Source organism: Manis javanica, chromosome 12 (genome assembly GCF_040802235.1).
Source record: "Manis javanica isolate MJ-LG chromosome 12, MJ_LKY, whole genome shotgun sequence".
NCBI lineage: Eukaryota > Metazoa > Chordata > Mammalia > Pholidota > Manidae > Manis > Manis javanica.
This window is the reverse complement of record NC_133167.1, coordinates 27,520,782-27,809,139: the sequence shown is the minus strand read 5'-3', so window position 1 is coordinate 27,809,139 and position 288,358 is coordinate 27,520,782. Positions and strand designations below refer to the sequence as shown.

The following is a 288,358-nucleotide window of genomic DNA, read 5'->3' as shown; positions in this document are numbered from 1 at the left end:
ATTAAAATGAGGTGAAATTGAATGAAAATAAAGGACAACCATAACATGGAAAGGCAGGGTGTGTGATGGTGTGGAGGCATTCTGAGATCTTAATGGAGTTTGAGAGAAGAAAGGAGATTAAACATTTTTGGAGGCATACAAGCACGAACTAAGGATAACTAATAAGAGCAGAAAAATAGAAAGTATATTGGAATCAGTAGGGAAAAAAGGAATTAAACCTTGATAACCATAACATAAAGGAAAAAAGAAGAAACAAAGAAGCAAATACAGGAGGAAAGAATGTTTCGAGCAAAGAGAATGTGTGGAGGATGGAACAGAAGTGGAGAAGAGATTGCATTGTCAGGTCTGAAATTTGATCTTACTCTGCTTACATGCCAGTAACTTAGTTTCTTATAGTTTCCTGGATGTTGGCAGAAGACACAAGTTTCCTGGGTGAGATATGAAGGACTATATTACTCACAGCCTGGCAAGTAGCACAAGCATTAATGAGCATATTTGTGTCACTTCCTTTGTTTCCTGAGCTCTGTGACAGTGACACAGAGGGTCCAGATGAATGTTTGTACACCAGTAGGTGGCATTACAAGCGAGGAACACGGAGCTTGGGACCCGGGTGTTTTATAGCAAGCAGTAAGTAAGCCTGCTGTTTGTCCCAGAGGGAGACATTGCTTCATCTCTGAAGGCCGCTTGCTGCAGACAAAATTCTCTGCAATGATCCTGGTAAAGATCAGTCAGGGCCTTGCATTCTTGGCACACCCAGCAAGAGATGTAGGAGCCTGAGACACCCATGGAGGAGCATCTTCCAATGTACATCAAGGGGGAATCTGTAACTGAACCGGTTTGCTGGGCCATATGGTGCATCGGGCTGGGAAGAAGGAAAGAGAGTGGGGAAGGTAAGGAGAAATAAAGTAACTTAAAGTTCCAATTACTATGGGCTTTTTATGGCCAGATAACAAAAATATCACAGACTAGGTGGCGAAACAACAAACATTCATTTCTCATAGTTTTAGAGGCTGGAAAGTCCAAGATCAAGGTTCCAGCAGGGCTATACAGCATCTTTATAAAGAACAGTAAATTAGTAAAGATATGACAAAAGAAAAGAAAAGGACTTTGAACTTCTAGGGAGTGGGAAAGTAAAAACATGGAGTTGGGGGACTAATGGAAGATAAGGACTGTTTCAGCAAGGTTTGTTATGTAGGTTTCCCTGGTGCCATCTCTGGGATGATGTGTCTAGAGTTGTCTCAAATGATTAAGAATTTTCTGCCCTTCCTGGTAGAGAGGGTTTTTACTGTGTCTGTTTTTTCTCAATTGCTTCAGCTCAAAATAATGCTTATGCAATGGAGTGGAATATTTTAGGGTGGCATACTCTGAACCCCTTCAACCACTACATTCATTTATTATGTACATTTAAAAACATACATAAAAGTAGATTTAAGAAGATGAGATAAAATATCTAAATATATATTCATTATCAGTTCTAATATTTTCTTCCCATATTGCACAGAAGTGTTTTACATGCCCTTGGTAAATGTAACTTAGTTTGGAGACCATTGCAGTTTAGCACTGGTATCTGTGGAAATGTATTCATTAAATCATAATTTATTTTCTGCGATCTCCTTACCAGTAATAGGGCTTTCTTACAAAAAAATAAAATGCTTCAGTGAACATCCTTGGACAGATATCCTTGTTTGTTTAACTATGTCTGCAGAGAGAGAAAATTATTTTTTGTAGTAGTAATGCTTAATCAAGTGGCCTGTGCATTTTAAATTTTGGTATATACTTTCAAATTGCCCCACAGAAAAGCTATATTAATTCACATTCCAAATGATAACCTATAAAGAAAGGTCACTTTTCCCACACTTTCAATAAAACTAGGTATTAAACATTTTGTCCAATCTAATAGGTGAGAAAAAATATATTGTGGTATCAAATAGTATGTGGAATTATAGTTAAGTGAAAATGTTTACAAATTGGATTTAAGCCTCTGAATTGCCTATATATATCCCATGTCAAATATTCCTTTTTTGGGGGGCAACATATCTCTAAGAGCTCTGTGTAAATTAAGAAAATTAACTTTTTCACATATGCTATAAATATTTTCCCAGCTTTCCCTTTGTTGAATTGCTTGTGTCTGTGCAGAAATATTTAACTTTTAAAGAATATAGTCAAATCAGTAGCTTTTCTGGGGGTACTTATGCCTGAAGCAGCATGAGGAAGGTGGTAGCCTCGATATCTGCTTCTCTGAATGACAGGTCAGGAGCCCTGGTGAGGAGGGGAGATGTTAGGGCTTGTGATGTGGGGGGTCTGGTTGGGAAAAGCCCAGTCAACGGGAGGCAAGTTTGGAAGCTCTTGAGACAGCCAACAGTTGGGTCACACGGGAAATATGAGTAAAGGCTCTGGAATCAGCCTTTGTGGGTTCACATTCCAGGACTCCTGTTTCCAAAATAACTTTGGGGGGAGCAGGGGATGGACCTTTCTGTGCCTCAGTTTCTTCAGGGAGCAATTATTAGTGTTCTATCTGAGGCTTAAATGAGATAAGGTACTAGTACAGTGCCTGGCAGAGAGTGAGTGGTGCTTAGAAAAGAAAGAGAGCTTGGGCTGGGCTGTAGGATAAACGTAATGGAGGAGACATATTGCAAGACTTGTACGACGTAGGCACGAGAGGCTGGGAGGACTAAGTGGCCACTTTTCTGTGCTTAGACCCAAGGCCGTAGTGACGAGAACCATGATCGAGCACAGTGATGCTTCACAGTGGCGTGCATCAACACAGAGTCCCTGCGGCTGGACAGCTTGTTTCAGGCTTCAGGTCGACCTCTTCTGAGCTTTGTGACATTGCCAGTTAAAGTCTCTCTGCCTTGGTTTCTTCGACTGAACGTGTGGAATAATAATTATACTTATCTTCCAGAGGAAGAAATGAAAAGTGAGCTAATATGTAAAGCACCTAGAATACTGTCTGACAGAGTATGTACTTAAGCATTTTGGCTATCATTATTAATCCTTTTTGCACAACAGTAGATGCTTTTTCCCTATCATTTTTTTTTAGTTTTCTGAGACTCTTGTTCCTTCCAATTGCAGCCACCAGTTCCCAAGATACTGTTCTTGATTTCACCAAGTACTAAATTTTGGGGTTTATTTAGTCTGCCCTTCCATATTCTGGATCCTTCTCATTCCTTGCTAAGCTAATAATATTCCATGTTATTAACAGGCATTGATAACTTCATGTCATCCCTCTCAGATGACATTTGCATTTTAACAAGAATTTTCAAGGCCTTGACTCAAAGGAGTGAGTAATGTGGTTATTTTAGGGATGCTGGCAGAGAGAAACAGTCCTTGAGCTAGGAGAGCTTGCCGAAACTCTAAATTTATATCAGGCGAGCAGCTGCCTACTCGGCTCACTCATAATATGGCGTGGGGGTTGTCTTAGTGATGGGGAAGTGATTTATATCAATTAACCAATATTTTTATTATTTGTTGTATGCCAGGAACTGTATTAGGTAATGTAGGGAAGAATATAAAGATGAATAATCCTTGTTTTAAGGAATTTATAATCTAGTTGAAGAAATCAAGATGTAGAAAAACAAAAAAGGTCGTCATTGCCATTGCCAAGATCAAAACAGACCTGAGAATGTTGTCTACTGGTCAATATGCCAATGCGAGGTCTTCAGGGCCCAGTCAGACGGGGAGGAAGATTACCTAGAAAGCTAGCTGCTCCTAAGATCATTTTACCACAGAGCCAAAGCAAGAGCCTCTGCTTGGAAGTGGAGCTGCCTGTGCAGTCAGAGCCACTGAAGGGGGAGACACTGCACTGAATTATGAATCAGATGGAGAGTCTGGATGAAGCACTAACAAAGTCTGAGAGCCCCGGGCAAGGACTGGAGCGCAGTGAGGGTAGGGGCTCCGTGTAAGCTAGTGGAGGACTTTCCCACGAATTCTGGCATGTCTTCTTGAGGTGGGAATGGTCTTAAAGGAACCAAACTGGGTGGAACAAATAATAAATCTGTTTCCTTGTTTGTAAAATAAGGGAAGCTGAAACCCAAGGACTAAAGTATTTCCCACCTCTGGGGGTATATAAGTCAAGCACTCCAGGACCAGACAAAAGGCAGCAATAAGTAGTATTCAAATGGGTCATATAGACCCATATTTCCAAACCATAGCCCCTCAGAATTCTTTTATTCATTTACTATGAAATATTTCAATTTTCTTACACTATCACTTGAACATTGAACATGTTAGGAAAACTATAGATGCCTTAGTTCTCCAAAACTGAAGTGGTTTCCTTTACAAATTCCTGCAAGGCAGGAGAAAGAAGAAAAAACAAACTTAGCCCAAGGGCTTAAATAGTCTTTTTGATTTTTGGTCTTGTAGTTTTGAGCCCTCTTCTTCCCCCTAGCTTCACTCCAACATGGTGTGTTGGTGTATTGCTCATATAAGCTTCTGGTATTGAGTGGAGAGTGCCCTGTATTCATGCAGCTGTGTCTTCTGACTCCTTTGTGATATCAGTCGTCCACCTGATCTGTATGCCTGAAAGCATTCAAGGCTGAAGCCGTTGTCTAGTGGAGTTTGTGTTGTGGCCTCTCTGAGCAGAGCCCAGTGGTTTCCCTGGCTGAATGGGTCGCACCAGGTGTGGTGAGTACTGTGGAAACCCCTTGAGGTCTGTTTATAACTCCCGTTTGGCCCTGGCCCCAAACTCTTTCCCCTCCCATTGTACATTCTGCTCTGACTAAAGTCACACGCACTTTCTCTTGCAACCCTCTAGCAGGCTTTCAGCTGTAACTGAATCCTATCTGGGACACATCTGAAGTGTGCTAACCTCTTGATTCACTTGTAGGAGCCTGTGTCTTTGGTGGATAAGGCAATTGCATGCCAGATGGACAACATGAAGCAGAACAAAAGTCTTCTGCCCATGAAGGTCCCCAACTTACCTGGGTATTTCTAAGACCCTCCTTAGTTTCTTCACCCATCAAATCAATATGTATTGAGAACCTTCTATGTGTTAGGTCATCTGCCATGTGGTGGTGATATAATGGTGAACAAGACTGGGTCCCTGTCCTCATATAGAGTAATGGGGGGTACCTGTGATAAATAACACAACAAACAAATAAATAAGTGCATGTTTTTATGCACTATGAAAAAAACCAAATAGGATTCTATTGTTCAAAATAACAAAGGAAACCTATTTAGAGACCTGTTGTAGGAGTGGTTGGGTGAAGATTTCTGTGACAAAACACTTTGTCTGAGGAGTGAGAGGCAGGCAACTATGCAAAGATGGGAAGAATAATCCGGGCTTAAGGAACAGCAAGTGAGAGGCCTAGGTGGTAGGGCCTCTAGCTGGAAAATAACCCATACAGGTAAGATTTTCCTTCCATTTTTATAGTCAAGTGACATAATTTTCAGGTATGATTAAGATTAGTTACTAGAAACTTGCTGCTGTCTCCCTATTTTCTGGATTGCTGAACTATCTCCTCTGGGTAATCAGAAATCCTGAGATGTTCCTATAGAGGAATAATTTAGGAAGAAGTTAGCCAACTTCCGGGAGAAGCAAGACTCAATAAAGACCATTCCCTTGATCCTGGGTGTCCGTGTGTAACCACAGTTAGTCTAGAAAGCCTGGGAGTTTGCTGGTTTTCTCCTGGAAACACAGCTGCAGTCCCTGTACTCTTGATTCTGAGTGTTGCACTAAGAGTGAAGCCACCTGTCCCAGTATCTGAATTTTTTTCTAAAGGAGCTGAGTGATTGCCTAGAACAGCTGTGGGTATTTGTGTTTTATTTTTATAAGCCCTAAGCAACTGAGTGAAAAGCAAAGCCAATTATGTCATTGAGTCCTTTAATATGTATGAACAGGGGAGCAGAAAACTGAGTTGGCCACAGAGAATACAAGGTTTACATAGAAGAAGAAACGCTGACTTTTACTGGGGAATCAGTGAACAGAGGCAAAATGTTTGCTTTTTGGGGGAAAGACTGTTTTGGTTTTGCTTATGTTCATTTAGATAAACTATCTTACCCAGAGTCTCTTTATATCCTACAAACACTGAATTTGTCAATAGAAGATGGCAGAGGAAGCACGGTGGAAGGATATGCCACATGCAAGTATAGCAGGGGGAATCAGGTTTTTATGTGCAGTAGCCCCTGCAGATTTGTTTGCTCTTTGGACTGTTTAAAATAACTTTCCCATTTTATTTGAATTCTACAGAGTTTGAATGTTACTGTAAAGTTCAACATCCACTCTGAAAACTTACTTGTGGCATCATAGCATTAAGTCAAGAATTCATATAGCTGGAGCCAGATTTCTAGCATTCATATCAAATGCCAGAGGGCTTTGGCCACTAGCTATCTTCAGAGAGCCTTCGGGTCAGTATAAGTGAGAAGGCGGTTTTATTTAGTATTGTGTAGCATCTTACTTAGAATTACCAGTCTCTTGGATTGTTGGACCCACCACTACATTTTTAGTGGGGGAGGTGGTAGAGGTGAGTGGTGACATGTGGGAAGTTAAGTAAGTGGAACCTGTAATCTTTATGTAAAAACTCATAGAATCCTTCTGCCTAAAAAATTGTCGCAAAATTTGATGCATTTTGTTCTCTTTTTTCCATTTTCTCTCTTATTTTAAGGTGAATCCAGTTTGTCTCAGTTGTACTTTTTCTTCATTATGAAAATACTACATGATTATTGTTTTTAAAACTTGGGCACTTACAGAAAAACTAAAAATAAGAACAATTTTATTCCAAAGGGCAAGTGTTATTGGTATCTCTCTCAGTCCAGACCCAGATGTGTGTGTGTGTCTGTGTGTGTGTGTGTGTGTGTGTGTGTGTGTGTGTTTGCATAGTCAAGACCACGTTGAGTGACAATTTTGTATTCTTAAAAGTATTAACACTGTCATAAGCTTTCTCCAACGTTATCAAAAATTCTGTAAGCAATTCTACCTCATCCTTCTTTTCCCTTCCATTCTCTTCTTTAAAAAGTATTTGTTGTTTTACTTTTTCTTCTTTTCCCTTCCTTCTTCATCAAAATGCAATTAAGGAAATGTTTGCTTTTGGACAAGACAAAGTAATAGGGAATGACTTCTTTCAGTAGTTTTTGAGGAGATTGTAGTGAGTTCAAGGAGGCCACAGATGTTCGAGTTCATGGGGCACAGTACCACAGAAGAAGTGGCCGCATAGAAATGAAGCTCTAATGATCAGAAGGGCACTCCCTTTGAATTTTCACCTGAGTACTGAACAGCATATTGGGGAAGGAACTGATTAAACATACTGGAAGGAAAAATCACTGGGGTTTTTCAAAGAGAGCTTGAAAAAGTCTGTATTCCATCAGCCCGAGTATATCGACCTCTGAGTCCAGCCATTGTACTGAAAAGGATAACTCTTGGTGGCAGTGGGAGAAAATTTGCACTAGATTAAAAGATTTAAAAGGTCCCATATTAAAAAAAAATATATGAAAGCAAGCCTCAGAAAGGTCAAACTGTTTCTAATAACTTTATTTCAAAAATCATGTTCAAGAATATTTGTAGGAATATGGGAAAAATCCAGCACTCAACAGGAAAAATTAACAATATCTGAGGTCCAGTAAAAATTTACCAGGTATGCAAAGAAGTAGAAATATTTGAATCATGGAATGATGGAAAAAATCAATCAAATAGACAGAAATAACACAGATTATAGCTTTAGTAGACAACGACATTACAACAGACATTGTAATTATATTTTATATGTTCAAAAAGATAGATTAAGACATGAATACATTAAGGATAGACATGAAAGATATTTTAAAAAACTCAAACTTCTAAGATTAAAAATACATCTGAAGTAAAAAAATTTGGTGAATAGAATTAACAGCAAATTACTGCAGAAGGAAAGATCAGTGAACTTAGAGTCTATATAGCAATAAAAACTATTTAAAATGAAATACAAAAAGAAAAAAGACTGAAAAAATGAACATAGCTTCAGTGAATTTGGGACAAATTCAAACAGCTTAATACACATATAACAGGAGATCCCAAAGAGGTAAATGGGGACAGAAAAAAGATATTCAAAGAAATAATGGCTAAAAAATTTTCAACTTTTTTTTTTTTTTTTTGCCTTCTCTTTAGATTTATTAAAGTTCTAATGTTTTTTTTAGTCATGTCTCAAACTTGGAACTGTTAGAGAATAAATAAAGCACATTGTTTTTACCCTTAGTGGTTCATAAATTTTGTTTGGGCAAATAAAATCACATAAATATAGTACAATCAGAGAAGCAGTCCACTTAGGTACTCTTCAGATGTGTGTGCTCTTGATTGTAAAGTTAAAATTTTCCAAATTAACTCAGTCAGTATCTTTTCTTTGAGATCCTTTGGGCTTTTGTATTCTCAGAATCACATTTTATTTATTTTTTCTTAACATTTAATCTATTCTCCAGATTCTCAAGTCACCATTCAATCTGGTTAGGGTAAGAAATGATACAACACATTTTCATTAATGTCCAAAATACTGTTAGTATTTGAAACCAATCAGTTTTCGTATCGGCCATACTGTTCTTACTTACTTTTTTTTTTTTTTTTTTTATCTTTTTTTTTTTTGAGAGGGCATCTCTCATATTTATTGATCAAATGGTTGTTAACAACAATAAAATTCTGTATAGGGGACTCAATGCACAATCATTAATCAACCCCAAGCCTAATTCTCAACAGTCTCCAATCTCCTGAAGCATAACAAACAAGTCTTACATGGTGAACAAGTTTACATGGTGAACAGTGCAAGGGCAGTCATATCACAGAAACTTTTGGTTTTGATCACGCATCATGAACTATAAACTATCAAGTCAGATATGTTTATTCATTTGATTTTTTTTTTTTTTGAGAGGGCATCTCTCATATTTATTGATCAAATGGTTGTTAACAACAATAAAATTCAGTATAGGGGGGGTCAACGCTCAATGTACAATCATTAATCCATCTCAAGCCTAATTCTCGTCAGTCTCCAATCTTCTGAAGCATAACGAACAAGTTCTTACATGGTGAACGAATTCTTACATAGTGAATAAATTCTTACATGGTGAACAGTACAAGGGCAGTCATCACAGAAACTTTCGGTTTTGATCATGCAATATGACCTATAAACAATCAGGTCAAATATGAATATTCGTTTGATTTTTGTACTTGATTTATATGTTGATCCCACATTTCTCCTATTATTATTATTATTTTTATTTTTAATAAAATGCTGAAGTGGTAGGTAGATGCAAGATAAAGGTAGAAAACATAGTTTAGTGCTGTAAGAAGGCAAATGTAGATGATCAGATGATCAGGTGTGTGCCTATGGACTAAGTATTAATCCAGGCTAGACAAGGGCAGCAAGACATCCACAGATGCAGAAGATTTCTCTCAAAGCAGGGGGGGTGAGGTTCTGAGCCTCACCTCTGTTGATCCCCAAATTCTCACCTGATGGCCCCCCTGCGACTGTGCCTGTCTTAGGTTGTTCCTCCCTTGAGGAATCTTACCCGTCTCTGGCTAACCAGTCATCTTCCGGGGCCATACAGGGAGATGTAAAGCTGGTAAGTGAGAGAGAAGCCATATTGCTTGCAAAGGTTAGCTTTTTACTTCTTTGCAGATTTATGCCCTGTGGCTTCTATGCCCCGCACTTGTCTCGAGGTATCTTTACCACCTGGAGGAATTATGATACTCGGTAAATTCGATATGAGGCACGAATTCTATTTAAGGGTTGTAATTAGGAAGGAAGAAGAAAAGCTATAGATGTAGCATAAGAAGGAAACTTGGGAGGATTGATTATTTCTTTGACATATCTTCTTGTAGAGTACCTTAAGTATGTATAGGTTTTAAACTACTAACTAATTTGCACACACATATTAACATAATAGGAATACGGTGACATAAACAAAGCAAATCTATAATTACCATCCATCTCCAGTGAAGCCAAGAAAACCATTTAGGCACCCTAGGCATTTGTGAAAATTTATCTATGATATGATGGATATTGTCCAACTGTACTTGAACCATCAGACAAATTAAAGCAGCCCATTTCTGGGATCTGTTCACATCCCATATGTTCTTTTAACCATAGATAGTCTATAGTCATGAGATTTTGGAGTGCTACAACTTGCACCCCTCCCAACTCCTGGTTGAGTTCCAACAGTACAGATCCGGTCAAATTCGTTGTCTCACTGTATGCACATGCCAGCCTAGACATCTCCCTCCTCATTCTTATGGCAAGTCCAGGAGACGGTGGGCTGGATGCAGCCACAACCACAGCATCGTCCGGATCCCTGTGGAGGCTTTTTGATGATCATCCCCCGGCACAAGTCCTCCAGAGAGTGCTGATGCCGGAAGCTCCTCCTCATATCGTATCTTAGTTCATTTTCTGGGTATCCAAGCTAGGCCTTGATCTTCTGCGTAGAAACAAACAGACCCTTTGCCCACACTTTGACATGCCCTCTATACCACTGTGCAGAACTCATTGGAGGTCAGCACACAGTAACTGCTTTTTTTTTTTTTTTTTAATTAAGAGAAAGGAATATTATCAGAAAAGAGTACCTCCATAGCTGATCATCTGACACCCTTTAAGTGATCAACATTAAGGATATTTAAAGCATGCATTGATCTTTGATTTACCAATAGTTTTATCCTGTTAAGGAGTAATCCCCCTTTTCTTTCTTTTTTTTTTTTTTTTAATTTTTAATCTACACTTACATGAAGAATACTATGTTTACTATGCTCTCCCCTATATCAGGTCCCCCCTAACAACCACATTACGGTTACTGTCCATCAGCTTAGCAAAATGTTGTAGAGTCACTACTTGTCCTCTCTGTGTTGTGCAGCCCACCCTCCCCTTGCTCCCTCCCCCCCATGCATGCTAATCTTAATACCCCCCTTCTTCTTTCCCCCCCCTTATCCCTCCCTGCCCACCCATCCTCCCCAGTTCCTTTCCCTTTGGTACCTGTTAGTCCATTTTTGGGTTCTGTAATTCTGCTGCTGTTTTGTTCCTTCAGTTTTTCCTTTGTTCCTATACTCCTCAGATGAGTGAAATCATTTGGTATTTCTCTTTCTCCGCTTGGCTTATTTCACTGAGCATAATACTCTCCAGCTCCATCCATGTTGCTGCAAATGGTTGGATTTTTCCACTTCTTATGGCTGAGTAGTATTCCATTGTGTATATGTACCACATCTTCTTTATCCATTCATCTACAGATGGACATTTAGGTTGCTTCCAATTCTTGGCTATTGTAAATAGTGCTGCGATAAACATAGGAGTGCATCTGTCTTTCTCAAACTTGATTGCTGCGTTCTTAGGGTAAATTCCTAGGAGTGGAATTCCTGGGTCAAATGGTAGGTCTGTTTTGAGCATTTTGATGCACCTCCATACTGCTTTCCACAATGGTTGAACTAATTTACATTCCCACCAGCAGTGTAGGAGGGTTCCCCTTTCTCCACAGCCTCGCCAACATTTGTTGTTGTTTGTCTTTTGGAAGGCAGCTATCCTTACTGGTGTGAGGTGATACCTCATTGTAGTTTTAATTTGCATTTCTCTGATAATTAGCGATGTGGAGCATCTTTTCATGTGTCTCTTGGCCATCTGTATTTCTTTTCTGGAGAACTGTCTGTTCAGTTCCTCTGCCCATTTTTTAATTGGGTTATTTGTTTTTTGTTTGTTGAGGCGTGTGAGCTCTTTATATATTCTGGATGTCAAGCCTTTATCAGATCTGTCATTTTCAAATATATTCTCCCATACTGTAGGGTTCCTTTTTGTTCTATTGATGGTGTCTTTCGCTGTACAGAAGCTTTTCAGCTTAATGTAGTCCCACTTGCTCATTTTTGCTGTTGTTTTCCTTGCACGGGGAGATATGTTCAAGAAGAGATCACTCATGTTTATGTCTAAGAGGTTTTTGCCTATGTTTTTTTCCAAGAGTTTAATGGTTTCATGACTTACATTCAGGTCTTTGATCCATTTTGAGTTTACCTTTGTATATGGGGTTAGACAATGGTCCAGTTTCATTCTCCTACATGTAGCTGTCCAGTTTTGCCAGCACCATCTGTTGAAGAGACTGTCATTTTGCCATTGTATGTCCATGGCTCCTTTATCAAATATTAATTGACCATATATGTTTGGGTTAATTTCTGGGGTCTCTAATCTGTTCCACTGGTCTATGGCTCTGTTCTTGTGCCAGTACCAAATTGTCTTGATTACTATGGCTTTGTAGTAGAGCTTGAAGTTGGGGAGTGAGATCCCCCCTACTTTATTCTTCTTTTTCAGGATTGCTTTGGCTATTCGGGGTCTTTGGTGTTTCCATATGAATTTTTGAATTATTTGTTCCAATTCATTGAAGAATGTTGCTGGTAATTTGAGAGGGATTGCATCAAATCTGTATATTGCTTTGGGCAGGATGGCCATTTTGATGATATTAATTCTTCCTAGCCATGAGCATGGGATGAGTTTCCATTTATTAGTGTCCCCTTTAATTTCTCTTAAGAGTGACTTGTAGTTTTCAGAGTATAAGTCTTTCACTTCTTTGGTTAAGTTTATTCCTAGGTATTTTATTCTTTTTGATGCAATGGTGAATGGAATTGTTTTCCTGATTTCTCTTTCTATTGATTTGTTGTTAGTGTATAGGAAAGCTACAGATTTCTGTGTGTTAATTTTGTATCCTGCAACTTTGCTGTATTCTGATATCAGTTCTAGTAGTTTTGGAGTGGAGTCTTTAGGGTTTTTTATGTACAGTATCATATCATCTGCAAATAGTGACAGTTTAACTTCTTCTTTACCAATCTGGATTCCTTGTATTTCTTTGTTTTGTCTGATTGCTGTGGCTAGGACCTCCAATACTATGTTAAATAACAGTGGGGAGAGTGGGCATCCCTGTCTGGTTCCCGATCTCAGTGGAAATGCTTTCAGCTTCTCGCTGTTCAGTATAATGCTGGCTGTGGGTTTATCATATATGGCCTTTATTATGTTGAGGTACTTGCCCTCTATTCCCATTTTGCTGAGAGTTTTTATCATGAATGGATGTTGAATTTTATCAAATGCTTTTTCAGCATCTATGGAGATGATCATGTGGTTTTTGTCTTTCTTTTTGTTGATGTGGTGGATGATGTTGATGGATTTTCGAATGTTGTACCATCCTTGCATCCCTGGGATGAACCCCACTTGGTCATGGTGTATGATCCTTTTGATATACTGTTGAATTCTGTTTGCTAATATTTTATTGAGTATTTTTGCATCTACATTCATCAGGGATATTGGTCTGTAATTTTCTTTTTTGGTGGGGTCTTTTCCTGGTTTTGGTATTAGGGTGATGTTGGCCTCATAGAATGAGTTTGGGAGTATTCCCTCTTCTTCTATTTTGTGGAACACTTTAAGGAGAATGGGTACTATGTCTTCTCTGTGTGTCTGATAAAATTCCGAGGTAAATCCGTCCAGCCGTGGGGTTTTGTTCTTGGGTAGTTTTTTGATTACTGTTTCAATTTCTTTGCTTGTAATTGGTTTGTTTAACTTTTGTGTTTCTTCCTTGGTCAGTCTTGGGAGGTTGTATTTTTCTAGGAAGTTGTCCATTTCTTCTAGGTTTTCCAGCTTGTTGGCATATAGGTTTTCATAGTAGTCTTTAATAATTCTTTGTATTTCTGTGGAGTCTGTCGTGATTTTTCCATTCTCATTTCTGATTATGTTGATTTGTGTTGACTCTCTTTTTCTCTTAATAAGTTGGGCTAGAGGCTTATCTATTTTGTTTATTTTCTCAAAGAACCAGCTCTTGGTTTCGTTGATTTTTGCTATTGTTTTATTCTTCTCAATTCTGTTTATTTCTTCTCTGATCTTTATTATGTCCCTCCTTCTGCTGACTTTAGGCCTCATTTGTTCTTCTTTTTCCAGTTTTAATAATTGTGATGTTAGACTATTCACTTGGGATTGTTCTTCCTTCTTCAAGTGTGCCTGGATTGCTATATACTTTCCTCTTAAGACTGCTTTCGCTGCATCCCACAAAAGTTGGGGCTTAGTGTTGTTGTTGTCATTTGTTTCTATATATTCCTTGATCTCTATTTTGATTTGTTCATTGATCCATTGATTATTTAGTAGCATGTTGTTAAGCCTCCATGTGTTTGTGAGCCTTTTTGTTTTCTATGTAGAATTTATTTCTACTTTTATACCTTTGTGGTCTGAAAAATTGGTTGGTAGAATTTCAATATTTTGGAATTTACTGAGGCTCTTTTTGTGAGCTAGTATGTGGTCTATTCTGGAGAATGTTCCATGTGCACTTGAGAAGAATGTATATCCTGTTGCTTTTGGATGTAGAGTTCTATAGATGTCTATTAGGTCCATCTGTTCTAGTGTGTTGTTCAGTGCCTGTGTGTCTTTACTTATTTTCTGCCCGGTGGATCTATCCTTTGGGGTGAGTGGTGTGTTGAAGTCTCCTACAATGAATGCATTGCAGTCTATTTCCGTCTTAGTTCTGTTAGTATTTGCTTCACATATGCTGGTGCTCCTGCATTGGGTGCATATATATTTAGAATGGTTATATCCTCTTGTTGGACTAAGCCCTTTATCATTATGTAGTGGCCTTCTTTATCTCTTGTTACTTTCTTTGTTTTGAAGTCTATTTTGTCTGATATTAGTACTGCAACCCCTGCTTTCTTCTCACTGTTGTTTGCCTGAAATATGTTTTTCCATCCCTTGACTTTTAGTCTATGCTTATCTTTGGGTTTAAGGTGAGTTTCTTGTAAGCAGCATATAGATGGGTCTTGCTTTTTTATCCATTCTATTACTCTATGTCTTTTGATTGGTGCATTAAGTCCATTTACATTTAGGGTGACTAGTGAGAGATATGTACTTATTGCCATTTCAGGCTTTAGATTCGTGGTTACCAAAGGTTCAAGGTTAGCTTCTTTAGTATCTTACTGCCTAACTTAGCTCACTTATTGAGCTGTTATATACACTGTCTGGAGATTCTTTTCTTCTCTCCCTTCTTATTCCTCCTCCTCCATTCTTCATATGTTGTGTGTTTTGTTCTGTGCTCTTTTTAGGGGTGCTCCCATCTAGAGCAGTCCCTGTAGGATGCCCTGTAGAGGTGGTTTGTGGGAAGCAAATTCCCTCAGCTTTTGCTTGTCTGGGAATTGTTTGATCCCACCATCATATTTAAATGATAGTCGTGCTGGATACAGTATCCTTGGTTCAAGGCCCTTCTGTTTCATTGCATTAAGTATATCATGCCATTCTTTTCTGGCCTGTAGGGTTTCTGTTGAGAAGTCTGATGTTAGCCTGATTGGTTTTCCTTTATAGGTGACCTTTTTCTCTCTAGCTGCCTTTAAAACTCTTTCCTTGTCCTTGATCCTTGCCATTTTAATTACTATGTGTCTTGGTGTTGTCCTCCTTGGATTCTTTCTGTTGGGGGTTCTGTGTAATTCCATGGTCTGTTCGATTATTTCCTCCCCCAGTTTGGGGAAGTTTTCAGCAATTATTTCTTCAAAGACACTTTCTATCCCTTTTCCTATTTCTTCCTCTTCTGGTACCCCTATAATACGAATGTTATTCCTTTTGTATTGGTCACATATTTCTCTTAGTGTTGTTTCATTCCTGGAGATCCTTTTATCTCTCTCTATGTCAGCTTCTATACGTTCCTGTTCTCTGGCTTCTATTCCTTCAATGGCCTCTTGCATCTTATCCATTCTGCTTATAAATCCTTCCAGGGATTGTTTCACTTCTGTGATCTCTTTCCTGACATCTGTGATCTCCTTCCGGACTTCATCCCACTGCTCTTGCATTTTTCTCTGCATCTCATCCCATTGCTCTTGCATTTTTCTCTGCATCTCTGTCAGCATGTTCATGATTTTTATTTTGAATTCTTTTTCAGGAGGACTAGTTAGGTCTGTCTCCTTCTCAGGTGTTGTCTCTGTGATCTTTGTCTGCCTGTAGTTTTGCCTTTTCATGGTGATAGAGAGAGTTTGCAGAGCTGGTACAAGTGACTGCTGGAAGAGCTTCCCTTCTTGTTGGTTTGTAGCCTTTTCCTGGGAGAATAGCGACCTCTAGTTGCTTGTGCTGGGCAGCTGTGCGCAGACAGGGCTTCTGCTTCCTGCCCAGTTGCTTTGGGGTTTATCTCCGCTGTTCCTGTGGGCTTGGCCTGGCTGTGGCTGTTCCTCCAAAATGGTGGAGCCCCGTTGGAGGGGGAGCGGCCAGGAGGCTATTTATCTCCGTAAGGGGCCTCTGTGCTCCCTGCTGCCCAGGGGGTTAGAGTGCCCAGAGATCCCCAGATTCCCTGCCTCTGGTCTAAGTGACCTGTCCTGCCCCTTTAAGACTTCCAAAAAGCACTCTCCAAACCAAAACAACAACAGCAACAATGAGAGTGGGAACAGAAAGAAAGAAAAAAAACAAAAAAAAAAGGAAAAAACAAGGGATTTTTTTTTTTTTTTTTGGTCCTCAGGTGCCGGTCCCAGGCACCTGCTCACTGGTCCTACTGCCCTGTCTCCCTAGCACCAGGGTCCCTGTCCTTTCAAGGCTTCCAAAAAGCACCCACCCACCGGTCCCGCAGGGAAGGAATGCTCGATATTCTTTGTCCTCAGGCACTGGTCCCAGGCACCCGCTCACCAGTCCCGCCGCCCTGCCTCCCTAGCACCAGGGTCCCTGTCCCTTCAAGGCTTCCAAAAAGCACTCGCCAAAAAGAGAGGGAAAAAAGGGGAAAAACACGCGATTTCTTCCGTCCTCAGGTGCTGGTCTCAGGCACCCACCCACTGGTCCCACAGGGAAAAACGCGGGATATTCTTTGTCCTCAGGTGCCGGTCCCAGGCACCCACTCACTAGTCCCGCCGCCCTGCCTCCCTAGCACCGGGGTCCCTGTCCCTTTTAGGCTTCCAAAAAGCACTCGCAGAAAAGAGAAAAAAAAAGGGGAAAAACGCGCGATTTCCTCTGTCTTCAAGTGCCGGTCTCAGGCACCCGCCCACCGGTCCCCCTTCGCAAGGCGCTGGGTTCTTGCAGGTGTGGATGTGGTCTGGATGTTGTCCTGTGTCCTGTGGTCTCTATTTTAGGAAGATTTTTCTTTGTTTTATTTTCATAGCTCTATGTGTTTTTGGGAGGAGATTTCCACTGCTCTACTCACGCCGCCATCCTGGCTCCGCCCTCAAATTTTCAACTTTTATGCTAACTCTAAACCCACAGATCTGTGAAATTCAAAGAACTTCAAGCTTAAGAAACATAAAAAAACTATACTAAGTCACCTGATAATCAAATGGATTAAAACTAATGATAAAAAGAAAAATCATGAAAGCAGCCAGAGAAAGAAGACATTTTGAGAGAAAACAAAGACATGAATAATCACACACTTCTCACTGGAAACAATGCAATTAGAGGAGACTTGTCTTAATGGAGAGATTAACCGTGTTCATGAATTAAAAGATTAGGTATTGTTAAGATGCCAATTCTCCCCATTGCAATCCAGGAATTCCCAAATATTTTTTTTTTTGGAAGCAATTGACAGTCTGATTTTCAAATTTATATGGAAATACAAAAATTCTGGACTAACCAAATAACTTTGAAAAAGAAGAAGAAAGTTTGGGGACTTATAATGCTGGATTTTAAGGCTTTTTATAAAGATACCGTAATCAAAGCAGTGTAGTGTCAATATAACATTTGGAAAAACAGTAAAAATTCATGGACAAAGTACCTTTGTGGAAGCTTTGGGTACCAGGTAGGAGAGAGTAAAGTCCTGGTGTGGTCCAAGGCCGAGGAAAGCTCTTCTGAGAAGACAGGCTCACAACCAAGCAGCTGACTCACTGTGGTCCTAGCTACAGAAACAGAAAGTTGTAGTAATTAAAACAGTATGGTACTAGCATAAAAATAGACATATAGAGCCATGTAGCACAATAGAGAGACCAGGAATAAACCCACACATTGATAGGTAGTATTTGACAAGGGAGCCAAGAATGCTCAATGGGGAAAGGACAGTCTCTTCAATAAGTAGGGCCAGGAAAACCAGATGGTCACAAGCAAAAGAGGGAAATTTGACTCTTGTCTTATACCACTCACAAATATCAACTTGAGATGGGTTAAAGACCTGAAACCATAAGACTCCTACAAGAAAAGAGGGGAAAATCTCCTTGACATTAGTGCTGGCAACTATTTTTTTGGCTATGGCACTAACGCGTGAACAACAAAAGCAAAAATACACAAATATAGCTGCATCAAACTACAAATCTTCTGCACAGTGAAAGAAATAATGAAATGAAAAGGCTACATACAGGAAGGGAGAAAATATTTGCAAACCATCTACCTGATAAAGTGTTAATATCCAAAATGTATAAGGAATTCATCAACTTAATAGCAAAAACAAAAAAATCCAATTAAAAAATGAGTAAAGTAGCTGAATAGACATTTTCCCTAAGAAGACTTATGAAAGACCAATGATACATGAAAAGATGCTCAACGTCACTAATTGTCAGGAAAATGCAAATCAATACCATACATAATGAGATTTTACCTCACACCAGTTTGCGTGGCTATTTCAGAAACAAAAGGTAACAAGCATTGGTGAAAATATGGAAAAATTGTGACCTTGTATACTGTTAGTGGGAGTGTAAATTGATATAGTCATGATGGAGAACAGAATGGAGTTCTGGAAAGATTAGAATTATCATGATTCAGCAATCCCACTTGTGTGCATATAGCCGAAGGAAATGAAATCATTGTCTTGAGGGGATATCTTCACCCTTATGTTCATTGCAGCATAATTCACAATAGCCAAGACATAGAAACAACCTAAGTACCACTGACATATGAATGGATAAAGAAAATGTCATGTATATACATGATAAAATATTATTCAGCTATAACAAAGAAGGAAATCCTGCCATTCATAACAACATGGATGGACCTTGAGAACAATATGCTAAGTGAAATAAGTCAGACAGAGAAAGACAAACACTAAGATCTTATTTATACATGGAATCTAAATAAACTGATTCAGAGAGAGCAGAATGGTGTTTGCCAGGCACTGGGAGGTGGGAGAAAGATATTGGTTATGGTGCACAACCTTGCAGTTATAAAATGAGTAAGATCTGGGATCCAACATTCAGCATGGTGACTGTATTTAACAATACTGTATTATATAGTTGCAAGTTGCTAAGAGCAGATCTTAAAATATTCTCACTATACACATGCACACAAATTGTAATTAAATGAGGTGATGGAGTTGTTAACCTTATCGTGATAACCATTTCACAGTATTTATGTGTATCAAATCATCACTTTTTATACCCTAAACTTTTACAATGTTGTATGTCAATTTTATCTCAATAAAGCTGGAAAGATAAATACATAAATATGTAGGAAGACTAGAGAGGTCTTCCTTAGAGTAGAAAACCAATTACTAAACAGAAGAACTGACGGCAAAAATCAAAGCAATAATTAACATTGATGGATGTCAAACTAGTGGATGAGACTGAAGTAAGGAATGAGATTTTACAGTTATACTGCCTCTTCACAAATGATTTATTATTTATGAAAGGGGAAAAACATAGCTTTACACTTTAGGGATCTGGTAAATACTGTCTTAACCATGTGAATTAAGTAATAGGGCTTTTGGAGAGGTGAAATGGATCACCTACCCAAACTTGGCTCAGATATCAAGACTGATGATCACACACACACACACACACACACACACACACACACACACACACACACGAGGGTATAAGGAGGTTTATTACATTTTGAGGCTTTTCTAGGGGAGAGTAGGGCAGGCTCCCAAGCAGGTCTGATGGCTTGAGAAAGCAATGAAGGTGACTGGTTCTGGCTTTTATTTTAAGGGATGGGGCTACTGGTGAGGGTTCCCAGGCATGGGTCTGGGCTTGTGTGGTTTGAACTCACCTGCATCAAAGGAGGGAGCATCTGGGCTTTCTTATCAGATTGCATGGATATGGGGGAGGAGAAGAGAGAGAGAGAGAGAGAAGGACAGGGCTTGAAAGCCATCAGCAGTCAAACATCAAAAATAGAATCACATTCTTCATTAAGGGGCCAGTTGATGCCATGTTCCACCCAATAAGTGAAATGAGAGGAGTACAACATATTTGATATTTGAGCCAAAATGTATCACCTGGGTCTAATCATGAGAAACATGAGACAAATCTATGTAGAAAAGAGTTAATATAACAGGCTTTATAAAAGGCTTTTCCTTAAAAAGCCCTGCTTGTAAGATTGGGCTTCGGTTCGATCTTGGAAGTTGGATTGGGGGTGGCTCACTGTGCCTAAACTGTTTGCACAAACAATGTAGTTTATGCTGAATACCTGCTTTCCTTCTAGGAGTCTAGAATTTTGGTATCTTCTAGGCAGAAGGTACCTAATATGACCAGCCTCCAATAAAATCCTCGACACTGAGTCTCTAATAAGCTTCCCTGGTAGACAGTATTTTACATGTGTTGTCACAAATCAGTGCTGGGAGGGTGAAGTGTGTCCTCTGTGCCTGCAGTGGAAGAGTACTCTTGGGAGCTTGCACATGGTTTCCTCTGGACGTTGCCCGTTGTGCCTTTTTCCTTTGTTGTTTTGCTTTGTATCCTTTGGCTGTAATAAGCCACAGCTATGAGGAAAACAGTATACTGAGTCCTATGATTTCTTCTTGCAAGTCATCACAACTGGGGGCCCCTGACACACCCAAATGGAAGGACATTTTTCATAATGACTATCCTATAATTTTAGCAAAATTTCAGAGTAATGAGAGTCAAGAGAGTCTCACCAACTCAGCATGAGATCCTGGATTGGACCCTTCGCTGAAAAGGGTATTTCTGGGAGAATTGGCCAAACTTGAATGGAGTCTCTGGGTGATGGGTATAGGAGAGTTCTTTGTGCTAACCTTGCAACTTTTTGCTAAATTTAGAACTGTTTCAAAAAAATATTTTTTCAAAATTCTGAAAGCATACTTTTATTAGCAAAATATTCCACTTAAAAGACTCTACCATAGTTTCACTTGGAGAGTTTAAAAAGCACACATGCCCAGGTCTCACCCCAGAGATTTTGATTCAGTTGTTCTGATAGAAGGCCCAAGTAAATAAAGTTCCCCAAATGATTCTCTTGTGCAGCCAGAGTTGAGAAGCAGTAGGCTGAGGAGACCACAGTAATGACCAATCCCCTAATGTTGACTATTAGGTAGTTTCTATGCATAATATCCAGTAAGAATCTTTGTATATAAAGTTTTTCCATTGTTTTGTATTAAGTTCTTAGCAGCAGTCTCAGAAGTCAACAGGTATTAAAATATTCATTTTAAAGATTCCTATTGATATTTCTCCAAATTGTTTTAAAAAAACAAATAGCCCAGTGTCTATTTTACTGTATCACTTAGCATTTTAAACAGCTTTGCTAATATATTAGACAAAAATATCATCTTGTTTTAATTTTTATTTCTTTGATTTCTTTAGAGGGTGAAGTATTTGCGGTTTTTGTTGCCCAGTAGTTTCTTCTTTTTTTAAATAATTTTTGTATCTTTCTACCTACTGGGGTCATAGTCTTTCTCTGATAGTTTTATATGAGTGCTTTATCATAGTCATTACAGTATTTCCCCAGTTTGCCTTTTAATTTTGGTCATTTTAGTCTTGAAGTGAAGGAACATGTTCTTTATCATAGTCATTACAGTATTTCCCCCAGTTTGCCTTTTAATTTTGGTCATTTTAGTCTTGAAATGAAGGAACATGTTCTTGGGAATGAGAAAATATGCTGCTTCAGCAAGAAGAACTGCCAGATTCCAGGCTTGTTCTCTATCTGGAAGGAGTTTCTGAGACAGAGGAGAAAGGAAATGCTGCAAGCTTTGGCTAAGGGGCTCTGTGTTTTGTGTTCTTGAAGTATTTTGGGTCTGATGATTGTATATCAAGCGTCATATGTTTTATTTTGTTCTTACTCATAGGATAATATGCCCTGAATTGAGGATGACATTAGAGTAAATGACATACATTATTTTTCTCCTTGGTCATAGAATACTTGGAAGATCAGATACTAAATTAATTGTAACACAGCCCTGAAAATAACTTGTCCAAAAAGTGAGTTCACAAAGGAAGTGCTGTGTGGGTTGGGAAAAAGAGATGGGAATAAGCAAATTGTACTATTTTTTTTTTCTTCAGAAACGAGTGTCTTTATTGCTTGTATGTACTGTCTATTATCGAGAAAAATATTCAGGGCTAACCCCAGACATAAGCACTGCAGTATTCTCTGTTTCAGAACTCAGCACAAAATGACATTTCAGGGAACGCAAAAAACAAAACAAACAAACCCACATTAAAAGCAGGTGAGTGGATGGCGCACAGACCTGAGAAACACAGGATAGTCTGATGAAAGAACCTCTTCACGCCATCCAGGCTAAGTGGAAGTCTTCTGCCACGTGGGGGAGCTCAAATCTTGCTTCTCTCAGCTATTACTCCACCCCAAAGAGGTTGACAGCAGGTACCGGATTGGTCAAGTCCAAGCACATGGGTAGGCACTGTGCTAGGGCCCCAGACTTTCTCCGTACTGAAGGAAAGATTAAACACAGTTCCTGGTGCAAACATTTCTTTTCTGGCTTGTCATTTTGTGGGCATTCTTCTCTTTGATTCGCTTTCTAGGAAAACTGGTTTCCTCATTCGGTTGGGGGGTTAAAGAGATATCTGCCTATTGGAAGTGCCTCCTGCCCTCTGGAAGGTTTTGGGGGAGGTAACAGATGGCTTCCAGGAACTAAGAAAAACTTTTCTTTCCTTCCTTGCTTTAATCGTGATTTGATTCGAATGATCTTTCCTCGCCATCCGGGCCAAACAATGAGGATGACGGCAGGCCAGGCAACATCCTCTGGATAATGAGACAGAACTGATTATAATTGGTAAAGAAATCATTTCAAGGGCAAAAGAAGGGCTCATCTCAACACAGAGCTTCTCTGTGGAGAATCTTGGACTGGTGGAGTCGGGATTTGTGCAACAGAAGAGCATATTCACCATCCAAGGGTTTTGTTGTCCTTTTATCTCCTTTTTCTCAACCTGGGCTGAGATAAATCCGATAATGGCCTGGAGTTCGTAGCACTAGATGTGTCAGATAAACCAGAGCTGCGAAATTCATCACTAAACGGATGAAGAGAGGCGAGAGTCCTTCTCTCCCCTCGTTACCTCCTCCTTTCCTCCTCTCTTTCTTCCTTCCTTTCCTCCTTCCCCTTCTTTCATTCATTTATTCTTCTTTTCCTTTTGGAGGTTGTTCCATCTAAGATATATCAATAATTGCTTTTCCTATTTAAAATTAATTTTTCAATGACATAAGTGATTCTTGAATACTCTATTTTTATGTTCAATGTACAAAAACCTACAGCTGAAGTTGCTGTGAAGTCCTCTGGGGGCACCAGCTCACTGGCCCAAGGCTATGTCCCAGGCAGGGTTGCAGAGTAATTATTAGAGGGGTTGGAGCCAGATTGCCTAATCTCAAATTTACCTCTACCAATCAACTGGCTCTGCAACTTTACTACACCTGTCAGTGCCTAAGTTTCTGTATCTGGAGAATGGAAGTGTTCTTAATACCTACCTCACAGGGTGGTTTTAGGGATTAAATGTAATCACATATGTAAAACACCGTATCACACTTAGTAAGCACTTAATAAAGGTTAACTACTATTATCCCACTTCTCACCTGTGATGTATACTTCTCTCCCACTTCCAGAGGTCACCACTCTTAAGAAGCACTCAGAATATCATTTTAATATTGTGTGGGATAAAATGATGTCATACATATTATTCTGTAGCTTGTCTTTTTCAGTTAGCAACGATTTTTTGTGATTTATCCATGTTGACACAAATTGATTTAGTATATTCCTTTTTATTGTTTCATAATATACTACGGTGTATCTATAATTTCTTTAGTTATTATATTATTGATGGAGTGTTAAAATGTTACTCATTTTTGTCTATTATAAGTAGTGCTGCATGGAGCCTTCACATGTCTGTGCCATATTTTGCATATGTGCCAGAGTTTCTTTCAGATAGAAATTTATATGTGGAACTACTGGATGGCACCAGTTTATATTCCCACTAGCAGTATTGAGAGTACTCACTCAAAACCATGCAAAAGTCAATTAATGAAACAAAATTTTTGCCAGTCTAATAGAAATATTATGTTATTGTTTTAATTTGTATTTTTAGTATTTCTAATGAGATTGAGCATCTTTTCATATATTTCTTGACCACTTGTGTTTTCTCTTTTGTAAATCATCTGTTCATTATTTCTGTTTGCTCTTCTATTACATTGTTAGTCTTTTCTTATTGTTTTGTAAAATAATCTTTTGTTAAGCATGTGGCAAATACTTTTTCCTAACTGGCTTTGCTTTATCTCTTGGCTTTGTTCCTGGTGTCTTGGGGTCTTGGCCTAAGTTTGGATGTAATCAAGTTGATCAATCTTTTTTCATGGCTTTTTGTTTGTTTATCATTTTGTTTTTAGTATCTTGTAAGGAAACCTCTTTACCACAAGTATGTAAGGATATCCCATAACTACCTATCACTTACTTTTTATTTTTCATTTTTTCCCCTAAGTGGACCCTTTCTATACAGGGATCTGTCATCTTTTTAGAAAATATAAAGGCCTCTGTTGCCAGAACACTCTGTTTCTTGATATCATGTTTGCTCAAAGGCAGAGGAAAAACTACAGAAAAAGATGAAGGATTCAAATCCAGTATGGGATCAGAAAAGTATTATTTGGGCTTTGGAAGCTGCGAGTTTATAACCTGGGGAGGAACAGGACTAGCTTTAAAATTAAGTTTTTATCTTGAGACAAAGTGGGAAGAGGGCATATTGGGAGGATGACGTCAATCAGACAAACAATATAAGCCTGCATGTTACAGAGGAGGAATCGGACCAACTGGGGAGAACAGGTGGATGTTTGGGAAGAAACATCTGATTCGACCTGAAAGAAATAGAGAGTTCTTAGGGGGAAATGGAAATGGAGCACAAGAGTAGGGAATTAGGTTATGTCGCTGCAGAAAAAGAGGTAGAGAAAGCAGTATTTCTGGCCTAAAAGAAATCTAGAAAACAAAAATTTTCTATTTTTTTAAGCATCTCAAGCACTAAAAGCTTGAGAAACATCACCAGTGGTAACTCCAGGTCAGAAATATACTGAATGGAAGGATTCTCCAGCTGGTACAAATGTGGAGGCAGATGGGGAATCTCATATAGGAACTAGGATTGTTAGGACTAAAAAAACTCTGCAGTCTGAAACAGTCATGTCTTCAGAATAAATGACATCACAGGACTTAAAACAAACAAACACATGGCATCTGGTGGGCGGTAGAGATAGAGAAAAATAAACAGGAAATTGGGACTATGAGAAGTATGAGGCCAGAAACATTGGGTGCTTGGAGATATCACTTGTAAATGGTCAAGTACTGTTGTAAGAGCAGAACCTGCACTCTTAGCTGGGGTGCAAACTCAATTCAGCATTTAAGCACCAAGAATAAGGCAAATGAAGAAATTTTAATATGAAGAATGAACATCAATAATAAGAAAAGGATCTTAGGAAGCCCTGGGGATTGGAAACCCTCCATGCATATTTCTGAATCATGAAAGAAGAGGGACAGTCTACTGAAGTGGTGGATTTTTAAATAAAATTTAGAATTCGGTACCACAATTAATCTTTTGATTGCATTTCTTGAGTTTAAGGTTGCAGAGGCTAATGGAAATGGATTCAGGAAAATCACATGGGTTATCCTGGCAGTGTTTTTTTTCTCTTTTCCCTCTTCTTTAGAATGGCTCTGTATTGGTCTTACAATACATATGCATTTAAACATTATTCATTTCTCAGCTGACATGCTTGCTGCCTTTAGTTAGACTATTTCTGTGTATTTGGAACCAAGGCCATCCTTAAACAAAACTGTGATGTTTTTTAACTTCAGACTACTGATCTACAGATTTATCTATAGCTACACTCTTTATTTTCTCTCCAGACTTCCCCACAAGTGCTGCTCAGAGTGTATCCTTAAAAATTTCCCCTCTTCTCTGAACTTGAAAGACATAGCTATGGAAAAAAAAATACAATAACTAAACATTTTCATGGGCCAGAAATGGAAATACTCGGCAGTAAGCCGGGACTGCAGCATAGGCCTGCTGGGTGACAGGTCCAGAAATAGGCAGAGTTAGGAGTGTGACCCCTGCAGGGGAATGAAAACCAAAGTGGCCCACATGTGGTAGGGCACCAAGGCCAGCATCACCACGGAAACGCTAAGGCTCGGTGGGTCTGCCCTGCCATGAAAGGCGGCTGAAACAGCTCTCATCTCGGCTTGAAGCTGTGGCTTTATAAAGCAGACTCCCTGCAGGGGACAGGAGGAAGTAGAGCACGCCCAGCAGCAGCAGGACCTGCTTGGCTCAGTAACGAGATCTAAAATAGCCCCATCATTCTGCGCTGGGAACTGTTCCTCCAGGGTAAGACCTGGTTCTGGGCTAGGGTGGTAGGTCTCTTTGCGGGCCGAGTGGAGGCAACTGCAGAACTTAGAGAGGCATGGTCATGAGAGAGAAAACAAGGTGAGACAAAGAACAGCAACAAAGACCAAGCCCGACCACCATCAGCCTCCCAGCCCCCAAGTATAAATTCACCACTAGGAAGACCACCCCTGACAAGGATAGTCAACAAAACGGTCACAGTCAGATGGATTCACTCCTAATGAAATGAAAAATAATAGAAACAGAGCAATGATTTCTAAGATGATGTTTGTTTCAGATCTTCAAAGAGATAAAGAACAAGGAGTTACAAAATGAAAGTAGGCAGATGTGAGTAAAGAACTATTAAAGTACAAATAAAAAGCAATTAGAAATTGTGCAAATGAAAGTAAAAACTGACTAGGGTAAACACTGTGTTGGACATAGTAAAAGAACACTATAGTGAACTGTAACTAAATAATATTACCCATAATATCCATTTTTCCTCTTCCTCTGACAGTCTTGTACATGAAGGTGCTCTTTAGATCCATCCCTGCTTCTCACCTTTCTCACTCTCAGTGGTCTTTCTTCATGACTTGTTATCTCCTATGGCTTCACTATCCTTGTGTAGCCTAAAGACATGGATATATTAGTCACAAAAATAATTGTGCAATAACGTATAACTGCAAACACAGCAGATGACACATGGACCACTATAGCTTTTATTATTGGATGGTTTGCTAGAAAAAAGGCTGTTTTAAGCAAATACAAAATATTACACTTGCCACAAATTGGCTTGCAAAGTCTCTCCTGACTTTCTGCAACAGGCACTAGAATGAATAAGCTGCAGAGGCTCCAAATATTCATGTGGCATGTAAGTGGTACTTACAGATTATTCTGACAAAGTTACCTTCTCTTTAGCAGTATGCTCCCTTTGTAAAGTTGATTTTGAATTTTGAAAATTGCCTGTAAGACTCTGGCCTTAACTAATAGGAAGGTCTTAACATGCACATACTTTGAGGGCACATTTTTTTCAGAGTTCAGTTCAGGAGGAGACCTGATTTCAAAGAATTAAAGTTGCTGCACATGGAGAAAGCAACTTCAAGTGCCAGTTGAAAGGGTCGACCATGTGTATGCTTGGAGCTGACTAAGAAAAAGGAACTTGGTTAGTAGGTACAGTTTTAAATAAAATGGAATGAGTAGCAGTTTTGGGGACTTCAAGGCTGTAACAGATAATTTGATGGATAGGACTGGGATTGTGGGAGATGCTTCTGGTTGCCTTCCGAATCTTCCTACTCTCTCCTTTTCTAACAGAATCTTGATTTTTTAGGGTGGCAATGTGCTCAGTCTTAAGAAGGATTCTGAATTAAGGCCCATGATCTAAGAAGTCACCTCCTTGGTTAGGTTATTCCTATGTATTTTATTCTTTTTGGTGCACTTGTAAAAGGAGTTGTTTTCCTGATTTCTCTTTTTGACAGTTCATCTTTAGTATATCGGAATGCAACAGATTTTGGTGCATTAATTTTGTATCCTGCAACTTTGCTGAATTTGGTTATTAGTTCTAGTAGTTTTTGGTGGATTCTTTAGGGTTTTCTATGTACCAAAAATATGTCATCTGCAAACAGTGACAGTTTAACTTCTTCCTTACCAATTTGGATGCCTTTTATTTCTTTGTGTTGTCTGATTGCCAGAGCTGGGACCTCCAAGTACCATGTTGAATGAAAGTGGTGAGAGTGGGCATCCTTGTCTTGTTCCTGATCTTAGAGGAAAAGCTTCTGTTAAGTACGATGTTGGCTGTGCATTTGTCATATATGGCCTTTATTATGTTGAGGTATTTGCCCTCTGTACCCATTTCATTGAGAGTTTTTATCATGAATGGATGTTGAATTTTGTCACATGCTTTTTCAGCATCTGTTGAGATGATCGTGTGACTGTTGTCCTTCTTCTTGTTGATGTGGTGGATGATGTTGATGGATTTTCAAATATTGTACCATCCTTGCATCCCTGGGATAAATCCACTTGGTCATGATGGATGATATTTTTGATGTATTTTTGAATTTGGTTTGCTGATATTTTGTTGTGGATTTTTGCATCTATGTTCATTGGGGATGTTAGTGTGTAATTTTCTTTTTTTGTCGTGTCTTTATCTGGTTTTGGTATTAGAGTGATTAGAATGAGTTTGGAGGTATTCCCTCCTCTTTACTTTTTGGAAAACTTTAAGGAGGATGGGTATTAGGTCTTCTTTAAGTATTTGATAAAATTCAGCCATGAAGTAAGGGCTATATTCTTTCTTGGTGAACTCTTCACATCTGTCATAAAGGTAAATGGATCTTTGTAAAACATGCTGAAGATGAAAACAATTAAGAGATACTGTAGTTTTATTGTCTTTATGTCTGTTAAACAGTATCTTGCTTCTAGAAATGCTTTAAATTAAAAATCGACTTAGCTAAAGTTGTTTGAAATGGAGAAGTCACTATCTGTAGCAGTACAGAAAATGTCAAAGTTTAACTGCTGTTCTCCAGTCTAACGACTGCAGACAAGATTATGAAAATAGAGTTGAATGGGGTCTTTTCAAGCTTACAATGAGCCTGTTTTAGTATCACTGATGTTTTTGCCAAAGACTTTTTCCTAGTGTGCTAATTGGATCCTCGTGCAAGTCAAGTAACTTGGCGTTACTTAATCTTGTACTTCAAAAATTGTACCGAGTATTGCCTAATGGCTAAGTTTAGAATAAAAAAATAGGGAATTTTATTTCTATTATAAATATAAAATTAATATATTTTCATTGGGTGAAATTGAAAAATGAAGAGAGGTAGTAGAAGGTAGAATGATAATAATTGCCCCAATCTTAATACTCAGAAACAACTACATGTATCATTTTAGAGTTCTCCTTTTTTTACAAAAGTTGAATGGTCATAATCATACTATGCATCTTGTTTTTTTACTTACTATTATACACACTTTCCATCTCATTACAGATTCTGCAAACCTGATTTTACTGAAATATTTTATAATCATGAAAATATATCAGGTATTACTGTAAAAAATTCACAAAATACAGAAGATAAAGAGATGAAAACAAAAACTTCCTATAATTCCAACATCTAGTGATAATTGTTCATTTTTTGAATGTTGATATGTGTATATATATTTTAAATGATTGAAATTATAAGTCTTATGCCATTTTGCATTCTATCATCTAACAGTGCGATATAAGCATTTTCCTATGCCATCAACACTCTTGGTAAGTGAAATTTTAAAAGCTTTACAAAATTCCATCATATGATAATTTAATCAATATTCTATTGTGCAAAATGATGCCATGGTGAATATCTTTGGATATAAATTTTTGTTTGCACTTTTGAAATTTTCCTTAGGAAAGATTCCTAAAAGTCCAAAGGTATGAAAATATCCTTAGTATATCATTCACATTTCCAAAATGGTGACACCTGTTTGCATTTCTACCAGCAATGAATCAGTGCTTGTCTCACACCGCTGCCTTCATTTTAATATTAAAAAATGTATATATAAACGATACATGAAGATCATTATCAGGTCCCTCTGATCAAGCTGATTCCAGTATCCTGGGGACTTAGGCTAACTGAATCCTGCATCCTCCATTCCCTGGGGTCTGAAGGAGTCTGCATGCTTTTATCTACTATGTGATAGCATTTGAGTGCTTCAGCCCTCTGCTAGAATCTGGGGATTCTAAAGAGAAATAAGCTATATTCTCTGAACTTAAGGTGAGCTTTCCAACTTCTATAGGCATATGTGCTAAGATATTGAGTCTTTGGCCTTTGGGGCACTAGGCAGGGTTTGAAGTGACCAGAATCATAGGGATGATCACCTCAGGCAGATAGCAGACTTCTCTATTTACCTGCTGTGCCACGCAAGTATGATTTTTAAATATCAGTATTTTTTATATAGGCCCTAATGTGACTAATATTGGGAAACACTGCCTCCTAGTTATCTTGATGTTATTCTAGGTTTTTGTCTTCCTCAAAGCTGCAGTCATGGGCAAGAACAAATATTGTGTGAATCAACTGGTCTTTCTTCATTGCCCCACACCCCTTCATATACACATATCACACTACTGATGGTAGTGGGTCATATTCATGTTGTCTATGATGCACAATATAGCTTGGTATAACTCAATATTGTCTATTGTAGGTGGAAGCAAGCTCTTTGCGAAGTGTCAGACTACATTGGGCAAGAAAAATATCTTTCCTGAAAGGTTAGAGAGTGGCTAGGGGAGACTATATTGTGATAAAAAAGATCACATTTTCAGGGAACTTTAAGAACTTTAATTGCATGTGCTTCTGATGTAACAATGTAACAGCAGTAAATATTTTCTCATAAATCACTGTAACTTGTAGGCCAAGCATCTGGGTAGAGGCAGCTTCATAGTCCCCAGGTGCTCCCAGATTTAACAGGCACAAAGCAAACCCAAGGGAGCAGATAGTTGTGCTCCAGCTGTGTGTAGGTTAGACTTGGGGACTCCAATGGAACATTCTCAGGCTTCATCTTCTTTTCCTAACAAGCACTAGCACAAATGATCTCTTTCTCCTTGAAACACAACCTTTACTTGGCCTCCTGGCAAGCACACTCCTCTGGTTCTCTGGTTTGCCTTGTGTTCACAGGCTCTCCAGTGTCCTTGCGCATCTCTGTCCTCTTACAGCTGGTTGCCCGTTCAACTCTCCTGTTCAGTCCTCAGTTTCTCTATCTCCACTCAGTTCCTGGGTGATTTCATGCACTGAGGTGACCTCATGGCTTTAAACACCACCTACACCATGACTCCCAATTTTATCTTTTTCCCTTGAATTCCATTCTCTCATACTCAGCTGTGGCCTATTGTGGTGAGAAAGGCCAAGCAGAAGCCACTGGAAAGGCCTCTAGCTAGAAAAATGGTAAAACAAAAGTGATATTACATTCCTGAGGGAGTGCAGAGATTAGTGTCATCATCAAGGACTTGAAAGATGCAGGGATGGTGAATCTTACTACACCCTATTCAACTCTCCTGTTCGGCCTGTGCAGAGGACAGGTGGATTTTACAGAGTAACAGTGGATTATTGTAAGATTAACACAGTGGTGATTCCAACTGCAACTGCTGTACTAGTTATTTCATTATTTGAGCAAATTGACACATCCCTTGGTACCTGGTTGGAGAGACTACTTTTCTCCATCTCTATCCACAAGGTCCACCTAAAGCAGTTTGCTTTCAGCTGGCAAGACAAGCAATATACCTGCACTATTCTACCTGAAGGGTATCTCAACTCTCCTGCCGTATGTCACAGTTTAGTTTGTTGGGATCTTGATCACCTTTCGCTTCTACAACAGATCACACTGGTCCATTACATTGATTATGTTATGCAGATTGGAGCAGGAAGTAGCAACTACTCAGGATTTATTGGACATTTGTATGTCAGATCACAGGAAATAAATCCAGCTGAAATTCAGGGGTCTTCTACCTCATTGAAATTTCTAGGGGTTCAGTGCTGTGGGACATGTCTAGATATTCCTTTAAGGTGAAGGATACATTGTTGGTTTTTCCTACAAACGAGGTAGAACACCTAGTGGGCCTCTTTGGTTTTTATTCCTCATTTGGGTGTGTTACTCCAGCCCATTAACTGAGTGGTCTGAAAGGCTGCTAGTTTTGAAGGGGCCGGAGAAAGACAAAGTTCTGCAGCAAGTCCAGGCTGCTGTGCAAGCTGCTGTGCCACTTGGGCCACATGACCCAGATGATACAATGTTGCATGAAGTGTCCCTGTCAGATAGGGATGCTGTTTGGGGACTTTGGCAGGCCCCTGCAGTGAACTGCAGCACGGGTCTTTAGAAGTTTGGAACAAGCCTTGCCATCCTCTGCAGATAACTGTTCCTCTTTTAAGACAGCTCTTGGCCTGCTACTGAGCCTTAGTAGAGACTCGGTGCTTAACTATGAGACACCAAGTTACCATGCAAATTGAGCTTTCATGAACTAGGTGTTACCTGACCCACCAAGCCATAAGTTGGATATGCACTGGATATGCACAGCAATACTGTCATCAAATGGAACTGGTACATACATGGTTGGGCTGGAGCATACCCCATAGTAAGTTACATGAAGAAGTGGCCCAAATGCCCATGGTCTTTCTGGACTAAACACTCTGGATATGGATTTGCCTTTCCTACTTACAATGCTTCTTCCAAAGTTACCATCTGTGGAGTTACAGAATGCCTGTTCATTGGCATGGTATCCCACACAGCATTGTTTTGGTTCAAGGAACTCCCTTCACAGCAAAAGAAGTATGGCTCATGGAATTCAAAAAACATGCTTATGGAATTCACTTACAATGTTCCCCACTTTTCTGAAGCAGCTGGTTTAACAGAATGCTGGAGAGACTACTTGTTACAGCACCAGATAGGTGGCAATACCTTGCAAGCTGGGGCAAAGTGCTGCAGAAGGAAGGCTGTACATGCTCTGAATCAACCGGTATGGCGCTCTCTCTCCCATAGCCACAATTCATGGGTCCAGGAATCAAGGGGTGGAAATTAAAATGACATCACTCACTATTACCAGTAGTGATCCCCTAGCAAAATTTTTGCTTCCTATTTCAGTGATTTTATTCTCTGCTTGCCTACATGTCTTTGTTTTAAAGGGGGGAATATCCCCCAAAGGGGACATGCCAGTGATTCCATTGAATTGGAAGTTAAGACTGCTGCCCAGCCACTTTAAAATACTCATGCCTTTGAATCAACAGGCAAAGGGAGTTACTGTGCAGCCTGGACTAACTGATCCTGACTACCAAGGGGAAACCGGTAGTTTCTCCACATGGAGGTGAAGAAGAGTAGGTCTGGAATACAGGAGATCCTTAGGACATCTCTTTTTTTCCCACCTTTATTGAGATATATGACATATAACATTGTGTAAGTTTAAGGTGTACAATGTAATGATTTGATATATGTATATATTGTGAAATGATTTCAAGAAGGTTATTTAACACCTCTATCATCTCACATAATCACAATTTGTGTGCATGTGTGGTAAGAACATTTAGGATTGACTTTATTAGCAACTTTCAAGTATATAACACAGTATTGTTAACTATAGCCACCATGCTGTACATTGGTCCCCAGAACTTATTCATCCTACAACTATAGTTTGTGCCCTTTGACCAATATTTCCCTGTTCCCCCCACCTGCATCCCCTAGCAACCACCATTCTACTCTGTTTCTTTGAGCTTGGCTTTTTTAGGTCTTACATGTGTGAGAGATCATACAGTATATTTCTTTCTCTGACTTGTTTCACTTAGCCTAATGTCATCAAGTTCCATCCACCCTGAATGACAGTATTTCCTTCTTTGTTATGGTTGAATAATATTCGATTGTGTATATACACCACCTTTCCTTTATTCGTATATTGATGATAGTTAGGTTGTTTCTATGTCTTGACTATTATGAATAATGTTTCAGTGAGTGTGGGGTGCAGATAGCTCTTCAAGATATTGGATTTCATTTCCTTTAGGTACATACACAGAAGTGGGATTGCTGAATCATGTGGTAATTCTAATTTTATTTTTTCAGGAAACTCCATACTGTTTTCCACTGTGGCTATATCAATTTATATTCCCACCCACAGTATACAAAGGTTCCAATTTCTCCACATCCTCACCAATACTTGTTATCTCTTGGGTTGTTTTCTTTTTGGATAATAGTTATTCTGCCAGTTGTGAGGTGATATCTTGTTATGGTATTGATTTATAGTTCCTTGATGATTAGTGATGCTAAGCAACTTTTCATGTCTCTACTGGTCATTTATGTATCTTTCATGTTGAGTATGATGTTACCTGTAGGCTTGTCATATGTGGACTTTAATATGTTGAGGCACATTACTTCTATACCCACTTTGTCGATTTTTTTAATTGTGCAAAGATGTTTTTATTATGCAAGGATGCTCCATTTTGTCAAATACTTTTTCTGCAGCTATTGAGATGGTCATGTGATTTTAATCCCTTATTCTATTAGTACGGTTTTCATGTGTTGAACCATCCTTACATCTCAAGGATGAATCTTACTTTGTCATAGTGTGTGATCCTTTTAATATACTGTTGAATTCTGTTTGCTAGTGTTTTGTCAAGAATTTTTGCATCTATACTCATCAGGGATATTGGCCTGTAGTTTCTTTTCTTGTAGTATCTCTGTCTGGCTTTGGTATCAGAGTAGTGCTGGCCTTGCAATATGAGTTTATAAGTGCTCCCACCTCTTCAATTTTTTAGAAAAGTTTGAAAAGGATTAATGTAATTCTACTTAAAATGTTTGGGACAGTTCACCAGTGAAACCATCTGGTGCTGGGGTGGGCCTGGGGTCCAGGCCTATGGAAGTCACCCGGGACTGCAGGGGCCAGCCAGGAGTTGGTGCCAGCCAGGGCTGGGGTCTGCCATCCATCAAACTGGCCGCTCAGTCCTCTCTCCCCCACAGGAATAGTGTTTCTCTCCATGCTGACCTGTCCGGGCTCGGGACAGAAGTGACGTGAGTAATGTGAAGCTTTTTGCTGTCCTTTCCCATGCATCTTCTCTTATTTCTGTGCTCCACTCAACTGCTGTAATCCCTCACCTGGAGTCTGCTTTTTTCAGGGATAGTTGTTCAAATTGATGTTGCTGGGATGGGACAAGCACTAGTAATTCCTATACCAGCATCCTGCTTGAGTATCACTCAGTATCACCATGCCTTATGATAAAGGTCAATAGAAAATGACAACAACCCAAAGTAGGCAGGACTGCTAATGGTTCAGACCCTTCAGGAATGAAGATTTAGGCCGCCCTCCTAGGTAAGGAACCACAACCAATGAGGTGCTTGCTAAAGGCAAAGGGAATACAGAATGGTAGTGGAAGAAGATTGTTATAGGTACCAGCTATGACCGTATGACCAGTTACTATAATTGCCATGGGTATTTATTCCTTATAAATTTTTTGTTATGAGTATATTTATATATGTATATACTTAAATATGTGTTTACATTTATGTTTAAATGTTTATATGTATTTCTTCCCTCTCTTATTCCTTACCATGTAATGTAAGATGCTAAATTTACATCAAAAAGAAGAGTACAAATTGCTCAAGGACTTTACGCTTTCTTCTAGGAAAGGACTAGTGTGCTCTGTATGCATGATGGTTGTATTATATTAGGTGGCATTATGACCTTGTTATTGTCTTCATTTGGAGATGAAGCATGGTTTAAGGAGATTCATACGGGTGCCAGGTTGATAAAGGGCGGACTTGTGATGGCTAACTTTATGTGTCCACTCGACAGGGCCACGTGGTGCCAAGATACTTGGTCACACATTATTCTGGCTGTGCTGTGAGAGTGTTTGGGGTGAGGTTAACATTTGAATTGGTAGACCGAGTAAAGCAGTTTTCCCTCCCTAATGGGGGCCACATCTAACCAGTTGAAGATTGAAATAGAAAAAAAAGGGCCAACTGTACTGTGAATAAGAAGGAAGTCCTCCTGCCCAACTGTTTGGGCAGCAATTGGCTGTTTCCTGGCCTTCAGACTGGGACTGAAACATGGCTCTTCCTTGATCTTGAGCCTGTGAGCTTTTCAGTTGGAACTTTCACCATTGGCTCTCCTGGTTCTTAGGCTTTCGGACTCAGACGGGAAGTTTGCGCTGACTTTGTGGGTCTCCACCTTGCTGACTAAAATCTTAGGGCCCCTCGGCCGCCATAAATGGGTGTGCCAATTTCTTATAATAAATCTCTTTACACATGTAGTTATATATATCTTATTGGTTCTGTTTTTCTCTAATATAGCTCTTCTTTGGGTAATGTGAATTGCCTGAGTTCCAAGCCTTGAGACCACCTTTAATAAAATAATCTGGCTAGAGTTTAGATTCCTTAATGTAATCTTAAAAGCATACTAGAGTATATCAATTTCATACCAAAGTTATTTAATTAGAGTTTAAAGTTCCTAATCCATGATGATAGTTTTGAATTTTGCCACACATCAATACATTTCTTTTTATGGTTAGTCTGAATTTTTTCAGATTTTCAAATCCTGTTTTAAAAATCTTGTTTGGTGTCTACTACTAAATAACTAGTTTGGGGCAATTCTCTGGGACTCACTTTTCTTATCATCCTAATACATGATGATACTGAAATAAATTTTCCCTGAGGTTCCTTTTCGTTTCAGTCATTTGTGGCATTCTGGAATCTTCCAGATGAGACAGAACATGGTGGATTGTGTTTTCCAGAGGGCCTAATAAATAGCTTCTCACTTCTCCAGCCATGTTCTGTAGAAATTGAAAGGAGGGTGGAGGCTGAAACATTGCTCCATTGCTATGGAGGACGTCTGTTCTCCGTGGGTGGCTCAATTGCACCAGGGGAAATGGAGGCTGGTCTGAGCATGCTCAGTTTGTTTTTCTCAAAATTGCTCACCAAATAACTTCTGTACTCCAGAGGTGGAGACAGTAAAGGGACAGAGAGGAGCCAGGAGTAAAAGCAATAAACTTCCACTCCCTTGGAAAGAATGGAAGAATCATTTCGGCTAACATTATGTCAGAGCAGAAGGCACCAACTGGGAGATATAAATTGGTAAACATGGGTAGACCATGGAGGCACTTGAAATGAAAGGCAGGAAACAGGGAGTCTCTGTAGGCACTTGAGAAAGAGCAAGATGAAAACAATTTAAAGAAAATCACAGCCTAGTGACAAATTTAAAAAAAAAAGTTTGCAGAGCACAGAGGGACTGGATGGGATAGAAAGGCTTAGACATTCTGTTTTTGCAGACTGTGTTTCAAGAACAAAAAGGGAAGACAGGAACAGGGTTAATCTGTGTTGATCCAAAGCCAAAGAGTTATATAATCCAAGGTAAAAATTATGCCTGTACTGGCTTTGGTTTAATGTAAGGAAGTGCTCAGGATTACAGCTGTTGAAAGGTGTATTGGGGCATTTCACAGGTTTTTCACAGAGCAAAAGTCACTATTGTGAGCCAGCTCTGGTCAATTTTCACTTTTTTGTTTTTACTTCAGTGTTTTTAAACATTTGAATAAGTAGTTAATTTTGAAGTTGAAGTTGGATAATTTAAAAAAGTTACCAAAAATTCCTCTTGAAAAGGTGGAAGATTTAGCAACACTGGGCCTATTTACCTGAAGAAACAATTGGACAAAGCTGTGTAGGGCCGCCCCATGTAGACAAGTCATGTGTTTCCCTTTTTGCCATAGTCCTCACCATTCCTAATTGTATGGTGCCCTCACTTTTTTCATTACTTGCCTGTCCTCATAGGCATTTGACTTTTCAATCCTTGTTGCACAGGGAATCTCTGCACTGAGAGGGAGGAAGAATTCAATGACTTTTATTCACAGTTTCTGATTTCATGGTCTTTTGCCATTTTTACGTAACTTCATTGCATTTTAAATATGACCAGCTTCCCTCTGTGATGTGCTATTTTCATTATCTACATTTTCATTATTCTAGTAATATTTTTTCCTGCTTTGGAACAACCATGTGAGGTTCCCATCTGCCCTAAGCACAAAAATGGCCAACAGACTCTTCAGATAGGCCTGATTCCAGGCACATGGGGATGTGGCCAAATTTCCTGGAGGCATTGCTTTTCCATGTCAGTACTTCCTTGCTGAGAACGAGGCTCCTTGTGTACTTGCTCTAGGTGCGTTGTCCCAGCTGGTGCTCCCTGATCATTACTTAACAAGGCCTCTCAGCACTCTGCATGGTTCCAGGTTGGACTACCGGACTGCGTAGCATGGCTTAGTTTCTGGGAAGTGATTCCAAAGCCATGACAGAGAGATTATACACTCAGCCCAAGGAAAACTGATCCACAAGGGAGCATGTAATTCAGGAAATGACTCTAGAGAAGCTAGGGAAAGATGCAAAGGATGGAGAGGGGACAGAAGCAATGGGAGGTCACATAGGTAAGGGAGTGGGGCTGGCAGGGGAGGGACAGAGTAAAGTGTGGGTGCATTAGTGGGTGCAGGATGAACTTTGTCAGGTAGGGATTCTGATTATTATTGTTACCTTTATGTATAGTTTGGAATTGGACTGGAGGTGGGTTACTTTTGTGTCTGCCTCATTTTGTTGAACAAGCATGGCTTGTATCTCTTCCTTTATAATGATTGACAGAGAGCCAGTAAGATAGATGAACACTTGATACTATGATAAAGGGGAGAAAACCCCTAGATACAAAGGAATATGTGTGTTGATAATTATAAAACCACTACAATATAACATGTGTATGCAGCACTTTATCTCATAGGGTGGCTGTTCACTCACAAATGTTGCCCCACCTCTGTGAAATGTCCCAGAAAATGACATAGGAAATGTGTCCTTGGGTATCACCATCCTATAACCCATGATTTGTCCCAAGCTCATGCTACAATAAAGCATCATTTTCTTCCATGACATAAATATTAAATATCAGAGGCATATGCCAGACCTGTTACTTTCCTTTAATAATTCCTATCAACCAGCAAGCATTTAACTAAATGTAAATTCCAAAATGTGGTAATTGACAAGTTTGTAGTATGTTAGAGTTTGTCAAGTGTTTCCACATGTACCACTTTTTCGGTTCCTCCTAAGGTGGTGCTGAGACATGACCTCTGATCTTTCCTTCAGGAATTGCATGCTCCTGCCGCTGTGCCATACTGCCTTCTGCTTCCCTCAGCAGTTCTTGATTTTTGCCAAAATGCATTTCCTGTAAACTCTTCAGTAAAGCAAATCACCACGAAATAGATTGTGTTTCCCACAAGAACAATACTATATTTGAGGATTGTCTTCTTGACTTAGAACATGAAATATCATGGTCAGTAAATCAATAATTGACTACTAATATTTCTCTTTAAAAGAAAATAAAATTAAGTCCTATAAAATGGCAATGAATGTCTATACATTTTGATCATACAAGGGCTCAAATATACCATAAAGTTTATATACAGATCAGAAAAATTCTAGCTTTACTGTGTTATAAATATAACCTATCTAAACTGATCCTGTTGGCTAAAATAACTGTCAAATGTGCAAGATAGACTATGTATTTTAATGTAAGGGAGTACAAAATATTCAGTGATGAGACTCTTAGGTTCTACATTGCAACCAACCTTTAAGAAACTATACTTGTGTAGTTTTAGTTTAAGTATCAAAGATGAATTTCTACAGTTACGTGAGAAGGTTATTAAAGATGCTCATATTCGTGTGAGGCTGACTTTTTCATACATTTTAACCATAATAATAAAATAAATGCAGAAGCAGATATGAAAACCCTGTTGTTTTCTAATGAGACAGAGAAGAATGCAACTTGCAAAAATATAAAATGCAAAGAGATACACATTTCTTGTTACATTATTTTACTTTGGAAAATAGTTTTCACAAAAATGTATTATTTCTCATGACATGCAATGGTTATTAATATTCCAAATGAATAAATATATATATTTTAAAACTTAAAAAAATTATTCATTAGTTAAACACTTATTTAGTTATCACTATCTTGTCATTTTAGACTTAGAAGAACTTTTTTTAAGTATAGAACATAGTAGTTCACCAGTTACACACATTATTAAATCCTCACCTGAACTAGTGCAGTTCCTGTCAACATAGAAAGATGTTACAGAATCATTGACTATATTCTCCATGCTGTACTGTTATCCCTGTGACCAACTTACATTATGATTGAGAATTTTTGTACTCCTATATCTGCCTCACCCTCTCCATGGTAACCACCAGTCACTTCTCAGTGTCTATGAGTCTTCTGTTATTTTATTAGTTTTGTTTTCTTTTGTTCTTAGATTCTACAAATAAGTGAAATCATATGGTATTTGTCTTTCTCTGCCTGGCTTATTTCATTTAGCATAATAACCTGTAAGTACATCCATGTTGTTACAAATGGCAGGATTTCTTTTTTTATGGCCAAATAGCATTCCACTGTACATATGTACCATCTCTTCTTTATCCATTCATCTATTGACAGGCACTTTGATTGCTTCCATATCTTGACTATTGTAAATAATGTGGCAATAAACATAGGGGTGCATGTATCTTTTTGAATCAGCAATTTTGTTTTCTTTGGGTAATTTCTTAGAAATGGAATTACTGGATTGTATGGTTTCTCTTTTTAGTATTTTGAGGAATCTCCACACCGATTTACATTCCCCCCAACAGTGTAGGAAGGTTCCCTTTTCTCCACATCCTCACCAACACTTGTTATTTCTTGACTTTTGGATAGTGGCCATTCTAACTGGTTTGAGATGATGCCTCATTGTGGTTTTCATTTGCATTTGCCTGATGATTAGTGATGTGGAGCATCTTTTCATGTGCCTGTTGGCCATCTACATATACGTATATTTTTTAAAATAATTTTTTTATTAAGGTATTATTGATATACACTCTTATGAAGGTTTCACATGAATAACCTTGTGGTTACAACATTCATCCATATTATCAAGTCCCCCCCGGCATTGCAGTCACTGTCCATCAGCATAAGATACTATAGTCATTACTTGTCTTCTCTGTACTACACTGCCTTCCCTGTGACCTACCTATATTGTGAGGGCTAATTATAATGCCCCTTTATTCCTTTCTTCCTCCCTCCACACCCACCCTCTCCAACCTCTTCCCTTTGGTAATTGCTAGTCCCTTCTTGGAGTCTGTGAGTCTGCTGCTGTTTTGTTGTTCAGTTTTGTTTTGTTGTCATACTCCACAAATAAGTGAAATCATTTGGTACTTGTCTTTTTCCACCTGGCTTATTTCACTGAGCATAATACCCTCTGGCTCCATCCATGTTGTTGCAAATGGTAGGATTTGTTTCTTTCTTATGGCTGAATAGTATTCCATTGTGTATATGTACCACATCTTCTTTATTCATTCATTTACTGATGGACACTTAGGTTGCTTCCATATCTTGTCTATTGTAAATAGTGCTGTGATAAACATAGGTAGGAGTGCATATGTTTATTTGAATCTGAGAACTTGTATTCTTTAGGCAAATTCCTAGGAGTGGAATTTCTGGGTCAAATGGTATTTAAATTTTTAGTTCTTTGAGGAACCTCCACATCTATATTTGTTCTTTAGAAGAATCTCTATTCAGGTTCTCTGCCCATTTTTTAATCAGGATATTTGTTTCTGGGTTTTGAGGCATATGAATTCTACATATTTTGGATGTTAACCCCTTATTGGATAAATTGTTTAAGAATATATTCTCCCATACTGTAGGTTGCCTTTTTATTCTGTGGATGGTGTTGTTTGCTGTACAAAAGCTTTTTAGTTTGATGTAGTCCCATTTGTTCATTTTTTATTTTGTTTCCCTTGCCCAGGGAGATATGTCTAGAGAAAAATTGCTCATGCTTATATTCAAGAGATTTTTGCCTATGTTTTCTTCTAAAAGTTTTATTGCTTCATGTTTTATATTTAGGTATTTTATGCATTTTGGTTTTACTTTTGTCTATGGAGTTAGGCAGTAATCCAGTTTCATTTTCTTGCATGTAGCTGTCCAGTTTTCCCAACACCAGTTATTGAAGAGACTGTCTTTTCCTCCATTGTATATTCATGGCTCCTTTATCATGTATTTATGACCATATATGCATGGGTGTTTATCTGGGTTCTCTAGTCTGTTTCATTGATCTATGGGTCTGTTCTTTGGCCAGTACCATACAATCTGAATACTGTAGCTTTGTAGTGTAGCTTGAACTCAGCAAGTGTAACACCTCCAGCTTTGTTCTTGTCTCAAGATAGCTTTAGCTATTCAGGGTCTTTGTTGGTCCATATGAATTTTAGGATTATTTGCTTTAGTTCATTGAAAAATGCTGTTGGTGTTTTGATAGGGATTGCATTGAATCTATAAATTGCTTTTGGCAGGATGGCCATTTTGACAATGAGCAGGGGATAGATTTCCATTTATTTGTGTCCTTTTTAATGTCTCTCAACAGTTTCTTATGGTTTTCAGAGTACAGGTTGGGGTATTATTTTATGATCTGCATTTTTCAAAACTTGGGCAAACCAGAAGGTTGATATATTTTTGTTGCATGTTGGGGTCTCTAGGAAGCAGACTCTGAGATGATATTTTACATATAGGATGTGTTTTAGGGAATGGCTTTGGAATCTCTAACTCCAGGGGGGAAATGTATTCATAGCCTGGGGCAAATAAACCTTTGAAGCGGAAATCAGTGAAAGGGAGAACTAAAGTGGAAGAAACCCATTTATTGCTTACAAACAGTCATCTACTCCTGCTCACCTGCATCTCTCAGGACCTGGCTGCAAAACCTTTCTAGTCCAGCTGCACACTCGCTTTCAACCCCCCTTGTTTTTACCTATTGATATGGAGATGGACTACTTCAGTCAACCCCTTAGAAACACCTATTGATATATGGAGATGCACTAAGGCCAGGTGAGAGATTCTGGAAATATTGCAATTTTACCCACAAAATCAATACCCCATGGGAGGGTGGGGCAGGAGGAAGGCAAAGAAAGAAGGCAAACTAACCTAAGAGTTGCCTTGGCACACCCGCAGGGAGTTCTGGAGTGAAAACAGTTCCTCAGAGTTATACTGCATTACGACAGATTATGCTGCCAGGTAAAACGCACCCAGTTCGATTTTAATTTCAGATTCCAATTTTGAATGGGACTCACTTATACTAAAAAATTATTCACTGTTTATCTGAACTTCATGTTTAACTGGGTGTCCTATATTTTCATTTTCTTCATCTGGCAACATGAGCCAAAATGGTTAGGTATTTATATCTGTGCCTCAACCAGTTACTGGATGTGGATCACCCATGGAATGGTGTGACTCTGGGCACTCCTGGGAATGACATTACTCTCTGTCACTGAAGCAGGCCTTAAAAGGTCTGATTGAGGGTTGTCTGCTGATACCAATTCCAGCAGTTGGGGCAAAAATTCCTTTCTTAAGGGACATTCTGGGTAGCCCAGTTCCATGTCAATACACTATCTTATTGCTATTGTTGTTACTATTTTTAAATGTTTCCCTGTAGCAACCAGAAATATCTAAAATAATTAACCTTAGCATTATAACTAAAATAAAGATTATTCTTTTTCAATACCAGACTCTACAATATTGAGAAACTAAATACATATGTAAATACATAAGAATATCTATGGTCCATTCCCTCTCATTGTTGTCTGTTTATTAGTAAAAACTAAGGGGACCATATATCTGAGTTTTTCTAAGACATTCCTAGGTTATGCCTCTTCTCTTGGCTTAAATATTAACAGCACCCCTTCACTCTCAAAAGTTTCTTGGTTTGGAAAATAAATTCTCTCTTAGTGTTCCTTAATGAAGAAACACTAAGAATGACATGTGATGGGACCATTTTTTCCAAATCCTTATTTGCCATCTTGTATATCTTTCTTGGTGAGGTGTTTTATAGGTCTTTGTTCCATTTTAAAATCCAATTGTTGTTTTTCTTACTGTTGAGTTTTAAGAGCTCTTTGTATATTTTTGATAACAGCTCTTTATCAGATACACGTTTTGTAAATATTTTCTCCCAGTCTGTGGCTTATCTTTTTATTCCCTTAGTACTGTCTTTTGCAGAGCAGAAGTTTTAAATTTTCTCTTTTCCTAGTTCCAATATAAGAAAATTACCTACAAGGCAAGGATATTCCCTCTTCCCACTTTGTAGCATTATACTGGAAGTTCTAGTTAATGCAATAGGACAAGAAAATGAAAAAGAATACAGATTGGGAAAGAAGAAATAAAACTTCACTTGTTCATAGATAATGTGATGATCCATGTATAAAATCCAAAAGGATTGACAAAAATTCCTGGAATGAATAAGGAATTATAGCAAGTTTTCAGGATACAAGGGTAATATACAAAAATCAATTGGTTTCCTTTATACCAGCAATGAGTAAGTGGAATTTGAAAAAAAAAACCAACAGTGCCATTTATATTAGTGCCCCTCAAAATAAAATACTTAGGTATAAGTCTAACAAAATATGTACAAGATTTATGAGGAAGACGTCAAGGTCTCATGAACAAAATCAAAGAAGCGATATTCCATGTTCATGAATAGGAAAACTAAATTTTGTCAAGATGTCAGCTTTCCCAACTTGATTATTCAGTGCAATTTCAATAAAAATCCAAGCAGGTTATTTTTATGGATATTGACCAACTGATTCAAAAGTTTAAATGGAGAGCAAAAGATGCAGAATAGCCAATACTAAGTATTGAAGGAGATGAGCATAGTTAGAGGACTGATGCTACCAGACTTCAGATTTTCTATAAAGATACAGTAATCAAGAAGTATGGTATTGATGAAAGAATAGACAATATAGATCAATGGAACAGAATAGACAGCCCAGAAATAGACCACATAAATATATCAATATTTATATTTATATATAAGTAGTTATACTTACTGCATGCATGTGGTAAAGTGATCTTTGACAAAGGAGCAAAGGCAGTACAATGGAGCAAAGATGGACCTTTCAAAACATGGTGCTGGAACAACTGAAAATACATATGCAGAAAAGTGAATCTAGACATAGACCTCCACAAAAATTAAGTCAAAATGGATCACAGACTCAAATGTAAAGTGCAAAATTATGAAACGCCTAGATGATAACATAGAAGACCTAGATGTCGTTGGTATGGTGATGACTTTTTAGACACAATAACAAATGTATAATCCATGCAAGAAATAATTGATAAGCTGGCCTTCATTAAAATTAAAAACTTTTGCTCTGCCAAAGACAATATCAAGGGAATGAAAAGATAAGCCACAGACTGGGAGAAAATATTTGCAAAAAGTGTATCTGGTAAAGGACTGTTAGTCAAAATATACAAAGAACTCTTAAAACTCAACAATAAGAAAACAAACAACTGGATTTTAAGGTATAGGTCTAACAAAATATGAAAGACCTGAAAAAAAACAAAGACCTGAAAAAAACACCTCACCAGAGAAGATATACAAGATGGCAAATAAAGGTTTGAAAAAATACCTTCATCACATGTCAAGAGGAAAACACAAATGAAAACAACAGTGAGATATCACTCTGCACAGTGAGGCTGTGTAGCAACAGGAACTCTTATACGTTGCTTGTGGGAATGCAGAATGAAACAATCATTTTGGAAGACAGTTTGGTGGTTTCTTATAAAATTAAACATATTCTTATCATATGATCCAGTAGTCATGCTCCTTGGTATTTACCCAAAAGAACTGAAAACTTATGTTCACACAAAAACCTGCACATGAATCTTTATAGCAGCTTTATTCATAATTGCTCAAATGTGAAGGCAACCAAGATGTTATTCAGTAGGTGAATGGTTAAATAAACTGGTACTTCTGACAGTGGAATGTTATATAACACTAAAAAGAAATTAGTTATTGAGCCAGGAATAAATATGAAGAAATTACAAAATTCATACTACTAAGTGAAAGAGGCCCATCTGAGAAGGTTAGATACTACATGATTCCAACTATATGACATTTGGCAAAAGGCAAAACTATGAAGACAGAAAAAATTTAATGGTTGCCTAGGGGGAAAGAAGACGTGAATAGGTGAAGCACAGAGGATTTTTAGGCCAATGAAAATACTCTGTATGATACCATAATAATGGATATATGTCATATCCATGGAATGTACACCAACAGTGATTGTTCCGTGAAGTATGGACTTTGGATGGTTATGTGTCAACATAGTTTCATCAGTTGTAACAAGTGGACCACTCTGGTGGGGGAGGTGATAATGGGGAGGCTGTACATACATGGAGGAAGGGGACATAGGAGAAATTTCTGTACTTTACCCTTAATTTTTCTGTGAACCTTAAACTTCTCTAAAGGAACAGTCTTAATTTAGAAAGACTCAAGTAAGGAAGATGAAACACTGTGAATGGTCCAACTTGGATCAGGTTCCTGATAACAAACTGTGGCTGGGTTTGGGGAGGAACTGGGGGAGAAAGACCATGAAGTACAGAAATAATCGTGGGGCTGTGTCCTTCTTAGCGTGTTTTCAGAAAAGGGGAGACCCCTGAAGCAGGGAGGTTTCCCCAAGATGGGTCCACTAATTAATTAATCTAACACTATATGTGGTACCATTTGTTATTTGCCTAAACTTATCTCTCAAATTTCAAATGTTACCCCTTCAGTAAAATATTTTAGGATTTGGATGTTTATGTTCACCTTATCTACCCATGATTTTAAAGTCTTTGAAAATATCCTCTTTCATTCATTATCTTGCCAGATGGTATGGCTCTTATCTTTTTAGGTTGTTGTCATCTGGCAGCAGCTTGGTCATGTAAAATGCTTTTTCCTGGGTCATCACATCCAATTCCTTTACAAGGCTTGTACATCATAATTTGTTGTAATTTTGATCATATTTTCTATTTAGTTATCAATATTGTTTTTTTACATTTTTAGATGAAATTATTTTCTTCATGGAGAAGTTTTATTCAGTTTCACAGTCTGTGAAACTGGAGTTGAAGGAGTGTGCGTGTGTTTATTACTGTCAACTGTTCCTTGGACAGCAATCCATGCACAGAGTGATATTTGAAGGTGGCCTGTATATCTATTTAGATATGATATATAAATAGTTTAGATTAATTTACCAAAACTTGATGATAATGAAATTCTTTTATTATTTTTTTTGTCATGTCACACAGCCTCAGAAAATTTGTTTATAGTTGCTCTTAGTTTACTCAAATATTTTATTATATGGAAGAATGTTAATGTTTTCTGCCAGACAGGGATTTCAGCATGCAATCTATCCCTCAGATAACTTATCAGAATAGCTAATAAAAAGTCTTAGAACTTGTCTCTAAAGAATCCTACAGTTTATCTTTTCCTTCTGGAGAAGTGATTATTTGTCTCTATCATTTGTTTCTGTCCCTAAGTCATATCTATATCCATGACATGAATTATAACATGAATGAATAGTCTAATCCCATGAAATCTAACAGAAATAATACAGCTCTCATTGTATAGAATGGCTGTATTCAGTAACCTTTAATATGAAGTTAGGAACATAATTCAGAACAGCTTTGTGTATGAAACAAGGTGTCACTGGTTTTAAATAGACAAAAATAAAATTTAAAGTTGTATTTATAGCCAGGTGCCATGATTTAAAAAGTATCATAGGTGTTTTGAAGAGATGGTTTCAGGTGTTTTGTTTTGGGATGGTGGTTAAATAGATTATACAGCATCAGTGTTTTTCAGCTCCTGTTTTAATTAATTAATTATTTTTAAGGTACTTTAAGGTATCATTGATATGCAATCTTATGAAGGTTTCACATGAGCAATCTTGTGGTTACAACATTCATCCATATTATCAAGTCCCCCCCATTGCAGTCACTGTCCATCAGTGTAGTAAGATGCAATAGTTATTACTTGTCTTCTCTGTACTATACTGCCTTCCCTGTGACCTACCTATATTGTGAGTGCTAATTATAATGCCCCTTAATCCCCTTCTCCCTCCCTCCATACCCACCCTCCCCAACCTCTTCCCTTTGGTAACTGCTAGTCCTTTCTTCGAGTATGTGAGTTGACTGCTGTTTTGTTGTTCAGTTTTGTTTTGTTATACTCCACAAATAACTGAAGTGATTTGGTACTTGTCTTTCTCTGCCTGGCTTATCTCACTGAGCATAATACCCTCCAGCTCCATCCATGTTGCAAATGGTAGGATTTGTTTATTTCTTATGGCTGAATAGTATTCCACTGTGTATATGTACCATATCTTCTTTATCCATTCATCTACTGATGGACACTTAGGTTGCTTCCATATCTTGTCTATTGTAAATAGTGCTGCAATAAACTTAGGTAGGAGTGCATATGTCTTTCTGAATCTGAGAACTCGTATTCTTTGGGTAGATTCCTAGGAGTGGAATTTCCAGATCAAATGGTATTTCTGTTTTTAGTTTTTTGAGGAACTAAACAACCACAATGTTTAAACTAATTTACATTCCAACTAACAGTGTGGGAGGGTTTCCCTTTCACCACACCCTTGCCAGCATTTGTTGTTTCTTCTCTTTTTGGTGTTGGTCATCCTAACTGGTTTCAGGTGCTATCTCATTGTGGTTTTAATTTGCATTTCCCTAGTAATTAGCGATGTGGAGCATTTTTTCAGGTGCCTATTGGCTATCTGACTTTCTTTGGAGAAGTGTCTCTTTATATCCTCTACCCAATTTGTATTGAGTTATTTGTTTTTGGGTGTTGAGGCATGTGAATTCTTTTCATATTTTGGATGTTAACCCCTTGTTGGATATCTCATTTACAAATATATTCTCCCATACTGTAGGATGCCTTTTTGTTCTGCTGATGGTGTCCTTTGCTGTACAGAAGATTTTTCGCATGATGTAGTCCCATCTGTTCATTTTTTATTTTGTTTCCCTTGCCCGAGGAGATGTGTTAAGGAAAAAGTTGCTCATGTTTATATTCAAGAGATTTTTGCCTATGTTTTTCTTTCTTTCTTTTTTTTGTGTTGTTTTTTTCTTTTTTTAAATTTGTTATTAAGGTATGATTGATATACACTCTTATGAAGGTTTCACATGAAAAAACAATGTGGTTACTACATTTACCCATATTATCAAGTCCCCACCCATACCCCAATGCAGTCATTGTCCATCAATGTGGTAAGATGCAACAGATCCACTATGTGCCTTCTGTGTGCTACGCTGTTCCCCATGATCTTCCACACCATGTGTACTAAACATAATACCCGTCAATCCGCTTCTCACTCCCTCCCCACCTGCCCTCCCACTCCCCTCCCCTTTGGTGACCACTAGTTCATTCTTGGAGTCTCTGAGACTGCTGCCATTTTGTTCCTTCAGTTTTGCTTCATTGTTATACTCCATAAATGAGGGAAATCATTTGGCACTTGTTTTTCTCCATTTGGCTTATTTCACTGAGCATAATGTCCTCCAGTTCCATCCATGTTGTTGCAAATGGTAGGATTTGTTTCTTTCTTATGACTGAATAGTATTCCATTGTGTATATGTACCACATCTTCTTTATCCATTCATCTACTGATGGACACTTAGGTTGCTTCCACATCTTGGCTGTTGTAAAAAGTGCTGCAATAAACATAGGGGTGCATATGTCTTTTTGAATCTGAGAACTTGTATTCTTTTGGTAAATTCCAAGGAGTGGGATTCTGGGGTCAAATGGTATTTCTATTTTTAGTGTATTGAGAAACCTCCATATTGCTTTTCACAATGGTTGAATTAGCTTACATTCCCACCAGCAGTGTAGGAGGGTTCCCCTTTCTCCGCATCCTAGCCCACATTTGTTGTTCTTAGTCTTTTCGATGCTGACCATCCTTACCGGTGTGAGGTGATAGCTCATTGTGGTTTTAATTTGCATTTCCCTGATGATTAGTGATGTGGAGCATCTTTTCACGTGTCTGTTGACCATCTGAATTTCTTCTTTGGAGAACTATCTGTTCAGCTCCTCTGCCCATTTGTTAATTGGGTTATATGCTTTTTGGGTGTTGAGGCCTCTAAGTTCTTTATATATTTTGGATGTTAACCCCTTGTCAGACATGTCCTTTACAAATATATTCTCCCATACTGTAGGATGCCTTTTTGTTTTGTTGATGATGTCCTTTGCCGTACAAAACCTTTTTAGTTTGATGTAGTCCCATGAGTTCATTTTTGCTTTTGTTTCCCTTTCTCGAGGAGATGGGTTCAGGAAGAAGTTGCTCATGCTTATATTCAGGAGATGTTTGCCTATGTTGTCTTCTGAGTTTTATGATTTCATAACTTACATTCAAGTCTTTAATCCATTTTGAGTTTACTTTTGTGCATGGGGTTAAACAATAATCCAGTTTCATTCTCTTGCATGTAGCTGTCCAGTTTTGCCAACACCAGCTGTTGAAGAGGCTGTCATTTCCCCATTGTATGTCCATGGCTCATTTATCATATATTAGTTGACCATATATAGTTGGGTTTATATCAGGGCTCTCTAGTCTGTTGCATTGGTCTATGGGTCTGTTCTTGTGCCAGTACCCAATTGTCTTGATTACTGTGGCTTTGTAGTAGAGCTTTAAGTTGGGAGTGTAATCCCCCCAGATTTGTTCTTCTTTTTCAGGATTGCTTTGGCTATTCAGGGTCTTTTGTGGTTCCATATGAATTTTAGAACTATTTGTTCTAGTTCATTGAAGAATGCTGTTGGCATTTTGATAGGGATTGCATTGAATGTGTAGATTGCTTTAGGCAGGATGGGTACTTTGACAATATTACTTCTTCCTGTCCATGAGCTCGGGTTTCAGCATCTGTTTTAAACACAATTTATTGTTAATTAAATGTGGAATGGGTGGAAGATTGAATCTTAGTAATTTTTTTGGTGGATTTTGTTATTACAATTGATAGATTGATTGTGTTTGTGAGCCTTTATATAGAGCATGTTTGGGAGTTTATGCTTTGGAGTCAGGCAAACATGGTTTCTGATGTAGCCCTTGCCTCTGAGTAGTCATATGAACCTTATATGAGTCATTTAACCTCTACAATTCTTAGTCCTCCTAGGAGTCAAAATGGGGGCAGTAATACCAGCTCTTCATAGAATTGCATGAAGATTAAATGAGATCATCCAGATAAAGTGCTTAACACGGTTTGGTGCATATAGGTGCTGTCTAAACAATTCCTCCTCATCCTCCAGGCCTTGTCCTTGTTATTGTTTTATTTTTGTTCTTTCTTGTGTTCTTTTTTGCTTCTTACTACATTGGTACTACCTAAGACAGGATTTAAGAAGCAGCAGTTGTTTCATTCTTAACATGTACTGAAGATTTTACAAGAAATTCATTGGGTGAGAAAACTGTCCCTTGGAAATATTTGAGACATGAAAGACAAGAAAATAGGAGGACAATAGGTATTTAAGTTGAATGGATTACCTCCAGAGATGTGTGGGACCTCCCTGACAGTACTTTTCTTTCATACTGGGCTTTCCATGCTGCAGTGTGAGACTTTTATATCACCAAACTATAGGACTGGGCTAAGAGGAACTGATGAAGCTGCAGTCTTATTTATCTTTGTAAAGCAGTATCATGTGGGAGACCAGAAATGGGTTACATTGTAGATTAACCAGGGTTTTTGCAAACCAGTCTTTTTTTTAAAAAAACAAACCATGTACAAAGCACAATGGAAAGTACTAGAAAGCCTAGAAAAAGGAAACCTGAATCCAGTGCCAGTTCTGACATGGACTGCAGTATGAGCTTGGGTGGCAAGCTTAAACTCTCCACCTTTGTTTCTACAATTGTACAACAATCGATTTGGATTCCTAGATGATCTCAAAGGTACCTTCTGCCTCAAATGTTTTTTTATTTCTATATTTTCTTAGGTCATGTAGCAATTATTCTGAACTAATTTTTTAATCTTCCCTTATTCATGGTTAACTTGTTATAAGAGCTAAAATAAGGAAGAAGATCTGGGAATAACATAGGATTTGAACTCAAGGGTCCAATTCCAGTTCTGATGTCAAGTGGTAGTGTGATCTTGGGAAATCCCTTGACATAGTGTATCTTAACCCCAACTGCACATTCAGTTAACCCAGGAGGATTTAAAAAATACTGGTTTTGGACACCATGCTTGAACACTCTAAATATTAAGGCATTGATAGGTTGTTAAAGCTCTCTAGGCAATTTGAAAATGCAACCAGGATTGAGGATCACTGTAAAAACTGGTTAGCCTTAGTGCCCTTGCATCCAAGATCAAACTTCTAAAAAAAAAATTAGTATTAACTACCCTCTCTGTGTTACAGAATTGAGGGTCAAATAAAATAAAATAGATAAAAGCACTTTACAATGTGCAAATGCAGAGCCATTATTAAAGCAGACATTATTAAAGGGCTTAGCTGTTGTCATTATGTAAACTGTAGGGATTATCATTAGTAGATCAATTCTATTTCAATCTTTGCAGATAAAGTTCACTTGTCTCTAAAAGTAGTTGAATTTCCCTTCCTCATTAGTTCGTGACAATTTACTTCTGTAGAAACTCCTACTGCTGCTCTTTGACCAGGGAAGGCTTAATAATTACATGTTGACTCAGTGATTACTCTTAATAAACACAATTCTCCCAAGTTTTGTATAGCACATGTCATTACTGCAAATCATCACGACATGCTTGTTTATCCTTCGTGCTGTAGCTTATAAACACACCACAGTGTGGGATAAACTATCCTAATGTTTGGGTCGTGAAAAAAATCAACTGTTTTTCCAATTATCCTATTCTGTCAGGAATTCTGAATTGACCTTCATTTAACATAATAAACTTTAAGAATTTAATTTTATGTTTCTCCAGTGCTTATTTTCCTTCAGATATTTTCACACTTTAATACTCTGGTACATTTTTGTCTATTCAGCTATTCCACTAGAAATATCTGTGATTGCAGTTTTGGTCATCAATAGTTTTTCTTTTCCTAGTATTGTTGGAATAAATCATACCTTGACTTCTGAAATTGGCCCACTGTGGTGTACCCTTCAGAATGAGCAGATGTGTTTTTAACATAGCCTTGCAGGTTTATTTTTCATGAAGTTGAAGGTTGCCTCAGACACTGGGTGTGGCTCCTTGCTGCCTGGAAACATGCTGTTCAGAAGTGAGTTTGAGGACCATGGGCAGCTCACTGATGGGGACAGGATCTGGGAAGGGCTGTCACTGCGTGGGTTACTCCATCCTCTGACCTGCCATAGCTGTGCTATCATTTAGCATCTCTCTGATAACCAGAAAATACATCTTGGCAAAACAAAAGAAACCGGAATCTTTCAGTGTTTGTATTTTTTTGGTGAATGATTGCTGACATTTCCATCCATTGCTTAAGTTTGGGAATTATGTCTAAATGGATAGGAATCCCTTCAAGTGATGAACACTATTAAGAATTAAGCAACTAGCCAACAGACACATGAAAAGATGCTCCACATTGCTAATCATCAGGGAAATGCAAATTAAAACCACAATGAGATATCACCTCACACCAGTTAGGACGGTGAACATTCAAAAGACAAACAACAAATGTTGGCAAGGTTGTGGAGAAAGGGGACCCCTCCTACACTGCTGGTGGGAATGTAAACTACTTCAACCATTGTGGAAAGCAGTATGGAGGTTCCTTAAAATGCTCAAAATAGAAATATCATTTGACCCAGGAATTCCACCCCTAGGAATGTACCCTAAGAATGCAGCAGCCCAGTTTGAAAAAGACATATGCACACCTATATTTATCACAGCACTATTTACAATAGCCAAGAAATGGAAGCAAGTTAAGTGTCCATCAGTAGATGAATGGATAAAGAAGATGTGGTACATATACATAATGGAATACTATTCAGCCATAACAAAGAAACAAATCCTACCCTTTGCAACACCATGGATCTTGCTGGAGGACATTATGCTCAGTGAAACAAGCCAGGCAGAGAAAGACAAATGCCAAATGATTTCCCTCATTTATGGAGTATAACAATGAAGCAAAACTGAAGGAACAAAACAGCAGCAGACTCACAGAACCCAAGAATGGACTAAGAGTTACCAAAGGGAAAGGGACTGGGGAGGATGGGTGGGAAGGGAGGGATAAGGCGGAAAAGGGAGCATTACGATTAGCACCCATAATGTAGGGGTTTGAGGACATGGGGAAGGCAGTATATACAGGGAAGACAAGTAATGATTCTATAGCATCTTACTACGCTGATGGACAATGACTGTAATGGGGTATGTGGGGGGGACTTGATAATAGGGGGAGTCTAGTAACCATAATGTTGTTCAACTAATTGTACATTAATGATATCAGAAAAGAAAAAAAGAAAAAGAAGTAAACAACTGCTTATTAAGTGAGTAACTTTCAGCAAAGAGCTAACTCTTTTGGAGTCAGAGCCATGCATATGGTTCCATATGCTTTTCTGTTCACAAGCACATGAGATAAGGCAGTAGATGAAAAATTTCAACCTTACGATATATATATAGTTAAAAATGGTAGTTGACAAACTAGGGCTTGCAGGCTGCATGATTTTTACATTTTTAAATGGGTTGTTAAAGAAGGAAAAGAATATGCATCAGAGACCATATGGCACGCATGGCCTGAAATATTTACTATCTGGCCCTTTTCATAGAAATTGTTTGCTGACCCCTGAGCCATGTAGAAAGTACCAATAATAGAGCTCACTCATTTTTTACTTTCACCAAGAAGTACATTGTTTTCTTTCTTTGGAGGTATTATTTTCCACTTGTAAAATCAGTCTTCACAGTCATTCTAAAAAGAGAACGAGAAACCTCCTTAGGCAGAGGCTGTAACTTTGCAAATCTGTAACTCTGAAATCTGTAAGCCCCAGCCAACTTTTTGCTGTAGCTGCTCTTGAATCAGGGCTGCCACCCTTGGCCCTAGTTCCTGCTGTTATTCTCATTCCCCAGATGGCCCCTCAGCATCACTGTCATCCCCTAATTTGCTGGACTGTGGCTTTTTGGCCAAATAATTATTCCATTCTAACTGCTCTAGTGACTCTGCCTTCCTACATTGCCCTGCCTTTTCACCTGCTTCTACCTCCCAAGGCCCCTCTTTTGTGATCCTCTTTCTCCAGATTTCTGAGATCCCCAGAATCTCAGTCCTGTTGAGGCAGATGCCTTTCAAATTTAGTATTTCTACCATACCTTTTACTTCCTCCTGCCCAGGCCCAGTTTTCTCACTGGTTCCCAAAGTGGGTCCAGTTCTGTCCCCTGCAACAGACTACAGCAAAGAGAGGACTTCTAGTATCTTCCTTCACCAGACCAGCTAAACCATTTTTGTGAGCAGTATTGCTACTCTTGGTGACACTAATTGCACACAGCCTTTACTGTTTTCACTTAACTCCGGTATTGCTTGGTCTAATTTCCTTCCCATGAACCTTCTGGCCACTTGCCTTCACCTATTACTGCAACAGTTTTCCATGTCTACCACTTTGGCTAGGCCATGGCAGTGGTCCCTGATGCTTTTGGGATCCAGCACACATATCTAACTACAGCTATGACAGCATTCAAACACATATCTAACTACAGCTATTGACAGCATTCAAACAGTCCTGCTCACTGAATCCTTCCATCTTGCACATGCAAGTGCCCCTGTATTCAACACACGTTTATCAGATGCTAACTCCAGTCCAGATATTCTGCTAGGTTCTTGAGATCAAGGATTACCAAGATGCAGCCTAACTCTCAGTATTTTTTGACAGGCAAAGATATGCACAGATATGAATAGAGAGCAAAGCAGTAGGTGGTGATTAACAAAGTTACTAAATATTATGAGAGAGCAGAGGAGAATATTTAGAACTAAACTCTCTAACAAATATTCCAAACAATGCAATGAGAATATTACTAAATCTAACAAATTAACCACTTAAAGAATATTTGATACTGCTTTTCACTGTCCCTTAAATATATGGTTTAAGCACCAAACTTCCACTACATTTTTCTGGGTGATTTACTCCTTCTGTGACTCATTATCTCATTAACTGATACATTATCTTGCCTCCAGCCATGTCTGTAAACATTAAAGTTCTGTAAATAATGCAGTCTTTTGATTATAGTGCAAAAGACGATGTGTTTCTTTGTAAACACTCTGGCTCATTATTAAAAACTGGATTGAGTTCTCATTCTGTTTCCCAAGTGCATGGAATGGTGGCTTATTACTGGTGGTAGTTCAGTTGGTCCAAGCTGACTCAGAGCTTCTTTTATTGGAATAGGCTTTGAGAGGTTGTCACTCAGTTACAAGAAATGAGTTTGCATTTGGGCATCTTTCAAATAAGTTTGCGTATGGGCATCTTTCACCTTTCATTTCTTTTCCCCTTTTCATTTCTTAAACACCAAATATAAATTGGGAAAACCTAGCAAGGACATGCTTCTCTCGAGGGAGACGCTCCCAAGAACACTGACCTACAGGTAGGAACTACGGGGAGGCAGGAGTGTTCATCAGCTTCACCCAATGTGACTCCTGCTATGTGTGTGACCACTGTTTATTCATGCCATAGTTTCTGAGAGCCTTCTCTGTGCCACAAACACCATGCTAGCCTCCAGGGACACGATATTGAGCCAAAAGGAAAACTGTTGCTACCCTCATTTGGGGGAGGTAGCATCAATTACAAATTTGCTTTAATAAATGTGTGCTAATAAGTTATTATCTTAGCCCTGATGCAGAGTGGATGAGCTAATGGAAGTGTGTAACTCCCTATCATGCTTTGTGATCTCTGGTCTTTGTGTGTGTGTGTGTGTGTGTGTGTGTGTGTGTGTGTGTGTGTGTGTCTATTTTCATCTCTGTATCTCTCCTCTTCCCTCTTTGCTAAATGGGGATTGTTGGGGAGGGAAAGCTTTCCTGTACCTTTCAAAGGTTCTTCTAGCTGGTCTAAGAAGTAAACTGATATGAGAGATTAACAGGAGAAAAGCAAATTTAATTTTGTACATAAGGGAACCCCACTTGCCTGAGCAGTCCAAACACAGAAAAGTAAAATGAAGTATATGTGCCATCCTGAGCTAAGGAATGGGCTATGAGCCTGGAAGTTCAGAAAAGGAAGGCAATTCACAGGGCAGTAAGAAGAGCAGATGTTTGGTATGAGGTGTTTGCCTTGCCATACCGATGGGTTGCTCAGATAAAATTTATCTCTTATAATTTACTCTGGTAAAGATCCTCTATTTAGATTCTTCTAGGTACTTACGGGAGGGGCAAAAGTTTCTCTCGAGCCCAAAGGATCTCCACTGCCTTCAGCTCAAAATAGTCTACATGCCAAACTGGCACATTTTGAGGGAAGCTTCTTTTGAGCCCCTTCAGGATGGAGAATATGGCTACCAGGAGTCTTGTCATCTCTGTGGTGCTTCATACCCACATTCTTTCTTTTAATTGTGGAATACTTGATTCCCCAAAGTAAACGTTATTATCTCCATTTTAAATACAAATAACAGAGTGAGCCAACATTGTTCTTACTCAGACTGTCATTGGGAGGGTTAATAAAAGAATATTTACATTGTGGGAGTTTAGAGGCAGAAACATGCCACAGGCCCTAATCTGAAACCATCAGGTTTAGTGGCTGCTAATTCACCTAAGTGAAGGACCCTAGGTTTACAGTTTTTACAGCAGCTAAATAAAAATCTCCCATTTCTTTTCAGAAGTCAGGACTGGATCTCAAAATTTAAAATGTATCCCCCCCAATGTATGCCCATCCACATGCGCTGACAAACGATGAATTTCCCAAGATAACGATCACACCCTCGGTTTCTCATCTCCCTATGTCTTCCCCGCCAGAATTTCCAAGTCCTTCCCAAGTACGCCCAGTCATACTTTCTGAACTTTTGAGCAAACATCTGGCTTCATCTGCTTTCCGCAAAGCCCCTACGCACGGCCGGTGACAGAAGCCTGGGCGGGGCGCCCCGCTCGGGGGCTTCCTGAGCAGGTCTGGCTCTCTGCGAGGCCGCTCGGCGTCAGCACCCGGCCGGCCTACTACGCGCCAGCGTGCTGCCCAGCCCCGGTTCCACCGGCTGCGGCTGAGCTGATTGAGGGGCAGCGCTATTTTTACCTTCCCGGTTGCAATCTTTTCTATTTATTTGCAGGAAGGAATAATTAAAGGATTAAAGAGGAAATGCTTGGCCATAGTTTTTTCCCCTAGAAGGAGGGGGCTGAAATAGGAAGGGGCTATAGGAAGGGGGTATGTGACGTTTGGGGTGGTGGAAAAAGCAGGTTGATTTTTCCTGCTGATTGTCTCCTCCAGATCATCTTTGTCTCTGGGCTCTAATTTCCCTCTCTCCCTCTCTTTCTCTCTCCTCTCTCTCTCTCTCTCTCTCTCTCTCTCTCTCTCTCTCTCTCTCTCTCTCACACACACACACACACACACACACACACACACACACACACACACACACACACACACACCGCTCTTTTCTTTTTTCTCCTGATTGCCAGCTTCCCTCCTCCCCCGCCTCCACCTCTGAAGGTGCCACCGTCACGACGACTGATACTGCCTGGGATGCTGCATCACTCTGGTGCTTTTTTTCCCTCTTTTTTTTTTTTTTTTTTTAACTCTCCCTTCTCCTTCACAATAAAGCATGCGCAGTGCCTCCCGCGCCAGGCATCAGCATCAGGACCCGAAGCCGCGCTCGGGCGCGCTCTCGGGGGCGGGGCGCTCGCCCGGGCCGCGCGCCCGCGCCCCGCTAGCTACCGCGCGCCGCCACAGCATCCTCAGCCCCAGCGGCAGCCCCCGCAGCCGAAGGAGTGGCCGCGCCCGCCGCAGGGAGGGAGGAGCATCTGGGGAGGCTCCAAGTTGGCGGAGCCGCTGGGACCCCCGGACTCTGCAGCGGCCGCTCCGGGAAGGGCTGAGAGGCGAGCAGGGGAGGGGGCGCTGCCCAGCCCCGAGCCCCGACCCCCTGCCCGCCGCGGCACACCATGCGCGCCGAGGCGGCGTGACCGGCTCCTCCCGCAGCCACCCCGCAGCCTGGCCCGGCGCTCGCGCCGGTCACACCGAGAGGCGCCCGGGAGCTATGAGCCATGAAGCCGCCCGGCAGCAGCTCCCGGCGGCCGCCCCTGGAGGGTTACAGCCTTTCCCGAGCCTCCAGCGGTCCCCGCGGCGGCCCCGCCGGCCCGCCGCCTGCCCGCGCCCCGGCCCGCGCGCCGCCTGGCCGCCTGCTCCTCGTCCTTCTCCTGCTGCTTCCACTCGTCGCCTCGTCCCGGCCCCGCGCCCGCGGGGCTACTGCACCCAGCGGTGGGTATGGCCCCGGTGCCCTTTGCATTGCCTTGCCCGCGGGGCCCTGCACTGGAAAGCGAAGGGCACGCGGGTCCGTGTGCCCCGGACACGTCTCGGGCTCGGCCTGGCCGAGCCTACCTGCCTACCTCTCCACCTCTCTCATTCGCAAACCCCCATTAATTCCAGTTCACTTTTTGAAGTCCGTTTCTGTCGCATTCACCAAAAGCCCATTCCAATGAATGTTGGTTCCACTGGAAGGTATTTAGTGGATGCGGGGTCTCAACGATCTCTGTGCAACTTGGCTGAGGGGGAACCGGCGAACGGGAAATGCAGCGAGGGAGCAAGTTACTTCCTGGGTGGTGGAGCCTGAACGTGAATGCGGGAGTGTGTAATGATAATAGCGGTGCTGTGTTGTTGCCTCTAATTGCCTGCTGGGTTTATTCACAGTTTGTGGAATTAAAATGGGGGAGGGAAACTTCATGGATATAGACCTTTGGTTTGTAATTTCTCACAATGCTTGTCATGACTGTGAAAAATTAAGGTAATATAATGTTCAGTATATTGATGATTGGAAACTAGTGAAAGCAGAAAGGGGACCTGGCAGGAAAATAAAAAGAAATTGGAAAGCTGCCAGCATCTCTCTATGTCAAAGGATTTTTGCTCATCTCAAAGTTAATAGAAAAGGAAATTGTCTATTTTGTTAAATGAATCAATTAATAATCCCCACCCATGAATTCAGTGCTCGAGTTATTTTAGGAGAGTTCTTAGCTCTCAGATGGGATACTTCTAGTCAGAGTCCCATTGAGCTTCTGTAGACTCAGAGAAGGGGTGGAGATGAGGCTCAGAACCTCTCATGTTCATTTAATGACTCTTCCTTTAATTCCATTCTGACCCCCACTGCCATACTTAGAAGTAGAGATTTGAGATTGGTTAGAAATGTACATATAAAACATACATCAAAATAAACAGTGCATTATTGATAAGCTTTACTGGCTGTTAACCTATCCAGGCCATTTAATTGTTGCAGTAACTTGCTTAACCTGTCTTTACTTTTTACCTGCTTATAAGAAAACTTTGCTTTCCTGATTCATGGAAAAATGCATTTTAGTACATATCTATTTATAGGATATATGTGTGCATATTTGTGTATGTTTGTGTCCTCTTCTTCCCCTAGCTCCGCATTGGAATGAAACTGCAGAGAAAAATTTGGGAGTCCTGGCAAATGAAGACAACACATTGCAACAGAATAGCAGCAGTAATATCAGTTACAGCAATGCAATGCAGAGAGAAATCACACTGCCTTCAAGACTCGTGTATTACATCAACCAAGACTCGGAGAGCCCTTACCATGTGCTTGACACAAAGGCAAGACACCAGCAAAAACATAACAAGGTAGGCAGGGGGCTGGCTATGCAAAGGTAGCTGCCGGGAAGTTTTTCACTGACTTGGTTTTCTGCCAGGATCTGGTTTCACAAATTTTACCGAAGCATTTTATTAGGAAATCAATTAATATTATGATAGGGGAGAAAGTGGAGGGAATTAACCTGGGATCTACTGGGATAGCATTGTTGTTTGTTTCTCCTGTCTGACTTTAAACTGGAATTTGAATTTTCATGTGGCCTTACAAGTTTCATAGTTGAAATGTGTTCCATGTATCTTTCAGGTGTATTGGTCACTGAGCAATAGTTTGATGAATATGTTTATGGTCCTGACTTACATCTGTGAGGCTTTTTCTAAGAGTGCATTCTACCTCCCATAATGAAAACTGCTTTCGATCTGCACATAGAAGATTGCTCTAAGAGGCCGTTCGTTTGGCTACAGAGTCCTCATCAGTCTTTCACTTAGAAATTGAGCATTTAAATTTAAACAGTACCTTTAATCGAATAACAGGAAAAAAAATGCTTTTCTTCTGTTATATTTTCAGTAGGTAAACCATTTGACATTTTAGAAAATTATAGTAAATATAAACAAACTATTTATAGGATACAGGGATCAATTTTGGTCGCCATAATCCTTCAAGACTTTATCTGAATTTACTGTAGGAAGGTTCTTTGCTTTCAGGTTGTTCAGATTTTTAACTGATTTTTAAGAAGGCATTCAGTGGAAGATGGAGGTGCTTAATATTCAAAGAATTTAAGGGCTCTTTTCTTCTTGTTTACTTTTTTTTTTGAGTTAACTCTATTTTTGACCCCAAGCAGATTTATGGGTTATCAGTTATCAGTGCCTCGGTTCTTTATCAGGAGCAGAATATAGAGTCTGTATGTCAAATATTTTGCTTTGGACAATACTTGTTCAGTTGAGAAGAGTAGTTACTGTCTAAATTTCTAGAATTTAAGAGAAGTAGCTGTGGTTTAACATCGTCTTCATTAGTTTTCTAAAATCTAGGTAAGTGGTAAGAGTAGTTATCCCCCTTTTACAAAGGCAGAGTGAGGAATTGAAAGTTTATAGGTGACTTTCCCAATATTGTAAAACAGAGAGTACAAAATTCAGGAGCCCTGAATACCTAATATTTACTATTTTTTAAACATTTCTGGGAAAAGGCTTTCTTCATACTGAATATTACTGGGGAAGTTAGCTTTGTTTTGCAGTTTTGTGAATGGCTGCTACCCACCTGGGCAGAGAAGAATTTCCCGTTTGCTCCTAGGTAACTTAATGGATTGGCTCCTGGGCCCTGCTCGTCAATAGGAGGGTGGGTGGTGCTTTAAGGAAGAAGAATCAAAGGTCCTCCTGATCTAGCACTGAGGTCCAGTTTTCTTTTCTGACTAATGAGACCTATGGCCAAGTGGCAAGTTCTCAAACTCCAGCACCTTTGTGTAGGGTGCTATGGGAAGAACAAAAATGAAATAAAACTGCCTCAAAGCCTATTTTAAAGAATGCTCAAGTTTTTCTGAGCTGAGAGTTGAAAAACACTTCAGTGGAACTTTTGTATAATTTAGATGTTGGAGGCTGTGACTAATACCTGTCTTCCTCTAGCCATACGTGCTTGTTTGGTGGGACATGTTTGGAGCACAGTATATGTGAATTTCTGTGACAATAAGTGTGTTAAAATTTCACCCAGCACTCTTACAGAGGAATAGATTTCTCACTGTGGAACATATGCTTGTGTTTGGAATGATTTGACCTCTCTACTTCCTCTCCCCATGGTGGTTGGGTTTCTTTTCTCTTCAAAAAAAAAAAAGAAGGCCTACACAGAAATTATGTTTGAAAGCACTTTTCTTCTTATTGGTTTAATTTAGCAAACATTTGTTGCACATTTCTCATGTGCAAAGTAGTATGCCAAAGATTCAGTGATAAGAGATAAGGGATACAGGATGAATAAAACATGGTCTGTCCTCTAGGAGACACAAAAATGAGATAAGCAAGATTCACAGGTATGAACAGTGTTCTTACATGGTGGGTTCTGTGAAAATTCTCCTCAGGTTATGTGATTTCCCTTTACTTCTGTTTTTAAGAATCTGTTAAACTAGTTGACAAAATGTGTTCCCTTATGCTTTCCGTTGTAACTTAGGACGACTTGCCTAACAGTAGTGATGAGAAATAATTGTCAGTTCAGCTGCTTTACAAATATTTAAGTAAGAAAGTATAGAATTTCATCACTTTTCCTTCCATAAAGTTAGTTTTGATTTTTAATATCTGTGTATTATGTATCCTTTTTTCTCCCCTGATTTCATTGCATTCAAGCACATTTTAATGAATACCTTAGAAATGCTGAATCACTGTGCAATTCTCATGGATTCCTAGATTGGGGGTAGAGGTAGAGAGAGAAATTTGTAGATAGGGGCTGCAAAGCAGAACTCCATATTTATTTCATAATAAATGAAAGGTCTTATTACTTAACATCTATGAAAGTTTAAATGTTTATTAACCCTTTTAAAATTGGTGAGTTGAAAAGTAGGTATGCATAGCACTTCTGTAATACTAGTGTTTCTGAAAAGGCTTAAAGTTTTCTTTGTCAGAGATTGTTTAGGAATCTTTCTATCTCAAGATAGGTTGATATATAACTTACTGTCCACATTGCACCATTTTTGAGAGTGAAAGTGGGCATACTTAATAATTATGCCAGAATAACAGGCATAAACCAACATGGACCAGAGCAGATGGAGAATCTGGTCACCTCAGATCTCAATAGTCATGTTCCTTGATTTTTGGTGCTTGCCCAAGGTCAAGTTTCTTTATAGACAGTTTTACTTTCTGATAACTTGGTATAAGTTTTTTCTACTAGCTAGGAAGTCAGTTTACTACAATGCAGAAGTTTTAGGGTCTGAAATGAAAAACTTCAGCTTTGTTACCAAGACTTACCTTCTTCATTTGTAGAGACTTTTACAAGCATAAAAGGAATTTAGGATTACTAAACATAAGCATTTTATTAACCATTAATGAATACATTAATAAAATGGACCATACATTTAAAAGAAAGAAATTTAGAAACAATTTAGATTCATTGATTTTGAGATAATCCTATGAGGCAGTTCTTAAGAAATGTAATGAACCTGTGGGCAAGGAGAAGTAACTTTCCCTCTACCTTTCCAGGTTCTTGGAGACACACCCTGAAATAAATGATAGATTAACAGGAGAAAAACAAACAAATTTAATAACATGCATACCTCCTGTATACATGGAAGAGACCCAGTAAAACTGAGTAACTCTCCAAAATGGCCCAAACCATCACATTAAATACCATCTCCAGCTAAAGATAATAGATATTGGGGGACAGGAAACAGTTATGGGCAGTTACTAGGAAGAGCAAAGTAAACCAGGGTATGTTTGTAATGCAGATTTAAGTCTTGTTCTTCTCCACTGATGAGACTTTCTAGGGGTTTTAGCATCATCCTTCTCTTCCTGATAGAGGGGGAAGACACCCTTTCAAATGGGGATTTCTTATAAATGAAAATGTCTCTTAAAAAAGGATAACTTATATTCCATTTTCAGAGCTTCTCCTGTGTTCTGCTGCTTCTTAAAAATAATCTGCCTAAAATAATCTTTATGCCTGACAGGCGTATTTTGGGGTGGTATATTCTCCTTCCCCTCAAACCTTCTCTGAAACTTTCCTTTAGTTAAAAATTACTTGCCCATATCCTACTACCTTAGGGTTCTTTTCTGTTTCAGGTGAGAAGGGATGGAAGAGGTACCCTATGCGTAGCACAGGGGGTGAAGGGAGATGAGAGTCATCTCTTTTGAGTTTAGTTGGCCTGCACTGGCTTCATCTTTTGTTACCTTCCCAACTGCATTGGGGGCTGGAGCTGCTGTATCACATAAAAATATATATGCAGATTATGACTTCTGAATGAGGAGGCACATGTCACCCACACAGGGTGGGCATGGAGTTTCCTTAGCATCCGAGCGGTCCTCCACCCACTTTGCGAGGGAGCAGGAGATAGAGAGCAGAGTGGTAAGCACCTATTATTTGTAAGGTGGTTGGGGATGAAGGTCACTAACTTTTCCCGCCGGCTTAACTCTAAGTGGTTATTTTAAAAGGTGCCCCTAGAAAAGCAAAGCGGGAACTTAATGATGAGAATCCTAATGCAAATCCTTATCTAAATGTCCTGATACAGGGTGAGCAGGGTCATCATACTGTAAAATGCCTAGGCAGCAACTAGAAAAACAAAACTTTTTCTCATCACAATTGGCCCTTTGATGCCTAGGGAACATCTTTAGGGAAAATCATAGGCACTGCCTGGATAGTGGAAGTATTAAAAGCCACTGGCAGGGTTTTGGTCACCCACTACATGAAATATTTGAGCAATGCAAAAATGCCAATCAACAAAATCAGTAGACCCATAATAGTTTGAAATCCTGTCCATGATCATCCCTCCCATTTGTTGGAGGGTAGCCAAGAATATAAATCTAAGCCCTGGGATAAAGTTAAGGTAGGTATTTGATTAAGAACTTGGGTGAGATTATGCAATACTTGAGCCTGTTGGGCCATCTTTTGTAAGTTTGTCTGAATTTGTCCAGAATTATTAATAGACATGCAGCAGGTGGTGGTGCCCTTAGAGTGCACACACCTTCCTTGGCCAATCAGTAATCCAAAGCTGAATGGTTATCCCAAATTATCTGTGTTAAAGAGTCATGTTGCACTAAGGCTAAATGTTGGTGTAATAGCCCAGTATGTTCAGCCAGGGCAGCTGGCAGGGTGGTGTCAGTCTTAATAATTTGGCATTGTGTGTCCAGTGCCGGGAGCCTAGCTCAGTCCCTGTGAGGGATAGTAGCACCTGCTCCCAATATGATGTGGATGAATACTGCAGGCTTTCAATTTTTGGGGGCAGAAAAAAAGAGATGGATTGGGGATCCTGTTCAGTGATTTTAAGGGTAGTCTCAGGGGAACTAAAGTACCCCGATATGGGCAGACAGGACTCCCGGGCCCAGCATGTGGGCAGATGCATTCAAGTTTGGGGGAAGAAGTGCACGTATGGAGAAGCAAGTATGTGTGACAGCCCCAGGGCTCTGGGCCAACAGCTGCTTGGTCCAGGAAGTTGTGGTTTCCCCTGGACAGCTGGGCCCCATGGGCTGAGACTGTATGGATTGTGCTCCTTGGGTGGAGGTGTGGATTGTATTCATCCATGGAGCACTGGTGCCTGGGCAGCTATGGAGATTATAAAGGGCATGTGGGGACTCCTGCCAGGAACTATGTGCTGCATTGCAGAGTGTCCTGAGTCAGAGCCACTGAGGAAGGTAGAGAGAATCTGGACAAGTTGTTGGGATGCATGGGGTGCCTTCTGTTGGTCAAAGGGGACAGGGTCAATAAATCAGCTGGGCAGGCCACTAACTAGGGGAACAGGTCTTGTTGAGCTCAATAACATTTTCAGCAGTTACAGCAAACCAAAAAATGAGCTCTGGTTTCTGCGCATTGTATAGACATTTTAATATTATTGGTGGGCTTGAATGGGAAGATTCTGCAGCCCTGCATGGTGATGGTGGGGAAGGGGCCCCTTGGGGCGGAGTAGGGAGGTGACCCCAGGGCTACAGTCCTAGAGTGCAGAGTGGTGGTGTGGGCTGGGGCAGGGGCAGAGGGAAGCTGTGGTGATGGCAGCACCCATAGCCGGGGAGGGGTCGTCCCAATAGAAATTAAGTTCACTAACTCCCAGGAGGGCACATAATGTGAGCCAGTCTAAGGGGTGTGGTGAAGACAAGCAACTAAGTAAAGTGTTTAAAGGGGCCTCTGCCTCTGCAAGGTGGTGAGGCTGGACACTTAGCTGGCCTTTCAGAGCTCAAATATGGAGAGCAGCTTGGCAGGCAGAGCACCACGTCGAGTAGCAAGCATTGTAGTAAGCAAAGGGGCTTTGGAGTAAACATAGAGTTAACAGCAACATGCCACTTATGGGGGTTATCTGCAGGGAATTGACATAAACAAGCCATTATCAGCAGTCAGGACCAGGGGGAGTGTGGCCACCATTAGTTGCTGTGTCTTCCTTGGTGTCATCTCTGCTGTAGTGGACAGGTGTGGAGTTGTTGCGGATTGATAGGTCTGCCATCTCAGAGAGGGGTGGCTTTCCCAGGTAGCCCCCAGGAGAGGAACTGAGGGGCCGGGAGTCCTAGCAGGGTCACAGAGATTTGGGATGCCCTGATTAAGGTTTGCTTGCACGGTTGGGAGCATTTACTAATATCACAAATTCTTAGTAAGTTTTGGTGGTCCTCAAGGGCATAAGAGGTCTCCACCTGTGGATAGTAAAGTTTGGAGGCACATGTGTAGCCTTGGTTTAAAGAAAATTTAGTTATGTGCTCCTGACAATTGAATATTGGCCCTGTGTTACCAGAAATGGGTCTTAACTGCTTAAGTCTATCATCCAATTAAGTTTGAAATTAGGCCAGTGTAATGGCCAGTGCTCGGAGGTCAGGATGACCATGACCTTTTAAGCAGGGCTGGTGGCCTTTAAGCATTGGTGCCATTGGTCCCATTTAAGGGCTTAAATGGCCCGGCTGGTAGCCACACCTGGCACTTTGGGTGCAGCTCCTCTGGACTGACTTCTAACACTTGCTGTCCCTCGTCTCCTGGGGTGCAATTGCAGGCGAAGGCTGTGGTTCCAGTAATTTTCTAGTATTGCCTGTCTGGGGTCGAGGAGAAGCCCCATAATCCAAATGGCACAAAAGGCAGAGAATAAGGCCAGCAGCAGAGATCATCTGCATTTTATGGTATTATACCTGCCCACTGATTGCCTGTGTGGATTTATTATGGGGCCACTGTGGGTCAACAGCTTATTGGTGGCCTCCTCCAAAGGGGGGTGGGCCAGGTGTCAAAATGGTATCACCACGCTGTTGTCTTCTAATGTTGGTGGGGTTAGCTAACCTGAGTGCATCCTCCTTCCTTTGAGAGGTCCACACCGTTCTCTTGGTGGGTCCAGGTATAATTACTGCCCCTTCCTGTGGGGAGGTATGCTTAAGAAATGAGCCATCCACTGTAGCCACTACACTTTGTAATTTAAGCCAGAATTTGCATATCAGGCAGGTAAACATGGTCCAGCAGCAGCATAGTTGGTCTGTGTTCCTCTCATGGGCCAGGACTATCTGTGACCTGGGCACCATAGCTAACCATCCGTCCCCAGTCAAGTGGCTAATGAGTATTGGAAGGTGAGATTATCGACATTTTAAATCTGTAAGGGGACTTAGAATCGTTGTGGAAAATGTAAATAATTTTTATTGTCCTGCAAGATGAAGGCACCAGATACCCTGTGATAGCGACCATAGGCAGCGTGGCTAGGGAGTCCAGTGGGTGTAAGGGAAGTGGTGTCCATATGGCCTAGAGTTTAAAGTGGTAAGTGCCCCTGGCAGCAAGGAGGCCCGTTTAGAAGTCCATCTACCACCCTGTAAATTGAGGAGCAAGGACTTTGAAAGATGGTTTGGCATTCAGAGACCTGTGGCCAGCGAGGCAGATGAGCTCCACTGGCTGCCCTGTGGGAAATCCCAGTGCTGTGTTACATGGGAAGTAAAATGAGGACCTTGATCTGAGTCAGTGATGTCCAGAGGGCAAATGAGGCAGGATGTATTTACTAAAGGAAGAGATTACCTGCTTCACAGAGGTGTTCCTGGTGGGTGTGGCAAACAGTCAGCTGGTAGAAGTGTCCACACGTGAAATTGTGAAGCAGGTAGTACCCACTGAGGGAGGAAATGGCCCTATGAAATCACCTGCCAGGCTAAAAGGGTGGTCCCCTCTGGAACAGAAGCCTCCAGGGCCGTTTCCAGTGTTTGGCTTGGGAGCATAATTTACCATTTAAACAGAACACCCCTGTGGCGGGCCCAGACAACTGTGCCAGCAGCTCCCCACTGACCTGAAGAGATATGGGACTACTTGGCCAAGGGGATGACTGTGGAAGTGGTGACCAAGAAAGGCTGGAATGATGGAGCTGAGGATTGACTGATAAAAGCAAGCTGCGGTTTGTGGTGATGGATGGAGTTGGCAGAGTTGTTAGTAAAGTGGCAGTGGTTGGGAGCCTCGAGCAGTTGGTGACCTGGATTTGGGCAAGTGTACCTGGCTTGTGGTTAAAGACAGCATTTGTGTGTGGTGACACATGAGTAACCTCAAGTGTGACTGGCTCCTGGACACCCCAAATGGAATGGCCTTGAATGTGAAGATCATCCTGCTGCTATTGGTTCAACCACACCACTTGCCTATTAGCAACCACCAGCAGGCCAGTAAAAATACAGGCAAGAGGCTTGTTATGGGCAATAGTGCTCTGCACAGACATTTGTACTGCCACAAGCTCAGCAAGCTGAGCCAGCCTTGACCTGCTGTCTTTGATAAGCACTGCGCTGCTGGGGGGTGGCATGCTGCTGCTCTCCGGCAGGCTCCCCGGCATATGGTGGTGGTGCTACAGTCCGTGAGATACATAGATTCCCTTTCTTGCTCTTCCCAGGGGCAACCCCAGAGGCTTAGGCAACTGTCTTCGGTTCCTCAAGGTCCATAGGCAGAGGGCTGAGGAGCAGGGAAGCCACATCCTGCTGCAGTTTGGAAAGACCTGCCACATCAGAATTAGTCTGTTCCTGAAGGAGTCATTTCCATTTTAGCAAAGAGCCATTTGTAGCCATGCTGGGCTGCTGATGGGAGGTGTCCCTTGTGCATGGCATAATGGGAATGTGAGTGTGCAGAAGAACAGGCTCCATTCCCATGAGGGCCTCTTTTTCTAACAAAGCCCAATAAGTGGCCAGAGTTTAACATTCCAAGCGGGTGTAGTAGGCTGCTATGGCGGGCAGCCAGAAGAGCCAGCGGTGTTTAGTCCACAGGTTCCAGGACACATAGTCCATGGGGCTGGTGCCTCACCTGGGAAGGAGGAGTGGGGGGAGCCATGTGGGGGAGGCTGGACGAATGTACTAGCTGAAAGCTTGCTGTTGAGCTTTTCCCAATACAACGTGGAGGGTTTGTGTGTGACAGCGGAAATGTGTCTGAGCACGATGGATAAATGTGCATGTGTTGCCTCCAGAATGTGGAGAGAACTAGGACGTGTTGGGCTTGCTGCAATGTGAAGGGAGGCTGAATAGTTATGAAACTTATGTTTAACAGCAAGTAGAGCTTCCCAGCCTTTAGAGGACCAATTAATGCCCAGAGATTTAACAGTTGTGGCCGGCCCTTGAATTTTATGTGGCACAGTAGTTCAGTCTCTGTGTTGTAGGTGGGTCACCAGCCATATTGGAGCCTCATGCACTGTATCCTCTGAGATGGCTCAATTTAGAATGTCATCAGTGTAGTACCAGACAGTATAAGGGGACACCATAAGGGTATCCAGGTCTTACTGGCAAAGACTGTGGGCAATAGCAGGGCTGTTAGATAACCCACAGGCAGCTGGATAAAGGTACATTGGGTGCCTTCGAACATGAAGACAAGCTGTAGCTGGGAGTCCTTGGTGATCAATATTGAGCAGAACAAATTAGATCATTCATGGCAAAATGGTCTTCTGGAGCCCTCTGTATGTCCTTGGTTTGTTGGCCAGTGTTGGGAATGGGAGCCTTAAGGAGGGGTAGCTGAGCTTTTAAATTTCAGTGGTTGACAGAAGGTGCCACTCATTAGTAGCAGGCATTAATACCAGCCAGATGGGGGAATTAAAAGGAGAAATGGTGTGTTTATTGACTCCTTCCTTTTATAAATCTTGAATTATATGTAAGCTGCAGACCCTGTCACAAGCAATACTGGGGTTGGGGTGGTGGGGGGTGTTTACCATTTTAAGAGGGAGTTGGCAGTCTTATAGGCTCCCACCAGGAAGGCCAGGTATTTGGGTCTGTTGCAGATGGTGTGACAGTGCATCAAGGCATCCATAGTTATTAAAGGAGGGGGCAGGGCTGAAGGGCCACCACCACTAACAGATTTGTAATAAAGATTGTTCTAATAAACATCTGATGGAAGTTGAAGGCCTTCTGCTATCTGACCTGTCATGCCTTATAATTTAAAGGGTACCCCTCATTTATGTTTGGAGGGTTTCTAGAAGCACTGTAATTTGGGTTTCAGTGACAATGAGAGCAGCAAAATGTCTATTATGTGTGTCCCAGTGGACAATTAGAGAAGTCTAAGGGGAGGGACAAGTGCCAGGAGCCTGCCAGTCCCACGGGCAGGGGTGTTGGCAGCTTCCCTCTCAGAGGTCAGGGTACAGGATTCCAGATCCTGCTACTGGGTCTGGGGCATGCTGAGAGGTGATGGCATCCCCCCTCGGGGTGTGGCCAGCAGTCTCTTGAAGAGCCTGTAGCACCTGAGCAAAGGCTTCTAACTTGTTTGGCTGTCCTGAGTTTAAATCTTTAGGGACCCCTGGTCTCCCAACAGAGAGAGGTCTGTTGGTCATCTCATGAGGGAAGAAGCTGGGTAGAGGTGCACGCCACTCACTGTTGGGTCCTGGAAGCCCCCGTGTCTCCTAGGCCCCTCTTGGGTTCCTGGCTGAGCAGGCAGTGGGGCCCATTGGCCTTTACCAGGAAACAAGATTTGGGCTTCACAAATATTCTGTTTTTCATGTCTAGCCACAGCCCGGATGTAGTCTAATGCCTGTTGTACTGTACCTTTCTCATCACACCTCCTCACCACGTCAGGTTGAAGAGAGAGAGAAGAGAGATGTTTAAGTGAATTTAGATCACAATGACTATTTTTGCTCCCTACTCTACTTCAGGCCAAGGCTGGTTCCACATTTCTTGACTGTCCAGAAGCCAACTGCTCCACTGTTCTTGGTGTGGGACAACAGAAGGAGACAGAGTCCTTCTCAGAATTGGGAGAGTGGCAACTATTAAATTGTAACACAAACTTTTGCTTTGGCCTCAACAACCTTCCCATTTTCCTGTCTTCTAAGCAGTCATTACAAAATTGTAGTATATAAAATTCAGGCTTGTAATAGTTTTTACTTACAATGCCTGGCATATAGTAGGCTGTCAGTAAATATCTACCGAGTGAATTGGTAATCGAACACTCATATTTTAGAAAGAGTGCAGAGCTTTCTGTGAAATTTCATGTTATAATCAAATTGATGTTCAAGAGCCTCAAGTTACTGTCAAGCTTTTTTGGCACTGTGAAACATCAGTAGGAGAATTTTGGTCTTGAGTGTTTAACACTGCATAAATCATACTTACTGTATGATTACCTAAAATGATGAAAATACCTATATTAATAATTCTTAGATTATCTTAATCATTGTCCCCGGCCATTAATGTGGCTAATTAGGAGTAGACCAGGTGGTAGTTTTGTCATCAGTATCGGTCAGTTTTCCCTGGTGAAGTAAGAGGTGTCCACTCATGTAGTTTCCAGCTTCCAGTAAGTTGGACTTACGTCTGTTGAGTGTTCAGTTCCGTAGGGCTCAGCAAACATTTTTTGAATGGTTGTTTTGAATCAGGCACTGTGCTAGATTCTGGAAAAAACAACGAAGAGTAACAGTCCCTACCTCTTCATAACTTGAGGGCTGTCAGAAACGAAGGAGCTGATGGTGTTTGGTATAGTTGCTAGTTGTAAGAACAAAAGGCTGTGGGCACCCAGGAAAGTCAAAGAAAACCCCATAGAGGAAGAAACAATTGAGCTGGCCCTAAAGAACTATTAGGAGATGAGTTTTCAGGAGGTGAGAGGGGTTGGAGGGTGGAGGAGTCCAAGGAGTCAGCAGGCAGGGGCTCTGGCCTGCTGGGAGGCGGTGGGGATTTGGGTGGGGGGCGTCTTAGAAGTGGGCATCCAAGTGTGGGAAATTCAAAAGAAGTGGGCATTAGTGTTGCATTTGTGGTCAACTTAAAAAAAAAACTCACTTAATTCCTCTAGAAACCTAGTAATGTACATGGTTATAGATATAGCAGTTGAGATTGTGTCTTCAAAAAAAAAAACAACAAGCAGCTACCAAATGGCAGACAGAGTGAGGATTTGAACACGTCTCATCCTTTGCAAAGCTCATGCCTCAGGTGAATAGGGGGCGCTGGGAGTGGAAGGCAGTGAATGTGAAAGGGTTGAAGACTCAAAAGCTAAAGGGTTTGAATTTATTCCTTGTCCTATGGTGAAATCCTGAGAAGTCAGGAGGTGAGCACATTACTGATTGAGTGCCAGTTCTGTAACTCCTTGGGGAGCTTACCTTCTAGTGGGAGGAGACAGACCTTAAACAGAAAAGCAGCAACACCATGAAGATTTCAGGTACTGACAGGTGCTTGAAGATAAGTACATGGTGGAGAGATTGGTGGACAGGATGATTTCTCTTGAAGAATCTGAAGATTGGGTCTGTGGCCTTGGGTGGGAGGAACCCACCTACTGTCTCTCCTCCTTAGATAGGGTGGCAACCCCCCACTCCTTATTGCCTCACACTTATCCTTCCTCGTTTCTGTTACTTGGCCTGATTCCTTGTTTGACTTTGGGCCCTCGTCTTCCCTTCTTCTCTCGCATAAAGTCTGGACCATTTTTTATCATCTCCCCCAGGTTGATTTGATGGCCACCATGCTTTCCAGCAGCCCGAAGCTGAGCTGTGCTGTCGAGTCTTGCTTCAGCGTGTGTCCCGATGCAGTGTTTTCTGCTGTTTCTGCGCATCGGCTGACTCATTCCTGCTAACTGTATAACTGCTAGTGTCATCCTGTCTTACTTAATCTCTGGTTTTGTTAACAGAGTAGGCCACTGTCCTCTTCACAGCTGCTCAAAAAATAACCCAGGAGTTTTTATTTTCCCGACGGTGTTGCCCAGGGTTGGTGGCATCTCGCAGTCTCAGGGTAAAGTCAGGCAGTAAGGGAGCTGTTCTCCCTGCCTTCCTTGTTTTTCTCAGTGGTGCTGCTGTTCTTTTCCTCACCATCCAAGAATGAACCTTGGGAGTCATCTCTGACTCTCTCCTTCATCTCTGTCTATAAATAGGCTCTTATTAAGTCTTGACGTTTCTCCCTTGAATCCATCCCTCCTCCTCTCTCTCTATTGTGTTCTTGTCATCGCCTCCTGTGTCTCTCTCTCTCTCTCACTCTGTCAATCCATCAGTCCCCCTGCTGACAGATTAATCTTTGTGGAACACTTATTTTATCACGTGATTCCCTTTATCCGCATGCAACAAGCGTCCTTTCAGCTAGATGGATTTTACTTGTGGATGAGGGACAGAATAACGTGCTCTGGAGAAGAGCTGTCTCTTTCCTTCTGAACACTACACATTTGCTGTATGTTCCCCTTTTGGCATTTTGCCAGGCCTGTTTAGCCAAAGGTCAGTCCATGCCAGGAGGTAATTTTGTCTGCATGACTCCATTCATCATCTGTCCTAACTGGGCTGGTTATGTCCCTTGTGATGGGTGGAAGCAGCCTGACTCTGGCAGTAATGACTTCTCAGGCTTTTGTTTTAGGTTCAAATGCTGTTTGATTTCTGTGTCAGAAGATCCTATCATCTTCATCTTTAAGACCAGAGATATTAATTGTTCCTAGAGTATAAGTTTTCTGAATAAAAATATTTTATTCCTCTCAAAAAAGTATATATTCATGAGGCTTTTTTCACACAGTGTATTCAAATTACTAGTGATGTGAATACCCTTTAACCTTATGAAAGGCTCTTTCATTCACATAATTCATTCATTCAGAATCCACTGAGGATATGAATTTTGCAGTTTTACAAAGGAGTCTTTGTGTCTGGAATTTATATAAATTCAGTACAATTTTAATAGAATCTAATGCTAGGAACTTTATTAGAAAAGGGTAGATCTGGTTATCCTATCTTACTCACAATAATGAGAAGTTAAAAACAATCACGTTCATTCATAGCAAATTAGGATACATTTTTGCTTTTTATAGAGTAACATTAGAGGAGCATTCTTCATCACTGGGCACCCAGCCTCAGACAGAGCCAGGCTTGAGAGAGCCTGGTGCTCCAAGGAAGGTTTTGTTAGGTAGGTGCCTTCTGTGGCTAAAGAGGAGACAGAGGCTGCCTTCCTCGTCTGGAACATGAGAAATTAATGAATTTGAGATTTTCTTTCAATTCTACTGTGAAAGATACATATTTGTGAATAAGATTTATCTACACACTAAATGTTCTGTAAGCTTTTATTTAGAAGTGAAGGGGATGGAAATTCAAATAAGTCTCCTCTACTGATAGATACTAGTTACAGAGAGTTAAGTTCAAACAAACCAAAGAACAGAAGGTAAATAGGCCGCAATAACCAGTGATTATTGCTCTTTAGTTCTGATCTATTATTACATCAGGGACATTCACTCCTTTGCTATCTGCATGGCAGTGTCCACTTGGGGGAATCATTCTGGCACCTTTTTAATCTTAGGTGGGCAGTGGGAACGTGGTGATTACATGCTCCTGGACTACTCCCTTCTGCTCCCAGTGGGGCTGCAGATTAATTTTAGAAGTCAAATATAAGCACACGTAGAGGCAAATGTTCCAGAGCCATGAAGAAATCAATTTTCAAGTATTTGCTGAATTCCAGTATCTAGTCCAGTGCTTCCTTTCCCTTAGTGTGGACATTCAAGAGTTTGCTGTGTCAAGTTGGAGTCTGGATCACTGATCTGCATACGTGGTGCTCTCTCTTACTGTAACCAGGCCTGCTAATACCATGGACTACCACAGTGACTAGTTGTATTGCACATGGGCTCTGTTAATCATATAAATCAGTCACCATTTAGGGGTGTCCCCCCTCCTCCAAGTGTCTTCTTGCTCCTTTCCAGGTAGTAGAATGCATGAAATCAATTTGCAACTCACTCTGCCATGCACTGGTAATAACTAAGATAATGTAGTGTCTTTGTAGTGAACTTAAAGAGTTTTATCAAGGCATTTTCATATCTATCATCTTACATGGTCCTCACAGCAATAAAACAAGTTTTATTAGATGATAATTATTTCTATGTTCTAGATGAGAAAACTAAGACCAAAGAGGTCAGTCCAGTTGTTCCAGGTCTTGGGGATTACTGGCATGACCGGAATGACCACAACCTTCGTCTGAGAATTTCTAGTCCCTTGGGCTTTTATCATACTACATCTTTGGATTGAATAGGAAAGTTTTTGTCCCTTTTAGACACCTCTCCTCTGGATGATAAGGACCTATGAACTAAGTACATGGTGGGTACACACCACGCACACTCACCTTCCCTGGCCTTCTTCTGAAACCAGTTGGTTTTCTTGTTTGTTTTTTTCTTTCTAAATGAGTACCCCCGATACATAATCTTATTTAAAATGCTGACATTTGTAGAATATTTTGCTTATCTGCTTATCTTTCCTTGTTAATCTCTTCCTTAGCTTTCTTTTTCCTCTATCAGATTCCCCTTCTTCGTTTACTGAGCAAAGGTGTTCATGTTTGGTATCTGCAAGGTGTAAGTCAGACATTTGCTGTTCTAGAAGAGCTTTTCTTTTTTTTTTTGAAAAATATTCTATACTATAGGAGTTGGCAGCCTGAAGAAATAGGCCTTTGAAACAAGTTGAATTTACTAATAAGAACTAGTTAATTTACCCTCTATTTTTTACTAACACCCACTTAAAACTTTTTGTCAGCATGTGGTAACCAGTGTTCCTAACCAGACATGATATTATTTCAGTGCAAAGCAGAGAAATTGGCATTTTAATGATACACCATAGGCACTTATTTGTGGATAAATATGATTTGTGCTGGGCTGTTTAGAATGTCAGATATTCTTTGACTTTTCTGACTAACACCTTTGCTGCATTGTTGTGGGGAGAATGGCTGGGGAATCAAGAGCCAGGGGGTCTGACAGATTTGCTAATACCAGCTATTTAGGTTTGGCAAGTTACTTAGCCTTTCTAAACCCCAGCTCTCTTATCAGTAACATGGATGTAATAATAGTACCCTTCCCAAAGGCTGTGCCAGATCAAGATGGGATCACCCATGTAAAGTGGTTGCATGGTACCTGGCCTGCAGGAAGTACACACTAAGTAATTATTGGCTAGAGGCCTAGGCAAATCCAAGTTATGAACTGCTCTTTTATGAATAAAGGATTGTTTTATTAAAAAAGAAGGTGGGTTTAGAAGTAACGATGACCACATTTGTGGGGAAGGGTGATTCTCAGCGTCTTTCTAGTTTCATGACTTCAGATGAGCTTGATTCATTGACTTCAAATGAAGAGTGGAGCACTTATGAGGGAGTAAATACTCAGGATATGGTGTGACGTCTTAGAGGCTCCAGGCCTCTAAACCATGTCAAGGCATGCTGTCAACATGGTATTTGTACTCTTTGAAGAGAGAGTTTTGCCTAAACCTTTTCCAATAATCAGGGAAAAAACCAGGGCACATTTAACATCAGGTATTTTGGTGAGTTGTGAGGTGACTGCTTTCTTTGTAGAGCTGATTGGCAATGGTATAACACCAAATACTGTAAGTAGTACACGTTTGTATGATAATCTCTAAGAGATGCCCTACCTAAACATCCACCGCCCTTCTCCTCCTTCTCCCCACAATTCCCAAACAAAATAAAACCCAAGAAATATTTTGATTTGTCACTAACAGTTTTCTGTCTTTGGAATCAAATCAAACAGTTACAGAACTGTGATAAATAGAATAGTATATAGACTTCCCAACCAGAAACATTTAACAGGGTAAAAATATCAGAAATACAATTCTTTTTTTATTTGGATACTGGGATATTATTGAACATGCTATGATTAGTAAAATTTTGGGATTTGTATCTTAACTGCCTTACCCAAGAAGAGTTCACACACTGATTCCCCTCCTCTTATAAATTAGGTCTAATAACAGTTACTGAACTCTATAAATGAACACATTAACATCTTGTTAATTACTATGGACTACCCTATGCAATGTAATAGACTTTGTATCTGTAGAATGTTCATTCCATAGTTAGAAGCATTTATCACTCCTGGGCAGCATAATGACCACCTGTTCTCTTCAGAACCTGTAGGACATTGAGATGATGTCTTGTTATTTTTGGCTTTGCAATGGTTTGTAAAACATTTTTTTGAAATAGTTAACTATTATTATTTCCCCTTCTTATGAATTGTGTGTTCTTCTTTTTATTCTTTTATTTGGGACATAATCCTTTCAAGACCTATTGATGCATTTTAGGATTATGACCCTAATAGTATATTTATAAACTATCCTGTCTGCCTATCAGATGTTAAGTTTTCTTTCCATTTTACTTTTCTGGAGTTCTTAGATATTCCCTGACATGTTTTAGCATCCTAATGTGTTAAGAATTTATGAATTTATTAAACTTTTTTGTATGAAATGTTTGTTTGTGATGTAATACTGAGAATCTTAGTACTTTCACAGAGAGCATAATCTCTCCCTTGAAACCCAGACTTACCTGTCCGAATTTTTACCTTGCATCTCCAGTTGGATATCTAACAGGTGACTTCAATTTAACATATTCAAAATGGAACTCTTGATTCTAACATCTCTTACTCCAACCTGCCCCTCCTACATTTGTCCCCATCTGAGTGAATGGAAGGTCATCCTTTCAGTTGCTTAGGTCAACAGCCTTTATCCTCTTGCTTCTCCCAAGCATTACCTTACGCCATGAAATCATGATAGTTCTCCCTTCAATGCTACCCAGAATCCAGCTGTTTCTAACTGTCTCCGTTGTTGCTGACCTGGTCTAATCTGCCATCACCTCTCTCTTTTATTATTAAAATAACTTCCTAACTCTTGTCCCTGCTTTTGTCCTGCCCAGTCACTGTGGATCCCGTAAATTTTACACACATCAGGCAGAGTGGTCCTTTTGAATACTGGGCATGCCTCGCCCTCAGCTCAATAACCTGCAGGGGCTTCCTGTCTCACTCAGAGGGACTTTTTCTCTCCCAGTCATTATGTGGTCACTGATGAGAATTGAACTGCCAGTAGTTGTTATAGCTGGATAGCAGGAAGTGCTCTTTATGTTCGTGAATTTAAACATACAACTTAGACTAACTAGATTTAAACATCACTTTCACTCGTGGTTTAATAATATTGTAATAAGCAGCCTTACCTACATTGTCTCATTCACATTTTAACATAAAAACTCGATTTTATTTTCAAATCATAGACCAGGCAATTGAAGTGGAATAAGCAGTTTCATTGTAAAAAAAAAAAAAATGGCACCCCAACATATTTGTTGACCTTGTGACAAGTTCAAGATTACCTTTTGCTGTCCAAAAAATGCTTTTGATGTGTCAATGGTTTGTCAAAAGATTACACTTTTTTACTTTCTGGAGAAATAGAGATGATGCTTCTGAGGTCAGCAGGTATTAGGCTGAGCAAGAAAAGGATTATTGCTGTAGTAGGAGTGAGTATCACAGTTTCTATTCCTATTTCACGAAGAGCAATGCTTTCTTACTTCTTGGTAGCTGGGGAAATTGCTTGAGGCTGAAGAAAAAAGCTTCATAGTGGTGACAGGAATTTTCAAAGTATTTTTGGAGGGGTCTTCAAGGTCAGAGCTAAAGGAAACAGACAGTACAGCAACCAAGGGCTTCACGCGGAGAGGAGGATCACAGAAAAGTGGATATAAGCTGAGCCTCTGAAAAGAAATTGCTCAAAGGGAGCATTTGGAGATGTTTTGTTGGAAGCTGAAATTTGCTAATGGCTAGATGAATAAAAACAGAGAATAATGTTTAAGAGAAAGGATGAGTAGTTCAGTTTTGAATGTTTAAACAAATTTTTATAGTGGTAAAATATAGATAATATAACCATTTTGACCATTTACATGTACATTACATTAATATACATGTAATGTAATGTATTAAAATAGTCACATTATTGTGCAGTCATCACTGCCATCCATCTCCATCATCTTCTCCAGCTGAAACTCTGTATCCACTAATTCTCCATTCCCACCTCTCCCCAGCACCTGGCAACCACTATTCTACCTTTTGTTTCTGTGATTTGACTATCCTAGGTACTTCATATAGGTAGAATCATACAGTATTTGTCCTTTTGTGTCTGGCTTATTTCACTTAGCATAATGCTGTCAGGTTACATCCATGATGTAACATGTATCAAAATTTCCTTCCTTTTAAAGGCTACATAATATTCTATTGTGTATATATACCATATGTGGTTTATCCATTCATCTGTTGATGGATACTTGAGCTGTTGTATCTTTCTGCTATTGTGAATAATGCAGCTGTGAACATGGATATACAAATATCTGTTTGAGTGTGTGTCTTCAGTTCTTTTGTGTATATTCCCAGAGTGGAATTGTTGGATCATATGGCAATTCTATTTTTAATTTTTTGAGGAATCACCATAACTTTCTCCATAGCAGCTGCATTATTTTACATTCCCATCAGCAATGCACAAGGGTTGTAGCTTCTCCACATCCATGTCTACACTTTTTCCGTTTTTGTTTTTGATAACAGGCATCTTAATGAGTATAAAGTGGTACCTCATTGTGGTTTTGATGTACATTTATCTGATGATTAGTTGAGCACCTTTTCATTTGCTTATTGGCTATTTGAATGTCTTTGGCAAAATGTATATTCAGTCCTTTGCCCATTATTTTTTATTTTTAAAAATTTTGGTATCATTAATCTACAATTACATGAGGAACATTATGTTTACTAGCCTTTGCCCATTTTTAATCAAGTTTTTATTGTTGTTGAGTTGTGGAAATTCTTTGTATATTCTGGAGAGCAATCCCTTATCAGAGATATTTTCTCTTATTCTGTGAGTTGATTTTTTTACTCTGTTAATAGTGTGCTTTGATGCACAAGTTTTGTATTCTAAATATATAAGAGTAGAATAATTAATTGGCTGCTTTATTAGGTGGTGAATTTGGGCAAGCCACTTAGATCTCTGAAGTTAACTTTCATCATTTTAAAAATAAGAAGATTGGGTTAGATTTGGGGATCTCAAACTTTTGTGTGCATTGGAACCACCTTTGTAGGTTGTTGATAACTTCTTGAGTTAGTAGGTCTGTGTGGGTCCAGTGGTTTGCATTTTCATATCTCAGGTGATTTTGATGTGGGTGAGTTTGTTCTCTAGAATTCCGTAGGACCCTAAAATCCTCCAATAAGAGGTGACTGGGTGCTTATCAGAAGCCTTGCAGTGCGGATATAGGTGTTGAGTTGGGGATTGCTCGCTCCTTAATCTGTGTGGCGTAGCTGCTTCTCTGAGATGGCAGCATGTTATCAAGTGTGGACTCTTATTACTGAGAAGTAGTAGCTGGCTCCAGAGTAGCTGGTGATTTAGGAAGAAAAGAAAATTTGAAAAATACAGATAGAGGAGGGCCTAAAGAATAATTTTCCATAGAGGTGAGATCATAGTGTCCTCTGATTTATCACCAAGAAGTACTTGGAGGGACAGTGCCTTGTGGGGAGACTCCTAAGAGCAGTTGGGAACTAGAAGGAAGGAATATTGCAATAGGTGAAAAATGATGACCAATTTGCGTATATAAATGAACAAGCCCTCAAGTGGAAAATCAGTGTAAATATTTGTGTAAAATTAGTAGTTACTCTACTATATTTATTTATATGGTCTGAGAATTCAGAGTTCATAAAAAAATAAAATGTAAAAGTCTCTCTCCCTTTACTCTCCAAAGGCTGTTAGATTTTTATTTTTAGTTCTTTGAACATTAAATAATTTATCTCTGCCCTATTTTTAGATCCAGCAAGCCATTATCTTTTTATCTGCCTGCTATGAAATGTGGAGAATAGATCACACTATGTTGTGCTTCTCCCTTTCTTTTCTCTGCCTCCAGATTTGTATTTCTTACATATTTTTAATTTGCTTTAGCAGGTATTTTATAATTAAAGTGGATATGGAGAGGGAGGGGTTAGGGTTAGAATTATGTGGTAAGTTGATGTCCTTCTGCCTGTAGGGAGAGGTAAAACTAGAAACCTAGGAAGGACTAAGCACCTTCCTTTGATGAGCTGCTGAGAACTCCTGCTCAGGTACAAGACTGTGGAAGGTTGATGGTGAGAGATGGAGAGAAATTTTGTGGAGGGAAAAATTGCATATTTCCATCTCCATTATTTTCTCAAGAAGGTACCAGAGGATGGATGGCCTATAAGGATTTTGTTCTGAATAAAAAGGGAAGCCACTGATGGGTTTTAAACTAGAAAATAACACTATCTGATTTATATTTTAAAAAGATTATTCCAGAAGTTTTATAAACCACATGGGGGGAACAAATGGCAGCTAGGAGACCAGTTAAGGGCAGGACACTGTTGTCTAGTGGCCCTCTGTGTGGCTTACACTAGTGTGGTAGCAGAGGAATTACATGGAAGTAGCTGATTTGGGATATTTTTGGTGGAGAGCCTCCAGATTGGTGATGATTTGTGGGTGGGTGGGCTATAAAAGGAGAGGAGTTGTGGTAGACAGAACAATGGCCCCCAAAGAAGTCCAGATCCTAATCCCCAGAACTGTGAATATGTCATCTTGCGTGTAACGGTTGTCTGGGCACTAAATTCCAGTGTATGGAGGGGCTTTCCCATACTGATAAGCAATTCACACCAGCGGAGTGTCCTGAGAATTCAACTCAGTCCTGACACTATCTACCTGGAGATAGCATCAGATCCCATTGGGTAAGGCGTCAGCCCTAGAAGACTGTCCTTGGCCCTTCATGTCAGACACCTGTGCTTCTGACCAACCAGCTATGGAGTGAAGGTTCCAACAAGCCCCTCCTTGGGCTTCAGGTGCCATTCACAAGCCCAGATTGTTACTTATATTTATGACCAATTGGCTATAAATAAGAGGTTCCCATGGCCCTCTCCTTACAGAGTCTAATTTGCTAGGGTGGTTCACAGAACTCATAGAAACACTTTACTTATTAGATTACTGGTTTATTATAAAAGAATGTAACTCAGGAACAGCCAGATTGGTAGAGATGCATAGGGCAACATATGGGGAAAGGGTGCAGAGCTTCTGTGCTCTCTCCAAGCCTCTACTTTCCTGGAATCACCACATGTTCATTAACACAAAAGATCTCTGAACCCTCTTCTTTTGGGTTTTCATGGAAGCTTCGTTACATAGACATGATGGATGAAATCATTGACCACTGGCAACTGATTCAACCTCCAGCCTCTGTCCCCTTCCAGAGGTCAGGGGTGGGACTGAAAGTTCCAATCCTTTATATATGGTTGGTTCCCTTGGTAAGCAGCTCCCATCCTTCGGGGTAGTCCAAAACTCTCCTCATTAATATAAACCCGGTTGTGGTGGATACTCATTTTCACCTTTTTATCTCTAAGTGATTTCAGGAACTAAAGAAAGCAAATATTAGGACAAAACGTGCTCACATTGCTCTTACTGCTCAGGAAATTCAAAGGGCCTTGGGAGCTGTGAGTCAGGAACTATGGATGGAGACCAAATAGGTATGAGAAATATATTTTAATCATCTGAATGACCAAATGCATGTATATCTTACAAATCACAATTTTGCTTGTGGCAAAAGGGACTTTGTAGATGTGATTAAGTTACGGCTCTTGAGATGGGGAGGTTATCCTGGAATACCTGGGTGGACCCAATGTAGTCACCAGGAGTCCTTATAAGAGAGTGTGTCATGATAGAAACGGGTTGAGTGATACAGGAAAGACACATGAGCCAAGGAAAGCAGGAAGCCTCCAGAAGCTGGAAAAGGTAAGGAAGGATTCTCCCGTAGAGCCTCCAGAAGGAACCACACTGTTGTCATTTTAACCTGAGACTGTTGACTTTGGTTTTGGACTTTTGACCTCCAGAAGTGTAAGATAGTAATTTGTGTTGTTTTAAGTCACACAACTACAGAAATTTGCTACAGCAATAATAGGAAGTTATACAGGGGTCAAGAATGACTAGAAGGCTTTTTCCTGGGGAAGAGGGCTACTACTTCCCATCATGGGAAAGGCTGGGGAGGAAAAGTTTAGGAAGAAAACTGAAGCTGGTCCTCAGGGGAATTGTTGGTCATCTACGTGGATATGTTGATGAGTGAGTTGGTCACAGTCTCAGGGGCAGGTCAGGATGACATGGAAATGTGGGAGCCCCCAGCATATAAATGTTTCTTAGAGGCCTGGGTTTTATACCCATGGAGAAAGCGAATTGCATTAATCACGGGAAGACCTCTTAGTAACTTCCATGCAGAGGCCCCATGCAGACTTATTCCCCCTCATTTCTTGCTGTTTAAATTACAGTTGTTTTCTTTGAGTCACCAAATGACATTTCAAAAGATAATAAGCTGCCAATTCAGGAGGAAAAAAGACAACATTAAGCATCCTCTTAAAAGATCAAATTTTTGGACAAATAGATGGTTGCAGTATTTCTTCTTCATTATTTTTTGAAGACTACATATGACCTCATTAAACAGATTTAAACCTTTACTTTAACCTGGGGGGTATTTCTATGGGCATACATTTTAAACAATTTGCTTCTTATCAGGTGGGTAACATTAAACTTTTGAAAGGACCAAACTCCCCTTTTTGTTGGTATCACTTCCTTCCTGTTATTTTGTCTCAACGACTCTGGTGACAGCTAAAAATGAGCTTGAGATTAAGTTTAAATTTTGTGTAAAGGCTACACAGAGGAATCTGTATAATCATGTATCTTCTGAATATGTAGATCCAGGGTTCTCAACCAGGGCCAGTTTTGTCCTCCCGAGGGGACATTTGGCAATGACCGGAGATACTGTCAGACAGGGCATGGGATGCTACTGGCACCTAGTGGGTAGAGGCCAGGAATGCTTTTAAACCCACCACAGTGCACAGGACAGCCCCCCACGTCAGAGATGACTGCATGCACCTAAAGTGTCAGGAGAGCTGAGGCTGGGAAATCCTGTTTGAGAATTGTAAACCCTACTAAAGGTTAGGAAGATGGGAATGATTTTCTTTCTGTCCCTAAACATTTACCCTGCTTCCTGCATAAATCTGGTTGTGAAGTGAGTCAGCTGGATTTTGGCTTTTGCTGCCCTGACATAAGTACTATGACATTCTTGCAGAGTCTATAGTTGTTATTTTGTGAGAAACTGGCTGATGTAGTGTTAACTGAAATGGCAGACAGAAAAAAAGTTTAAAGTATTAATTTAAGTGGCATTTTCTTTCTTTCTTTTTTTTAGCTAAGATAAAACAGTGTTAAATTTTGTATAGCCTTACATTTTTGGAAAAAAATTCATATTCTATAAGCAGTTTTTATTTTGGGCTATTTATCAAGTATTGCTCCCATTGTGCCCTCTCTAGTTATGACTAATTAGCTCCTACTCTGATTATAGTTATTTGCTTATTTCAGGTAAAAAAAAAAGTCACCTGAAATAACTGTAATTGAAATAAAGTGAAATTGCAAAAGTTGCTTTCTCTCTTTCTTATTGTTTGGCACTATTGAAATAGAAGCATTGTGATTTTTAAAAAAATGTTGGAGGAAAGTGTCCTTCTTGTCATTTGCTAACTTAAATAGCAGCCCAAGGAACAGCTGTAGGAATGAAGAGATTTGTATGATGCTCTGGAGTCTTTGCATTCCTAGATTCTGCAGTTGTTAAGGAGAACACCACAGTCTCCCAATGGAGTCACTTCTGCTAAGCCAAGTCACCAAATCAGGGCTTCCTACCTAACTAACTGCAGTTTCAACCTCCCCCAGGAATGTGTTTAGTCAGGAATCTCCTGGTGAGCACCAGTGAGGTGATATGTGACGTGGTGATTGTAACCTCTCCATCCTTACCCTCCTCCAGAAAGAAGATAAGGTCTTCTTCATAAGACACTGTGCTCTTCCCTCTGGGAGGGTGACTTTGCCTGAACAATCCTTTCTTTTCTTTTTTGCTAATTACTTCTTCGTCCCCTGCCCCGCCCACCCCCATAAAGTCCTTCTATTTTGTACAATTCCTTGGAGCAGCTCTTACTGCTAGAAGGGATGCTCCTTGACCTATAAATTGCTTAACAAAGCCATTAGATCTTTAAATTTACTTGGTTGAGTTTTGTTTTTTAACACAGTATAAACTTCAATTACTAAATTGGTGAGAGACTTTGAGAAACCCACATTATTGAGTAGGGTGTGGAATATACCTTAGTTTCTGTGACTTAAGATTAGGCCCCTAAGATGGTAGATACAGTTAGTAAATTAAAATCAGTAAGCACATATGTTTAAATATTCCTAAAATGAGGTATTTGGAAATGTATGCCTGAAAGTAGTGAGGAGTTTGAAATATTAAAAGCAGTTAAGACAGCATGACTTGCAGAATATGGGAAAGGATTTTGGGAAACCAAAGATAAGCATTGTATTGTTTCTTAGGAATAGTTAATATATACCTATATATATCCATTCACAGAACCCATGTAATTTGTTAGAGAACTGACATCTCATTTGCTGATCATTCTTTTGTAATTTTAACACATACTTACAAGACACAGGAGAATGATGTTCTTGGACTTGAATTCCTCTGGGGGAGTTTGTAGTATACAATATACCTTTGGGTTCCAAAGTGACACTGTTTTAATTGAAAATGTTATTTTAAAACCCAGTGAGTGGGTTAATTTTTACTGACTTATACAGTCTTCCACCCACAAGTTGTCTTAGTTTTCTTATTTGAGCCCTGGCTATTTCAGACAGTAAGTTATCCACTAAACTGTATGCTCCTTGTTAGGTCTTCCACTGGAATTTTTTTTATCCCCCAAATTCATTCATATGCTTAATCATTTATGTACTCACTTATTACTTCTTAATTCACCAAAGCACTCAGTAAATGTTAATTCAAAGCTATATCATATGCCATATATCTAATTCCCTAGTCCACATCTCCATGTGATATATAATATGCATACCAAACTTCATAGGTCCCAAACACAAGTCCTGAATTCCCACTACCACCCCCTCTTCCTGCCGTGTTCTTCATCTTGATACATTGCTTGCTACCTCTGGTTATGCAGGCCAAAAATTCTGGAGTTTTCCTTGTCTCTTCTATTGCATTCATAACTCATATCTAATCTGTTAGCAACTCCTCTTGACTCTGCTTTCACTGTCTGTCCAGAATCTGACTACTTCTCATTAACTCCATTGTTACTATCCAAGCCCAACCCACCATCAACTCCTACCTGAATTAGTGCAACAGCGTCTTCACTGGACCCTCTGTTTTCTCCCTTGGCCACCCATCTTTAGTCTGTTGTCAACATGATAGCCTGAGTGAACTTTGAAAAATAGAAGGCAGATTATGTCACTACTCAACTTAAAATCCTCAGTTACTTCCTATTTCATTAAGAGTAAAAGGCAAAGTTCTCACACTGGCCTACAAGGTCCTACACAATCGATCCCTCATTACTTCTATAACTTCATTGCCTGTGACCCTCCCCTTGACTCACTCAACTTGACCCAAACTGGCCTTGTTGCTTTTCTTTAACATATCATATATGCTCCTGCCTCAGACTTTTGCCAACTACTGATTCACAGCCTGGAGTTCTCTTTCCTGAGATATCCATGTGGCTTGATCCTTTTACTCCCAGTCTTTGCTCAAATACTACCTTCTCAAAGAGTTCTTCTCTGATCACCCTATTTAATTTTGTCATTTCTCCATTCTCTCTAACTCCCGTTGCCTCTTATCTAACTTACTCTTTGTATCAGTAACATTTTTCACCTCTAACTCACTTTATTTGTTGATTGTATTACTCTTCTGACACACAGTAAAGTACAAACTCCAGAAAACCAGGGCTTCTTCTTGAAACAAGGTAGACACAATAATTACTTGTTGAATGAGTAATTGATTTCATGTATGATGTAGAAACCAATGGGGTAGCATATAACTGGAGGATATAGATATATTCAAAATACCGTTTTTATTTTTAGAGGTCTTCAAGGTTCCATGTAATTCTGGGTTCCCACTGGGACATAAAAATGGAATTTTAATGAACCTAAAACATTCTGTAGACATGGTGAGATCTATCATTTGCTTACTGAAATAGGATATTCTGCATAACAGTCAGTCTTATAAATGTTAGTTTTAAAAGTTGTTTTAATACAGGCCAACTGGTTGGCATTTTGCAGAATTCTGGGGAAGTTGAATGTTAGAGAAAATGAGGTCACATCAATATTAAATATTAGCTTTTCTACATCTAGCTTTGAGATAAGTATGTGTAGTGCACATGATATTTGTTTTGAGTGCAGTTGTGATGCATGAAAATTGTGAGCCTTGTCTGTCTGGAAACAGGCCTTAATAATGTTTATTAGGAAGTCTGATGGCACCTGCAGGTTTCTAAAATGGGGAAATCCATTTTGGGTTTGGCCCCCAGTTTGAAAATTACTCTGTCCATCTGAAAGGGGCAGAATGCAGCCCATCCATGGTCTCAGCTAAGGTCAGAATTCAGAGCAAGGGACTGAACCAGACATAGCTGAGAACTAGAAAACACCAAACTCTCTCTCATCCTTAGATGTAGACAGAGCTGGGTTCCTGTAGACAAAAGGGGCTCCACGGCCAGTAACATACAACTTGTACTACACGTAGTTAAGTAAAACGAAGACCTCTGGGAATACTGCGGTCAAAAAGCTCTGCATTTACATGAACTCATAAGCACAGCCTACAAAATTTCTTCACATAGAAATAGTAGTGCTGGTATAGAGATCGCAAGAACTGTTTGAGACCCACCAGTGAGAACCAGTGGAACCCAGGTATCTCAAGAGGAGAGAGATCTGGCCTGGACAAGTCTGCTTAGCCTCCTTTTGTTATACATTTTCAGTAGTTTCTTAGGGAGGGAGAACTGGAAATTAATATTTGAATTTACTCTATATCATTTATGGTTTGCTGGCTCTAACAATGCACTGAAATAGGATATTCTGCATAACAGTCAGTCTTATAAATACACAATAACAAGTGAACTGTGTAATTACTGTATCATGATTCTCATTTTGTATTTCAGACTCATTCTTTCTTAACTAATCCTTATTAAGATCCAAGCTAAAGAACTTCTTTTGCTCTAGATAGATATTTGACTTGACTTGAGTTCACTAAGCTGTTGTAGCCGCATTCCAAGGTCCCGGGTGGGCAGATCAGGAAAGCAGGGCCCCTCATCAAGTGCAGCCCTTACCACAGGCTTTTTCTGTTAGGTAGTATTGTCATTATATAAGAAAATTAAAAAAAAAAAGTCGTGTAATGAGTCAGAGACATTAAGCAAGGAGGGTGGTGGTGTCTTTTGCTTTCTAAAACTTATACCCTATTTCTGTTCTTTTATTCAAATTATTTAGTGGGTGTTCAGTAATTCTGCTAGAAAAACAAAATATGTTCTCGCTTTACGAGAACAGCGTTAGTAAAGAGAGAAACACTCCTTGGAGTTGTGCAGTTTGGTGATGTAGGAATCCATGAGGAAAAAACAAGGTGAATCACACCTCAGCTACTAGATTAATGCATCAAATTAAATGTTACTATTCAAGAAGGCAGTAGACAGAAACCGCTTCCATGGTAACTGTTGTCATAGTTATATTTTTGCTCGTCTTTCAGAAAATACGTGAATGCTCCGTGATACTTGTAAGGATTTACTCATTCTCCAACAGCAAAAGCTCTGAAGCCCTGGAATCTCATCTATCTCTTGAGTTGGCATGGTCAGTTTAATATCTAGCAAACATTCATCACTAGAGGTGAATATGTAGAAGAGTGTTCATGTAAATGTCGAAAGATGCTTTATCAGTGAAGTGGAAGTGCATTGTTATAAAGTTCTCCTAGGTTGCTAAATGATTAATAAGAAAGAGTTAGTATGACCCTTTCAGGCTAAAAAGACCTCTCCCAACCCTCAAATAATGCTATATGGAGCTTCTCTTCTTTGGCTGGTCAGGAGGAATTTTAAAACTAAATTTTTAGTATAGCTAACTTACGATTTAGTCATTGGAATATCTGTTTGGATCACCACTTCATTTTTTTCCCTCCTTTCTCTTTAGCATCTTTTGTCTGTATCAGACTTTAAGAGCACAGCAAACTGAGGGTAGGTAAGAAAAGGGAAGAAGATGAAATGGATTCTCTTTCAAATTGGCTTATTTAAAAAAGAGCTCTGGTACAAGATTTAGTCAGACATTAAAATTCAACATGCTATCCTTTTTTCTGTATCATCAGATTGGATCATTGAATGTTGGCTAGATTTCTTTCAAAGTAGAAGTTCTATCTTGCTTGCTTAGGCAAGCACAGAGAACAAGGTCAGTGACCTGCTTCCTTATGTTTCTGGGAGATGCTGCTCTATCTGTGGCCTCTGAGATAGTGTACTTTGCAGATGTTTGGTGTTGTTTCCATAATATCTGTCAAACCTAGGACTTCTGCTTCCCAGCTTAAGGCTAGAAGACAGATTAACAAAATTCATTAGTATTTTTGGTACTTGTATGTGTTCACATGATTTATGGGTCTCGTGAAATGCTTTATTTTATGATAAATTGTCATACGTATTATCCACACTGTAGTTTAATGCTCCAGAATGGAAGGCATCCTGTATTTTATGTTAGAAGTATGTTTCTTAAGTCTCTCTTTGTTAACACTTAGAAATACTTTGAAATTTAATCTATTAAATCAATCCTAGAGCTCTCTGAATTTTGTCTGTCTTTAAATGCTGGGAAAGACTTCTCCAATAAGCTTTTCTTAGCTATTTCCAGGCCTCAGCATCCTTGTTCCTCAAATTAAATGCACTTATTACCTAAACCACACATGTGTTAATATTAAATTGAGGAATCAATCATGCTTAAATTGTATGTGGCATCTTTACAAATAATATTTGTTATTCTTAATTAATTGAAGAATTGTGTTTCTTATTCTTTGTGGTTTTTCATTTTCCTAGATTATATCCAGATTATAAACTTTCTGGTATAAATACTAATTCTTCTATATCTCTACACCTGCCACTGTATCTCACAAGGTAGGGATTAGATGCAAATTTCTTAATAGGTCCAATAGTCCTGTGAGTTGAACCATGCTAGAAAGAAATGTGATGATGTTCTCTCCTACGAGCTACCTCTTTAAATGCATCTTGGTAAGATATTCAGCAAATTACCTTAATTTGCAAAACTGCCTGCATGTAACCTTGACAGCTGTTCCATTTCTCAGGAAAATGATTCATATTATTTTAAAGGCATGACACCTTGAACAAGGTCAAAGCATAATACCTAATGGTAATTAGCAATGAAAAAAAATTGCAGATTTTGCATAGTAAAAATGAAACATTGGATTTTCTAAGAAGGTGGCTACCTATGTTGGGAAAGAACTTTTAAGGTGGGGCTGGCTGGTAACCTTTCCAAAACGTAAATAAAGTTCTGTTTTTTCCCCCTTTCCCCCTCTACTTTACCCCCTCCTTCCTAAATTATTAAGCTCTTTCTATGTGTCTGACCTTTTCTAGGAACTTTCTGTTACGATATTATGTAATGTACTCCTTGCATACATCCTTTTGGTAAGCTATTGTTATTTATATCTTAATGACCAGGAAACACTGAGGTCTGGAGGTTTAAGGACTTCTGGCATTTGTTTCTAGCTAATCTGAAGCAAACACCTCATCTTATTTTGATGTGTGACCTCAGACAAAAACACCATTTACCCTCTGTGTCTTTCAAGAATGTTTTCCTTCTGTAAACGGGTAATAAAAATGTCTGGCCGACTAATTTCATGGGGTGCTGTATTTTTCTGGATAATTAAGGTAATTAAAACATAAGAAACGGCATTTTGTTTTTATTATATATGAGTCTTGATCACACTGGTGATCACTAATATGCAATCTTAGAATAAGGCATTAGAACCAGATTGTAATTAGAAATGGTCTATTGCTGTTGCCTTTTGGACTTTAAAACTCCTACAATATTTTCACATATTCGAGTTTTTGCGTCATACAGAAAACAGATCCACAAGCTGGACTTCTGTGTTTTTCCAGCAGGGAGGTAGACCCAGATTAGTCATTTACAGAAAAGACTGTATTGATCTAAAGAAAGTGACTTATTTTCCTCAAACTTAGTTCAATTTAAACTTGAAAGTTTATTTCTTGTTCAAATTTAGTTGTCTGGGTCACTGGATTCTGTGTCTCCTACTTTTATGGGAAGAAGAAAACATACTGGGCAGGCAAGTTGATGTACGGCTCTGTAGTGAAGCTCCTTTCTCCCAGGGCTCAACCGAGCAGGCTCCTGCTGCTACTGAATTAATGATTCTCTTCTTTCCTAATTGGTGAATTTTTATTTATTTATTTATTTTATTTTTTATTTTGGTATCATTATTCTACAATTACATGAAGGACATTATGTTTACTAGGCTCCCCCCTTCACCAAGTCCCCCCGCATCCCCGTTCACAGTCACTGTCCATCAACATAGTAAGATGCTGTAAAATCACTACTTGTCACCAAGTTGAATTTCCAAATCTGTCTTCTCTGTAACACTGTATAATATCTTGAATTTCAAAATAATATGGTATTTGAGATTTTGTGAACTTTTCCCACTGTATTTGAAGAAAAAGGAATAGAAACTCTTGGAGGTCTACTGAAAAATCATTAGAAGTCAGGGAAGAAACCATAAACAAAAAGATAAAGAGAGAAAAATATTTCTCAAGAAGCTTACAGTTTATACACACACACCATATGTATTTTATATTTTAATGGTCATAAAATAAACAATATTATCATAGGAAGAGGGAAATAAAAACAAGAAAAAAATTACTTACATTCTCAACTATTCAGCTGTTTTACTTTTTCCATGACTCCTTGCAGTAGAGCAGACAGTTTTACTAACCTAGCTTTTAATTCTAATTACTCTAACCCTAATTTTGCTCTTTCTAGCACCTTCTTTTCTAGAAGCCTATAGCCCTCTTCTTTAGGAAGCAGAACTTGAGTCACCCCACCAGTGTGTATGGCACCAGTGACACCCTCCAGGACTTCTGAACTTCATTAGCAAAATATTTTTTTGTCTCACTGATACTCCACTCTGGATATGATTCCTTTGCTACTTCATGAGTGTCTCTATAAATAAAACTAAGAATGTATCTTAAGAGCAGGGAAATTTCTTCCAAATTTTTTTCTGTTCCCAAATTGTGTTCATTATAGAACATATTAAAGTGGAATGCGTACACGGAGAATGTTGTGATCAAAAGCAGATAGTTCAATTCAAGTTGCTCATTTTCTACTGAATTATGAAGTTTAGTCACATAATATTCTCTGAATTCTGGGAAAGTGTAAACTTTCCACTTCCCATATACAGTTCTAGTTATATGCACACGATAGAATTCACAAATCCTTGCCTAGAAGTAAAGAATACTACTTGAACATTCATTGAACACTCACTGTGTGTGAAGCATTTTTTGCCTAAAAATACTTCCAGGGTGTTTTTGAAAATACCCTGGAAATGCCTGCTTTTTATTTCTGTAAGAATTTAGTCATCTTTTTCTCTTGTCTGCATGTCAATATTAATGTTAATTATTCTAGGATATAAGTTCCAAGAAAACATAACTATGTCTCTTTGGCTTATGTCATGTGCCTCACACAAAGCTGAGTGAATATGCTTGCCTAATATCATCACATTGCTTGATGATGAGATGCAGAACCAATCTTAGCTGAGGAACTCAACAGTCTTCTGAAGTTATTTAATATGGTACCATTAGGTGCCACCTACTAAAAGGAAGGAACAGAAAAACAAAAGCGCATTGTTAAGATGTGTAAACTGTTCTTCAGTGGAGGAGGTCTGTGTATATAATTGAGTTTAGCTGTTTTTGTTTATAGAGCTCCTGTAATTTCCCTATGCCAGATACTGACTCAAAAGAAAAATATCAAAGTATTTAGGCAACAGCTGTTCTTACTCCTTCAGGGTGGTAATTCTGAGCCCAGGGCTCTGCCCATTTTGTGAAAGGAAGCTCTTTGACTATAAAACCCTGCTTTCTTCCACCGTGATACTAATAGTGACTGTCCTTGTTAAAAGTGTTAATCATCAATTCCATTTAACGGTTATCCTGAGGGAGGAAATAACCTGTTAGGACCTTATGTGTGCTTTATAAACTCTTCTCTGAAGTATTCCTACTACATGATTTTGTATTGCTGAGCACATTTCTAAACCTCGCAGTATCGTTCCTTCTTTGTGGAGAAGAGCAATACTTGAGGCAGTTGTATTTTCAGTGGGTTTCAGTGATGCTGGTCACTTAGTGAATTCTAAAATATTTAATGAACCATAAGTGATATGGCTGCATTTTACAGAAGTTTCTAAATACCCCACTCATTCTTCTGATTTTTCTATCATTTGGAAAAAGTGGGTTAAAATGAAGTAAAAACAATATCCAAAAATGTAATTTGTAAGACAATAATGGTGAGGACTCATCTTGTCTGATTTAAAAACATATATATAAAATTGACAGTTATTCTCACTGTGTAGTATTTTGTTAAAGAAAAAATGATGATTGATATGGAATAACTAGAGATTCGAGAACTTAAGCTATTGGAATCCTAAGAGCAGAAATGACAGAATGATAGGGAAATGTAGCATTTGTCAGGTATTTATTTTGACATAGAGAAGAATCCATACTCTGTATACAAATGTGAAACATATAGCACTGGAAAGAGAAACAATATAAAAAAATAACCCACACCTCTGTACTGAAATTACTTAAAATGGATACAAATAAATGAACACATTAAAACATTCTTACTGATAAGGGTAATAAAATCAGTTTTTTTTTCCCCTGTGGAGAAACAGGAATGTAGTTGATGGCACTGTAAACGTTTCAGATGTTGTGGAGGGGAATCTGTCAGTATGTTGGAATCCTAATGTTGTCGGTGATGACAGTGATGATAATGGCATGTGCCAGACACCGTCCTAAGTGGGGCAACATCAGAGCCAAGCTCACTGTCTTGGCCACATGTATGTGCGTGTGATCAGACATGGCATTGAGCATGTCCCAGAAATCCCCTCCGTCTCCAGGCCACCTTTTCAGATTCATTGTTTGACATTTCCTCCATTTTCCTACAGGCCATATTCATTTTTTAAAAATTAAGATTGTTTTCTCCCCCCATATTCTTTTTTTACTCTATTTTTGTAAATGTTTTCCCCCATGCCCTGAATATCTTCTGTTCTCCTGGCAGGTGGATTCTTACTCATTTTTGAAATTTTGTTCAAATCTCACCCTGCCAGTGAAACTTGGTTCCTGTGGCCTTTGACATACTGAGGCCGGCGGCTCTGCCTGCTTGTCTGGAGACCGCCATCTCCTTGAGGGCAGGGCCTGTGTGTATCCCAGCCATCTTTATACACAGAGTGGGACTTAGCACCTGTGTATGGAATGAGTGAATAAAAAAACAAAGGAAGATCCTGATATTAATATTGTTAGCTCTTTCATTAAATTCTGTTAAAACTGAAGCTTGTCATATTGACTCATGATAAATGTAACAATGATCAAATTGTGTAACTTCCAACAATTCTCTAAAGTGGGTAAGTAGTTACTACCAGGCTATGTTATTTTGCAATGGTTTTTTTTGGGGGGATAAGAGGGGAGGTTTTACTTGTTTCATTGCTTATTTGCTGTAAAATGAGGCTTTTTACTGGGTCACTGTCAGGTTCTTCTTGTGTTTATAATGCTGCTCAAGGAGGTACACTTATTAGCTCTTTTAGGCCATGACGCCATTAATGAACTCTTCCCTATTACTTAATATTCCTAAGAGAAAATATGCCTAAGGACCTATCTTATTCTCAGGAAGTAAGTTTTTTTTTTAGCTTTTGAGACAGAGAGATGAAAAAATTTCCCCTTGTACAAATTACTCATCAATCTAAGAATCTTCATGCAAAAATTAATGCTTCAAGACACAGAATGAATTTAGGTTAAAGATTGTTATGATATTAGGTAGACAGAGGTTCTGTTTCAGTTCTGCTGTAGATGACAGACCACACTTTACAAGACAGAAACTTCTTTCTCTTTCATGAAGTTGTCTGGATGCAGGGAGGCCAAGCATGATTACCGTGTCCTGCACAGCTCTCTGGGATTTAGCATGGCACCCCATGGTATTAGGGGTTCAGGCGCTTTCTTTCTCATTGCTTGGAACTTAAACATTTAATATTTGTTGGTTCTCTTTTAATTTTATTGATTATTACAGAGTGACTGATTCGCCCTTAGGCTTGACAAGAAGTGGAAGTCATGGTTTATTTATAGTATTTTGTGGATTTGGCATGGCAAAATAGTCTTGACAGTACATATTTGGTTAATTAAAAGCTCATATATTTTGGGGAGAGGTTGTTACTGTACAGCTACGTGCAAGACCCTTGTGACATGAGTGGTGGAGGTCACTGTCCAAGGCTGGGTGGGAAGCAGTCACACATCACAGTGGAGGAAGGAGCAAATAAAGTGCTCCTGAAGGATGAGGAGTTCATTCCCAGTCTGCAGGGCTTCAAGGAAAGGAATGCTGTTGGCTGCCCTTGACGGGTGAGCAGGCTTTCAATAATGGGAAATGGGGGAGGAGGGGAAAGAAAAGCATGGAGTAGCCTTGAGGGGAAAGGTGAGAGTGGAAAGCACCAGCGTGGGAGGATGCTGGTGTCTGACTTCCATGCCTACAGCGCCTCCCAGATGATCTGGGACACCGACTGTGTCTTAGGAGTGAAGTCTGGAGGAAGGGTGTTTGTGAGCAAGGGAAGGTAAGGAGGGTGTGCAGGTTGCATTTTATCTTGCCCTTTCTTTCCTCCCTTTTATTTCTGATAGGATGATAACAAAGAGATATACCTTGGATAATACTTTAACAAAATTTCATTGCTTTGTTGATTTACATTGTTCAAGATGCTTCTGTGAGCTATATACTAATCTTTTATACCTAGCCCCTATGGTTCATGTTTAGATGAGATTACCTTTATTTTTCAAGTTAAGACAGTATTTGTAAATGTGTGACTTTCAAGGGGAACATTAACTCTCTGTATTCACAAAGGGCTGGGTTCTAAATGCTTTCTGAGTTAAAAAGTTGTGCTGTTGCATTTTACTGTCACATTCTGCTGATACATCATTTAGAGAAAGTTCCAATTCTTGAGGAAGAGCAGAGTGCTGACATGATTTTTCACTTAGGTGTGCAGAAAGTATTGGTTAGCTTTGTGCACAAAATAGGCTGAAATCAAGCTTTAATTAGTCAGACTTTTGCATAATTCATTGTGGTCACTTTGAAAGTCCAGCTGAATATGCTCTTGATTTTTATCATGATGGTTTCATTTTCAAGGAATGGTTGTCTTTTATTAGTTTCTTGCGGTACAGATATTTAGGTCTTCAAGTAGAGCCATAACAATGCACCTACTCTCAAAGAAATGAATTGTTACATAAGGATCCAGAAAGAATTGAATCCGTCTATAAAAAAGTTCTTATTCAATATCACTTTTGATGTCAATATAAACAGACTTAAGGACAAGAAAGTAAGCTATGGTTTTTTTCTTTCTTTTTGAATCCATAGGCTGTCCATCTGGCTCAGGCAAGCTTCCAGATTGAAGCCTTTGGCTCCAAATTCATTCTTGACCTCATACTGAACAAGTAAGTACTTAGTCATAATCCTGTTATAAAACAAGCACAGTAAAGCTTAGCTTTATGATAATGGATTAGTCAAAATAATGTTTGTTGTTGAAGCAACTGATGTTTTCTAGCTGATTATATGTCATATTGCACTTAAAAAAGTCTGAAGTTAATTTTTTTCTTTCACTGAAAGAAAAGGCAGTTAACATATACCTTGTTAGATATCTTAAATACAGTACTTAGATATTATCTTTTTAAATGGAATAAATATTTGAAGTAATGCTAGTTAATTAAATGTTTAAAATCATTACTATATATAGGAAGCTTGATAAATTAGTGACTCAAATGTAATTAGACGTCAGCCTAGAAATTTATTCCATCTTACCTTCCATTGTGCAATTCCATGACTTCTGTATAAAGAACAAAGAAAATGATGACCTCCAAGTATCTATTTCTGAGAAAGTTCTTTGCTTCATAATTTGTTCTAATACGGTTTCTTAAAAGTACTGGTCCTGATGAAAGTTTACTCGATTTTTCTCTGGGCATGTGTTTACATTGATGTTTGAATGCTGTTTCCTGAGTTGGAACCAGTTGTACAGATGTCTTTGTACAAAGCGTAAACAAGAGCTGTTGACTTACGTGGGACTTTTCAGCCTCTAATTGAGCTAGCAGTGGGCCTCTGTTTGGTGAAAGATTTCCTGTATGGTTTTCTTTGGTTTAAGAAGCTCCAGTCAGTATTTTAAACTCTTATCAGTATTTTTACCAGGACTGCATCTTGGCCAGAAAAATACCACATAATGCTATTAGACACGATAATGTAGGTGCTCACAGTCAATATCCGACAATATTGCAAAGGACTATAAAGAACAACTATTAAATTTCTTGTATTCCTAATTCTGTGAGCTCTGCAGAAAGAAAAAATGCAGAGTCAGCTTAGGTTCTCCTTACTCAAGTGTTATTGCAGCTTTTAGTCAGAATGAATCAGCAGAACTCAGAATTTCTTGTGTTAAACGTATTGCAGGTTTTCTTTTGAGTCTGCTGAGCACTGGTTGAGTTTCTTTCCACCGTGCTGTGTCAGCACTGTGCCTGCCTAAGAGATTTGTCTTGCCAAATCTTAGACTGTGTTGAGTAGCAAGGTATGGCTAATTTTAGTTTATTTAGGTGCTCTGTTCCTTTCACTCTTACTTCCAGACTATAGCATGGTGATTAAATAACCAACGTTGCTAAGTGTTTTGAACATTAAAACATCCTGGCCACAGCAGAGCTTCCTAATCAAATGATTTAGAAAGGGTCATGTGGGATATCCAGGGTATTTAGAAATCTGGAAACCCATTGGGAAACTACCACTAATATTTAACACACAGAGGAATCAAGTTGAGTACTTTGTAGGAGCAGCCCTTTTCTTGGGGAACTTATAGTCTAGTTAGGAGAGGTTGATAGATAAGTGTGTAATTTTGAAGACTATGAAATTGGTTGTGCTTAGAGATAAACATGGAGCGCTATGGTAGCACCAGAGGTGGAAGCTCTTCAGGCTGGAGGAGGGGAAAATGGATCTTGGAAAAGGTGTGCTTGAGCTAGCTTGGAGGACAACTGCTAGCGAGGAAGGGAAGTGTCAGGGATGGATGGGAGGGAGAGAAAATGGAGAATTGTGTTCTAGACAGAGGAGGCAGTGTGTGCTGAGGAGGTAGGGCCATGTAGCATGTGGAGGGAGCATGAGTCTTCTGTTGAGCTTCATGGCAAATTACAAGGCAAGGCAGAGGGAGATGAGTCAGGATAGGTGGCCCCAGGGACAACTTAACTTGTGGAACATTTTGTATGTTATGCTCAGCTTTTAGTCAGAATCAGTCAGCTTGACCATGATCCTAGATTGGGAAAAATGAAGTAAAGGGAATAAATGGAAGTTCTGTTATCAGGAAGTGCTAAGAGGCACAGAGAGGGAATGCTTTCAAGAAATCTTAAGTTGATAAAAATCATTAAGATTGTTTTAATGTGAACAGTAAAGCAAAAAGAAGAGATAAAGTTAACAGGGGCCTTGACTGGAGAGCAAGGTGGAAGGTTGTCTGCAGCTTTATCGAGCAGCACAGGGAACAGACAGGTTAAATGGTGAAGAGAGGAGAATGAGGAATCAGGATGGACAAAATTGATCTGAGGGGCTTTGCAAAGTACGTGAGGTCATATCTAGGAGGCAGGTGGATATAACAGGCTGAAGCTCAGGGAAGAGGCGGGGCTGAGGATAGTAGCGAGTCATTTCCATATGAATGTTAATGACAAACATGGTTGTGAATGAACTTGCCCAGGGAAGGTGGGCACAATAAGGAGAATGGATAGACTTGGAAGATGGTGAGGAGTTGAGGAGAGGAAGAGGAACCCATGAAGGAACAGAGAATGAGGGATCAGAGAATCAGGGGAATGGTTAAATACAGAGTTTCAAAATAGGCACATGTGGTATATAGCCTCACAGGCAGTAGAATGATCTAATAAGAGGAACAAAGATTGACCATTGTATTTACTAATCAAGTAATCACTGGTGGTCTGGAGGGAGCAATTTCAGTGAGGAACTGGGGGCAGAAACCAGCTTTCAGTGGTCTGGGAGTGATGGAAAGGGCATGATGTGGAGACAGCAGATACCCATTGGGGAGATTTGGGGGAGAAGATGAAGCTAGAGTAGTAACTGTAAGAAGACTTTGGGGTCAAGGGAGGGGTTTTTAGGGATAACAGAGCAAGTTGATGGGCTAAGAGATGAGCTGAAAAGAGTGAGAAGTGAAGATACAGAAGGGAGAGGAGACAATTTAAGAGGCAAAATCTGGGTGAAGGCAGAGGGAGTGAGATCAAGAACACAAGTGCAAAGTTTAGTTTTCAACCAGGAGAGACAGCTCATTCTCAACCTGTGTGAAGGTGTTAGGGTGTGAGCGGGTAGGGATTGGTTTGCAGGTGAAGGGATGGAGTTTAGGAAATTCAGATTTCCTTCTTGGAGACAGCATTTTCTATATAAGGGTTGGGATGGAGAGTGAGGATGGGCTGGGGCTTGAGGAAAAGAGGAGAGTTTAGGCTAAGTGTTTAGAGGAATGGGTGAGGAAGTTCACCAATGTCCTTTTAAAGACTGTATGAGAAACTTTCATTAGACATCTTGTGTTATGTGTTAGTTTTTGTGCCATTCTTCCTGATGGTGTTTTTGTTTTAATCCTTGAATGCTCCATTACCACAGTGTGTGAAGGAAGGGGGCAAATTGTAGTCTGGATCAGAGTTCAGTGTTTGTGGTGGAAGCACAGGAAGAACGATGAAGGCAGTGCTCTTTGAATAATGGTGAATGACTTAGCTAGTGCAGTGTCAGGATCCAGTCTGGGTAAGAAAGGAGACAGGGTCAAGGAGGGGTCATATGGCCTGGGAGAATATGGGGGTCTCTGTAGGGAAAAGTAAGTGCAGTGGGAGGGAGGTGTTCAGGCTGTCATCCTGTGGTGTCTGCCCTGAAGCCCCGAGTGCAGCATGAGTGCACAATAGTTGTGTGACCTGGAGACAAGGGAACTGTGTAAGAGTATGACAAGTGTTGGCCAGGGTGGATCTCTAGTTTAAATGACCTTCAGTATCTGGGGTTAACTAAAAAGTCTGATCCATATTTGAATAAACTTAGAGAGTCAAGAGAAATTTTTAATTAGCCACAGAGGAACCGGAAGAGCTTAGAAAAGAGGGATCTCATTTCCACCCTACAGGCGTCATCGCTGCACTCTTTACATCAACTTTAAATAATGAGGGGAGGGAAAGGCAGAAGGTATATATATGGTAAGTATGTGGGCTGAGTGAGGAATGATAACATAAAGATGTTAAACTAACCAAAGCGGTAGCCTGTAGACTCTAACCAGTTAACAACCTCGCAGCCTGCACTACCGGCTTGTGAACACTACTCTGATGTGAGGTCCTGGAGGAGAGCCCTTTGAGTCTGTGCTTTGTAGGTCGGGCAGGTGAGGCCTTGGCTTGCTGAGGGCTCTCACGACAGAGGGGTGTGTTTTGTCCGGCAGATTTGAGTGAGCATCTGCTGTATGCCTGTGACGGCTGTAGATGCTGCCATTGCTACAAGTAAGAGGGACAAGGCCCCTGCCTCCCGCATGAGCGTCATTCACTGAGTAAGAATAGGTGCATTGAAGAACATGTAACTGGGCCCTGTGATGGAGAGGGCCTGGGGGTGGGCTGGACAGTGGGATTTCGATGTCACAGAAGTCGGAGGTCAGCCTGAGGAAGGCCATTGAACTGAGACCCAATTGCCAAAGAGGAGCACCCACAGGAAGCTGGGAGGCTGAGGCTCCACACAGCCTGGGCAGTAAGACAGCAGGTGCCAAGGAGAATGTGGGTGTTCGAGGACAGAGGCTGGTGTGGCTGGAGTGCAGTGGGGAGCAGGGTGGTGGGATACTGAGGAGATGAGATCAGGAAGGACGGCACATAGCCCCACCTTGAAGGGCCACAGTTCATGCTGAGGCGTTTGGTGGGCAGCCACTGGAGGGCAGTAAGTGTGGACGTGGCACCATCGAATCTGCCATTAGTTTATCCCAGGAGTCCTGGCTGTGACTTCAGAGGACCTTTAGTCTTATTCTTTTCAGGACTTGTTTTGTTTTTCCTCTAGGATAACCATTGTTCCAAGTTACAGAAGGTTTTAAAAGGAGTACTAGATTCACAATTCTTAACCTTGTAAGATCAATCACTGTGTTTCTATCCTTGGAAGTCCTTGGTGAGGGGAGGTCTGATGACTGTAAAAGAGGTAACTAAGGTTAAATCAGGTCGGTGGAGCTCTGACCTGGTAGGATGAGTGTTTTTATGAGAAGAGATACCAGAGAGCCTTCGCTCTTTCTCTGCCTCTCTGTCTCTGTCTCTCTGTGCCATGTGAGGATACAGCAAGAGGGCAACCATGTGCAGGTCAGGAAGAGAGCCCTCACCAGGAACTGGATCAGCCAGCACCTTGTGCTTGGATTTCTAGCTTCCAGAAGTGTGAGAAATACATTTCTGTTGTTTAAACTACCCAGTCTGTGGAATCTGTGATGGCAGTCTGAGTTGATTAATACTCTCAATAAATATTTGTATTTGTGATTAATTATTATTACCACAGCAAGGCAGTCACTATACTGGGTGTTGGGAGATTCAGCCTTGAAGGAGAGAGTCACTGATCTAATGAGAAGGAGGAGCTTGAAGGAGGAGCTTATGATCTAATGAGAACAGTACAACGTCTTTGCTTTGGATTCAGTCAGTATTTTTTTGCTGAGTTTTGTAACTGAGAAGAGGGTGGTGTACTATGTGGTTTTTTCCCTGCTGAAAATGGACTGAAGAGGAGACAGTTTGGCAGGCCCAATATTGATATGCATTCAAGGTGATGAGCACTAAGAATTCAGACAACCTACTGCAGTTGAGTTGAAAACATATTTGTGATACCATTTGGTGCTTTCCAGTTGTCCTACAGTTGCTTACCAGACACCTATTAAAGAACATGACAAGACTTGCAAAGCCATAGACTATTTGGGTCTTTAACTTTCCATCTGATTGTGGCTGATGTAAATGCTGAGGTCCCCAGCATGCTCTCCTATTTATTGTGAAGTCAAATCCCTGGGATCCTTCTGGCCTTTGCCTGTTGGAGAGAGGGAGGAAATCTCAGGATGCATCAGGGGTAAAGCCTTCTTGCTTAATAAGACAGCAGCTTTTTCCTAAGAGAACACGACTCCAGCAAGAGAATGTGGGGTCTTAAAAGCCTATAAAGTATCTTTGTCTTGAAGGATGCCCAGGAGATCTCTGATTGAGTGAAATCAGTGTAAGCCATCAATATCGATGATTGTAGCCTAAAACCGAGGGGTGGACCTGAGTCTTAAAAAGTAAGGACTTTGCTTCATTGGGACCAAGTGAACTGAGAGAAACAACTCTGATTTTGGGTGAAGAGCTGGAGGAGAAGCTGTATTATTATCAAACATGTGTCAGGCTAAAGTAATTGTGCATGTAAATATCAGCTATATATGGGTTGTATTCCACGTTGCCATGTAAGCTGAGGATTTGTCATAAATGTGCTGCTCTAAGAGAAAGGTAGGGGAAGACTGTGGGTGGACAGTCTTTGGAGGGCGCTCTTCTCTATCTTTCCATTTCCCTGAGACAGGAATGGCTGAAGAGTAATTCCCAAGCAGTGCCTTGGATAACACCGGCACCACTGGAGACATGCAACCCTACTTGAAGATATTCTTTGTCCTTCTCTCTGCGTTCTCATCTCAGCACCATGGGGAAGTGGACTCCATTGAACCTTCCTTGTTTCTTAGAGAAGTTCTAGTGAAAGACTTCCACCCTTCTCCATACCACTGCTTGTTCCTCCACTTGGGGGGGAGGAGCAGTTGGGCAGAGCCTGGCATCCACTGGGCCATGAGCTGGGTACTAATAGGTAGGGTTACTTTATCTAAGATGATGGGACTAGGCTTTTATAGCTTCTGACACTAAACTATCTGCTCCTGGGTGAGGTGGGGAATTGCTGGGTGCTTCTAGATTCCATTTAGCTATCAGACCAACTATTCAGCTACTTGCTGTCATTGTTCTCACTCCTGTGCTTGAAACTGGGTGGCTAGGTTGAATCAGTCTATCTCTGCAGGCTTGCTGGAAAGCCCCTTTAGTGTAAGGGTCCAGCCACATTCTCCAATCTCACTTGATTAGAGAAGTTGTATGTGGGGCTAACCCTTGTCCTATTTGGCCCCATCCTTTTGTGTATATATATATATACCCTATTGGTAGAACATGGAGTGGTGACTGGCACCCTGACAAAGGTTAAGCCGTCTGTAACCTCCAACATACCCCACGGGGAGATACTGCTAGACCCGGGTCATATCTAGGTTTGGCCTTGGGATATATATGTAGACGGCGGTGACATTTTGTGTTAGGCTACCAGGGTTCCCAGAAAAGGAGAATCAGTGTCACATCCCCAGCCAGAGATGTACACAGACCTCAACAGCAACACTCCACTGTGCAGAGGTCACTGCGTGGACTATCAGCAGTGTTTCCCTTCACCCAGGAATGGTGTTGGAGTGTGTGCAGTAGCCTGGTGGGCAGTGCGAGGATGCGGATAATCAAAGGGGCCTTAGTGTCTCCACATGTCCTTAAGGGATATCCTTAAAGAAGTGTTGAGTAAGAGAAAAGGCATGATGAAAAGGCTGAAGTAATGTATCTACTAAGGTAGTTCTGGATTTAGGAAAAGATCTTTGTTCTGGTTCTTTGGAATCGGGCATTTAAGATGAATATCTAGAGAATGCTGATTTAAAGAAATATATGCACACAGTAATTTGCTCATTAAAAGTAGTTCATGCATGCTTTTGAAAGAAGAAAACAGCACATTGATGTAGTTTCAGTTAGGTTAAATAAAAAACCTGACTTGTGCTGATTAGTATTGTTAATTCATTCTTCATTGTGTCCACAAACATTTGTTGAGCATCTAGTTTGCATAAGATACTATGCTGAGCAACCCAGGGAATTCAGAGCTGTGTAAAAGTACTCCTCCTCTCCAAGTGTTGAGAAACAAGATTAAAACATATACAAGTAGTACTAAACATGATAGGAAGTGACTTGGGAGGTCTTGGTGCTCAGGGAGATTTTATGGGGAAGGTGGGATTTATTGTTGCTCTTAAAGAATGGTTGGTTCTGGCTCCCCTGCTAGCAGACCCAGAGGCAGGGATTCTAGGAAGTTCTTTTAGGGAGTGGGAAGTGAGATGTGGAAGAGAGGGGAGCTGTAGAAAAGGTGATTTCCTATGTTCAACTGGGGCTCATTCCCGCTGAGGAACCGTAGGAGTCAGTGGATTCATTCTCCAGAACTTGCCAGAATGTTACCCAGCCGAGGAAGCTGGAGTTTTATCCACCAGCTGCCAGTCTGTTGTTGGTTGAGGGCAGTTTCTCGGGGCAGTAACTCTTGAGTATTTCTGGGGTGCCTCCTCTTGGGTACGACAGAAGCCCTGAGGCCAAGAGTCTCAGGTCTTTCCAGCCAGCTGCCTGCAGTGTGTTGAAGTGACTACCAAGGGCATGTGGGCAGGGCAAGTCAAGAGTCTGCTACAGATGCTTTCGATTTGGAAAGATGTGGGAGGGAGAAAGTCATTCCATGCTGAGAAATGGCAGAGGGAAGGTGTGGGAGCAGGAAAGATCAAACTCCTGGTGTGCGTGAAGACTGGTGAACTCCTTTGCTCAAAGAAGCTTCAACTATTGCACTGCAGACAGAAGGCAAACGCCTATTTAGATTCATTTGATTCTAAGAGGAAAATTTCAGTCTCGTTTGACTGTATGCTATTTCAGCTCTACAAATTCGGAGATCTGAATTTAAATTTGCTTTGTAAGAAAGAATACATGGAGAAGAGTCATGTCCCTTGCCCCGTTTTTCTTTTGCGAGTGAACAGGACCAGGAATTAGGAGCTGTGGCTGGAGAAGAGCGGGAGGCAGATTGATCTGTACTCCAGCCAGTGGCTGTCTTACATGTGGCTTGTGAATTTGCGTGACTCCTGAACCAAGATTGGCTGGCCAGGTGTGTCAGTCCTGACCCCTACTCTCCTAACTTTCTGCCCATCAGACTCATGGCTGAAATTCCTGTGACACACTTAGGCACAGGAAGCAGGGAAGGCCCTGGCTTACGGAGTCCAGGTTCTCAGTCTTATCCTTGCTGCTGAGGCTGCCAGTGAAGGCTGCTTTCTGGGTTTTAGTCTGAAAGAGTGAACTGATGTGTAACATTTCATCCATTTCAGTATTCTGTGTCTTTAAGATTCTGTTAACTCGTAGGCTAAATGCTTTATTTCCAAATTTCAGGGGTCTGTGGAAGGAAGGCTTTCTACTGCAGTAGTAGTGATGGCGATAGACCCTGTGCTAAGCTCTTTACCCATAGTCTCCTATTTAAGGTCCTTTTATAGCCCTGTGAGAAAGATGTGATAATCCCCATTCTACAGATGAGCACCTTAAGGCCTGGTGAGATTCAGTGACATGGGCTGGGATTCATATGGGCTGTCAGTTCGGAGTCTTTGATTTCTTTGATCACAGAGACTATCAATTTACAAGTGAGCTGGGCATACTTTTAATGATTGCTTATGTGTTCACATTAAGTAAGAAAAGAAGAATTGAACTATTTTAGTCAATTTTGAACAATATAAAAAAATTGCAGAAGGTCCCATTAGAATTTAAAATAATCCTGTTTGTTCAGCAGATTATCTGTTATGCACTATCTGTTATATGTCCCTCCTAAATTCGTATGTTGAATTCGTATCTCAGAATATAGCCATATTTGGAGATAAGGACTTTAAAGAAGTAATTAAGTTAAAATGAAGTCTTTAGGGAACAAAACAGCAGTAGACTCACAGACTCCAAGAAGGGACTAGGGGTTACCACAGGGAAGAGGTTGCGGAGGGTGGGTGGGGAGGGACGGAGAAGGGGCATTATGATTAGAACACTTAATGTAGGTGGGTCATGGGGAAGGCAGTATAGCACAGAGAAGACAAGTAGTGACTCTATAGAACATTACTACACTGATGGACAGTGACTGTAATGGGGGTGGGGAGTCTTTATAATATGACTGAATGTTTTAACCACAATGTTGCTCATGTGAAACCTTCATAAGACTGTATATTAGTGACACCTTAATTTTAAAAAAAGTGAAGTCTTTAGGGTGGGCCCTAATCCAGTATGTCTTAAAAGAGGAGGAAATTTGAACACAGACATGTGTGCACACAGAGGAAAAACCACGTGAGAGCACAATGAAAAGGGGCAGCTATCTGCAAGTCAAGGAGAGGCCTCCGAAGGAAACCAACTCTGCCCACACCTTGATGTAGGACTTCTAGCCTCCAGAACTGTGAGGAAGTAAATTTCTGTTGGTTAAGCCACCAGTCTTTGGTACTCTGTTATGGCAGCCCTAGCAGAGTCATACACATCCTGATTCATTTAGTGCTTGCTTATTGCAGTGAGACAATCAGCATTCCGCTGCTGCGTGTTAATGAGTGAATCTGTTTGTCTTTCATAGTTTGCTATTCCAACTATAACTTTCAAGGGCTATTTTGAAAGATGGTCTCTTTTACATTTATATGCTTTAGGAAGAGTAGAACTATTTTTGTAATTCTGAAACATTTCTGTGATAAGGAGTCTTACAAGGCAAAGATTCCCAAAGTTGCTATAAATATTGCTTGCCACTGCCACGTGCAGTGTGATCTAGATGAATATTGCTCTCCTATGTCCTAGAAGCCTACTCTTCTAAGGTTTCCACTGCTGGCAGGGATGAGTTGCTGTGGGTTTTCCTCTCCTTCAGGCTTTCTTTCCTGCCTTGCTCTAAACATAGTGATTCTGTGGTGCTTGGTAGCTCTTCTTTTGGCCATGTTTTCTCTCATCAGGTGAGTACTTATGAGGTGTCCCTTGGGCATTTCTGGTTGAAGGGTTGACCCTTCATTCCTGAATGCTTTGGATATCATTATCATTTGCTTTTGATGACATAACTTTATGCTGATAGAACAGGTCCAGAGAATCTAGAAAAAAATGTATAATAAGTATTGCCTAGATGTTTTTTAAGATGTGTATCCGACCTGTTTTCAAAATGGTTTGAGAACAGCTTTCTCAATTAAACATAATAGCAGAAGCATTAAAAATAAAATCACAGTGAAACCATTGATATTTATGGGCTGACACTTGATTTCCATATAGACGAGGTCTAGTATCACTCCAGGTGGTGAAGGTCAATAAATGTTCGCCTTCTGACAGCAGTAAGCACCTTTCTTACCTCCATGCCCTCTTGCCTGATGACATTAATTATGATGGGTGAATGGAACCCAGGAAAACTTAACACCAGGCTGAGGTAATCAGGAGGGTTATGGTAGCTAGATTTGGATTTTCTTAAATTGTAAGAGATGAGAAGACTCTGTAACTGCCCAGAAAGGAGGAGTCTGTGATTATAGCCTCTAGAACCAAGGAGAAAAAAATTTGACACCTAAGAATTTGCAGCAAAATCAAAGGGATCTAATTGTCCATGGGATCACTTTGTACTGTTTATTAGATTTAGGATATAAAAGATATATCTGGTAAACTAAGAGACTATGTCTTGACTGATGGATTGATTAATCGAGACCCTCTGCAGGTGTCCACCCTAATGCACAATGTGAACAAATAAAACCACTTCTTGGTCTTCTGAACACAGATTAATGCACAAATTTGCAGCAGAAGTTAACCTTGACAAAAAATTGAAAAGCACAGAGGATTAGATGTTTTTAGGCATCTGAGAAGAGTTAATTACAGTAGTTAGTGAATTGAGAACTTACTTTTTTGACAGTTAAGTGAAAAAGGCCACATACTGGGATGTATAATTCCCATTATCTGATAAGAGACATTAATCTATCTGTCTGGAGATACAAACGTTTTCCTGTCAAGGATGAATTTATCCCTTTGACCCTGGTATAGCAGGACTTTCAATAGTGTAATGGTTAATGTTTACAACCATGGTTTTGTGAATGACCAGAAATGTTACTTAATGGAATGAACTTCTCTTAATGATGCTGTGTAATACCGAAGTGCATAAAGTTCTAACTTCAGTGGACTGGTCAGTAGATTTCCATTGGTTGAAGCCTTTTATGTACCATCCCAAGCACTTTTTATTTCAGAAATGCTAAGTGCCAGACACTGTTGAAGCCACAAGAGAGAAATCCTTCCCTCATGAAGCTTGCAGAACAATGGAGGAGAAAGACAAGTATATAAGCATTTAAATTACAGTCTGAGAAGTGCCCTCATGGGAAACTAGAGGATGCTTTTATCCTTTGTAGGAGGGGTGGGAGTGGATAGGGAGATAAATGTTTATGAAGCTACATGTCTAAGCTCAGACCTAAAGCTTAAAAGTTGGCCAGACAGAAGTTAGAGGGTTAGAGTGTGCACATCTGAAGGTAGTGTGCACACCTGAAGAGAGGTGAGGCATGGAGTGAGGGAAATGGCAGGCTTGGATAAATTAAAAAAATCACACAGCTAGTAAGTGACAGAGCTGGGATCAGAACTCAGGATGACCCCCTGTCAAAGTCTTTGAGAGCTGAAATTTTTTTTCAATGGTGAAATAATCCCATTGAAGTTGGGTTGGAAAAGTCTACAAAGGTAAATCTTGGAGGAATAGAGTTTAGATCATTTGTCTTTTACATTGTGCTTTACTGTCACTACTCCTATTCCTTGTATAAATCTAGCCTCAAACAGTATTTTATTAAAATTTTCTCCTTGTGCTGTATAGATTTATATAAAGTAAGGACTTGACATCCGATAAAAGGGCTCATTAAGATCCTTGGCCATTATCTGCTGTCAATAAGAATTGTGTTATTTCTAGAACCATTGTTTTTGATGATTCATAGACTAGAATCATCAGAGTCATCTTCTCTAAACATTTTAAATTAATTATAATATTAGAATCCCTACTATTGTTTGTTATGATTTGTTTATAAAAGTGTTCTCTTTAACTGATGAGTTCTGATTGATCTTCCATGATGATATCCATGTGCTTTAATATTTCAATTGTGTTTAAAAACAAGATAATCTACATATACTTCTCATAAGACCATTTCTGCAAAAAGTTTCAATATTTCAACTAACATAGTCTTAAAGTGAGAAATATATCTTTTTTGTAGGAATATTTTTCAAAAAAAGGCTGAAAATATCTAACATATTGTAGAGTGCACATTTTAATTCTTCCTACCATATTTTTTGGTCCAAATGCCTTCACACATGCAATACATCAGACTAAACTATGTGACAAGGATCTCACGACATAAGGACAAGACACTGTCTCTTATAAATCCCAAGAATTTCTTAGAGACTTAATTGCATGTGAGACTCTTCTTATTACTGTTAGTGTTTATCCATGAAACACTGACTCACTGAGTAGTTGACCCTAAGGAGCTGCTTGCTCTTTAAGGCTATTCAGACAATGATAAAGGGTTTCTTTATGTGACTACTAGCAACTTTCCCTCCCTCCATCCCTCTGCACTGTGCTAGGTTATGGGGAAACAGAGAAGAATATAATGTAGTCTCTTTCCAACCCACAGTTTAGGGTGGGATCAGGGAAAGCTACACAGAAGAGATGGTTGAGCTGAATTTTGAAGGATGAGCAATTCGAGGATGGGTAGTTTAGTACTTTTGGATGAGATGTGGGTCAATAACCTTTTAAACATTCATTTATTTTTGCTGATGAGTCAGAATGTTCACTGGATATATATAAGTGATGGCCTTTTGATAGAGGATGGTTATTTTGCATCTTCTTTCTCACTAGTATCTCTACCTGATGCAGCTTTAACAGCCAGGATTAGTTTGTTGAGTTTAAAAATGAAGTACAGAGATTTTACCAAGTTTAAAAATGCATACATTCCCTTTTCTTTTGGGAGGCTAGTTAATGCTATTCCTATGAAATCATTAGTGTTCTCATGACTGAATGCAAACGTTTACGGACAGCAGTGCTTTCAGAAGTAAATAATACATCTACCTTTTCATCCAGCTTTGAATACCTGGGTTCTTTCTGTGCTTTTGATTTGGTGAAGTATAAAAAAATGAGCAAACTGTAAGACACTATTAGGTACTCTTTTTCATGAAAGCAGCTTTTGAGGCAAGGTTTCCAGGTCTGTGGATTAAAGGCAGCAACTGTTCCTGCAGCTGGCCCCATCAGCAACATGCTCATACTACATTTTCCTTGTTTTGATTTACTGCTCTCCTCAGGATATGCTGTTTGGAAGTACTTTTTATGATTATAATATTGCATAACTTATTTTCAAAAAATGTTTTTTTCAGTTTTATACACAGAAAATTCTTTGTTTCTTTGTGTAAGACCCACTATATAAGGCTCACTTAACTCCTGGTTGTGTTGATCAGGTGCTAATGTCAGTGTAGAGTAACTCATAGCATCACACCCATTGGCCTACAGCAAAGCTATATAGAAAGCCAAAAGAAAACTAATATTTTTAGCTCTTTCTTTGAAGGTCACTTCCGGGTAAGTAATAATTAAATTACATGGCTCTCAAAGCACAAAACAACCCAAATCCTTAGGCATTACTCAGCATGTATGGGCCCAGGTGTGCTGGTGCACAGCTGTGATAATGGATGATATAACTACATTCAGGGAAGTTGGCTTTTAGGAAGGAAACAAAATCTTTTGTATTATTGAGACTTATCTCTGCCTTAGCAGTGGATGATAGAGACTATGGAGTCAAAATGTTTTTCTTAGTATAATTTAACTAAGCTGCAGGACACATTTTCTAGAGTAGCATGTTCCTCTTCCTTCTGTTACACAAAATCCGGAGGATTAGTCTTGGCTTCGCTCTTGGCATTAACGGATGTCCAAGAACGTGCATGTGTCTTTGAGCCAGACCTAATGTCATCTGTGTCCACCTTTGTGGGGAGCCCGTAGTTAGCTGGGGGATTCTTTCCTGCCATGGTTTTCTATCCACCATTGCTCCCTCTGCCATCTAACACTTCTGATTTAGGGCTTGGAATGTAGCAACCTCATACTTTTTTTTTTTTTTAATAATAGAAGATGTTTTCTTACTATTTGAAGAAAAGCATGGTCCAAATTATCTTTGGAGGGTGGTTTAGTCACAGAATATTTCCTACTATGGTGTTTTTTAGTTTAAGGTTAAGATACAAAGGTCCTTTTTAAGGTCTTGTTTCTTGTATTAAAGGAGGCTGAGTTGGGTGAACTTCCTAGAGTTTTGGCTAAAGCATGTAATTTTGGAATCTCCATTTTAAGGAGGATTAATAAAGGCAGCTGAATTGATTAAAAGGGCTTTCATAATGTATAAGTATAACAAATCATCATGTTGTGTACTTCAAATGTGTTACACACTTGTCAATTATACCTCAATATATCTGAAAAAAATTTTTGTGCAAAATTAAGAGGACTTTAATTGTGACCCCCTGAATGAAAACTATTGCATGTATATTTGTGTATTTGATTCCCATGTCCAAGAACAACTTGGAGCTTTTATGAGCTTCCTTTGAATCATGAGAGATTTGGGTCAGAAAAATTCTTAAAAATCATGTAGTCCAGCTCCCTAGCTGATTTTTCAGATCCCTGCTTATACTCACTAAGTGCTCTTCTAGTGTATTCCAGAACACTTCCAAGCCTGAGGTAGTTGATTCTGACTGTGCTGACATAGCAAGTCCTATTTTTCTATCTTTCTGTAATTTTTTTTACCTTGCAGTCTCAAATTTTGTACTTAAAAGCAACTCCCTCTTAGAGACTAAATATTAGTCCACTTTATTCATCAGTATTTCTTAGAAACTGGTTCCTGAGATGCTATTGTCTGCCTCAGATAGTCAAGATTCTGTTCATAAGTGTTCACCTTGTACAAAATAAGAATATAGATATTTTCCAAGAAGAAAAGATTGGAAAATAAAAAATAATTTTTCTAATACTTGAAAAGTATTTTTTTAATCATCTAAGAAGTTATTTATAGTTTCTCTTTGCCAGTGTTCGGTACTACTAAACAGCAGAAGCTTTTTGAAATCTAAAATATGATATATTGAAGTCTGTAAGAACTTTCTAGAAGGCAAAAGCAATTTCAGGTTGAATTCTGTCAGATTTTTTACTATCTCATTATGTTTTACAGATGAGCTAAACTTGGTGGAGGTTATTAAGAAAACAGTTGATAACTACCCATTAGTAGATATAAAACCCAATGTGTTAAATACAATTTAGGTTTGTTTCTAAAATTGTGTTGAAATATGATAAAATATTTTAGCATTCTGGTTAAAATTAAAATGCAGTAACTTAAATACCTTTTTAGTATCCTCTTTGGAGACAATGTTAGGCTATTTCAAAAATGAATTTGATGCAAAAAATTAATCTGTATCTAATCTGATTCTATCGGGAAGAATAATATTAAAAGCACATTAGCTTCCTTTGCCTTGGTTTGGAGAGTGATGGTAGTGCATTGAAAATAATCTAAAAGCCATCAATATGAAATACCATACTTTCATATTTTTTATTTGTTCTATTTATTATTCTCGACACATCTACCATCCAAATCTGATGGAAAATTCTCTTTTTACATGCACACAGCAGGACTTTGTATTTAAGAGCATGCCCTTCCAGTTGGCTAAGTATTTGGCCCTTGTGTTTTTCCAAAACTGATCACCTTCTGAAGAGTATATGTACAAACATTTCATAATAACTATAGTTATTTTCTCTGTTATCTGTGAGCCCCCCAAAAGTGTTTCCTCTGTGTTAAGGGATTTTCAAGTTAAAAAAAAAATAATGTACTTTTTCAATAGCATGCTGTTACTGGATCTTTACTATATGTAAAAGTATTAGTTGTGAAAATCATTATTTTCCATTGAGACTGAAGAATACTATAAAAGAAGTTGAACACTTATAAATAGAGTGGGTGATTATTACTGATAACCCTTAGAGTTTCGCATGAACTTCAGGTGCAGCAGGCTGCTCTGACACAAACACTCAGACCGGGAATCATCTTTCTCATTCATGGTACACCATCAGTGGCCTGGGTAAGGCCCTAGTATTAATGTTTTCATTCCTTGTCTCCAGTCCCGTTCTTATTCTCCTCACCCCTCTTCTCATGAAGTAACCATCCTAAAGTGTCTTATATGATCTTTTATTTGTATGTGTTCTGATAAACATATACACATAAATATTATAGTTTGGTGAGCCCGTCATTTTATGTTACATAAATGGTGTTATGCCACAGGTTGCTATTCACCATCATGTTTGGAGATCCATGTATCAATTCCATTGTTGGTGCCCACTTTACAGAGAGTATCCAATACTCTTTCATTCCTCTAAGGGGATAAATCTAGATTGCCTTGACTCTCTACAACCACAAGCCATATTGTAATGAACCTGTGGGCCATTGCCCAGGGACCTATGTAAGAATTTCTTTGGTGCATATACCAGGAGCCCAATTGCTTGGACATGGGACAGGTGTATACATGATTTGATGGAGTAGTTTAATCACCCTGCAGACAGCCTGCACTAGTCTGCTCCTGAGCAGAACATGATGCTCAGTAGAGTGCTCAAATTCCATTCATTTGTGGGATAAGCCAAGTGATTTTTTTTTCACTAGGTATACTTATTTTCTGTATGTTGGGAAGTTAATTGCTTATTTTTATTGCTTAATGATTTCTGAGATATAAGATTAAACCTTATGAGGTGAAGCAGCATCTCAGTATAAATTAGTTACTTTGGAATTGCATTAATTTGGTCAAGCCACCATGATCCTTAGGGAATAGGACTTCTACTCTTCTAGTGTTGTCTGATGTCATGGTATTAATATGAAAAGTTAGCATGATTAAAAGGAGAAGCACATTCGCTTTAAAAAATTGGATTTATATTTATTTAAAGCTTAGCTTTATAGTATATGCTAAGAGAGCCCTTGGGTACCTGTGGAATAAGAAGAAAAGTTTGTATGGATGCTTTCTTACAATAGATTAAAGGCACCCATCTGAAAGCTTGGTAAGAGGAGATAAGAGGTGAGAAAGGGAAGAGGGATGAAGGAAGACATAGCCCCTCAGCACCTAGAAACCTGCCCAATACAAGGTAGAGGTGCCACTGGTGTTTGTGTAATGAGAGAAGTAATAGTGTGATGTGCTTCAGGTTTATGCTAAATGTTTTGATTTGCATTCTGATTCTGCTACTTGCAGAAATCATGGAACTATGCTGAGCCTCAGTTTTTTAAACTGTAAACTGAGATGGATGGGAGGGCTAAACAATGTGTCGTATGTGAAAGAGATGGGCATGTATAATAGACACTTAACAGCTGTTCAGTTCCCTCAACAAAGTGCACTTTGTATTTCCTGACCCTTAATAATCTTTTGTAAATATTCTGTCCTTAGTTGATTCTGGTTTTGGCTTTCTTGATAGCTCTTGTAAGGGTATCTAAACAGTCTCTATTTTCTATTTTGGTGCTCATGCAAGCACTTGATTGAAAACTCTAGTAAGGTTCTATTTAAAAACTACTCAAAATTATCACCACTTCACTTACACAACTGTGTATGCTGAAAGTATGTAAATTTTGACCTATCTTTTTCCCATCACCTAAAACCTATAAAGAACTATTTTTAAAGGTCTTAGATTATGAAATCTCATTTATATAAGGTTGCCAGAAGATGGATTGTTACACATTAAATGGGTTTTCATATAACTAAAGTTCATTTCTTGATATGCTGAACTTTAAAAAAATGAGTTGTTTTTGAAAGAATCATTTGAAAATGGGTTAAATATTCCCTGTTTCTTTGATAGAATATATATTACAAGTAATTTAACTTTTTTTTTAATATTGAAGATTATTGTTTTGCCTGGTTGACCAGCAGTATGATTGATAGATATCATGCGTTTTCTTTCTGTGGGCTGTAACTTTTGCTCCCAGTGAACCTGTCTGTGGATAAAGTAAAGGTTCTTATGGCCAGAATTCTCATCTGGCCCTGGTCGGCTTGTTCACTACACACACGTGGGCAATACATTGTTATTGACTCTATAAAAAGAGCTCTGCCCAGTGCTCTGGGCCACAGAGTGGCCTGGCCACACAGCTGCAGGAGAGCAAAACTGGAGTGGTGGCAGCGCCGAGGCCAGAGACTGAGATGGCTGCAGGGGCAGAGAGGCCCAGAGGCAGAGACGGGCTTGCTACATGCAGACTTGCTCTGGGTGGACGGGATGCTAGTGATTGACCTGCCACCGTGGGAATAAAGTCGGGTGTAAACCCTTTCACCCCAAGAACGTTGCATGGTCATTCCTTGGTCTCACTGAATCTGTAGTGAACTTGGCTGGGGCTGAGACCAGTTGGCAGGACACTGTCATTTCATACCAGCTCTTCTGAATAAGTTACAGCCAGAATAAGAAATAACCAAAATTGTTAGCATTTTATGTAAATCAAAAGTTAGTAACCTTGAATAAAGACTTGAAGCCTTCTCTAGTCAAGATTAAGAGATGCCCTGCGTTTAAAATAGTGATTTCAAAGACTTGTTAAGCCTTGGCTTATCTTCTGGATGCAGGCCATGTTCCAGGTGGGCAAGAGTACCAGGAATCTGAGGTTTGGAAAATAAGTGGTTATTATCTTACTTTATAACAGAATAGCTTTAGAAACATACCTATCAATTTGATATATACTTCATAATTTGTAGTCATAGAGTTTGCACCAAATTTCACCATTTACAGGTGAAGACCCTGAAATTCAGTAATAGACTCCTTTGCCTAAGGTGACCCTGGTATGGTTGAGTCCTAGAGCCTAAAATATCCAGCCCATCGCTCTTGTCATTCTCCTTTCCTAGTATGGAGTATATCACCTGTGGGGCTCTTAGGTATATGATTGTAGATTATGTGCATGGAATTTTTGAATGATATACTAAATATTTTAAATTATTTAAATACTAAATATTAAGCAGAAGGAACAATGAGTGTGTCAGAATTTGATGAGGATTCTGGAACTGAGAATGTAGGCTTCAAGATACTGCATACTAGACTTGATTCCCATAAGGTTTCCTTTTCCTCTCTTGAGTTTAGTAGAGCCAGGTAGCTTGAAGACAAGAAAGGGCTTATCAAGCCTACCAGTTACTGAATTTGCAAGTGGATATGTAGATGCAAACTAAGGCTTCTAACAGTAATGGTTTAGATCTGGTTTTCACCTCCAGAATTATCAGCAAAAGATTACAAATTTTAATAGCCTAAGTTAGAAGGACTTGGAATTCAGGCTCGAATGACAATAATAATTGATCTACGGAGCTCTTCCAGTGGATGCTAAAATTTAAAGTGCCTTATATAATGTACATCTGATATCAATATAATATTGTATATCAACTATACTTCAATTTAAAAAATTAGCAAAGCAAAGTGCATTATGTAAAGTGACTCATTTAATCTCACAGTAGGCCAGGAGATGGATACACTATTACTCTTTCCCGATGATGAAACCAAGGCACAGAGAAGTTAGATCTTACATGTTCAGATCACACATCTAGTTAGTAGCAGCCCTGGGATTTAAACAGCTTTTAGTTCTGGAGCTGCATTGCCTCCCTTCAGAGGAGCCCCATCCAGCGGTAAGGAGATCCAGGTGCTCAACCAGGTTTTCTCCCTCTTTGAGAGAGGGCTCGGTGTCTCGTGGGGCAACTCAGATTCACACCGAATCCTGGGAAGGTCTGTTCTCAATTTCGTTGTGTGTTGACATTTTATAAAACAGATCCTCACATTAAGAAGGAGTAGACTGAGAGGTTCAAGTTCTCTTTCACAAGACATTTCTTTTCCCTAAATTAACATATACCGCTCAGAGGCCGCCAGGCTTCCTGGAATTTCTCACCAAGACTCTAGACAAACCATGCATTATTCTTCACCACTGTTAGCCTCTGTGGTCAGAAGGCAGACTTTTCATGGTTATTTTTCATATTTGAGCCATTTTTGCAGAGGATAGGGCTTATGGGAAGGGGTTCATTACCACATGCTGACCCCGAAGAAGGCAAGATGGTGGGGGGAATAAAGTAGCAGGGTGGGGATGTAAACGGTAGTAACTTCAGCTGAAAAGTGAAAATGTGGTGATCTGAAGCCTCCATTCCCGGGGTGCACCAAGTAGAAATGTGGTGATCTGAAGCCTCCATTCCCGGGGTGCACCAAGTAGAAATGTGGTGATCTGAAGCCTCCATTCCCGGGGTGCACCAAGTAGAAATGTGGTGATCTGAAGCCTCCATTCCCAGGGTGCACCAAGTAGGTGGTGTTTCTGCTAAGTAGAGGAGAACCTCGATTTAGGAGTCTTTCTCCAGGGCTACTGTACCTACTGACAATATAGGCTATCAGGCACCTTCATGTTCCTGTGTTCCCACTCAGCGGCCTTCATTCTTTCAAACTTTTCCTCAGTTACAGCTTGAAATCTGTATTTCCATATATAGGCAAACACTGCCTTCAGTAGAATTTTACCTTCTATTGTTTTAGATCCAATGTTTTTATTTTTAGGATGTTTGTTGCCAAAAGGATAAAGCCTCCTATGATTTATTATCAATTAGAAAAAAATTTAATTTTTCTGTTGCTGACAGAACAATCTGATTCTAATAGTCATGTCCCTTGGCTTTGTCTAAGTGGGACGAGAAATACCTTGTCTTCCAGTTAACCATACTTGTATTTTGACACTGAATAGCAGGCATTTGTCAAAATTAATGATTATTTAAACCTAGAAGTATAAATGAAAGAGGGTAGGATGGCTGAAATCATTTTTAAAAATGTAAGAAGGTGTTCAGAGGAGCTATGAAACATTGTGGCATTGTATATTATCTTGCAATGAAAGGAGATTCACATCTGTTTAAGGACTCTTGGTTTTCAACATTGAAATAGAAATAAACACAAGGCTGTTTTTTTTTAAACAAGAAGAAAGTATATTTAAAGTTTTGACAGTTGGTAAAGCCATGACGTTCTAGGTGACAAATTGCAGTCAAATCCTTGCCTGATACAATTTGCTGTGTAGAGTTTTCCCAGGGGCTTCATTTGAAAGTACACTTTGTTAATAAGAATTTTGTCTGAATGTCCAGTGTTGCAAACTTTCAAGTCTTAGTTTTATGCTTGTGTTTGGTCTCACATATCAAAAATGCAAACATGCTTTTTAGTTTGTAGGTGTTTTTAAGCTTTGTAGGAGTGTTCTTTTTTTCCTGTAGACTTTATTCAAGCCCTTGAACTTATTAACTGGGAACAGATGGTGATTATGGAGCACAAATCTTTAGGACAATGATCACCATGCAGTCTACCGTGGCTTCCTTCATTTCTAGGTCTGTTTCTCAATGGAGATCAGGATATGAAGGGAATGGGGAAGAAGAAGAGATAAAAAGGTAGCTTTCCTCCTTTTTAAAATAAATTGCCTTGTTCACTTTAAAGTACTTTCTCAAAAGTACTTAGAAAAGTAAAGGACTTAGTAAAGCCCTCTGATTTTCAGATACTACTTAATTAAAGTAGATGTCAGCATGCATTGAGCTTCTATTAAGTTCCAGGTGCTGAAGGGGGCATTTTGTACTTGAGTAATACAACGGAAGACTTGTAAAAAAAAAAAAGCACCTTAGTAGCTCTATGGATAAATCTCTCTGAGTTCACTGGAGAAGCTCAGTCTCATTGATTTCCATCCAAAAGCATGAATTCATCAAAACAGCAACTTGCCATGACAAGGTAGAGGATATCCCAAGTTATTTCTTCATCCTCAGTACGAAAGTTACTGACCTATTGTTACTGAACCATCATATTAAAAACAGTTAATGGTGGATGTTTAGTTTCCTTCTCATTGTCAGAAATCCTTCTACTTCTGAGACATAGAAGAGTAGCTGTTAAATCAATTTTAAAGTAATTTTCTGAAAGAAATCTTTTATTGTTCCTGTGAAAATGATGCTGCTCATTATAAAAGTTAAAGTCAGTACCAAAAAAGTACAAATAAAAAGTTAAAAATGGCCATGAAGAAGTAGTCATTACTCATATTTGTAAACTTAACTCAGAGAACTCTCTATGCATACAGATGGAAGGTTTGGTAGAGAGTTTACAAAAATGAGATGATTCTCTAGTAATATTTAAATATAAATGATTAAATTTAACACAGTTGGAATTTAACAAACAATTTAATTGAACAAAAGAAAAAGAAACAAGTGAAATTAAAAGAATTGATGAAGGTCAAATGAATATTTCTTCCTAACAAGAGATGTTACTGGCTAACAATGAAGAACACAGTTTGGAGTCATTAAAAAGAAGACATATTTGAGTGAAGAAGAAATCGATACACTTATACTTCTTCCATTGTTTTTCTTCCTCACCTGTTAGTTATAATGTTCTTTTTCCACTGTCAAGGTTTGTAACATTTGCATTTTGTCCAGTAACCACAATTCCCACAATAAATATTAATTCTTCACACAAGGGTTTCAGTGCCCACCATGAGTCCTTTTACCATAGTTTCTCCATTCTTCCTGATTATTTGTATTTTGCTTGACAGGAGTTAATTGAAAAGTTTGTTGTTTAAGATAGATTTCAAGAACTACAGAAGATGGCATTCAAGAACTCAAAAATGTTTATCATCGTTATACTTGAGGAATAACTTCGCTGAATATGAAATTTTTGAGTCATACATCCCCCAGGGTTTTATGGAGATGGCTCTACTGTCTTTGGGCCCTGAGAATTGCTGTGAACGTCTGACGCAAATTAGTTTTCCCTCTTTAAAGAGCTTGCTTTTTCTGCCTTACATGATTAAATGGTTTTTCCTTATCAGAAACTTCCCCAGGATTAACATTATTCAGTGTTAACGGTGCTTTGTTAAGTTTTCCAGAAACATAGTTAGCCTTTTTGAGCTGCAAAATCAAGTCTTTTTTTTTATTTTAGAAAATGTATGTTCTATTTTTCCCTCTTTTTCTCTTGCATGTTTTCTATTCTCTTCTTCAGTAATAGCAGTACTGTGCATGTGCTGTTTTTATCATCTCTGGGTCATTTTATCATTGATTCCTGACTGCTTTTTCTTTTTTGTTTCCAATTTTATTTGCATTCTTGTAATGTTTATTTTTTATTTCATTTTTTTTTCTCCTGGGCACTGATAGCTTCCTCTTCATCTTATTCTATTCTTTTATGATGTTTCTTGAGCTCCCTTTAAAAAGAGGTAATTTCTGTAACCTCTTTGAGGTCTTAAAGAAAGATTCTTATGAACATTTCCTGTTTCCTCATGAGGTCGATCCTGCATCTTCCCTGGCTTTGGTACTTTGCTTTCTTTTCTTTCTTAGTATCTATGCTCAAGTCCCCTGCTCTTTTCTCTTTAGTTATGGTGGCTCCATGCATGGGGCTTGGTGTTGGCTGTAGCATAGTTTGGGGAAAAGGCAGTGGTGACAGGGAGGGAGGAATGAACCAAGGCCCTGCAGCTGGTTTGGAGTTTGTTTCTTGGCTCCCTCTTCACCAGTCTGACACTGTCCTTTGGAGAGGCTCGTTGTACTGGTGGCATGAAGTGGTCTGTGTTGCTCTTGCAGTCTCCTGGGAGCTCTGTGTGGTGAGCAAACGTTTGCACACTTACCTCCTCCTTCATCTTCTTCACATCACCACTGAAAGGTCCTCTGACCTGTTCAAATTCTGGGGAGATATGTATTGGTTCAGACCTGCCGGTATTTAACTTCATGGCTTTTAGTAGCATGAAATTAGGACCATTTTTCTTTAGGGAACATGTATCTTTTGTTCCTCTGTATTTTGTTCTTTTGTTGTTATTTATGAGGAGTTGAATAAATAACAGTTGATTGAATCTGTGGAAGGTCTAGAACATGAAAAAAATCAATGATAGCCTTAAGACAGAAAATGAGAGGGACGGAAACATTTTCAGTCCTTGCATGTTGACCATTATGTATTTAGGTATGTTATGGTAGCAGGAGACTTGGATTTGTAGAATGGATGACTTGGTAAAAATGAGGGTCTATTAACTAGGAACTTCCACTGAGTTATTCGACACTAGCTGGAGATGACTGGGATTTGGATATTTAGGCCATTGTTTCAGTGACACATGTGAAGTTTAGACAACTCTAGAAAATAAGGCAATACCTGAAATCTGGATAAAAGAACTAAAGAGAACTGATGTCCACATGCCAGTTATCTGAGTTTATGGGATAAAAAAGTAGAATTACCTTTCAATTTTTTAAACAAGCTGTTTAATATCCTCTTGAAGGATAAACAAATTATTTTTTAGTTAAGAATTATAGGCATGATCAAGCATAGGCACACAGTATAAAGGGAAAAAGCCTCATTATGCTATGACTTCATTTTTTTCTGATTTTGGATTGCAGTATAGTGTGTGTATTTAAATTATTGGACATCTCAAAAATACCCTTTGACTTCATATGTTATTAGTCATCCAAAAAAGCTGCTAAGTGCCATTACATGGCCTTAGAACTTTAAAAATTGTGTATAAAAATAGAGCATCTTGTAATTCTGATCTGATCTTCTTACATGCATGTGGAAACACTCCTAGAATAATCCTTTTCAGAATTATTGGATGTTATAAATATTCTAATACCGTAATATATTGTCTTTGATGAAAAAAACAAGAACTCTGAAAGAGATTTTATCTTGTTAAGTAAAAAATGTCCGGAGGTGACTTGTACTGTATAATACGAGGGTACCTAAGTATACTGGTGACGCATGCCTCGCTTTTCCTTAGTTGATGTTATCGTCCATGACTTGCATCTCCCTGTATACAAATACATCCCTTAAACAAGGGAACATGTGGGAGTGAGCAAGGGAAGACATTTGTGGGAATTGTGAATTTAGAGATGCATTTTTAAATGATTATCAAAACATTGAGATTTATTTTTTTCCAGCCATGATCTTTTTGGTGATTGAAAACCAGAATTTATTTTTAAAAGGTCAAATTTAAGTTTGTAGATTTTTCTAGTGATGTGTATGGGAGGGTATCACTTGCCATTTTTATTTTGAAACCAGTCATTAGCCAAGACAGTACTACCCTTAGAGAACCACACTTCTCCATCCCTCTCCGTAATGTAGTTGCACAGCAAAATCAGTAGGGGGAGTCTGCTGGTATTACCCCATTCATCTTCTTTTCCTTTAGCTCTCTAGTTTGAGAGTTAAAAATTTTAGTGATGAAGTCATGTATAGTTCAAATCCTGTCTAGTCTATTACATTTTGTTACATTTCTGAACTTTTCTTTTCCATACTTTGGTATTCTCCAAGAACTTCTTTTCCCTTTCAAAGTTTTACTCTTTTAATAGAAATGAACTCCTACATGAACACTGGAATCTAAAAATGGCCTAATAAGCCTGCTATTTTTAGAGAAGGAGAAAGTTGCCTTTTGTTCTCTCTCTGCCTTTTGCCTCCCACACAGTCTTTAGAGTTTTTTCCCCCTCTGGTTTTAGTAGTGATAGCTTTCTAATTCCAGATGCATTTTTCTTGGTCCATTTCTGGCTCAATTTGTCTCATATTCAAAATTTTTAATGTCAGAATTGGACTGGGCTCTTCTGTTTCTATTACTTGTAGACATTTTGGATTCCTTCTCCTCTAAATTATTAAAATTATGAAATATACACATAAAGGAGTGGAAAATACATTTTTATAGTTTAAAGAGTAATAATAAAATGGACAGTCATTTCCATCCATCATCCATGTTGAGAAATAGAACATTACCTGTGTGTTAGAAGCTCCTCCACCCACACATTTCCTCCACTCTCACCAACCCTTTCCCCTGCCCCAGCTAACCTCTTATCCTAAAGCTTGTGTTGGAGATTCAGGAATTTTAACAAAAAAAAAATCAAGATAGTAATAAGAAATAACAGTAGAATTTTCGACACAATGTAAAGAAAATGTGAATGTATATTTATATATTTATTCCTTGCATTCCATAAAAGAAAAAGTTGTTTAGGATTGTAAGGAGGATTAACAGTCTTGAAAGCTTTCTGCTATTCATGCTATCTCACTTCAATGAGGATTAGAGTAAAATAAACATATATAATGTATATATTTGGTGGACTGACACCTAACATACCCATGTCTGATGTTATAAGGAACAATTAGAAATTTGAAATATTGTTCTATCAGTTTGAGAGCGCGCAACCTTTTACCTCATTGACTCCTGGTCCTGAGGCTACTCACCAGCAGCATTCCCACGCCTAGCTGTTTGTCATTGGTACCCCATTAAGAAACTGCACACACGCATACTCATTTCATAAAGCTCTAGGTAGATGTTGAAATAGTAAAGAGGACTGCTCTTACAGCAATCTTACTATCATGTCTGCTCCCTGCTTTATTCTTCTTTCAGCCATATATTCCCACCCTTCAGGGGCTGACTGCCTGGCAGTGGCTTTTGACCTCACAGATGCTTGTTTTTAAAAGACAGAGACAGAAAGTAGCCCAAGTCTCAGTTTTCTTGCTGCTTTTGCATGTACTGTCTCAGGCCCTACCTTGCTCACCTGAGGGTGAGCTCTGCTTGTAGGACCCTCAGGTTTCTGTGGATTCCTTGGACTGGAGTGTGATGTGCCATTTACCTTGTCTCTTGTTTTTTTCTGAGCTGCCTGGCGTGTGGACTCATCATCAACAGAACTTTATTAGAATGCCTCCTCTGTGTAGGCATCAGTACCTAAAACTGTGGATCTGTGGATGCAACAAAGTATCTGCCATTTCCGTGGGAAGGTGGTTTGGAGAACCTCATTTGCTTATTTGGTATTCACATGTAGGTATGATCTCTAGTCTCTATACGAATTTCAGCTGCTGATATCTTGGCCCAGAGTTTGACTACCAGATCACTGAGTACTGGGTATTTCTCTGAATGTAGTCCACTCTGTTTCCTACCTCTGTTGTGAGTTACTAATCTTGGTATGGCTTTCTTGAGTATGAATCACTTCACTTCGTATCTTTGTCCTTCCCCATCTTCTCCAACCCTAACCACTCATGATTCTAGAACTTACTGTTAATACTAGTGAATTTGCCATGATGAACAACATAGTTAATTATTAGAATTTCTACCAGGGTTCTAAAAATGTTTGGTTTTAAGATTAAATTAAAAATAGTTTCTCTGAAAGGACTTAAATAGAATAGTTTCTCCTTTTTTCTGTGTCACTCTCTCTGGGATTTGGCTGCTTCTAGAACCTTATAAGGGTTTTGCTTTTGATTCAAACATTGAGAAGCACTTTAATTGTGAATGTGGATAAGATTGTGTACATGGACTTAAAATTTGAAGACAATTTTATGAAAGTTGTCTGTCTGGAGGAAAATCCCATTTACAGAAATTATCTCAAAACTCTGATTTATACATCTGTTCTGCTTTTTTTTTTAAACCACCACTGATTTGATTTTATTACTGGCACATCATGTACATTAAAATAGAAGGAAGGTGTCTACCTGTGAATTATTTAAAATTACTTCTAAGACAATATTTAGAGAATCAAGTTAATGATCTGAGTACCTTTTAAAAGAAAAAAATTCAGTTTTAGTATTATGCAGAATGTTCAGACTGTATAATTAGGCTGGAATATATTAAATTATGCACCTTTAATCACTGTTTATACATGTCTTTCTAAGTGACATGAAATGTCATCACATTTGCTTATCATAAGCTTCATAAGCAGGATTTTCCCCTGTTATCTTTTGTTTCCAGTATCTTTACAATAAAGTATGTTAGTATGACTTTAAGTTTTTGGCCTATTTTTAGTTACAGTCAAGTAATGCTTTTGTAAGTGTGTTACCTGATTTTCAACACACTGTTTAAATAGATTGGTGTAGCTTTAGCTACACACAGATGTAGCTTTAGCAGATCTTAATAATTAGTTCTCAGATTAAAATCTATGTAAAAGTTTTTGTTCATCATTAATCTAACCTGTAAAAATAGTTTGTAATTTTACATATTGGAAAGTTACGTGTTCTCTTGGTTGAGGTACATAAAAATATATAAAATTAGAAAAAAATTATAAAGCAACTAGAGTATATCTGGAACATGAATGGAACTGTTCTTTCAGCACCATTCTGGAAAAGGTTGGCCAACGTCATCCCAGTATGGTTGATTATTTAACGAAGTGTGTACTGAATAGGTGAGATGTGTATGCTAAGAATCCTCAACTCCTAGTTTAGCACATATTTTTAGGGTAGGAGATGATGGCACTCATACTCACATTCACCATTTTAGACTTGGAAGTTTCCTTAGAGATCCTATAGTCCAACATTCTTAGTTTTTGTAAGGAAGACAACTTGTTCCACAATATTAGGGACTTCTCCAAGATCTCAGAGACAATCAGTGTCAGAGTCAGGCTAGGAACTAGATACCCTAACTTTTCTGTTCACCCACTCATTCATTAATTCATGTTAATTCATTAAACCAACAAGTAGCTCTGGGTGCCAGTTTAATTCAGGCATTCTCCCATAACTGAGGATATAACGGTGAACAAAATGGAAAAGGCCAACTTAGCAATCTAATGAGCTACACTGAATCCAAAGGAACACACCAATTGAAAGAAATTCCCTTTTCAAAGAAGCTACAAAGGAATGGTAGGTTTTCCAATGCTATAATTTTCAGACGTTTGTTATCTTGTTATTTTGAAATGGTACGTAATTTGGAAATATGAAAGATTCTATTTGGTTAGAGTAATTGGTTGGGCTTTACGCACATTATGATTTTTTCTTTTTTCTAACAATCAAAGGCCCAGTGAATAACTTTTTTATGCCACGAAATGTGCTCAGAAAGTGAAATTAGTTTGAAGATAATTTTTCAAATGATCTGAATAAAGTGGTAATTTGAAAAATAGGTGCTATTTTGTACTTGTGTGAAGAAACTATTAAAAAGTTCTCTTCCATTTCCTTCCCCTTTCTGCTCTTTTGTTTGCTTTGTATTCTTACCTACTCTATTAGTTGGCTATTACTGCAGAAGTAGATTTCTAATTGCTACATTGTAATCATTTCTTAACATGTGGAACTTTTCGGAAGGACCATGGTTATCATCTCTACATGTTCATGCTGCCATGATTGCACAGACTGTTTTCTGTCTACTATGGAGAGATCTAGGATGACCATTTCAAATGCCTTTTCCTCTCTTAGGGCTGTGCAGACTTGTTTGTTTGTCTCATGGGACTTGTACAGAGGCCCCGGGTCTCTATTTATCCAGCAGATACCATGCAGGCTCAGGTTGTGGCAGCTCAAGAGATATAGAGTTAGACTCCTGGGGGGTGGGATGGAAAGAGAAGAAGAGAGCACACAGAAGACAGTTGTGGTTGTTCTGCAAAAATCTTACTCTTCTTTATTGAGACAGCATAAAATTGCAAAGTTCAGGCTAGCATTTGCATAATGAATTTTAGGGCCAATGTCTATAATTTACAGTAAAAATATTTGAAGAAATGGAAACATTTCTTTAAAAAAAATAGTCTTTAACCTTTGTTAGTCCTTTATCTGACCCTCATGTTTTATTATTTTTTTTCATTCATTCTTCAGCCACTAATTGAATGAGTGAAGAAAAGGTAAAGCGACAGGTTTTCATATGTGGAAAGGCCTTTTCTTAGTGTCCTTGCTAGTCTCTTGCTGTTCTCTCCTGCTGCTAACAGTAATTACTTTGCAGATGGCTCTAATTGACCCAGTAAAAGAACCGTATCTGTGTTCAGCCCTTCCCAGGCCCTGAAGTCTTTGCAGCTTCTGAGGCTTCTTTGCTCAGCTCTTACAATATGAGAACTGCATTTGGCTTTCCAAGTTCTGAGTTACCTTATCCTAGAGTGCCTTTGCATTCAAAGTTCCAGTCCCTTGCTTGAATCTGGGTGCTGCCTTGTCTAACACCAGCCTTTTTAACAATGCCCCCACCCCAACTGATGTGCTGGCCAAAATGGACTTCTAGCCACTCCCTACCTGCATACCCCGATCCCTGTCTATGTGACCTGCTCTTTCCTGCTTGTATTTCCCTGTGCATATTTTGTCATGATCTTAAGCTAGCTCTGCTTTCTTACTGAAAGTTCCTGATCATCTTAGTTGAAATTAATTTCCCCTCTGGGCACAGCTTGATGCTTTGTTATTTATGATATTAGGGTACATGCTGCCTTGCTTAGTTAAGTGATGAGATTATAACCACTTTGAGGGTAGGGACTGTGTTTTATTCCTGTTTCTGTCCTCACCCACCCTTCCAGCATGAACAGTCTCAAGGTGGTCAGGGAATGTTGGAAGCATTGGCATTGAGGGGACAGGCAGCTGGCTCTGCTGCAACCCTGAGTGGTGGGTGAGGGTAGTGTTCATATCTGTGGCTCCTTTCTTTTTCCGGGTCTGAAATCAGTCATGAATGAATTCTTTTCCTAAAGGAGCTGTGTTTTTCTCCCTTTAGAAAATATAACTTGTGTTGTGGTTTCTTATTTTAAAAGGTACTACATTGTCTTTGTAAAAACTTCAGGAATCATGGTTAAGCAAAAGAGAAAAACCGTAGAAAGTTCTTCAGGAAACAGTAGCTCACTGTTAAATTTATCTGGGTGTATGTATTGTAGGATTTTTTCTATATGTGAAACTATGCACATAAATTTACTTTAAAAAAGTTAACAAAGCATGATATTCTCTTTTTTTTCATTGAAGGATGTTGTGAACATCTTTACAAGCCCACATAAACCAACTCATGTCTACATCAGCAGAGAAGGGCTGCGTGCATATGTATTTGTTCTTGTCTAGTTATTTCCCCAGAAAATCCTCATAATAGCACCTATAAGACTGTAAAAACTTAGGGATTTAAAGTGAACATGCTTTTAGGGCTTTTGGTAGTTGCCAGATTGTCCCCTAGAAAGACGAATTAACTTACGTTGCCAAGAGTAACGTGTGGAGCACTAGTTTTCTACACTCTTGCCAGCTCTGACTGCTCTCATTCGTTTTTATTTTCCAAACTGATGGGGAAGAATGGTTTCTGGTTATTTTAATTTATAGGTCTTCTATTACTAGTACAATTGTACATTTATATGTGGCCAATCACCATTAGTATTTCTCATCTTCTTTTTTCCATGAATTGCTTCTTTTTTTATTGTGAATCGCCTATCCCATGCCCTTTGTCCATTTTCTGTTGGGCTGTTTACCCATTTTTTATTGGTTTGGGCTCCTTATGTTAAGGATAGCAGCCCTTGGTTTTTCATATATTTGCAAATGTTTTCTTCTCAGTTTTCCTTGAATAGTGTGTATAGTGTTTTTTAACTCATGGAAGTTAAAACATTTTTTATAGTCTCTATTATTATTTTTAGTTTCTGGGTTTAATATCATGTGTAAAAAGTCCTCTCAACATTGAGCTGTGTTCTTGGCTTCTTTTAAGACATATATTAGTATATAGTATTAGTTTGGTATAAAATACAAAGTTTGGTATAAAATACAAAAATTTGGGGTCTAACTTCCTCAAAATGTTTAGTTCTTTGTCCCAAACATATTTATTCTTTATTCATTCTCTTCTTTACCAATTTAAAATGCCATTGTTTTCATATATAAAGTTACTGATAAGAACTCAGATCTCTTTCTGGATTTTCTGTTCTGCCCTTTGGGCCGTCTCCTCAGGCCAGTGTCCTGTAGCTTGGTTTCTGGAGTAGTAATATAAGGTCCTATCATTACTTCTCTTAAACAAAAAAAATGTTTGGATGGCTGTAAACATTTATCTTTAAGATGGACTATAGAATAATTTTGTCAAGTTCTAAAAACTTACTGAGATTTTGTTTGGAATTATGTTTAAGTTGTAGAGTATATGTACATCTATGTGTATGTACATATATGTGTATATAGCCATGTAGATAATACATATATAAAATTTGTTGCTGTTTTTGTCACTATTAGTAGAAGCTTTCCCCCCAGATTATTTCTAGGTTTTTTTGTTGGTGCATCTAGAAATGTATTTTATTTTTGCTTATTTATCTTGTAACTGGCTACCTTACTTAACTCTTATTATTTATGATGGCTTTCCATTGGTTTCTTTTTTTTTCTTTTGACCGTTTCATGCATACCTGGGAAGAATGGAACACTGTGTACACAAATGTGCAGTTTTCCTGTATAAATTGAAAACTGGAAGAAGTAGGGAGTTCTTGTCCTAGGGTGTGGCGAGAACTGGGTTTGGAGAAGAGTTGTTTCTTTGGGACAAGGTTATCAGAAGGCAAGGATCTATAGCCATGTTCTACAATTTCACTATATGGGATGCCTGGTTTAATAGTTGTATAAATAAACATCAGGCCTATCAGAAAGGAACCTAGAGTAGCAATGTTCAACAAAGTATGACACTCATTATTATCTTTAAATTTGTCCATCAAAGCCTTTCAGTCATGTGCAACTGTGTTCAAAAAGGAATGCCATCTTTATTTGGATTCAGATTTCCTTGTATTAAAAATTTTTTTGTTTCATAACTTATGGGGACCACATATGTGAGAGTAGCTAGGATTCTATCACAGAGGAATCTCAGAATTACTACTGGTATGCTTACAGAGATACTGGCAGCAGGTAGGAATGTTTTAGCTATGTCATATGATCTGGCTTCAAAGTTAGGGAGGAGAAATTAAGCATCTTTCATTTTTATTTAATTAAAAACATCTCTATTGAAGCCAGCTCCTCAGAAGGGAACTCTTAATTGGTTACTCTCATGGGCTGATCAAGCCATCTTGGGTGGGGGTCATCAGGGTTTACATCACCTCAAGTTTGTCCCTATTTCTCTCCTAATTCCTTCTTTTTTTTCTTCCCTGTTAATTTGCAGTCCTGCCTATGTTGCCTACTGTTATACTAGGGAGTTCTTAACTCTATTTTGGCATATGGGGCTACCACACATGAGATGCAAGAGTGCCTACACATGAAAATTTTGGATACAACCTCTTATGTCGTTTAGGAACTCATTAAATTCCTTTTGTGACCTTCAAAGAACCTTACACCCCTACATGCTGCTTGTGCTAGGAGTGTTCTCTACCAGCTCTGTTCCTATGAAATATGCCCACATTCCCAGCCCTGGCCTAGCAGGCCATCTTTGTTTGATTTAACATAAAGGTTCTATTCAATTGATAATTACTTTTCACCCACTTAACATTATCATTTCTACACTCGTAAATTCCAACTTCTCTATGTCTACAACCTTTTAACACAGCTTAAAAGTCTTACTGTATTGCTTATACTCAAATTAGTACTATTTTCTATCTGAAACAACTTTTGGTATAAAAGTATTTTAACTAGATGAGTCTAACTTTTTCTTAAAACTTGACAAAGATGGTAATTGAAAAATTAGTTTTAACTTTTTGAGTCTGTTGTTTTCAAAATGGAAAGCAATGTGAAGAGAGAAGGAAAATTGTAATGTTACAAGCTTATGCTTGTATGAGTTTAAATTCTATGCCTGTCTTCATTACAATTTACAGTAATTATTTGATGAATTAAAAATATTATGTGTATAAAAGAAAAAATAGAAGCTTCTAGTATAAAGAGGGAGCAGGCATGCTTCTTCATAGTACAGTACTGTTTTGCTTGAAAGCCCACAAAGCTGAGAATCCCCGAAGCTGAGAATCCCCACAGTGACCAGCATTTGTTGTCATTTAGTGAATGAATCCAAGACCTGGTAGGGAAGGTTGCAGGAGATTTCTTGGGTGAATCTGTCAGAGGTCATTTGGGATGATCAGAGCTCGCAATATTCAGAGATGAAGCACCGTCTGACAGATTAATTGCATGAGTGAGTTTACAGTATGAAAATGGACATTAGAAGCACTCCTTTTTTTTTTAGATATAATTTAATTTTCACTCCTTGTTCACATAAATGTTGACTTCCGTTCCAGTCCCAGTTTTGCACACATATGGAAGTAACTTACATATTTTACCACTGAGAATTGGACTAGGCTATTTGTGCTACTGTTTACTTAAGAAGAGAGACATGGCATGACCAGGAGCATGGCTGGTCAAGACCCAACAAGTACACTGTATTACAGCGAACGTGGATTCATAGCTTTTTGGCTTCCACATTTTGGACTGCTGACTCCTCTCCCAATATCTACCTCCTGATGCTATGCGCTGGGAGAGAGAACCTAAGATACCTATTTAAGTTTGTCCTAAAACAGGAGTCTTGGAAAACATAATCACAGACCCCAAAAGCAACTGGAGAAGGAAACATACAGAATGCTTGCTTAGTAGCAGCTCAGCTGTGGGGTATTTTTCATCTAATAGACTAGCCTGACCTTCCATATAGAACTTGATGTGTGTACCTTAAATTTGATCATTAGGTTGGGTAACAGTATATCTCAGTTTTCCCAGGACAGTCCTTCCTGGTTTATGTCTGTTGTCCTGGCATAATTATTAATATGCCTCTTTTCACTCCCAGAAATGGACTAATTTGAGTTATAAATTATATGACTGCCCAGTGCTTAAGCCTTGGTGCTTCCCACTATTGTTCTAGACTTTTCCCTAACTCTCCTTGTGAAGGAATGCCCTCTTGGCCTCTAATTTACATCTGAAGATCTTATTCTGTTCCTGGCAACCTACTCAATTTCCTAATCAGAGATATAGGCTGAAGGCTCAACACATTCATTTCAGTCAATGTAGGTTTTAGAACTGGGAGGGACTTCTGGAGACTGGTAGTTCACCTATTTTATACAAGGGAGTAAGTGATTTTCAACTCATGTAGAATAAATGATTTCCTTGTGTTCCAATGTTGATCTTTCCTAATAGTCTTTTTCATAGTCCAACATAGCTGATTGTCTACGTTGTCTCATTCTGAGCAATGTGATTTGCTTGATTAGCTCCCTCATAGCCTTTTCATTACAGGGTTACCTAATAAGAAAGCATGATTCTTTAAAGTAAGGGACTCAAGTTACTTTCCAAGAAACTAGAAGTCATTCACCTTTCTTGGTTAATAAGTTTTCTAGGTATTATGGATTCTTGGTAAGTAACTGGTTATTAGGAACCTTGGCTCTTCCATAGTAAGCCTTCCTGTAATGGAAAATACAAATTTGGGGGAGTTTTGACCACTTGGCTAATATTAGACACATCAGTCTCAAACTCAAAATCCTTTGAACATAAATTTCTTAAACATTTCTTCATGATAAATCCTGGAATTAGGAAAGTTTGGACCATGTTTCAGTAATAAAGATGAAGTCTGAGACTTAACACTGTAACATGTTATATCTTACTCTGATTATGGTTTAATGCAAGTTGAGCAGCTCTACTAAGTAAGCTCTTCTCCAGGTCTGATGTAGGAGCCTAGGCTGCATGCATCTTACAAGCTATCCTATCTGGGGCATGTGGCTTCCAGGGTTGCCATGCAAGAGAGCTTGGATGACCATGTATGGATTTTAATGGTCACACTAAAGAATGAGATATCACTTCCCCACATATCTCATGAGCCATAATTTAATCTTTTGGCCCCACCCTACCTGCTGGGAAAGCTGCGAGGCATGGTTTTACTGTTCCAGGAAGGGGAAAGTGAAATGGGATTTGGTAGGTACACGGCGTTGTTTCTGCCACAGTTCTCTTCATTGATCTGCTTCTTGGCTCCTTTGCCATGTTTAATAGTCTTACCATTCTCCTGCTCTTAGCGTACAGCACCTTCAAGGTGCTCACTCCTGTGAGTGAAATCACATATTTTGAGTAAAATCACATTCAGTCTGACTCTGGAGTTCATGTTCTTTTCACTACCTCTGTGGTGCAGATTCATCATGAAGGTTCAGAGTGACGGGTTCAAGAGAATTTCCCGGTTCCGATTCTTCAACTCTCTTCCCTCTTGCTTTGAACTTAAACCCACATTTATCCTTTTCTTCCAAGGATCACTCCTCTTTTACCAGTTAACCAGTATGAGAAGCACTGGAGTAGCCATGGTGTATAGCTTTTCTGAAACGGAAATGATTAGAAGAAGGGTGTTTATTTCAGAACTTAGGATGTTTGGAAACTCCTTTTTATCAATTCCTGCAGAAATGATTAGATTTCCCAGAACCAAACACCCAACTGGCTGATCAGCAAAATAAAATGACAGTTATTGCTTGGGACCACAATTGCTAAAAATAGATCAGTGTTGACATGTTAGAACATTCTGTTTCCAACAGGAAATTGTACTAGGGAAACTACAGAGAGCAGAGGTGGAGGAAAGACCGTGAAGATAATCTGGAAGCAGAGATGGCCAAACAACTCATCCTTAGGCATTCAAAGATATATAGATTACCTGTCCCTTCTCTGCTGGGTGGGACTAGAGACACACTGCCCAATTCCTATTCAGTTCTTCCTTTCCACTGTTACTTGTCCATTGCTGGAAGGGTTCTTATTTTGGAATTACATCAAGAATCTTACAATTAATTAGCTTACATTTTAGTTGGCACTGATTTATTGTCAGGGAGATTACAAGTAATATTTTAGCCTGAGATGCTTTGTGCTTATTTGCTTAGAGTTGCATTCTTCATCCCAGCTCCCCAGCATTTGGCATGGACTTGGCATAGAGTAGATGTTGGTAGGTGTTTGCTTGCTCAGCAAATGTTGATTAAGGGCTTACTATGCGCTAGGCTTTATGCCAGATGCTAGGGATGCTGTGATGAGTGAAAGAAACCATTTTAAGGGAGAGATTGCTGTGGTCAGGTAGGAAAGGGTGGAACAAATGGGGTAGCGGTGCTCCTGTATATGAGGGGGAATAGTGGAGAAATGTGGTGGTGGGGAGCATATGGTGTTAAGTCCAGCTCAGTGTCTGTCACAGGCACCTAGACAAGTAGCTGTTTTGCTTCTTTATGAATCTCAAATGCAGGAGGTACTGGAAGTAGTTATTTCCATGGATGAAAAAGGCCCTTTGAAAGGAGGTAAATAGGATAATTAAGGTGACTTTTATCAGATTTGGGAGTTAATGGTTACACTGCTGTTGTGGGTCCTTTTAATCACAAACAAAAGAAGTGGCCTAAAATAACTTTGCTTTCAACTTTCAGAGATGCTCTAGTGATTGTGTGGTTGAGAATTTTGAAGATAATGAATTACCTGTAGAGAGAGGTAATTAGAAGACAGCTAGTAAAACCTCTCTGCCTCTTGGTGTTGCAGAAGCATTCCTCAGAGAAATGTTCCCATCAACAGCCCTGTTTATGTATATTCACAGTGCTGGGAGCTGACTTAATTAAGTAGAAATGAAAGAAGTTTCTGTACCCTGTCAGGTATTCCCTAGTATGTAGAGTTAAGAATTGTCATTACTTTGAATATTTTATTTTTAAGAGAGAATGAGTAGTACCATAATTTAGTTTCCAATGTAGAATTGTCAATAGATACACATTTGATTAGTAATTTCAATAAGAAAAACCTTCTAGGGTGCAAACACCTGCTTGCTTTCTGTATCATAAGGGTTGCCCTTCAGCTCACCCAGGACTCCATGCTGGATGTACACCCGACTCTCCCCTCTGTTGACTGGCTCTGAGCCTCCCCATCCTGCTCGCTGGATCATTTTAGCACTGTATCAGGTGCACTCCCAAAATGATGTGGAGTCATTGAGTCCTCCCCTACTTCTCTTTGTCAAGGTTCCCTAACAAGAAAACCTACTATTAGGCAGAATTATAGAAAGTAGAAGGGACCTGGGGAATCCTCTGCTCTAATGCTTGCTTTGGCAGAAGAGGAAATGGAGGCCTCAATTTAGGGCTGATATCGGGCTCACAGTAGAACCTACTATTGTCCTTCCATTACCATTAGGATTACACAGGTTCATACCTTTATAGTCCTTAGAACAGTGTCTATGACATAGTAAGTGCTCAATAAATTTGAGTTATATCTTGTTATGCTTATTTCTAGTGGCAGAGCCCAAACAGGAACCCAGATGCCCAACAGTCCAGAGTTCTTTCAGGAACTTATATTTGCTATTTCCCATAATGTATAGAGAGAAATGCATTTGAAGAGGTTGAGTTAAGATAAAAACAGTGACAGCCTCCATACCCATTCCTGAGCATGCACTCAGTGCTGAATTCTGGGTCAAGCACTGCATGTGGCCGCTTGCATTTACTCCCCACCATGTCCTCTGGGAGTCACAGTCTTTATTGTCTCCATTTGACCCAGGTAAAGGCTGAGTTGGGTAAGGTGCCCATGGTCACACCACTTAATAAGGGGCTAGGCTAGGCTTTAAACCCTGCTTTGTCCACCTCCAAAGTCTATGGAGACTTTTATTATTTTATTCCAGGAGTTGACAAACTATGGCCTGCAGGCCAAATCTGGCATACATACCTGTTTTTGTACAGTCCTCAAGTTAAAAACATTTTTTACTTTTTACAATGGTTGGAAAAAAATTGAAGAAGAAAAATGTTTTGTAATACATGAAAATTATGTGAAATTCAAATTTTCATGTCCGTAAGTGAAGCTGTATCGGGAACCCAGCCATTCTCGCTTGTGCACATGTTGCCTGTGGCTGGTTTTGTGACCCAACTACAGAACTGAATGATTGTGATAGAGACCATGTGGCCTGAAAGCTCTCAAATGTTCACTATCTGGCCTTTATACCTCAGAGATCGTGTTTTCAGAGTCCAGTTATTTTGAGCATAACAGTGGGTTATTTATAGGGCTTCTGTCCCCCTGTTACCTGCCCTTTTTTGTTCATCTCAAATTAATTAACATTGCAGTCAAATGATGACTCTTGTGTGTAAAAGGAGTTCATCCTTAAATTACCTTTGCTTTGTCTTTTTTTTAACAGACTGAGGAATGGCCTGTTCCTGGATAACCTTTGATGCTCTTGATGGCAGCCTGTTTGTTCTTATCATGGACTGCCGCTATCTGTGGTTACATATCCCTCATGTCCATTTATTCAGCTGATTATTTTCAAACCTCCAAGTGTCTCAGATGCAGAAATCACTCTATTTTCTTTTATTCTTTCTTTTTTATTCTGTAGTGGTTTGCTGTCTTCCGATTATGTGGAGATTCACTACGAAAATGGGAAACCACATTACTCTAAGGTACAGTTAATAGCATGTGGAAATCCTGCAGCATAAATATACTTCATCATAAAGCTGTTCATTGCACACTGTACTGCTTTGAGGTCTATCTCCATAAAATCATCTTATACATATTGTAGTACTCTTTTACAAGGGTACTGATTTTAAATCTTAAATAAGTTTAAGATAAACTCATTAAAACTTATGAATGTTTGAAGTTACAGAGATCCTGTATAAAGCCAATAAAGAAATGTTTATTGTTTTCATTATACATACAGTATTTTATGTAAGTGAATGCCATAAAGAGCTGTATAACCAGGCTCGCGATCATAGAATCTGAATCGTGGGACAGGATGGGTTGTCAGAATGACTATTTAGTCCAAGTGACTTTGATGTCTGCAGAGGATAGAGAACAGGTTGGGGAAGGAGGATTCAGGGAACACTGTACCTGTTAATCTTTTGAACTATTTTATGAGGTGGATTTTATTATTCTTTACGTGTGCAAAGGAAAAAATTGAGGGATAGAGAGAGCAAATTAACCTGTTCAAGGCCACCAGCCACTGTAATATAGAGCTAATTGGTTACTGGATTTCCTTCAGATGAGGATTGGCTTTCTCTTCATAGAGAATCAATAAGGAGCAAGTGAGTTTTCATGAAAATGAGAGAGATTATTATATGTAAAGAACACAGTGAGCTCTACTAGGCACAGCAAAAATCTCTGAAATGGCTACATCCAGAGACTGGGTTGTAGGAAGGCCACAGAGTACTCTTGAGCCTAGCAGGGTCTGTGGGCACCACACGCATGGCAGCAGAAACAGAGAAACAAAGCGGGGAAAGTTTGGATTTTTTTTTTCTAGATTACTAGCAAGTCTCAGCACAAAAGTAGATCTTTTGAGAACGGCTTGCTGGTTTGTGAGCGTAGACTACTGGGTTTGTCAGTGTGAGAGCCTCTCAACAAATATTTATAGGTGGTCTTAATTGTAAATACTGCCCAGGAGGTCATGGAATTCCTCAGGATTTATAATTGTCCAGTTAACAGTGGGCACATTTATGATTTGATGTGTGCGGTAAACCTTTGAATTTTATGGCATAGATGAAGAACGTCCACGTATTGCTTTTACTGTTCTGTCAGTTCTTGCCTTAGGCAGCATCTGGGGGATTGTTGAATCTCCCTAAGAGTTAATGCAGTGGAAAGCGAGCAGAAATGCTAAATCAAGTGCAGGGACAGTGCTTCCTGGCATTTGTACAAACCAAAGCTTCTGTCAGCTGTGCCAGGGCTGAGCGCCCTGCGGATGCTGAATCATGATTCTGGAGTGGAGAAGCCGGCATGAGAACTTTATAGACTCAGCAAATGGGCCACCCTTGCAGGCCACAGTAACCTGATCCAAGCTTCTCACTAAGACAGTTCAGGGTTTTTTTGGGAAGCAGATAGCTAATTGGCCTCCAGAGGTCATCTGAGGTTCCAAAAGGAGGCCTCATCATTGGTAAGACACATCGTTACCTCCTATCAGCTGTAACAAAAATTAAAAACAAAGTGTATTTCAACTCTGGCAAAATGGTAGTTTGTCTTTGTGCTCATTGTTTTCCCCTTATTTATGACCCATTTTTCTCCAAATAGCTCATAAACCCAAACTTAACTTGCTTCATATATAATGAATTGTGACAGTCTGTTTCTTATGTGTCTGATTTAATACCAAACTAATACTATGTGCTAATATATGCTTTAAAATGAAGCCAGAAATACAGCTGAATATTAAGAGAGGACTTTTTGCACATGGTATTAAACCCAGAAGTTATAAATAATAATAGTGAAGATTATAAAAAATGTTTTAACATCCATGAATTAAAAATACCATAAACATATTCAGCCATGAAGAAGAAAACAAATCCTACCATTTACAACAACATGGACGGAGCTAGAGGGTATTATGCTCAGTGAAAAAGGCCAGGCAGAGAAAGACAAGTATCAAATGACTTCACTCATCTGTGGAGCAGAAGGACAAAGCAAAAACTGAAGAACAAAACAGCAGCAGACTCACAGAACCCAAGAATGGACTAACAGTTGCCAAAGGGAAAGGGGAGGATGGGTGGGAAGGGAGGGATAAGGGGAATAAGGGGCATTACGATTAGTACACATAATGTAGGGGGGTGGGCACCACGAAGGCAGTATAGCACAGAGAAGACCAGTAGGGATTCTATAGCATCTTACTACCCTGATGGACAGTGACTGTAATGCAGTCAGTATATGGTGGGAACTTGATAATGAGGAGAATCTAGTAACCACAATGTTGCTTGTATAATTGTATGTTAATGATACCAAAAAAAAAACCCCACCATAAACACAATTTCAAGGAAGACTGAGAAAAAACTTGGAAAATATATGAAACACCAAGGGTTGTTATCCTTAACATAAGGAGCCAAAACCAAGTAAAAAGGTAAATAGCCCAATAGAAAGTGGGCAAAGGGCATGGGCACCAAGATAATATGGTGCACACCATCTTGTAGCAGGATCTTTTTAACCTAACAATATTATAAACATGCATTATATAATGTTCTAAACTTTTATTTTTAAAAATGTATAGTATAGTATTCTTTCTTATTCATTTACTACAGTTTGTTTAATCTCATAGTAATAGATGTTTCGATTGTTTCCAGTCTTTCACTATACAAATAACTCTAAGGAAAAGGCCTTCCAGGTACATTTTTAACACATCTTTAAAAAAGTTTCTCGTACATATTGATGGTTCTTTCTGAAAGTTCACATAAATTCATGCTACCACTACCAGTACGTACATACTAAAAAACGTTTTTTTTTCAGCTTCACATTGTATTACATGTTGCTTAAGAAAATCTCTGTACAGACCACCAGCAAAGGAAATTAATGTGTAAGACTGGCTAGGTTAAATAAACCTGTTTTTACACAATATTTTTACACAACCTTTTTTCCAAAGATGTAAAACTATTCATAGACAAATACATGTACCTGTGCCCACACACATACTATTATTCACGTGACTATAGGGGAGTAAAATCACTGATGGCTTGTTTGGCTTTGAACTTGACTATGAATGTGGACTTTTAAGATATTCTGTGAATTAACTTCAAACAAAGTAATGAATCCACACTTTGAAGAATCTTGTCCAGGTTTCCCCCCCGGCACCTCTATCAAGTCCCTACCTAGTTCCCACTTCTAGCTAGGAGGCTAATGTCTTTAGGTTTTTAAATTTACTGGACAAAAGTGAGTTCAAAGGGCTCCTTTCCTTGTGAAGCATATATAGGAACTGGAGAGGTCAATAAATTAAGTAGGCAATATAGAATAGATGCCGGGTATCACTAAATTCATGTGGAAGAACTTCTGTTCTCCACCTGACAGAGCGACAGCTTTTGTTAGAGTTCTTACCACAGTACTTTACACAATATGTATAAGAGAACAATTTCGTTAATTTGTTGATCAACTTTGTTGATGAACTTATTAAACACAAGTTAATTTTTAGCATTTTAGTTCTTATGAAAGTTTTAGACATCAATGTAACAGTATACAAGTACTTTTCAAATTTATCCTATTTCTACTAAGTCCCATTAACTTTATAGTATTTGCTAGTACTTTGTTCTCTCTTATGTTCATAAAATAAATTGCCACCTGGCCAGCAGTGGAAGACTGAATAGACACAGTGCTCCCATCCCTACTTCCCACTACCGTATAACTCTGCACTGTTACTGGCTGGGGAAAATGTGCTTTCCTAGTTCTGTTTTCTCACCCTCGCTTCTTCCTGTCCCTCACCCCTGCCCAGAAAAGAAGAGTGGCTTTTAACTAATGGGAAGGTGCTGGGCATGTCTGCCTAGTCCCTTCCTCTCTTCTTTAGTGAGATCCACCTCCCTGTAGGAAGAGCACATTATCTCTACTTCTCCATGCTCTTCAGTTGTACAGAGGCAGCCCATGTGTGTGTGTGTGTGTGTTTGGAGGGAAGCTGTGCTGTCCCGTTGTGTCTGTGCCTGGGTGGGTAAGTCTAGCTAACTCAGGGTTGTAGCATCATAGGCCTATTGGCTTCTCAGCTAATTGCTTCCTCTGGCGCAGTGCTGTCAGAAATGAACATAGTACTTTGATCTCCGTGTCAGTCCTGTGTAACTCTCTCATTTGGTTTTAAACTTTGGTGGTTAACACTTCACAGCCACTGGGATAGTTATGATCACAATGCTGGACAATTGCAAGTGCTGGTGAGGCTGTAAAGAACTGGAACCCCCATATACTTGCAGGAATGTAAATGGTGGAGCTGCTTTGGGAAACTCAGAAGGTCAAGCTCATAGTTACCTTACTTACCAGCAGTTCTGCTCCTAGGTATATATCCAAGTGAATTGAAAGCATACTTCCAAACAAAAGCTTGTACATGGATGTTCATAGCAGCATTATTCATAATAGCAAAAAAGTATAAGCCGCCAAGATGTCCATCAACTGATGACTAAACAAAAGGTGGTATATCCACATAAGGGAATATTACTCAGCCATAAAAAGTAATAAAGTACCAATACATGGATGAATCTTATAAACGTGTTAAGTTAAGAAGCTAGTCACAAAGAACCACATGTTATGTGATTCCATTTACTTGAAATGATTTACTTTACTTGCCGGAATAGGCAAACCCATAGAGACCAAAAGTAGATTGATGGTTGCTCCAGGCTGAAGGGTAAGGAGGAATGGGGAGTGACTGCTAATGGGTATAGAGTTTCCTTCTGAGGTAATGAAAATATTTTGGAATTAGTCATGGTGGTAGCATAACTCTGTGAATATACTAAAAACCACTGAACTGTCCTCCTTAAAAGAGTGAGTTTTTATCATTTGTCAATGACATGCCATAAGAAAAAAAAAACCCTCAGGTGGGTGATGGGGGTTTATTTACCCACAAACATGACTCTTCTCCTTAAAATTAGGCTTGCCACTTAGGCTCAGAAGAAGCCATTCTTAGTCACTCATTAAAAAGATGTTGATTTAGCTTACTCTGATCTAGTCACTGTTCCAGGTGCTGGATGTCCATCAGTCAACCAAACAGGTGAAAGTCCTTCCTTTGTTATTTTCTTTATCACTATAATCACATGGCCCTCTTAGAACTTTTTTTTGTGCTTTCCTTATCAAACCATCCCTATGGCTCAGTGCAAGCTCACTTTTTCCATGAAGGTTTCTTGACAGGGATTGTCAAGAAACAGGGGGAGTCTGTCCACTGTCCAGAAGGAGTAGGCCTCTGTGGCACTGCTCCTGGCTGGGAAGTTAAAAAAATTCCCTATGAAGTCAAGAAAATAGACAACGCTGGCATCTCACAAAGCTATTTTAAGTTTGAATAGTGTAATTTTGTATGAACTATTAAAAATACATATAGCATTGATACAGCCTGTTTTAATACTTAAACGTCCCACCCCCTGCCATTGAGTTTAGTCCACATAAATAATTAAACTGGTGTTTGGGTCTCAAGTTCACTGATTCTCTAAAGTACTCTTTTTTCATTTCCTTTTCTTCAGTATTCAAATTCAGGCATATGTGTCCAATTATAGATATCTTTTCCTCTTTTGCTACCAGTCCATTGATTTATTAAATAGATTAGTACATCCTGATGATTGATAAGCTTGAAGTATTTAATGATATGGATATAGAATAATCATTTAAATATAGTATCATATTCCATTGTTATATAAAGAACCTGAGATATCAAAATACACATATTTCTGAGCTAAATTCTATGCAGTTTCTTTTAAATGTTTATTTAGACATTCAGGAGTTCATAGAAAACATCAGTGCTTGGTCACTGTAATGCCCAGGTTTGTGAATTTCTAAAGCAATGAAGATAATAAGAATTGGCTGATTGAACTTTACTGTAGCAGATGAGATAAGTAAACACGCAAAAGTGGGGCAATCTTATAACAAATTAAGTTGAAACAATAGGTTCTCTTTCCAATACAGTCCTATTTCCAATAGGTTGTATCTAAAGTGAGTAGAATAAAACTGTTTTGTCTTTTGATCGATGATACCAGAGAACCAAATTTTTTATCCTCTCTAGGTTATAATCACAGACTCAGAGTTGTTATCCCCAGCCACTTTGATTAAGAAGTGTTTTAAAGGATACACATTCAGTGTTTCATTATTTGCAATAGTGGCATGGTGATTTCCAATGGGGTTCTGAGCTTGGCAACCATGTGGGACAAAGTTGTCATTATTTGAACATTGTCTGGCTTGTGGAAGTGGCAAGCTGAGAAAGTTGGATTTTTAAGTTCTTTTGACTAGCCAATAACTTACATCAGATGCCAATTCCTGTTGAATTTAAATAACTGATGGACAGTTTTGAATCTGAAAATGTTGATGCCTGTGGGGACACACACAGACTTGTCATGTGCCAAATGAGCCCTTCTTGGTTCTCCTGCCTGCTGCTTGTCTAGTCACAGATCTGTGACCCACTGTTAGGTAGTGATATCGAAGTCACTGGCTATTGCTCTTGAACTGTCTGAGGCCCTGCTGACTAGAGAAGGAAATACTTACCTTAGGGCCTGAAGATGCGGGATTCAATCTGGCTTTTTACTGCCTTTTGCAGAGCCTTTTAGCCCTTGGTGACTGTCCCCTTATCTTTACATGGAGTTAGTGGTGTGCGATAGTGAGTGTTCAAGATAGCTAGGTCCTTGGGGGAAAGCATCCCCAGAGCTGACTGTCCCATGTCACCATTTACCTGAATGCCTCTTTTCAACTAGGATTTTTTAATACAAACTACCTCAAGATGTTAGTTTGCAGTAGTATTTACAGAATGCTGCCTAGATCTGGAGAGTTGCCAAATAGTATTTTTCTGGGAATCCTTTCTTAAAAACTTGGCATAAATTTAGTATTAAGAAACTCAGAGATCCTCTAATACTACTAATATTAATACTAAATTAGAGCCTGTCAAATTGCTTGTATGTTTAATATGACTGCATAATTTATATGTTTAAGGCTTCTGTTGAAGATTAACACCAGAGATTGGATATTACTTGAAGTCTCATTTAAGGTCCAGAAAATATGGTGATCTCAATATACACTCAAATATACAGGCAACTGAAATAGTTCCTTGAGATAATATCTTGCCTTAATCGAAATAACTAGCAATGACTTTTACGTGATGCTGAGAGAGCCTCACCAGGCTTCAGTTTCTGATGAAAGTGAATGGAACTAAAATCTAACAAAAGACTCAGAAATCTTTTCTGTGGAAAAAAAGAATATTTTTGGAAAAATCTAGAAAATACAGCTTTTCATAGAAAGGTCAAGTAAATATGACAGTTCGCTATGCACTTCTGATAATCAACTGACTTAAGATAGCCTTTGGTGTGATACCAAGTGCTAAATAGCTAGTTTGATGGAATTTACAGTTCCTTATGGTTGTTTTTAGAATCATGTGAAGAGCCTGAAATTTAATTGCAGAATATTGGCCTGGATTCTCAAATTGCTGAGATGTGTGATATCTTTTTTTCTTATAAGTTCCCATGTTGAATATGCAAGTAAAACTTGATATACTATATACAAGTCAATATTGTATACAAGGTTGCTTTTAGAGAATTAAACCTTTTACAAAGCAACCCTTTATAAAATATTAACAGGGTTATAATACCAACTTTAGACAATCAGCTTTAAAATTTGTATTGTAGTTATTAAGAGGAAATGAATGGAGTTGGTTAGGGAGTGGTCATTTGATGTGTTGATGAATATCTTAGGTGCTTTAAATGACCTCTGAGGCTACTGTAATACATAATGAGCAGTGATCAGAATGACTGTAAATCATCAATAAAAGTAAAAGTGTGTTCAGTATATTCTATTTAAGAAAATAAATAGGTAACTTCTGGCTAAACAATGTGGATTCCACACTTATATTTACTATTATTCCCTCCCAAACCCACTCAAATAACAGTTAAGGAATAAAAAAGGATATAAACCCACAGGGATGAAAACAAAGAGAGGAAAAGACAGTATATGAGAAGGTCCATAAAATCTTAGGGGATAGAGAGCAGATGGATGAGGGGTAACAGGTTTGAGCCTTTCCTACTCTGCAAAGTTCCAATATGTGGAAACCAAGAGGAAGCAAGTGAAATCATGTCACTTCACCCACAAAGGCACAGGAACTGAAGGTGCATGAAGACAGCAAGGTTGGTTGAAAGTCTGTATGGAGCATTTTTAAATTCCTGATCTACTCCATACCCCATAAAGCCAGGTGACCATCCTTTCTCCACTTTGGTAGAAAAGCTCTGCTTATAGAGAAAAATGCAAAAGAGAGAGTTATCAGAGGAGTAATATGTTTCCTAGAACTGAAGTGCATGCAGTTCCTTCATTAAAAGGTGTGACAGAGTGCCCAGCACAATGAATAAACAAAGACCCACATCAAGGCATGCCCTGAGATTTCATGAAAATGGGAATAAACAAAATTTCCTGAAGTCTTATTGATAGGGGAAAAATAGACTCATAGAAAATATCTAACATTAGAATGACATTCAATTCTTAACAGCAACAGAAGTTAAAAGATTGTGCACAATGCCATTAAAATGCTGAGAGGAAACAATTTCCAGTCTAGAATTCTCTACCCACCCAAATAGTTGATCTAGTATGAAGACAGGAAAAGAAATTTTCACAGGTGTAAGTTCTCACAAAATTTATCTTCTATGAACACTCTTTCAAGAAAATAGCAGAGAATGTGCCTTAATAAAAGGGAAGGGTAAGACCATGAATTAGAAAAGACACAGGATCTAGGATTCCTGATAGATGGGGGCAAAGGAATGCGCAGAATGATGGTAAAGAAGTCCTGGATGGCAGGTGTGGGCTGGGCCTGACAGAGGTCAAAGGGAGACAAGAGGGGTGTCTCCAGGAACAAGTTGACATGATGAATTACCTAATATGTTTGACCTTACGAGAAAAGTTGTAGATAATTCTAGATAATGGAGGGTATGTAAATGCTCAGTACATGGAAAAATAAGCAAATGAGAAAGTGAAGCAAAGATTCTTAAAAAAATTAAAAGTGGAGCAAGAAGGAAAGTATAATCACAATGGTACATCTGTGAGCAATATTTGCATAATTATAACACTAAATGTTAATTTAACCAAAAACTGGTGATGTGTATCAGAGACAAGAAGGGTTTTCAAAATTCTGTGTTAGGGAGATTATTTCTTAAGTGAAATAAATCAGGACATAACAGTATAACTCTTCCGTTCAGAAATACATAGGTAAACAACAGAAGAAATAGCTAAAAAAGTTAAAAATGATTGCCATAGAGGTGGGGAGAGAGGGAGAAAGGTACTGCTGTGTTTTTAAAAATAGGCCTTGTAGTTACTCTATGACTTTGAAAACTAAGTTCACATATATTTCTAAAATTTTTTAAACTAATTTTAAAAGGTAGAAAAAACAAATAATAAGGTCTTATGTAGTTTCTATGAAAAATGATTATTAATAACACCTTTGGGGGGGGTCTTTCCTCAGTTAGGTAGAGGCCATATTCCATATAATATCTGATAAGTATTTACTCCCTTACACGTGTGAGACAGGTATGTAAGTTGTACCAGTTGCATCAGTGTCTTATTCCTGTTAAAACCTGTTCTCTTTTATTAAACTTGATATACATATGCTCCTTCTAGAAAAGTTGAAATATTGCCTAGTGTTCTTTGAGATTTCATGTCAACCAGAAGGAGTTTCTAGGACAATCTTTGCATTTCTTTTAGCTTTTTAGAAGCACCCCTAAGGTTGAATCACAGTGCAGAAAGTATAATTAATCGGTTAAACTTTCTTCTGCATTGTAGGGTGGAGAGCACTGTTACTACCAAGGAAGCATCAGAGGCGTCAAGGACTCTAGGGCTGCTGTGTCGACATGCAATGGACTTCAGTATGTGGGACTCTCCATGGGAGAATGAACTTGCTTCCATCCATTCACCTTTTCCATGTTCTCTTTCACAGAAATTTATTGTAGTGACTCTTCTGTGCCAGTTCTGTGTTAGGGGCTGGTTATGGAGGGATGAACACTGAGAGCATTGTCTCTGCTCTCTTAACACTTAGTTTTCAGGAGAGTCAGAGATTAAACAAATGATTCCACAGATTAATATTTAATTGCCATTTTGGCAGGTACTGTGAAGGGGAAGGACAGAGACTTATGGGATGACTGAACCTAGTTCAGAAAGGTTTCCTAGAGGTGTATGACAGAGGACACGTGAGTCAGATTAGACTTAAGGATAAGCAGGTGTTAGCCAGTGAGGATGGGGTACCAGAGAGCCGAGCTCAGGCATTGGCTTTGAGGCAGGTGCTAGGAAAACATCTGTTGGCCCCTTTTAGATCCAAACACAGTAACACTGCATATAAAGATCTGGTGGCCATATGAAAAAGAAGGATTTTGAAGATTTTATCTTTGAGCTTTATAAAAAATATCCTGCATCTGTCAAAATTAAAGTGATTTGAAACACTGAATCATATTGATGGAAATACACAATTTGCAAGCATAAAGATACTTCTGTTTGCCTCTTCAGAATCAGGTGCTTTTAGACTATTCTTATGTGTTTTTCTTATAGTGATAGATGACATTGGATTTGCATGAATAGTTCTGTCCCAGATTAATCCTCTAATATTCCCATTTAGTGTCAGAAATTAATCATATCAGTATAATTTGATGCTCTTAGTATACACTTTTACACCTTTTGTAGCTTATATGTTGAATAGGACAATGCTGGGATCATAGTGCATTAGATTTGGGGCAATATACAGGCATTTGTTCAGATATACTCTTTTTTTTTGAAGACACAGTCCTTTTTTTTAAAGACACAGTAAATATGAAGCACACTTACTACTTCTTACGGTTGACTCAATTTGTTAATTCTTTCCTTGTTGGTTTCTTGTGTTGCAGTGGTATGTTTGAAGATAATACCTTCGTGTATATGATAGCACCACTGGAGCTGATTCATGATGAGGTAAGTCTGACTGGACATCAGTCTCCTTACGGTGTTTTATTCTTCCAGCATCTTTGCCTTTGAGCAAAAAGAGAACATAATGTAGATTTCAACAGGCATTAGTACATACTACCTTATGTCAAGCTTAGAATGATACCATGAGTTTGAGGCTTAAGTAGCACATCCCAGATGTGTTGAGAAGCTGGAGCTGGTGTACTGAGTTAAGAACATGCACATTATGACCGGCTGAATAAGGGGCACAAGCCACCAACATCGGGTCTGCAGGTAGTTCCTGTAGCATCTAAGCTCCCGCTCTGGGGAAGTGAAACCCACAGGGTCGTTTTGACTGAAGTGCAGTTTCAGTACACCCACACAGAGGAAGGAGAGCCGTAAGATTCATTACTTACGGATCCCAGAAGTGGAGGAGAGGGGCACAGTGAGCTGGAGAAGAGCAGTCTGTTCTCAGTCCCAAGTTACCAGCAATCAGGAAACAGCAGGCAGCAAGCGCCTGTTGTAAGGCAGTTGGGGGTGGAAGTCACTCACTTTTTCCCTTGGACTTGATTCTAAGTGGTTATTTTGAAGGGTGCCCTGGGAAAAGCAAATTTAGGGTGAAAATCCTAAATTCAAGTCCTTATCTAAATGTCCAAACTCAGAGTGTGAACAGGTTTATCATACTGTAAAATGCTTAGGCAGCAGCTCAGGAAAACAAAAGTCGTTTTTCTCATCGGGGCCACATAACAGGCCACACATCAGTAAGGGATGATAAGAGGTAATGAACCTAGGTTTTCTGAAGCAAAGGACAGTTCTTTCCAATCTGTATAGAGAACAAAGAGGACATTCTGTTTTATATTGACCAACATCTTTTCCTTTAAACTGGCTTTTATTCCCACTTCTTCTTTAGAAGACCGTAAGCATATACTTAAGTTTTATGAGTCTTAGAATCTTCAGAGGGGAAATTCTGGGTTTGAGCTGTGATTACATTATGTAATATTTCATTTTCTGTAGAGATAGGGAAGAAAATAACATTTAGATCATGCACAGGCCAGCAACCTAGACAAGAAATCACCAGGGTGTTATGCTAAGTGAAATAAGTCAGAGAAAGACAAGTACTGTATGGTTTCACTTATATGCAGAATCCAAAAAAATGAACTCATAGAAACGGAATAGATTAGTGGTTACCGGAGACCAGTGGGAAAATGGGTGAAGGTGGTCAAAAAGTACAAGCTTCCAGTTATAAGATAAATAGTTCTGGGGATGTAATGTACAGCATGGTGACTATAGTAAATGATATTCTATATTTGAAAGTTGCTAATAGAGTACATCCTAAAAGTTCTCATTGCAAGGAAAATAATTTTAACTGTGAGGTGATGGATGTTAATTAAATTTGTTGTAGAGATCAATGTGCAATATGCACGTATATCAAATCATTGTGTTGTACATCTTAAACTTAGACAATTTTAGGTGTCAATTATAGCTCAATAAAACTGGATGAAGGAAAAGAAATCATATACTCTAATAGTGTTGCTCACTAATAGAATGCAGCCTAATTTAAAATTTGTTGTATATTCATCAAATATTGTGATGAGGGCTTACCACATGCTAGGTAGTATATAGGTGCTGGGGTAAAGCTGGAACAAGACAGACAGACCTGGGGCTTAATGATGTGTACAGTCTGCTGGGGCAGACAGGAGTAAGCAGGATGACTAAGTAATTACATACGGTATGTTTGATAGTAATACATGTTGAGAAAAAACGAAGCCAGGAAGGTGGAGTTAAACCTTCATTTTACCTATCTAGGGAAGGGCATAATAAGACGATCATTTTGAATGACAACTTTCAAGAAATTAGGGGGGCTGGAAGAACTCCAGGAGAAGACAAAATGCAAAGGCCCTGAGGCAGGAGTTTTCCTAGTGTGTTGTAAGAAGTCCAGGGAACTCAACCTGGTTGTAGAGGAGTAGACAGAGGGAGAATGCTAGGAAATGAAGAGACTGAGAGGTAGTAGGAGGGAAGTCATGTCAGTAAAAAAGAACTGATAATGAAAAAATAGTATTTTGGGAGGAGTAGAATCAGAACAAATCATTTGATGGGGAGCAGAAAAGTATTTTTTTTTTTTTTTTTTTTGAGAGGGCATCTCATACTTATTGATCAAATGGTTGTTAACAACAATAAAATTCAGTATAGGGGGGTCAATGCTCAATGTACAATCATTAATCCATCTCAAGCCTAATTCTCGTCAGTCTCCAATCTTCTGAAGCATAACGAACACGTTCTTACATGGTGAACGAATTCTTACAGAGTGAATAAATTCTTACATGGTGAACAGTACAAGGGCAGTCATCACAGAAACTTTCGGTTTTGATCATGCAATATGACCTATAAACCATCAGGTCAAATATGAATATTCATTTGATTTTTGTACTTGATTTATATGTTGATCCCACATTTCTCCTATTATTATTATTATTTTTATTTTTAATAAAATGCTGAAGTGGTAGGTAGATGCAAGATAAAGGTAGAAAACATAGTTTAGTGCTGTAAGAAGGCAAATATAGATGATCAGATGATCAGGTGTGTGCCTATGGACTAAGTATTAATCCAGGCTAGACAAGGGCAGCAAGACATCCACGGATGCAGAAGATTTCTCTCAAAGCAGGGGGGGTGAGGTTCTGAGCCTCACCTCTGTTGATCCCCAAATTCTCACCTGATGGCCCCCCTGCGACTGTGCCTGTCTTAGGTTGTTCCTCCCTTGAGGAATCTTACCCGTCTCTGGCTAACCAGTCATCTTCCGGGGCCATACAGGGAAATGTAAAGTTGGTAAATGAGAGAGAAGCCATATTGTTTGCAAAGGTTAGCTTTTTACTTCTTTGCAGATTTATGCCCTGTGGCTTCTATGCCCAGCACTTGTCTCGAGGTATCTTTACCACCTGGAGGAATTATGATACTCGGTAAATTCGATATGAGGCACGAATTCTATTTAAGGTTTGTAATTAGGAAGGAAGAAGAAAAGCTATAGATGTAGCATATGAAGGAAACTTGGGAGGATTGATTATTTCTTTGACATATCTTCTTGTATAGTACCTTAAGTATGTATAGGTTTTAAACTACTAACTAATTTGCACACACATATTAACATAATAGGAATACGGTGACATAAACAAAGCAAATCTATAATTACCAGCCATCTCCAGTGAAGCCAAGAAAACCATTTAGGCACCCTAGGCATTTGTGAAAATTTATCTATGATATGATGGATATTGTCCAACTGTACTTGAACTATCAGACAAATTAAAGCAGCCCATTTCTGGGATCTGTTCACATCCCATATGTTCTTTTAACCATAGATAGTCTATAGTCATGAGATTTTGGGGTGCTACAACTTGCACCCCTCCCAACTCCTGGTTGAGTTCCAACAGTACAGATCCAGTCAAATTCGTTGTCTCACTGTATGCACATGCCAGCCTAGACATCTCCCTCCTCCTTCTTATGGCAAGTCCAGGAGACGGTGGGCTGGATGCAGCCACAACCGCAGCATCGTCCGGATCCCTGTGGAGGCTTTTTGATGATCATCCCCCGGCACAAGTCCTCCAGAGAGTGCTGATGCCGGAAGCACCTCCTCATATCGTATCTTAGTTCATTTTCTGGGTATCCAAGCTAGGCCTTGATCTTCTGCGTAGAAACAAACAGACCCTTTGCCCACACTTTGACATGCCCTCTATACCACTGTGCAGAACTCATTGGAGGTCAGCACACAGTAACTGCTTTTTTTTTCTTTTTTTAATTAAGAGAAAGGAATATTATCAGAAAAGAGTACCTCCATAGCTGATCATCTGACACCCTTTAAGTGATCAACATTAAGGATATTTAAAGCATGCGTTGATCTTTGATTTACCAATAGTTTTATCCTGTTAAGGAGTAATCCCCCTTTTCTTTCTTTCTTTCTTTTTTTTTTTTTAAATTTTTAATCTACACTTACCTGAAGAATACTATGTTTACTATGCTCTCCCCTATATCAGGTCCCCCCTAACAACCACATTACGGTTACTGTCCATCAGCTTAGCAAAATGTGGTAGAGTCACTACTTGTCCTCTCTGTGTTGTGCAGCCCACCCTCCCCTTTCTCCCTCCCCCCCATGCATGCTAATCTTAATACCCCCCTTCTTCTTCCCCCCCCTTATCCCTCCCTGCCCACCCATCCTCCCCAGTTCCTTTCCCTTTGGTACCTGTTAGTCCATTTTTGGGTTCTGTAATTCTGCTGCTGTTTTGTTCCTTCAGTTTTTCCTTTGTTCCTTTACTCCTCAGATGAGTGAAATCATTTGGTATTTCTCTTTCTCCGCTTGGCTTATTTCACTGAGCATAATACTCTCCAGCTCCATCCATGTTGCTGCAAATGGTTGGATTTTTCCACTTCTTATGGCTGAGTAGTATTCCATTGTGTATATGTACCACATCTTCTTTATCCATTCATCTACAGATGGACATTTAGGTTGCTTCCAATTCTTGGCTATTGTAAATAGTGCTGCGATAAACATAGGAGTGCATCTGTCTTTCTCAAACTTGATTGCTGCGTTCTTAGGGTAAATTCCTAGGAGTGGAATTCCTGGGTCAAATGGTAGGTCTGTTTTGAGCATTTTGATGCACCTCCATACTGCTTTCCACAATGGTTGAACTAATTTACATTCCCACCAGCAGTGTAGGAGGGTTCCCCTTTCTCCACAGCCTCGCCAACATTTGTTGTTGTTTGTCTTTTGGATGGCAGCTATCCTTACTGGTGTGAGGTGATACCTCATTGTAGTTTTAATTTGCATTTCTCTGATAATTAGCGATGTGGAGCATCTTTTCATGTGTCTCTTGGCCATCTGTATTTCTTTTTTGGAGAACTGTCTGTTCAGTTCCTCTGCCCATTTTTTAATTGGGTTATTTGTTTTTTGTTTGTTGAGGCGTGTGAGCTCTTTATATATTCTGGACGTCAAGCCTTTATCAGATCTGTCATTTTCAAATATATTCTCCCATACTGTAGGGTTCCTTTTTGTTCTATTGATGGTGTCTTTCGCTGTACAGAAGCTTTTCAGCTTAATGTAGTCCTACTTGCTCATTTTTGCTGTTGTTTTCCTTGCCCGGGGAGATATGTTCAAGAAGAGATCACTCATGTTTATATCTAAGAGGTTTTTGCCTATGTTTTTTTCCAAGAGTTTAATGGTTTCGTGACTTACATTCAGGTCTTTGATCCATTTTGAGTTTACCTTTGTATATGGGGTTAGACAATGGTCCAGTTTCATTCTCCTACATGTAGCTGTCCAGTTTTGCCAGCACCATCTGTTGAAGAGACTGTCATTTTGCCATTGTATGTCCATGGCTCCTTTATCAAATATTAATTGACCATATATGTTTGGGTTAATTTCTGGGGTCTCTAATCTGTTCCACTGGTCTGTGACTCTGTTCTTGTGCCAGTACCAAATTGTCTTGATTACTATGGCTTTGTAGTAGAGCTTGAAGTTGGGGAGTGAGATCCCCCCTACTTTATTCTTCTTTTTTAGGATTGCTTTGGCTATTCGGGGTCTTTGGTGTTTCCATATGAATTTTTGAATTATTTGTTCCAATTCATTGAAGAATGTTGCTGGTAATTTGAGAGGGATTGCATCAAATTTGTATATTGCTTTCGGCAGGATGGCCATTTTGACGATATTAATTCTTCCTAGCCATGAGCATGGGATGAGTTTCCATTTATTAGTGTCCCCTTTAATTTCTCTTAAGAGTGACTTGTAGTTTTCAGAGTATAAGTCTTTCACTTCCTTGGTTAGGTTTATTCCTAGGTATTTTATTCTTTTTGATGCAATGGTGAATGGAATTGTTTTCCTGATTTCTCTTTCTATTGATTCGTTGTTAGTGTATAGGAAAGCTACAGATTTCTGTGTGTTGATTTTGTATCCTGCAACTTTGCTGTATTCCGATATCAGTTCTAGTAGTTTTGGAGTGGAGTCTTTAGGGTTTTTTATGTACAGTATCATATCATCTGCAAATAGTGACAGTTTAACTTCTTCTTTACCAATCTGGATTCCTTGTATTTCTTTGTTTTGTCTGATTGCCGTGGCTAGGACCTCCAGTACGATGTTAAATAACAGTGGGGAGAGTGGGCATCCCTGTCTGGTTCCCGATCTCAGTGGAAATGCTTTCAGCTTCTCGCTGTTCAGTATAATGCTGGCTGTGGGTTTATCATATATGGCCTTTATTATGTTGAGGTACTTGCCCTCTATTCCCATTTTGCTGAGAGTTTTTATCATGAATGGATGTTGAATTTTGTCAAATGCTTTTTCAGCATCTATGGAGATGATCATGTGGTTTTTGTCTTTCTTTTTGTTGATGTGGTGGATGATGTTGATGGATTTTCGAATGTTGTACCATCCTTGCATCCCTGGGATGAACCCCACTTGGTCATGGTGTATGATCCTTTTGATATACTGTTGAATTCTGTTTGCTAATATTTTATTGAGTATTTTTGCATCTACATTCATCAGGGATATTGGTCTGTAATTTTCTTTTTTGGTGGGGTCTTTTCCTGGTTTTGGTATTAGGGTGATGTTGGCTTCATAGAATGAGTTTGGGAGTATTCCCTCTTCTTCTATTTTGTGGAACACTTTAAGGAGAATGGGTATTATGTCTTCTCTGTGTGTCTGATAAAATTCCGAGGTAAATCCGTCCGGCCCCGGAGTTTTGTTCTTGGGTAGTTTTTTGATTACTGTTTCAATTTCTTTGCTTGTAATTGGTTTGTTTAACTTTTGTGTTTCTTCCTTGGTCAGTCTTGGGAGGTTGTATTTTTCTAGGAAGTTGTCCATTTCTTCTAGGTTTTCCAGCTTGTTGGCATATAGGTTTTCATAGTAGTCTTTAATAATTCTTTGTATTTCTGTGGAGTCTGTCGTGATTTTTCCATTCTCATTTCTGATTATGTTGATTTGTGTTGACTCTCTTTTTCTCTTAATAAGTTGGGCTAGAGGCTTATCTATTTTGTTTATTTTCTCAAAGAACCAGCTCTTGGTTTCATTGATTTTTGCTATTGTTTTATTCTTCTCAATTTTGTTTATTTCTTCTCTGATCTTTATTATGTCCCTCCTTCTGCTGACTTTAGGCCTCATTTGTTCTTCTTTTTCCAGTTTTAATAGTTGTGATGTTAGACTATTCATTTGGGATTGTTCTTCCTTCTTCAAGTGTGCCTGGATTGCTATATACTTTCCTCTTAAGACTGCTTTCGCTGCATCCCACAGAAGTTGGGGCTTAGTGTTGTTGTTGTCATTTGTTTCTATATATTCCTTGATCTCTATTTTGATTTGTTCATTGATCCATTGATTATTTAGTAGCATGTTGTTAAGCCTCCATGTGTTTGTGAGCCTTTTTGTTTTCTTTGTAGAATTTATTTCTACTTTCATACCTTTGTGGTCTGAAAAATTGGTTGGTAGAATTTCAATATTGTGGAATTTACTGAGGCTCTTTTTGTGAGCTAGTATGTGGTCTATTCTGGAGAATGTTCCATGTGCACTTGAGAAGAATGTATATCCTGTTGCTTTTGGATGTAAAGTTCTATAGATGTCTATTAGGTCCATCTGTTCTAGTGTGTTGTTCAGTGCCTGTGTGTCTTTACTTATTTTCTGCCCGGTGGATCTATCCTTTGGGGTGAGTGGTGTGTTGAAGTCTCCTACAATGAATGCATTGCAGTCTATTTCCCTCTTTAGTTCTGTTAGTATTTGCTTCACATATGCTGGTGCTCCTGTATTGGGTGCATATATATTTAGAATGGTTATATCCTCTTGTTGGACTAAGCCCTTTATCATTATGTAGTATCCTTCTTTATCTCTTGTTACTTTCTTTGTTTTGAAGTCTATTTTGTCTGATATTAGTACTGCAACCCCTGCTTTCTTCTCACTGTTGTTTGCCTGAAATATGTTTTTCCATCCCTTGACTTTTAGTCTATGCTTATCTTTGGGTTTAAGGTGAGTTTCTTGTAAGCAGCATATAGATGGGTCTTGCTTTTTTATCCATTCTATTACTCTATGTCTTTTGATTGGTGCATTAAGTCCATTTACATTTAGGGTGACTATTGAAAGATATGTACTTATTGCCATTGCAGGCTTTAGATTCGTGGTTACCAAAGGTTCAAGGTTAGCTTCTTTAGTATCTTACTGCCTAACTTAGCTCGCTTATTGAGCTGTTATATACACTGTCTGGAGAGTCTTTTCTTCTCTCCCTTCTTATTCCTCCTCCTCCATTCTTCATATGTTGTGTGTTTTGTTCTGTGCTCTTTTTAGGGGTGCTCCCATCTAGAGCAGTCCCTGTAGGATGCCCTGTAGAGGTGGTTTGTGGGAAGCAAATTCCCTCAGCTTTTGCTTGTCTGGGAATTGTTTGATCCCACCATCATATTTAAATGATAGTCGTGCTGGATATAGTATCCTTGGTTCAAGGCCCTTCTGTTTCATTGCATTAAGTATATCATGCCATTCTCTTCTGGCCTGTAGGGTTTCTGTTGAGAAGTCTGATGTTAGCCTGATTGGTTTTCCTTTATAGGTGACCTTTTTCTCTCTAGCTGCCTTTAAAACTCTTTCCTTGTCCTTGATCCTTGCCATTTTAATTATTATGTGTCTTGGTGTTGTCCTCCTTGGATCCTTTCTGTTGGGGGTTCTGTATAATTCCATGGTCTGTTCGATTATTTCCTCCCCCAGTTTGGGGAAGTTTTCAGCAATTATTTCTTCAAAGACACTTTCTATCCCTTTTCCTCTTTCTTCCTCTTCTGGTATCCCTATAATACGAATGTTTTTCCTTTTGTATTGGTCACATATTTCTCTTAGTGTTGTTTCATTCCTGGAGATCCTTTTATCTCTCTCTATGTCAGCTTCTATACGTTCCTGTTCTCTGGCTTCTATTCCTTCAATGGCCTCTTGCATCTTATCCATTCTGCTTATAAATCCTTCCAGGGATTGTTTCACTTCTGTGATCTCTTTCCTGACATCTGTGATCTCCTTCCGGACTTCATCCCACTGCTCTTGCATTTTTCTCTGCATCTCATCCCATTGCTCTTGCATTTTTTTCTGCATCTCTGTCAGCATGTTCATGATTTTTATTTTGAATTCTTTTTCAGGAAGACTAGTTAGGTCTGTCTCCTTCTCAGGTGTTGTCTCTGTGATCTTTGTCTGCCTGTAGTTTTGCCTTTTCATGGTGATAGAGATAGTTTGCAGAGCTGGTACAAGTGACCGCTGGAAGAGCTTCCCTTCTTGTTGGTTTGTAGCCTTTTCCTGGGAGAATAGCGACCTCTAGTGGCTTGTGCTGGGCAGCTGTGCGCAGACAGGGCTTCTGCTTCCTGCCCAGTTGCTTTGGGGTTTATCTCCGCTGTTGCTGTGGGCTTGGCCTGGCTGGGGCTGTTCCTCCAAAATGGTGGAGCCCCGTTGGAGGGGGAGCAGCCAGGAGACTATTTATCTCCGTAAGGGGCCTCTGTGCTCCCTGCTGCCCAGGGGGTTAGAGTGCCCAGAGATCCCCAGATTCCCTGCTTCTGGTCTAAGTGACCTGTCCTGCCCCTTTAAGATTTCCAAAAAGCACTCTCCAAACCAAAACAACAGCAGCAACAATGAGAGAGGGAACAGAAACAAAGAGAAAAAAAAAAAGGAAAAAAACGGAAAAAACAAGCAATTTTTTTTTTTTTTTTTTTTTTGTCCTCAGGTGCCGGTCCCAGGCACCCGCTCACTGGTCCTGCTGCCCTGTCTCCCTAGCACCAGGGTCCCTGTCCTTTCAAGGCTTCCAAAAAGCACCCACCCACCGGTCCCGCAGGGAAGGAACGCTCAATATTCTTTGTCCTCAGGCACTGGTCCCACGCACCCGCTCACCAGTCCCGCCGCCCTGCCTCCCTAGCACCGGGGTCCCTGTCCCTTCAAGGCTTCCAAAAAGCACTCGGCAAAAAGAGAGAAAAAAAAGGGGAAAAACGCGCGATTTCTTCCGTCCTCAGGTGCTGGTCTCAGGCACCCACCCACCGGTCCCACAGGGAAAAATGCAGGATATTCTTTGTCCTCAGGTGCCGGTCCCAGGCACCCGCTCACCAGTCCCGCCGCCCTGCCTCCCTAGCACCGGGGTCCCTGTCCCTTTTAGGCTTCCAAAAAGCACTCGCAGAAAAGAGAAAAAAAAAAGGGGAAAAACGCGCGATTTCCTCTGTCCTCAAGTGCCGGTCTCAGGCACCCGCCCACCGGTCCCGCAGGGAAAAACGGGGGATATTCTTTGTCCTCAGGCGCCGGTCCCAGCCACCCGCTCACCAGTCCCGCCACCGTGCCTCCCTAGCACTGGGGTCCCCGTCCCTTCAAGGCTTCCAAAAAGCGCTCGCCAAAAAGAGAAAAAAAAAAAAAGGGGAAAAACGCGCGACCTCCTCCGTCCTCAGGCACCGGTCTCAGGCACCCGCCCCCAGGTCTCGCAGGGAGAAACGCGGGATATTCTTTGTCCTCCGGCGCCGTTCCCAGGCACCTCCTCACCGGTCCCGCCACCCTGCCTCCCCAGCAACGGGGGCCCGTCCCTCTAAGGCTTCCAAAAAGCGCTCGCCGAAAAAAAAAAAAAAAAAACCACTCCGGTTTCTCTCCACCCGCCGGGAGCCGGGGGGAGGGGCGCTCGGGTCCCGCCGGGCTGGGGCTTGTATCTTACCCCCTTCACAAGGCGCTGGGTTCTTGCAGGTGTGGATGTGGTCTGGATGTTGTCCTGTGTCCTGTGGTCTCTATTTTAGGAAGATTTTTCTTTGTTATATTTTCATAGCTCTATGTGTTTTTGGGAGGAGATTTCCACTGCTCTACTCAAGCCGCCATCTTGGCTCCGCCCAGAAAAGTATTTTTTATCTTTAGAGATTTCAAATATAGATAAAATAAATTTGGAACAGGTACTAGTCATTTAGCTTATTGATAATAATAGTCAAACAGATAAACATTTATCTTCTTTATGGTGGCAATGTATATATGACTATGGGGTAAATTTCAAATTTGAGGTAGAAAAGCCATTAAATTTTAAGTCATTAATTTTTTTATTAAAGTATTATTTGATACACAATCTTGTTTTCAAGTATAAAATACAGTGGTTCAAACCACATTTTAAATCCTCCCTCCAACTAGTACATTTACAATCTGTCAACCTAGAAAGATGTTACAGAACCATTGGCTATATTCTCCATGCTGCCTTACCATCTCTGAGACCAATTTATATTGATTGATTTTTTTGCCCCTTTATCCCCCTCACAGTTATCAACCACTCACCCCAACACCTCCCCAATGGTAACCACCTTCACTACTCAGTGTCTATGAGTCTACTACTGTTTTGTTCATTTTGTTTTGTTTTGTTTTTAGTTTCCACAAATAAGTGAAATCATATGATATTTGCCTTTTTCCACGTGGCTTATTTCGCTTAGCATAATACCCTTTGAGTCCGTCCATGGTGTCACAAATGGCAGGATTTCTTTCTTTTTATGGCTGAATAATATTTCACTGTGTATGTGTACCACCTCCTCTTTATTTATTCATCTATTATTGGACACTTTGGTTGCTTCCATACCTTCGCTATTGTAAATAATGTGACAGTAAACACAGGGGTGCATGTATCTTTTTGAATCAGGGGTTTTGTTTTCTTCAGGTAAATTCCTAGATGTGAGATTACTGGGCTGTATGGTATTTCTCTGTTGAGTTTTTTGAGGACTCTCCATACTGCTTTCCACAGTGGCTACACCAATTCACATTCCCACCAACAGTGTAGAAAAGTTCCCTTTTCTCCATATCCTTTCCAATACTTGTTATTTCTTATCTTTTGGATAGCGGTCATTCTGACTGGCTTGAGGTGATACTTCACTGTAATTTGACTGGCATTTCCCTGATGATTAACAATGTGGAGCATCTTTTCATGTGCCTGTTGGCCATCTGTATTTCTTTAGAAAAGTATCTGTTGAGCTCCTCCACCCATTTTTTAATTGGGCTATTTGGTTTTTTTTTTGGTGTTGAGGTATATGAGTTTTTTATATATTTTGAATGCTAACATCTTATCAGAGAAATTGTTTAAGAGTATACTCTCCCAGACTGTAGGTTGCTTTTTGTTCTGTGGATGGTGAACTTTGCTATACAGAAGCTTTTTAGTTTGATGTAGTCCCACTTGTTCATTTTTTATTTTGTTTCCCTTGCCCAAGGAGATGTGTCCAGAAAAAAATTGCTCATGCTTATGTTTAAGAGATTTTTGCCTGTATTTTCTTCTGTGAGTTTTATGGCTTCATGTCTTATATTTAGTTCTTTAGTTCATTAAATGGTTAATTTTTTAGTAAACCTGTATTATTTTTCAACTAGTAAGCATAAAAGTTACCAGATAGCAAAGAAAATCTCACCCGGAAAAAATCATTTTGATTAAATGTTTGCCCCTATTCCAGTGGTAGATACTTAACCTATATACAGCAAATTATTGACTCATTCAGCAAAAAATTGACTTTGAATTCTGACATTGATTAATGGCACTGTTACCTTTAAAAAAAACCCTAAACTACAAAGAACAAAACAAAAACAAAATTAAAGCTCCCTAAGCCTTAGTGTTTTTAAATATATAATATGAGATCATTTTTCCATGAAATCCAAATAGGGCAACCTTGCAGATTTGATGAATTAATAAATGTGTGTGACTATGTCTAGTGAATGGTTGAAAAGATTTATAATTAACTGTTATTATCCTAATGCTTAGAGCATTAGCTTTGCATTGTTATACCCATACCATATTCTTCAGGGTCTGATTGTTACGTGCTTAATGGCTTTTCTTTTTTGCCTTCCTTCTTGCCACCTACCTTTAGTTCATGTAACAATATGTCCTCATATTCATCATGGGTAGAGGGAAAAGAACAGTGCTTGAAACTTAGGCAATTTTTAAAATTGTGTTGCTAATCCAGTTGTGAGTTTCATTATTCTAGGTATCTGTTCACCTGTTACTAGAGTTTACTGTACTCAAATTTAGAGTTTTTGATGTTTAGATTATTATTATTAATTTTAGTATGCTTACAATAAGTCAAGTGATATGAATGGAATATTTCTAATGATAATTCATATTATCTCTAAGTAGTAAATGAATAGCAAAACTCTTAAATATTGTAAGTCTTTGTGTATCTATTAAGAACACCTCTTTGTAACTGTTTTTCTGATTATAAAACTAATGCATTGTAGCAAATTTGGAAAAGCAAAATAAGTAGTAACTACGCTTCATCCATCTCTAAGAGAAATTTCTCTTCACTTTTCAGTGTGTAATCTTCCAGTTCAATGATATATTCCCATATTTAAAAAATTAATTGGATCATTATTTTGTAATATAATTTTAACTCAGTAATGCATCTCTCTGAGCCTCAATATTTTTATTTGTAAAATGGAGATAAAATATGTATTGTATGGCATTCTTATGAGGATTAAATTGGGTAGTATGTACATCCACAGTGCCTGGCACATACTATGTACTCAGTAATGGAAGCTAATATTAATAATAACAATGGAAATAAGGCATTTCAGAAATGTAGTTTCTGGGGCAAAGGATATGAATATCTTCAAGGTCATTGATAGATATTACTAAATTTCTCTCTGAACTACATACCAGTCTACTAGCAGTGTATGAAAGTGCTTTTTGCCTTGTAACAGTAGTTAGCTATGGTTATTATAATTTTTAAAATACTGTGCAACTTGATGGCAAAAATGAATTTTTTAAATTTGCATTTTGAAGAAGTATTACTTACTATTTTTTCACATATTCATTGACCATTTGTGTTTTTCTTATCAATTTCTCATTCATTGCTTTGAAGAAAGCTAAGGTTTGAGAGTAGCTAATAAAACTATGCTTTTCTCTAAACTGGAATAATTGCATGATGCTCTATTTTATTTAAAATTAAAGTTTTCAATATCACATAAGCTTTTCATTTTTCATAGCTAGAACGTTAGTGTATAAATGTTCTTATTTTAGAAAGGATCTTAGAGAAAGTTCTAACACTGTCCCATAGACGGTTGATGACATCTTGCTTTTTAATTGTCTACAATTGTTTTCATTTCAGAAAAGCACAGGCCGACCACATGTGATCCAGAAAACCTTGGCAGGACAATATTCTAAGCAAATGAAGAATCTCAGTGAGTTTTAATAATATCCATTATATTTTACGTAATAGAAGCCACGACTTTGATGGGACCCAGTAGACACATAGGCTTGTTGCAAAGAGGCTTTGCTCTGAGATCTGGAGTGAGCAGTATCTGTCAGCAGTGAACTGTGTTCCGTGTGATGAGGCATGGGCAGTTGTTTCTGATGGAAAGACCGAAGTAAGAAGCTGCATTAAGAACCAGAGGATATGGCCAAACTTAAGAGTGATTTACAGTGTGGTTTGTCCTTAAATTTCCCTGGCAGTTTACCACTCTTCTCTCTCTCACATTCTGGTCCTAAGGCATCTAAGATGCCGTTGCTGGCAAAAGCTGCTTTTGGATTACTGGGGTATGCAGTGTTACTTCTGTATATTAATGACAGAGTCTTTAATTATGCATAAGCTTATGCCATACATTGTTTTTAATTCTAACATTAATTAAGCATAGTAGAATTCTCTTAAATTTTCAGATGTTGTGGGTCAGGTAGCTGTAGGTCATTCTGCTTATTCTAATAAGCCTTGAACACCTCATTATGTTTTTGATGATGTATGGCAGAAAATTATAGTTGAACTTTAAGTTATAATTTGAGAATTACAGATTGAGTTATATTTGTGACCGCAAGAGTGTGAAATGCTTAAAGATTGATGTACTTTTTCTCCTTAGTTTATTTTGGTTTTGAGATGACATTGCTATCAATGTCACTATTCCTTCACATAATATTTTTAAAACATTCCCATTGAAATGCAGTCAAATATAAATTTCAGAATTCCTTTTTCTTTTACACAGGTATGGAAAGCAATGCCCGGTGGCCCTTTCTATCTGAGTTAAAGTGGCTGAAGAGGAGAAGGAAGCGAGCAGTGAATGTGAGTGTGGCATTGAGCCATGGGTGGGGCTATTTCACTCAGTGGCATACTGTGCCTGTCATCACCCAGTAGCTAAGGGTACCTATAGCAGTTTAGATTGGCTAGCTTCCTCTTACAAACAAAAACAACAAACCAAAACCTGCTCTGATTTGAGTCTTAGAGGTATATTTGAGTCTTACAGGCAATTTTTTTATTCAGTTATTCCTGTTGGTGATATAAACCGATGATGGTGTTCTATGAACTCTGATATCATAAAAGGAATGTATTGTTTTAGCTTTATTTTCCAAGTGTTTCATATGAAAATTGCAGGGGTTTTTTTTATTGAAAGCACAGCAGACTTTTTAAAATATGCCTTCCATAACAAAACATTTCCGTTAGCAAAAAAGTAGGGAGCAGGGGTAAGTTTTGAAATGTTGTCTAATTACTCTTATTTGTATTTCTTTCAAAGTAAAAACTGGTACACCAAATTTTGAAGCTGGATGTGTTTTTCTGAACAGAATGAATCTCTCTGACCATTAGTATCATGTTAGTTACTAAACAAGAATCATATAATTATATAATCAACAACTGTTGTATAGCTCCCATGTATTGATAAATGTATAGGGCTTTGTTACTGAAATTATGTTCCTAGTCTTTTTCATAATAGATTAGAAAGCTGTAATGGTGGGGACTGTCTAGTAATTACATGGTGAATGCTATGTAACTGAGAATTAATTCCACAGCATATAGATTACATGGTAATTTACTAGATAACTTAATGAGTAATTATACTAGAAATTGTACATTTTAGTTAATGTTTTGCTGAATGTATTGCTTTGTGAAATTAGACCATCTGCCATCAAAAACTTAGTTATAGGTTAAATTATTCTCTTTTATGAGCTGTCTTTGTATTATGGTGATTACGGATTTTTTTTATACTTAGAAATTTCTTTTTGCTTACTCTTGAAGATGTGTTTTGTATTAATAAATTTTATATAGGCTACTGACATTTCTCTACAGTCCACTCTTACCAAATATAAACTGACCAGTGACCATGTACATAAAGAAAATTTTGTTTTCCAACTACTAAAAAAAAGTCCAAATGATGGCTAAAGAACTTAGTCCTGCTTTTAAAGGATTGTTTAATAATAATAAAATTTTAGAAGATTTAGAAAATAGTAATTATCAGTGTTTGTTTCTTTGAAAAGTTGTGTGGTTAAGAATTAATATATTGTTATTAGCATTTCACTCCATTGACTTAATGTTTCTATTTGACTACATGGATACCTGTTCCAGATGTACTGTGCTATTTTTATTAAATGAGTTTTAAATATATTCTTTGACTCTTCAATAGATATGAATTTTTTAATCACATTTTAATGCCAAAGAAATTGAGATTTATTTTAACAGAATTATAATGTACATTTTCTCTGGACTATTTTTACATAAAAGTCATATAAAAACAACATAGGCTGTCCTCTATCTTGATAAGTACTATAATGATAATTAAATATAATCCTTTCCTGAATACTTGAATGTTTACCCATACTTTATAAATTCTTTTTATTTCTTCAATCAAGTTTCTGGTGTTTATAAGTAGGAGGCAAAGAGTTCTGAAATTCAGTCTACAGCTTAATAGCCAACATCAGAGATATTTTATATTCACTACCATTATAACTAGGTATTTTTATTTTCTCCAGCCATCTCGTGGTGTGTTTGAAGAAATGAAATATTTGGAACTTATGATTGTGAATGATCACAAAACGGTAAGAATATAGAATCTATGGGTTTTAGACCTGATAGCTTACTTAAGAAAGAATACATTTCAACTTTCTATTTAGTCATAATTTGTTACTTCTTAAAGCCATGTACTTAGATGCTTTATTTCCTTGGAAGCCATATATTTAGATGAAAAGGTGGTTTATTCCATGATATTTAGACAGCTTGATTTTTATATAATTTTCACAACTCTAAACTCTTCCTTTACTTAATAATGATATAATTAATGGATTTAACTATTTGGCATCTTTCACTTGTCTTCATCTACAATTCCTATTCTCTACTTCATCTCCGTGTTTGGTCCCTGCTCTCTAATTTTATTCCATTTCTTTATTTTGCTAAAATGTTATTTTTTTCTTCCTAATTATTTTGATTTGTGGAAGATACAATTATAGGAGATAAACATACGCAATAAAGGTATATCTAAAGATACTATTTGTAACTGATGTTTATCTTCCTTAAATATTTGAAAGATAAATAATATTATGTTACTTCTGTCAAAGAAAAATGTGATTCAGTTTGTCATCTCAGTAACACTTAAAAGACATAAAAAGTAATTATTGATCTCCATTGGCCCCTCTTAAAGTAGAAACTTTCTTAACCATATTCTACTTTACCATTTCTCTTAAAAATGTCTTGGCTGAAGCCTAGAACATTCTAAAGAGTCTTATTCAGTGGGCTGTTTGCTGGTATACCCGGTACTTGTGGTATGCTGGTTAATGTTTAATACCTAGCTTTCTGAAGAAAAAAAAGCTTGATTTATACTGTTTGCTGATATCCATGGTATAAACATTCCCACCATGGCTGATGTAAACCAGCCAGATGAGGCCAATAAATAAAGCGCTGGGAAAAGATGCATCCAGTTGGCTGTTGTGAACTGCTGGGAGCTCGCTTCAGCATTCCACTGCCATTCTTCCCAAATGGCGGAGGCCAGTTGTAATTTTTGCTGTAATTACATAATTTAATTTTAAAAATTATATAAATGAAGAGAAAAAGCAATTGTTTTTATGAAAACTAAGCTACGTATCTGGAGAGATGAGGTTCTTTTAAGAATTACCTAAAAGTCAGGTATGGGTGAAAAACTTTGCAACAGAACTTCAGATTGCTTTGCAAATATCTTTAAGAGCTTCTTTTACTTTAAGAAAACAAAAATTACATTAGTAGACCTTAGGAAAAGACTGTGTTTCATACAAAAATGACACATGAGATTCTAATCAGACCCTACACAGGAAAGGTCATGAAACCATATATGTATATTTTATTATTCCTCTTGCCTTTTTTTTTAAATTTATTTTTTTTTAATTTTGGTATCATTAATCTACAATTACATGAAGAACATTATGTTTGCTAGGCTCCCCCTTTCACCAATTCCCCCCACATACCCCTTCACAGTCACTGTCCATCTGCATAGTAAGATGCTGTAGAATCACTACTTGTCTTCTCTGTGTTGCACAGCCCTCCCCGTGCCCGCCCCGCCACTATACATACTAATTGTAATGCCCCCTTTCTTTTTCCCCACCCTTGTCCCTCCCTTCCCACCCATCCTCCCCAGTCCCTTTCCCTTTGGTAACTATTAGTCCATTCTTGGGTTCTGTGATTCTGCTACTGTTTTGTTCGTTCGGTTTTTCTTTGTTCTTATTCTCCACAGATGAGTGAAATCATTTGGTACTTGTCATTCTCCGCTTGGCTTATTTCACTGAGCATAATACCCTCTAGCTCCATCCATGTTGTTGCGAATGGTAGGATCTGTTTTCTTCTTATGGCTGCATAATATTCCATTGTGTATATGTACCACATCTTCTTTATCCATTCATCTACTGATGGACATTTAGATTGCTTCCGTATCTTGGCTATTGTAAATAGTGCAGCGATAAACATAGAGGTGCATCTGTCTTTTTCAAACTGGAGTGCTGCATTCTTAGGGTAAATTCCTAGAAGTGGAATTCCTGGGTCACATGGTATTTCTATTTTGAGCATTTTGAGGAACCTCCATATGCTTTCCACAATGGTTGAACTAATTTACATTCCCACCGGCAGTATAGGAGGGTTCCCCTTTCTCCACAACCTCGCCAAAATTTGTTGTTGTTTGCCTTTTGGATGGTTGTGATCCTTACTGGTGTGAGGTGATATCTCATTGTGGTTTTAATTTGCATTTCTCTGATGACAAGTGATGTGGAGCATCTTTTCATGTGTCTGTTAGCCATCTGAATTTCTTCTTTAGAGAACTGTCTATTCAGCTCCTCTGCCCATTTTTTAATTTTATTATTTGCTTTTTGTTTGTTGAGGTGTGTGAGCTCTTTATATATTTTGGATGTCAATCCTTTATCGGATGTGTCATTTATAAATATATTCTCCCATACTGTAGGATGTCTTTTTGTTCTATTGATGGTGTCCTTTGCTGTGCAGAAGCTTTTTAGCTTGATATAGTCCCACTTGTTCATTTTTGCTTTTGTTTCCCTTGCCCAGGGAGATATGTTCATGAAGAAGTCACTCATGTTTATGTCCATGAAATTTTTGCCTATGGTTTTTTCTTAGAGTTTTATGGTTTCATGACTTACATTCAGGTCTTTGACCCATTTTGAATTTACTTTTGTGTATGGGGTTAGACAGTGATCCAGTTTCATTCTCTTACATGTAACTGTCCAGTTTGGCCAGCACCATCTGTTGAAGAGACTGTCATTTCCCCATTGTATGTCCATGGCTCCTTTATCATATATTAATTGGCCATATATGTTTTGGTTAATGTCTGGGTCTCTATTCTGTTCCACTGGTCTGTGGCTCTATTCTTGTGCTAGTACCAAATTGTCTTGATTACTGTGGCTTTGTAGCAGAGCTTGAAGTTGGGGAGTGAGATCCCTCCCACTTTATTCTTCCTTCCCAGGATTGCTTTGACTATTCGGGGTCTTTGGTGGTTCCATATGAATTTTAGAACTATTTGTTCCAGTTCATTGAAGAATGTTGTTGGTAATTTGATAGGGATTGCATCAAATCTGTATATTGCTTTGGGCAGGATGGCCATTTTGATGATATTAATTCTTTCTAGTCAGGAGTATGGGATGAGTTTCCATTTGTTAGTGTCCTCTTTAATTTCTCTTAAGAGTGTCTTATAGTTTTCAGGGTATAGGTCTTTCACTTCCTTGGTTAGGTTTATTCCTAGGTATTTTATTCTTTTTGATGCTATTGTGAATGGAATTGATTTCCTGATTTCTCTTTCTATTAGTTCATTGTTAGTGTATAGGAAAGCCACAGATTTCTGTGTGTTAATTTTGTATCCTGCAACTTTGCTGAATTCTGATATTAGTTCTAGTAGTTTTAGAGTGGAGTCTTTAGGGTTTTCTTATGTACAAAATCATGTCATCTGCACATAGTGACAGTTTGACTTCTTCTTTACCAATCTGGGTTCCTTGTATTTCTTTGTTTTGTCTAATTGCCGTAGCTAGGACCTCTAGTACTATGTTGAATAACAGTGGGGAGAGTGGGAATCCCTGTCTTGTTTCTGATCTCAGAGGAAAAGCTTTCAGCCTCTCACTGTTCAGTATGATGTTAGCTGTGGGTTTATCATATATGGCCTTTATTGTGTTGAGGTACTTGCCGTCTATGCCCATTTTGTTGAGAGTTTTTATCATGAATGGATGTTGAATTTTGTCAAATGCTTTTTCAGCACCTATGGAGATGATCATGTGGTTTTTGTCCTTCTTTTTGTTGATGTGGTGGATGATATTGATGGATTTTCGAATGTTGTACCATCCTTGCATCCCTGGGATGAATCCCACTTGGTCATGGTGTATGATCCTTTTAATGTATTTTTGAATTTGGTTTGCTAATATTTTGTTGAATACCCCATATATTTTTTTTAAATGGTGACTTAATTTATATTTAAATTTTCAGTTGAGACTCTGTCTTAACAGATATTTTCTTTTAATTACGAAGTACAACTTCAATTATGTTGAATATTATTCAATAAAATACCTTTTAATTTTGGGGGGAGATGGTGAACGTACAACATAGAGAATGTAGTCAATAATTCTGTAACATCTTTCTATGTGCTGACCGATAGTAATTACACTAGTTAGGATGAGCATTTAATTAATAGTGTAAATAACTGTATAATCACTGTAGTGTGTACTTGAAATCAATATAATATTGTATATATTTAACTATATTTTCATAAAAAATATATTCTAATTTTATATGCAGATTTATTTTATTTACTAGAGTTTTTAAATATACTGCTTAGTATTTGTTAAAAGCAGAATTTATTAGAACTTTACATACAATTTAGGAAATGTCTTCCCTGACAGGAAGGAAAACCAAATACATAAGCAGCCGTTTTAGGTAATGTAGGCCCCAATATGAGTTTATGAAGGACATTGATTTGCTTGAAATGCTAAGGTAATTTTTTCATCTGAATTATTTTTGTTGATTGGAACATAGAGATTTTTTTCCAGCTACTTCTCAATACTTAGTATTGTGGCATGTTGTGAGATCCTTAACATTATGGCATATTGTGGCATATTGTGAACCTAAGCCTTTCTAACATCCACTATACAAATACTCTTAAGGTAGTGGAAATAATAAATACATATACAATACCTGTAAGTTCACAAAGTACATTCACATATACCTGATAAATGATAGAACGGTTCTCCAATCCATGCCCTATAATTTCAAATACCTTGTTCCACCATCCCACCATCCTCTATCAGGAAAGCATATGAAGCTATCTACCAGAGAGTAGATCTCAGTAACTGTACAAATAGGAAACTTGATGATTTTTTACACATTACGTATTTTGGATTTATATTTTAATCCTTTACAATGGAAGCATTTAAATAATCTTGTCTTATGAGAAATAAATTAGTACCCTCTTTTAAAACATTTTTCTCATATATGGAAAATTTCTGTACATTATACCACATATTCTGTGATAAAGTCACCTTATTTAGACCACCAAATCCTTTAATGGTAAATCTTGGTAATTTAACTTATTATAATTATTAAAATGAGTGAAAACTAGGCATGGTATGGTCATCTGTCTTAGAAACCAGAAAAAAGAACTATAATTTGCTCTGATAAATTTGGAGACAATACATGTTAAGAAATGGGAAAAAAAAGCTTTTATTCTTGACTGGTAACATTGCCTTAAGTAGAAAGAAATTGCCTAAGATTATTTCTACTATTTAAGGCATTATTCCACCTATGCTAATAGAACTAAATATATTCCTTTTCCTTTAAGACCAGGTTACATCCTAGTTCATAATTGTCCCAAATAAATGTGTCATTTTTTAACAATTTTCTTTTGACAGCTGAGAAAAGTTTTTTTCTAAGGATGCTTGTATGAGATGATAGTTTTCAGTTTGATTGCCACAAAGAAGTAAGTCATAACATGGATCAGATAACTTAAGTTCATATGTCGAAAGTAAAACTGAACTAGAATAATCAACACCTATTTTTAATACGTGGAAATTTTAGAATGATCCTTGGGATTACTCATAACTGTTACCCTCTTGTTGAAGATCAAGCTCTAATTTAAATTTTTTTCAAAAAGCATATTTGTTCTGGAAGAAAAAGCAAATATGGCACTTTAAATGTAAATTGTTTTCAGTGATCAGAAAATGTGAAAGTAAATTTTATCATAAATGGAGATTGCACATTTTTCTTTATATGCAAAATTAGTTCTCATTGATGCAAGAAATAGAAACCCTTTCCTGCATTTACATTCAGGCTACCCTCTTTAACTCAGAGTAACTTAATATTGGCTTACTGAAAAATGCAGATACCTTATTTCAAATAAACATCTTATTATCAGTGGCTTTCAATTAGAAAAGAAAAATCCCTCAATTTTGTAGAAAGAATCTTACTAGCTGGCTGGTGGAACTTAATTTGCAAGCCAATTATAACCTTGATAAGGATTGCAAACAATTTTTTGAGTCGCTTCAGTTAAATATGAATATTAAAAACCTTATTCTAATAGAAAATTGGTTGAAATATTTTAATGTGCATGAAAAATTAATGTTTTGCTTGTATTTGCTATAATCCTTACGTACAAGTCAGTAAGTACAAATGTATACAAATAGCTCGAATATTTTTAATTTAAACTTCATTTAGTTTTCCTTATTTAAAAAACACTGTTATTTTATAGGTACCTAACAAATTATGAGTCCTCATCAATAATCATGATTTATTTGAAATACACATAAACTATTTTATAAGAATTGTTAACTGAACAAGTTTATCTCCTGTCTCTACCCAAAGTAGGCACTGAATTCTAGCTGTGAAATTCCAGTTATTTGTCCTCTTTGAGCCTCATGTATAAACGGGGATTATAAGACCTACCTCTTAAGAGTTGTGAGGAGTGAATATTTGTTATAGGAGAAACACTTAGATCCTACTACATCTTAGGTGCTCAATTAAATGGCACTTCAAGTGAACAAATCTAGTTGTTGCTGTTCATCCTTATCTTACTTGCTGTCTTGGCAACATTGGACACAGTTGATTACTCTTTCCTGTTTGAAACATTTCCTTTATATCAGCTTCTATGACACAACAGCTTTCTCCCTCACTGGCGAGTTTGTCATAGTTTTTTTCCATATGGCCTCAAGAATTATGAGAGTGCCCCACAGCTTGGTTTGGGGCTTTATATAATGTCATCATCACTTCCATTCATCACTCTCTATACCTTTAGTCTTCTGAGTTCCTTTCTTATATATCCAACTGCCTACTTGGCTCCCTGCTTCCATACTGAATAGGCATTTCATATTTAGTGTTTTTATGTCAGAACTTTAGGTTCCTTATTTCTAAGCTTCTCTTCCCTTAGTCTTTCTCATTATTTTGAATGGTACCACCACCACCCCCGCTATTCAAATCAAAACCCAGGAGTCATCTTTTGTTCTTTCCTCACCTTCTGCATCCTATTCATCAAAAAGTCTTGTGGGTCCTCTTTTCATAGTGTCTTAAATCTACCCTCTTCTCTCTGCAGATGTCCAGTATTCATTATCTTTTGTCTGGACTATTGTCATAGTTTCTCTCTGCTTTCATCCTTGACCCCCTCCAAGTCACTCTCTCTACAGCAGGCAGAGCGAACTTTCTAAAAACAAAATCAGGGACTTGGAAGTTACAAATATGAAATAAATTAAAAACTTATTACATTTTGATAGACTTCAAAGAGACCTTATTTTATTTTTTCATTCACATGTCCTATTTTCCACAATCAATATACTATAAAAAGAAGTCTCCAAAGACAAGTAATGACTCTATAGCATCTTACTACGCTGATAGAGAGTGACGGCAATGGGGGTTGTGAGTACTTGATAATATGGGTGAATGAGGAAACCACGATGTTGCTCATGTGAAACCTTCATAAGATTGTATATTAATGATACCTTAAATTTAAAAAAAGTAAAATCAGTAAATAAATATTAAAAAAAAGAAGTCTCCAGAAATGACAAATTAATGTTCAGAAGCAAAATAAAATTTGTTTTAGTAAGTGTGTAACACCACTGCATTAGAATAGGTGTTAGTTAATGTTCTCCTTTGTTTTTTTGGTGTGTGCTTCTTAATATCAACAGTTTTTTTAAAAATTGAAGTATAGTTGATATTATACTGGCTTCAAGTATACAACAGTGATTCAACAGTTACAAACATGATTAAATCCTCAGCTCTTTTGTTAAGAGTACATTTTGGTGGCATTTAGTACCTTCAGCTAGTTCCAATGCATTTTCCTGACCCCAGAGGGACTTTTGCTTTTACTTTTAGGAGTATCTTTGTAATTTTTCAGCTTATGGAATTTGCTAGGCAACTTAAAATGCTTAGCTCTTGACAGCAACTTCTTTACAGTAGGTTTGAAAACACTGTTAAAGTGTCTGAAAATTTTTAGATCAATATGATGTTTTATGACCCAGTTACATGCATAAATTGAAGTTTACTCTAAAAGAACAGATCATGATGCCCATTGGTAGCAAATATTATACATATAAATAGTTATAAATTAATGAATGCTACTAGAAACACAGTGTCACAATGTTAAGTTTATCATGGGTTGTCAGTGTGCTAGTACCATGAAAAAATACCTCATATATAAGCACAAGAACATATTTTCTATGTTTAAAAAAACATAGTGACAGGGGAAGAGAGAGAATGAAATGAAGGGATTCTGATAAATTTATAATGTGGTCAGAGGAGAAAAAAGAATATCATGGATTTCCACTTTAGAAATATTTTTAATCTTTATAAAAGATGCATTATTTTAATTGAAGACAAATTTTTAAAGACTTATGATGGAAATCCAATTTGGTAGTTTTGCATATTTTTCTTTTTTCTCAGGGGGTTTGATCCCCCCCATGGTTAAGACTTCGGTTTTCTAATGTCCTCTCAAAGACAGAGCAAGGTACTCCTTGCTAAAACTATAGTCTTCCATATTTTGTTATTTAAATAATCTATTAATTTTCTTTTCTTTATTAAATTAACATAAATAACCAGACACAATTATAAACTATTGCCATACTTCATTTTTACTTTTGTCTCTTTTTTGTTCTGACTTTGGGCAAAAGCAAAAAAGCTTCATTTGGAGGAGACATTCTTCAGAAAGAATATAGTAAAATGCGTGCCAACTGCATTCCGTGTCATGGATAGCATCTCCAGTGTTGCCTAAGAAATGTCCTTGATTTGTCCAGTTGAGACTACATTTCTTGGTTCGAGCCTTTTAGAAGGTGGTTAAGATCATTTCAGTGAAAATACAAGGACAGCATTGCGGTCCCCTCCCCTCCCCTCCCCTCCCCTCCCCTTCCCTTCCCTTCCCTTCCCTTCCCTCCCCTTTTCCCTTCTCCTTCCCCTTTCCATTCCCCTTCCTTTTCCCTTTTCCTTTCCTTCTATGTAAATTGAGGCACATACAATAAAATACATAGATCTTAGTGTACAGCTCGATAAATTTTGACATGTATGTACTCTCATGTACCCATCACCCAAACCAGGATATCAAACATTCTCATTAATTTTTCCTGTTTCACCTGTTAGACCCATCCCCATTCCTGCTCCCTTATGGCAATCGCCAGTCTGTTCTCTGTGTCTATGGGTCTGTGGGTCTATTACTCTTTTGTTTGGTTGTTCATTTGTTTTGTTGGATCCCGCATACAAGTGAAATCATATCATGTTTGTCTTTCTGGTACAGGTGTTTTAAATAGTTTTTCTGCCTAACAGAGAAATAAAATAAGAATACCACCATTTCCAACATGGCACAAACTAAAGTTTATGTTTTTGATGCCAATTTCTACTATTGTTGTGAGATTTCTGCTTTTAATGAATTTTGAAATTTACCATTAAATTATGATGTGGCAGTGACTGGTTTGCCTTTCTCCCCCAGTATAAGAAGTGTCGCTCTTCTCACGCACACACCAATAACTTTGCAAAGTCTGTGGTCAACCTTGTGGATTCTGTAAGTATCCTGGTTTTCTTGAACCTATTTTTTTCCAAGATGGAATTGGTTTATATCTCTATTTGCTTTCTTGTTACTTTAGATCTTTTTTGGGTAAAAGTAAAAATGCCATCCTTAAGCTGATCTGGCTAAGAAGTTATAGTGCAGTCTGATTCACAAAGAGTAGTGTTATCAGAGTTTAAGATGCTGTTGAGTTATCCTTGGAATCCCAAAGATGCTATTACCATTGTTTCTAAGTGACGTCTAGACCTCATTGCCACCAAGTTTATGAAGGACAAAAACACTGGAGAAAATTAGCTGCCAAAAAGAGTGTAAATTACCTTAACAAATGAAACCTTGTTAATAATAACCAGTTGAGCTTATTGTCTTGAATATGTGGCAGAAGAACTATCAATTGTCTTAACTATATGAACTGTTATTGTCTTAAATATATGGCAGAAGAATAAGTTGAGGTGGAGTATGGAGAATTTAGGAAATAGAAACATTTTTTTAAGCACCCAAATTAATTTTCTTAGTGTTCCCATTAGTGGAATGCTTCAGACTTAATTTCTAAATGACATAATTAAGTGTAGTCTCCAGATAAAACTAAATTGAAACAGCAAAATATGGTATTTCCTCTCAAAGACTTCTAACTTTATCTTTCATATCGATATTTTTTCCTTCTCATTTTGTGTGTTATAGAGAATGATGGTTAAGATTTTCTTCCTCTTTCCTGCTTTAGGTAGGAATTCCATGGATGTGAACATTGTATCCCAGTATCTGATGTTATGTTCCACCAAGTAGTTCAATTTGACTAGTCATAAATTAACTATAGTATACTACTGTGTATAGTCTAATGTAATGTGCTATTTTGTTCAGCTGAATATATTTTTATCTGATATTAATTGTTTCCATATCTCAGCTATTGTAAATAGTGCTGCAATAAACATAAGGGTGCATATGTCTTTTTGAATCTGAGAACTTGTTTTCTTTGGGTAAATTCCTAGCAGTGGATTGTATGTCCCCTCTTAACTGGGTGAAAAACTTTTTTATACTCATTTTCTCCAAAGAACTGCCTCCTTTTTCTTTTGTCTCTTAAACAGTCCAGTAACCTCCAACCATGTAAATATTCATAACATATAACACCTAATGCCTGATAGTCAAAGCTGAGCAAACGCATATAACATGGGTGGGATGGGCAGACTGTTTTATACAGTTAGGACTGAAGTTCTGAAAGCCAGTTTGTACCTGGTTTGTCAATTTAATTTTAGCTCATGTCAGTCTCTGAAGAGGAAACTATTAGTGGATATGGAAAAGAGAATATTAAATTTAACTTTTCCCCTGCTGAAGTTGTTTACTTGGTAACAGCTCTATGTTAGTCACTTCACCACGATTGAATAGCAGCATCTCATCTTGCAAAGTATACTTTCTATTGTAGGTTACCACACAGGGTTCTGACGCTGACCAACTAATTTTTAAAAGACATTAGTTATATTGAATTCATCTCTTGTAAAATCTTTACCCCTTCTCATTGATTTAGGCATGGTGATACTCTTTTCAGTGTGATAAAGATCATCCATTATTTTGTTAATTAGCTTGACAAAAGCACAAAGTGACAGCATTCATTGAAGTTGCTTAATTGTGTGAATTATTTAGCTATTGGGCCAAAAGTAGAGAAAGGAGAAAGATGGCAATTTAAATTTTGTGAGTGATGCCACCCTGTGGTGAAGGTGAAACGGGTGGGTAATATAAATTTGCCCTTCCCTCCTTTGGCCTCAGATCCGTGATTCTCTCCCAGTGTTATTTTACTTGTAGTACAACAAAGCTTCCAAGATCCAGCCATCTGTGTTGTTGATGGTTGTCCAATTATTTAGTGATTCCTTCCAGTCCTGCAGGACTGACTTGTCGTACTGGACCTACTCAGAGCCACTATGTCCTGTGCCAACCTGTTACCCACTATGAGGTTTGGATTTTACTGAACCTTGCTAGGAATTTATACCCAAATTTTAGAATCTTTACATCCCTACTATCTCTCCCTAGTGAGATGCCTGGCCATTAAATGTACTGATTTGAAAATGAAACAACCTGTAGGACAGGCCAAACTGTGATTGTTCTTTCATTCTTTCTTTATTTTTGCTTTTGGAAAAGAGCAAGAAAAGAAAGTTCTCTATGATGAGCTAATTATGACCTCATGTTCTCCTCTTACCTCCCCTCCTGTCCTTCCGCTGACTCTGAATCACTGATTGTGCATGTTTGACCCAGTGTTTTCCTCCTGCACCTGTCCTGTTGTATACCCTCAGATTTACAAGGAGCAGCTCAATACCAGGGTTGTCCTGGTGGCTGTAGAGACCTGGAATGAGAAGGATCATATTGACATCACTACCAACCCTGTGCAGATGCTCCATGAATTCTCCAAATATCGGCAGCGTATCAAGCAGCATGCTGATGCTGTGCACCTCATCTCGTATGTACCTGTTGTTTTTGGTTTGACATTTATCTTTACCTTTTACTATATCAGTTAAGTTATGTATCAGTGTAGTCATCTTGAAAAAGATTGATACTGATTCCTCTCTGTTATAAAAGAAGCCTGGAGGTAGGCTGGCATGTGCTGGGATGGTGGCTCCCCAGCCATAAGATTTACCTTCAGAGTATAGTCCTATTTTCAGAACTTGCATCCCTAAGGTCGACTCATTGTGCAGGATGGCTGCTGGTGCTCCAGCCTTCATTTACAGGCAGCAGGAATGCCAAGCAGGGAGGTATGCAAAAGGATACTCCTTCCAGCTGAACTAGCTCCCTTAAAACAGATTTCTTGAAAGCTTACCCATATCTTTTTCACTAACAAGTCATTTGTGCGATCTTAGTCACATCGCCACACCGAGCTGCAAGAAAGGCTTGAAAAAAAAATAGTCTTTTGAGGTGTACCATTAGATAAAATTGAGCTTTTTATCACTGAGGAAAAGGGGTACCATACTAATAATAAATTGTGCCTTTCTCTACTCATGGCAAATCTGTTTTAAACTGTTCTCTAAACTTCTGTTGTAGATTTAGACTAACCAGAGTCCTTCTTTTCCTCTTACCCTTACTCTTTGCTTTTTTCTCTCTCAGTCTTTAATCAGCTATTTTTGATAAATATATCTTCAATATTTTATATAACTACTAGTCTCTGCTAGAAAAAAGTAAAGGTCTGTGGTCTGTTTATCTTTGTGTCCTCAATTCCTGTGCCAGTGCTTAGAAGGTGCTCAATTAATGTTTGCACAACTGAGATTATTCAACATATCATAAATTTAAAGGTATTTAAAATAGAGTTTTTTATTTCTTGAAAGAGAGTGAATTTGGGGTATTCAGTGTAGGAGAGTGGGTAGACATGTTTTGGGAGAGTTTCTATGTGGTTATTACATCGGTTTCCTAATAGCACTTCTTTCTTCAGGCGTGTGACATTCCACTATAAGAGAAGCAGTCTGAGTTACTTTGGAGGTGTCTGTTCTCGCACAAGGGGAGTTGGTGTGAATGAGGTAAATTTTATCAATTTTCTTAAAGTAGAGCTTTACCTTTGCATCTGATCTCTTTCTTCCCTGTGGCCTAGTTTACAGCCCTCTCAGGCTTGTTTAGAATGACGATAACATCGAGAATAGAATATGAGGGTTTATTTTAGCAAATAGAACCCAAAGTGGGCTTTGGTGTCAGAAAAGATATATTGCTTCACCACATAATGAAAAAGATGGTTTTTCATCTTCATCAGGGACATGCAAGCCAAAGATGGGCCTAGAGATTTTTTGGCCTCTCTAGATAAGTTTTATAAGCTTATTGATCCTTCCTTCATAACTCTGTTTTAAGCTATAATGCTCTTCTGCCCATGTAGGTTTAACTCATTAAAATCCAGGAGTTTATGATTGTATCTAATTAGTTTCATTGTTTGCTCCCTATGTAAGTTCTTCATCATTATGCCTTCCACCTACCTATCTGTATAATGAATTGAAACAAATATTGCCTTAATCTTATTGTTTGGATTTTTATACCTTCACTTATATAAAGAAAATTCTTATAACAGCTGGCAACTGCACCCAAAAAGTCAAACCTATTATATCTAAACCCTGATCAATACCAGAATATACTCTGTCAGGATATGCCAATAGCCATCATTCACTGGAGACCTCTCTCGGCATATCTGTAGTAAGTTGAATTCATTCTTAGTATGAGTTGAAGTGGGACTCAGTCTTTTGTGACTTGTATTTTATGTTTCCACATGAAAGCATAGATTCTGAGAGATGCCACGTAGTAAGAGAGGCTTTCTGCTTCCTGGGCCCAGTTGCCAGGAAGAAGTGATAAGGAGCATATGCCATCTTTTGATGCTATGAGGATCTACTTAAGGAACTGAGATGATATGTAGTGATGAATAAGAAATAATAACTAGCTTTGTACACTCTCTCAAATGTTTCCCACACACTTCCAACTCTGAAAACCAGTATGGTCTTCCAATGGCAGTGGCACAAGTATTATCGCAGAGCCTGGCTCAAAACCTTGGAATCCAGTGGGAACCTTCCAGCAGAAAGCCAAGTATGTACACTGACCGTCTTACTCACTTTCATGTGCTATTCTGTCAGTATAATGCATGTCCAGACAATAAACAGTTTTCATTCCTAAGTCATTATAGTTTCATTGTAGTATATCTCCTTCCTCTAAAACAATTTTAAAATGATCAACTTACGGTAATTCTTAATCTTTTTGGGTTGTAGAATGTTCCCTTTTGAAACCCATAAAAATCATATTCACTTTATAGAATGTGAACTTTTTGTCATATGGCAGAATATTTGGGTTGGGGGTGGTGAATGCTTATTCTCTGGGTTCTAAGCAGCTGAGTATAGACACAAGATGCCAGTGAGGTTCCATTATAAGTTTAGTAATAGCACAGTTGAATTGGGGAATAGCTTACATCTAGAGTCAAACAGGAGCTCAAACTCTTAATTCAACTTAAATCCACCTACCTACCTCTAATTAAACTCACTCATGTTGTCCCAACAGAAAACTTAGAGAAGAAGCCTTCCCCACAGACAGCCCTGCCCCAGGGCCCTTTAAACAGGTGGTGGACTAGGGTGCAGGCAGGGCCAAGAGGAAGTACGTGTAGGACCTTAGGTCCCATCTGGTAGGAAAATGCAGCTCCTGTCTGCTAGGTGTCACTCTCTTCATGAATCAGAGGAGAGGCAGGTAGAAAGGCAGGGCAGAGTGTCCAGGGGCAAGGTGTCTAAGGCTCAATGGTTTTAGGGGTCCATGAAAAGTTTCAGTTTCCTTTCAAATCAGTATAAAATCCAACCTGGATTATATTCCTTTTTATATCAATACAGTAGTAAAATATAATTTCTAATACGTTTTTGTGGTGGGAGGCAAAAGTGCCTCGGATACAAAGAAGTCATAAAGCCATCCTCTGGAAAGAAGGACTAAGGCATTCACTCAAATTATTCTCTTACCTAGGAGTTAAATGATATCTACTCCCCTTTGAAAATAGCAGATGCTAAGAGCAAAGCTTGTCCTCTCTACCTCCCAAGAAGAAAAGGACAAAAACCTACCTTAACTTTATCTTACATTTGATACTTTTTTGACTACTACCAAGTAAATGTCATTAATGCATAATGTTATGGAAACTTTAAACAAAACATGTATCCAGGAGCTTCTTAATTTCCTTTATGGGCGTGTTAAGTCATCACTTCATGGGTAAAAGCCACCACTTCATGAGGACAGTGTTTGAAAGGTAAAATTGGAGGCATTTAGCAATTTTCCACAAACTTCTGTTTATTAATATGTTGCTCAGAGTACTTGCTTTTTCACAGAAGCCAATAGTACATATTAAAGGAGGTATATTGGGTTTCATGAGCTGGGATAAATACATTAAAATAAGAAAGGAGCAGGGCCAGGCTTATGACCTTGTTTGAAAATCCTGGAGCTGGGAAGAGGCAGAGAACTACTGAGTTGGATGATGGGGTAGGTGAGAAATATGGGTTCATCACTAATGCCTGGTTTAGTTCCTTTGTAAAATTTTCTATTCCTGTGTCATTTATTTGTTTATGTAGATAGTTCGTTAGTTCTGAAATTTGAGTTTTTAGAAGTCCATTTGGAAGTCTTTCTTTAAGAATGTCTTTATCTGTGATAGAAAAGAGAATAGGAAAAAATTAATGAAAAGAATATCTCATGACAATATCAATATGTCAACCCTTGGGTATGAAAAGTTTATAATTGTTAGTTTATTTAAATGATTATTCACACTTGTATTTTCGATTGCTCTCTTTTCTAAACCTTTTAGCATAGTGTTCTTCTAGTCTCTGGCCAGTCCTTGATTTGACTCTAGCAAATTAACTTCTCTAACTTCCAGTGTGCTCTGTTAGCAGGACTTGAGTGATGACTCACTGCATTTGTCCCATAGATCTTTTCAGGTCACAGACAGCACACAGGTGTACCATCTTCTGTGAGCCCCACACTACTTGCGAGATAGGCAGGGAGATGTAGTTCCTATTTTAGTGGTGGAAACACTGAGACCCTAGAAATATAAGTCACTTGCCGATGGGATTCTCATCAGGTAGAACATGGACTCAAACTCAAGCTTTCCATTTCTAGACCAGTGTACATTTCATTAAACATGGGAACTAGGAACTTGATTGAATTCTGAGTTAGGAAAATGAAGACGGGCACAATATTATTATGTCTGGCCAGCTGTTGTCTCAGGAAACAACCTACACTTTTGGAAAGGCTAAAAAAATATTGATTTAAAAGCAATAGATTTCGTTTGGTGAGACTTCATATCAATTTGACATGGAATTGGTAATGGGTTATTTCAAGAGTTGCAATGCTAATGAAATATGTGACTTTTGTTGTTAACCTTTTCTTTTGCTGCTTTTTATTGTTTCATTGGACTAGAATGCGACTGCACAGAATCCTGGGGTGGCTGCATCATGGAGGAAACAGGGTAATTTTCATTATACATACATTTGATATATGCCTTTTGCTAAAATTGCTGCATATTATTAGATTACACAGTCTCTCAGGTACTGGTCCTTTAGGCTAAGCATTTAGCATAAATTCAGTAATTAATCATTTGATTTTCTAAAAATGAAAGGACTAATTCACTTTATATTTTAATTTTTTATTTAAAATTGGTGATAAGAGTAAAATATAGTAACAACTTCTACTTCTATAAACCCTTAAAGGAAGCACATTATTAAATGCTTTTATGTTTAGCAGAGGCATTAATTTTTTAGTATACTTAGAATGAAAGTGTCTACCTGAAGCAGTCGGTTAAAATCAATTTAGTCATCAATTTATATTTTAAGGAACTTGAAAATAGCCATGTTTGCTGTAATAAAAAATGTGCTATACTGCTTTTATGTAATCAATAAAGCTTTTTCTTATTAAGACAGATTTATTGTATCTAAATTAGGTAGTCTTCTACTGATAGGCATTGGAACATTTCCTCACCTATCTCCTCTCTTCTTTTACGGATACTTTGGGAACTGGACCAGCTGCTCCAGGGCTGCCATTGCATCCATGAGCCAAGACCTTGAAGCATTGCCCTCTTTGCTAGGGATTGCTGCCCCATCTGGGAGCCACTGCCTGGAGCCCCCTAAGCTAGAACCCACTCCTAGAAGGAGGAAGAGGTTTCCTCACTAATTGCCTCCTGTTTCTTTTGCCCATGCCAGACATCTGCTCAATAACATGGGCCATGTCTGGACCTACTCCCCCATCCCATGAACCCCAGTTGCCAGAGGCCCTGACCTACATGTGCAGAGTCCCTTCCTTATTAATTCCACCAGGAATCCAGCTCATAGGGAAAAAAGGAGTATGAGCATGGGGCTGGCTGGGGGTTTGCAGAGTGAGTCAGCACTCTGCTTGCTACTTTAGAAACACATTTCTAGGGATGTAGTTTAAACTTGAAACTGTCAGCCTTCATGCTCCCCTTACTATTGTGCCATAGTTTTCTAACACTATGGCTTAAACAGGCATTTCGGAGGACTGTTACAGGAAGGTAACACTGTTTATAATACTGCTTCTATAGGGAGCTGTCTTCTGTCTTCCGAATTCCCAATTTTTAAATGAATTTTTGGGCTGAGTACCAAAATTAATATTTAAAGTTAATATGTGTTTTCTCAAGTATACATTTCTACATAGATCTTTTATCACTGTCAACAATGGCAGATTTTACCTACTTCTATATACTACTCTCATATATCAGGATACATAAAACTATTGGATTACATCCTAAAATAAGTGGTCTGTCACTCTCAAATAAAGTACTATGACAGATATGCCCAAGGAATCAGTATATATGATTCAGTTCAACCTGGACCATGTGCATAATATTCCTCGATGTACTGATACAGAGATAATAATTTGATTAATTCAGTCACAAAGAGGCTCATATCATATTTCCTCTAAATCATAAATGTCACCAAATACTATTTGAAGTTAAGAGTAAGGAGCTTTTACCCAATTCTAATTCAGAAGAAGCTTACCCTAATTTTGTTTTTGCTCTGTGTCTCTATACTAAACACACACACACACACACACACACACACACACACACACACACGCACACACACACACACTGCATCACATCTCTCAAAAATCTCTTTAGGGTTTCTTTGTTTACCTCAATGTGTTGCTGAAGCCTGTATTATATAATCTTTAATAAACTGACTCTTGCAACTCCCCCCTCCAAGGTGAAATCTAGGAGGTTCCTGAGCTGTTTTTATTCAGGACAGAGGCAAAAAAGTGCTTGCCTTTACGGCAGCAGAGCAAATAAAAATGACCATATGTTAAAATACAGCCTAGATGAAGAAGTTTTGTGATGAGACCTTCAAAAACGCTTTCAAGCTCAGGCACAAAAGGACCTGACTGCTAGGGGGTTGTAACCTAGCCCCTAATTAGGGGGCTATTTTCTTTGGATCTCTATTTTTACAAACTCTACCACACATACTTATTTGGTAATTTGAACATAAGTGCCTTGTCAAAATTTGTGTATAATCATCTAGACCCAGGATGAACATTTTTTTCTCATTCAAGGATTTAAATTTTCTTTTCGGATAACTGCTTTTGATAAGTTTCTTACATAATTGATTCTTATTTTCTCAGGGTATCCCATTCCCGAAAGTTCTCAAAGTGTAGCGTTTTGGAGTACAGAGACTTTTTACAGAGAGGGGGTGGAGCCTGTCTTTTCAACAGGCCAACAAAGGTTAGTAACTTGGAAAGTGTAATTATTTCTCCAATGTTTTTGTAATGGAACTGTGCCAAATACCAGCTGCCTGCCTGGGAAAGGTTTTTTTGTCAATCAGATTAATATTTACTTACAAAAGGCTTTATCATGTTGAAGGCTGAGTCCAGTGTAAATGAACTGACAAAACAATAGATTCACTGCTCTCTGGTTTTGCAGTGCTAGCTGCCCCCCACCTCCAAAAAACAAACCATCGTTCAATTAAAATATCTTTGAAATTGTCATATTAAGGTTTTTACTCTGCTGCTAAGAAATAGTAAGTTAGATTAAGATATATTGCTATAATCCATTTCTCTGACAAAAATTCCATTTCCCCTTGACATTCTCTCTAGGGGCATAACTAATTTCTTAGTGTTTCTTTTTCCTAAGTGGTCTGTTCTCCCAGACGGGAAGCATTACTAGTACCAGCTATCCAAAAAATGGCCCAAGGCATTTATGGATGTCCTAAATACATACATGTATTTGTATTATATAGTCTCTTTTACCAGGGAAGGTCTGTGTCAGTTGGCATTTTTTCAGAGCTCATATATACAGTGTACAATCCCTCATCCACACACAATTCCTCACTTCAAAAAGCCCTAAAAATTGTGTTTTTTATGAGCTTGCAGAAAACACATTGGACAGTAAAACTTGTCATGAATGGAAAATCTTTAGTGTCCTTCAATATAAATATTCTTAAGTCTTATTGCCAAAATATAAATGCGTTTGATTATAGGGCATATACCAGGCCCCTCAGGGCTATTACATAGAACATAGTAAATTCATTATGCTTTTCTAAAATCCAGCAAAGTCAGAATTCTCAAACTCACCAGCTATAAAGCTTTTGGATGAGGGACTGCAGATTGATAGTAGCATGTTTGGAAATGAAGTTGCTCAACATACGAAAAGACAGTATTGATGCTAATTAGCAGAAGGTATAGAAATTCTAACATTGCATATTTCATATTTCCTTTTAAAATACTACTTCACAAGTCAAATACATACCATTGCTATACAAAATGTTTAATATTCTGCAAATTCAGAGAGCAGTGAAATTGTTAACCTCTTTTTTTTAAATCAGTGACTAATGTGGATAACTGACAGAATAATTTATTTTTATCCCCATAATTAAATGATACTGCTGTAGTCAAAGGATGGTAGTTTGAGGCCTGACATCTGTGTAAAATCTCAGTAAGGATGCAGAAAAAGAAAACAGGAATTTTAAAGTGATTTTGCATCATTAAACTCAGCTGCCTGCCTTTCATGGCACTAGTCTCAGTGTGGCAGAAATTGGAAAGTTTCAGAGTGTTTAAAATGGGTGAAATGAGTAATAATGAATTAATGTGATATGCTGGCATTTTCGAATTGCAAGATACCTGGCTAATTTTACCTGCCTTGTAGCTCACCAGCTAATTATAAATATAATGCCTGAGGAACCAACTGAGTTATTTGGCAAGGTTAAGGGTTTTTAGAGTGTGTTTAAGGATCCATCATTAGATTTCTGAAATTGCCTGTGAGTAGAAAAAGTACTATTCCAATAACTTGGAAACTAGATAAAAATAACTATAAATCTTCAATCTTAAAAGTTAATAAATATGAAATTTCTAAAAATTACATATTAGAATGATTCTTAAAAAAAAACCCTATGGATTCCAGTGGAATAGTTTATAAGTATGTATCAAAGAACTGACTTTTTTCCATCAGTGGATGAGTGGATGTATGCATGGTTTACATGTTATTTTCACATCGTGTGCCTCTTTTCTGTGCTGTGGGAACCTTTCCAACTGCTGTGTTTTCTTTCTGGTTTGTGATTATGACCTGTTTCATGATGGAAGAAGAACCTTAAGAATGAAATCCAGCAGTTAGTTACATGGGAGGCCTGATATAAAATGCAAGCCAGTCTGCCCTTCCCTTTTCTGTTTTCTCCTGCCTGCTGATTAAAATGCCACAGAGGCTGGGAGTGTTGATTTCACTCATTGGACTTTCCTATTAGGGAGTGCCACCCAAGTGTCCTGGAAACCCTCCTGGATTCTATTAATAGTTTTCCCTTCCTGAAAGTTGGAGGAGGGTCGGATCTTTCTCAGGTGGACTCTGTGAAAGGCAACCCTGCCTTGGGGTGTGTACTGCTGCTGGAGAAGGAGTCTCTCTCCCTCTCAGATTCATGGCTCTGAGCATTGGGTTGGTATATGCTATTCCCGTCTTCACCCTGGTGTGGTGGACATGAATGGAGAAATTTTGTCCTAGGTGATGGGAAATAGGAATATTCCTCATAAACAATCAACCGTCTCTGCAGTTGGTTGCAATATAGTTTAGCTGGCAAGCAAATTATAGCACTACTAGCATGGTTTATTCTAGAAATTTGACTCTTCCATTGATCCAGGAATAATTGATAGATTTCTGTACATTCATACATATGTCTGTACTTATTTAATGTGCTTCAGACAGTGCATATTTCTTTTCAATGAGCAGGATAGGCATGGATTTCCAGAGGCATTTTTTAGGCTTATTTGCATTTACTTGATGGTATGTATCGCATTTGGCTGTGACTGGAGCATTTTTATCTTTTTGATAAAAATTTTTATGTCTTCCCAGCTGCCTCAAGATAAATCAGCAAATTAGGTATCTGTGAGACTTATTAGCAATGCATTTTAGCTCCATTAGCAAATATGGTAAGTGATATATTCCTCTTGACAGCTTATCTCCATAAAAAGTAACTCTAATGGTAGAGGCTATCTCTGGAGCCTACCTCCAGAGAATCCTCCAAGGGATATTACCCCATTTAAAATATGTTTTTGAGAAGTGTTATTAATAAGTGAACAGTGTTTCCCACACTGACATCATTTATAAGATGCAATAACAGCAGATCACAGAAGAATAGCACAATAACTGATTATAGGGTCACGTATGCGGTCCAGTCAATGTTTTGATATTCTATGATGTGTTAAAATGATGCTCCTTTCTCTCCCTAATTTCTTTCAGCTCTTTGAGCCCACAGAATGTGGAAATGGATATGTAGAAGCTGGGGAAGAATGTGATTGTGGTTTTCATGTGGTAGGTATAAGACATCTTTTTCTACTTTCAGCCCACCTCCTACCCAAGAGCAAACAAGAATAGCCTCAGTGAGAGGCCTGAGCTATCGTTCACCATGGTTTTACTGCCTTTCTTTCTCATCTCTCTCATCGATGCTTAATCCCAGCTCACACACATTAGAATCCATCATGTCCTTATGGCCCTGTCTGAAAAAACCTAATAGGTTCTTCTAATGAAATTCCTTACCTCTTAAAAATCCATAGCTCATATTCATCTCAGACCAGTTTTATCAGATCACACAACATTCTTTCTGTGTTGTGTATTATTTTTGTCTTTATGATACTAGACAGAGTATTAAGAAAATAATAGAGTTGACCAAGGGTGGGGTGCCTGATACGAAATAAGCTTGCTTTTTGGTGAAGAACCCCTTTCGTAGATGATCATACTTTGCTGAGAAATATGGCAGGAAGAATCTACTGTTGTTTCAAGTGATTAATTCCTTTGGGAAATAGTTGCTTACTGTTGTATAAATCTCCTCATTTGGATTATACGCAAGTCACATGTGGAGAAAATGTTGAATGACCAGCAGATAAGGTTTCTGACTTACTCACACGAAGTGTGTTTTCTAGGAATGCTATGGGCTGTGCTGTAAGAAATGCTCTCTCTCCAATGGGGCCCACTGCAGCGATGGGCCCTGCTGTAACAGTACCTCCTGTCTTGTGAGTTCACTGACAGTTTCATCTCGCTTTTCTTTGACATATTAGCTAAATATCTCAATGCATATGTAGAACATTTGTTTAGCTTGCCATAAATTTGTTTGTTGACAGTGTGCATATTAACCTGGCAATTTTATAGAATCAATAAGTCTACCCAAATTCTGTGTTTCACAACATGTACCTTCTCTATGATTCACCATCAACCATCCTACCTTCCTAATGCTTCTTTCAAATATATACCTATATGTTTTCCAAAATACACATAGAGAGTTGCCCTACTAACACAGATGAAAACCAAATTGAGTGGTTGAGTAGAAGAGAGATAATTTCTGTGGTTTTTTTTAATAACACAACCTACTTATCACATTTTTCTTTAAAACTTACTCTAATTTCTTTTAGACCATGAGCATAAAAACTAGTGCTCATATTTTTACATTTGGCTTTTTAATTCCCCTATAAAGGCATAAAAACCAGATAAGGAAGTAATTTATGTATGTATTTTGTATGTGTACATATACACCTTGTGTGTATGTATATAGTTACTTCTATTGATAGAGACCTTCACTTCTATTTTGAGAAGTTATTTTTTATATCTTCCTGTTCTCATCTATAAAATCTATTATATTCCTTATAACCATAAAATTACATGATTTTATTATTTTATTCAATACCAAGGGGTATTATGCATTATGGTATCCTAGAAGATTCTAGCTTAGTTTATACTTGCTGTATGACCCCCACTACATCATAAATTGCCTGAATGCAATGGGCTCTTTCCACCCACCCCATCCCCAGACAAACAAGATGCCTTGTATACATTCTCTGGCATCACGATGGAAGTTCATATGAATTCATTGAAATTTGATTGTGTATATTTAGCTAAAACAAGATTAATATCCAAGCTAATAGATATAAGTGAATTAGTGAAGATTGTGTACATCAGTCTTCAGAGAGATTTTTAATGTTTATATTTTAGTGTTTTGGTCTTCTGTCTTAAGCCATACCAGTGTGTCTTCTTTATATAATTGCCATTATATGGTTTTTCCAAAAGTATTACTCTGAGACAGTTGGTTTTGAGGTCTGATCATTTATTGCCTGGGTTAATGATTCAGATTTACTACAGAGAGTGATATCTAGGCTTTGTCTCTATTCTGCAACTATCTTGCTAGTCCATAAAAAGAGTTTGGTGATGGTTGTGACAGAGTAATAGGATTGCTGGTGAATATAAGAATGCTAACACTTTGAAATATTATTTAATACTAGCTCCTAATACTGAATTTTGATTTGCAGTTTCAGCCGCGGGGCTATGAATGTCGGGATGCTGTGAATGGGTGTGATATTACCGAATATTGTACTGGAGATTCTGGCCAGGTAAGGCAAACTGCGTTTTTAGGTGATGCATTTTACTTACAAATAACACATTTTAAAGCTTTTAAACTACATGATTTGGTTTCTTGTTTTGTTTACTTGGTTTTCTAGTAATTTCCAGCTCTCCAGTTTTTCAGGAACATTTGTTGTGTTTTTTGGACTTAAATGTCTTTTTCTTCCAAATTTCCCCTGTTCCCTTTATGGTGCTTATATCCAACTAACTGAGTTTTCTTTCCTGGTCCTCACATCTAAAACAGTATGTTCGCAGTGATGAAGCACTAATGTACTGTTTTCAAACACTTTTAAGCTACAAAACCCTTTTAAGAAAAATTATGATGGATGCCCATTGTGGAAAGCAGGGGACAAGAAACACTGCTCTGGCTGAAGTGGGCTTGGGAGCAGAAGCCCCCCTTCTTCAGCCTGTTGCCATCTTTCTCCCACTTACATAGCCCTGACTTCATGGCGCAGATGCTTTGGGCACAATCTTCTTCATATTAAAATGATTATACCATTGTAATTAATGTTGCCTTCTAGCATTCCTTCTTCATATAATGTTCATGTTTGTAAAATTTATATAACATTGTTATAAGTCTTTGGTTGGGTGATCAGGTATGTTTTCTTAGGTGAGTTGGCATTTAAGTAGACACATAAATAAGGAAGAACTGGTCAGAAAATAGCAAGTACAGAAATTTTGCTTCTTTAAGAAATGGAATGAAAGCAGGATAGCTGGAGAATAGAAAAAACTCAAAGGGGAAGTTAGGCATCAGGGCAAGTAGGATCTTGGTAAGAATTCTGGATTTCATTCTACCTTCATTTTCATTCTGACATTACTTCAAAAACATTCCCCATACTATTACACAGTTTCCATAAATTTCCTTTTTTATGATTGTGCAAGAGTCTGTCATGTAGATTTATTTATTGGTTGACTTCTTTATCCAGTGGTGGATATTTTAGACTGTTGGTAGTTTTTTCATTTTTATAATTAATATGACCATGAACATCTTTATGCATCTTTAAGAGTGTTTCTTGTTCAGAATTAGTTCCTTAGGATAAGTATTGCCAGGTAATTGTGGTTTCTGAGGGCCTCCCAATAAACAGAGTATATTTTCATTATTGAAAGACATAGCTTAGTTTGAAAGATAAATGTGCCTCTTTACAGATCCTAATCCTGGCTGTAGCACTAAGTCATTGACAAAATAAGGTCTGGAGTGATCTCTCCCTGGAGAAGCAGGCCCTTGCCTTGCACGTCATGGAGGAGCAGCGGGGGGAGTTTGATTTAAATGAGTAGGCAAGAATGTCCAGTTATTCTCCCCAAGCTTGTTAATCAGTTGATCACTCTACCTGCCTAGGGAGGAAGTGAGTGAAGGAACAGAGAGTATCTGGACTTAGACTGAATTACCTTTCCTGCAACAAAACAAGAAGGAAAAAGAGGTTCCTCATTAACCTTTTTAAAAGTTCTTGATATTATCTGAGACTCAATTCAAATGGGTCCTTTTAAGGCTATGGTACAGTGACATATGTTCAGGCTACTCTTTTGTGATTCCTATGCACATCTGTTTCTTATATGTATATATGTAAGTAGATTTCTTTGCAATTTTCTTGTAGTGGCAGAGTGTAAGAATTGTGTTACATGTTCTATGACAAGTTTTGTGTTTTATGACAATCTTGATATACTGTTTCACTGACTTATATTTTTAGTTTTATAGAATACTATTATTTTTATATCCATCATATATGGTTTTAGTTCTATATATTCAGCTCTTTTAGAAATAGACCTTTTTCATTTCAACCATTGGCTCCTGAATTGCTATAGAAGTTACTGGAAATAAGGCTTTTTATAATGAGGGCTCTATGTTCAACTTAATATTGTCTAAAGTTAAAAAATGTTCTTTTTATCTCATGTGTCTAAGGGGAAAATTGTACTGTTAAATTAATTCCTCAGTGGCGTATTAGAATAGCATGTTCGTTTAGTAATAATCTCCTTATACGGCAACAATGAACCTGAGATAGATAATTGGAGAGTTAAAACTCCCCCAAATTCCTCTGCTTCATAAGAGGCAGTGAACTTTGAATTTAACTGGTAATGATAATGATTAAGAAAGTGGGATCTCTGAGAATCTCGGCATCTCTGAGAATCACTGTTGTTGGCAACATTAAGACTAGTTCTTTTATCTGATATTATGTTTTTGCTTAATTTTGATATTAGCATTTACTGATACCTCTGAATTACTATTGATTCTCAATTTATAGCAGAATAAGCACTGCTTGTGTAACTGAGAGAGATTCTTGGCAAATGCTGGATGTTATCATAAAGATATTTTTGAAAGATGTGGGAAATGTAGCACCATGAAATATATCATCAAAATGGGTGGTATAACACAATTTCAAATAGGCACATTTAAATGCTTTTCACCATTGAAGTCTGCCTCAAGTGAACCCTCCTTCACAGCATGAAACTTGGGGCTGGAATGACATTTAGAGACTGAATCCAGAGCGCTATGCACAGACAGAATAAAGTGTCCAGATTTATGGTTCTTCTGTTGTAAATATCTCCAGAGAACTTAAGACATAGTAAGGGTTTTTTTTTTTCCATTAGTAAAGATTTCTACAGGTTTTTTTCCTATGGAAACATGATAAACATTTCTAATATAACAAATCACTTTTAGGCCTTGATGTGCCTATTCTAGTAGCAACATTTCTTTGCATTTTTGTTCAGTGTGGTTGTATTTGTCTTGGAGTAAATGGAAATCCATGTTAGTTGATTAGTAAGGTAATGATTGTGTTTTGAGTGAATTTGGATGGATGAAAGAGGCCACAGGGGTCTTTGTGCCTTTGGCCCAGTATGCCAGGTTTTAGTGTTGATACTTATTACATCCTTTGAATAGTCACCATCAGGTTGAATGAAAAGCTGTTAGTGAATGAAAGCTTATATGAGAGTTAGTTATTCTTTAGAAAGATGTAGAGCCAAAGCATTTTATCTCAAAGTGTTCTTTAGTAAGTTACTGCTTCTAAGCAGTTTAAAATTAGTTGTACTATTTTCCTGCAGTGAACTTGATAAACAGCTTAATATGTACATAATAGAATAACTTAATTGTATCTGTATGGGTCATCCATTTATTTTCTCAGTCAGCCAGTAGTAACTGGGCACCTACTCCATAATGATTGAGCCTAGCTTTGTTTTAGGTGCTAGGGAGGCAGCCGGAATCAAACATAAAATCCCTGCCTAAATGCAGCTCACATTAGAATGGAGACAATAGACCAACAAATAAATAAATATATGAGTATACGGTGATAAGTGCTAAGGAGAAGAAAAAAACAGAATGCCACCTGGGAGGGGTTACAGTTTTTCAGAGCATGGTTAGAGAAGTCTTTACTGAGATGCTGATACTTGAGCACCTAAAGAAGGTGAAAGAGCAAAGCCATACAGAAGTCTGGGGGGAAGACTGAAGAAAGAGTAAGAGCAAAGCCTGGGGAGTGGAAGCATGACCAGCTTGTTTATGTAGAGTCAGATCAGTCATGGCAGGGAGAAGGGATGAAGTCAGAGATGAGGGAGTTGGGGGAACAGCATAGGAGTAGAGGGTGGTGAGCTTTGGAGGCGGTGAGTAAGTTGGGAAGCTGTTGAGCTGATTTGGTTTGCATTTTTAGAAGGACACCCTAGCAGCTGGATAGACTAGAAGAAGACGAGTGTGGAAGCACGGGAATCAGCTGGAGGCTCTTGCATGATCCCAGGGAGAGATGGTGGCAGATTGGACTGGGTGTTTGTTAGTGGTGGAGAAGGGGAGAAAGGGTTAGATTGTGATTAGAGTTTGAAGGCAGAGCTAACAGGATTTGTTGACAGACTAGAAGGAGAGTGTGAGAGAAAGAAACAGAGGATGGCTCCATGGTAAGGGGCCTGAACCACTGGAAGAGTGGAACGGTCATTCACTGAGCAGGTGAACACTGAAAGAGGACCTCAGTGCCCATTGCTATTTCTTACCCACTCGCAACACTTGTGTATTGCTTTTTCTTTGCATATTTGCTTTGAGCACTGTAACAGACTCTTTGACTTGAACTTTTCTCAGCTCTCTTAAATGTGGTAAATAAAATGCATAGAAAGTAAAAATTTTAACTTATTCAGGGTAATTATGGGGGAAAATGAAATGTAGTTCAAAAAGTGATTTGATGACTAGCCCTGGAAAAATGAATAACCATCACATCACTATTCTGGTAATAAGTCTATAGTTGGAGAGGTCAGAAATGTAATGGACTTGCATTGAATCGAAAGGCTGGGTATTTCTTCTTTTTCAGTAATATGGCCTAGAGGTGAGTGCCATGTGCGTCATATGCAGATTTGACATTTTCACAGAGCTGAGAAAGGTCTTGTAAATCAGTTCCTGAGTGTGTCCACTCCTACATAACAAGCTGATTCATTCCTTCATTGTCCATTTTAATCTTTTCTACTTTTAACTCTATGGACAAGGGAATGTAAGTTCTTATTTTAGTCCACCCCATAGAAAACAAACAGAAGACACACCCACTGCATGGACGTAATTTATTTATTTATTTTTACCAATAGTAGGATAATTAATTTATATTACCTAATTAAAGAGTTACTCGTGTTTTTCTAAACATTTCTAATTATATATTCTTCATGCTTGCATTTTTATATATTGTGCACATAATCTGAAGATACTTAACATGCTGAACATTAACTAAGAAGATTATATTTTTCAGTGCCCACCAAATCTTCATAAACAAGATGGATATGCATGCAGTCAAAATCAGGTATGCTGGGCTATAAGTTTTAACTGTAATTTTAAAAGGATTCGTTTGCAAGGTTTTTTTCGTTTTGATAAATGTAACTTTGAAGGGAAATCACAACTCAAACAACAGTAAATTGTAGTGGTCTTCTAATTCAGAATTGTTTCATGTCATACCAAATACTAGACATATTTAACTTGGGTGACCAATTGTACAAATTGAGGGCAAGAAAAAAATGTAATGGCTAAAAATTAGGAACCTAATTTGTGTTGTGACCATCTTACAGTAATTTCAGCCTTCTATTATGTGGGAAAATATGACAGTCTGTTTTAACATGTTCTTTTTTTCCTGAGGCCTTGCTATAACATAACCATGCACACGCAAAAGGAGCTAAAAATCATACCAATTTTTGTTTTCCTTCAGATTTTAGATTTTAGATCATTAGCTTGGATTTAAAGAGCTTTACTCTGAGGTCTGTTCTGAGTTTTCAATTTTAACTGTTATCTGTATGAGTCTCTTAAGTTTGTGCGTCTTATGTTCACTGTGAAACTATTAGGGTATGGAATAAAATAATCCTAACTTATCTCAAGCAACGGAAAGGAGACATGCAGTAAAAACTGGGGGGCGGGGGAGAGCGGACCTGCCTCCACGTGCACATTAACGCGTGTGTCCCTGTCCTCAGGGCCGTTGCTACAACGGGGACTGCAAGACCCGGGATAACCAGTGTCAGTACATCTGGGGAACAAGTAGGTCGCGCTTTCCTGCTTGCTGCTCACACACAGGTTTCTCTTACTATGACTCTTCTCTGACAGTCTTGCTGAGAGGGATTTGCAGCTGGGAGTGATGTTTTTAAAAAATCTAGGAAAGGGTGAGAATAGAAAACTGTGAATCTGAGACACAAAGCCACAGAAAACAACTGCTGACATTGGGAACTTGTCACCAGAACCGAACAGTGCCACTCAGTGGTTATGGCTGGAGGAGGAGAGATGTTCTATCCACTTGCAAAAACTGGGTTGCATGCGGTGGTCATGTGCGATATCCAGCCGCCTATGGGATTTACTGTGAACCTGGGATTTAACCTTTATCCCCCACGTTAGTTTTCTGTTCTTTAACCCCAGGAAAGGACAAGATTTTGTTTTTTAAGTTCTGTGTAATTTATTATCTCACTTCAAAGTGAAGAAATGCAGGTACTTCCTGAGGTGTAGATAGAGGTTTGGGCATGTGGTCATTGTTCTCAGGAGCTTCCCTGAATGCTAACACGTGTATTCTCTTCCTGCCTCTCCAGTAAGTTAAGCTCATAGGGGACAGGCCAGAAGGAGATAAATGGGTCTGTCTCACTAGCTGAGCTGGGTCACCCCAAAGGAAAAGAAAGCACATAAAAGGGGAATAAAGTCCCTTCAGGTGTGATTTCGGTGTTTAGCAAATATCATTTAATTGAAAGATTTGCTTGCAGTGCTTCTGTTTTGACTGAAGATAATAGAGGCATATTTATCTTTTAAAAGGTTTAAGTATCAAAACAAGTGTCAACATAAAATCTCAGTTGTCTAAGACTTTATAATATGTCCTATCACTAATAGGATTAATTACTATTATTAATTGGTTTATTAATACTAATAAAATGAGACTAAGAATGTTAGCTTTCCATATGTCCCTTCATTAATTCCTACTGATGATCATTCCTACCTCCCAACCTCAAACCTACCAATGAGAATTGGGAATACATTGTTTCTCAAGTAACTAACAGTGGTAGTTTAGAGCTGTCTTGTATTAGCTTGCCAAGAGCTAAAATTAAATTTATAGGAATTCTAGAAGCTAGTTGACATCACATTGATAGCCTGAAATTAACCATGTATTACATATGGAAATTTACACCGTGGTATTTACACCACAGAAATTGGCAAATGCTATGAGTCAGGAGTTTTTTATCTTTTTCTGGAAAACTAGTTGTTAAACATTTATTGTCACATTGCTGGTTATGAATAACAAAAAGAACAAAAATACATTTTCTTCTCTTACTCCTCTCCAAAAGAGGCTTCAGGGTCTGACAAGTTCTGTTATGAAAAGCTGAATACAGAAGGCACTGAGAAGGGAAACTGTGGGAAGGATGGAGACCGATGGATCCAGTGCAGCAAACAGTGAGTCGTCAGCTTGGGGGCATAAGGAGTGGGCTTGGAAGCCCTGATTCAAATGTAAATTGAACACAAAATAAACATTATTGATAACATTTGTTAACATGACAACATGTTGACTGATAACATGATGTTACTAATAAATGTTTTTTTTTTTGTTTTTCTTTTTTTTTGATTCATACCATTTATTGTGAGGTTAGACCTTACTCTAGAATACATAATAAACTGGTAGATGAATATCAGTAACATGAAGGCAGTGGTATAGAGCATTTATTAAGTTTATACCAACTTTCTGTACTTTGAATTCTAAATCCAGTATACTTTCATGTTGACTTTCATTATACAATCAAAGATGTCAAATATATTCCCACAGGAAAAAGAGCACTGATTTCAAGAACTCATAAAGCTCTTACATTTAACACCACTGCAAAACTTCTGAAATCACATATTTAACTTCTAGGTACCCACTCTACAGCTATTTCATGAGAATTGACAGTGAGGGAAAAACTGCAGCTGATGGATTTTTCTTTTTTAACTTAGCACTGAGAACACATTGCCTGACGTTTCCTTTGTTTTCTGAGCAAGATTTCAAGAGCAAAGTCTCTTACATTAAAAACAGAGAGAGAGAGAGAGAGAGAGAGGAAGAAATCAGGATAGAAATGAAGGAAAAGGCAAGGAAAAAACACCACCAAGAAGATAAACCAAAAAGGCATGAAAGAAAAGCTAAATACTTTTTTTTTTCTTTGTTTGTTTTTTTTGTTTTTTTTTTTTTGAGAGGGCATCTCTCATATTTATTGATCAAATGGTTGTTAACAACAATAAAATTCAGTATAGGGGGGTCAACGCTCAATGTACAATCATTAATCCATCTCAAGCCTAATTCTCGTCAGTCTCCAATCTTCTGAAGCATAACGAACAAGTTCTTACATGGTGAACGAATTCTTACATAGTGAATAAATTCTTACATGGTGAACAGTACAAGGGCATTCATCACAGAAACTTTCGGTTTTGATCATGCAATATGACCTATAAACAATCAGGTCAAATATGAATATTTGTTTGATTTTTGTACTTGATTTATATGTTGATCCCACATTTCTCCTATTATTATTATTATTTTTATTTTTAATAAAATGCTGAAGTGGTAGGTAGATGCAAGATAAAGGTAGAAAACATAGTTTAGTGCTGTAAGAAGACAAATGTAGATAATCAGATGATCAGGTGTGTGCCTATGGACTAAGTATTAATCCAGGCTAGACAAGGGCAGCAAAACATCCACGGATGCAGAAGATTTCTCTCAAAGCAGGGGGGGTGAGGTTCTCAGCCTCACCTCTGTTGATCCCCAAATTCTCACCTGATGGCCCCCCTGCGACTGTGCCTGTCTTAGGATGTTCCTCCCTTGAGGAATCTTACCCGTCTCTGGCTAACCAGTCATCTTCCGGGGCCATACAGGGAAATGTAAAGTTGGTAAGTGAGAGAGAAGCCATATTGTTTGCAAAGGTTAGCTTTTTACTTCTTTGCAGATTTATGCCCTGTGGCTTCTATGCCCAGCACTTGTCTCAAGGTATCTTTACCACCTGGAGGAATTATGATACTCGGTAAATTCGATATGAGGCACGAATTCTATTTAAGGGTTGTAATTAGGAAGGAAGAAGAAAAGCTATAGATGTAGCATATGAAGGAAACTTGGGAGGATTGATTATTTCTTTGACATATCTTCTTGTATAGTACCTTAAGTATGTATAGGTTTTAAACTACTAACTAATTGCACACACATATTAACATAATAGGAATACGGTGACATAAACAAAGCAAATCTATAATTACCATCCATCTCCAGTGAAGCCAAGAAAACCATTTAGGCACCCTAGGCATTTGTGAAAATTTATCTATGATATGATGGATATTGTCCAACTGTACTTGAACCATCAGACAAATTAAAGCAGCCCATTTCTGGGATCTATTCACATCCCATATGTTCTTTTAACCATAGATAGTCTATAGTCATGAGATTTTTGGAGTGCTACAACTTGCACCCCTCCCAACTCCTGGTTGAGTTCCAACAGTACAGATCCGGTCAAATTCGTTGTCTCACTGTATGCACATGCCAGCCTAGACATCTCCCTCCTCATTCTTATGGCAAGTCCAGGAGACGGTGGGCTGGATGCAGCCACAACCGCAGCATCGTCCGGATCCCTGTGGAGGCTTTTTGATGATCATCCCCCGGCACAAGTCCTCCAGAGAGTGCTGATGCCGGAAGCTCCTCCTCATATCATATCTTAGTTCATTTTCTGGGTAACCAAGCTAGGCCTTGATCTTCTGCGTAGAAACAAACAGACCCTTTGCCCACACTTTGACATGCCCTCTATACCACTGTGCAGAACTCATTGGAGGTCAGCACACAGTAACTGCTTTTTTTTTTTTTTTTAAATTAAGAGAAAGGAATATTATCAGAAAAGAGTACCTCCATAGCTGATCATCTGACACCCTTTAAGTGATCAACATTAAGGATATTTAAAGCATGCGTTGATCTTTGATTTACCAATAGTTTTATCCTGTTAAGGAGTAATCCCCCTTTTCTTTCTTTCTTTCTTTTTTTTTTTTTTTTTTTAATTTTTAATCTACACTTACATGAAGAATACTATGTTTACTATGCTCTCCCCTATATCAGGTCCCCCCTAACAACCACATTACGGTTACTGTCCATCAGCTTAGCAAAATGTTGTAGAGTCACTACTTGTCCTCTCTGTGTTGTGCAGCCCACCCTCCCCTTGCTCCCTCCCCCCCATGCATGCTAATCTTAATACCCCCCTTCTTCTTCCCCCCCCTTATCCCTCCCTGCCCACCCATCCTCCCCAGTTCCTTTCCCTTTGGTACCTGTTAGTCCATTTTTGGGTTCTGTAATTCTGCTGCTGTTTTGTTCCTTCAGTTTTTCCTTTGTTCCTATACTCCTCAGATGAGTGAAATCATTTGGTATTTCTCTTTCTCCGCTTGGCTTATTTCACTGAGCATAATACTCTCCAGCTCCATCCATGTTGCTGCAAATGGTTGGATTTTTCCACTTCTTATGGCTGAGTAGTATTCCATTGTGTATATGTACCACATCTTCTTTATCCATTCATCTACCGATGGACATTTAGGTTGCTTCCAATTCTTGGCTATTGTAAATAGTGCTGCGATAAACATAGGAGTGCATCTGTCTTTCTCAAACTTGATTGCTGCGTTCTTAGGGTAAATTCCTAGGAGTGGAATTCCTGGGTCAAATGGTAGGTCTGTTTTGAGCATTTTGATGCACCTCCATACTGCTTTCCACAATGGTTGAACTAATTTACATTCCCACCAGCAGTGTAGGAGGGTTCCCCTTTCTCCACAGCCTCTCCAACATTTGTTGTTGTTTGTCTTTTGGAAGGCAGCTATCCTTACTGGTGTGAGGTGATACCTCATTGTAGTTTTAATTTGCATTTCTCTGATAATTAGCGATGTGGAGCATCTTTTCATGTGTCTCTTGGCCATCTGTATTTCTTTTCTGGAGAACTGTTCAGTTCCTCTGCCCATTTTTTAATTGGGTTATTTGTTTTTTGTTTGTTGAGGCGTGTGAGCTCTTTATATATTCTGGACGTCAAGCCTTTATCGGATCTGTCATTTTCAAATATATTCTCCCATACTGTAGGGTTCCTTTTTGTTCTATTGATGGTGTCTTTCGCTGTACAGAAGCTTTTCAGCTTAATGTAGTCCCACTTGCTCATTTTTGCTGTTGTTTTCCTTGCCCGGGGAGATATGTTCAAGAAGAGATCACTCATGTTTATGTCTAAGAGGTTTTTGCCTATGTTTTTTTCCAAGAGTTAATGGTTTCATGACTTACATTCAGGTCTTTGATCCATTTTGAGTTTACCTTTGTATATGGGGTTAGACAATGGTCCAGTTTCATTCTCCTACATGTAGCTGTCCAGTTTTGCCAGCACCATCTGTTGAAGAGACTGTCATTTTGCCATTGTATGTCCATGGCTCCTTTATCAAATATTAATTGACCATATATGTTTGGGTTAATTTCTGGGGTCTCTAATCTGTTCCACTGGTCTGTGGCTCTGTTCTTGTGCCAGTACCAAATTGTCTTGATTACTATGGCTTTGTAGTAGAGCTTGAAGTTGGGGAGTGAGATCCCCCCTACTTTATTCTTCTTTTTCAGGACTGCTTTGGCTATTCGGGGTCTTTGGTGTTTCCATATGAATTGTTGAATTATTTGTTCCAATTCATTGAAGAATGTTGCTGGTAATTTGAGAGGGATTGCATCAAATCTGTATATTGCTTTGGGCAGGATGACCATTTTGACGATATTAATTCTTCCTAGCCATGAGCATGGGATGAGTTTCCATTTATTAGTGTCCCCTTTAATTTCTCTTAAGAGTGACTTGTAGTTTTCAGAGTATAAGTCTTTCACTTCTTTGGTTAGGTTTATTCCTAGGTATTTTATTCTTTTTGATGCAATGGTGAATGGAATTGTTTTCCTGATTTCTCTTTCTATTGATTCGTTGTTAGTGTATAGGAAAGCTACAGATTTCTGTGTGTTAATTTTGTATCCTGCCACTTTGCTGTATTCCGATATCAGTTCTAGTAGTTTTGGAGTGGAGTCTTTAGGGTTTTTTATGTACAGTATCATATCATCTGCAAATAGTGACAGTTTAACTTCTTCTTTACCAATCTGGATTCCTTGTATTTCTTTGTTTTGTCTGATTGTCGTGGCTAGGACCTCCAGTACTATGTTAAATAACAGTGGGGAGAGTGGGCATCCCTGTCTGGTTCCCGATCTCAGTGGAAATGCTTTCAGCTTCTCGCTGTTCAGTATAATGCTGGCTGTGGGTTTATCATATATGGCCTTTATTATGTTGAGGTACTTGCCCTCTATTCCCATTTTGCTGAGAGTTTTTATCATGAATGGATGTTGAATTTTGTCAAATGATTTTTCAGCATCTATGGAGATGATCATGTGGTTTTTGTCTATCTTTTTGTTGATGTGGTGGATGATGTTGATGGATTTTCGAATGTTGTACCATCCTTGCATCCCTGGGATGAACCCCACTTGGTCATGGTGTATAATCCTTTTGATATACTGTTGAATTCTGTTTGCTAATATTTTATTGAGTATTTTTGCATCTACATTCATCAGGGATATTGGTCTGTAATTTTCTTTTTTGGTGGGGTCTTTTCCTGGTTTTGGTATTAGGGTGATGTTGGCTTCATAGAATGAGTTTGGGAGTATTCCCTCTTCCTCTATTTTGTGGAACACTTTAAGGAGAATGGGTATTATGTCTTCTCTGTGTGTCTGATAAAATTCCGAGGTAAATCCGTCCGGCCCCGGGGTTTTGTTCTTGGGTAGTTTTTTGATTACTGTTTCAATTTCTTTGCTTGTAATTGGTTTGTTTAACTTTTGTGTTTCTTCCTTAGTCAGTCTTGGGAGGTTGTGTTTTTCTAGGAAGTTGTCCATTTCTTCTAGGTTTTCCAGCTTGTTGGCATATAGGTTTTCATAGTAGTCTTTAATAATTCTTTGTATTTCTGTGGAGTCTGTCGTGATTTTTCCATTCTCATTTCTGATTATGTTGATTTGTGTTGACTCTCTTTTTCTCTTAATAAGTTGGGCTAGAGGCTTATCTATTTTGTTTATTTTCTCAAAGAACTAGCTCTTGGTTTCGTTGATTTTTGCTATTGTTTTATTCTTCTCAATTTTGTTTATTTCTTCTCTGATCTTTATTATGTCCCTCCTTCTGCTGACTTTAGGCCTCATTTGTTCTTCTTTTTCCAGTTTTAATAATTGTGATGTTAGACTATTCATTTGGGATTGTTCTTCCTTCTTCAAGTGTGCCTGGATTGCTATATACTTTCCTCTTAAGACTGCTTTCGCTGCATCCCACAGAAGTTGGGGCTTAGTGTTGTTGTTGTCATTTGTTTCTATATATTCCTTGATCTCTATTTTGATTTGTTCATTGATCCATTGATTATTTAGTAGCATGTTGTTAAGCCTCCATGTGTTTGTGAGCCTTTTTGTTTTCTTTGTAGAATTTATTTCTACTTTCATACCTTTGTGGTCTGAAAAATTGGTTGGTAGAATTTCAATATTTTGGAATTTACTGAGGCTCTTTTTGTGAGCTAGTATGTGGTCTATTCTGGAGAATGTTCCATGTGCACTTGAGAAGAATGTATATCCTGTTGCTTTTGGGTGTAGAGTTCTATAGATGTCTATTAGGTCCATCTGTTCTAGTGTGTTGTTCAGTGCCTGTGTGTCCTTACTTATTTTCTGCCCGGTGGATCTATCCTTTGGGGTGAGTGGTGTGTTGAAGTCTCCTACAATGAATGCATTGCAGTCTATTTCCCTCTTTAGTTCTGTTAGTATTTGCTTCACATATGCTGGTGCTCCTGTATTGGGTGCATATATATTTAGAATGGTTATATCCTCTTGTTGGATTGAGCCCTTTATCATTATGTAGTGGCCTTCTTTATCTCTTGTTACTTTCTTTGTTTTGAAGTCTATTTTGTCTGATATTAGTACTGCAACCCCTGCTTTCTTCTCACTGTTGTTTGCCTGAAATATGTTTTTCCATCCCTTGACTTTTAGTCTATGCTTATCTTTGGGTTTAAGGTGAGTTTCTTGTAAGCAGCATATAGATGGGTCTTGCTTTTTTATCCATTCTATTACTCTATGTCTTTTGATTGGTGCATTAAGTCCATTTACATTTAGGGTGACTATTGAGAGATATGTACTTATTGCCATTGCAGGCTTTAGATTCGTGGTTACCAAAGGTTCAAGGTTAGCTTCTTTAGTATCTTACTGCCTAACTTAGCTCGCTTATTGAGCTGTTATATACACTGTCTGGAGATTCTTTTCTTCTCTCCCTTCTTATTCCTCCTCCTCCATTCTTCATATGTTGTGTGTTTTGTTCTGTGCTCTTTTTAGGGGTGCTCCCATCTAGAGCAGTCCCTGTAGGATGCCCTGTAGAGGTGGTTTGTGGGAAGCAAATTCCCTCAGCTTTTGCTTGTCTGGGAATTGTTTGATCCCACCATCATATTTAAATGATAGTCGTGCTGGATACAGTATCCTTGGTTCAAGGCTCTTCTGTTTCATTGCATTAAGTATGTCATGCCATTCTCTTCTGGCCTGTAGGGTTTCTGTTGAGAAGTCTGATGTTAGCCTGATTGGTTTTCTTTTATAGGTGACCTTTTTCTCTCTAGCTGCCTTTAAAACTCTTTCCTTGTCCTTGATCCTTGCCATTTTAATTACTATGTGTCTTGGTGTTGTCCTCCTTGGATCCTTTCTATTGGGGGTTCTGTGTAATTCCATGGTCTGTTCGATTATTTCCTCCCCCAGTTTGGGGAAGTTTTCAGCAATTATTTCTTCAAAGACACTTTCTATCCCTTTTCCTCTTTCTTCCTCTTCTGGTATCCCTATAATACGAATGTTATTCCTTTTGTATTGGTCACATATTTCTCTTAGTGTTGTTTCATTCCTGGAGATCCTTTTATCTCTCTCTATGTCAGCTTCTATACATTCCTGTTCTCTGGCTTCTATTCCTTCAATGGCCTCTTGCATCTTATCCATTCTGCTTATAAATCCTTCCAGGGATTGTTTCACTTCTGTGATCTCTTTCCTGACATCTGTGATCTCCTTCCGGACTTCATCCCACTGCTCTTGCATTTTTTTCTGCATCTCATCCCACTGCTCTTGCATTTTTCTCTGCATCTCATCCCATTGCTCTTGCATTTTTCTCTGCATCTCTGTCAGCATGTTCATGATTTTTATTTTGAATTCTTTTTCAGGAGGACTAGTTAGGTCTGTCTCCTTCTCAGGTGTTGTCTCTGTGATCTTTGTCTGCCTGTAGTTTTGCCTTTTCATGGTGATAGAGATAGTTTGCAGAGCTGGTACAAGTGACTGCTGGAAGAGCTTCCCTTCTTGTTGGTTTGTAGCCTTTTCCTGGGAGAATAGCAACCCCTAGTTGCTTGTGCTGGGCAGCTGTGCACAGACAGGGCTTCTGCTTCCTGCCCAGTTGCTTTGGGGTTTATCTCCACTGTTGCTGTGGGCTTGGCCTGGCTGGGGCTGTTCCTCCAAAATGGTGGAGCCCCATTGGAGGGGGAGCGGCCAGGAGGCTATTTATCTCCGTAAGGGGCCTCTGTGCTCCCTGCTGCCCAGGGGGTTAGAGTGCCCAGAGATCCCCAGATTCCCTGCCTCTGGTCTAAGTGACCTGTCCTGCCCCTTTAAGACTTCCAAAAAGCACTCTCCAAACCAAAACAACAACAGCAACAATGAGAGAGGGAACAGAAAGACAGAAAAAAAAAAAAAAGGAAAAAACAAGCGATTTTTTTTTTTTTTTTTGTCCTCATGTGCCGGTCCCAGGCACCCGTTCACTGGTCCTGCTGCCCTGTCTCCCTAGCACCAGGGTCCCTGTCCTTTCAAGGCTTCCAAAAAGCACCCACCCACTGGTCCCGCAGGGAAGGAACGCTCAATATTCTTTGTCCTCAGGCACTGGTCCCAGGCACCCGCTCACCAGTCCCGCCGCCCTGCCTCCCTAGCACCGGGGTCCCTGTCCCTTCAAGGCTTCCAAAAAGCACTCACCAAAAAGAGAGAAAAAAAGGGTAAAAACGCGCGATTTCTTCCGTCCTCAGGTGCCGGTCTCAGGCACCCACCCACCGGTCCCACAGGGAAAAACGCGGGATATTCTTTGTCCTCAGGTGCCGGTCCCAGGCACCCGCTCACCAGTCCCGCCGCCCTGCCTCCCTAGCACCGGGGTCCCTGTCCCTTTTAGGCTTCCAAAAAGCACTCGCAGAAAAGAGAAAAAAAAAAGGGGAAAAACGCACGATTTCCTCTGTCCTCAAGTGCCGGTCTCAGGCACCCGCCCACCGGTCCCGCAGGGAAAAACGTGGGATATTCTTTGTCCTCAGGCGCCGGTCCCAGGCACCCGCTCACCAGTCCCGCCACCCTGCCTCCCTAGCACTGGGGTCCCCGTCCCTTCAAGGCTTCCAAAAAGCGCTCGCCAAAGAGAGAAAAAAAAAAGGGGAAAAACGCGCGACCTCCTCCGTCCTCAGGCACCGGTCTCAGGCACCCGCCCGCCGGTCCCGCAGGGAGAAACGCGGGATATTCTTTGTCCTCCGGCGCTGTTCCCAGGCACCTGCTCGCCGGTCCCGCCATCCTGCCTCCCCAGCCACGGGGGCCCGTCCCTCTAAGGCTTCCAAAAAGCGCTCGCCAAAAAAAAAAAAACCGCTCCGGTTTCTCTCCACCCGCCGGGAGACGGGGGGAGGGGCGCTCGGGTCCCGCCGGGCCGGAGCTTGTATCTTACCCCTTTCGCAAGGCGCTGGGTTCTTGCAGGTGTGGATGTGGTCTGGATGTTGTCCTGTGTCCTGTGGTCTCTATTTTAGGAAGATTTTTCTTTGTTATATTTTCATAGCTCTATGTGTTTTGGGGAGGAGATTTCCACTGCTCTACTCACGCCGCCATCCTGGCTCCGCCCTCTAATAAATGTTTTTTATAGATCTTATTTAAGATGCGTTTTAAAAAAAACATCAGTATAGTTAGAGGCAAATGGCTATGGACTGAACTGTTACCATGGCACACACTCCCAACATTTCTATAAAATTCAGAAAATTTCTCATATGTCATATTTTACTTAATGCTTGTTGTAAAGAGATACTTTGTGAAGGTATTACAAATTAATATTAGATTTTAGCTTTCTAATTTTGCTAGAAGAAATGGCCTATAATATATTAGTATACACAGAGTTCTACAAGCAAAATTTGTAAACCTTATGTATTTTGGGAGCAATTCAAAGTGAAATAATATGTATTTTTTATCATTTCATGAGTACAACACCATTTGATTTAGCTAAACATGTCTATATCAGAGATTTTTTCCCCTTCTGAAAAGCATCTAGTTAGTGCCTATTGAAAGTATTTATACTCAGAAAATATGATATTTTCAGAGCACATTAATGATATCTTCCCTTGATTAGTGAAGGAAAATTAGAATTGTGATTTAACAGTTTATTAAGGTTCAGTCAATGGACCCTTAAGTTACAGGCCAAAGCACCTCCATTATCCATCCATAGAAATGTGGGTTCTTCTCTGAAATTTGAAGCAGAACAAGGATTTAAAGGACATTTTATTTCTCTAGGTAATGTTTTCTATGTTGTACTTTATTTTGAAACTTTGCAATTCCATGTAGTCCTTGGCTGTGGATGAGGCCTGAGGAGGCCACAAATCATTGACCATCATTTCTTTGAAATTAAACCAAGATGATAGAACAGAACCTCCCATCTAATGTCTTACAAGTGAGGCACAGGCATTCTGAAATGTCTGGAGGAGCCAGAGAGTAGGAGGAAGTGGGGCCTAAAGTAGTAAAAATCCATGGTGTTGGACACCTCTACATTTGATTAGCTTCATTCATTAACTCAGTGTCCTAGACAAACCTGATCCTTTCTCTGTGCCTCTGTGACTTCAAAAACTCTGGAGGCGAGGCACTCAAGATGGCAGCATGAGTAGGGCAGCAGAAATCTCCTCCAAAAACCACATATATTTTGAAAATACAGCAAATACAACTATTCCTAAAAGAGAGACCAGAAGATACAGTACAACAGCCAGGCTACATCTACATCTGTGAGAACTCAGCATCTCACAAAAAGGGTAAGATACAAAGCCGGGACCCAGTGGACCTGAGCACTGCCCCAACCCCAGCTCACTGGAAGGAGGAAAAGAATCAGAGTGGGGAGGGAGTGGAAGCACAGGATTGCTAAATAACCAGCCCTAGTAATCTGCACCGGGATCACTGACACACATTGCATGGTGTACTAGATAGTAGAGAAATAGAAAAGTAAAATCTGAGATGGAGACTGTGAGGAGGTCCCCATAGCCAGCTCCTCTGGGACAAAAGAAAAGTGGGTGCTTTGAAAGTCTTAAAGGGACATGGGTTTGACAGGTGGACAAAATTGTCCCTGCACACTCAGCACAGCAGGCTGAGAATCTTAAGAAACTTCAGGTGCCCTAACCCCCTGGGTGGCAACGTACCTCCGAAGCCCCTCATGGCAATAAGCAGCCTGCTGTTCATTAACCCCTGCCGGCACTGCAAACAAACTGGCTGACCCACCATTGCTGTGGACCAGCCAGGGAATAGCCCTGCCCACTATACAGAGTCTACTCCCAGCACACAGCTAACCGGGCCAGACACAGAGGCTGCCGCCAGCCACACCTGCCCGGCACAGAAAGACGAAGCCAGCACAAAGTCCAAAGGCACGAAGGGGCACAGTTCTCGCAGGAGAACACATGCTGTGAGCCTGCAACCCCCAGCAGTGCACTAGGCCATCCCAAGGGCCGCTGTGCCCACAGCACCTCAGGGAATTAACCCAGAGACTGCTTCCTGTGTGTGGATAACTGGCACAGGCAGTGGAGAAGGGCAAGGCAACCAGCAAGCAGGAAGGGACTTTGCTCTTCCAGTTGACACACGCACCACTTTCCAGTGTAGTCCTTGGCTGTGGATGAGGCCTGAGGACTTCTATCAACATGAAAAGGCAGAAGAACCTGGCCCAGTCCAAAATCACTCAAACAACGCCAGACAGAGGGGCTGGTGAGATAGATATAACCAATCTTCCTGAAAAAGAATTCAAAATAAAAGTCATAACCATGATGATGGACCTGCAGAGAAATATGCAAGAGCTAAGGGATGAAGTCCAGAGGGAGATAACAGAAATGAAACAATCAATAGAAGGACTTAAGAGGAGGCTGGATGAGGTGCAAGAGACTGTTAATGGAATAGAAATCAGAGAACAGGAATATAGAGAAGCTAAGGCAGACAGATAAAAGGATGTCTAGGAATGAAAGAATATTAAGAGAACTGTGTGACCAATCCAAACAGAACAATATTTGCATAATAGGGGTACCAGAAGAAGAAGAGAGAGAGAAAAAGATAGAAAATGTCTTTGAAGAAATAAGTGCTGGAAACCTCCCCAAGCTGGGGAAGGAAATAGTCTCTCAGACCATGGAAGCCCACAGATCTCCCAACACAAGGGACCCAAGGAGGACAACACTAAGACATATAAAAATTAAAATGGCAAAGATCAAAGACAAAGACAGGGTATTAAAGGCAGCCAGAGAGAGAAAAAAGGTCACCTACAAAGGAAAACCCTTCAGGCTATCATCAGACTTCTCAACAGAAAGCTTACAGGCCAGAAGAGAATGGCATGATATGGTTAATGCAATGAAACAGAAAGGCCTTGAACCAAGAATACCATATCCAGCAAGATTGTCATTTAAATTTGAAGGAGGGATTAAACAATGTCCAGATAAGCAAAACTTGAGGGAATTTGCCTCCCACAAACCACCTCTACAGGATATTTTAAAGGGACTGCTCTAGATGGAAGTACTCGTAAGGCTAAATAGATGTCACCAGAGAAAACAAAATCACAGCAAAGAAAGCAGACCAACCAAACACTAACTAAATGCAAGAAATAAAATCAGCTATCCACAAAAGCAGTCAAAGAAAACACAAAAGAGTACAGAATAAAACACCTAAGATATAAAGAATGGAGGAGGAAGAATAAGAAGGGAGAGAACTAAAGAATCATCAGACTATGTTTATAATAGCTTAAAAAGTGAGTTAAAGTTAGATGGTTAGATAGTAAAGAAGCTACCCTTAAACCTTTGGTAACCGTGAATCCAAAGACTGCAATGGCAATAAATACGTATCTACTGAAAATCACTCTAAATGTAAATGGAATGAATGCACCAATCAAAAGACACAGAGTAGTAGAATGGATAAAAAAGCAAGACCTATCTATATGCTGCTTATAAGAGACTCACCTCAAACTCAAAGACATACACAGACTAAAAGTGAAACGATGGAAAAAGATATTTCATGCAAAAAATAGGGAGAAAAAAGCAGGTGTTGCAATACTTGTATCAGACAAAATAGTCTTCAAAACAAAGAAAGTAACAAGAGATAAAGAAGGACATTACATAATGATAAAGGGGTCAGTCCAACAAGAGGATATAACCATTATAAATATCTATACATCCAACATAGGAGTACCCACATATGTGAAACAAATACTAACTGAATTAAAATAGGAAATAGAATGCAGTGCATTCATTTTAGGAGACTTCAACACACCACTCACTCCAAAGGACAGATCAATCAGACAAAAAATAAGTAAGGACACAGAGGCACTGAACAACACACTAGCACACTAGAACAGATGGACCTAACAGACATCTACAGAACTCTACACCCAAAAGTAGCAGGATACACATTCTTCTCAAGTGTACATGGAACATTTTCCAGAATAGACCACATACTAGGCCACAAAAAGAGCCTCAGTAAATTCAAAAAGATTGAAATTCTACCAACCAACTTCTGAGATCACAAAGGTATAAAACTAGAAATAAATTGTACAAAGAAAACAAAAAGGCTCACAAACACATGGAGGCTTAACAGCATGCTCCTAAATAATCAATGGATTAATGACCAAATTAAAACAGAGATCAAGCAATATATAGAGACAAATGACAACAACACAAAGCCCCAACTTCTGTGGGACGCGGTGAAGGCAGTTCAAAGAGGAAAGTATATAGCAATCCAGGCCTATTTAAAGAAGGAAGAACAATCCCAAATGAATAGTCTAAAGTCACAATTATTGAAGTTGGAAAAAAGAAGGACAAATGAGGCCCAAAGTCAGCAGAAGGAGGGACATAATAAAGATCAGAGAAGAAATAAATAAAATTGAGAAGAATAGAATGATAGAAAAAAATAACAAAACCAAGAGCTCGTTCTTTGAGGAAATAAACAAAATAGATAAAACCCCTATCCAGACTTATCAAGAGAAAAAGAGAATCCACACACATAAACAGAATCAGAAATGAGAAAGGAAAAATCATGACAGACCCCACAGAAATTCAAAGAATTATTAGACAATACTATGAAAATCTATATGTGAACAAGCTCCATAACCTAGAAGAAATGGACAACTTCCTAGAAAAATACAACCTTCCAAGACTGACCAAGGAAGAAACAGAAAATTTAAACAGACCAATTACCAGCAACAAAATTGAATCAGTAATCAAAAAACTACCCAAGAACAAAAACCCTGGCCCATATGGATTTACCTGAATTTTATTAAACATATAGAGAAGACATAATACCAATTCTCCTAAAAGTTTTCCAAAAAATAGAAGAGGAGGGAATACTTCCAAACTCATTCTATGCAGCCAGCATCACTCTAATACCCAAACCAGGCAAAGACCCCACAAAAGGACAAAAACCACATGATCATCTCCATAGATGCTGAAAAAGCATTCCACAAAATTCAACTCCATTCATGATAAAAACTCTCAACAAAATTGGTATAGAGGGCAAGTACCTCAACATAATAAAGGTCACATATGACAAACCCACAGCCAACATCATACTTAACAGTGAGAAGCTGAAAGCTTTTCCTCTGAGATTGGGAATAAGACAGGGATGCCCACTCTTCCCACTTCTATTCAACAGAGTTCTGGAGGTCCTAGCCATGGCAATCAGACAAAACAAAAAAATAAAAGACATCCTGATTGGTAAAGAAGAAGTCAAACTGTCACTGTTTACAGATGACATGATATTGTACATAAAAAACCCTAAAGACTCCACTCCAAATCTATTAGAAGTAATATCTGAATTCAGTAAAGTTGCAGGATACAAAATTAATACAGAGAAATCTGTTGTGTTCACTAACGATGAACTAGCAGAAAGAGAAATCAGGAAAACAATTCCATTCACAATGGCATCAAAAAGAATAAAATACCTAGGAATAAACCTAACCAAGTAAGTGAAAGACCTATACCCTAAAAACTATAAGACACTCTTAAGAGTAATTGAAGAGGACACTAACAAATGGAAATTCATCCCATGCTCTTGGGTAGGAAGAATTAATATTGTCAAAATGGCCATGCTGCCTAAAGCAATCTACAGATTCAATGCAATCCCTGTCAAAATACCAATAGCATTCTTCAACAAACTGGAACAAATAGTTCTAAAATTCGTATGGAACCACAGAAGACCTTGAAGAGCCAAAGCTGAAAAGGAAAAATAAAGCAGGGGGGATCTCGCTTCCCAACCTCAAGCTCTACTACAAAGCCACAGCAATCAAGACAATTTGGTACTGCACAAGAACAGACCCACAGACCAGTGGAACAGAATAGAGAGTCCAGACATTAACCCAAACATACAGGGTCAATTAATATATGATAAAGGAGCCATTGGATATACAATGGGGAAATGACAGCCTCTTCAAAAGCTGGTGTTAACAAAACTGGACAGCTACATGTAAGAGAATGAAACTGGATCACTGTCTAACCCCATACACAAAAGTAAATTCAAAATGGATCAAAGACCTGAATGTAACTCATGAAACCATAAAACTCTTAGAAAAAAACATAGGCAAAAATCTCCTAGACATAAACATGAGCGACTTCTTCATGAACATATCTCCCTGGGCAAGGGTAACAAAAGCAAAAATGAACAAATGGGACTATATCAAGCTGAAAAGCTTCTGTACAGCAAAGGACACCATCAATAGGACAAAAAAACATCCTACAGTATGGGAGAATATATTCATAAATGACAGACCCAATAAAGGGTTGACATCCAAAATATATAAAGAGCTCACACAACACACCTCAACAAACAAAAGCAAATAATCCAATTTAAAAATGGGCAGAGGATCTGACACTTCTCCAAAGAAATTCAGGTGGCCAACAGGCACATGAAAAGATGCTCCACATCACTAATCATCAGAGAAATGCAAGTTAAAACCACATTGAGATATCACCTCACACCAGTTAGAATGGCCAACATCCAAAAGACAAACAACAGTAAGTGTTGGCAAGGATTTGGAGAAAGGGTAACCCTCCTACACTGCTGATGGGAATGTAAATTAGTTCAACCATTGTGGAAAACAGTATGGAGGTTCCTCAAAAAACTAAAAACAGAAACACCATTTGACCCAGGAATTCCACTACTAGGAATTTACCCTAAGAATGCAGCAGCCCAGTTTGAAAAAGACATATGCACCCCTATGTTTATCACAGCAAAATTTACAATAGCCAAGAAATGGAAGCAAAAGTGTCCATCAGTAGATAAATAGAAGATGTGGTGCATATACACAATGGAATATTATTCAGCCATAAGAAGAAAACAAATCCTATCATTTGCGACAACATAGATGGAGCTTGAGGGTATTATGCTCAGTGAAATGAGCCAGATGGAAAAAGACAAGTATCAAATGATTTCACTCATCTGTGGAGTATAAGAACAAAGCAAAAACCAAAGGAACAAACAGCAGCAGACTCACAGAACCCAAGAATAGACTAACAGTTGCCAAAGAAAAAGGGACTGGGGACGATGGGTGGAAGGGAGGGATAAAGGAGAGAAAGGGGCATTACGGTCAGCACACATAATGTAGGAGGTGGGGAACAGGGAAGGCAGTACAACACAGAGAAGACAAGTAGTGATTCTATAGCATCTTACTACACTGATGGACAGTGACTGTAATGGGGTACGTGGTGGGGACTTGATAATAGGGCGAGTCTAGTAACCATAATGTTGCTCATGTAATTGTACATTAATGATACGAAAAAAAAAAACAAAACACCAGCCCACGTGGCAAAAAAACCACAAAAAATTCTGGAGGCATTACATTAGATCATAGTAAAAGATAGCTTTCAATATCCAACACCAAACAATATCCAATTCCCAGTGAATTAAAGCAAATCAGTTATGTTTTCTGAAAATTTTTAAAATTGGGAAATACATGAACAGAGAAGTGAATAATACACAAATACACATTTTGCTGAATAATTATGAAGTGAACACCCATTTAACCCCTTCCTGGATCAAGAAATGGACCATCACAACATCCCAGAAAACATATCTTTCTCCCTAGCAGCGCCTCCTCTCTCTCCTGGAGGTACCATCACCTGGCTTACATAGCAACACATCCTCGCTTTTCTTTGCCTGAGGTTTTGGTAACTTATCTGACACAAATTATACTTCATGTATAATTTTATATTTTCCTTAAGTTCAGCATTTGAAGGGTCTTCCATAGAGCATGTAGCTGTGTGTTCACATTTATCATTCATTTCATTTTCATTCATATTCATAGATACAATTTATTTCTCCTTTGTATGTTGATGAACATTTAGATTGTTTCTATGTTTTGGCTATTAGGAACTGTGTTGCTGTGAACATTCTTGCACATGTTACTTAGTGCACATTTGTACACATTCTTCTAAGGCCTGAACCTAGAAGCAGTGCTAAGTCGTAGGGGATGTGTATTTGCAGTGCCACCAGATCATGTCACACCGTTTTCTTTTTTCCTCCTTCCTCTCTTCGTTCCTTCCTTTATTGAAGTGGTGTCACACTGATTTCTAAAATGGTTTACTAGTAAACCCTCCCATTGATAATATGTATATGAAAGTTTGTTGAATCACATACTCACCAACACTCAGTGTTATGAAACTTTCATCTATTCTGGTGGGTGTAAGCTGCTATATTATTGTGGTTTTAATTTGCATATCCCTGATTAAAAATGAAATTTAGTACAGTTCCATGCAATTACTAGAAATGAAATTCCTTTTTTGTGATGTGCCATTTCAGTTCTCCCGTTTTGTGGGAAGTATAGTGTTTACTTAACAAATAGGCTGGAGGCAGGTGCCCTCATGGTGGGAGTGATTTACCAGTGTCACTATGGCCTCACATAATTTTTACTCCCTCTGCACTGTAATGCTTAGCATGTTGAATTTGTATCCTCAGTCTTGTAAGCTCACAATTGCAAGGTGGGTGCAAAGCCTCCACATTAAAAGGCTGCAAGTGGGGAGCAGAAAGTCTCCCTGCCAGGCTCTAACCTTTTTAATCCAGGAAGCAGAATCCTCCCCAGCAACTTCCTAGCTGGCTTTTCCTCACATCTCAACACCAAGAGGCCAATTCTAACTCAAGGATGGGAAGAAAGAGGGATGGCTAAGAAAGTGGGTGTAGGGGACGGGTGTACCATGACTAGCCTAAACACCAGTTATGATCCATCTTTGAGGGCTGGGCAATTTGCTACTTCAGACAAAGTTGATACTGTTAGCAAGGATGGTAGTGGGCATAGGCAACCAGCAATATCTGAACAAATTTTTTGTTTAGATGTAAAGAGAATATTTTCAATTTTTGGATATATGTGGACTGAATTATTATATTTTGATCTTGATTCCTTCTGTTCTTGTCTTTCTGACAATCTCAGCGATGTGTTCTGTGGGTTTTTACTCTGTACCAATCTTACTCGAGCTCCACGTATTGGTCAGCTTCAGGGTGAGATCATCCCAACTTCCTTCTACCATCAAGGCCGAGTAATTGACTGCAGGTAACATATTAAATGTTTTAAAACCTAATGAATCATGAAAATTACATAATGTAGAAAAAATTTCCTGTTTCTCACAATGGAAATGTTGACTTCAGTTTTATTATCACCTTCCATGGTGAAAATCATTTGGAAAACCAAGTTGTATATTGATTTGCAAATTACACTTGCTTAAAAATTATACAGTTATTGGTAGTGAGACATTCTTTGTAATTATAATCTTAAGAGTAATATTATGGCATCCATTCTGACACATGGTTAAAGCTTTGAGCATTGGAATAGATCTGTTTGTGAACACTGTGTTTTATTTTTCTATAACAAAAAAGAGTACGCTGTACTTCATTTAGTATGTGTCTGGTTTAGAAGATGGTTTAATAAATTCAAAATTACATGTAGAAAGTATTTATTAAAATATTATTTGTAGCTGTAGGCAAATATTTGCTATCCAATTATCTGTGAGTATAAGGCACAGAAAGTATGAGCCTTAATTTTTAAGCTAGGGGGTCATACTGTATTTCAGATAAGTCATGATTCTAAGAAGCTATGCTCTCATTCAAATGGTACTGTTGCCTGAGACACTTTAAGGTGGAATCCCTGTGGAATTGCCTTCAGCATCTGCAAACTTTTATCCTTAGTATGCCCAGAGCAGCAGACCTCCATCTTATGTGAGTCAATGAAAGGTTTGGAAACATCCAAAAATAATTTTGAACAAAATTTAGCAAATTGATTGGGTAAACAAATTATATAATGCTGTCATGGTCAAATGATTGCTGCTTTAGTGTCTTTTAAATTGCTCTGAAGGCAATTCTAACAGGGTCTTAGACAATACGATCCTTCTTGGAATAAATGTATACTTTTCAGATCTAGTTATTTTGATGTATACAAGCTTCCTTTGAATGTATAAGGTCTCACTCATCTTTAGATACAACAGCCTTTTAAAATTATATTGTTATATATTTGAAACAGTAGTTTAGATTTGTAAAATATTATGCAAGATGCTTTATTAGTAATTATAGCATTAGCTGTTATTCAAATTCATGTCCCTAAATTTGAGATTTTTGAAGTAAACATCAATAGAGAGGAACTGGTTTATTTTTTTTCAATCATGAGTAATCCTGTCCTCTAAACTAGTAATAACAATTTTCAAAATATTTTCATTTACTGTTTTTGCTCACCATCAGCTCTTTTGTATCATGACATACCTGAAAGCCTTGGAGAGCTAATGATAAGATTGTTTCTCTTGTTCTTATAAAAACACCTTTTCTATAGTCTTTTTGCTGGTCTTGTAAACAAGTGAAGATTTAGAATACACTGTGTGCAAATGACATTTTTTTTCTGTCAATGTGCAGTACAGGAATGATGATGAAAGATAGTTTCTTTTACATGCTCTTTTATTAAAAGGAGTTGGGGAAAAGAGTTAAGGGGAGAAATGCTAAAGAAATCCATGTCCACTGATAGCTTCTTCAGTTTCATGAAGAGCAAGCATTGTTCACATTGACACATTTCTAAGTGTGGTGCTAATGGTTGTATAAATATCTTTCTCCTTTTAGTGGTGCTCATGTGGTTTTAGATGATGATACGGATGTAGGCTATGTGGAAGATGGGACACCATGTGGCCCATCCATGATGTGTTTAGATCGGAAGTGCCTACAGATTCAAGCCCTAAATATGAGCAGCTGCCCACTTGATTCCAAGGGGAAAGTCTGTTCCGGTCACGGGGTAAGTAATCGCCTTGATTCCAGTTTGAACCTTTGTTGTCTTGGCATCCTGCAAGTTCATGGTGGTTGCTTCCATTTCAGCCATTCTCCTCCTGTAGCTGTTGCCAATATCTATGCACTATGTTTACTTCCTCAGTATCCTTATGTACTGAGAATAACACCTGTATGTGTTGATAATGGTTTTATTTTTGTTGTTTCTTTTACCACTGGCTGTGTGTATTCACTACATTGTTTTAACTTAACATCTAAGTGATTGGAAGAAAATTGACAGGATTCTTAAGGTAACTGTATACCCATACCCATATGATTACTTTGTACCATTCAAAATAACTTAAGTCATCTCAGTATTTCCTTTTCAGCCACTCAATACATATACTAGATATACTGAGTATCCAGTAGAGTCAGTATTATCCAGTATAGAGCAAGATGATGCTAGACTAGAGGTTGGACCACAAATACAATTCATATGTTTAAAATTGTACATTTATGCTTAGACTGTTGCCAACCAAAGAGAAGATGCTGTCTCTACTCACACCTGCATGTATGTTTAATTCTAGGAACAAAGTGTTTGGGCACAGACTTCCCAGAAAACCTAGGCTTAATATCTTAAAATAAGTTTTAAAATTATTTAAATTATGCTTCATAAAAGAAAGATATTTCAAAATTTATACAGACTTCAGAAATAGAAAAGAAGAGACATGAAGAGACTGAGAGTGATAATAAAAAAGGAAGATGCCAGAATGAGAGTAAAAATAATCCAAAATATTGACATCTGGAAGGTGATATGAGTAGAACAAGGTCGAAAGGCCTGAGAAGCATATGCCCAATGACTAGAGTTTCAGATTTGGTTCATTCATAGGCTCACAGGGGAGGCAGTGTAGCTTAGTGATTTAAAACATGTATTTAGGGGCTAGAAAGCACCCTGGGTTGGAACTGAGGCTCTGCTTCTTGCTATCCCAGTGACTTCGGGCAAGTCACTTAACTTCTCTCAGCCACCAGGGTGCTGGTTTGAGGATGGAATGAGATGCTGTACATAAAGCGCTCAGCATAGATACATAGCACATAGTAAATGTTCACTAATTACTATGTTAAAATCAAAGTGTGGGGCAGATCTTCTGGTTATGTCAGTTACTGCTCTGAAAGCATTGTAAAACTTAATGCATGAGAGGGCCCTGAATTCTCTCCTACCCTACCCACTTCTTCATCTTACTAAGAAAAGGTCGAATTCAGCCTTGTTTGTCTTAATCATGGTATGATAACAATTCAGATTTCAGAGGTTCTTATACCAATAAGCCTAAATTGGATTTTGTCATCTCGAATAATCTGTCTCTGAATGTATTTCACAGGCTGATAAGGGTTTAAATGCCTCTATCTCTAGTTTGCAGATGTTTGTTTATTTCATCTAAGTTGTAAGTCCAGCGTGCCGCTTGGTCTTCAGGGAAGTGAGGGGCAACAGAGAGCACTGTGGGAGTGTTTTCAGCCTGGCTGACTGAAGAAGAGTGACACCAGCAGCAGGCAGAGACAGTGGGAGGGGTGCTTGCTGGGCTGGGAAAATGCTACCAAATGAATTTGGCATTGGACGTGGTGAGGTAACGCAGTGCAGTGGTGATTTATGTCGCCTGCTTTATCTCTGGCAGTGCCTCGGGAGCCCAGCATCTATGAATTTCTTGAATTAAGCATACATGTTTCCCAAGTATGTTCCTGAAAGAACTACTTCTGAAAAAAATACATTGTCAGACATTTGTGTACTTAAATAACACATGAATAATTAATTTAAAATTTTCTTCCTTTTAATCTTTTTTCTATAATTAACTGAAAAATGCCATTCCACAATTTCATCTATACATTGTCTCCCATTGTCAAGTTCTCAAACCTGTGGGAGGCTTAACGAAAATTCCAAATGGCTTTTAAAGCTTCTGCCCTGCCCTGTGTTTCTTTTCCATTTATCACTGTCATTGAACAAATCACAGTGGAAATGTCCCATCTCTGTTTTTGGTTCTTCACAGGTGTGTAGCAACGAAGCTACCTGTATCTGTGATTTCACCTGGGCAGGGACCGACTGCAGTATCCGGGATCCTGTTAGGAACCTTCACCCACCCAAGGATGAAGGACCCAAGGGTTTGTGTGATTTCAGTTCCAGTTCATTGCCTACTGAGTTCACTGGTGCTCTTCCAATACTGCCAATATAACAACTAAATAGATTTGAAAGGAGACATGTAAGAATATCTCTTTTTGCCATTAAAATGTACAATTTCTGTTACTGCAGAATTAAGGATTCTAGTATGTCATATTGAAAAAAAAATGTCCGAATTACCCCTCAGTCTAGAACTGAGATTAGGAAGAAATAAATACACCAATTTCTCTTTTTCAGTTTCCTTTCTTCCCTTTAAACCTCCTCCTTTTTCTAGAATCACATAGGTTAACTATTTTATAGTTTGTCTATGCTATGCTGGTTTTCCAACAGATAACATCTTTCTGGCTGACGTGAGACTGGTCATTCCTCAATGCTTGAATCCCCCTAGAGGCAGGTGGCAGTCTTCAATGCTCGGTTTAAACGCACTTCTGATTAGGAAGAGGTTGAAATTCTTCACAGAACTTTAATTCTTCAAATAAAACACGCGGGAAATGGGTCTTTATTTTCATCAGCCATTAAAAGGAGAGACATTAGAATTTTAGAATTAGGAGGAGTTGCAGTGGCCATCTAGAACCACTGTTGTTTTGCAGATGAGAGCACCTCAGTCCTGAAATCAGGTGACAAACTGGAGTCACCCAAGTAACCAGAGGCAGGGTGGGGACCAGGATCCAAGTACTGAATTCCAGGCCCATTCTCTGTGCCAGTATTCTGTGTCATCATGAATATGGTAATCACTGCTTATGATTCTTCCCTTTCCCAACCTCTTATATGATTTTCAAAGATCTAGAAAAGCCTTCAGCTGCAATAGGCTTCCTGCAGCATCCGTAGCATTATACCCAAGAAACCGAGGAATTACTATAACGAATGGTGTATCCTGATAACATTGTACATTAGGTTCTTCTTTTTCATGGTACTGCTAATGGTATTTTATAAATAATTATCGTGCTTTTTTCCTGCAAGTAGGAACAATACGTACAGATATATGTGGTGTTATTTAGATCTGCCTAGTTTTGAATGAAAGCTTGTTCAAACTCTCTGAACTTTAGTATTGCCTATATGGGAAAATATGACTTCGAAAGCATATGAAGCTCCATAGTCTTCAATTCCTGAAGAGATTTAGTCTAATTTGGGTGCATGTGTAATGTTAGTAATAGTGGGTGTGTTGAAACACTTTTCATGCATGTGCTTAATATGCCCATGATATTAAAATTCTGTAAGAATTATAGTCACACCCTCACTATCTATTTCTGTTCCTCTCCTATATCTAAAAAGGAACCAATTCCACTTTTACATTTCCGTCTTTAGTTACTTTAAAACTAGAACAAATTCTTGGATCCACCTTTGAAATTTAGATTTAGAGAAGATTTAGGCTCCGACAAGAGAGGCAGCGGTTCATTCGTTCCAAATTTTCTCTCCATAGCATGTCTATGATTCCCTTAAAGATCTAGATGCTGTTTCCTCACGTGATGTATGAACATGCCCAAATAGTTGAGCAGGGCTAAACTGGCTTAGACTCTAACCTTTTTCATTAGGTAGGGTGGGGATTACTTGTCTCATTCTATCTACTCCCCATCCCTTCACCTACCCATGTGAGGCAGAAAGTAAACAACTGCATTCTAGAGAAGATGTTCCCAGCTGCCCTTTGCTTTATTTTGCTTTCTCCCCATTTAATATGGTGCTATTTTACATTACCTTTTTTAAAAAAACCTTTTTGATCACTCAAGTAATACATGTTTATTGTAGAGAATTTTGAAAATAGAGGAAACATTAAAATGGAAATAAAAATCACCCTTAACCCCACAGCTCACAGTGGGGTTAAGGGTGATCGTCAATACCTGCCTTCTGGTATATTTCTTTCCTGTTACATGTTTTCTTTTTTTATTCTCAGTGAAGATACTGGAATTATTAGGGTTGCTTATTAGGAGTAATTAGGTAATAATGGAGTTACCCGTTGCTTCTAAAATTGTTAAAATCCTTATAATGATCTTGATTAAATTTAAAAAAGCCATTAATTGCTATAAATGGAGAAGAGATATTATTGTAAATTATTAGATTTTCAGAAAAGTCAAGCAATTTTCATATAACTAAATAATAGCTCTATTATGGTTCTTTATATCTTCTCAGCCTCTCTAGAAAAATCTGTTAATACACTAGTAAAATAGGAAACAAGAGAAATCAAAATTTTTTGATTAAAACCTTTTGATTAAAATTTTTTGTGGTAGGTTTTATGATTTTATTTTTTATATCCTGGTGAAAAGAAGATGGTAAGAGAGAAGCTATGTACTTTACTTCTAATTTTATCCAGGTAGCAAATACTTACTGTCTACTATTTAAAGACAGCACATCCTTGGCACATCGTTGGCATTCAGTAACTAGTATGTAAAGTTATGGGAATATGTAAAGGAAATGAAGTGGCACATGTTAGCACTGATTTTCAGTTTTCAGGAATCATTTATTGCACTACCTTGTTGCCGAGTAACAGGCAATGAACTCAGGATTTTGAGTACTCCGTCAGGACTTACTTGACTCTAGGTTAAGCGGGTGTGTAAGGTACCACGGCCTTTCTCTGTAACTGCTTGCTGTGTATTCTTTCCCATGATTGAATTAGTTTAGTTGGCACTTGCCTTCCTGAGCGCAGTGTTCGGGCCCTCCCCAAATGCTTGCCATTTAGTGAGTAATACCCACAATGATCTGGCCTGTAGTATCAATAGCTGAAGATTTTTCTATATAGAGACAAGCAAGAAGGTATTAAGAAATACTTAGCTGTATTTACTTTCAGTAAGCTTCCTTGTTATGGAGAAAAAAATTCAAGCAGCATAAAGAAAATATTGCCTTTTCTACCATGAACATGAGCATTAAAAGATAAATTGTACCCAACTGTGGCCCTTTGGATCAAGATCAAATAAGTAAAAATGAAGGAGAGTTCTATGGCTTTTGTTTCAGTTGATTTCAGGATGTCAAAAATGAACCTATGTGCTTTGGGTATTTCTTTCATCTTAACTGTAACTTCCTGGAAGAAGAAAAACTCAAATTCTCCATTCTGATAGGGACGGAAAAAAAACACGCGTGAAAGTATTGCCATGGAGGTCACTCTGCTGTGGCTGAAGTTATTCACTGTTGACCCACACCTTAAAGCATACCTGTTTATTTGCTCCAACTTCTCAAATTTATTAAAAGACAAGAAAAAGAATCTCAAAGCAAAAACATGGGAGCAAGGATTTTTAAAAAAATATTTTTCTATTACATCCTTCTTCCTCCATTTGTTTTACATTGTCATTTATTTCACATGTGAAGACTCTTCTGGTCCCTCTTTCCCCCAACCATGTTTCTGCTGAACTCACTGACAGAAATTGTTGTGGTTTCTTTTACAAGGGTAGAATACCCTTGAACTCTGTTTAAAAGGCCTGAAATTCCCTCCCACTATAGGGAGAGTCATGTGAAGCACCTGTAGTTTTTGTCAGTCTGTGAGCATTTTTGCATGATGCTTATTATGGAATACAATGGACCTTTTTCTCTTTGAATGGTTTGTATCACTATTAGAGGAGGGAAAAGAAAAAACTGGAAAGCATCAAAAGTTTTTACTGATATGGAGGGCAGAGGCCATTCCCAGAAGGTTTGGGTCAGACTCTTTCAACATCAACATCATGTCCATAGTCATCAAGTCAAGATAGAAAGGCCTTAGGGGTAATTCAATCTGCTGCTTTACAACTGAGAAAACTAACTTAATTATCAGGGTTACCAACTAGTTAGAATAAAACATAAATCTCCCGATCTTAGTGCTTTATCTCCTGTCCCACACTGCCTCATTTAAAGCTGAGTATTAGGTTGTTCTGCTGGTCCTTTTAGCACAATATTAAGTAGAAAGGGTGAAATAATAACCAAGTAGGGATTAAGCCTATTGGCTAATCTACTACTTGTCAAAGGAAGTACTACATTATTAGCATTTCATATTTTGAAAGCAGTAATTTCTAAGTATTAAGACCTTGAGGAGTATTATTTAGCATTTACATTTACCTTTTTTTTTTTTACATTTACCTTTTGCATATATCTTGTTTCGTGACTTCCTTCATGAATGCACAAATCTTTGTAGTTCAAATGATTAGTTATGATATGTTAGAATTATCATATATGATTATGCTCAGGTGTAATTATGTATCACCAGGTACTTTTCTCAGTAATGGCCTCATCAATAACTTAAGGATTTACTAAGTTTAAAATTAAAATTTTTTCAGTAACTGTGAATTTATTTTGAAATCACAAAACTCCAAGATATTTTCACTGACATTCTAAACTGATTGAAATAATATTCTTACATGAAATAATTTTTTTCATCTTTTTAGACATTTGTCCCAATGTATCAAAAAATGAACTCAAATTTTTTTTTAATTTCATGGGAAAGAATGAGATCTGATTATATGTCAGACATTGAAATATGAAGCTAGTTAAAATAATGATTGCTATGCCAACATTATAGTCTAAAGTATAAAGAATATATTTAGTATTTATTTCTTATCTTATTTTTTTAATCTTAAATTTTAGCAAAATAATAAATCTCTGGAGAAAGAACTTTGGTCCATAGAGTACAAATGATGCTTCAGTGTTTCCTGCCTTTGAAGTGTTAAGGGATGCAGGATTGTAGCCCCTTTTGGCTCATTAGAATCACTTAGATGAAATACTGTATCTTTCTGTTTCAGAAACTCCAGGTAAGAAAAAAAACAACCACCACCACTCTGTTTCAAAAGCACGATTTCAAAATGTTTGAAGCTGACTTGTCTGTGGAAGGATTCTACATATAAAATAGAAATTCTTTTTTAAAAAGGGAGACAATTTATCATTTGTATCTGAATACATACTTATTAAAAATTTGACCTTTTAGCACATGTGACCCTAGATAGTAGGGACCAAGAATAAAAGTAATAATAATAAACCAACAACCAACAGACATTAACAAGAAAACAGAAATGAAAACATCCTGCTAGGTAATAAACAGGTTCCACAAACAAATTATATTGAGAGGTGATGTGTCCAAATACTTAGGGAGCAAAGTTAAGGTCCTAATGCGAGGTTTGTGTCATTAGCTAAAATCTGTGTGAGTTCCATCTTCAGGTTTGGTAGATTGAAAGGAAAGATAAGGTACATCATCATATGTCCAGCATAGTTCTGGCACACACAAAAAAGACATTTAGTTACTGAATGAATGAACAAATATAGTTTGTCATAAATAAGTAAATTAGGATGGAAGTAAAACTAGAGGATGTAGGCCCCAACGGTCCAAGGAATATTTTACTAATGAGATGCATATTTTACTAATGAGAAGCTGAAACCATAGTTTTCAAATATGTCCTCTGTAAAAAACCCACCCACCTGTGAGCCACTCCATTAATTCATGTCAGAGAAGAGGTTGAGTCACTCCCTACTGTTAAAAGTCCTGATAAAGAATTGAATGGATTTTGCATATATTTTCAGAATATCAGAATGAAAAGATGTGGGAGAAAGAAAACGAAGCTTTTGGAAAAGGCATTCCCCACCCCCCCCACCCTTACTTTTATCTCACTTTGTAGTAAAAGAGTACTTACCAGTTAAGAATTTGGAGATAATTATTCTTGCTCAGCAGAGATTCCAGTGTATCTCTATTTGTCTTGAATACATACTTGAAGCAACTGTAGAAATATCTTGTGCCTCTGGTTGTGTTTCTACATGATAGGTTGCTAATTCTCCAGTGTCTGCAGTGAGAAATCACATCCATAGAAAATACAAAAAGCCTTTTCAAGTTGTTTTTTTTATGCATCCTTCAAACAATTATTATAGTTTTAAAAATTAGCAAATACTCATTTAGCACCACATTTTACAGGAGTGTGTGTGTTTTCCCTATCATTGAATATGGCTTATATAAAAACTGAGGAGATATTTCATGTATTCAGTTCTGAGTGCCAAAGTGTAGAACTTAAGGGAAAAATGATAACAGTATATCCTAGTTAATTTAGTATTCCGAAAGCAGTGATTTTCAAGGATCTTTAAAAAATGAGTATGGATGTGAAATACCTTTCATCCCAGTATTTGCCCCCACAGTTTGGAAATCTGAGCTATAGTTTAGGTTACTTTGAATTATAATGTACTGGCATATTTGGAAAACATTACCACTACCTTATATGTTGGTCTTTTTCCTTTCCCCTCAATGCTCTCTATAGACTTCCTCTGTTTTTTGTTATGTCCCCCATCCTTTTTTTGTTTAAGAACAAAACTAGGTTGTGCCTAGTTAATGATAGAACTAGAATCTCTTATTCATTATTTGTTCTATGATAAAATGAGGTAATTGTACAACTGCTTTCCAGGTTAGAGATCCAAAGTTCTCTCTCTTCTTTGGGAGAATGTTTACCTAATAAGGTCAATAAGCCCAGTATTAAACCTCAGAATATTATGGCTTTGAGTCATGGTGCTATGTTTCCTTTCATGTGGCTCATAGCACACAGTCTGTGTGAATCCTCTTTGTCAAAGTTAATCTCTTGTTTTTATTAGTAAAGTGGTTTGAAACCATTATGGTTCACGTAGAAAGGTGAGATAAAGTGCACGTAAGGCCACACAATTGCACGTGCACACACCAGCACAGTTTCAGCCTTAAGTAATCTTCCTCTCACATCAACACTAAATTTCGTCTTGCTGAGGCACAGAGAACCTTGGGGATCCCGACTCACTGCAGGCCCATTTTGCAGTGTATGAAAGCCTTACACACAAGCGATGATGTGCCAGGGTTGTGTCCACTTAGCATCTACCATGGGGTGGTCTGGAGCAATTAATAACAGTTTCCTGGACACCCTAACTTCCTTCTGTGAATACATTACACATTGGAAACTGTAAACAAAAACTAAATGTTCAAATGCTGCGATAGAAATCCGAACATTGCAGTGATTTGAAATACACTTTTCCAGGTAAAATACATTTATTTTCAAAGATACTCTGTTTTAAATTTGTAAAGATTTTCATAAAACTGAATGGTAAGAATTTCAAAAAGATGTAGCTTCTTAGGCATATTTTACAGTTTTAGAAGTTCATAAAAAGTAAACTAATGTTTATTACTTTTGTAATTAATATAGGTTTGCTGTGATGCAATTTAAATTTTGTGTTAATTTTCCCTCCTTGTAGGAACTATAACTCAAATTGGATTATTTTTATGTGTTTAATAGTATTTATGAGAGATTATATTTTTGCATAGGGTTTATAAAGTTTAAAGGTAAATTCAAAATTATCCTCAAATATTTTAATACATATGTCAACCTTATTTTCAATCTTTAAGCCAAGATCTCAATATTTAACTGAGTTTCAAAGCATTTCCTGAATAGAATATTTTGTATGTTAGTGAAATCAGTGTATAATTATCTTCTTTTGTTAAAAAAGGAAATCTCCGTTTTCCCTCCACACAGTGAACATGGCCACAAGCAGGCTAATAGGTGCCGTGGCAGGCACCATTCTGGCCTTGGGGGTGATTTTTGGAGGCACGGGGTGGGGAATAGAGTAAGCATCTTTATGAGTTTCCAAGTGTTTCTGTTTGGGTCCTGGTGTGTGAGCTGACCCTTGGTACCCCCACCCTCTCATGTTGTCTCGTTGATGTGTTTGTTCCCTTTGCAACTTGCTGTGTGATGTGACTTGGACGTTTTTGTGTCATGTGGTTTTCTGTGCAGTGGAGAACCTTCTCCTGTCTGGAACAATGTGGGGCATAACAGAATACTGGGGTGCCTAGCCTGCCTTCACAATTAAGGCAATGGTCCAGAAGCTTCCATTGCTCTTCCACTTGTGAAAGTAATTTTAAGATACAGAGTCTTTTTCTTTTTTTTTACTGTTAATTGGCAAAAAAAAAAAAAATGTTTTTCTATGAGTGTTATTAAGATTCTTTTAATGAATTTAGTCTTTACCAAATAGATCCACATAGACAACTAGGAAATTATCAATAGTTGTAGCTCCTTTTTGAGATAATTTGAGTGATAGCCACTAATATTTTCCCCATTTATTGAGAATAATATAGGAGGCTTTGGCTTAATTTTTTTTTTAAAGATTTTTTGGATACTTCATTTTTTTCTTATAAAATAGGGAGAAAATTCAAATTAGAAGTTTACCTAAATATTTGGGAACAAGGAGCATAGGAATGAAAATATATTTAATACAAACCTGCAAAGTTTTAAGTGAATAGTTGCAAATTATCTGGTGGGTTTGTCTTAAAAATTGCCAGTGTATAATATAAATAAATAGTGCTGAGCTCTCAGAAATACAGCTCTCCTGGTGCCTTGTTTAGGGTGCTCTGTACTTGATCCAAATTCTCAGAATAGCTGTCAGTTCTCCTTGAGATATGCTTTCACGAGATTGCTAATCTCTAGACTAAGATTATCATGCTTGTTTTCCTTCTGTCTAAGGACAAGGAGAGCATTTACAAATGACTGAAATATTCTTTCACATGCAGGAAAAGCTCACAGTGGTGGTGGTAACACTTCACAGTGGCCCAGGAAAGAATTACTGGTATTTTAGGGAATTATCAGATAGGTGCCCTCTGCCCAACCAGCCCAAACCACAGGCTTGCTGGTAACATCACACATACTCTTCCTTAGTTCTGTTAGTTGCAGCGCACAAATGTTCTTCTTACCTACTGGGACTGGGAGGCAAAGGCACCAACATAGCATGAAGGGGAAAGCAGGTCCCTAAGTCACACTTTATGTTGAATGTTACTAAACCTTCTTATGAAAAGTCTTGAAGGACTTTGACCAGAGTTCGATGGTCCAACTCACATCCCATCAGCATGGACTAGAAGCTGGTTAACCCAGGGAAAGCTACAAGTACTGAAAAAAGATACTGTTTCCCCTTATGTGTTAGAAAATAAAGCATGTAGCAGAAGTAAAATATTTAGAGAAAACAAGAACTTCATCCTGTAAAATTTCACCTTGGATCTGTTCACTGGATATTATACAAGAGTAATATCCCTTTTCCAGGGGAAATTTTATATATACATTTATGTGAAATTATCCTTGAAGGAAGGAAGTTTTCTACAAATTATCCCAATTTTTAAAATGTATTTTTTGACCATCACTGTGGTGTGCTACAAGGTAGTCACTGAAGGGATACATTCTAATACTTTTCCCTCTGAGTCTTAGATATAGGCAAACCCAAGCAAGGCCTTTGTTGTAAACCACAGTCCTTGTTATCAGCCTTTGTTTTCATCCATCCCTTCTAGTGCTTGTGGAGTTTGTGGCTATTTCTGATTGTGACAGGTAAGTCTTTGTAAGTGTATATATGTTTTTTTCTAAAAATAGGTTTGTTATTTATTATTCTTGGTTTATGCACTGTTTTTGTCTGTTAGTTTACTGATTTTTTTCCTTCAAATTCTAAATTTGGCCATAATTGACCAAAACATAAATATCGTTTTTAAAAAATGAAATCCATATAGTACAATATAGATTGTTTTAAAACTTCCTCTCTTAAAACTGAGAGTGTAATGTTCATTTGGTCACTAGAGAATTCCATGGACAGAGATTTCTCTCTCTCTTTTTTTTTGTTTGGCTTTTATTTCTACTCCGTAGTTTATAATTGTAAATCAGGAATCATTTCTCATGGACTCTAATGCCAACCCCTGTTTTATGAGCTAGTTAAGTGCAAATCATATCTAAGGCATTGAATATCTATGTGACACTATAAATATTTTTAAATGTTTGTTTTAAAGTTTGATTCCCTATTTAAATGTGGGGAGGAAGTACATATAAATGGAATAATGTTTCATTAAAGGAGAAGTTAACAAACTTTCTGCAAAGGGCCAGATGGTAAATAGTTTTGACTTTGCAGGCCACAGTGGGTCTGTCACAAGCTTGCAACTCTGCTGTCTTAGCATGAAAACATCTGTAAACAATATGTAAATGAATGAGGGTAGATGCGTCCGACATAAAATTTGCAAAAACAGACAGCAGGGCCAGGTTTGGCTGTAGTTTGCTAACCTTTGATTTATAGCATAAGCTTTTGAGGCAGACAAGTCTGTGTTCAAATGTTGCCTCCACCACTTACTAAATTCTAGAAGCTTTGTTTCTTCACCTGTCAAGTGGATAGTCATAATTCCTACCTCATAGGGTTTTGGTGATGCTCATATAATATTAACCATGTGCTTAGAACTATAACCGGCACATAGTGAGAACTCAATACATGGAAATAACCTGCTTTTATTCCTGTATTATTGGTGTATCTCTAAAAGCCACTGAGATTTGTGTTCTGTAGAACCCCAGTGGTTGGCCTTAAGAATGTGTCACCTGCCCAGGAGCCTGAAGAGACCACATCAGCAAGAATCCTGTTGGGGCTGTCAACCTTTCCACTCATGCCTACAAGCACTGGTGGTCTCTGAGTTAAACATATGACACACTGTTTTAGTGTTGCTAACAGTGGAATCCATTTATTTACACAGTTGAGGGCACTGATGTGAGCAGAAAAGAGAATTTTTTACACAGAAATGAATGTATACACTAACTTGAGGATTTTAGGGGAACTACCCACATTGGCCTGTGATCTCTGGAACAGGGATATATAGTTAGCACTGGAAGGATTTTGCTGTTAGGGTCACTTTACCTGCATATTTAAAGTAATTGTTGTACTAAAGTTAATGCTGCTTATGTTTAAAAATAGTGAGCTAAGGTGAGTTCCACGTGAGTGGAGAGGATGTTCTGTAATATGTATCAACTCTGACTCAAACCATTATTAGAAACTCTACTTTGTATTTTCTTTCTTGCTGTTCTTCCTGCTCCCTTCTTTTTTATATCTCCAAGCCTCAAATTTCAAATGGGAACTTGAAATAGAGTTTCAGTCGAACCTAAGGAATCTCTTTTTCCATTTCCCCAAAATTACCCAAATGAGTTGGATTCTTCCTTTATATTTTGGCCTCTGAAACCCCATGTTGCTGTTTAAACCCTGGATAGTGAAGAAACGTATCTTTGCGAATAGGGCTTCAAAGTCAGATCTTTATTGGTAACCGCCTTCTGACTTGTAAGTTTTTTTACTGTCTGTAAGTGCGGGGATAAAAAGTCTAGCGTTCAGACAACTTCATGTACTGTTGACAGAGCCCTGGAATAGACTCTTTTTCCTTCTTTCTATGCCTCTTTTGCCAGTCGCATTGAGCTAATTCTAATGCAGTCATGTTCTTAATGTGCTCGTGTACCTGTTTAATTCATTATACTGGGAAAGAGGAAGAGAAGAAAGGCAGGCAATGACAGCAATTGGGGCATATTTGTTTCAGATTCTGCAAAAGGTACATTTAGTGGAACCTGCTTGTCAGTGATGCAGAAGCTTTAGGTCTAAGGCATTCAAATCCAAGCAGTAGCTATCCATAGCACTGAAAGGGCAATTAAGCTAAATAAATAAAGGCAACTTAAGTGTTTCACAATTTTTTATGCAGGGTATTTACTTCCTGGAACCACTTAACTGCCTTTCCCCCCTTGTGATAATGAAAGTGGTTGGCTCATACAACTTTCTTCCCATGATCCTTTGTCACAGGTCCTAGTGCCACCAATCTCATAATAGGCTCCATCGCTGGTGCCATCCTGGTAGCGGCTATTGTCCTTGGGGGCACAGGATGGGGATTTAAGTAAGCAACGCCGCATGTCTTCTTCTCAGTGGCTCTGGCTTTTCTCTTTTCTGCTTACATAAGCAAGTTCTGAGTTCCTGCTACAAGGTTTCACCTTTTAAGGGTAAAAATGCTAAAAATAAATATTTTTATTCAGAAAATGGGTCAGAAAAGAAGAAGCACGTAACCTCAAATGCCATCTTCAGGCAAGTGGAAAACATGAGATGTAGAAGGAATTCACATGCACTAGTCTAAGGAGAACAGAGTTGAAGTTCTTTAACAGAAGACATGGCAGCTCTTAGCAAGCATTCTGAGATACATTTACTTGTATACAATAATCGAGGGAATTATGTAGTTGGAATATGTAGCTAGAAATTCCCTGTATCTGTTTCAAACTGGTTTATATTATGTTAACATTTTGAAATTTTCACAACCTAAGTAACCATGTGTTCATTATTTTTCACATATATAGCTTGTGATTTAAAAAGCTTCATTATATGTAAAAAAAATGTTGTTAATATTTTCTAATTAACTGCTAATATCAACCTGGTGTGTTTTCCTTGTGACCTTTTAGTCTGGATTATACACTGATCACTAAATTTGTTTAAGTGGACACACCAGATAATCACAAATAAACGTTAATTAAATAAAAATTTTTTAAAACTATTTGTCCAGTTTAGATGCATCCATATCTCAGATCCATTGGATAACTGCTTTCTACATCTTTCATGCTGTAGTGACTGGATTATAATTATAAATTTGTAGGTAAGACTTCCTGTACTAAATATTCCCTGTGCTAAATTAAGTTTCAACCAGACCTATAGAAAATGTTAAGTGGGAAATAAGACCATTACCTAAATCCAAAACCCACTTTACCTCTATCTAGTTACTCAACAGAGGAGGTTTTTAACCTGAATTACCTGAATAATTGCCTCAATTATGAACTTTATTCAATTTTATATTTGGAATCCTGAATTCAATATATTTAAATCAGCTAAAATGTTATTAGAAACTGATTTGAAAGAAAAACAATCCAAAAGATGATTTAAATAAATACATTTTCTGCTAATTTTGTTATGTTGATTTAATGAGTAAGCCTCTAAGTTTTTTGAGTGGCTTCAACTTGGAAAGTTGTTATCAGATGGTAACAGATGTTCTTTTCTACAGAGATATTTGTAAACTTGACCTTGTTTGCTGAAACAGTAGTTTTGGCATCAGTGTGTTTTCAAAAATATACACGCAAAATAGGCAACTCACATCTGAATTTCTCACCATGGTATTAACAAGACACTGTCCAGATAGTGAGTCACTCTTGTGGCACCTAACAAAAGAACGTATTTCTGTTTGGGCTGGCTTAATTCAAGCAAAAACTTTTCTTAGTGCCTCATTACTGTGAAAAAGTCACTGTACATTGTAGTAGTTCCATAATTTGTTATTATAGTGCTCCCTTGAAATGTTTCATAAATATGCATCAAGAAAAATAAATTTTACTCCCAGGCTTATGCCTCCTTGGCATTAGGAATCCTGTTTCAAAGGCCTGGAAAACAGTCTACTGTACATCATTGCCATCCAGCCCCATGAAATGCTGAATTGACCATTTCAACATTTGGAGATAAGAGCACTGTTGTAGCAGGACCTCAAAACAGTGGCCTGGCCTGGCTCACAGCTTGAATTGCATGTTTCTTTGGGGAAAAATGGAAAAGCCTTTATCACTGTGTATATAAGTGGATTAGGCCTTGTACAGATTATTTATATCTGAGAGATGTCTCGGCATCAGAAGAACAGAAAAAAGGGGGTGAGGTGGGCAGTGGGTACTAGGTAAAGAGAAACAGCCTCTACTGACCAGCAAGGGGGGACTGCTCTGTGTGCATTTGTACTGCTGTACTAGGTCACCGCCCCCCACCCCACACGCATGCCTTATGACTGGAATGATTACTTTAAAGAAAAAATTGTAGAAAGGTGCACAGTAGTGTGAAATAAATATTTTTATGCCCTGAAACAAAAAAGTGAAGACAGAATTATTTTTGAATTTTAGAAGTTTAAATTTAGAAAAGCTGCTATTCTTTGTGCTGACTCTTGGATACTACAGGAGGACTGAATTTGCTCTAGATCTTAATAGTAGTTATGTGGTTTATATTAAACATTAAATAACCATGTCTACTTTGCAGTCAAGGGCTTTGGGTGCTGAATGATAAAGTTTAGGTTTTCCCACCACTTGGGCGATTTTGGAGATGATTAGTCTAGAAATGATTTGGAAGTATAATTATTTGCTAGTTGAACTGAAAGGCTTTGAATTTTTCATTTAGTTCAATGTAAATATAAAAGAGGTTCCTTTAGAATCAAAAGTTGAAAAGAGTTTTTTAAAAAATTGCTCTAAATACCTTTATTGGAAATACCTCCTGAAATCACATTTTTATTACTAAAAAAGAAATTAGCCTGAAGAATTTGAGGGTACATAAACTTCTAGATTAAAAGGAACTTAACTGCTCAGGGGAAGTATTGCTTTTTCCTAATGTCACATTTCTTTAGGTGTAACACTGAGTAATTTAGATGTGGAAGAAGTGTCATACCATACATGACCTGTTTAAGTATGAATGAGAAGTACAGCTATGTTCTGACCCCTGACATTATCTACCATTCTTTAAAGTTTTTTTAAGCCATATGCCTCTGCTACATGAGTATCTGTGAGTGTGTTTGTATTGTGAATATGTGCATCTTTGTGTGTATAAAGTGATAATGAAAATTTATTGAGATTATTGTGATTAAAAAACAATATAAATTGAGATTACTTCTTTTTAGCAGAACAGTAGAGTCTAAAAGGTTGCTTAATGCAAACAAGACTTCCATAAACAAGACTATAGAATTCCTTAGAAGAAAAAATGCTTTATTTGGTAGGTTATTTTATTTAACATATTCTGATAGATTGGGTAATGTGGTAGGTATAATTTAGTAACTCAATTAATCCACTACTCCAAAAGTATGTGGAAACTAAGGGATGATTTAGTCTATGGATTCCCAGTCTTTAGTGTCCTAGGATTCTTCTATGAGAAATCCTGTGAAAAATAAACATAGGCTCTTGGCACACCAGTTTGTCCAACTTTTCTCTGTATCTGCGTTGATTTACACTCACTCCATGCTCCTTTTCCTCTCAATCACCTACACACACAGAATAAAGCTATGAACTGTGGTAGAGAGGATTGCAAACCTCTGTCCTAGTTGACTTTTCAAGACTCCTAGACTATCCAATGATGAATAATAGTGATACTTGATAAGCTCATTAAAGCTGTTGCTTTTATTGGACATTGGAAAAAATCAAGTAGATGAAGGATCATTGCAGTAGCAACTTCCCTAAAGTTTAGGAAACGTGACAATATATGAAACGAGAATTTTGTATTTCCATTTAAAGATGAATAGAATTGCTGTTATTATCTTGGACATGAGTTTTATCTGACATTCCTTAAATTTGAATACAGGAATTTGGATGTGAGCAATACTGTCATTTACATGCACACAAATTATAATGAGGACCATAGATGATGGTAGGAGGAAAGAGAAATTCTAGGTGATGGTAGGAAAAGAACTTGAAGGTTACAATGTCATAGTGTGTTGACGATTCAGATCACAAGATTTCAGGATGAACATTGAGCTCTTCCAGTCATATTATGTCTCAGTCTGCGGAACCCCATCACCATGTCCCACTACTTGCTCTTTCCATGGGATTCTGTGGCAGTAGTGGCCATACTGGTCTGGCAGGGTTACTCTTGACATTAAAGGTGTTAATTTAAGGTCTGTATAATTATCATATGCCATTTCCTGTCTCTGAGAAGTCACTTGGTTTCAAGTCTTTACTGAGCCTGACTTTGACCATAAGCAGTTCTGTTTGGCCTATGTTCCATTTCACTGGACATGCTAAAGAATAGACTGGTTAGGTACTGAAATGAAATTGAAAGGACTATATCTGGGTTATCATAAGGAAAGGCAATTGAACTGTTTGAATGTCAAGTTGGATGAAATTGGAAAGGAACTTATTATTGCTAATTGCATGTCCTCAAAAGCATAAATGTCTTTCTCTTTTTCATTCTTTTGCTTTCAACTTTTCCAAAATTAGGCAATGGAATCAATTTTAATTCGCTAGTCTTCCCAGGAAGATAACCAGACTGCTGCTTCTCTGAATTCTATGACCATGTCCCCGTGCAAAACAAGGAGCCTGATTCCCCTAGTGCCTGTAGCTCCTGGGTTGGGCACTTTCTCACTCAGACCTAGCAGATGGTGCTGCCAGGCTGGCCAGGAAGACCGAGTTCTGCTCCCTGACTCAGCTCCCCGGGGAAGCGAGCTCAGACAGAGGTGCTGGGAGGAGTTGGCCCAGGAATTGCTGGTTGGCAGGTGATGGCTCATGTGGAAAGACAAGGTGATGGGGGTAAATATATATCTTTGAAGGACCTATCGGCTTTATTAATCTGAGATGGTGATTGTTCCCTGAAGAGCTTTGTTTTAATATTGCGTAGGTGTATGTGTATGTCATGTATATTCTAGACAAGTACAGGGTTTTCAGATGTAGTAAAAATTGATAAAGACTGGGTCAATGGTAGGTTTATGGGTTATATTAATACTTTATGAAGACCCAGAATTACCTTTCAGGTTATGATGAGAAAGTTAATTGCCTTCACAGTCCTAGTGAGCATAGGATATTTAGATGAAACAGAAGTGGAAGGAAGACAGCAGGCCTGCCCATGACAGTTGGGCTCTCACAATAAAACTGAACAGAAAGGCTTTTTTCCTATAGAAAATTCTCCATAGGCAGTTCTCAATACAATGGCTCATAGTGGTTTTACAGTTTATACATGAAGAGCCCTCACAGTCAGCTTGCCACAGGACTGTCCCTGTCTGTCATTGTGGGGCTCCACCTTCCCCTGCGGGGATGTTCTCAGACGAAATACAGTCCTGGAATTCCCCATTAGAATCCACAGTCCATTTTCCCATAGAAGTGCATGGTTCTACTGGGTGGCTTGACCTCCTACTCTGACCTGGGGACCCAGGCACCCTATAGAACATTATTTCTATTAAGAAAAAAAATGCAATCTAAGCTCCAAAAACTGACTTTTAAAAGGAGTACAAGCTTTTGGACACTGGAGGTTGCCTATCTGCCAGGCTGAATGGAATTTCATATCACCATTAAAAATGAACCAGATTGTAATTATGACTTTGGACATGGCTCTTTATCTGACACTCCCAACATGTGAATAAGGGACTTTAGATGTGCACAGTATAGTCATTTACATGCACAGTGCTAGCTGGCTTGCTCTTTCCTCCACGTTTGTTTTCTCCATATTCTATGGAGGGTTGAGGCTGGGACTAGGGTTGTATGGAGGTAAGCACTGTTGCTAATAGTGTTTGCTGCAGTGGAGTACCTGCTAGGTCAGTGAGCCACATGCTTAGTCATTAAGGAAGATGTTTTAAGGAAAACTTTAAAAAAGAGAAGGGAGCTTTTCTTTCAAGATTTTTGTATTTGTTATTTCAAAAGATAAACATTAAAGTGGTCATCTTGGGAGAAATAAGAACTTTGCAAGATGCCTCTACATGTATTTTCAGCTTTGGTACTGATTTTATTTTGAATTATCTGTGGGAGAGGAGGAATATACTTTTGGTGCTCAGGCCTGTCAGGGTCTCCAGTTGGCCCTGCACAGGCCGGGAGTGAGGGACCCTGGGGACTCCTTGGTCCAGTTTTGCATGGTGCCCCGGTGGTGACAGCGCTGCACCCGCCCAGCGTGCAGACTAAATGCATGAGCCCCCTTGCTTGATGCCCCACATGAAGCCAGACCATGGGGAGGTTGCGACCAACTTTTGTTGTTGCCTTGCAGTGTCTTGCTAGTTCTTGCTTTTCTCTTTTGAAACATAGGAGCCACTTTTTAGGAGACTGGACACTGAGAGCAAGGGATTTTTAACTTGCTTATTTCAACTAAGCTAAACTGCTGTGTTTGCTTAACTAACCCCATGACTGTGTCCACTCTCCTTGGAGTGTCCTGTCCTACTGTGCACTCTGGTTTCCAGCTTCATGGTTCTGCAGAAGTGCTTGTTCTGCAGCACGGTAAGAGCTCACACACCCAAGGCAGGAAGGCAGTGGAGTGGAATGAGGCTTTTGCCATCTTGGCAAAGGCCAGTCCACTGATAAGAGAACTCTCAAGTCCTGGAAGGAAGCAGGTCTAAGACCTTCAGGGTTTTTCTTCATTCTCCTGATAGGCACCTAAGTGCAGGAGTGCTCCCTGTAATAATTTTCCTCTAGTCAAAATGAGCCCTATCATTTACTTCTGAAATAAGAGACAAATTGAGCGGCTGAGGCTTCTTTCCAATGACTTAAAATGAATAAACTTGAAGCTTCTTTTGGGTCCTTACAAACAGAGATACCTAGTGGAGAGGTACAGCCATTCAGAAGTATGAACTGTGCTGTGTTTCAGTTTCAAGTTATGTTGGAAAAACCTGCCTCTGTGTGAGTTGATTACTTTGCTCTGGAACTAGTGTTGTTGTCATTATCATCACCCTTCTCTCATCACGACCTGATTAATATTGTGGATTTTTCCCCCTCTGCTTGCATCTTCTTTTGATGCGCTCTGGAAGAAATGTCAAGAAGAGGAGGTTCGATCCTACTCAGCAAGGACCCATCTGAGTCAGCGGCACTGGGTGAACGGGGCCTTGCACTGTTGGATTCTGGGTATGACAGGCTTTGCAGCAACGTTGCCGGAACTGTTCTGTCTGTAAACAAGACCGCTGGGTGGTAATGATACAGAACTAGAGTTGGGGTGGCAGGGATGGGGTAAAAGAAAACCTTCCTTTTTGGAAATAATTTCAAAAAGCTCCTCCCACCACTTGTCAATAAAAAGGGGCAAAGGACGATGTCCTATGAAGAACTATTTCAAAAAAATTTTTTTTCTAACTGAAGGAAGAAGGAACAACAAGAATTAAGTGCAATAAAAGAACCATTAAAAAATAGCAAATTATTTTTTTCTTTCCTGGGCCTGCTGGCACTTACTGTCTTCTAAATGATTTGGCATGACTTTTTTTTTCTTTTCCTACCACTGACACACCCCAAGTGGCATGAAGATCTAATTTTTGAAAGGGTAAAATCTGCATGGCATATATACAACAAGCAGCTAGCAAGCGAATCCGCAGCAAACCTGCAGCTGGCTTCCCGAGGTGAAGACGGCAGATGGGCAGGCCATCTGCCTGGCCCCCACGTCCTAGTCTGCACCAGGCCACGAGCACTCTGCGGACCCCTGCTCTTGTTGACTCACTTTCCCATTGTCTTTTCTCCTAGACTGAGCATCTTTTGGAAATGGGAGCTGGAATTTGAACAATGATGCTATTGTTCTTTTATAAATGTAAATATGGAAATAAGAGATTTTGACACCTCATTTTCACTTGTCTGTATTGAAATATTTTTCTTGTAAAGGTTCTCTGTAAATTTGAGTTTATCATTTGCTCCCCATCGTTTTGGTTTCTTTCCTCTATTTCTTTCTCTGTCTTTGTCCTCTTGCGTAACATGTTGTACAATGTTTGTTGGGCTTGCTTAAAACAGACAGATGTAGCCGCAGATGCAGGGTGTGTGGGCACAAACCAGATGCGATTTAAAAATGAGATGCTTGAATGAAATGAAATGCTGGAAACCAAAAATAAACAAAGGGGAGGGGGACACAAACGACAAAATAACCCATGTGAAAAATTAAAATTATGTAAATGCACATATATGTACCGACAATTCTCTAAAATTTTTTGATGTCGTTACAAACCTGTGTATATAATCTAAGAAAGTAGACACCCTCTCAGATTAATCACAGAAGTGCCAAGCTCATGATTTTTCATTTTTGGCTTTGACAATTTTCTCTCTGTCTTTCATGTGAAAGGAGGATCAACTTAAAGCCTTAAATTAAAAAAATAATTTTTAAATGTTGACAGCTTGGGGGAAAACTTCAGCTTTCCATTCATATCTATCGTTAATATTTCATCTGTGCTTCATCTTCCAGCCTTGAAATACACATGGCAGAACCCCACTGTAAAGCGGGTAGTGGGGATAGAAACAGCAGTTGCCATCTCATGAGCATGGTGACAGGCTTCCTTGTTCGGCCCACAGCGCGTTGGTGGTCTGTGGAATGTTTTCCTGGGTGAGGATGGGATTCTGTCACACCCAGACTCTCCTTCTCCCTCCAGGCAGGTTTGTGGACGTGATCTGGGTTTCCAAGTCCCTTTCACTTATTGCTTGTTCCACTGATGGTCAAGATAGTTTCCATTCAAGTGTGGAGCATAGACATTAATAAAGAATTTGGTCCTGGCTTTGTTTTGAATGCAAGAACTTGTATATGATCCCTTCAGGTGGCATTCTTCCAGAGTAAGCTTTACTGAAGGCCCCCAAAGAGCAGAAGAGGACACACGACTGTGCAATTCACTTCATGGCAACCAAATCAGTTGCTAGATTTAGCATTAAGTCCCTTTTCAGCAAGATTCATGACGCTAACCTCACAATTTTGGGGTTGACTTTGTAAAGGGTTATGTCCTTGAACTGTATGGCTTAAAACAGTGCGGTTTTCCAGATGTCTTTAATTGTGGAAGTATCACAGTCACAGAGCAGAAACCTAATTTCCATAGGCTGCCATAGGCCACACCCTAATATCTTCATCCTGTTACTGCTTTCTGAGAACTAGGTGCTACACGAGTATGCAGTCTTTCTCTAGAACTAGCTGTGTGTTTATATTGCAATAACAGGGCTATCTACAAGGTTTATCAGCCTTACTCTTGGTTTCATAAGACACAGGTTGTATCTCCACCTGGTGGAAATAGCTCTTTCAGCTTGGAGGAAACTCAGATGACTTGGCATCTCTTCTTGTCACTGCATTGTTTATGTCTCTCTCGCTGGATCCTACTCCCTAGTTGATTCTAAGCTGCCGCTCAGTACACCATACACATTTCACTGCTCTTTGAGAGGCACCACGGTGACTTAATAGAAACAAAACCATGGTGGTTAAAAAACAAGTTAAATCTCTATTATTAACTTCTGAGCATTTCACAAACAACATTGTAAATGTGCGATGTTATGTTTTAAATCAGACCACAGTGGTCCCCAAATATTATGTACATATGGCAAATGTTAGTGTAACTTTTTGTTACACTGGCAGTTTCATAGGTAACCAAACCTATGCTCCAATATTAAATTATTTGTGTGTATATGTAAAATACACAAGCTTTAAGCTATGTGTGTATGAATATGAAAGATATTGCAATCATACCAATCGTCAACAATGGATTCTAATTATTTTTGGTGGTATTAGGTTACGTAGTTTCAAACTCTGCTCTATTTTCTCTTGCACATGCCATTCTTTTTTGTGGTGTGAATACTTTGTTATTCATTTGAGCTCAAACCACAAGCATATCACTGTTTAATGTTACCCAACAAGAGTGTTAAGTGATGACAAGTTCCCATTTCACGTGCTCTACTTTTGCTGCATTAATTAACAACACCTGGATGAGGAGACATGCACTAACTTCATTGCTCATCTGGGACACTGCATGAGCCCACTGAATTAGAGCTACTCCTATTAGATAAATGAGCAGTACACATAGGTGCATGTTATGAAACATGAATCATGTAGAGCTGTGCAGTTTAACAAGTGATATGTGTGGTTTTTTGTTTTTGATTTTGTTTTTACTATGCAAAGATGGGAAATGCACAAACCTCAAAGACAGTGTCTGAAGAACTTTACAAACAATACTTGAATCCTTTTGTTAACATCACCCCATCATATTTTATAGTCATTTTTGCTTCCATTGTTAATTTTCATTTTAAAATGGTTTGTAAGTTTTGTTTCAAGTTAATAAATTCATTCATAACCTGTTGGCTGCCTATGAATGGAGATTCAGTAGTCATTGTATGCAACTTTTAGTAAGGTGTGTATTAAAACTTTTGGTCACATAGAATGTTGTAGCTTTATACTTTGGTGATCTTTCTTAAGCCCTTTTACTGTGTTCTCTTACATTGTTGATTAAATGGCCATGTGTCTGATATCATCAAGAGCTTTAGCACATGTCTCTCAATCAAAGGCTCACTGATGATTCAGTGGAGCAAAACAAAATCTCTGATTAATGATGAGTTAATCCTGATTAGGACTCAGTCTCATTGGATTTGTTGGAAATGCTTTGCTTCTTGTAAATCAGAAGGAAAAAAACCCCACCTTGGGATCCTACCATTATCAGTTTCTTTTGTTTATTATATCTTCTGAGTTAAAAGGGGGATGGCTAGTAATAACATCCACACTTCTGACCTGGTACCAAATTTAAAATAAAGCTATAAAGAAAGTAGATGTATTTGGTTACACAGAAGTTGTGTTATCAAAAACATTCAAAGGAAGGCATTTCCTCACACTTCACATGGAATTGATCATCAAATGATACTCCTTCTTCATACATGCCTTTCGGTATTTCTCTCCATCCCCACTGCCATGCCTCAGTTTGACCTCAACAGCACAAATAAGTCATATATCTACTGCACAACACAGAGAGGTCAATCTGACCATATCATTCGTCTGATGAAAAGTTTGCAGGGCTCCTCATTTCCCTATAGAATAAAGTCTGAACTTAAAAATGTGCCTTAAACTTTGACCTGCCTTTCTTGACCTCAGTTGTGCTTATGTTTCTAGCCTTCATTGGCTTTTAGTCTCTCATTATCACACTACTGAAGGTTCCCCTCAAAGAGCCTCCTTTACCCGGGCCTGAATAATCTTATGTAAATTCTACGTTCATTCACCATAACTCATTTATTTCTATGTCATTTCATGTAAGAAGAGAAACATAGAAATACTTCAAAATAACCTGAATATTATACTGTATGCATATAAATTGAAGTATAGTTGATATATAATATAATACTGGTTTCAAGTCTACAAAATAGTGGGGACTATTACAGCTAAATAAGAAAGCATATTAGAGTGTCATTTATGCTTGCCTTTAAAAGGACAGTCTGCTTTTTTTATAGGTTTTCCTGTAAGTCTCTGTTTTTGAGGTTGCTTCCTTGGTAACTGAGAAAGGGGACCCCCAAACCAAACACTTTGGAAATAATAGAACAGCAGCCCTAGAGTTAAAACTTTGACATGAAGAATTAAGTAGATAATCCATATGCTTATGATGGAATTCCTCAAGTAACTTTTGAAATTTAAGATAGGCATCCTGTAGGTTAATGTGCAAGCATTAGGGACTCTGCTCATTAATTTATTCATTCAACAAATACTTATCAAGGAACCTCTCCGAGGAATTGAAAGAACAAAAGAAAATTCTTAGCCTAAAGTAGCTTATGATTTAGCAGGGAGGGACATGTAATAATCGTGATAAGCAGAATCATGAGCAGGAGTAAAAAACTGACGTGGGGCAAGTGGGAGAGGGAAGCAGGATGAAGTGAGTTTTGAACTATCTTGAAAGATGACACGAGGTCACCGGTCTAATAAAGTGGGAAACACACTCAAAGCACTGGAAGCAACATGTGCCAATGCCCACAAAGAGGAGCTCAGACCCATGGGGCAAGTGATGCTAAGCGAGCCTGTGCTTCCTTCCATCCTCCCTTCCTCCTTTCTTTCCTTCCCATCCTTCACAAATACGTGATGTGCAAAAATCCTACAGCATGGTGCCAGGTCTCAAGGACACAATGACGAGTCTCCATCATGTGAGCAAGGTGCAACAAGTAAATATAATGTGGCAGCACCCTGATAGAGGTAAGTAATTAGATGCTTTAGGAGATGAGAAGGAGACTATCCCTGTTCCTGAGATCAAGGAGGGTTTCACAGAGGATGTGGCATTTGAGCAAAAGGCTGTGCAATTGGACCTAATACCATGATCACTTATTGTCACATTAATTGGGCTCATTTTGGTCGGTGGAAATCTACTCACAAATGCCTTAGAAGAACTACCTGCAATGCTCAGTCTTATTTTCGACTTTTATATATGGATTCCTTTCACTTGTGTGAAGATTATTATTATAAGATTATTATAAGATTATAAGATTCTCTATCAGAACCTTATATATTTTTATATTTTCCTACTGATGTGCTTGTTATGGATCAGTCTTAAATGTTCGGGGCTGCCAGTAAGGACAAAGAGGGCTTCTTGTCCTGACTTGTAAGCCTCTAATTAATTCTCTTAGCATAAAGATCTCTAGCTAATTTCAGTCTGGAGTGAGGGGGTGGAAAGAACCATTAATGTTTTTAAAGCATCATTTAGTAAGTCCTTCAATTAATGAAGGGTCAAAATCATTTCCCAAATGCATTTGCACTTCCGGTCCACTCAAGTTGGTGTTTATCTGTCTTTTATGCCTTAGAGAGAAGGTTACCATTCCTCAACCTTTCAGAAACCTATTAGCAGTTCTGACTCCCTGACTAGAACATGTCCTTGGCTATGTCTATGGCTTTTGGAGAGAAAACAAATGCCAAAATCCCTCATTACCTGAAAATAGTTGTCCTTCTGGGACCTATTGATGCTCCTTTGACAGCTGATTGCATGTGCACACACACTTGCCCTGATGTGGCTGCAAAGACTATACTGGTGAAGCCACCCAGTTCCCCCTTAGGAGAACATTCATCTGACTGATGATCATTGAAAGTCAAATTAGCCCAGTAAATCGATTGGTCCTCTAAAAACAAAAAAACACTTCATCCTGAATGACCAGGAGTATATCAAGAGTTCTTCAGATGTCTTTGGACTTTAAATAGCTTCCAGCCTTTAGGAGGTAAATAAGCTTGCAACAGAGCCCCTGGCTTCCTCAGGCCCCGGTCTCAGGGTGAAGACAGAAAAAGGTACCTTGGATTGTACATGACATCAGAGAAGGCTGTTCTGCAGCAACAAGCACAACAAGCACAATGTACAGCCACTGTAACTCCCGAAGAGATGGCAAGTGGACTGCATGAAGTAGGTTTAAGCTGCATTTCCTATGTAAGTGAAATGGCTATAAAGCAAGAGTGAAAAAACCTAATGTCTGCAGGAGCCAATCACCAAAATGAGCAGAGCAGTGTGGTACAGATGATATGAGGGTGAGGCACACTGCGATGAGCTGGAGAGCGCACACCCTGTCTCTACCGAGTGCCAGCCAATTGTCACCACATGGAAAATTGGGCCCTTCATTTCCCATTCCATCATTTTTTCTAGAGAAGCCAGAAATCCAGTGTACATATAGTATATAATATTTCCAGTTTTTCAATGGTGCAATCAATTCATATTTTAAAAACACTGTGTGTGTGGATCAACACAGTGCAATCAGAACCTGTCTCAGGTAGGACTGGGCTTCCTGGCCCCTGATATATTAACATCAGCATTTTCACATTTGGCCTCCTGAAATCTTCTCATATCTCCAGTGAGTACACAGATGTGGCTTTGCTCCCAGGCAGGGTGGCAGGTTGCCATGTGAAAAGTCATTCAGACCTTCTTGCATGAATCGCCACTCACAATGTTGACTTACTGTCATTTTATGTGGACAAGGAGCAGCCACTGAAAGCCATGCAATATCAAAGGCAACTCCTTTTGGTGGAGCTTCGTGCACTAAGCTTATTCAGATGTGCTTATTATAGGGATTAACAAACCTGTGCTCGCAAACAGGCGTTGTCTTCATGCTCATTGCTCAGTGCTAGTGAGGCTTCCTCTCCATGCTCACTCAGGTGGCTCGGAGGCTGCACGCACCCACCCTAAACCTTGTCTACCACCCGTTGAAGAGTGCTGTGCTTGATTATTGATGTCTGCTACCTGGCAACCAGAAGGACCTGACTAGATGCACACAAATCTTGAAACAGTCTTTCAGCCTTTAACTCTCAAGGCCAATTGGATTTAGGGGTGAACCAGCCAATCTAGCTAACCTAAAGGACCCTATGTAATTTTCTAGATTCAGGGAAGTAAGGAAAGGATTGTTGAGCAAAGAAGTGCAGAATCTGAGAAATCCAGCAGGACAGAACAACCCAAATTTTTATTCAAAAAAAATTTTTTTTCTTATTAATTATGAAAATTACATGTCGATTGCAGATAATTTAGGAAACAGAAAAATCTAAAGAAAATTAAAATTACTATAATCTAATTACCAAGATGTAACTGCCATTGTACTTTGTTAATTTCTTCAACCTTTATTTTGTTTTTTCCCACCACAGCCCACGAAAGGTAGGTAGAAGTGGTTATCTCTGCAGATCTGCAGTTCCATTCCCCTTCTCATCTGTGTGTGTGTGTCCTAAGTGACAGCCTCTATGTTCTACTGGCTCCAGAAAAGGATGGGACCGTTGGATCCCTAGAGCTTAGAAGTGCTTTCTGGCCTCTCGGCTTTAGCTCAGCCTGTTTCCTCTGCTGGGAAGACTTCTCCTCCTTCCCATAGTCCACATCAAATTCCTGTGCATCCTCAAGTGTCACTTCAAATATTACCTTCTTTACAAAGTCTCTCCTGATCCATACACAGCCTTCTAGGTAAGTGTGGAGAATGCAGGAGCTCCAGTTAGTGGTGGAGCTGGGATGAAACCCCAGGTACTTTAGGCTCCAGAGTCTGTGCTCTAACCACATCACTCTATTGCCCCTCTTATTTTCCCATTCCCAGAGTTGAAGAAGTTTAATCCTTCCTTGAGATCACCATTCTATTAAGTGTCAGGGCCAGACTCAGGATGCAGACAGACCAATTTCTGGATCCTTTGCTGAACCCAAGAGCACATGGAACATAGCATATGTGATGCAAAAACGAACCTTGGAGAGAATCATGGCTGCCTATCTCAGTGGGTTGATTTTATTAGTGCTGCTGGAGCCACTAATCATTGCCACCCTGGGAGACAGAGAGAGTCCAAGTTTAAAGGATCTGTATTGTGAAAACTTCACTTTCTGAACATTAATTCTAACCTTTTGTTAGAACTAGAAAGAGAGAGGATAGCAAGACTGATGGGAAAGGCTAAAAATGTATCCCTATGGCACTCCACGTGAGAGGTAACACATTAACCAGCTGGAAATACCTGCAGCACCTGAAATGAGAGAAAAAACAAGAGACCTTTCGATCCCCTCTGATGAATGAAATTGCTTTCTGTTACAAAACTGAAGAGTGAAAAATGATAGTAATGCCACTTTCAATCCCATAGTAAAAGAACTGCAATGAGTAAAAAAGAAATACAAACACCTATTAAATAAATGATCTTTGCTACATCTGTTGTGTCAGGAAAAACGATACACAGATGCTGCTCTGCAGGATATTACAGGTTAGTGGAATTGTTGAGAAATAGGGAAAGAATGTCCATTACTGATGAAAGTATCATACTAGGTTAAGGAAATACTGATGAGCTGCTATGGAAGAGACTGCTCTGTGGCTTTGTGAGGAGATGAACAAAATTCTCTGGATGGGGTAGCATTTGAATTGGCATCTGAAAAATTGGTGAACTATGGACATATGGAAACGGGGAGAAAAGTGTTGTAACCTGAAGTAGGTACTATGTATATGTTCAGCTGAAATAACAAAGCCCAAAATACCAGTGGTTTCAACAAGATAGAAATGTTTCTCTCCTGCATGAGCATTCTGGAGCTGGTATGGTGGCTCCACACTCTCTACCTCCTTGCCATACCAGCCTTAGCACACAGCTTTTGTCTCATGGAACAAATTCTCTGCTCCTGCTTCCATCACCCCATCACCCCACGGAGGCCCTGCCAATTACCCTGGACACCAACTTGGCAGCTGCATATATCACTTTTAAAGACAGGCATTGGCTAGAACTTAATCACACAGTCACACCGAGTGCAAAGGAGACTAGAAAATGTAACATTGGGGTGTGTGGGGGGTGTAAAAAAAAAGGGACTTGAGAGACGGCTAGCAGCCTGCCACCTAGCTCACAGGAAGTGCCCATGGGGTCTTGTGAGAGTGGTTGGGGACCCCTGGGCATGTGCATGATGTGCTGCTCCATCTGCTTTGAGGAACAAAAGGATTATGAAGGCTTAATTCCTTTATCCTCCAGGAGTGCTGATGGAAGCTGGGCATCAGCTGTTGGGCCTTTGGGAATTGCTTCTAATGAAGAAAACTGCCCTTCTCAGGTGGCTATATCCAATGGGCGATGGATGCGGGCTCTCAAGGCCCAGTCCTCTCACCCCAGTGAGGGACAGCTCTCAGAGCCAGGGCAGCTCCTAAAGCTGCTGCGTGATCCGCTCTGCATGGAAGCTCACCTCCCTCTGCCCAGTCCTACTTCTTTCCCTGCAGAAAAGCACTGCCTACTAACCGTTCTGTTCCCCTAAGCTCTGCCTCAGAGTCTGCTCCCCAGGGAACTGCATCTGGAACAATCGCCAAGCAGCTTGGGTTTGTCCAAGCATTGAGTGTATGGGGGAAAGGAAGGCTGTAAGGCCGGGCCTGTAGCCGCCAGGTAAAGTTGTAGATCCTGGACTGTCTTGCACAGACTTGACTCGTAGGCAGTTGCAAGCAGGTTTCTGAGAGTGGAGTACCACAAGCTCCTAGCAGTAGTACATAAGATGACCTATGGGTAAGAGAGGCAGGAGGTGGACAAACCACTTCCAATAGCAGGTCATACCCCAGATCCAGGAAAATGCCAAACCAAAGCCAGGATCTAGCCATGCAGAAAGGAGGGGAAGGGACAGATCACACAGGTCAAATCAACAAACAGGTCTGGGCAGCTGGTTGTGGAAAGCAAGAGAGAGCCAAGTAAAAGATAATGACCAGGTTTGAAACCTCATGATTGGAATACTGGGGACAATCTAGAAGAGATCACAGTTTAGGGGACAAGGATGTATTTGATTTTGGATTTGTTGGACTTGAGGGGCTTGAAGGAAACCTAGGTGAAGCTGTCCAGCAGGCTACTGAAATGAAGATATAGAACTCCTCGGAGGGGTTAGGGTAGAAATATTTACTAAAGATCATTTATAGATGTAATAATTTAAGCCATTTAATCACAGGCACTTTCTCAAGGAGATATGGTAGAAAGGGAAAGGAAAGGAGTGGGACAGAGCAAGGGCTGAAGAGATTGGGAGAAAATATGGAATAAATGCAGCAGAGGAATATGACTCCATGAGATCGGTGCTATGTACTCAAGCACTGCTGAAACTAGAACTGGATTCTGTTGGTGCCAAGAACAGAACTTAGCAAGAAAGGGTGAATCTGATCATGCTGTAGCCATGATTCATTCCCACTGAAAGGAAATCAGTAATAGCTGTCCGTAAGGGCATCATACAGTTCAATTACCAAAACATCTGGAAGCTTCTTGAGAAGATATGAAAAAATTTTGAGGAAAACTGGGATACCCTCACTTGAAAAAACAAGTGACAAAAACATTTGACAATATCTCTACATAGCAAAAGAATGAACTTAAAAAAAATGCCTTTTACGTCTATTATTATAACCATAATTACACTTTCTTTAGTCCCAAACTGACACTATAAGCACTTGGCATTCCAGGAACGAGAGATGAGAATGACACTCCCATACTTATTAGAAGCCAAGCATTGATTTATCAGCAGAGTAGTCGTTTATTAATAGCATCATGATAGCTCTCCACAGAAAAATATTCCCAGGCCACTATGATATAAATGCAGGCGATGGCATAAGGTAAACACAAGGAAGTTGATCATTGTTCTTGAGTCTCAAAATTGCATTCTTCAAAAAAAATTGCATTCTCCATGCCACTCAAAGGAGAGGTAAGATGCTTCAGACATTTTTTCTAACATTCAGCATTTTGAGAAGTGAGAGTTGAACATAAAAAATAAAAGGAGCAAATAAAAGTAGAAAGCCATGGTTACAAGTAAACAAAGTGGCTCTGTATGTCCTGAGCTCTCAATGTGGTACCACCTCTCCTTCCTCGGCGAGGTATCGCCCAGAGCCACATTTCATTAGCTACAGTTAGAAATGAAGAAAACAAATTTTCCTATGACAGTTAAAAAACTCTGAAAATGCCTTGTACTGAGGTATCTATATGAGACCAAACACTCAGATGAAAAAGGAAAATGTAGTCAATTCAATCCATTTTTGCTTTGTTCCCAGAATATATACCGAGTATAGGAAATATACTGTATATATACTCCCAGAATATATACTATGCTCCGGAAATAAAAAAACCTTTGGCTTTTTACACATGCATCAATTACAGATGAATATACCTGGAGGAAATCATTTTACTCTGAAAGGTTGTTCCATTCCTAGTTAGTTACCCAGAAAGGCAAACAATCCATATATCCACAAATCACATATCACTTATCTTAGTGGACTGTCACAAATATTTTATAACATAGACTCTTTGTCTCCTTGGCTGACTTTCCTGAAATGTTTTTATATTTAGCTAAATAACTGCAATTAGTTTAGTTCAAAAGAATTGTATATATTCACTTTAATTAGAGTGAAAGAGAAAGAAATTCTGAATTACTTGCACATAAATCAATTGATACCTAAATCTGAACTTCTTGCACAAAAAAGTAATAGATAAAAATAATGTTGACCTGTGCTTTTGAAACCATGGATTTTTTTCAACCATGGAAAAATTAAACTCTGGAAGTATCCCTAACAGAATAATCCACCCCCCCATAATATCCTTCTCTCCTTCTGTACTGTATGAGGGCCTGAGAATGCCACCACCTGCCTGTTCAGTGTGAGCAAGGCTGTTTCATAGGATGAGTTATGGGGCTACCCCTTGTTCTGGGAACTATTTAGACAAAGGGAGAAGTACAGTATCAAAAAGCAGCTGGGGTCATGGTTCTCAGAGTATGGCTGAACTATGATGATTTAAAAATGAGGTAGGTCATTGTATATTAATGATAACTAAATAAAAATAAATAAACAAAAATGAGGTAGGTTGTATTTGTAAATATGACTTATCAAAAATGGTCAGAGACAGATCTACGAGCCCATGAGCATCTTTAACTTTATTTTGTTGGCTATTCTGATATCCTCCCCTCCTCTATGGTTTTATGTCTGAAGCATTCACAATTGGGAAGGTTAAGGGAGAGGTTCAACAGTCTTTATAACTAGCAGCTCACCAGAGTGTTTCAGAAAACTGTGAGGCACTTGGTGAAATGTTTTGTACAATTGTTTCTGGTGTGTGAGTTGTTGCCTGATATCTTTCTGGTCTCGAAATGGAGCGATGCAATGGTTGTATAATATGTCTCCTGGACAGTATTCTCACTTACGCCTGCTACCTAGTGAGGAGGAGGGGTTCAACTGGGAACTCAAGTCATTTGTTCCAAAATCAAGTTTCATTTTCTTCCAAGAATAACAAGCTGTGTTGGTGTCAAATGCAGATGTCATGTTTGAGAGCAAAGGTGGTCAGTTCTCTGATAGGAACTTTGGGTCAGTTTTACAAGTTGAAGAAAGTCATGAACTTATAAATAGAAACTTGTAAACTTCTTGCTAATATTTCACTGGTGCCTTGGCTGATGTCACTCCTTTGTTTGAGGTGTGAAGTAAAACTTTGTAGATGTTTACTGCATGATTAATTCAAAGCCATGTGGGAGTGGGTGCCCCAAGATGTGTATTAAGTATGAAACGTATCTGAAATGGGATCCCAAGATGGGATGGATATATATATATATACATACACACATGTATACATACATACATATGTACATATATATTTTTTACTATGTAACATATTTTTCCAAATCTGTGCCTGTATAAATTATGTATGAATTCCTCTAGGATATAGCCCTCAGATATGGCAGAAGCATGGGGCCTGTTAAAAGAACTTTACTCTTCTTCAGGAGCTGCTGGTCATTACAGGAGGGGCGGGTCACCTATCTTTCTGAAGGTTTTCAAGGAAGAGATGGAGAGAGGGTTAAAAAGGAGCTTGATTGCAGAGTGGCTAAATGGTGACAAGGCATATGCTCTCCACACATCTCTGTAGGTTTCAGTAGCTTCAGATGTGTATGCCTAATGGCACTTGAATTTGGTTGACACTAACCAATTTTCAAAAGCCTAAGTGGGCTGTGATTTTGTTCTAATGAGCACTGGTACAATCTCAAAGCTTGCATGGATTGAAGAGCTAAAAAATAGTAAAGGACTGAAGTCATTTATGTTTTAAAGAGATGTTTTTCTTCTCAATCTCTATTATAATATATGATTGTTTTTCCTTTATTTCACATTTGCTCTTTTAAACTATCTTGTTTATTTGTTTTTTTAAATATTGTTAGTCTCTCCAGTAGGTTTTAAGCTCCACAAGAGCAAAGGTTTTGTTTATCTTGTTCATTATGGGTATCTATCTTCCGCACCTGTAACAGTGAATGGCACAGGTGTGTGTGTGTGTGTGTGTGTGTGTGTGTGTGTGTGTGTGTGTGTGTGTGTGTGTGTGTGTGTGTCTAATACTGAACACTGAATTGCTTTGGTTTGGGCATATATGTCAGTATATTTCAGCACCTTGTTCTTGGCCTGTCTTCATCTGCTCTGGTCCTCATGAGCTTGTGGAGTCATCAGTGGTTTAAAAAACATATCTTGATGACCTCTCATTGAGCTCAGTAAAGGATATGCTTTGAAATAGCAAGTATTCAGTCATACCAACAATCCCCTTTCTGCTCAGGAAGATGCTGTGGATGGACTCTCATATCTCCCCGTCCTGACCTCACTCCGGAGAAGGACCACAGGGATGAGGCTGGTGGTCAGAGTAGAGGGTGACTGTTGTCATCCCAGGAGGGCCTGGAGTTCAGGGCAGGGTGTGATGTATTTCTGGTTTCCCTCCTTGTTTTATTGGCACTAAATGACAGGTACTTTAATAGAAAACATCCCAAATAATGAAGAAATTTATTTTTGGTGAGTGAATTTTTGCATCATTTGTTTTACATGGGGAATGAAGGACATTAGCTTAAGGTCTTTGTCTAAAAAATTAGAGAAGTGAAGTCATTTATGCCTTAAAGCAATGTTTTTCTTCTCAATATCTGTTATAATGTATGATTGTATTTCCTTCATTTTACTTTTTGCTACTTTAAATTTATCTTGTCTATTTGTTCTATAGATGATATGAACTTTAGATTTTTTTTGAAATTTAAGTAAACAGATGGAGTTAATTATAATCCTTCATTCTTGATATACTCTATTGTTAGTCCATTGGCCTTTTACATGCATGTATGTATTTATTTACTTACCTTCTTATTTAATTAAAATCCTATAATAAATATCCATCAATCTACTACTCAGTGTGATGATTAGAACATTGACAGTTACTAAATTGTCTATGTGAAGTTCCTCCGTCTTGTCAATTGAACTCCCCCTCCTAAAGTAATTACTACCTTGATTTCATTGCCATTTGAAAACATGCAGTTATATTCTTTTACATATTCCTAAAAAGTGTGTTGCTTGGTTTTAGTTGTTTTTACTTTATAAAAAGGATATTCACATTTTGAATATAATCTTTTGGAACTTTTGTTTTCCTTCTCTATATTTATAAAACTATCCATGGTGTTCCAACTAGCTGTACTTCATTTTAAATGCTGTGAAATAGTTCTATTGTATGAACATACTACAACTTATTTGTTTCCATACTCTTTGGGAATGTGAGTAGTTTCTGGGTAATTGCTATAAATAGTGTGTTTGTGAATATTCTCATACATATTTGTTAGCATACAAGTGCAAGAATTTCTCTGGTGCTTACATTGAAGAGTATAATTGCTTACTCATGGGGCCAATGTTTAACTCCTTTCTACAGTGATTGTACCACTTATAATTCTTAATTTCAGCAATTTGCTAAACTCCAGGATCTCTAAACATGTATCTAATTACTGAATTATTGCCAAAAATCATAGAATAATAAATTGGTAAAGGGGAAAGACTCTTTAGATTATCTAATCAGAGAACACTGATGCATAGGAGAGATGAAATGATTTGCTTCAAGTCCTAGAAATGAGGGGCTTTCAGGTGCATCCTCAGGTATTTATGCAACCATCACTGCATTCTTTCCAGCACCTTCTATTTCTCAAATACACAATGTTTGGTGGATGATAATAAAACTCCGTATTTGAGATAAAGAAGTTAAGACCTAGGAAAGTAAAAAAGATAAGCAGCTAGGAGTTTTCCCAATGTAGGGTTAAAACTGAATTTATTCAATGCATAGTTTTCCATCAGCTCACATTGGATTGTAGGGTTGACTTTTCTCATTGCCTCCCCAAAGCCATTCCCAATTCCCTGCCTCCCACTGGAGCTCTTCTTCCCAGACTTACTTGCATCTATAAATGACCATGTGACCTAGTTGTAGCCCATTCACTTCAGCCAAAGTCCACTGATGAGGATTATAGAAATGTTTTACTTTCTTGATGAAAATGTAACAGACATGGCTGGGCTGGAACAACCCTTCTACCCTGCTTGAATGTAGATGTAGTGTTTGGAGCTGTGACAGCTAACCTTCTAAGGGAAGGTTAAGGTAATCATAGAAATGTAGGACCTGATATCCTTGGCCACTGAACTAGGTAGTTACATGTCTCCAGACTTCTTATAATGGGATAAAAATTAACTCCTTTTTATTTAAACAATTATAGAAAGGTTTTCTGTTACTTGTAACTTAATGCATTTTGAGTCAATACACCATGTGTACACAAATCTCAAACTAGATTAAAATGTTTCCCATTTTTCAATGACTGAGAATTAAAACCTTGTCATTGAATGGGAAATGTTTTATTCCTCAAGGAAAAATGATTTTATACTTTCATATTTAGCATCTACTTTAGATTATAGTCTTTCAATAAAAAACTCCATTTCAGAGGATGTGTCCATAATCACATCAAAATAATGTCTCCATTCAGCAAAAGCATGAAAAAAAAATTTGGACACTGGAAAAGGAAAAAAAAAGTTAATGCAACTGGCTGACTGACATTTTAATTTCTTTGTCCAGATATGAGAAATAAATTTTTTCAATGCAAATTTGGTTCATGACACTCAATACTTCAGTGTCAGGTTCAAAATAAGCTATTCTCAAAAATGAAATAAACCAACATTGATTAATAAATTACATATGTATTGAGTTCAAAAGCTAAGAGTAACCAGACATGATTCCCACTCTGAAAGAACTCACAGTCTGGTTGGGGTGGGAGTCAGAAGGCGAGGAGAGACAGATAAGCATGTATTATCAACTAGAATGCAGTAAATGCATAATGAAAACATGAAAAAAATCATGTAGGAATCTAGAGCAGAGGAGAGCTAACTCCCTAGACACACATGAGTCAAGGAAAACTCCTCATTACAGGAACCTTGCTCATATTGTAAGATGTTTTATGCTTTCAATATATAGGTATTAAAAGGAAAAGAAGGTACATACACTCAACAGTCCAAGCAGGTTTAATGCTAAACCTGAGAGGGATCTCCCTGTTCGGGCGAGCAGAACAAAGGCCTGCCTTATAGGCTAAGAGGCTTTTTATGGACGGGTTTTTTGGCGGGCTTTTGAGGAGGCAGGTCAGGGAAAGGGTGAGCTTGTGGCTTGCTGATGTGTCCTCCAGAAAATCTTTGTGGCCTAAGTAAAATGAAACCTAAGTCTCTCTGAAATGGTGGGTGGGCTTATTTAAAATGGTGGCACTCCTGTCCGGGCTCTATCAGGTGTATATGTTATTTGTCTTCTCGCAGATCTTTTCTTTTGGCAAAAATCCATGATTGTCACTGGACGCCTAAATTTTGAGCTGTGAATCCTCTGTTCCGTATCTGTATTTAAGTAGAGATTTTCTTTGTTTGTTACTCCATCATGATTGAATCCTTAGAAAGAGAAACTTACTATTGCTAAAACCTTAGACTTTGTCATTGTTGTCTTGTTCTGTAAATCAAATTGAAAACAAAATCACTTGTATTGTAGTGTCCTTTGGACATGGGTAGCTTAAAAGGCAGGAAATTCTGATAGCCAGTACTTACAATGGTCACTTTTGAACTGCTGGGGTTATAGGAAGAGATAAACTAAACTCTTGACAAAGTCTTATGAATCCCTATGGGCTTTGCAACCTACTGGAAAGAATGTGCAAAGAGTGAATGTATCTTGAGAAGTAACCTAGAAAGAAACCACCACTACACCTATATCACAACTATAGTATCTTCACTGTATAAGAAGAAAAATATGAATGAACTATTCCTGTATTTCTGAGTAACTTTCCTCTTCTGCACATTTTAGAGTCAATGTCCAATGTCATCTGACTGCTTCACTGCAACTTGTCCTTATGAATTTGATAACACTTAAAGAATGACTCATCCACTTACCCCAATGGGCATTCCAGGAAATTGTCCTTGTTTATTGCCATCTTCAAATGATAGAAAAGCATAAAAGAATGAGAAAAAGTAATTATCTTTACTATCTGATCCTAAATGTTAAAGAAGTGCCCTATTCTTAAAGGTTGTCCCCATCATTTGCAAATTAATGCACTGCTAAAGATGCAAACTATCTATATAACTGCTCTTGAATTTCATTAAAATTAATCGGAAGTCCTTTTTAATATCTTTGAAAATTGCTTCAAGTGGCAAAATCAGAAAATCTATCCATGGGGCACATTCAGCTAATTGCAATTTACTTCTCAACTAGTCATTCCTTCGCCCTAGGCTGCAACTGCATAAAAATCAAACAACTCTTTGGATGACAAATGCTAGTCAAACTAGTTTTTTGGCATCATGTAATTATAAATGACCTATTGGCTTCCTGAATGTATTTTTAATGAGTCAGAATGACTATCTAGATCTAGTGACTCTAGATGTAACTTGTTAAAATTATTCTCTGTAGGTCGGACCTGCCATATACTCCCTTCCAGTTGGTACTGGGAAGCAAGTAGGGGCATAAGGAGAGCCTATACAGGGAAGGGAACGGAGTGACAGTGCTGTGTTTGTACCAGCACACTATGTAGGACAAATAACTGATGATGCATAAAGCTAAATTTTGGAAACAGAACCGTGTTCTGACTCTTACCAATGAAGTGACCCAAGGAAAATTCCTTTACAGCAAAATGGGGGAAGAAGAGGATAATATGTATGTATACTTTAGGATCACATGAGGCCATGTATATGAAAATAATGTTTTGTAAAATGTAGGTGCTGATCAAATGTTCATCACCATTAGGGAGTCCAGCCTGTGCAAATGAAACCACAAGGATAAGCTATCAAACTGAGCATCTTTGTTGTTCAACAAAGTATAAAATGTTTTATTCAAATGATTTAGTGGTGGCTTTGTTTTATCTAAATGTAAAAATCAGTATACCATTTTCCTCTTAACAACTACGAAGATGATAGTAAGGTTCAGATAAAAGATAAACATTTTTCCCTAAGAATCTCTCCATATTGCCCTGATAAGCAAGGAGTACTAAAACATATGTTACAACAGACTATGTAGTCATTAGGCTATTCTTCTCAACAAAAGCATTAAAGAAGATAATTGCTTAATTTTCAAGTGAAAGTCAGTAGACTGTATTTATGAGAAATGTTTGATCAGCAAATTATTTTCCAGGGTAGCATTACAAAAGTTTTACTGAAGGTCCAAATTTCCAGTCCCAATTAATTTATACTGAGAAGAAAAAGCAAACAAACATATGTGGATACTAGTTAGCACCATTCTAAGTGTTTCCCATGTATGATCTCATCTTACACCCATTAGCCAAAAAGGAGATCTGTGCCAATTTTATAGACAAGAAAACTTTTATAGAGGGTTAAGTAACTTGAACAAATCATTACATTAAAGCAAAGTGCCAGCAATTGTAGATATCCTTTTACTTTATAAAAGCTAAAGAAAACTGCAAGTTGATAGATACACACATCCAGATTTCAATGTTGTTAAATGTGAAAAAAATACATCTAAGAATCAATGAAATATGACAAGTGAGGGAGACATGTTGCTAACCCACGCAGTCAGGATCCAGAGCATAGGTCTTCATCATTATGCTATTCTGCCCCCTAAAACCTACCCAAGCATGCAAAACAGTTTGATACAAATTCATAGTCTCAAACTGCTTGGACCTTCACTGCTTTCTTTAGACTCTCTCCCTCCTCTCTCTTATTTCCCCTCTTCCCTCTCTTCTCTTCAATGATTATTGCAAAGCCTTTTCACCCTGTTTAACTTCTCTAGTTAACACCTCCTCTCATTTACCTTTTGTGGATGACTATGCATCTTACTTCATTAGGAAAATTGAGACCATTTGTCACCATCTCTCTCAACTCCTGCTCCCCTCCCCATCATGCTACCCAGAAACATATCCATACCCAAGAAAGCCTCCCTTCTTCCTGTTCAGGGAGCAAGCTATCTTCCAATCTGTTAAAAGCTGGCTCTTTGTTCTTTTATCCTTATTGCTTCGTATTTCCTCTGAGATTGTTTGCTGTCCCTCTCTCCTGAATTTCAACTCCTTCCTCTCCATTGCTTTCTCTCCCTCAGCCTGTAAACATGACAAAGACCTAACCCCTAACCTCCTGTTCCAAAGCTTCTCTCCCTCTTCTTTTCAAAGCTTCCTAGAAGGTGCTTCACAGGGGCTGTCTGCATGTCCTGTTCCATTTCTGCTTCAGCCCACTATTTCTCTCTGCCAACACTCAGTTGAAATTGCTCTTAATAAGCAACTTGGTAACCTCCTATTTTTTAGATCCAATGGAAAATTCACTGTCTTCATTTTATTGACCACTTTTCTGAATCCATGTGAAACTTTCTGTCTCATTGGCTTCCAAGACAACACACTTTCCTGGTCCTTTTTAACTCTCTGTTTCCTAATCACTTAAATATTGACATTTTCCAGTTTCTATCCTGAGGGTATTATTGTACCCGTTTTATATACTTTCCTGTGAAGGCTTTAACTGCTGCCTATAGGTAAATATAAATCCCAAATCTAGACTTATTTCCTGAGCACTGTATCCCACGTGTTTATCCCCACCTTTTCCTTGCCTATTCAGCGTCTCTCTTTCAATTTTAGTCATCTCAACCTTAACATCTTGGAAACAAAATTCTTGATTTACCTTTCCCAAACCTATTTCTCAAACATTTTTTCCTGGTGGTAGTTCCAAACTTCCACTTGCTTAGCCCCCCACTGATTCCAGGGCCACCACCCTTATGTAACCCATCATCATACCTCATTTGGATCATCACAGAAGCTCCTAACTGGACTCCTTGCCTCTGCCCTTGCTCTCCTCTAGTCTGTTGTTTACTGAACAGCCAGAATGGATTTCTGAGCACCTCTCTGATCACATCTTCTACCACTACACCTGGAAAACACTGTTCTCACACACACTTGTTCCATGCTTCCCCCATGCTCCACCTGGAAAAAATGCTTGAGGAAAAGATTTGGGAAAGGTAAATCAGAATTTGGGATTTATATTTTGGATCTCTGCTGGATATTAGCATCACCCTTTCTGAAACGACCCAGACCAAGGGCCTGAGGCAAAAGTTCTGCTTTGAAACTGGATGGACCGTACTCCAGTTTCTCAAAGCAGAAGAAAAAGCCCAGGACCCTTCAGGAATCTTCTCCAGAGCTTTTTCTTCCTAGCTCTTGGGTAGTGGGTGGATTCTCCTTGGCTTTGTCAAACATTGCTATAAGCCTGGGCTCCTCCTTGTGCCCCTCTGGAAAGTAACCATGGATACTATTGAGTTGGCATCAAAGCCTTCAGTTAAGGGAGACTACAAGTGGTTTTCAGGACTTTTAGGGTATTTTGAGGGGAGGAGCAATACTTGGAAACACCGCAAAAGTAGAACTTTTGCCTTGGGCCCTTGGTCTGGGTCGTTTCAGAGAGGGTGGATGCTAATACTCAGTAGAGATCCAAACGGGTGACAGGGCTTTAGCCTGGAACTAGGATATCAACTTGCTGAGAGTCAGAATCTAAGGGAATCCCAGGCATTTTCGCTTCTTGGAAAACACGGACGCCGCTGTGAAATCTGGAGCGGCGGGCTGACACTGGCTATACTAGCAACATCCTGGGCTCCCGAGGTGATCCCGGCCAGGGCCCGGGAATAACGGTGTCTCCTATCTCCACTCATGAGGAGCTTCCCGGAACGCCACATCCCTACTCACATCGTCCTCCTAGGATGGTTTTCTCCTCCCAGCCCAGGAACACAGGCAGGCAAAAGATATTCACACCGGGTTGTTTCCGGGAGGCACCTGATTCCATCTGACCGCAGGGAGGGCACCTCTGTGCCCTGTCCTACCCTAAGAGCTTCGGATTTCCCCTCACATCTCTTAAATTTCAAGCGAGGCACACGTGGAGAGTGGGGATCTGGGGAGCCCTAGTCGCTCCTAGACCCGCGCGGGGCTGTGTCCCAACTTTGCAGTTCTCGCCAGCGGCGTCACGCCTCCCGGGGTAAAACCGGGAAGCCAAACGGCACTAAGGCTCCGTTCCGCCGGGTGGAGGGTGGGTGTGGGTCAGGGGCGAGGAGAGCGTGTGCGGCTAAGCCTGCGTGTTTCCTGAAGTGAAATCTTCAAGGGAGGGAGGAAGGAGGGGAGCGCCGGAGACGGACTTGGGGGCGAGAGGCGGCGGCAGTTTCCCGGCGCTTTGACGTGGACTTGAAGAGGCGCGGAGCACTCCCACTGCTTAGAAGAGGCGCGGCAGCCCTCAGGACGCTGGAGCTGGGGCAGCCACTCGCTCGGGCGTCGCCTGAGCGTTTCGTCTCCGCGCCCTCGAGGGAATCCAGAGACCGCTGCGCAGGTAAGTGCGCAGGGTCGCCTTTGTGGGTCCCGGGAGTAGGGGGCAAAGTCCCTGGCAGCTCCGCCCTGAGGAAGGTGAGGCCGTGGAACAGGTGCGGGGTGGAGAGGCTGTGCTCGCTCTTGGAGGACCCTAGGGCCGAGGAACTTTAAGGCACCGGCAAGACTCTCCTAAAAGAAGGGAGCCTCAAGGAACCGATGAGGGCTGTGGCTCAAGCAGACAGGGAGTCCCGGGGAAAGTCATCTTCAGCACCACGGACAGCGCCCCTTCCTTCCTCCGTTAATCAACTTGGTGCTAACAGGTTGCACCAGTCCCCTAAGAAAAAACAACCGGGGCCCACCGACTTTGTTTAGATTAGTAGAGGACACGTTGAATGAAACTTCGTTCAGGTGGAGACGCTGTGTAAATGATCTTAAATATAGAGGAAACGCTTTTGAATAACCTATCTCTACACGCCTCTTCAAAATAGGAATGTGCACAAAGACGGTCTCTTAAATACTGACTTAAGGGTGCCTCAGTATGTTCTGCTGCTGTTCAGAAGAGAAATATTCCATTTTATGGTGTTAAAATGATTCGATATAGACTTATTCCCATGAGGATTCCCATGAGATGTGCCTTGCTTGCCTTCATGATACTAATTCTTAAAAGGTTTGGAAATATAAAACTGAAAGTGAGCTGTATATGCCCTCCTGTTTTTTTTCTTTACGTTAGAGTTGTTTAAATGTGATATACATTTTGTATAATCTGTTAAGAATCAGATAAGCTCTTTTCTAGGAAAAAATAAAATTTAGGTTTTCTTAAGGACATCATTTTTATTGCGTTTGTCTGAAGTGTAACATAACAATTTCAAAGTGGTATAGGATTTTATTGCAACAGGCTTTGAAAGCCAGAAAAGCTGAATGAGAGCAAATTTTGTTAAAATTCTTGAAATTTTTAACAAGAAGAGGGAGATGAGAAAACATCATCTTTATGAAAGTTAGACTTGCAGAGCCTTTTAGGTATTTGCAAAATATCTGTTGATTCTATTCCTTTGGGTTGACTATATATCCCTTTGTTCCTATACTTCTAGCGCAATATCTTGTGTTTATTTTTATTTATAACATTTTACAATTCTTATGCCTTAAAAAAAATTAAGTCACCCTGAAGAGGGACATATTCAAAGGTAAAATGTATTCAAGTTCTTAATTGCATGGGAGTCCTCAACTAGGATGGCTGGCTAAATTACAATATTATAGAATAATTAAAACCATGAAGCAAGATTTTAAATTTTCACTTACTACTGATTTAAACCATATTCCTCTGTATGAGGGAAAAACAAGTTCACTTTTTCACCTTACAAAGGAACACATCTTAGGAATAAATATTTCTTAATCTAAATATCTTGGTTTTACATTTTACATTACCTGGGAGATAGGTTAAGACTTTTCCTAGAGATGTCTTGTTTCCTTTGCTGCACCAAGGGTCTTCAAGGCATGATTATTTTCTTTGCTGAGTGAAGTGCAAGCAGGGACTCATATGAGATATATTTCCATCCTGTGCAGTTTTAGGGCCATGGCCAGTCCTGGGAACAGAAGAGGGATCTACAGCCTCTGGAGCCTCACCTGCTCCCTGCTCATTGTGGGAATGTGCTGTGTGTCTCCTTTCTTCTGTCACAGCCAGACAGACCTGCTGGCTCTTAACCAAGCTGATCCTCAGTGCTGGGAATCTTCTTCAGTGCTCCTCCTGGAAATGAGAAAGCCTCGAATTTCCAACACTGTTTCAGCTTTCTGGGATTTTATGATCTACCTGAAGTCATCAGAGAACTTGAAGCATGGGGCGCTATTTTGGGATCTGGCCCAGCTCTTCTGGGACATCTATGTGGACTGTGTCCTTTCCAGAAACCATGGCTTAGGAAGAAGGCAGTTGGCTGGAGAGGAAGAAAAGATCTCAGCAGTGCATCCGCAGGACAAAGGAAGAAAACAAGGTGGTCAATCCTTGGTCCCAAGTCTTTTGAAAGGTCAAACAAGTATGAATGTACTGAATTGTGAGCAAGAGGGAAATGGCTTTAGGAGGGGGTCCACTGCTACATACATTCCTCTTAAAGGTGAACCATGAGAGCACATAAGTGATAGGAAGATAGGATTTCCTTTTGTATTTCATAGCAGCTGTTTATATCAACATATTGTCCTCATTCTCATTCTTCAAGTGTACAACAGCAAGGAAAAGTCAGAAAAACAAATAAGGAAAAGCATGATTCCCAATACAACACAAAGGTATAAAGGGATGCCCCCAAATTAACACTCTTTTTTACCATTAGCCTGAACATTGGCAGTTATAACCTTTGTTTTACTTGCTATGAAATTGGAAATATATGAATATAAGCCTGGGAAACATTCATAGCACACAAGCTTTTGCCCTTATTAAAGAGAAAACAAAACAAAACTATCTAGTGTTTTCACGTAAATGGAGGAGCTCCTTGAGAAGCACTTAGTTGATAAAGTGTTAGAAAAATCAGCTGGCTTGCAATTTTACTCCTTGTTGTTATTTGAACAAATCTCAAATAAGTATTAACTTATTTAGTAGTAATTTATTTAGTAGTAACTTATTTAGTAGTAATACGTAACTTTCTACAAATTTAGAGATTTTCACTGAAGTAAATATATTCAAATACAGTCTTCTCTGGGGGCATTTGAAGAAATATCCTTTATAGAATTAGAATGAAGGCAACAGAGCCTTCAGAGTAAACTTAGAGATAATGGTAGCCCTATTTATATTGTTTTAGTTCCTTTTCTGGTGTTGTCCAATCAATGAGCTTCTAATGCTTTCAGCAAGGGCAGTTTCGGTGGTAGTAACTCTTAGAATTGTTTATGTGCCAGTAGAAAACTGAAGCATAACTTATTTTTGCATTTGTACATTTTATTGTGAGATTTGTTATATAGTCCTGTCATCTCTATTAAAATAGCAACTAATAGTAATAGTTCTAGATCAACTCTTCCCCAAGATATTGTAGAGCCTTTAGATATGTAGTTTGTTCTAACCTCAGTAACTAAAAACCCTCATAATTTGCTGATCCATAAAACCAGAAAAGCCACTGCTATTATTGATAGACAAATTTATTATTTTGGCGAGTGTTACATTAACTTAAACCAATTTCCTTTTTTTTAGAAGAAATACTCTTTCAGCAACTTAGTTATGAAATTAGATATATAGAATGAGTGTCTTTAACTGTTGATTACCAATATTAAAAAAAAAATTTTTGAACATTGCTACCCAGACATCAGCATCTGTAGGGACTGTATATTTTCTTCATCTGTACTGTAGGACCCTTGCTTCTATTCTTATATTTAGCTATTGTACTCAAATCACTCCCATTTCTTGTTTTTGTATTTTGCACTCACTTTGAATTACTCAAGTTATTTATAAAATACTTGTTCAACTGAACATGAAAATAATAAATTATATACACGTGTTCCTTCTGTAAAACAACTTTTGTTTGCATGCTTTCAACAAGACTCTCAGAATAAACTGAGAATCCATGTAGTTTTTGAGCATATTTCAACATGGCATTTCTGTCTTTTTTTTAAAAAAAGGTAGATCTATCTTTGGTTTGGGAAGCCACTTCCTTCATCTTGCTACAGAGTTGCTACTGACTTACTACTGGTCTGCTAACTTTAACTGGAGTTGCTATGCAAGTAGCAGGAATGAACATTTCACTTTATGAAATTGTTTTAATGTTTGACATAATTGTTTGTCGATCAGGAAACAAGACTTTCCATTTGTATTGTATAGTCACAGCCAAAGAGGGTCTTGGGTCAAAGAGACACCATGACTAAAAGTTAAATAGTTACAGGAACATTGAGATTTCATCTCAAGAGGCTTGATTAAATCTCTAGTGGCTCAACTGGGCTCTGGATGTACCTGCACAGATTCTCCACTGATTTTTTTCTATTGTCCATGGGAGATTGATATGCTACCAAGTTGAGGTGAGGGTGAAGGTAAAGACATGTTTGTCTCTATAGTTCTCAGGGAAATCTCATCATCAGAGCAGAAGGGAAAAACTAAGTGCCTACATAATATACAAAAAGGTTCTTATTATTTTGATATCTTCTAATTAAATAGTTTAAATACACGTAGGAAATGTTGCTATGCATCATTCTTTGTTAAAAACTACACATTTTTGTATGTTAATATGTCATATTTGTTAATATTGGGTCAACAAATATGAACACAATAGATATCAAATACATATGTAGCTTTAGGCAAGTTTATTAACTTATTTGCCTTCAGGTTCTTCAGCTGAAAAAGAGGAATGTGGAAAGAATTAGATGACTCATAAAGTTTCTTTGGGTTTTCCATTCTAATGTGCTGTGGTTCTGTAAAAATGAAATCTATGAAAGGCATGTATTTAACTATGGAAAAAATTTGGAAAACCTTTACCCCAAAAAACAGCTCACTACCCTGCATGATGACCTAGATAACCTGCATGATTATAACAATGATAAGCAGAAACAAACAAAAAATCCAGAAATGAGAACTCAAAAAAAATCTGAGGGCTGGAGATATCATCATTGGAGAAAAGACTCAGAAGATCATTATTATCTAGCTCAGAAAGATATGAGCTAATAACTAAATGCTGAAATATTCAGAAGGTGTGAAGAGGGTTGTACCTAGGTTTAGCCACTAAATTATGATGGATTATGTCCAGGCAGGGAGAGAGAAAGAGAGAGAATAATAACTGATTTAGGAAAAGAGTAGGCTGTTAACTCTCAAATAGAAAATAACAGTTGAGGTTAACTCATGAGTTGGTAAAGGCTTCTGAGGAAATGAATGGGTTTTGAAGTATATTCTTGCTTGTGTAAAAAATGATGGCTATTTCCTTCAACAAACCTTACTTTGCCCTGAGAGGAACAGAAAAACCTGCCCGCCAGAACCTGGCAGTTTGTATGTTCTAGAAAATTCACGAGTCTTTGCTTTCCTCTGTGATGAGAAAAATTAAAATTTAGATTTATAATTTAATGATGTTTGCAGCTGGTGTCCAACTATTTGGCAAATGCTCATAGCACTTATTTTTTAAGCACCAAGCACCAGAGAAAACACTGCTTCAGAAATATAGATTTACAAATGCTTGATTTTCTACTTTACTTACTCCAAGAAATTTCCTAAGCAATGTATTTAGAAATTATCCATCCAGAAGTCCTTTGTGTGGTTACAGGAATGTATACACATCTTAAAATTCATGGAGATGTACACTGACTTGTGCATCTTATTGTATGTACTTCAATAATAGAAAAATGTCCTAAGGAAACATTCAGAGATGTAAGCAATAATGCAGTACAAGGCTCTTCACTACAATATTATTTACAGTAGCAGAAAATTTAGAAATAATCTAAATAAATGTCCTATACAAGGGTAATGGTTGACTAATTATGGTATGAAATGTGTATGCATACAGTATATGGTTACCTCTGAAAGATTATATAATGGTAGTATAAAGTTTTTCTTATATTTTTATATTAAAAATTATATAATGACCATTTGTACTTTGTTAATCAGAGTAATATATCTTAATACATGTTAATTGACAAGGAAATGTACTTACAATAATTACTTAATTTGTATTCTATAACTAAACCACATATGACACAAAACTTCGCATAAACACAAATTTACATATACACTCCTGCAATAAATTTATACAAAATTTTGAATAGTAGAGTGCCCAAAACAGCAAACTTTCTTTTTAAAACCAATTTATTCTTATTTAATTAACCTGAAAATAATTTGGTGACCTAACAATTAGTTCCTTTTCTCTATTTTCAGGTGCATATTCTCTGCAACTAAGAACTCCTTTCCTGAAGAAGAAAGAATTGATTGAAGATTTGATGAATATGTACATACGCAGGAGTGGGTCTAAGTTCACTGGGAAAGTGACCAGTGGTCTGGAAATAAAGAGAAAATAAATCTCAGTTAACTCACGTCTTGGAATTACAATATGCTTTTTTCTTGACTACTGATCGTTTATTTACTTCAAATGCTGGGAATGTCCAGAGATAGATACTCAGCCATATTCTCTCCAAGTACTTCATTAAACTTTCATTATTTTAGGTTGCCTGCATATTTCTTCAATGGGGACATTACTGCCAGATCATCCCACTGTCGAAAAGACTTAAAATCATTTCTTAAAGTGACCAATTGATTGGATGAGTCAGATTCCTTGTATTCATTTTAATCATTTATTTTAGGATGGTCGATACTGTTAATTAACCAGAGAGCCACACATTTAACTTGAATACACTGCATGACTTCCAAGCCATTACCCACTAGATTGCTTATGTACAGACATATAAGGGACTATATTTATTAATTACCACTTGTGGCCTATGATACCTAAACCTCCTTTGAAGGAATATTTTTGAATACTGAGTGAAGCAAAAAACAAGTACATGCAGAAATGGCAAATAAAGCATTCTCCTAATGGAAACAAGTTAATAAAAGTTCTGGACCCCAAGTAATGTTATTGAAGACTCTTTATTTAAATATGTAATGTTACCGTCAATGATAATTTAAATTCTTATTAGCAGTAAGTATAAATTATTTCCCAATTAGCATATTTACTATTTGATTAAATATTTTAAGCTATAGGTGGTTACACCTTGCATTTAAAAGCAGACTAAAAGTAAAATGAACAGAATTATAATAAAGGAACCCATAAAAAATTTTTCCATGAAAAATGACCAAACCTGAATGAGATTCATAGCAGAGAAATCCAATCAGCAAATTTATCTGAGTTCCAGACACACTGCTATTTTCATCTCTAATTACTCTCATCTCTCCAATCATTCTATCATAGCCAATGATTGACACCCAGTTTGAATTTCAGATAAGCTAGCAATTCACTTGCTTTTTTCCAGATCCAAAGGAAGTCTCAGCAAACTGAAGTTTTAGGGTCCCCCTTATCTTATCTAAAAATCTTATCTAAAGGGTTATCAGAAGACACTGCTGTGTGTGAGGATGTGCCAGTGGGGAAAGCAAGTCTAAAGAAGGAACTGGGGAGGAACCCAGTCTCAGCTTTTCTTGGTTAGGAGAATGACGACATTAAAAGCTGCCACTCTACCCTTTCTACATAGGCTCATTGCTTTGCTTTCATGCTAAACCTTCACATAAGCTCATTACATCTTATAAATCATTGAAACAATGCCATTCAGGCAATGCTCAGAGATCCTTCCCCTCACTCCTCTCTCCCTTGGTACCACAGGACAGGGGCTACTGACTTGGTCTGTAAAAGGTCAGGCAGTAAATACATACTAGGGGGCCATCTCGCCTCTGGCAACTAGGCAATTCTGCTTTTGTAGAATAAAAGCAAGCGTAGAGAAAACATAAATGAATGTGCATGTGTGATATAAGTAGGCATAAGAAATATTTCTCAGATATATTTGGTTTTCATCCACAGTTCTGGGAAATGCTTCAGAGCCATAAAGGTAAAATAAGTGTCTTGTTTTGTTATTGAGGAGACTTTGGACCCCATGCAAGGGCATGGGCTGTTTGTCAGGGAGACCAACCAGGTGATTAAAGGGTGGGACATTTCAGCCCCCAGCCCCTAACCCTTGGGAGCAGAGAGGCAGAGGGACTAGAGGGTCAGTTAGCCAATGGCCAATGATTTAGGCAATCGTGACTATATAATGAAATGTTGGGCAGAAGAATAGATATGAGCAGGTGGAGAGAGAATCCAATAAAGCCCACTAAAAGGGACTCAAAATGTTAACCAGTTAAAACTTGAGAGCCAGAAAAGATTCACAGTTAATGAGTTAATCAGTCGAAGCTCCAAAGGCCAGGAGTAAGTTGGAATTTCCAAATGTTCCTCAGATAAACAAAAGTATCCCAGCACATCCCATGTCTTCATCATATTAGTTAGATCATGCCATTTGTAAGATTTACTTTAGCCTGCTAAAAGGCCCAGTTTATTCTTTAACTTAACCTATATGCTGTTTTTTCCTCCTCCAGCTCCTAATCAAGTAATTTGCAACCTGGGTAGGAGACAAGCATCATGATTAATTTACCAAACAAGCCCAACTATAAACGGAATAGTAAAAAATAGGAAAGATCCATCTTATAGCTAAGATTGCATTTTAAAACCCAAGAAGTTAAGAAGATTATTAACATATTCTTTAGCAAACAGACAATAACTCGGCCATCTTGGGGGCAGGGCAGGAAGTCTTGATTGATATGTTCCCAGATGGAAGCTGCTATCCTAGGGAGGAATCACATCAGTAAATTTCTTGTGTTAAGTTAATTTTGCAGAATTACCTGGAGGACTGATAATAGAAAAGAGTAATGTCTCTCATCAAAGATAAACATCTTCAGACCACTTGACAAGTCCACACCCTGAGCCCTTTGTCACATTCCTGAAAATCCTTAAAAGGGGGAACGCCCAGTCTTTCAGGGTGCCTCTTCTCGGAGGTTGCCCACACTCCCTTTTCTCTGAGTGTGCACATTTTTTGCTTTAAATAAAACTTTTTCTGCCTTAATAATAAATTAAAAATAAGAGAAACTTATTTTTCCTTAAATAAAATCTCAGAGCACGCCTCCCTTTGAGGTTGCCCACACATTCTCTCTCTCTTTACATAAAACTTAAACCTTTCAGGGCTCCTCTCCTCCCTGAGGTCGTCCACACTTTTTCTCTCTTAAAGTGCATAACTTTAAATAAAACTTTTACTCTGCTTCACTACTGTGTCTCAGCCCTTCAACCCTTTGTTGCTGCAGGGGAAAAGAACCCAGAAAAGTAAACAACGCCCCCCTCAACGTATTTGGTGCTGTGATGCAAATGGATTTCCACCCCAGGTAAGCCGCAGGTGCCTTATAAAACTCATGAGAAAAGCGTTTTGCTTGCTCGCCTCTTTCCCTCTCTTTTGCACCTGCTTCTCTATTGGCGAGAGCTTCCATGCTTGGGGAACCTGAATGCTTCCACAATTTCTGCATGCCACCCAGCCAGGCCCCAAGCTCCACGAGGATAGAAGCTACTTTATTTGGGACATTGCCCTGTGTATCTCTTAATCTGGCTGTTAACTTGTATCCTTTATTAAACTGATAAAAGTGTTTTCCTGAGTTCTTAATCAAATCTAAGGGGGAGGTCGTTGGAATCTCCACTCTGTAGCCTGTTAATAGCCTGGGGCTGTGACTGGCATGTGGGTGGGGGAGGGGGCCGTGAAGGGCAGTCCTGTAGGACTGAGTCTTTAGCCTGTGGAATCCGGTGCTGTCTCCCGGAGGATAGTGTCAGAATTGAATTCTCAGACACCCTGCTGTTGTTTGAGAATTGCTTGGTGTCCTGCATGGGAAAACCCACACATTGAATTGGGTTCCAATCTGGAACTGGGTCTGGGAACCCCAGCAGAGCATGGCTGTGTTCCAATAAAACTTTGTTTATGGACAATGAAATCTGAATCCATATCATTTTCAAGTGTCACAAAATATTTTCTTTTGACTTCTTCAACCATTAAAAAAAAAAAAAGTTATAAACTCTCTGAGCTCATTGCTTGAACAAGACAGGCAGTAAGAAGGATTTGGCCATGATTCGTAGTTTGCCAACAGCGAAGTTCGCTATGGAGTCAATTTGACCAAAGAAATTAACAGCAAAACGTTCTTTGGGGTGAAAGGGTTTATTACCGGGCTTGTTCTCCAGGCGGTAGGTCGAGCAGTAGCATGTCTACCTCCACACAGAGCACTGGGCCCAGCTCTCTATATAATGGACAATAATAGCTTATTGCCTAAAGGTGTGGAAGCAGTAACCTAGCAACAGGCCAGTTACATCATCAGGTGGTTTAAGTTCAGTGAGGATCCTGGCCATAAGAACCCAACTTCCCCACAGGTATTCTTATTAAACTTCTAAGGAATAAGCTGGGATGAAATAAAAAAGAAAATGCATGAGCATTTAATTAATGCGGAGCAATAAAACCAAAATAAAAAATTTGTGATCAGCTGAAAAGAAAAGTCAAAAATAAGGATAAGATTGAACAGGGATCATCTACTCTTAACCCTGTTCAATTGGACATTGTTTCATTCTGAAACGGTACTAGAAATTATAGACATATAAATAAAAATCTATAGCCTCTCTAAATGTAACATTGACTGCACGTCAAGACAATAAGCAAAACATTGAGATCATAACACTATTGAGAGAAAGTAAAGAGCAGCAGTTAAAGTACAGGTACAGGAATGCCGTCTAATCAAGTGCATCAAATAGTAGCTGACCCTCTTTAGGGCTCAGTTTCTTCGTAAAATGAGATATCTACTTGCCAGTTTTGTTGTGAGGATTAAGTGAGTTAGTACACATAAGCTGCTAAGAAATTAAGTGCTCCAACAGTCAGAAAGTGTTAAGTCTTACTTTTGGACATTATTAAATTAAGCATCTATACCCTAATCGTATATGCAGACAAAGGACACACATAGGTAGTTGAGTCAAACTTACTGGGTGCAGTATTTTCGCAAGGAACATTCATGTTTTAAAAATAAATTAATTTTGAGATAATTGTTGATTCATATATGATTGTAAGAAATAATACATATATATCCTGTATACCCTTCGTAACTACAGTACAATACTACAGTACATAACTACAGTTGCATAACTACAGTACAATAATACAACCAGGAAATTGACATTGGAACAATCCATAGGGTTTATTCATTTCACCAGGGTTGTGTGCACTCAGTTGCGTATGTGTGTGTGTGTGTGTGTGTGTTTAGTTGTTTGCTGAGTGTGTTCTCCAGCAAGAGCATCCAGGTAAAAAAGCAGGACATCAGTTCAGTAATTTAAATGATATTTGAATTAGATAGTTGCATTAATTCATGTAGATCACACACCTGAATATTCCTACCAAAGAATTCAAAATAAGAATGGCTCTCTCTTGGAAACTCAGCACACCTGGATTTGACTTGGCCTCTTTTTTCCATTTCCCTCTACCACCGCTCACTCCCAGGGCTTTACTCTTTTCTTCATGTTTCACACCAGACTATGAAGAGGTAGAGGCTTAATTCTTTCAGTAGAGATTTTGAAAATACATTTCATCATTACCCCAAAGGGCCTTCAAGCCCAGACTCCTTATCACTTCAAAGCTGATTTGATCAACAAGGGCAGAGAAGGCCCTGCATATCCGCTCAGCTCCACAGTACTGGTCCCTGTTTACTGAAGACTGCAGGCCTGAAACCAGCACCCAGCAGAGTACTTCAGAGACAGCACCGGTAGGTTCTCAAGCTGATCTTTATAAAGCTCTAGCACAGAAAGGAAATAGAATGCATCTCTCCTCAGTTCCTGATGGCAGTGCCAGTTCTCTAGGCCAGCTAGCAAATAAAATAATCAATTTACTAAGCCAACCAGGTTGTGGGTTCTTAAGAGGCCTTTTCCCATGACTCTGAGCACCAGTCTGAGGAGTCAGAAAGCCCACTCTAGGGCAATGGTTTTCACCTGGTGTGTATCAGAATCACCCAGAGAGTGTTAAGATTGCTATGTCCCCCCTGAAGAATTCTGATTCCGTGTATCTGGTGGTTAATTTTATGTGTCAACTTAATTGGCTCAAAGTGCTCATATATTTGGTCAAACATGTTTCAGGGTATGTCTGTGGTGTTGTTTCTGGATGAGATTAACATCTGAATAGGTAGAGTATAGCAGATAACCCTCCCTAATATGGATGGGTGTCATCCAATCAGCTGAAGGCCTTAGTAGATCAAAAAGGCTGAGTAAGAGAATTCCATCTGCTTGACTGCTTTGGCGCTGGAACAGCAGTTTTCTTCTGCCTTTGAATTCCAGCTGAAACATAAGCTCTTCCTAAATCTGGAATCCTGCTGGCTTTTGCACTGGAGCTACATCATCACCTCTTCTGGACCTCCACTTTGCTGATGGCAGATCTTGGGACGTGTCAGTTTCCATAACCATGTGAACCGCTTCCTTAAAATAAATCTCTTTATCTATCTATCTATCTATCTATCTATCTATCTATCTATCTATCTATCATCTATCAATCTATCTATCATCTATCTACCTATCTATCCCACTGATTTTATTTCTCTGGGGAACCCTGACTAATAAAATATAACAGGGATGAAGCTGAAGAATTTACATTTCTAGTGAGTTCCCAGGTGATACTGAAATTGCTGGTCTAGGGACCATGCTTTGAGAACCTCTTCTCTATAGCTCTTGATTAATGGTTTGAGAGGTCCCCTATGATCTATTGTAACAGGGACTGTGCTGTAGAAAGCTTCACAACTTGGCAGTTATTAACCTAAAGTTTGATTGTGTAATTTTTAACCTAAGAGTTCCATTTCTTAGAATAGATCCTACAAACATACCCACATCTGAGTACTAATATATTATTAGGACACTTACTGAAGCATTCTTATGATAATAAAAATTGGAAACAGCTTTATTATACACCAGTAAATAAATTACGGTAATTTTATACTCTGAGATATGATGCAGAATTGTTTAAAAAATGACGTTGTTCAATGTCTGAGACATATGGTCCACTGAAAAAAGCAAAAGTAAGTACTGTTTAATGTATGTTGAGAAAGTAAAGACATAAAAAGACATAGAGAACGTTTGTAGGGAAACTCAATGAACTATTACCAATAGTTACCTTTGAGAAATAGGTGCAAGGAGTGGAGGACACTATGATGAATCCATATTTAAAAAATCTGTGTACTTAGGTATTTTAAGTTTACAATAAACATGTAGTATAGCACTGCATAATTAATAAAAAGTAAGATCACAGAACATTAAAACATGGTAAGTCTTATTTTATTAGTTATGTATTTCAGTTACATGATTTATATTGTGGCTCCATCTGTGCTATTTTCCATTGAACATAAAGAGGAGAGGACTCATACCTTTTTTCATCTATCTGTTCTATAACACTGCTCCAGAAATAGAAGGACCTTGAAAAAATGATATTTTATTGCCTGAACAAAAAACCTCGTCCAGGGGCCAAACTCATTTCAGGATATTCTGTTTTTCAGCTCACAGTGATAAAAACTTAAAATACAGCAATAAAGAAATATGGAAGCAATAATCCATTTTGTGCATGGGAGTTTTTTTTATCATTTGGTTGTCCTCTTTTTAAGCTCCAGTCTCTTGAATTGTAAAAAATAGACAAAGATGTGCACCTAGCACCAAGCATGTTGTTGGCATACATTTAGAATTCAATACATGTAGGGACTGAATTATTATAGCACACAGTAAGGTGTTAGAAATAACTGTGAAATTGACAGTCCAGAGAAGATCACAATGGGAAAATAATCCATTATTCTGGTAGCCTCCTCTAATATCTTTGATTTATTCAAAGATCAGAGAGATGGATATAGTGGTTAAAAATTAATATGCTTTCTAGTCTGCAGTTACTCTTCTGGGCAACTGAATTACTGAGCCCATGACTTCCTTACAACAAAAATTAATGAAGCAGACCAATATGTATTGAATATCTATTCTGTACTAAGACCTCTCCCTTGAACTCCAGATTGTACATGTTAATTGCCACTCCGGTATCTCCATTTGGATGTCTCACAGGAAACTCACACTTAATGTGTTCAAAACAGAACTCGTGGTTTGCCATCCTCTATCTCAGCTTTCACAGCTTTTCTCCTTGCATTAAGTGTATCACCACCCACCCAGGCCAAACTGCTATCACTTCTTGCCTAGATTACAACAGGCTCTAACCAGTTTCTTTGCTCACCCCCTTGCCCTTCTCCAAGCCACTCTCTACACAATGGCAGAGTGTTAAAAACATAATTCTATCCCTTCCAAAATGAATGCCCAGCTTCTAGCACATAGTAACTGCCTGATGAGTATTTGTTGCATGAATCAATGAATGAAGGAATGATGAACTAACTAGACTTTTTTTCCAACTTTCGTGGAGCTTAATTGCTGGATAACTGTGTGCTGGGATTGTTTTCCCATCAAGAACAATTACTTCTACTTTTTCATACATGCATATGTTTGAGAGAGAGGGACAGAGAAAGATTCTTTAAGATTTTAGTAATACCCCTAGGATTCTCAGGCAATATTAGAGAAGATTGCTTTCCTTTTTTTTTTAACTAAAGTATCATTGATATACAATCTTATGAAGGTTTCACATGAACAACATTCACCCATATTATCAAGTCCTCACCTCCCCTACTGCAGTCACTGTCTATCAGTGTAGCAAGATGCTATAGAGTCATTACTTGGAGAAGACTGCCTTCTTAAATAGATGAGATAAAGATACACTGTTGACCTCAACAAACAAAAAGCAAATAATCCAATTAAAAAATGGGCGAGGAGCTGAACAGACACTTCTCCAAAGAAGAAATTCAGATGGCCAATAGACACATGAAAAGATGCTCCACATCGCTAATCATCAGGGAAATGCAAATTAAAACCACAATGAGATATCACCTCATACCAGTAAGGATCGCTATCATCCAAAAGACAAACAAGAACAAATGTTGGCGAGGTTGTGGAGAAATGGAAACCCTCCTACACTGCTGGTGGGAATGTAAACTAGTTCAACCTTTGTGGAAAGCAGTATGGAGGTTCCTCAAAAAACTCAAAATAGAAATACCATTTGACCCAGGAATTCCACTTCTAGGAATTTACCCTAGGAATGCAGCAGCCCAGTTTGAAAAAGATAGATGCACTCCTATGTTTGTCGTAGCACTATTTACAAATGCCAAGAAATGGAAGCAACCTAAGTGTCCATCAGTAGATGAATGGATAAAGAAGATGTGGTACATATACACAATGGAATATTATTCAGCCATAAGAAGAAAACAAATCCTACCATTTGCAACAACATGGAGCTAGAGGGTATTATGCTCAGTGAAATAAGCCAGGTGGAGAAAGACAAATACCAAACGATTTCACTCATATGTGGAGTATAAGAACAAAGAAAAAACTGAAGGAACAAAACAGCAGCAGAATCACAGAATCCGAGAATGGACTAACAGGTACCAACGGGAAAGGGACTAGGGAGGATGGGTGGGAATGGAGGGATAAGGTGGGGGGAAAAAAAGGGGGCCTTACGATTAGCATGTATAAGGTGTGTGAGGGGCATGGGGAGGGCTGTGCAACACAGAGAAGACAAGTAGTGATTCTACAGCATCTTACTACACTGATGGACAGTGACTGTGATGGGGTTTGTTGGGGGGACTTGGTGATGGGAGCAGCCCAGTAAACATAATTTTCCTCATGTAATTGTAGATTAATGATACCAAAAAATAAAAAAAGATACAGTGTTGAACTTCTCTCTCCTGAGAAGACACTGCTCTGCATTTTCCTAATATTTGCTACAGTTCAAGCTTCATTTTCTAATAATAATAGTTTAGACAATGGTTCCAGATAAAGCAATAGGAATAACCCACATCCCTCACAAGGCCTCCCTAGTCTCATCACTCTACTCCCTTGCCTTCCCTTCTTATTCTCGGAAACTGCATTGGTAAATGGATGGGAGAGGTAGAAGCAGGAAGAGTTTCAGAGATGTACACAGAAAATTTCACTCACAAATGGAAAGAAAACTTAATAAGAAAGTATAATTAGAGTATTATGCCCCTTTTTTTGGTCATCACAGTAGCAACTAGTGTTAGATGTTCTTTCAAATCGAATTTCTTTACTGCAAGTCTGAGCAAATTGTTTCCTTCTGTTTTTCAATCCAACATCTGGAATTTAAAGAAGCTTGGGGACCCCTTCTATGTACTTTATAAAATTTTTCTCTTAGGCTCTCATAGTCTCTTGAAATTCTGTTATCACATGTTAGTACTGAATGACCCCATTCAGTTGATGTCCACCACTGCCCTCAGACCGACTGTCAGGCTTGCTGGTTTACTTATCAAGCCTTTAATGATGTAAAGTTCACCTTAATTTCCAAAATATGACCCCTGAGCAAAGATCCAGTCTAAGAGGGTAGTCAGCTATTCAGATAATCAACATGAGGTGAATATGTTGACACTCTGAGTAAATCTTATCATGTTACAAACAGTGGAACTTTCAGATTTTCCAAACAAGTGTCAAAAAAAAAATTGGGACAGTAAAATGATGAGGACCTTCTTGCTGTTATCTGATACATCTGTGACAGAGATAGAAATAAATCAAAGGTAACCAATACCTTAATTTAGTGTGTTTTCCTTCTCATATCTTCATCAATATTGTTATCGCACTTCTGTCTCTGATTAATTTTCATAAGTATGCATAGATTTTGCATGAATTATGGAGTGTAGTTTTATTATTCATGTTGCCAATAGTTAAGAACAGTTTACAAACAGGATCATGTCAATGTCAGAGTGAATAAGGATATAAACTTAATTGAAAATATTTCAGTGAAGAGTGACAGTGTTTAATAAATATAAATAGCAGCCATGAAGATTAACATAGATCTTATGCTTAAAAGCTGAAAACAATAAGACTGATGTAAGAGAAATAAGAGTGTAAATTTAAATCCTATCAATTAGCACTTGCTGAATCATCACAAAGTATACAATACCGTAATAACAAAAAGGGACAATGTATACCCTCTTGCTAATATCATAAGCACTTTTGTAATAATAATGCATGCTCCCAGCAGAGGCATCTCTATGCTTCAATTTAAATTTTAAGTGGAAGTAGAGGTAAATTTTTTGAGGCATATTTTTCATGTTTTCTACAATACTGGATAATGCTAATTCTATATTTATATACTACTAGATCATCTGAATTTAGAAACTTAATCCTTTCATAATTTTCCTTTTAATGATCATGTGTATATAACTATGTTCATATCTATAGAGCTTGGTAAAGTCACCTAAAATATGCATGAATCTTTTCACATTAGGCATCAAACTGCACAGGTATTGGGATATTGTCTTCCCAATATGTGTAGTAGACTTAATTTATTAGGAATCTAAAATGTGCAATATAGCTTCCTACATTTGTGAGCCAAGATATTTTACACATCATAAGCTCAGTGAGAAACAAAAACAAAAAATAAAAAAGAGATGAAGATGTCAGAGACTAAAAGACTTTTCTAGAATAAAAGACAAACTTTTTATGTGAGATTTTCCTAAAAAGGTCAAGTGGATATTGACTTTGCTTTGAATGCTTGTCACAACCACAGGGATGTTTAGATGGAAATGCAGTGGGTGGAATCTTGTGTCAGCCAGGGAATGAGGCACAAGGAGTACCACCCTGTCTGTCTCACAGTCTGAGCGTGCTTCTGACATCCTTCTGATCTTGTTTTCTCTGATGCAAGGATTATAGCTGTACCTTTCTTCACAGTGGAGATTTCCGGCTTCACCAAGTAATGACCTTGCTAACTTGGCTTTACCAAGTTCAGTATGCAACTGACATTATTACCTACACATTTGCAGCTCACCAACCATTACAGACTGAATTGTGCCTCTCCCTCTCTCTCTCTAATCTTGAGAGGGACCTCAGAATGTGACTGTATTTGAAGAGAGAGTCTTTAAAAAGATAATTAAATTAAAATGAAGTTATATGGGTGGATCCTAATCCAATATAAGTAATGTCCTCATAAGATAGGAAATTTGGATAGGGATACACAAAGAGAGGGAAAATGGTGTGAAAAACACATGAAGACAGCCATCTACAAGCCAAGGAGAGAGGCCTAAGAAGAAACCAGCACTTGATCTCAGATTTCTAACCTCCAGTACTGTGAGTAAATAAAGTTTTGCTGTTTAAGCCACCCAGTCTGTGGCACTTTGTTAAGGCAGCCCGAGCAAGCTAAAACACCAATTAGAAATATTTTGAGAAGACCGCCTCTGGCGCAGAAACATACAAGAATGTTATCCTTCTACATAAAAGATCTTGCTTTCTTAAAGAAATAGGTGTAGATACAGATATATTAAGACAACAAAACACTATCCATAGATAAGACACTGTCACTCCCAAACAGGAGAAATAACTATAGTAAAGAAGCATTAAAAAAAAAAAGCCTTCTGAATTTAACAATGACTCATCCCTTATGAAGAAGAAGATGATGATTATGGTATTACTCACAGTATGAAACCTTAATCAATATTCTCTAGAAACAGAACATCATACATACCTTCCTTTTTAAATGGTAACATCAGGCTGTCCAGTTATATATATATTTTATCACTATTAATAATAATTGCAAAAATAAAATAACCATTTATTGAACATTTGGTATGTGTCAGGTGCTACTGAAATCTCATACAGCTTATCATGTTTAATGCTCACAATAACCCTATGAATTAGGTAATAGGAGATTTCAAGTTCAGAGATGTTACTGATGTCCAAAAGATTCACAGTTCTGACTGTTACTCACTAGATGAATTGTAGCTGCTGGGTTAATGTTATAAAATCAAGTATTTTAAAAGGCAGCCATCACTATCTCTACCGGTTGTGAAAAATCTTACCTGATGGCATTTCTTGTGCAAAGGCATCTGTAGGTTTTTTGTTTTTGTTTTTGTTTTTTCACTTGAAGCAGCTACTCACTGTTACTTTATTATTTCAGGTAATATTCATGATTCTTGTTTAATTTGTTTTTTTGTATCATTAATCTACAATTACATGAGGAATATTATGTTTACTAGACTCCCCCCTTCACCAAGTCCCCCCCACAAACCCCATCACAGTCACTGTCCATCAGTGTAGTAAGATGCTGTAGAATCACTACTTGTCTTCTCTGTGTTGCACAGCCCTCCCCATGCCCCTCACACACATTATACATGCTAATCGTAAGGCCCCCTTTCTTTCCCCCCACCTTATCCCTCCATTCCCACCCATCCTCCCTAGTCCCTTTCCCTTTGGTACCTGTTAGTCCATTCTCGGATTCTGTGATTCTGCTGCTGTTTTGTTCCTTCAGTTTTTTCTTTGTTCTTATACTCCACATATGAGTGAAATCGTTTGGTATTTGTCTTTCTCCACCTGGCTTATTTCACTGAGCATAATACCCTCTAGCTCCATGTTGTTGCAAATGGTAGGATTTGTTTTCTTCTTATGGCTGAATAATATTCCATTGTGTATATGTACCACATCTTCTTTATCCATTCATCTACTGATGGACACTTAGGTTGCTTCCATTTCTTGGCTATTGTAAATAGTGCTGCGACAAACATAGGGCTGCATCTGTCTTTTTCAAATTGGGCTGCTGCATTCTTAGGGTAAATTCCTAGGAGTAGAATTCCTGGGTCAAATGGTATTTCTATTTTGTTGTCTCATCTATTTTTATTCCTAGCAACACCCCGGCACCCAGAATGGGAGCTCTGTAAATATTTGTCAAATGAATCAAGGACTGAAAGAAATACTGAAATATTGTTTTACAAAAGTTCTTTCAATAGCAACAGATTTTACCCATCTTGTGAAATAATACCACATCTCCTCCTGTGTCCATAAACACAGAGGAGGTGGGATGGTGAGTGGTTGGGGGTAACTTACAATGTCTATACAGGGGCACATTTTCATGATGCATCTGACTGATCATACATTCCTAAGATTTCTGGTTGACAGACACCTTAACAAGCCAGTGGCAGCAGTCATACTAGTTATACTTAACAGTTATTGGGCACGTTAGTCCCCGCACTGTGCTAAGGGCTTTATCTGTGTGAACTCATTGAGCTCTTACAACCAGCCTTGTGGGGGAGGATTAGTTTTCTCCATTCAGCAGCAGAGGAAACTGAGGCGCAGAGAGTTACATGAGCAGGACTCTGTGAAGCCTCACAGGTGTGTGCAGGGCTTCTAGGCTGCCCTGAAGAGGAGAGGAAGGGGCAAGGCCTGTGCAGTCGGGCGGACACCATTAGGCAAGAAACTGACTGCCTCCTAGATCCAGAGCTGTTACGCTGTTAACTATTTTATATACTGGGCTTCTGCAAAAGATTTCTTAGAGGAACAGGGTTTTGTCTAGCTAGAAGAACAGGCTTCTGAAAACAAACAAAAACATAGATGTTTCACAGTTTTACAGATAGGAGAACTAAGATTTCAGGCATGTTAAAACCCTTGGCAGTCGTTACCAGTGGCTGAGCCAGTTCTAAGCTTCTTGACCCCGACCAGCACAGAAGCTTGTTCCCTGTGCCACATCGCCCAATGTCTCCATAATGGCACTTGAATTTGGTACACTCATTGATCAAGAGACTTGTTTGTCTAAAACTTTGATTTACAGAGGTAAGTCCTGAGCAATATTGAATAAAATGAGGTGAATTATAAATTAAATTTAGAAATATTTGTCTCATGGAGTTGTTAGAGGAAAACAGGAAGGACAAGGCAAGGCTAGACAAGGCAGGAAGTGGAAAGAGCACTCAGGGGATCTGAAACTGACCAGGGCGAGTGTGAGTGTGAGTGTGAGTGTGTGCGTGTATGTGTGTGTGTATGAGGGGTGGGGATATGGCGAAGAGGACGACTTATTGTCCTAGAATAAAAATGACAACAGTCATAACAATAACATTATTTTTTGAATGCCTAACATGTGACAAGTTCACAAAGCTGAATACTTTACATGCATCATCACTTCTAATATTGAGGTCAGTCAACTCTCCCCATTTCCTGGAAGAGGAAGCAGAAGCACAGTGAGCTGAAAGGGGCAGAGAGAAACTCAACCAAAGCATTAAAGTGCATGCTCTGAACGTCTCAGCTATGTCACCACTTCAAAGCCGCCAGAATCAGGGATTCAGGTGTTCTTGCATCCAGCAAGATGGGACAAGGCCTCGCTTAGAGCTAAAGCCCCCTGGCTTAGAGCTAAAGCCCCCCACCCCGACTCAGGGACACTATGGAAGGGTTGCACTAGACCTACCTCTAGGTCAAGCTGAGCCAGTCTAGGTAATTCAGCCACCTGCTGCTTGGATGCCTGAGATTCTTTGACCTGGGGACCAAGCCTTCCATTCCCATTAGAGCTGACATGCAGAGACTCCAGGTGGCCACATTTTAGTCTGCATACAAGTCAGAAACAATGGCTGAAAGTAAGCCCTGCATTTGCACAGCCCTTTACATTTTTCAAAATATTTGTGTTTTTTCAAGGTCATTAGGGCAGGTGTTATAACCCCTACTTGACAGAGCCAAGAGTTGGATCAGAACAAAGGGGAACTTCACGGAGGGTCACACACATGCCAGAGGGAACCGACCTAGAACCCAGCCTGTGTCTTCACAGGCCATTTCCTCTTTGTAGGGCAGCAGAGCACAGACAGCGCCGGGAGGGGTCAGGGGTCTGAAGGGCAGGAGGAAAGTCTCCAGCATGACAGGGGTCCAGTGTGGAAGGAAAACTGTCTGTTCAGAGGGCACAGTGCTGGCTGCCCGGCTCCTCCTCCGCAGGGCGGGGCCCGGAGGAGCTGTGCCCAAAGGTATTTTTGTCTTGTTGCTTCAACCCAGGCAGCTCCACTTGGAAGGATTTATGATTTCTTGGGTTTGTTTTGTAAACAGAGCCCAAACCACAGGAGGGAACATTCCCAGGGTCTTCCTTCGTGCTGATGTTGCTCTGAAATGATTTTGCTTCAGGCTAGTATTACACTGTAAATGTACTCAAGTTGTTGAACCTAGAACATTAGAATGGCGAGAGGCCTCGCAGGTTACCCAGCCTATTTGCCTCATTTTAGTGAGTGAAACTGAGGCCTAGAGATGCAGAGGGAGCTGCCTGAGGCCTGTGGCCAACTAGGGCACAGGGCTGCACTCCAACGCCGCACACCCCCCAGTGCCACTTCCCCAACCTTGTGGCCCCAGAGCGGTGACCACAACAGATGGAGTCCATAGCTTCATGGAGCTTTGACTCTATAGGGGAGATCACCTTTAAACAAATAATTAAAGGTGAGCAGTGAAGGCATAGAGAGGCTTTGAGGGCTTCTAACAAGGGGCATAACTTGGCCTAGAGTTCAGGGATGGCTGCCTTAAGGGCATGGGGCTTCCAGGGGAAGGAGGGGTGGTTCCCTGGAGCAACAGGAGAGGCCTTGTCTGTGCAGAGCGACCAGGATGTCTTCAAGATGTGTGGTGGCACATGTGCAGGAGCTGGGGGGCCTGAGGAGGGGCTGGGGGCAGGTGGGAGTTCAGTTCATATTTTAAACACAGTGGAAAGTTTACAGCAGAAGAACAGGAAAGTGATGGGGTTTGGTTTGCTTTATACATAAATCTCTCTGGCTGCATTGAAGGCAATGAGCTGGGGACGACCTGTCTCCTGACATGGAGACTGGCCTAGTGACTCAGCACACCCTCAGTGTAGGCACAGCTGGGAGAGGGGATCCAGCTATGATTTCTCTTAGGGCAGGTGTTAAACATAGAGCAAGGCCCAGGACACATGCCCTCTAAAACTCTTGTGGCCTGAACTGGGGCAAAAGCCAAACTGGTGTCCTTGCTGGTGTTCCAAGGACATAGTGGAAGCTGGCGGGGCCTGAAAGAAATGTCTTGGGTAGAGGAGGGGATGCCAAGGGGTCAGGGTGCAACTTGGTGGACCTTGGAGGCTGGGCTGGCCTTGGGTTTGTGGCAAGGTCTGTTGACTTTGATGGGGGCAAAGCTGAGCCTGCCAACCTGCAGTTAGAGAAAGAGAAACATGTTTTCAAGTGCCTGTGAATATGTCCTGAACTTTGGAGCTATGAAAACCCCAACTCAGACTGTCTCTGCATACCAAATGGGACACTGGAAATTTGGAATTTTCCACCACTGACTTCTGGTGTAGAATACCTGGACATAACTGGTCTGGGAGGGCCCTGCTCTCACACTGGTCCCTGTGCTTTCTCAGTTCAGAAAGCTGTTTTAATGTTCTTTCCCCCTTCTCTTTGTCTTTCTATCTGCCCACTTGTCTGTTTGTCTTTCCTTTTTTCCTTTAGGAGACAGTGTGGGATTTAGATATATGCAAGTCTGGGTTTGAAATAGGGCTTTTCTACATACTGGTTAAGTCACTTTTCCTAGCCTCTTGGATTCTCAGTTTCCTAATCTGTAAAATGGGTATGTTATTATTTTAATCATAGAGTTGTAAGGTTTGAATTAAGCAATATGTGTAATACACTTAAGAACCTGGCACATAGTAGGTGCACAATAAGGTACTATGGCTCATTCATTGGTTTAGTGTTTATCTGGTAGCTACTGTGGGCCAGACTCTAGCTAGGGTCTGGGGTCATAATGCTGACCTCCAAAACGCCCCTTTCAAGTCTCAGGTAAGGATTAGGATCCCCGCACCTCAATGGCAGCATTTGGGGAAAATGACTCCTCTCGGGGGGCATCTGGAAAGAGGCTCACCAACTAGGGATGGAACTAGATGCTGTCTAAGGGCTGCTGTCAAGTGCCCTGATGCTCACTTTTTTGCCATTTTTTTCTTGTAGTTTCTTTGTTCAGTTTCATTCAAATGATCAACTATATTGTGCCTGCTACCATGTGGCAGGCCCTGGGCGAGGTCTGCCGAAGGACACCGAGGCTGGTCAGCTGTGGGCCTTGGCTAAGCTGATTATGCAGAGGTACGGTAACTGAGACAGTGACAGGACAAGCCCTTCCCATGAGGGCTGTCCATAGGAACAAGTCTCTTGGGCTTGTGGTAGAAGACTCAGTGGGTCTCCTGATTTCTGAAGCTTATCATAGGAAAGGATGTCAGATGTCATTTCTGGGTCCCGTGGTAGAAATCTCCATAAGGCCCATTTTATCTCATTAAAAGGAACAGAGCTTTCTTGTATCTTTGGATGTCCAGCAAGAGAAAAGACTGTCTGGTAAGCAGAGCGGGCATGCTATCTCTGCAAGTGCTCAGGGAAGGCTGGATCAACACCCACCGGGGTGTTGTGAAGGGAATGCCTGCTTTGGGTAGGAGGTTTAATGGGATGACCTCTAGATTTCCATGTAACTCAGAAATGCAAACGTTCTAAGTTTCCATTGTCACCACCTTCTCTTGGATACTTGCCAGCTTCCCCCCACTGTGGCTAACCCTGCAGTTTACCTCACTTCTTCCTGAACCCAGCTCTGAACCTTCCCGCGGCACCCTACCAACTTAGTCCCAGTGTGTCAGGCTGCTGGGGCATGTGGGAAAGAGATTCCCGTTGGAATTCTGGCTGGACAATTTAGTTTTGTTATCTCATCAGGTCCTCTTAGAAATCTTCCCCCCTTGAAATATTTGTGATTTCTTTTCTAGATTTAAATTTCACACACATTTCATATGATAAAAAGATACATACACCAGCATCTGTTACTACACTTTCAAGCCTGATATTTTGAAAAATCAGTAGCACAGTAGACCTAGAGTCAGGCTGCTAGATTCAAATCCCAGCCTTCCTACTTACTACCAATGTTGCCCCAGCCAAGCTACTTACTCTCTCCAAGAGATTAATTTCTTAGTATCTGAAAACAAGGTGCTAATAACATCTAGCTTAGAGAGATGCTGTGAGACTAAATGGATAATAACATGCAAAGAATTTAGAACAATGCCTGGAATATTGTTTTCCAATAAATGTTAATGGTAAACAGGTAATCATCAGATAATTATTTTGTTCACAATCCTTCATTTACTTTCATGTATTAATTTTAGAACTATTTCTTGCACTTTTTAGATATCAGAATATCAGCATTGAAAGGATTCTGGAAGTTTCCAAATCCAACCCATCTTTTTATTGCTAAGAAAACTGAGCCCCAGAGGGGTGAAATTACTTGCTCATCTAGTGTGCAGAGCCAGGAAGAGAATGCACGGGTCTCTTCTCATCCGATGCCCTTTCACAAATCATCATTTCCTTTACGAAGATTAAATAAGGGTTCTGTTTCTCTGGTAGGTTGCTTATAAAAACAAACAAATCATAGGCATGTAATTAAATAAGTACTGAAACCCTTTCAATGAAATTTGTTGTTTAAATAATTGGAAAGAGGAAAATGAGATTTGCATGAAACTTTCTGTTTCTATGCTTCAGAGGACTTCGGACGTTGGCTTCTGGGGGTCAGCAGCCCTGCACCACTCCCTTCCTTAGGCCTCCATGCATCTTGAGGAGCAAGGGCCAGCCCCAGGATAACCTTGTATTAATGCCTCTTCTCAACAGTCCTCCTAGTTTACTTCTTGGAATACCAGTTCCAGGGCCCATGCTCTCATCCTGTGTGGTTTAAATCATTTACAGATGTGCTGCCAAGCTTCTTCATTGTGTGTAAAATTTATTTTTGCTTCAGTTGCACACCATACTGTTGGGGAGAACTCTGAGCTAAGTGAGTGGTGTGATGTCCTGCAGAGTGGGGCCAACTGGCTGCAAAGAGGTATGATGTGATGTCAAGGCATTTCAAGGAAGACTTTCCTGGAATAGGTGCAACTTGGTTTTGAGAGTTTATAAGAAAGCAGGATCAGGGTAGCGACAAGTTTAAGTCAACCTTCAGCTCGACTGAGCAACACTGAGTGAGCCATGCATTTCTGACTGTCCTATGGAGAGACCTTGTTACCCACTAGACCTGCCTATGCACATTGCCTATGTTACTGATTTCAAGTGCTGCCACAAATTCCAGAATTTGAAAGTGAACAAAAATGTCCAAGAGCCATAGTCCTAAGCAGGACATGGAAAAAGTGTTCCTTGGTGACATAATTTTGTGTAATACTGGGTTGAACAAAGTTCAAACTGATTCCTCACTGCAGGATTTGTCAGTGTCTTAACGTGTTAATATGTATACTGTATATGTATATATGTGTATTATATGAATATGTATATATATGATGTACTAATATGTATAAATGTATATAGTGGCTCCCTGAGAGCAGGTTTAGAATGCAGCACTTATCCTTCCTTCTTGGTCACAGAGCCATGTTTTTCTTTCCAAGAACATATGTGGGATCAGGGTTCTGAGAACACACTTCAGCAGATATTGCTCCAGAAGGAATTCGCCTCTATTTTGTCCAAGCAAAATCCAAAGGCTGTTACACAAAGGGTTAATCCACAGACTGACCCTTTGTGCTCCCTGGTACACAACTCAGCCACTCACCCAGACACTTGAATCTACTAAAGGTGCTTTCTGCATCTGCCTGAGAAGATTCAAAGGTCCACTCTCTCCCCTTGAGGAGGAGATGGGGCCACTTACTGCCAAGGGAAAGACAAGAGCTCATACACTCTCCCTGAGGGTTGGAACTTCTTTTGGGGACTTGGCCTCTTGAGCCAGATACTCTTGTAAATCCCGTTTGTTTACAAGGCTGTTTCCAAGATGTAGCTGCCAGGCTGCCCCTGCACAGGACACGCTGTGAGTTGGAATTCATTTCTCTCCATCTCTCTGTGTACCATGGAGAGCATTTCATGTTTTGGCCTGAACATTATGGGGTGGAGTAAAACCTTCAGCCAGCATGTCATTAGGCTGAGCAAGTTAATAGCTTGGAATCTTTTTCCAGTTTTGGGGATTCATTTTTTTCACATTGGTAAAATGAGGAGGTAAGAGTAAGTGCAAAAAAGCCCCACTCAGAAACATTCACTGCTCTACCCGAAGCTGGACGCCATGCTTTGGCAATGCAACAGTGGATAGTTTTTTTTAATAGATGCATGACAATAAGTTATAATACAGCATGCTATTTGCAGAAAGTACTCCAGAAAGAAAGGAGGAAGTGATGAATTCTCTCTGGATGATCTTTAAGATCCCTTCCAGCTCTGGTAGTCTTAGCTATTATGCCTTCAGGCTCTTTTCTTCTTGTTGCAGCTGGCCCAGAACCTTCTGATTCTCGAAGCAGCAGAGGACATTCAGTATTGCTGTCTTTGGGTGCTAGGTGACTGTCAGCTGATCTCCTCTTGACTGGACTTCATCAGACATAGACCTTGACTCAGCATAGCCCAGCAGGCTCTCCTGTCCCACTCCCCTGAGCAGGGGTGGATGCTGTTCCTGAACACAGGTCTCCTTAGCCATTTGGCTAGAGTGGAGTAGGTACTGTGTGCATGGCATTCATTCTCTGGAGCCAGCCTCTGAGCGTGAGAGAAAGAGGATGTGTCCCTCCTGGAAACCTCAGGCTCCCAGAGCGTCTCAGTGCCCCGAAGAAAATGACTAAAATTCTTCACCCAGTGTCCTAAATCTTCCCGATTTCCTGCAGGGCACACATTCTGCTTTATCCCCTTGCCCTCTTCACCTCCTTCTAACATTTGGAGATGCACCTTCTCCTTCCCTATTCCCATTTCTTTTCTCCTTCTCGTTTTCCTCCTTCTCTCCTTCCACGTTCCAAGTACCATTTGCTGAGGATGATTTCAGCAATAATGAAATCACCAGTATGAGTGAGTACTGCCTATAGTTTCAGACAGAAAAGTCAGAGCACATGTTCTGATAACCTCCAGCTGACCAGGGTGTGAGGAAGGGCTTGAGCTCTGGGAGCCTTTTGGCCCTTCCAGTATCCTCCAGAAAGCTTCCACCATTCCTCCTCCCTGAACAAAAAAAAGTATTTCACCAGGGACAAAAACACCCGGAAGCAGCATTGTTAGTAGCTATAGCCACAGGCCACCCACCCTTTGCCCTTCCTCGGCTTCACATCCCCAGGAACACTATAGAAAACAAAGTGCTGTGACTGGACAGAGCCAAAGGTGGCTTGGTGCAAGGCAGCCTGGAAACCTGGAGTGGGGAGTCCAGGAATGGGGGGGGCTGCCTGGTCCGCCAGATGGAAGCACCTCGGCTATGGGTGAGGAAGAGGGTGCTACCTCTGATCTTGCCTGGGTACCATCAGAAACCAGGTCCCCCAGCCGCCAACCTGAGCTCACTGCCCCATTCCACCTCACCTGCATCAGGAAACCCCTCCTGTGCAGCTTACTGAGAGGTCTGAGGCCATCAACCATTTTCCCGTAACAGGATTGTCAGCCACTGTTCCCCTCCCCCCTCCATCTTGCCTTCCCTCCTTCACAAATGTATCCCTTCCACTATACTGATCTTATTTATCCCTTTTCCCTTCCCTTTGGGGCTTCTGCAGTACCCTCAATGTCTTTCTTTTCTGGCTCCTTCTCCTCCACCTGACATACAGGCAAAGAATAGCCTTGTGTTGGCCCCACTTTTCACCCTACTCCTTTGCAAATTTCCTCTGGGCCACCACTCTGCAGCTTAACCTGCCTTTTTATGGGTGTGGGTAAAATTGCAGTATTTGCAGAATCTCTCATCTGGCCTTCATGCATCTCTATAACAATAGGTGTTTCCAAGAGGTGGACAGAAGTAGTCCATCTCCATGTCAATAGGTGATTACAAGGGTGAGCGAGGGCCTATCTGGACCAGTGAGGTTGGGTGGGGTCCCTTTTTCTGCAGCCGGGTAGCAAGAGACATGGGCGAGCAAACGTGGGCAAGGGCTTATATGCAATAAATAGGGTTTCTCCCACTTAACTTCCCCCTTTGACAGATTTCAGCTTCAAAGGTAATTTGCCCCAGGCTAGGAACATATTTTCCCTCAAGTTGGAATGGGTAAACAATGACCTCCCAAAAGCCTCTTTTCATTTTTTATCATATTCAACTCCTTCAGGGCATTATTTAACATAAATTCTTATAAAAAAATACCAAAAAATAAAACCTCTTGTTGTAAAGAATTCAAACACTGAAGAAGTAGGTAGAGTAGGAAGTGAAACATTACCCACACTCACCCACCACACCATTCCCTAAAGGTGGGTAACTGCTCTAAACAGTTTGGTAAAAATTCCTCTGTACTGTTACTTATGAATTTACAGATTTGGGATAATTTCAACCTATCCTTTTGTAACTGGCATTTTCTTTTTTTAAAAATTTTATATTAAGGTATGATTGATATACACTCTTATGAAGGTTTCACATGAAAAAACAATGTGGTTACTACATTGCCCATATTATCAAGTCCCCACCCATAACCCAATGAAGTCACTGTCTATCAGTGCGGCAAGAAGCCACAGATCATGTAACTGGCATTTTCTTTTTTTTAAATTCACTTTATTATCATTAATCTACAATTACATGAAGAACATTATGGTTACTAGACTCCCCCCTTCACCAAGTCCGCCCTGCACAAACCCCATTACAGTCACTGTCCATCAGCATAGTAAGATGCTGTAGATTCACTACTTGTCTTCTCTGTGCTGCACATCCCTCCCCATGACCCCCCAACATTATACACGCTAATCTTAAGGCCCCCTTTCTTTTTCCCTGCCCTTATCCCTCCTTTCCCACCCATCCTCCCAAGTCCCTTTCCCTTTGGTACCTGTTAGTCCATTTTGGGTTCTGTGATTCTGCTGCTGTTTTGTTCCTTCAGTTTTTCTTTGTTCTTATATTCCACAGATGAGTGAAATCATTTTATACTTGTCTTTCTCTGCCTGGCTTATTTCACTGAGCATAATACCCTCTAGATCCATCCATGTTGTTGCAAATGGTAGGATCTGTTTTTTTCTTATGGATGAGTAATATTCCATTGTGTATATGTACCACATCTTCTTTATCCATTCATCTACTGATGGACAGTTAGGTTGCTTCCATTTCTTGGCTATTGTAAATAGTGCTGCAATAAATATAGGGGTGCACCTGCCTTTTTCAAACTGGAGTGCTGCATTCTTAGGGTAAATTCCTGGAAGTGGAATTCCTGGGTCACATGGTATTTCTATTTTGAGCTTTTTGAGGAACCTCCATACTGCTTTCCACAATGGTTGAACTAGTTTGCATTCCCACCAGCAGTGTAGGAGGGTTCCCCTTTCTCTGCAACCTCGCCAACATTTGTTGTTTGTCTTTTGGATGGTGGCGATCCTTACTGGTGTGAGGTGATATCTCATTGTGGTTTTAATTTGCATTCCTCTGATGACAAGCGATGTGGAGCATCTTTTCATGTGTCTGTTGGCTATCTGAATTTCTTCTTTGGAGAAGTGTCTGTTCAGCTCCTCAGCCCATTTTTTAATTGGATTATTTGCTTTTTGTTTGTTGAGGTGCATGAGCTCTTAATATATTTTGGATGTCAACCCTTTATCGGATCTGCCATTTATGAATATATTCTCCCATACTGTAGGATACCTTTTTGTTCTATTGATATAGTCCCACTTGTTCATTTTTGCTTTTGTTTCCCTTGCCTGGGGAGATATGTTCATGTAGAAGTCGCTCATGTTTATGTCCAAGAGATTTTTGGCTATGCTTTTTTCTGAGAGTTTTATGGTGTCATGACTTACATTCAGGTCTTTGATCCATTTTGAATTTACTTTTGTGTGTGGGGTTAGACAGTGATCCACTTTCATTCTCTTACATGTAGCTGTCCAGTTTTGCCAGCACCATCTGTTGAAGAGACTGTCATTTCCCCATTGTATGTCCATGGCTCCTTTATCATATATTTAATTGACCATAAATGTTTGGGTTAATATCTGGTGTCTCTATTCTGTTCCACTGGTCTGTGGCTCTGTTCTTGTGCCAGTACCAAACTGTCTTGATTACTGTGTCTTTGTAGTAGAGCTTGAAGTTGGGGAGCAAGATTCCCCCAGCTTTATTCTTCCTTCTCAGGATTGCTGTGGCTATTTGGGGTCTTTGCTGTTTCCATATGAATTTTTGAACTATTCGTTCTAGTTCATTGAAGAATGTTGTTGATAATTTGATAGGGATTGCATCAAATCTGTATATTGCTTTGAGCAGGATGGCCATTTTGACGATATTAATTCTTCCTAGCCAAGAGCATGGGATGAATTTCCATTTGTTAGTGTCCTCTTTAATTTCTCTTAAGAGTTTCTTATAGTTTTCAGGGTATAGGTCTTTCACTTCCTTGGTAAGGTTTAGTCCTAAGTATTTTATTCTTTTTGATGCTATTGTGAATGGAATTGTTTTCCTGATTTCTCTTTCTATTAGTTCACTGGTAGTGTATAGGAAAGTCACAGATTTCTGTGTGTTAATTTTGTATCCTGCAACTTTGCTGTATTCCGGTATCAGTCCTAGTAGTTTTGGAGTAGAGTCTTTAGGGTTTTTTATGTACAATATCATGTCATCTGCAAATAGTGACAGTTTGACTTCTTCTTTACCAATTTGGATTCCTTGTATTTCTTTGTTTGTCTAATTGCCGTGGCTAGGGCCTCCAGCACTATGTTGAAAAACAGTGGGGAGAGTGGGCATCCCTGTTTTGTTCCCGATCTCAGAGGAAAAGTTTTCAGCTTCTTGCTGTTCAGTATGATGTTGGCTGTGGGTTTATCATATATGGCCTTTATTATGTTGAGGTACCTGCCCTCTATACCCAATTGTTGAGAGTTTTTGTCAAGAATGGATGTTGAATTTTGTCGAATGCTTTTTCAGCATCTATGGAGATGTTCACGTGGTTTTTGTCCTTCTTTTTGTTGATGTGGTGGATTATGCTGATGGATTTTTGGATGTTGTACCATCCTTTCATCGCTGGGATGAATCCCACTTGGTCACAGTGTATGATCCTTTTAATGTATTTTTGAATTTGGTTTGCTAATATTTTGTTGAGTATTTTTGCATCTACGTTCATCAGGGATATTGGTCTGTAATTTTCTTTTTTGGTGGGATCTTTGCCTGGTTTTGGTATTAGGGTGATGTTGGCTTCATAGAATGAGTTTGGGAGTATTCCCTCCTCTTCTATTTTTTGGAAAACTTTAGGGAGAATGGGAATTATATCTTCTCTGTATGTCTGATAAAATTCTGAGATAAATCCATCTGGCCCAGGGGTTTTTTTCTTGGTAGTTTTTTGATTACTGCTTCAATTTCTTTGCTGGTAATTGGTTTGTTTAGATTTTGTGTTTCTTCCTTGGTCAGTCTTAGAAGGTTGTATTTTTCTAGGAAGTTGTCCATTTCTTATAGGTTTTCCAGCTTGTTAGCATATAGGTTTTCATAGTAGTCTCTAATAATGCCTTGTGTTTCTGTTGGGTCCGTTGTGATGTTTCCTTTCTCGTTTCTGATTCTGTTGATGTGTGTTGATTCTCTTTTTCTCTTAATAAGTCTGGCTAGATGCTTATCTATTTTGT

At 38.9% G+C, this 288,358-nt stretch overlaps 2 protein-coding genes and 1 long non-coding RNA gene across 10 annotated transcripts; all 3 read left to right on the top strand.

Moving 5' to 3' along the window:
• The first annotated feature begins 58,170 nt into the window (after positions 1 to 58,170).
• On the top strand, positions 58,171 to 237,884 carry ADAM23 (ADAM metallopeptidase domain 23). 7 transcript variants are annotated; one of them, XR_012123597.1, is made up of 26 exons: positions 58,171 to 58,966; positions 60,123 to 60,340; positions 96,559 to 96,635; positions 135,839 to 135,902; positions 145,666 to 145,748; positions 146,757 to 146,820; positions 160,855 to 160,927; positions 161,720 to 161,796; positions 163,476 to 163,541; positions 172,913 to 172,984; positions 175,264 to 175,427; positions 176,391 to 176,475; positions 177,427 to 177,517; positions 179,867 to 179,915; positions 182,078 to 182,177; positions 185,175 to 185,246; positions 185,855 to 185,944; positions 187,232 to 187,312; positions 192,023 to 192,073; positions 192,732 to 192,831; positions 194,079 to 194,184; positions 212,460 to 212,579; positions 214,127 to 214,295; positions 216,301 to 216,412; positions 232,115 to 232,423; positions 234,619 to 234,742. XR_012123597.1 is itself a non-coding variant. In XM_073218280.1 (26 exons), exons 1-26 carry the CDS (start codon positions 58,753 to 58,755, stop codon positions 234,665 to 234,667), a joined length of 2,538 nt encoding a protein of 845 aa, XP_073074381.1. In that variant the 5' UTR covers positions 58,171 to 58,752; the 3' UTR covers positions 234,668 to 237,884. The 7 variants fall into 7 exon arrangements, 6 of the variants coding, with proteins under 6 accessions (XP_073074381.1, XP_073074379.1, XP_073074385.1 ...); XM_073218280.1 differs by lacking the exon at positions 232,115 to 232,423 and adding an exon at positions 223,847 to 223,937 and having other exon boundaries at positions 234,619 to 237,884; XM_073218284.1 differs by lacking the exon at positions 232,115 to 232,423 and adding an exon at positions 223,847 to 223,937 and having other exon boundaries at positions 58,172 to 58,966; positions 192,732 to 192,795; positions 234,619 to 237,884.
• A 20,240-nt stretch (positions 237,885 to 258,124) lies between these two features.
• On the top strand, positions 258,125 to 262,512 carry FAM237A (family with sequence similarity 237 member A). Its single transcript, XM_017645712.3, has 2 exons — positions 258,125 to 258,536; positions 262,373 to 262,512. Exons 1-2 carry the CDS (start codon positions 258,125 to 258,127, stop codon positions 262,510 to 262,512), a joined length of 552 nt encoding a protein of 183 aa, XP_017501201.3.
• Positions 262,513 to 276,773: 14,261 nt separating this feature from the next.
• LOC140844982 (uncharacterized) lies at positions 276,774 to 283,433 on the top strand. Of its 2 annotated transcripts, XR_012123596.1 has the most exons (4): positions 276,774 to 279,955; positions 280,150 to 280,201; positions 281,033 to 281,244; positions 283,131 to 283,433. It is a non-coding gene; the product is annotated as an uncharacterized lncRNA (long non-coding RNA). The 2 variants fall into 2 exon arrangements; XR_012123595.1 differs by lacking the exon at positions 283,131 to 283,433 and having other exon boundaries at positions 281,033 to 281,377.
• Positions 283,434 to 288,358: the final 4,925 nt, after the last annotated feature.

Bases quoted from the DNA above. Each gene is read 5' to 3' on its own strand.
- FAM237A (XM_017645712.3), top strand. From the start codon at position 258,125: ATGGCCAGTCCTGGGAACAGAAGAGGGATCTACAGCCTCTGGAGCCTC. The intron at 258,537-262,372 runs GTGGTCAATCCT...CTCTATTTTCAG, and splicing joins GGACAAAGGAAGAAAACAAG to GTGCATATTCTCTGCAACTA.
- ADAM23 (XM_073218278.1), top strand. From the start codon at position 58,753: ATGAAGCCGCCCGGCAGCAGCTCCCGGCGGCCGCCCCTGGAGGGTTAC. The intron at 163,542-172,912 runs GTAAGAATATAG...TTTCTCCCCCAG, and splicing joins TTGTGAATGATCACAAAACG to TATAAGAAGTGTCGCTCTTC. The intron at 187,313-192,022 runs GTAAGGCAAACT...TATATTTTTCAG, and splicing joins GTACTGGAGATTCTGGCCAG to TGCCCACCAAATCTTCATAA.